This window comes from Sus scrofa, chromosome 7, assembly GCF_000003025.6.
Source record: "Sus scrofa isolate TJ Tabasco breed Duroc chromosome 7, Sscrofa11.1, whole genome shotgun sequence".
Classification (NCBI taxonomy): domain Eukaryota; kingdom Metazoa; phylum Chordata; class Mammalia; order Artiodactyla; family Suidae; genus Sus; species Sus scrofa.
The window spans coordinates 115,842,646-116,096,092 of NC_010449.5; the positions used below are offsets into that span (position 1 = coordinate 115,842,646).

General features: G+C 50.6%; 6 protein-coding genes across 7 annotated transcripts; 2 read left to right on the forward strand and 4 right to left on the reverse strand.

The window, feature by feature from the left end:
• LOC100153899 (serpin A3-8) lies at nucleotides 7,913-107,725 on the reverse strand. Of its 2 annotated transcripts, none has more exons than XM_021099671.1 (5): nucleotides 107,658-107,725; nucleotides 13,436-14,089; nucleotides 11,495-11,768; nucleotides 9,302-9,452; nucleotides 7,913-8,302 (listed from the first exon to the last, which is right to left on the reverse strand). In XM_021099671.1, exons 2-5 carry the CDS (start codon nucleotides 14,085-14,087, stop codon nucleotides 8,108-8,110), a joined length of 1,272 nt encoding a protein of 423 aa, XP_020955330.1. In that variant the 5' UTR covers nucleotides 14,088-14,089; nucleotides 107,658-107,725; the 3' UTR covers nucleotides 7,913-8,107. The 2 variants fall into 2 exon arrangements, with proteins under 2 accessions (XP_020955330.1, XP_001928857.4); XM_001928822.5 differs by lacking the exon at nucleotides 107,658-107,725 and adding an exon at nucleotides 15,922-16,057.
• On the forward strand, nucleotides 28,844-37,678 carry LOC396684 (serpin A3-5). Its single transcript, XM_013978402.2, is given in 6 exon segments — nucleotides 28,844-28,950; nucleotides 30,804-31,410; nucleotides 31,412-31,455; nucleotides 33,057-33,330; nucleotides 36,042-36,192; nucleotides 37,262-37,678. Coding segments are annotated over 5 exon segments (1,269 nt in total). The 5' UTR covers nucleotides 28,844-28,950; nucleotides 30,804-30,805; the 3' UTR covers nucleotides 37,457-37,678.
• Nucleotides 78,709-85,553, forward strand: LOC106504545 (serpin A3-8). The gene is given in 5 exon segments (XM_021099672.1): nucleotides 78,709-78,881; nucleotides 78,884-79,375; nucleotides 80,937-81,210; nucleotides 83,897-84,047; nucleotides 85,130-85,553. Coding segments are annotated over 5 exon segments (1,254 nt in total). The 5' UTR covers nucleotides 78,709-78,739; the 3' UTR covers nucleotides 85,325-85,553.
• Nucleotides 98,982-107,818, reverse strand: LOC396685 (serpin A3-8). The gene is made up of 5 exons (XM_013978400.2): nucleotides 107,658-107,818; nucleotides 105,158-105,811; nucleotides 103,328-103,601; nucleotides 100,482-100,632; nucleotides 98,982-99,399 (listed from the first exon to the last, which is right to left on the reverse strand). The coding sequence occupies exons 2-5, from the start codon at nucleotides 105,807-105,809 to the stop codon at nucleotides 99,205-99,207; spliced, it is 1,272 nt and encodes a 423-aa protein (XP_013833854.1). The 5' UTR covers nucleotides 105,810-105,811; nucleotides 107,658-107,818; the 3' UTR covers nucleotides 98,982-99,204.
• Nucleotides 120,659-129,392, reverse strand: LOC100156325 (serpin A3-6). Its single transcript, XM_001928844.5, has 5 exons — nucleotides 129,271-129,392; nucleotides 126,768-127,421; nucleotides 124,889-125,162; nucleotides 122,041-122,191; nucleotides 120,659-121,078 (listed from the first exon to the last, which is right to left on the reverse strand). The coding sequence occupies exons 2-5, from the start codon at nucleotides 127,417-127,419 to the stop codon at nucleotides 120,884-120,886; spliced, it is 1,272 nt and encodes a 423-aa protein (XP_001928879.1). The 5' UTR covers nucleotides 127,420-127,421; nucleotides 129,271-129,392; the 3' UTR covers nucleotides 120,659-120,883.
• On the reverse strand, nucleotides 135,808-144,747 carry SERPINA3-2 (alpha-1-antichymotrypsin 2). Its single transcript, NM_213787.1, is given in 7 exon segments — nucleotides 135,808-136,178; nucleotides 137,491-137,505; nucleotides 137,508-137,557; nucleotides 137,560-137,639; nucleotides 140,252-140,525; nucleotides 142,004-142,657; nucleotides 144,702-144,747. Coding segments are annotated over 6 exon segments (1,242 nt in total). The 5' UTR covers nucleotides 142,641-142,657; nucleotides 144,702-144,747; the 3' UTR covers nucleotides 135,808-135,992.

Below are 253,447 nucleotides of genomic sequence, written 5' to 3' on the forward strand. Positions count from 1 at the left end.
CCAGTGGGCAGGAATCAGCCCTTCCCATCAGAAAGCCTACAGCAAGCCCCCCATACCCACTTCAGCCACAAGGGGGGCAGACACCAGAAGTAAGAGAGACTACAACTCCATTATCTGTAAAAAGGTCACCACACCAAAAAAACTATAAAAATGAAGACAGAGAACTATAACTCAGATGAGGAAGAATGAAGAAACCCCAGAAAATCAGCTAAGCGAGGAGAAGATTCTTAGCCTCCAGGAAAAAGACTTTAGACTGTCAATGCTAAAGATGATGCAAGACATTGGAAATAAACTGGAGGCAAAGATGGATAATTTACAGGAAACACTGACCAAAGAGATACAAGATATAAAACTTAAACAAGAAGAGATGCAACATTCAATAGCTGAAATAAAAGATTCACTAGAAGCAGCTAACAGCAGAATACAGGAGGCAGAAGAATGAACAAGCAAGGTGGAGGACAGATTAGTAGAAATTATGAATGTGGAACAGAAAAGAGAAAAAAGATTGAAAACAAATGAAGAGAGTCTTAGAGAACTCTGGGACAATGTTAAACGCACCAACATCCATATTATTGGGGTGCCAGAAGGAGAAGAGAGAGAGAGAAGGGGACAGAAAAAAATATTCCAAGAGATAATAGCCAAAAACTTCCCTAACATGGGAAAGGAACTGCTCACTCAAATACAGGAAGCACAATGAGTGCCATATAAAATAAACCCAAGGAGTAATACTCCTAGACACATATTAATCAAACTGACCAAAATTAAAGACAAATAGAAAACATGGAAAGCAGCTAGGGAAAAGAAAGAAATAACATTCAAGGGAACCCCAATAAGGTTATTGGCAGATTTTTCAGCAGAAACTCTGCAGGCCAGAAGAGAGTGGCATGATATACTTAACGTGATGAAAGGAAAAAACCTCCAACCAAGATTACTTGACCCAGCAAGGCTCTCATTCAGATTTGAAGAAGAAATAAAAACCTTCCCAGATAAGCAAAAGTTGAGAGAATTCAGCAACACTAAACCAGCTTTATAACAAATACTAAAGGAACTTCTCTAGGCAGAAAAGGAAAGACAGCAACAGGAAACAAAAATACCACAAATGACAAGGCTTGACAGTAAAGGTATATATACAGTAAAGATACAAAATCATCCAGGCACAATTATGCCACCAAAATCAGAAATCTGGGGAGGGGAGGGTACAAATGCAGGACTCTGGAGATGCCCTTGCTATTAAGAAACCAACAACTTAAAACAATCTCATATATATATAGACTCATATCATAACTTCAGAGTAACTGCAAACCAAAAATCTGCAATTGATACACAGACAAATAAGAAAAATCAACTCAAATACAACACGAAAGATAGTCATCAAACCAGAAGAGGAGAGAACAAGAGAAGAAGGGTATAAAAAAGAGCAACAAAAACAAATCCAAATCAATTAATAAAATGGCAATAAGAACATACTTATCTAAATTACCTTAAATGTTAATGGACTAAACACCCCAACCAAAAGATATAGACTGGCTGAATACAAGACCCACATATATGCTGTCTTCAAGTACCTGCTTCACTTCTAGGGACACATACAAATTGAAAGTGAGAGGATGGAGGAAAATATTCCATGTGAATGGGAATCAAAAGAAAGCTGGAGTAGCAATACTCATATCAGACAAGATAGACTTTAAAATGAAGAATATTTTAAGGGACAAGGAAGGTCACTACGTAATGATCAAAGGATTAATCCAAGAAGAAGACATACAATTTTAAATATCTATGCACCCAACATAGGTTCACTACACTATATAAGGCAACTGCTAACAACCTTAAAAGGACAAATTGACAATAACACAATCATAGTGGGGGACTTTAACACCCACTTACAGCAATGGACAGATCATCCAGACAGAAAATCAATAAGGAAACACAGGCCCTGAATGAAGAATTAGACCAGATGGACTTCATAGATATTTATAGGACATCCCATCCAAAAGCAACAGAATACACATTCTTCTCATGTGCACATGGAACATTCTCTAAGATTGACCATATCCTGGGCTACAAATCCAACCTCAGTAACTGTAAGAATATTGAAACCATATCAAGCATTTTTTCCATTCACAATGCTATATGACTAGAAATCAACAACAAGAAAAATACTGCAAAAAACACAAACACGTGGAGACTCAACAACATGCTACTAAACAACCAATGGATCACAGAAGAAATCAAAGAGGAAATTAAAAAATTCCTTGAAGCAATTGACAACAAAGATATGACACTCCAAAACCTATGGGATGCAGCAAAAGCCATTCTAAGAGGAAAGCTTATAGTAATACAAGCCCACCTCAGGAAATAAGAAAAATCTCAAATAAACAAGCTAACTTTACATCTAAAGCAGCTTGAGAGAGAACAACAGACAAGACCTAAAGTTAGTTGAAGGAAAGAAATCATAGAGATCAGAGCAGAAATCAATGAAATAGAAACAAAGAAAACCACAGAGAAGATCAATGAAACAAAAAGCTGGTTCTTTGAAAAGATCAACAAAATTGATAAACCCTTAGCCAGACTTATCAAGAAAAAAAGACATAGGACTCAAATCAATAAAATTAGAAATGAAAAAGGAGAAATAACAACGGACATCACAGAAATACAAGGGATCGTAAGAGACTACTATATGCAACTATATGCCAATAAAACAGAAAACCTAGAAGAAATGGACAAATCCTTATAAAGGTACAATCTTCCAAGACTAAACCAAGATGAAATAGAAAAGATGAACAGAACAATCACAAGAACTGAAGTTGAAACTGTGATTAAAAAACTTCCAAGAAACAAAAGTCCAGGAGCAGATGGCTTCACAGGCGAATTCTACCAAACATTTAGAGAAGAGCTAACACCTCTCCTTCTGAAACTATTCCAAAAAATTGCAGAGGAAGGGACACTCCCAAACTCATTCTATGAGACCAGCATCACCCTGATACCAAAACCAGACAAAGATACCACAAAAAGAAGAAAACTACAGACCAATTTCACTGATGAACATCGATGCAAAAATCCTCAACAAAATACTACCAAACCACACCCAACAATACATCAAAAGAAGTGTACATCATGACCAAGTGGGATTTATCCCAGGGATGCAAGTATTCTTCAATATCTGCAAATCAATCAGTGTGATATACCACATTAACAAACTGAAGAATAAAACCATATGATCCTCTCAATAGACGTGGAAAAAGCATTTGACAAAATCCAACACCCATTTCTTATAAAAACCCTTCAGAAAGTGGGCATAGAGGGAACCTACCTCAACATCATAAAGGCCATATATGACAGACCCACAGTGGACATCATTCTCAATGGTGAAAAGCTGAAAGAATTCCCCCTTGAGATCAGGAACAAGCAAGGATGTCCGCTCTCACCACTACTCTTCAACATGGTTCTGGAAGTCCTAGCCATGGCCATCAGAGAAGTAAAAGAGATAAAAGGAATCCAAACTGGAAAGGAAGAAGTAAGACTATCACTGTTTGCTGATGACATGATACTATACCTAGAGAATCCTAAAGACTCTACCAGAAAACTGTTAGAGCTCATCCATGAATTTGGCAAAGTCGCAGGATACAAAATTAATACACAGAAATTGATGGCATTTCTATACACCAACAATGAAAGATCAGAAAGACAAATTAGGGAAGCAATCCCATTTACCATCACATCCAAAAGAACAAAATACCTAGGAGTAAACCTACTTAAAGAGACAAAAGACCTGTACTCTGAAAACTATAAGACACTGATGAAAGAAATCAAAGATGACACAAATAGATGGAAAGACATCCCATGCTCTTGGATTGGAAGAGTCAATATTAGTAAAATGACTATACTACCCAAGACGATATACATATTCAATGCAATCTCTATCAAATTACCAAGGACATTTTTCACAGAGCTCGAAGAAAATATTTTAAAGTTTGTTTGGAAGCACAAAAGGCACAGAATAGCCAAAGAAATCCTGAAAAAGAAAAATGGAGCTGGAGGAATCAGGCTCCTGGACTTCATCCTATACTACAAAGCAACCGTCATCAAAACCATATGGTAGTGCCACAAAGACAGAAGTATAGATCAGTGGAACAGGATAGAAAGCCCAGAATTAAACCCACGCACCTACAGCCAACTCATCTGTGACAAAGGAGGTCAAGGATATACAATGGAGAAAAGACAGCTTGTTCAATAAGTGGTGCTGGGAAAACTGGACAGCCACATGGAAAAGAATGAAATTAGAACACTCCCTAACACCATACACAAAAATAAACTCAAACTGGATTAAATACCTAGATATAAGACCAGACACTAAAAACTCTTAGAGGAAAACATAGGCCAAACACTCTCCGACGTAAATGACAGCAACATCTTCACAGATCTACCTCTTAGAGTAATGACAGTAAAAACAAAAATAAACAAATGGAACCTAATCAAACTTAAAAGTTTCTGCACAGCAAAGGAAACACTAAACAAAATGAAAAGACAACCCACAGAATGGGAGAAAATCTTTGCAAATGAATGGACTGACAAGGGATTAATCTCCAAAATCTATAAACACCTCCTACTGCTCAATACCAAAACAAACAAACAACCCCATCAAAAAATGGGCAGAAGATCTAAACAGACAGTTCTCCAAAGAAGACATATAGACGGCCAAAAAACACATGAAAAGATGTTCAACATCTCTCATCATTAGAGAAATGCAAATCAAAACCACTACGAGGTACCACCTTACACGAGCCGGAATGGCCATCATCAAAAAGTCTTCAAACAATAAGTGCTGGAGAGGGTGTGGAGAAAAAGGAACCCTATTACACTGTTGGTGGGATTGTAAATTGGTGCAACCACTGTGGAAAACAGTATGGAGATGCCTCAGAAAACTACCATTTGACCCAGCAATCCCACTCCTGGGCATCTATCCAGAGAAAACCATGACTTGCAAAGACACATGTACTCCACTGTTCATTGCAGCACTATTTTCAATAGCCAAGACATGGAAACAACCTATATGTCCATTGACAGAGGTGTAGATCAAGAAGGTGTGGTATATAGACACAATGGAATATTACAGCCATTCAAAGGAACAAAATACGAGCATTTTTAGCAACATGGATGGACCTAGAAATTATCATGCTAAGTGAAGTCATTCAGACAATGAGACACCAACATCAAATGCTTTCACTGACATGTGGAATCTGGAAAAATAGGACAGAATGAGCTTCTTTGCAGAAGAGATGCTGACTCACAGACTTTGAAAAACCTATGGTTTCCAAAGGAGACTGTTTGGAGGGTGGGGGGATGCGCTTGGGTTGTGGGATGGAAATCCTATAAAACTGGAATGTGATGATCTTTGTACAACTATAAATGTAATTAATTCATTGAGTAATAAAAAACCGTACAAACACAACTTTAAAACAAAGCTGAATTGATAAAGAATTCAGCGAATACCTGCATATGTATATACATATAAATATTTATTTATATATATATTTTTAAAAGGCCAGCACAGCGTGACCAACAGGTGGGTCCTTCTTCTTCCTCTTGGTCCCATGGGAAGGAGAAGAGGAGAACTGGCCCCAGGCTCAAAGATCTGGAGCCCAGGTGCCCCCTTTAGGGAGGATCAGCCTTCTCCCAGCAACACCCAGACCTGGGTGAGGCTGCGCCCTGGACTGCAGCCCCGCTCTTTGCTCCTCTGGACCCAGGGCAGGAGGGACAGACCCTAAGCAGGGGCAAGTCAGAGCCTCCTCCAGGGTGATGCCAGGAGGCCCCAAGCAAGGGGCAAACAGCCACCAGGACTTGGATTCAGGCACACGAGGAGGTAATTCACAAGCAAAAGACACTCTTGGAGCATTTTTACTGCCTCTGGAACCACAGGATTCGGGAGCAAATATTTTAGAGGCTTCCTGTTTTCTTCCACATGTTCAGGTGTGTAGACACACACACACACACACACACACACGGGAGTGTGCGCACACTCTCTCTCTATTACTGAATCCAGTTTCAGGTAAGAACATTGAGGGCCAAGGAGGAACAGCCCTGTGTGGGGGCAGAGTGGCCTGGCTCCACCACATTCACAACCAACAGGCCACTCGTGCCCATCCTAGTGACACCACATCCCTCACCCTCAGCTCCTCTGCCCTCGGCTGTGTCCCGCTGCACTGAGTCAAGACGCATGACCGCGTCTCTCTCCAGGCCGTGTCTTCGGCCCTGTGGACCCAGCAGGAGACCTTCTCCAACTCGAGAAGGAGGCTGCTAGAAGGGAGGGAGTCCTGTCCTGGCGCACTGGTAACAAACCTGACTATTACCCATGAGGATGCAGGTTTGATGCCTGGCCTCGCTCAGTGGGTTAAGGGTCCTGTGTTGCTGTGGCTGCGGCGTAGGCCAGCAGCTACAGCTCTGATTTGACCCTAGCCTGGGAATTTCCATCTGCTGTGGGTGCAGTCTTACAAAATCGAAAAAAGAAACGAAAAGCAAAAGAAGAGCAAAAGGGAAAAAGAGACCCACGAATAGGAAGGTGGAGCCACCAGGAATTCAGGCAATCAAGCGCAGTATGTCCTGTTGCAGAGCCTGGCAGACCTGCACGACACCCCGGTCCCCTCCAAATTCATGCCTCCGCCTACCCCACCCCTGGGCAAATGTCACTCAGCAAATGACTCTGCCCCGACACTGGAAATCAGCAGAGGCTTTACACCTGAAGAGGCCCCAGAACGTCCTACCAAGAAACGCAGCCCTCCACCCGCCTATCACAGTGGATGTTTTGACCTTGACTCTGGCTCTTGACCTGGTCTGGGTGCCATCCCACCTCCTCCCAGCCCAGGCACCGTGCTCTCTCCAGGGGCGCTGGCTGCCAGCGTGCTGGGTGCACCCTGTGCAGCCCAGATGAGTGGCGGGGTCACATCTCCTCCATTAACTGTCCCATAGGACTTGTGCCACACCGAAGCCCTGGTCACCTCACCCCCTGGATTTCTCCCACGAATGACATTGCTGTGAAAATCTATGGGCAGATGGCTTTGTGCTTCCGAGTGTTCCTCTGATCTAGGAAGCTGGCATAACGTCCCGCCGGCCATAATTAGTAGCCATGGTGTGGCCTTGGGGGAAATGACGGAGCCTCTCCGTCCCTCAGTTGCCTCGTCTGTAAAATGGGCCGAGGTGTCGCAGGCATCTCAGGTGCTCATCACAAGCACAAACGGGTTATTCCAGGGGGAGGTCTGAGCAGCCTGCCTGGCAGAGAGCCCTCAAGCCCTCAGTCCTGGGTGTCGTCAGCATGAGTGCCTGGAGCTGTTTGCCTGGAGACCAGGCAGCCCCAGGTCACATCAGGGGGATGAAGGACCCTGGGTTCCTTTTATTGCGAGGGGGAGGGGGTTTGCTGCTCTTCCCTCCCACCCCCACTCTGGGTGGGGGATCCTCTGTCAGGGGAGGACACAGACCTGGTCAGGGGGGTGCCGCTCGCCCAGGAACCTGGAAGGAGTTCCTGTCCCCAGGTTGGGGGGCTGGGGGCAGAGGGGAGAGCCTGGGGGAGGGGGGAGGCCCGCTCAGCTGCAGGAGCCAGGGGTGCAGGGGCAGGGCCAAGAGAGGTCAGGGTTGGGAGCCCCTGCCAGGGTCAGCACGGGGGTGGCTCGTGGACCCTGGGGCCAGAGCCCTGGAAGTGGGCATCGGGCAGCAGGGGCCCCTCGCAGTCCTGGGCCTGAGTCCACTGGGCTTGGTCAGAGCCCAGAGTCTGCTCCTGGGTCTGCTGGTGAGACCGAAGCCCAGGGGCCAGAGCCTGGGAGCGGAGCGTGTGTGGCAGGTCGGGAGCTCAGCCTCGGGGCCCAGGTGGGAAGCAGGGGTGGAGTTGGGCAGATCAGGGCAGGGATGCACAGGAAGGAAGGAGTCCAGCTCAGAAAGATGCTTTATTGCTGTGCGAGGTCTCAGAGCCTCCGCGGAGCAGGGCGCAGGCTCCCTGGGCATGTGGAGCCTCCAGAGGGCGACTGTCACCTTCCCAAGGGTGAGCAGGTGGTGCCAGGCTGCCCCAGGGACCAGGGCACCCAGCTCCTTAATGAGGAGACCTGGCACTTGGAGGGGAGCTCTAGGCTTGACTGGGGTCGGTGACTTTGCCTGAAAAGATGATGCTCTGGGTGTCTTTGTGAATTATGGAAAAGAGAAAGGGCCTGTTGAAATGCACCGTCAAAAACTCTATGGATGTGAGTTCTATGCTGATTCCCGTGGCAGCAGCTCCTTCCGTGCCCTCCTCGTCCACGTCAAGCACAGCTCTGTGGACCACCTGTGGGAACACCAGTCATTACCCACGAGAGAACTCCTCTAAGGGGACTGACACTCATCCAGCAGCAGCTGCTGGCCTGTCACTGTGCCATCAGCCTGCTCAATCTGCTTGTTCCCCCGACACACCTTTCAGTGGGGTCACGCAGTTGTGATGCACGGGTGTGCAAACGGAGGCTCCAAGGCTCGAAGAGAGTTGCCCAGGGGTCACAGAGGCAAAGAGCAGGGGCTCCCTTCTCTCTTAAACCAGAGACGGTGCTGCCTCCCCACCCCCAGCCCAGCTGCAGGAGGCAGGGAAGCCCCTTTTCCTACGGACAACTGTCCACGGCCCGTCCACGGCCAAGAAGCAGATGGGCTGGGGTGCCTTTTGCACGTGTCCAGCCTCAGCTCCGTGTCCCTGGGGCCCTCGGCTACTTTGCAGAGGATGTGGTGGCTTCCCAGCCTGGGACCCCGCGGCCCCTTGGCATACAGGCATCCTTTGGCAGGTGGGATGCAGGGGAGACTAGGGGGCTGCCCGGTCACCCTCATTCTCTCTGACCACTCTGCTCCCAAGGTCTCCGTGCCAGGGCCCCTGATGTTCTTCCCGTGGGCTCTTCGTGTGTTTGCATCATGACGGCTCTATGGCCAGTGCTATCCTCTCTTTCCTCTGACCCGCTCTGCTGGGCACCACACACCAGCCAGGAAGCATGATCTTCCTTTTGAGGGGAGAAGTTGGAGGGGTACGGGAGTTTAATCATCTGCCTCTACAGGCTGTGAACAACGGAGCCTGGCCTGGGGGTCCCCGGCTTGACCTCCCCGGGTCCCTCCGCATGAGAGGCTTCTGGGTCACATCATCTGTCAGGTCAGATGGGGACCTGGCCACAACATGAGAGTCGCCCAGGGAGGGGGACTGAGTTACAAGAAAGGCAATGACTTTGCCAATTCTGGTTTACCCGAACGTCTCTCGGGCCCTCGCTTTTCACCCTCCGATGAGGAAGATGGACTGTCCAGTGTGAAGACTGACCTGGGAAACTTTCAGGCGTGCTTGATCTGTGATTCCTGACAGGTCAGCCTGATGGCTGAAGACTTTCTTAATGCCCAGGTGGGGAAGGATGTCATGCAGCGTATAGTCCCCGGAGACGGAAAACCGTGGCAGGTGGAGGGCAGTTATCCGTCTAGGAAACAAGAAAATAAACGTGAACTTCTGCTCGGAAGGCTGTGCCACTGATCACCCCTCACAGCACAGCCTTCTTGGTTCCACGCCCATTGCCGCCTTACCCCAGAAAAGAAGGTTCCTTTCCTCGGGTTCTTACCCCCCCAGGCTACATCTCCTGAACCCACTAGGCCTCCGTTCACCTCTGCAGGAGTCTATCAGGCCAGGCAGTCACCAAGGCTGGGGCTGGGGCGGTGCCCACGCCTGGTCCTGCTTCTCCCCCGGGCGCCTGCAGGGCAGCGCGAACCTCCCTCAGTCCAACAGGGAGTCCGCCGCTGCTGGGAGACTCTGCTGTGGCCACTGGCTCCATGGGCACCAAGAGGGCTTCCTGGAGGAGGTGCCATGGAGCCCGAGTCCCAGAGGTGGGAAGGAGCTGGCTGGGAACCAGGAGGACAGGGGGCAGGCGGAGGCACTTGCAGGAAAGAGGGAGGAAAGAGGGGCTGCGCCACAGCGTGGAGGGCAGGTGAGTGTGGGGGGCAGGGAAGTGAGGGCTGGGCAGGGGCTTGGGGGGACATGGAGGGCTGGGGGCTGCATCCAAGGGCCTTGGGGACATCAATCAACGAATCGAAGGGCCCCATCTTGCCTTCCACAACCATTACTCCCTTGGATCTGCCGAACCTCCCACTCAGGACAGTGGATCAAGGACTGTCCCTCTCAGGAGGCAGCTGAGCCCCAGAGAAGCAGAGGGAGTGGCTGGGGGACCGTGAGCCTGGGAGCGGGGCTCTGGGGCTGGAGCTCTCCCCCACCACCCCCTGCACTGCTGCCCACACACCCTCCCTGTGCCTCTTGCAGACACAGGGCCAGCACTGCCTCTCCCTCTGTTGTCCCTCTCGTTCTTCCACGTTCTGGCCTGTGTGTCTGCCCACATTTTATCCAGAATCCACCTGCTTCTCACACTTGCTGGCTCCCTCCTGGTCCAGCCCCAGCTGCTGCCCCTGGTGACTGCACTGGGCTCCAGGCTGGCCTCCCTGCCTCCAGGCTTGTCTCTGCAGACTGGTCTCCACTCAGCCCCCTGGGGGATCCCACTGGACATGACCCAATCAGTCATTCTCTCACTTCAGACCTTGTGCTGACTCTCTGTTTACATTCGGGGGCGGGGTGGCAGTCAAGGGGTCTGCAGCCCCCACAGAACCTGACCTCCCCGGGGGCCCTGACCTCTCCCAACTTCCCCCCTCCCTCCCTCTGCTTCTGCTGCTCTGGCCTCCCTGATCCTCAATCACAGCAGGCTCCTCCTGCCTTTGAGGCTGTGCACAGGCTGTTCCCCGTGCCAGGAATGCTTTTCCCTGACATCGTCTCGGGGCTCAATTCCTCACCTCAAACGTCATCTGACGGTCACCCTATTTAAAATCTCAAACGACGTCTGGGGTCGAATTTCCTAATCATTTTATTCTACTTTCCTAGGCCCCCTCCCCATTCCTTCCCTTTCGACACACCAGGGAATTCATTTCATTTGCTCCTTGTCCGTCTCCTCAATTACGCACTAAGCGGCGCGAGGGCAGGGGTTAAGGCTTCGTCTGCCACCCTCCCCTCGGGATCTAAATTAGCCCCTGCACGTAGTAGGTCCTCAGTGATCCTACGGACCCCGTGAGACTGGACGACTGATGAAAGGAGGGAGTGTAACGCGGAGCCCGCGCGGAGCTGACCTCAGAGCCGGCCTCCCCTGAGCCCGGATGCCAGTCAGGGTTCTGACCCGGCGCCCCCCTCAGACTGGCAGACACAGAGTCAACACGTGGGAGGGTTGGGGGGGTGGCAGATGCCTGAAGTCCGGTTCTTATCCGAGTGCGAGGCGCCTCGGCCCCTTACACAAAGGAAAACTTCAGGCCAAGGCCACGCAGGCACCAAAGGGCAAGGTCATTCCCGGCTGGGCTCTCCCGCCTCTGCCCCCGCCCAGGATGGGAGTGAGGCCCCGAGTGCTGGGGATCAGGAGTCCAGGACAAGAGGGAAGGGCCCAGGAGGCAGGTGCCCCCCACCCCCTGCAAAGCACCGGGTGCTGGGGACAGTCACCTCTGGTGCAGGGAGTCTCTCCACCTCCTCAGCGTCTCCGGGAGCAGCTGGGCTTCCACGGCCGCCATCCTGCCGTCGTCAGGGAGGATGAAGAGCGCGCTGTCGTTGCTGGTGTACGGGAGCTCCACCACCGTGCAGGCCAGCTCCTCGTCCCGGAAGTAAGGCAGGGTCCGGCCCGAAATGCCCATCATGGGCACCCTCACCGTCCTGTTCTTGCTCACGTGGAAATCTGCCTCCGTGGTAAAGCTGGGATCAAAGGGCGTCTTCCACTTGGCTGGAGGCAGAGGGAGAGTCGAGAGTCTGAGATGCAAGGGCTGCCTGCCTCTGCCCCCTCTGCCCTGATCCCTGGGGGTGAAGACACCCCACACACCAACACCCCCATGTGCCCCTAGGGGCGGCCTCCTAGGTCTGCACATCCTCCTGGGCAGGTGGGGACGCCCTTGGGGATGGGGTGATCCCCACAGGTCGGGGGGTGAAGGGGCCAGGAAGGAAGCCTGGGTAACTGTGCTACGTGAGCAACCAAGAGGGATGTGGGGGGCAAGGGAGAGGTGGGCGCAGGCTGGGCCTGGGGACAAATGGGACATCCTGGTCCTTGAGGGAACAGCGTGAGTGACCAGAGGTTAGGCGTTGGCCTCTCAGAGAGGGCACATCTCCGCAGGCTTGGGGACCAGGCTGGATCAGGAGCCCCATGGGGCCCGGGAGGGCAGGGCGGGGTCAGCAGAGGAGAAGGCTCGGGTCTCCCCACCCCGGGAGTTTGGAGCACTCAGTGGGGAGCTTCTCCAGCAGAGCAGAGCCCTGGGGCTTCCCTGGGCGTGTGGTCTCCCCACTTCCAGCTTTGTTCCCAGCCTTCCCTGTGTGCCCATGAGTGGAAGGAAAGCTGAGCTGCCTGGAGTGTCCCTGGGGCAGGTGGGGGTGGCACAGATTCGCAGGACAGGACAAGGCAGGGAGGGAAGACAGGAAAGCACAGGAGATTCGAACATCAAACATCCCAAGACAGATCTGGATTTTTTCCCAGAGACAAGCAATTCGGTGCCTTCATTTACAGAGGAAAACCCAGGCAGGCCCTGGCCACTGCCAGAGCCCAGCAGGAGCCCCTGGCTCGGGACTAACCTGCCTCCCCCCAGCCAGTGTCTCTTAGGCACCTGACCGCCCCGGGCTCAGTGGCCCTGGTGTCCTTATCTATTCCGGGTCCTCTCTGTGCGCTGCTGGCTTCCGGTGTGAAATCTGCCTTCCCGCTCATCAGCATCGAGTCCCGGGCTGAGGTGGGCAAGGCTCAGTTTCTATCCGTGGGAAGGGGCCCTGGACCAACCGGAGACTGGGAGAACCTCCTGTCCTGGCTGCTCCTCTTCCCTGAGGCTTCCTCCCCGTGAGGGCCTTGCCACGCCCACTCGCTTACTTATCAAGGAGCACAGTTGAAACCCCGGGGGCGGCCGGGCTCCCCAGAGGCTGCCTCAGGGTGAGGCCAGCTGCCAACCCCACCTCTGCCCCCAGAAACCAAGTCCCCTTCAACCTGACCCAGGTCAGGCACAGGCCGCGGTGTGCCAAGTGCAAGCCTCCCTGAGCGGGTCCAAAAGCGTCTCATTGCGCAGGAACCTGGCGTCCCGCCCGCCCCAGGGATCTGAAAGCAAAGCTCCATCCACCTGCCAGCCAGGCAAAACTGCAGCCAGCATACAGGTCTCCCTCTGCCCCAGGCAAAGACTTAGGAGGCTTCCGAGCCCTTAGCTTCCGCAATAAAAACTGCCACTCGGAAAAACCCCAAATAGACAAATCCTATGTTTGGGACACAGCCTCGGTGCCAAGCCCCCCTCAGCCAAGGGCAGCCCCCCCGCCCCCCGCCCAGTAATGTTTTAACTAAGGACACACTGGCTGAGGCAAGACAGAAATAAGCCCGAAGTTACAAAACTTCATGCGTTTCCCTCTGAACCCCAACAGGGCACCCACCTTTAAAGTAGATGCAGTTCACCAGAACCAGGACGGTATCCGGGGAAAGTTGTTTGAACAAATCCACAATTTTCCCCTTGGTCTTATTCTTCACATAGTTGTTGATGAACTCTACGGCAGCATCGGAGTCCTTAAAGCTGATGGAGAAGGCCTCGGAGAAGTACAGCTCACGGGCATCTTGGACGAACTTGTCCAGCAGCTTCAGCCGCTCATCCACGAACATGGCGTTGCCCACGTTCAGCTGCAGCAGGTTGCTGGGTTGGCTGAGGGCCCGCAGGAGGTGCTGGAAGCCCTGGTGGATTTCTGCCTCGGGGGTCTTTGTGAGGTTGAACTTGAGGCCTTCCAGGAGCTCTGTCAGGGTGGAGCCTCGGGCCCCCAGAGACAGGAAGGCCAAGGCTATGGAGACGCTCAGCGGGGAGAAGATGACGTTCTTATTGGGGTCTAAAGAAACCAGCTGCTTGTAGAGGCTGAAGGCGAAGTCGGTGTTGCTGGAGACGACGGCGGTGTTGTGCGCTGGCAGCTTCGTGATCTGGCCCTTCAGGGTCACAGTCTTTGAGGCAAGGTCATCCGCTGGGACGCAGTGGACCCTGGAGCAGAGCCCAGCCACCAGGAGGCCCAGAGCCAGGAAGAGGGACATGCCCTCCGCCCTCATGTCTGAAAAGCAAAACTCCTTTAGGTCTCAGAGGTCAGAAGCTGCCCCGAGCACCTCCCGTTTCCCCTGTGTGGCCTGCAGTCTGCTGTCTCTGCTGCTCTGTCACCTCCCAGGGGGAGGCACCTCCTGGGCTCCCATTATCCAGGAGGCTGGTCTGGGCTCCCTCTCAGCCTTTGAGCAAGTGCGAGAATGGTTCCCAGGCTCCCCAGCGGAGAACTGGGCCCAGAGAGGGGAAGGGGCTTTTCCCAGGTCCCACAGCAGGCACGCGGAGGAGCGAGGGTGAGAAGCCTGGGGTGCCAGGCTCCGAGGTGGGGAAGCTGGTGATGGGGGAGGTGCTATCCAGGGAGAACCCGTCCCCCTCCTGCCGGGGGAGCAGACACCCTCAGAGGGGACTGGGAGGCAGGGGCTCCTTTTCCACTAGGTCCCCTGTGTGTCCCCAGGTGGAACCCCAGGGAGGAACCCTGCCCTGACTCAGAGGCCACAGGGCCCCTCCTGGCCTCTTGATGACAAGTGTGACCTCAGGCAGGCAGGCAGGTCGTGGTGCCTGCTCACAGTGAGGGTTCAGTGAGCAGGGCCCCCAAAGGCATCGGGAGCAGAGCTGGAGCATAGGTGGCCCTGCTAGGGGCCGGGGGAAAGGCCCAGGTTGCTAGAGTGTTCTTTCCAGCCCCTGCCAGGTGCCCACATGGTGGGTGTCTCCACCATCAGCCTGGAAAGGCCTCCAGGTGGGGAGGAAGCAGCCTGGCCTCAGGGTCTCAGAGAGGTGAATGAGGGTTTCATTGTGATCACTTGTGATGGCTCTGTGGTGACAAGCAAGTGACTAAAGCTCTCTGAGCCCCAGATCCCATTTCTGTGCAACATGTTGAATGGCTCAGGTGACATAAATGATGCCTGGCCAAGAAGAGGAATTCTCGGGCTGTCACCTCCTCCACACGCCACCACCTCTCAGTATCTACAAGTTTCTCAGTATCTCCAAGCTGTGGTCCCTGGGGACAGGGGACGGTGCCTCTGCACAAAAGCCTGAAAGAGGCTGAGTTCAACGGTGGGGACCTCAAGAAGCAGGATTATTTCCCTTCAGCCTCTGCCCGCTCAGCGCAGAGTTTAGAAGAGATGTTTGGACGGCAGGGGGGTTAGGAGGGAGGAGGGGAAGAGAGAGAAAAGCAGAAGAGGGAGGGGGAGGCGAGGGAGCTGAGCTGAGTCTCATCCAGAGGCCAGCGGAGAGGCTGTTGGACAAGCCCAGGAGAGAGGCAATAAATCGCCACCACTCTTCGTTTCCTTTGGTCTCATGCAACCATTTCTTTCAAAAAGAGTTAAGCATTTCCCCCCCCCAAAATAAAATTTTTGGAGAAATAGCCCGTGACTGAGAGGCCAGGTTGGAGGGCTGGCTGTGTTTCTGAGGGTCTGTCCCTTCAGTTACTGGACAGACGCACCTGCCTGTCGGCTTGGCCCGGGGCCCTGGAGGTCTCCCTGGAGACCCTGTCGGCTCTGCCCAGAGCAGTGCCCTGTGCCAGGCAGGGAGACCACCTCATGGCACTCACGGAGGTCTGGCCCTGGCAAGGGAGGGGGGCACAGCTGCATGAGGGGCACAGCTGGCTCGAATCAGCATCCCACAGAGGCAGAGCCTGAAGGGACCCCGGAGAACTGGGGCAGGTCCCTCCCTTTGCAGGATGAAAAAGAGCCCCAGAGACAGGACAGGTCCTCAGAGGGCGCAAAGCCGTCCCCGCATTGGACACACGTCCTGCCTCCCTCCTGCCCCCGTGCCACAGGCCCTGGGCCAAGGCCTAGAACCTCCAGCAAAGGGGCCCCTGTGTCCCCGAGTGGGAGCATCAGGGCTTACCTGCCTCGCAGAGCGGGATGCGCTGAGTGGACCCAGAGCCACCACCTGCCCGCAATGCTGGGCTTTCCAGGGGCCGCTGCCCATTTATCCCTGCAAAGGTCCCCTCCCCTGTTTGGGAAATGTTTGCGGTGACAACACAGTGTTCCGTCCTCAGACTGGAAATGGGCAGCTGATCATTTCTGGTAACAGCATTTACTATTTGAATAACGTAGTTACACAAACTGATCACTTTTTGTACCTTAAAAAAAGAAGTAAATTTTGGAAATTTCCCTTGAGAGATTTTCTTTTTTTTTTTTTATTTTAAGAAATACTTACTGAGAAATGTGTGAATGCTCAGAATAGATAAACAGGGATGCTTAAAAATAACCCTTTTTTATTTCCAAGTTTATGGTTTTTGTTCCTTTTTTCCCCCGCTTATGATTCCCTCATTAAGGACCATGTGAAACAGAGAATGTAGAGGAATTGGAAAATATTCCCCTCGGAGTTCCCCTTGTGGCTCATCGGGGTTAAGAACCCGACTAGTATCCTTGAGGATGCAGGTTGGATCCTGGCATCACTCAGTGGGTTAAGGATCCCGCGTTGCTGCAAGCTGTGGTGTAGGGCACCGATGTGGCTCGGATCCAGCTTGGCTCTGGCTGTCGTGTAGGCCGGCAGATACAGCTCTGGTTCGACCCCTCGTCTGGGAACTTTCATACGCTGCAGGTTAGGCCATAAAAAGACAAAAGAACGGGAAAAGACAGTATTCCCCATACTTGTGTCACTCTGGGACACCCCCAGCTCCCACTCTGGTGTGTTGATGTCACTTTTCCTTGATTAGCGTGTGGATGCGGTAGGAATCTCCCAACACAAATTCAACTATGTTTTTAACAGGTAATAATACCCTTTGCGTATGGCTTGATTCCCATTCCCAGAGAAGGGACGCTCGCCTGAGCGCCCCCAGAGGGCAGAGGGTACCAGTGACCCGGGCCGCTGGTCTCTGGCGCCATCTGCCTTTGGAGCCCTGCTGTGTCCCTCGTCCTGGTCCAGCTGCCCTTCACTGCTGGTTCACTGTCACAGCTGCCCGGCCTTCATCCCTGGCCCCGAGGTCTCCTTAGACTCCCTCTGAGCTCATCCCAGGCCCCTCTTCGGCTCATGCGGAAAATCTTCTCCTTCAGTCCTCATTGTCACCACCCTCCCTCCACGACAACACTTGACAGACCTAGGACGTCTAGGGGTTCCACGGAGCAGCGTTTGGGAGCCACTGGCTTCGTGGAGAGGGTGTGGCTTCGGCATGAGATAAACTTGAACCGGGGAAGTCCTACTCACCAGCTGTGTGACTTCGAGCCCTTGACTGTAACTCTCTCCGGCTGCATCGCCTCGCCTCTGAAGCGCAGCTACGAAACGCCCCTGACCGCGGTCTGGCTAAAGCCGACGCAAACCGTCCCAGAGCTGAGCTTTACCAGGACAGGATGGTCCCCTGAGTGCTTGGGCGACATCTGCTGACTGTAAAGCATGGATGAGACTACAAAGATTTTGGTCCCATCCTTCCCGAAATGACAGTCGACGTCCTCTCAGGATCAGATTTTTCTCGAATTTTTAAGCTACACAGAATACCAACAACATAGAGGCTGAAACAAGTCTATCGTTTATTTATCTTTCTTGTAAGTCCAGATGGAGGCAGTGGGGTGCCATGGTGGTGCCACCTGTTTGGGCGCCGAGACTCCTTCTCTCCTGTTGCTCTGCTACTCCTGAGGTCTGTTTGCCACGACTCAGATGGCTCATGACTGCTCCACCTTCCGGTTAAAAGGCAGGCGGCAGGGATAGGCACAAACTTGGCTTTGAATTAAATGTTCTACTTGGTACCCACGCAGAAGTCATGTCCGCTTCCGTTCCATTGGCCAGAGCTCGATCCTAGGGCCACACGTAGCTGGCCGAGTCTGGGCAGTGCAGAGTTCTACGCTGGGTTCTAGCTAAAAGTTGGGGTGGGGGGGTTCCTTTGAGGGAAAATAAGAACGGACACTGACCATAATGACTATCAGTTTTACCTGAGTGTCCCCAAATTCCCCAGCCCCCCCAAAGAGCCATCATTTCCTTAAACTGAACTGACTTAGTCTAAGCCTCCATTTCATGTGAAGCTGGGCATGTTCTATCTTTCCTAGGTACCACTGAGGATGCCCAAGGAGGGCTCATGTGTCCTGGGGGCCCTCTGTCCCCTGGAGTTCCAGACTAAGACTCAGGGCCCCATGCATGACACCTCTGGCCATCTCTCAGCTCATTCTCTGAGTTCTTACAGCCTTCATTGCCCTGCTTTGTCCAACGTATTCATGCAGGCTTTTTTTTTTTTTCCATTCCATAAGCACTGCTCATGCAAGGATGGTTGATTCACTGTGTCCTTTAGGGCCTGGTCATAAGGGAATTATGACACAGAACAGAAGCAAAGCTAACAAAAGTCAGTTCTGTTCTCAAATCAAAACAGAATGGAGGTACCTCAGAAAACTAAATTTAGAACTACTGTATGACCCAGCAATCCCACTCCTGGGCACATATCTGGACAAAACTTTCATTGAAAAACACACACTGAGAGTTCCCATTGTGGTTCAGCGAGCAGTAACGAACCCGACTGGTACCCATGAGGATGCAGGTTCAATCCCTGGCCTGGATCAGTGGGTGAAGGATGTAGCATTGCCATCAACTGCACTGTAAGTTGCAGATGTGGCTCAGATATGGTGTAGCTGTGGCTGTGGGGTAGGCCGGCAGCAGTAGCTCCAATTTGATGCCTCGCCTGGAAACTTCCATACATATGCCTTGGGTGTGGCCCTAAAAAGCAAAAAAAGAAAGACGAAGAAAAAGATACATTCACCCCTCTGTTCACTGCAGCACTGTTCACAACAGCCCAGACAAGGAAACCCCCTAAATGTTCCCTGACAGATGAATGGATTGCATGTTCCATACACAATGGAATACTCCTCAGCCATGAAAAGAATGAAATAATGCCATTTGCAGCAACATGGATGGAACTAGAGACTCTCATTCTAAGTGAAGTAAGTCAGAAAGAGAGATACAAATACCATATGGTATTGCTTGCATCCAGAATCTAATATATGGCACAGACGAAACTCTCCACAGGGGAAAAAAAGAAACAAACAAACTCATGGGCATGGAGAACTGCTACCCGGTTGCCTGGCAGAAGGGGAGGGAGTGGGCTGGACTGGAGTTAGGGTTCATAGATGCAAACTATTACATTTGGAGTGGATAAGCAATGAGGTCCTACTGTCTAGCACCGGGAATTATATCTAGTCACCTGTGATGGAACAAGATAGAGGATAATGTGAGAAAAAGAACACACACACACACACATACATATGTTCTTTTTCTGACGTTATATATATAATATGCAATGTATGACTGGGTCACTTCGTTGTACAGCAGAAATTGACAGAACATTATACATCAACTACAATAACATTTTTAAAAAATAAAAAATAAAAAAATTTCGACGTCTTTGTCTCATGATTTATCCAAGGACCCTGAGATGGAGTTGGTGGAGTTTGGGAAAATTCAACCTGATGCCAACCTCAGGCTTGTCTACCCTCCCCTGCTTTTTCCTTTTTTTCTTCTCCGTCTTCTACTTTTTTTTCGACATTCTAATTGCCGCTGTTCTTTCTGCCTCTTTCAATTGAAGTACACCTCCCACGCTTTTCTTCCTTTTTTTTTCCTTTTTCCATTCCACTTTACCTTGTTCTTTCTGCCTTGTCTTTTTTAAAGGGTGCTTGAGGTACCCTATGGCCCCGGTTCCAGGATAGACGTATTCACTACAGGGATTTACCAAGTGAAGACTTATACGCCACTTGGGTTGCTAAAATGTGCGAATTAAATAGTCTGCATTGTACAGTATGTCCTTAGAGCATAGTTCATGCTCATCGTTTGCGCCTCTTAATCTCCTCCCCCTATGTTGCCCCTCCCCCTTCTCCCTCCCCACTGGCAGCTAGTCTGTCCTCCAAATCTGTGAGTCTCTTTCTTTTTTGCTATGTTCACTACATTGTCGTATTTTTTAGATTCTATGTATAAATGGTATCAGACAGTATTTGTCTTTCTCTGACTTATTCCACTTAGCACAACATCCTCCGAGTCCACCCCAGTTATTGCAAATGGCAAATTTTCGTTATTTCCTGTGGCTGAGTAGCACTCCATTGTATATACACATACATCTTTATCCATGCGTCTGTTGATGCACATTTAGTGGCTTCCATGTCTTGGCTATTGCAAATAATGCTGCCCTGAAGATTGGAGGTGCGTGTATCTTTCAAATGAGTGGTTTTTTTTTTTTTTCCAGATATATTCCCAGGAGTGGAATTGCTGGGTCACATGGTAGTTCTCCCAGGCTCTTCCTTTTAAAATATAGGAAGACATCTCTGTGCTTGAGCATATAAAGAAAATTATAATCTTGGGTTATAATTCTTGTATAGGTACTGGAGTCATTGCCTTTTTAAGTTATCAGTTGTCTGTGGATCTATGCAGGGAAGTCTGTGTCCTCTAGGTGAGCTGGGGTCCCAGCTGAATGGGAACTTTGTCTCTGTCATTCACCACTCCCACCTGTGACTTCTGCTGGGCAGGGAGAAATTTCCCCCTCTTGAGTTCTGGTGGCTGAACCAATAATGAAATTGACATGATGGAGTTCCCGCTGTGGCCCAGTGGGTTAAGAACGCAACCTTGTCTCTGTGAGGATGTGGGTTTGACCCCTGGCCTCACTCAGTGGGTTCAGGATTTGGCGTTGCCACAAACTGTGGTGTAGTTTGCAGATGCGGCTCAGATGGGGTATTGCCACGGCTGTGGTATAGACGGCAGCTGCAGCTCCAATTTCATCCCTAGCCTGGGAACTTCCATTTGCCACAGGTGCGGCCCTAGAAAGATGAACGAAAGAAAGAAAAAAAATTTAAAAACTTAAAATAAAATTGACATGAGAGATATTAACTGGAGATAAAGGAACACATTTTCTCTTCATTTGTCAAGTCACCTGTTTCTTTGGTTTTTGAGCCCATGGGCATCTGTTGTACTTTTTTTCTGTATTTCTGGATGTTTAAAAGAGTCCACACTTGAAAAAGCTTTTGTACCCTGTGTATGTATTAATGAACACACCTATCTATATACATGTGGGTTTACCTAATATAAGCTGATACAACTAAACTCACAAGTAGAATGAAGTTAACCGAAATTAAAATATAAAATAATGCGCAACACTCCTGTTTTATGAAAGAAGGAAACACTGTTCCAAAGACCTGGTTCATTTTTAATTTTATTCATTTATTTACTTACTTGTTTATTTATCTAATTTGCTTTTTAGGGCCGCATGCAGAGCATATGGAGCTTCCCAGGCTAGGGATGGAACTGGAGCCACAGCCACTGGCCTACACCACAGCCACGGCAACTCGGGATCTGAGCCACGTCTGGGACTTACACCACAGCTCATGGCAACGCCGGATCCTTAACCCAGGGAGGGAGGCCAGGGATGGAACCCGCATCCTCACGGATCCCAGTTGCGTTCGTTTCCACTGGGCCACAACAGGAACTCCAGACCTGGTTTGTTTAAAATGGACAATGTCAAAAAGGTTTTTTTTTAAGTGACTCAAGTAGGACCTTGTGAAAGAAGAACAATTGGTGGCATTCGCAACTGCTTCCTAAAGCAAACGCCGTCATCAGCAGACCGCACACTCCCATGCTGTTACAAGCACCGTGGCAAATACTGTCCCTAAATGAGGACTGCCTGGGACATGTGGATGGTGCTAGAGGGACTGGCACGTTTGACCATGTCCAGGTGGACTCTGCTGCCGGCCCAACACAAAAGTCCCTGTTGGAAATGACCTCATTCTCGCTTGAAGACCTCTTCCCATCGCAGCATGTGTGGAAGTCAGGACATTTTACACACACACACACACACACACACACACACACACACACACACGCTTTATATACATATGTGCTTTTGTGAAAGGAAGCATAGTCAAAGAAGCTGAGTGTTACTGCGTCCTGCTGAAGCAAAGAGGAGGCTCAAAATGACTCAAAATGAGAAAAAGAAAGAAATTTTAATTCCTGTGCACGGTGGTCTCTCAGAAATGGAAGCTAAAAGGTGACCAAAACAGTAGCCTTCATACTTTTGAGACTGAGAAACAATAAATATGTGAGGAGTTGATAGGACAAAGAAATACTCGATTAGTGAAAAATATAAACAGAGTTGTGGGGCCTGGGACAGCACATTAAAGAAGTAACAAGGTTTGTTTACACAGGCTCCTTGGGCTCAAATTCCCTGTCTCTGACAGTGAGGGCGTCCTTCTACCTCCAGATGAAGGGCGGGCCCCTTTCTTTCTTTCTTTTTTTTTTTTGCTTTTGCTTTTTAGAGCCACACCCGAGGCACATGGAGATTCCCAGGCTGGGGGTCCAATTGGAGCTGCAGCTGCCAGCCTACACCACAGGCACAGCAACTCGGGATCCAAGCCACGTCTGGGACCTACACCACAGCTCACAGCAATGCCAGATCCTTAACCCACTGAGCGAGGCCAGGGAGCGAACGTGCAACCTAGTGGATACTAGTTGGGTTCATTACCACGGGGCCACAACGGGAACTCTGGGAGCGCACCTTCTTTCCCCCCCTGCTTTCAGGGACGCAGAGAGGAGGGTCAAAGTGCCCCTCCCGCACTGGCCATTTCTTGAGTAACTGAATTCAGAATAATCAGTATGCCATTGAGGTGTATTTGGGGTGGCCGACCCTGCACCCCAACACTGTGGCTGGGCAGGTTTCTTTGACTTGAAATGGACCTGAGACCGGCTGGGCCCTGGGACCCTTTCTTGCCGTGATGGCACCTAGACAAACGTCCCCTCCAGCCACAGAATACCAAGGATCGCTAAGGGTTGACAGGAACCGCGTACATGCATGTGCCTACTGGGGGCACTTAGGAACGACAAGAGGCGAACAGCCCCCAAACCCAACAGCCACTCCCGAAGTGTCAGGAGCAGAAGCAGAGGACGGCGCCTGCCCCTGCCCTCAGCACCACCAGGGAGTGGGCAGACACCTAAGCCTCCCCGCTCCGGCCCCACCCACAGGTTACCCTCACCCTGCGTAAGGGACCAGCTCGCCCCCTGCCCATCAGGGAGCGAGCAAGGGAGACCGTTGCTTGTTCACGCTGCCTTGGGCTTCAGCCTGAGTCCCAGTCAAGCCTTACCTGAAGTCCTCTTCTGGCCTCTTATCCATCTCTACTGACTCACGGGTCCAAGAAGCTGGGTTGGTAACTGACCCAGGTGGGCCACCGTGGGGAAGGTGGAAGGTGCATTCTGGCTTTCCTGGCATCAGGGCCAAGGTCTTTAGGAGCCTCTTTCCAAGGCTGAAGAAACCCAGCAGTATGATGACATGGAGTGAAGTCAGAAGCCGAAGTGACACCAGCCTTTGGAGCCTGAGTGAGGCCACCAGGGCACGTGTCTCGAGTGTTCAGCCCTTGGCCTGAGGCCACTAGCTGCTCATTCATGCTACAGCCACTCTTTTTTTTCTCCTGTCTTCTTAAGGCCGCTCCAGTGGCACAAGGAAGTTCCCAGGCTAGGGGTCGAATCAGAGTTGCAGCTGCCAGGCTACACCACAGCCACAGCAACGCCAGATCCAAGCTGTGTCTGTGACCTGCACCACAGCTCACGGCAACGCCGGATCCTTCACCCACTGAGCGAGGCCAGGCATCGAACCTGTGTCCTCAGGGATACTAGCCAGGTTTATTAACCACTGAGCCATGATGGGAACTTCTTTTTTTAATCTTTTCCTTTTTTTTTTTCATCATGTCTTATGTAACCATGATCTCTTTCTCAAAACTAAGCAATGAACCTCGTTGCGGTACAGATTTACTCGGACTTCACCCGGTTTCTCGCTAATGTCCTTTTTCTCCTGTGGATCCCATCCGGGAAACCGCATTCCATTTAGTTGCCGGGTCCCTGAGTTTGCTCTGGCCTGGGACAGCGTCTCAATGTCTTAGTCCGTCTGGGAGGCCATCACAAGACACCAGCGACAGAGTGGCTTATACACGGCACGAATGTACTCTCTGCGGTTCTGGAAGCTGGATGTCCAGCCTGGCGGTCAGGGAGGCGGCATGGTCAGGTGAGGGCTCGTCTCCGCTCCTGCCGTCACAGGGGAAGAGGCAGGGGAGCTGGGTCTCTCGGAGGGGCACCAATCCTTATCATGAGGGTGCCACCCTCTCGTCACCCCCCAGTGAGCCCACCTTCTAGCAATCGGGGGTGAGGCTTTCAACGCATGAATTCTGAGGGTTTGGACACAAACCTTCCGTTCACAGCGTCAGGCTTTCCTTGTTTTGCCTGACCTTGACTTTCTCGAGGAGCACTGCTGGTCAGGTATTTTGCTGAGTGGTGGTTTCTCAGGGTCCCAGTGAGGTTACATGTTTGGGGGCCGATCCCACGGAGGAGATGTTCCCTTCTCATCACCCCACTTCAGAGGACACAGGATATCAACCCCACACTCACTGGTGAAGGTGACCTTGACCGCACAGTCAAGGATATGGGTGTCAGGTCTCTCCACCAATCGCTACTATTCTTCACTTCCTGGGTTCGGTGCATAGACGGATGTCACTGAGCATGTCACACTCCACAGCGCCTGTCATCAACGGACAGGGAATGTATTTTACTCTCCTATTTTATTCTTTGTTATTTTTTTTAGTTTTATTGTCTCTCCATACTAGAATGCAGCTTCTCCAGAGCAGAGATCTCTGTTTTGGATCTGGCATTGCTGTAGCTGTGGCATAGGCTGGCAGCTGTAGCTTCAATTGGATCCCTGCCTGTGAACCTCCATATGCTGTGGGTGTAGCCCTAAACACACTCACACACCCACACCCACACACACACACACACACACAAAATCAGCCTTGGAGTTCCGGTTGTGGCTCATCAAGTTATGAATCTGACTAGTATCCATGAGGATTTGGATTCAATCCCTGTTCTCGCTCAGCGGGTTAAAGGATCTGGCGTTTGCGTGAGCTGTGTTGTAGGTTGCAGATGAGACTTGCTCCTGTGTTGCTGTGGCTGTGGTGCAGGCTGGCACCTTATAAACCAAAATAAAATGAAATAAAACAAACAACAACAAACATTCTTGGAGTTCCTGTTGTGCTTCAGCAGGTTAAGGACTTGACATTGCCTCTGTACAGAGGTGGGTTTGATCCCTGGCCTTGCTCAATGGTTAAGGATCCTGCATTGCTGTGGCATAGGCCACAGCTGCAGCTCCGATTCAAACCCTGGCCCAGGAATTTCCATATGCAACAGCTGCAGCCAATTAAAAAAAAAAAAGAACAAAAGAAAGAAAGGAAAAAGGCTCAGTCTCTTCATTTGTGAAATGGGAGTTAATCTTAGCGTCATCATCAGTGACACACAGATGAGGACCAAAAGGGTGGAGTGGCTGTACAAACCCCTGGGGACCCACAGAGCTCTGGACACTTATGAGGAGGCTCAAGCCATCTCCTGAATTAGGAGCATGGTGCAGGAGGGAGGGACACAGACTTAATGGCTCTTTTGGGGAAAAGTAAAGAGCTCGCTGCCTTGGGTGCTGCCTGCCCTGATCCATGCCTCCCGGACCTGCCAGAGGAAGGGAAGCCCAGCTCCTTAATCCAGTGCTTGCCCACAGGGTGACTCAGAGAGGAGAGCACTGCCCTCCTGCTGCAGGATCACCTCTGCGGTGAAAGAAGGTGAGCTTTGTAAACGCAGGGTCCCTGACTCACCTCTGTCCTAACTCAGAATCTCCTGGTCTGAGCACAGGACACCTGCGTCTCAAAGAGGCTCCCCAGGGAGTTCTTAAGCTCACTGAGCTGGAAAGCCCTTTTTTGAAAGAAATGGAACATGTGGCATTAAAGTGGGACAGAGGGTGAGGTCCCCATCTCTGGAGGTATCCAAGCAGAGGCACCATTCAGTGTGCAGAGATTGATGGGATGCCTCCTATGTGTAGGTCAGCAGGGGAGGCTCCCCAGAAGCGTCGGGGTGGGATGTGAGTGGGGCCCTGATTCCTGGAAGGAGATTCCCCATTGGAGAAACGCTCTCTGGCCTCTGAGGAGCACGTGGCCCCTGGGACTGCTGGTGTGGTGTGGTCCACCAGCCTCAAGCTTGCCCTGGGTCTGCCTCCCTACATTCTCGTGGGTGGGTCTCTGGGCCTCCCCCTGGTCCTGGGTGGCCCCTGGGCGCGGGCTGCTGAACGTGCGCTGACCATGGTCAGGAGGGGCTGGGGTCCTGCCCAGGGAGTGTGGGCGGCACATCCCAGAAGCGGTCCTGGACCTCAGCCTGGGGCCCCACAGGGAGGTTGACCCAGGCCCTCTAGGAGGTGGGTCCTGCTGGCTGCTGGGGCCCCAAGGAAGGTCATGGCCAAGGCCAAAGTGACGGTGACTGGGGAGAAGGCAGTGTCTGTAACGAGTCCTCTGGTCAGTGAGAGGAAGAACCAACTCAAACGCGGCCTCCAGGAAAGCCTCACGCGTCGGGTGTGATGTGTCATGTATTGATGGGCACAGAGCAGGTGGGCTCCGGCGGTCCATTCACCGGATGATCTGCTCTGGGAATGACTCAGCATCGGGACAGTTCTATGGCTTTATCCTCTTCTCTTATTGAATATGTATTTCTCCACTCACCCATTCTTTCCCTAAACAGCAAGCAAATCTCACCTGAGCAACGTGTGTCAGAGGAGGCCCTCATAGGAGAGGCTGCAGGAGGCAGGATGTTGCTGGAAGGCTTCCTGGAGGGTGGCCCCTGAGATGAGACGGGCAGTTTGATCAGGAGAGAGCCAATCCAGCAGAGAGGGGTCCGTGGTCAAGGTCATGGGGGCAGCCCCACACTCACCTGAAACTGAAAGCTTTGCCTGAACCTTAGAGGAGCTGGGGACAGTCAGCAGGTCTGCATGGCCTTGACACAGAGGCTCGTCCCTGCAGGAGGGATAGTGACAGGTGGCCTCCTGGGGGGACACAGACTGTTCTGAGACTCCTGTGTCCCAACGCCCGCCCTCAACACATTAACAGGAAGGAAAATGACTGGCCCCTCCATGGTGTGTGTGTGTGTGTGTGTGTGTGTAAATCCCCGTGTGGAGGAGAGAGAGCCGTGAGCAGGGTGGCTCTGCGCCTGGGGCTGGGGGCCTGGGCTGAGTGTCCGCTGTTTGCAGCCTGACTCCCCGAGTCTCCAGTTCCCGCTTTGCCTCCTGGGAGCTCAGCGTTGCCATGAAGCTGAAGCCTAGTGATGCCCATGGACGTGCTTTACCCCCGGGAAGGGCTGAGTCATTGGAGCGATGCTCTGGCCCCTCCTGGTGTCACTCTCTCCCCTGGGACAGGTCCGGCTGCAGACGCTGTGCCTGTCACAGGAGCCCAGGCCGTGGGTCCTGCCTCCTAGGACTGGGCGAGGACTCTCATGGAAGTGCTGTCATCTGCATTGAGAACTAGGACATGGCGGGTTTTCCACTCAATTGCCTGCGGTCACACAGCTGACACTTTGAGGCTTCAGGTTAACCTCCTGCCAAAGCGATGCCTCTGCACGAAGCCATGGTTTCCAAACTGTTTCCATGGAACCTCTAAGGGTCCCCAGAGGTCGCCAAGGGTTGTCATGGATGGAGGGCTGTGATTGGCTCAGGGAGGAGTCTAAGGACACCTCAAGGTCAGGGACAGGCAAAGCCAGCTCTTAGGGTGAATCTGTAATGAAAGGCAGCAGGAGGAAGGGCCAGGCAGAGGGGTCCCCAAAGACACTTGGCGCCAGGGACCAGAGGCCCAGACCCTTGTGCTCTGATAAACACTGGGGCGCCTCAAGCTCACACCCGCTGTGACAACGGGGGAGGGGGACCTCAACATGCAGGTCAGCTACAGAAAACATGGCTCCTGCACAGTCAAAGCAGAGCTGTGTGGGTGGAGATTCATAGTGCAGACACACACGTGCACACACACCCTTCAAAGAAGAGTGGCTTCTAAAAGAAACACAACACAGTGTTAGCTGGGGCTCCCTCAGCGTGACCCGATTTTGAGAAATATTTTCCCATGTTCTTCTCTATGTTCTCTGGGATTTTACATGGTCCTCGGGGAGGACTTCATAAATAAGAATAAAAAATGAACAAGAATCAATATATCATAAAAAACCAATTAGTTAGGATTTTGTGTGTGTGTATTGTGAGGGCCGCATTGGCAGCATATGGGGGTGCTCAGGCTAGGGGTCGAATCAGAGCTACAGCTGCTGGCCTATCCCACAGCCACAGCTATGCAGGACCCAACCTACACCATAATTCAAGGCAACACTGGATCCTCAACCCACTGAGAGAGGCCAGGGATCGAACCTGCGTCCTCATGGATACTAGTCAAATTTGTTTCTGCTCAGCCAGGAAGGCAGCTCCAGTTAGGATGTTTTTCCTGCGCCTTTTGATGATTCTGCATTTGCGCATGTTCCTCATGAGTATTTCATAGGCAGAAGCAAAGACCACCAAGGCAAAGGGAAATGGGGTTTTGTTTTAGGGTCATTGTCTTTAGTGCCCGCTCCCTTGGTGCATGGAAGTTCCTGGGCCAGATGGAATCCGAGCCGCAGCCGTGCCCTACACAGCAGCTGCAACGAGGGGGGATCCCTTTAAAGCACTGAGCTGGGCCAGGGATTGAACCTGCGCCTTGGCAGCGACCGGAGCTGCTGCCATTGGATTCTTAACCCACTGTGCCACGGTGGGAACTCCTCAGGTAAAATTTTTAAGGGACGAAAATCTATTTCTGTTCCTTAATTGAGTAGATCTAATAATAATGAACAGACTTAAAGAAAGCTCTGGAGAGAATTTTTTTGAGGAAAAAAATGTTATCAGTGTGTGTAACTAAGTTATTCAAATAGTAAATGCTGTTACCAGAAATGATCAGCTGCCCATTTCCTGTCTGAGGACGGAACACTGTGTTGTCACCGCAAACATTTCCCAAACAGGGGAGGGGACCTTTGCAGGGATAAATGGGCAGCGGCCCCTGGAAAGCCCAGCATTGCGGGCAGGTGGCGGCTCTGGGTCCACTCAGCGCATCCCGCTCCGCGAGGCAGGTAAGCCCTGATGCTCCCACTCGGGGACACAGGGGCCCCTTTGCAGGAGGTTCTAGGCCTTGGCCCGGGGCCAGTGGCACGTGGGCATGAGGGAGGCAGGACTGTGTCCAATGCGAGGACGGCTTTGCGTCCTCTGAGGACCTGTCCTGCCTCTGTGGCTCAGTTTTCATCCTGCAAAGAGAGGGTCCTGCCCCAGGGCTTCTGGGGTCCCTTCAGGCTCTGCCTCTGTGGGATGCTGATTCGAGCCAGCTGTGCCCCCACGCAGCTGTGCCCCCCTCCCTGCCAGGGCCAGACCTCCAAGAGGGCCATGAGTTGGGCTCCCTCCATGGCACAGAGCCTGAGTCTCAGGGGGCCAAGGGGCGGAAATGAGGGCACCAGGTCCCTCTGGGCAGAGCCTGCAGGGTCTCCAGGGGGTTTCCTGGGATCCCTGTCCCTCCAGGGCTCTGAGCCAAGCAGATAGGCAGGTGCATCTGTCCAGCAACTGAAAGGACAGACCCTCAGAAACACAGCCAGCCCCCCAACCTGGCCTAATAGACATGGGCTATTTCTCTAGGGAAAATATTTGGGGAAAAACTCTATTCTAAAGAAATGGTTGCATAGCTCTGTGTAAACTAATAGTTGGGGGAGGAGATCACCTCTGCCCTCAGCTTGTCCAAAGGCCTTTCCACTGGCCTCTGCAGGAGACTCGGCTCCCCTGCCTCCCCTCCCCTCCCGCCCTCTTTTCTCCCCTCCCCTCCCCTCCCCCTCCCCACCATCCAAGCAGCCCTTTGTCCTCTGAACTCTGAGAGGAGTGGGCAGAGGCTGAAGGTCAATGGTCCTGTTTGCTGAGGTCACCAGCTCTGACCTCAGCCTCTTGCAGGTTTTCATGCAGTAGCTCTGTCCCCTGTTCCCAGGAATCAGAGTCTTGTCCTGTCCCAGAAGTGGTGGCATGTGGAGGAGGTGGCACCTAAAACTCTTCTTACGAACCAGGCTCCCTCATCATTTCTCCTGTCATTCAGCTTGCTGGACAGAGAGGAGACTTGAGGCCCAGAGAGCTTTAGTCACTTGCTTGTCACCACAGAGCCATCCCAAGTGATCACAATGAAACCCTCATTCAGGTCTCTGAGTCTCTGAGGCCAGGCCGCTTCCTCCCCACCTGGAGGCCTTTCCAGGCTGATGGTGGAGACACCCACCATATGGGCACCTGGCAGGGGCTGGAAAGAACACTCTAGCAACCTGGGCCTTTCCCCCGGCCCCTAGCATGGCCACCTATGCTCCAGCTCTGCTCCCGATGCCTTTGGGGGCCCTGCTCACTGAACCCTCACTGTGAGCAGGCACCACGACCTGCCGGCCTGCCTGAGGTCACACTTGTCATCAAGAGGCCAGGAGGGGCCCTGTAGCCCCTGAGTCAGGGCAGGGTCCTCCCTGGGCTTCCACCTGGGGACACACAGGGAACTAGTGGAAAAGGAGCTCCTGCCTCCCAGTCCCCTCTGAGGGTGTCTGCTCCCCCACAGGAGGGGGACGGGTTCTCCCTGGACAGCACCTCCCCCATCACCAGCTTCCCCACCTCGGAGCCTGGCACCCCAGCTTCTCGCCCTCGCTCCTCCGCGGGCCTGCTGTGGGACATGGGAAAAGCCCCTTTCCCCTCTCTGGGCCCAGTTTCTCCACTGGGGAGCCTGGGAACCATTCTCACACTTGCTCAAAGGCTGAGAGGGAGCCCAGAGCAGCCTCCTGGATAAGGGAGCCCAGGAGGTGCCTCCCCCTGGGAAGTGACAGAGAAAGAGAGACACAGGAACCTAGAACAGGTGGGGACAGTGGGTGGCACTTGGGTCACCACCTGGCTCTGGGAGACTTAAAGGAGTTTTGCTTTTCAGACATGAGGGCAGAGGGAATGTCCCTCTCCCTGGCTCTGGGGCTCCTGGTGGCTGGGCTCTGCTCCAGGGTCCACTGCCTCCCAGCAGATGACCTTGCCTCAAAGATTGTGACCCTGAAGGACCAGATCACGCAGCTGCCAACGCACAACACCGCCGTTGTCTCCAGCAACACCGACTTCGCCTTCAGCCTCTACAAGCAGCTGGCTCTGACGAACCGTCATAAGAATATCATCTTCTCCCCGCTGAGCGTCTCCATGGCCTTGGCCTTCCTGTCCTTGGGAGCCCGAGGCCCCACCCTGACAGAGCTCCTGGAAGGCCTCAAGTTCAATGTCACAGAGACCCCTGAGGCAGAAATCCACCAGGGCTTCCAGCACCTCCTGAGGACGCTCAACAGGCCGAGCAACCTGCTGCAGCTGAGGTTGGGCAATGCCATGTTCATTGATGAGCAGCTGGAGCTGCTGGAGAAGTTCGTCCAACATGCCCGTGAGCTGTACCACTCCGAGGCCTTCTCCACTAACTTCCAGGATTTAGAAGCTGCCAGAGGACTCATTAATGACTATGTGAAGAACAAAACTGAGGGGAAAATCGTGGAGTTGATCAAGAGCTTTTCCTCCGACTGAGGCCGTCCTGGTGAATTACATTTACTTTAAAGGTGGGTGATGCATTGAGGTTTCACAGGCAACTCCCATTTCGTTCTGAGCTTCAGGGCTATTACTGTATTTTCAGCAACCCATTCCAGAAGGGGCCGCCTTGGGTTAGGACATGGGCTCCCAGGCCCTGACCTGACCATAGGCTTGGTCTGTCCTGGGGTTTTCCAGCTGACAGTTGTCACTACAGGGCACGGGTGCAGGAGAGGCCATAGCCTTGGTCTGAAGAGGGCAAGACTTCCTTCGGACTGAAGCTGCTCCAGCTGCCCGGAGGAAGGAGCTTTCCTTTCACACCGCCGCGGTGCCTGGGACTCCGGCTTCCTCCACGAGGAGCCGCTTTGGACACGCTCAGGAAGGCCTGCGGTGTGCACACTGCGGGCTGTGTCTGACCTGGGCTCTGTCTAAGGGGACTTGGTGTTTTCTGTGGGGGAGGAGGGGCTGGTGGTTGTCTTCACCACGACCCAGGCTCAGAGGAGCCCGCACATCCCAGGGTCTTTAACAGCCCGCGTCTAAAGTCTGGAAGTGGCAGGGCCCCATCAGGAGAAAGGCCTCGGGGCAGAGGCCGGCCTCCAGGGCAGGACCTTCTCCCAGATTCATGTTGGTCCAGTGGCCCAGCCCATTGGTGGGATCGCAAAAAGGACGTGCAGCCTGGAAGTTCACAACGATGAGAGTGAAGGCAGACAGATTTCAGAGGCAGGGTGTGCAGTGCACCTAGGGGCACAGAGAGATAAGGACGCATAGAAGGACCACCGAGTTGGGGGCGAGCTGCCTGAGATACCAGCTGTAGGGAGACCAGTTAGCCCTGCGCCTGGTCCCATAGCAAGAGCTCCTGGGTCTGTGTGTTCCTCTCTCATTGAAATAATTGTGTTGCACTTTTCTGGAAAACGAATTCAGGCCTGATGTGTTATGTTTATTCATCAAATGTCCTGTCCTCCCTCTCTGCCCTGTCCTAGGACTTTGTCCTCCGAAGTTTCTTCCCAGGGACACCCCTGCCATCCAGCTTTCCTTCCACTCCGGCTTCTCAGAGGGGCACAGGCAGGGGTAGAACACAGGAAGTGGGGGACCACATGCTCAGAGAAGCCCCAGGGCTCTGCTCTGCCGGAGAAGCTCCCCACCGAGTGCTCCATCCTCCCGGGGTGGGGAGACCCCAGCCCTCTCCTCTGCTGACCCTGCCCTGCCTTACTGGTCCCCACAGGGCTCCTGCTCCACCCTGGTCCCCAAACCTGGGGGAAGGAGTGCCCTCCCTGCCAGGCCAATGCCTAACCCCTGGTCACTCACACTGTTCCCTCAAGGACCAGCATGTCCCATTTGTCCCCTGGCCCAGCCTGCGCCCACCTCTCCCTTGCCCCCCACATCCTCTTGGTTCCTCACGTAGCACAGTTACCCAGGCTTCTTTCCTGGTCCCTTCTCCCCCTGACCTGTGGGGATCACCCCACCCCCAAGGGCGTCCCCACCTGCCAGGAGGATGTGCAGACCTAGGGGCCGCCCCTAGGGGCACGTGGGGGTGTTGGTGTGTGGGGTGTCTTCACCCCCAGGGATCAGGGCAGAGGGGGCAGAGGCAGGCAGCCCTTGCATCTCAGACTCTCGACTCTCCCTCTGCCTCCAGCCCAGTGGATGACACACTTTGATACCAACCTCACTACGGAGGCAGATTTCTACGTGAGCAAGAACAGTACGGTGAGGGTGCCCATGATGGGCATTAAGAACCTGACCGTGCCATACTTCCGGGACGAGGAGCTGGCCTGCACGGTAGTGGAGCTCCCGTACACCAGCAACGACAGCACGCTCTTCATCCTCCCTGACGACGGCAGGATGGCGGCCGTGGAAGCCAATCTGCTCCCGGAGACGCTGAGAAGGTGGAGAGACTACCTGCAGCCCAGGTGACTGTCCCCAGCACCCGGTGCTTTGCAGGGGCGGGGGGCACCTGCCTTCTGGGCCTTTACCCTCTACCCTGACCCATGTCCCCAACACTCGGGGCCTCACTGATGTCCAGGGCTGGGGCCAGTGATGGGACGCCCCTTCCAGGAATGACCTTGCCCTTTGCTGCTTGCGTCGCCTTGGTCTGAATGTTTCCTTTTTTAAGATGATGACGTCTGCTTGGGTTGGAGCTGAGGCTTCTTCTGTCTCTAACATGAACTGAATCCTGACGAACCTCAACTCAACCCCCAATCACTCCTGCGCGGTCCTCCTTGTCTCCCCCTCTGAAGCGGGGGGTGGTAGATGGACTTGGGATCAGCTGCGGGTTCAGGGGAGGCGGGCTCTGAGATGAGCTTTGCTCTGGCTCAACGCTGCCTTCACGCATTCCTTCAGTCATCCATCCAGCTCCGGTTTCGCAGGTTAAAGGAGCACCTGCTCTGTACACGGAGTAATTTGGACCCTTTGGGCGAATGAGCCAAGAACACGCAAACACTGCCCTGCTGCAGTTTCCTCTGTGACTGCGGGAGACGGGCAAGATTAAATGAATAATTCGGTGTGTTGAAAGGAGAGAAATGGAGGGCGAGGGAGAGGAAAACAGAGTGAAGTGATTTGAAGCAGACGGTGTTGGGGAGTTTAGATAGAGGGGCCATGAGGTGACGTGTGAGGTAAGAGACGGAGCCATGGGGATATTTGGGGGAAGAGCATTCCTGGCTGAAGGAACGGCCAGTGGAAAGCCTGAGAATAGGACCAGACCTGGTGTGACTGAGGATTTGCCTCAGAGTGGCTGGAGCAGGAAGAGGAAGAGGGGAGTTGGGAGAGGTTGGGGCCCCCGGGGGCTCAGGTTATGTGGGGGCTGCAGAGCCCTTGACGGGATCCCCTCTGATCAAAATGAAGGCTCATCACAAGGTTTTAGGCCAAAAAGTGAATGAACTGGGTCATGTTTCAGGAGGATCCCCCAGGGGGCTGAGTGGGGACCATGCTGCAGAGACAAGCCTGGAGGCAGGGAGGCCAGCCAGGAGCCCGGTGCAGTCACCCAGGGGGAGCGGCTGGGATTGGACCAGGAGGGAGCCAGCAAGTGTGAGAAGCCGTGGGTCCTGGATGAAGTGAGGGCAGGACGTGGAATTCAGGAGCCTGACATCAAGGGGACAACAGAGGGAGAGGCGGTGCTGGCCCGAGTCTGCAGGGGCCACAGGAGGGTGTGGGGGCCGCTGTGCAGGGGCAGCCCCAGCCCAGAGCCCTGCTCCCAGGCTCCCCCTCCCCCACCCACTCCCTCTGCTTCTCTGGGGCTAAGCTCCCTCCTGAGAGGGGTGGAGGGACGGTCCTTGACCCACTGTCCTGAGTGGGAGGTTCTGCAGATCCCAGGGGCAACGGGTGTGGAAGGCACTTGATATACAACACAAAGCACCAAGATCTGCCTAGAGATGAAGTTGAGGTGGCAGCCCCTCCCCCACCCCCTGTCCAGGGCACCCGAGGCCTCTTGGGGCTGCTGCCCCCAGCCCCTCCCCACTGCGCATCCCAGGAGACCCCAGGACAGGGGACCCACCTCCCCTGCCCATGTCGTCCCTTCCCAACCCTCTCCTTCCTCCATCACCAGAGACCAAGCCCAGAGCAGGGACTCAGTTGGAAATGGACAGAATATTATCCAACAGCTTTGATTTATGGCCTAGGGGGTGGGGGAGGGGACCTGCATCTACACTTTCCCGCCCATGTGAGGGGGGCTCTCGGTAAGGATTTGCTGAGTAAATGGATAAAGTGCAAATGAAGGAGCGCATGACTACAGGGTGGAGGAGCTCCCCCTGCTGCCAAGGGCATCAAGGTTTAAAGGGCGCCCCAGCCTCCTCACTTTTGCATGCGCAAGACCAGGTGCCTTGACAAAGTCTTCTGGGAAATATAGACAGCGAGGTGGGGGTCCTGGGGGAGGGGTCCTGGGTGGGGGGTCCTGGGGGAGGGGGTCCTGGGGTGGGGAGACATCACTTTTCCTCCAAGAACCTTCTCCCTCTCTGCTCACAAGCTGAATAAGCCCTGCCCTCGGGGAGCTCATTGTGGTGACAAGAGGGGGACCTTGGATTGATTGATTCAGGTCCCCAAGGCCTTACAGTGCAGCCCCAACCCTCCACGCCCCCCCCACTACTAAGCCCCCACTTATCCCTCACCTCCTTGCCCCCACACTCAACTGCCCCCCACACTGTGGGGCAGCCCCCCTTTCTTCCCTCTTCCCTGCAGGTGCATCCGCCTGCCCCCTGTCCTCCTCTGCACCCGGCCAGCTCCTTCCCTCCTCTGGGCCTCAGGCTCCATGGCACCTCCCACAGGAAGCCCTCCTAGTGCCCGTGCCACTAGCAGCCTCAGCACAGTCCCCCAGCAGCTGCGGAATCCCTTTTGATCTGAGGGTGTGTCCAGGGGCCCCCTGAGCTTGAAGGGAGAAGCTGGACCAGGCATGGGCACCGCCCCAGCCCCAGCCCTGGTGCCAGCCTGGCTAGTTAGACTCCTGCAGACATGAGCAGATAGGTAATGAACTGAGGGGAGTTAGCCTGAGGGCTGCGGAGAGTGAGGCAGGGAGTCCTTATGCTCAGAGGGAAGGGCGTGGTGGGAGAGGAGGCGGGGAGACCCCGCTGAGAGGTGGGAGGAAGGGGCGCCCAGTCAAGCAGACCTTCAGGTTTCTCTTCTCCCGTCCCAGGCGGATAGATGCCCTCCACCTGCCACGGTTTTCCATCTCCAGCGACTATAAACTGGAGGAGATCCTTCCCCGGCTGGGCATCAAGAAAATCTTCAGTGTGAAGGCTAACCTGTCAGGAATCACAGATACAACACCCTTGTATGTTTCCCAGGTAAGTCTTCACACTTTGGACAATTCCTCCTCCTTATGGGGAGCACATGGTGGAGGCCAGGCAGGTGTTCAGGTGACCTAGAATTTGCCAAAGAATTGCATTTCCTACAACTCAATCATCTCCCCTGGGAAGCCTCAAGCCCAGGAGGGCTGGGTGACAATCCTGTTGGGGAGTTGTCCCCACCTTCCCTGAAATAGAATGTGACCCAGGAGCCTTCATTGGGAAGGTCCTGGGGTGGCATCCTCGGTGGACCCCGTCCCCATGCTCTGCTTTTCACCGCCCTTAAAGGCACAGAATTAAAGTCCTGTAGCCCTCAGGGGTTTCATCTGTAAAAGGAGGGCGATGGTTCTCAGCCAGCTCGCAGAGCCCAGCAGAGCAGGGAAGAGGGTAGAGGGAATTACCAGTGGCTCCAGCGCATGGGATGAAAACACACTGAGAGCACAAGAGAAGAACACCAGGGACCTGGGACTCTGATCTTAGAGGCAGAAGGGTCAGAGGGCATGGGGCGGGGGTGGAGGCTGGGCAGCCCTCTGTCTCCCCTGCATGCCACCTGCCAAAGGAGGCATGTGTGCCAAGGGGGCTGTGTGGTCCAGGGATGGGAAGCCACACCCTGTGCACATACCTGAGGGTCTCAGGGGACTTCAGCTGGGGCAGGAGAGGTGCAGAAATAAGCGCCAGCTCCTCTGCGGCTTCAACATGGAGGAGCCTTGCATAGCTGCTTGCAAGAAAAATGCCTGGACCTTGGCTAGCCCTCTACACTATGGGGAGCTGTGTGGGCCGCAGTCTCTGCACTCAGACCAAGATCCTGGCCAGGGAGCCCCTGCTCTTGACCTCTCTGTCTCCAGGCCCATCTCTCACTGCCTTTGAACCTCCGTCTGTCCATCTGTGCATCAGATCTCTGTGCACCTGCGGGCAGGTGTGTGGGGAGGACAAAGAGCCCAGGTTGACAGCACAGTGACAGGCCAGTGGCAGATGCTGGCTGAACGGCAGACCCCTTAGAGCGACTCAGGCAGGCTGCTCAACCCCGGCCACACTGTCTCTGCGGGGGGCTGCTCTCGTGTCCCTGCAGGTGGCCCACAGCGCCGTGCTGGACGTGGATGAGGAGGGCACGGAAGGAGCCGCGTCCACAGGAGTCGTCATAGAAAGGAAGTCCTTTGAGAATTTCATTGTGCGATTTGACAGCCCCTTTCTGTTCGCCACGGTCCTCAGAGACACCCAGAGCATCATCTTTCTGGGCAAAGTCGTCAACCCCCATCCAGCCTAGAGCTCCCCTCTGACCGTGGGGCTTCTCGCTAAGGAGCTGGGTGCTCTGGGCCTGGGGCAGCCTGGCCTCTACTCAGCCATGAGCTGCCTCACCTTGCCTGTTCCCACTCACCCTTGGAAGGTGACAGTCACCTTCTGGTGCTCCACACACACAGGAGTCTGTGCCCTGCTCCGCGGAGGCTATGAGACCTCCCACAGCAATAAAGCATCTTTCTGAGCTGGACTCGTTCCCTCCTGTGCTTCTCTGCCCTGATCTGCCCATCTCCACCCCTGCTGCCCCCTGGACCATGAGGCTGAGCCCCTGAATTCCCACACAGTCTACACCCCTAGACTCTGGCCCCTGGATTTTACCAGGCATCCCAAGGGCAAGCTCTAGGCTGTGACCAAACCCACTGGACTCACGCCCTGAACTGGGAGGGTCCCCTGCTGCCCGATGCCCACGTCCAGGTCTCTGGCCCCAGGGCCCAGGAGGGGCCCCCAGGCTGACCCTGGCAGGGGCTCCCAACCCTGACCTCTCCTGGCCCTGCCCCTGCACCCCTGACACCTGCAGCTAGTGGGGCTCCCCTCACCACCCAGGCTCTTCCCTCTGCCCCAGTCCCCCAACCTGGGGACAGGAGCTCATTCCAGATTCCTAGGTGAGCCCCTCCCCCCTGACCAGGTCTGTGTCCACCCCTGACAGAGGATCCCCCACCCAGAGTGGGGGCTAGGAGGGAAAAAGAGCAAACACCCTCCCCCTCGCAATAAAAGGAACCCCAGGGTCCTTCATCCCCCTGATGTGACCTGGGGCTGCCTGGTCTCCAGGCAAACAGCTCCAGGCACTCATGCTGACGACACCCAGGACTAAGGGCTTGAGGGCTCTCTGCCAGGCAGGCTGCTCAGACCTCCCCCTGGAATAACCCGTTTGTGCTTGTGATGAGCACCTGAGATGCCTGCGACACCTCGGCCCATTTTACAGATGAGGCAACTGAGAGACAGAGAGGCTCCGTTTTTCCCCCAAGGCCACACCATGGCTACTAATTATTGCCGGCAGGATTTTGTCCCAACTTTCCGGTTGTCTGAAGAGCATTCTGCACCACATAGCCATTCTTCCCTCAGAGGTTTTTCCATGATGTTCTTCATGGGACTTAGGATCAGATGGTCAACATGGTGGATGAACCAAGGCTCTGACAAGCTGCCGGGAGAGGCCCACCCTCTGTCAGGGAAGTCAGGGGGACTTCTTGGGACAGCTGATTGCTGCACTACCATCAGAACAGGAGAGGGGCACAGAGATGCGAAAGTTCTGGGCAGGAGTAATAGCGAAGGAGGCATTTTCAAGAATCTGGAAGAATGTGGCCAGATCAGGAACAGGCCGGGGAGAAGCCAGAGAGGGATGGGGCCGTGATGGAGCCACGGGACCAGTGGGGGCCTCACAGCACAGTAAGAATTCTGAAAGCTTCCACTGAGCCTTAAGTAGCTTTAAGGTAGTTAAAAGATCTTCAGAGTTCCAGGTGTGGCTCAGAGGGTGAAATATCCAACATAGTGTCCACAATGCTGCGGGTTTGGTCCCTGGCCTCGATCGGTGGTTTAAGGATTGGGCATTGCCGCAAGCTGCAACATGGCTTGCAGATGTGGCTCGGATCCGGTGTTGCTGTGGCTGTGGCATCGGCAGGCAGCTGCAGCTCTGATGCAACCCCTACCCTGGGAACTTCCATATGCTGCAGGTGTGGCTGTAAAAAGAAGAAGAAGAAGAAAAGAAGGGGAAAAAAGAGCCTATGTGAGCAAATCCACATAGTCCAAGAAGGACTCAGGCTGCTGTGATGAGGGTTGATTCAGGGCCAAGGATGGGGATGCAGGCTGGACATGAAAGGCAGTGATGCAGGAAACAGGGCAAAGCAGGTCCAGGCTGGGGAGGGAGGGAGGGGGATGAGGGGAAGGCGGGGAGGAGAAGCCATGTTCCTGGGAGCAGGCAAGATAAGCAGCATTTGAGTTTGGCTCCTGGGGAGGACAAAGCACCCCCTGGGGAAGGACCCTGGCAGGAGGAGCAGGTTGGGGGGTAACGGGTCACCTTCAGGCTCAGACCCCAGCTGTGCAGTTCCTGGGAGGCAGCCTAGGGGTTTGCTCGGGGAAATTCAGAGGGAATGAGGGCTGGAGGGACACGTCAGGATTGGTCCCCAGGATGGACAGTAGCGCGAGGGGAGGAGGTCCCCTGAGCTGCGTGCCAGGGGGTGTGGAGAGGAGGGACCCCGAAGGGCAGGGCTCCAAGGAGAGGGAGCAGAGGGGGGAGGGAGCAGAGTGGGGGGGGGGAGGCCCAGAGGAAGGAAGGAATGCGGGTACTTGTGTAACTGAATCACTTTGTTGTAGAGCAGAAATTATCACAACATTGGAAATCAGCTACAAGAACCCTCTCTATGAAAAAAAAAAAAAAAGAAGAAGACGAAACATACAATCAAAAATCCCAAGTCCTGTACAGAGAAGAGAGACGCCTGGAGGAGACTTGCCAGGAAGAAAGAAGAGAGTGTTGTCTTCCTGAGGAGAGAAAAGATTCTATGGTGTGGATCACAGAGTTGAAGGAAATTTGGACATTTCCTGAGCTCGAGGGCCCAACACAGAGGCGATCACGTCTGGTAAAGCATGTCAATCATTTTCTTTCTTGCCCAGCTTTTTGGGATGTATCGATGCGTCGCTTTGTGTAAGTTTCCCACGGACGTGATGACGTCATCTACGTCTCTATTGTGATGGTGAGGTAACCCTCCATCTCCCTACATGAAGCCTGTTTTGTGTGCGTGTCAGGAACATGTAACATCTACTCTGCTGTAAGCGTTCAAGCATGTGATACAACATCGTTGGCTAGAGTCGCCATGCTGGAGCTTAGATCCCCAACCCTGGCCGTCTTCTAACAGGAAGTCTGTGCTGCTTTGACCCCCATCTCCTTTCCTCTCTCCCCGTCTTCTGGCGACCACCGTCCCCCTCTCTGGTTCTCGGAGTTGGGCGTTTGTAGATTCAAAATATAAGTGAGCTAGAGAGGACAAGATGGAGGAGGAGTAGGGGGACACGCTCGCCCTCTCCCACAAACACAACAAAAAAAGCACATCTACAGAATAAATGACTCGCACAGAACAGCAACCATTCACTGGCAGAGGAACCTAAACTCTAATAACGGCAAGAAGTTTGTGACATTACTGGGCAGAATGGGAGAAAAGAGGAGAGTGAGAGAAGGTGAATCCGAGCGGGACGGGCGCTCCCGAAAGGGAACTGCAGAGGAGAAAGGGATCCCGCACCCTGGAAAGTCACCTACCGGGGGAAAGATCAAACGAACCGGAGGAATCTCCAGATGCAGAGAAGAGTGTAGCAGTAAGTTGGAGTACGGAAAAGCCGATCAAGAACCCAATGGACCATCTGAACTATGGGCACAGTCACCAAAAATTGAGACGCCTAGGTGGGGCTGGGCACCAAGTCCTCGGCTCCAGAGGTTAGTCCCTGGGAAAGGGCCAGGGGACGCCTGGGTGGGGGCTGGGCACCGAGACCTCGGCTCCAGAGGTTAGTCCCAAGATCGGGCTGGGGGGGCGGGCGGAGTGGAAACTGCTTGGGAGGTCTAGAAACCATTTGACGGGGCAGAGACTGCCTCGGAGATTAGAAAAAAAGCTGTCGCAGAGGAAGGGAACAATACTCTAGGGGCGGGGAAGTGGAAAGCCGCATCAGAGGGAACCTGGGAGAAGAGCCTGGTCTGCGCCTGTGCTGGGGAGGGGAGAGAAGAAGGGGTGGGTCCACATAGAATACCCCCCACGCCACAGCAAGCTTACAGGCCCGCTAGCTACCAGAAAGCTGTGCTTCCCAGTGCATCCCCTCCCCCACCCCCGCCACCCCCTATGCACTCACCGAACCTGGGGCTGCCTGCCATCCAGGAGGGCTGACCTCAACAATTGCCTGAAGCCTACCACCGCAGGGGCTGTCCCTGCACAGGCCTGCTTGCCCTTTGGAGGAGCTACACTTCCGCAGAGCAGCACCAAACACCACCAGCCCCCGAGAAAAGGCCTGCAGCCCAGAAAAGCTAGAACAAGCCTAGCCAGGCCGTGAATAGATCTGCCTAATTCTCGGACGGTTTTTCTGAGTTGGGCTGCACTGGGGAGGAGTCTCTTGGGTTTTCAGTGGCCCAGCTACCTGCCAAAGCCCCCAGGGGGTGCCGAGACCTAGTGGATCAGCTGCATAGGACTGCCAGCTCTAGGCAGGACCCCCTGCAGCCCAGAAAAGCTGCAACAAGCCTGGCCAAGTCAGGAAAAGATCTCAGACAGTCTTTCTGAGTCGGGCTGCCCTGGGGAGGAGCTTCTTGGGTTTCCAGTGGCCCTGCTACCCGCCCAAGCCCCAGGGGGTGCCCCACTCCAGCAGAATAGCTGCTCAGCACCACCAGCCCCCTGGAAGAGCCCCTGCAGCCCAGAAAAGCTGCAACAAGCCTGGCCAGACTGTGAAAAGATCCGCCTACATTCTCAGGCCGTCCTTCTGAGTTGGGCTGCCGTAGGGAAGAGCCTTAGGTTCTCAGTGACCCAGATAGCTGCTCCAGCCCCCAGGGGGTGCTGCACTCCTGAGGAACAGCTGCCCAACACCGCCAACCCCCTGCAAGAACCCCACAGCCTAAAAACACCAGAGCAAGCTCTGCATGACCAAGTGAAATCTGCTACCATCGTGGTGTGGACCTCCCAGTCCTGTCTGCCCTCAGGAAGTCCTCCTTTGCTTCAAAGAAACACTGTTAGCCCCATCAACACTCCAGAAAAGCCACACTGCCTCAAAAAAGATTGACCAACAACGCCAGACCTCAGGAAATATTCCACGGCAGTGACAAGGCAAACACTGCCCGATAACGGAGAGTACAACTCCCTCGGGAGAAAGAAAACAACAAGTAAGATGAAGACGCTGAGAAACCACCCCCAGTCAGACCAACAGGAGAACTCACCTAAAACAGTCAACAATGAAACAGATCTCTGCAGTCAGACAGACCTGGAGTTCAAAAGAGAAATAGTGAAAATACTGAAGGAATTAAGAGAAGATATGAACAGTAATGCAGATACCCTCAGAAAGGAACTAGAAAATATAAGGAGGAGCCAAGAAAAACTAGAACACTCATTTGCAGAGATGCAAACTGAACTAAGGGCAGTAAAAACCAGAATGAATAATGCAGAAGAACGAATCAGTGATGTGGAAGATAGAATAATGGAAATCACTCAATCCGGTCAACAGACAGAAAACCGAATCAAAAAACTGGAAAGCAATATAAGAGACCTATGGGATAATATAAAGCAGCCCAATCTATGCATAATAGGAATTCCAGAAGGAGTAGAAAAAGATAAGGGGATGGAAAATATATTTGAAGAAATTATCGATGGAAACTTCCCAAATCTAAAGGATGCTGGGTTCAAGATACAAGAAGCACAGAGGGCCCCAAACAAACTGAACCCAAACAGACCCACACCAAGACACATCATAATAAAAATGGCAAAAGTGAGTGATAAAGAGAGGATCCTAAAGGCAGCAAGAGAAAAACAGAATGTTACCTACAAGGGAACCCCCATAAGAATATCAGCTGATTTCTCTACAGAAACACTACAGGCCAGGAGGGAATGGCAAGAGATATTTAAAGTGCTCAACGGAAAAAATATGCAACCTAGAATATTCTATCCAGCAAGAATATCATTTAAAATAGAAGGGGAAATAAAATTTTTTCCAACAAACAAAAACTTAAAGAATACAGCAACACAAAACCCAGGTTAAAGGAAATATTGAAAGGGCTTCTCTAAGCCAAAAAGAAAGGAAGGAAAGGGAAGAAAAAGAAAAGGAAAAAAAAAGAAGAAGAGGAAGAACTAGGACTGAGGAAACCGCAATCAGAGAGCAGTCACTCAAATAAGCCAGCATACAGATTTAATCATGAATATGCTTCAAACAAAATAAAATTAAAAAGAAAAAAATAAAAAAGAGTCATCAAAACCATAAAATGTGGGCAAGGGATATTAGGAAGTAAATAACCCTTTTTGTTTGTTTGTTTGTATGTTTCTCTTCTTAATTTTAATATAGTAATGAAGTGTTTGAACTTACAGGACCATCAGGCTAAAACACACAATTATGGGAAGGGGTTAGCATACTTAAAAAACAGGGCAACCACAAGCCAAAAGCAAATACTGCATTTGCAAAAAATGAAAAAAAAAATACACTCAAGCAGATAATAACAGGAAACATCCCACCAAAAAAAAAAAAAAAAAAAAAGAAAGGAAGAATGGAGAACCATAGAATCAACTGGAACACGAGGTTCAAATGGCAATAAATAATCATCTATCAATTATCACCTTAAATGTCAATGGACTGAATGCCCCAATCAAAAGACACAGAGTGGCTGAGTGGATAAAAAGGCAAAAACTTTCAATATGCTGCCTACAAGAAACTCACCTTAGGACAAAAGATACATATAGATTGAAAGTGAAAGAGTGGGGAAAAATATTTCACGCCAATAGACATGACAGAAAAGCAGGAGTCGCAACGCTCATATCAGACAAAATAGACTTTAAAACAAAAGACATAAAGAAAGACAACGAAGGACACTACTTAATGATTAAGGGATCCATCCAAGGAGAGGATGTTACTATCGTCAACATATATGCCCCAAATACAGGAGCACCCAGATACATACAACAAATATTAACAGACATCAAGGGAGATATTGATGAGAATACAATCATAGTAGGAGAGCTTAATACCCCCCTCACATCAATGGACAGATCCTCTAGACAGAAAACCAATAAAGCAACAGAGATCCTAAAGAAAACAATAGAAAAGTTAGACTTAATTGATATCTTCAGGACACTACATCCAAAAAAATCAGAATACACATTCTTCTCAAATGCTCATGGAACATTCTCAAGAATCGACCACATATTGGGACACAAAGCGAATCTCAATAAATTTAGGAGCGTAGAAATTATCTCAAGTATCTTCTCTGACCACAATGCCATGAAATTAGAAACCAACCATGGGAAAAGGAAAGAGAAAAACCTACTACATGGAGACTCAACAACATGCTACTAAAAAACCAATGGGTCAATGAGGAAATCAAGAAGGAAATTAAAAACTACCTTGAAACAAATGATAATGACGACACAACCTCTCAAAATCTATGGGATGCTGCAAAAGCAGTGCTCAGAGGGAAATTTATAGCAATCCAGGCCTTTCTCAAAAAAGAAGAAAGATCCCAAATTGACAACTTAACCCTCTACCTAAATGAATTAGAAAAAGAAGAAAAAAAAGTCCTAAAGTCAGCAGAAGGAAGGAAATTATAAAGATCAAAGAAGAAATCAATAAAATAGAGACTCAAAAAACAATAGAGAAAATTAATAAAACCAAGAGCTGGTTCTTTGAAAAGGTGAACAAAATTGACAAACCCCTGGCCAGACTCACTAAAAAGAGGAGAGAAAGAACCCAAATAACCAAAATTATAAATGAAAAAGGAGAAATCACAACGGATACAGCAGAAATACAAAAAACCATAAGAGAATACTATGAACAACTGTATGGCAACAAGTTGGACAATCTGGAAGAAATGGACAATTTTCTAGAATCGTACAGCCTGCCAAAACTGAATCAAGCAGAAACAGACCAACTGAACAGACCGATCACTAGAAATGAAATTGAAGAGGTCATAAAATCACTCCCTACAAATAAAAGTCCAGGACCAGATGGCTTCACAGGTGAATTCTATCAAACATATAAAGAGGAATTGGTGCCCATCCTCCTTAAACTCTTTCAAAAGGTTGAAGAAGAAGGAATACTCCCAAAGACATTCTATGAGGCCACCATCGCCCTCATTCCAAAACCAGGCAGACATACCACCAAAAAAGAAAACTATCGGCCAATATCATTGATGAATATAGATGCAAAAATTCTCAACAAAATCTTAGCCAACCAAATCCAACAACATACCAAAAAAATTATACACCATGACCAGGTTGGGTTCATCCCAGGTTCACAAGGATGGTTCAACATACGCAAATCAATCAGCATCATACACCACCTTAACAAAAAAAAATCAAAAATCATATGATCATCTCAATAGATGCAGAAAAAGCGTTTGACAAAGTCCAACATCCATTCATGATCAAGACCCTCTCCAAAGTGGGTATAGAGGGAACATTCCTGAATATAATCAAAGCCATTTATGATAAACCCACAGCAAATATAATACTCAATGGGGAAAAACTGAAAGCCTTCTCACTCAAATCTGGAACAAGACAGGGATGCCCACTCTCACCACTGCTCTTCAACATCATTTTGGAAGTCTTAGCCACAGCAATTAGACAAACAAAAGAAATAAAAGGCATCCATATAGGAAGAGAAGAGATCAAACTGTCACTGTATGCAGATGACATGATACTATACATAGAAAACCCGAAGGACTCAACCCCAAAACTCCTTGAACTGATTAATAAATTCAGCAAAGTGCAGGATATAAGATTAACATTCAGAAGTCAGTTGCATTTCTGTATACCAGCAGTGAAACATTAGAAAAGGAATACAAAAATATGATACCTTTTAAAATTGTACCTCACAAAATCAAATACCTCGGAATACACCTGACCAAAGAGGTAAAGGACCTATATGCGAGAACTAATCAAAAACTTTAATCAAAGAAATCAAAGAAGATGTAAAGAAATGGAAAGATATTTCATGTTCCTGGATTGGGAAAATCAATATTGTAAAAATGGCCATACTACCCAAAGCAATCTACAGATTCAATGCAATCCCTATCAAATTACCCATGACATTTTTCACAGAACTAGAACAAACAATCCAAACATTTATATGGAACCACAAAAGACCCAGATCGCCAAAGCAATCCTGAGAAACAAAAACCAAGCAGGAGGCATAACTCTCCCAGACTTCAAGAAATACTACAAAGCCACAGTCATCAAAACAGTGTGGTACTGCTACCAAAACAGACAGACAGACCAATGGAACAGAATAGAGAATCCGGAAATAAACCCTGACACCTATGGTCAATTAATCTTTGACAAGGGAGGCAAGAACATAAAATGGGAAAAAGAAAGTCTATTCAGCAAGCATTGCTGGGAAACCTGGACAGCTGCATGCAAAGCAATGAAACTAGAACACACCCTCACACCATGCACAAAATAAACTCAAATGGCTGAAAGACTTAAATATACGACAGGACACCATCAAACTCCTAGAAGAAAACTAGGCAAAACACTCTCTGACATCAACATCATGAATATTTTCTCAGGTCAGTCTCCCAAAGCAATAGAAATTAGAGCAAAAATAAACCCATGGGACCTCATCAAACTGACAAGCTTTTGCACAGCAAAGGAAACCCAAAAGAAACCAAAAAGACAACTTACAGAATGGGAGAAAATCATTTCAAATGATGCAACTGACAAGGGCTTAATCTCTAGAATATATAAGCAACTTATACAACTCAACAGCAAAAAAACCAATCAATCAATGGAAAAATGGGCAAAAGACCTGAATAGACATTTCTCCAAAGAAGATATACAAATGGCCAACAAACACATGAAAAAATGCTCAACATCGCTGATTATAAGAGAAATGCAAATCAAAACTACCATGAGATACCACCTCACACCAGTCAGAATGGCCATCATTAATAAATCCACAAATAACAAGTGCTGGAGGGGCTGTGGGAAAAGGGAACCCTCCTGCACTGTTGGTGGGAATGTAAGCTGGTACAGCCACTATGGAGAACAGTTTGGAGATACCTTAGAAATCTATACATAGAACTTCCATATGACCCTGCAATCCCACTCTTGGGCATCTATCCGGACAAAGCTCTACTTAAAAAAGACACATGCACCCGCATGTTCATTGCAGCACTATTCACAATAGCCAGGACATGGAAACAACCCAAATGTTCATCGACAGATGATTGGATTCGGAAGACGTGGTATATATACACAATGGAATACTACTCAGCCATAAAAAAGAATGATGACATAATGCCATTTGCAGCAACATGGATGGAACTAGAGAATCTCATACTGAGTGAAATGAGCCAGAAAGACAAACACAGGGAGTTCCCGTCGTGGGGCAGTGGTTAACGAATCCGACTAGGAACCATGAGGTTGCGAGTTCGGTCCCTGCCCTTGCTCAGTGGGTTAACGATCCGGCGTTGCCGTGAGCTGTGGTGTAGGTTGCAGACGCGGCTCGGATCCTGCGTTGCTGTGGCTCTGGCGTAGGCCGGTGGCTACAGCTCTGATTCAACCCCTAGCCTGGGAACCTCCATATGCTGCGGGAGCGGCCCAAGAAATAGCAACAACAACAACAACAAAAGACAAAAAAAAAAAAAGAAAGAAATAAAGACAAAGACAAATACCATATGATATCACTTATAACTGGAATCTAATATTCAGCGCAAATGAATATCTCCTCAGAAAAGAAAATCATGGACTTGGAGAAGAGACTTGTGGCTGCCCGATGGGAGCGGGAGGGAGTGGGAGGGATCGGGAGCTTGGGCTTATCAGACACAACTAGAATAGATTTACAAGGAGATCCTGCTGAATAGCATTGAGAACTATGTCTAGAAACTCATGTTGCAACAGAAGAAAGGGTGGGGGAAAAATGTAATTGTAATGTATACATGTAAGGATAACCTGACCCCCTTGCTGTACAGTGGGAAAATAAAAAAAAATTAAAAAAAATATGTGAGATCACGGAATACATTGTTCTTTCCATCTGACTGATCTCGCTTATTCCATCCCCCCCCCCAAGGTCTACCTGTGATGTGCAAGTGCAAGATTTCTTTTTCCCTCCTGGCTGAGTCAGAGTCATCTAGTTCTATGCCCATCTTTCTACCTAAGGTTCTCTTTATCTATCTATCTATCTATCTATCTATTATCTATCTATCTATCTATCTATCTATCTATCTATCTATCTATCATCCATCCATCCGTCTATCTAATCTACCTACCAGCTACCTGTCATCTATCCATCAGTCTATCCATCCATCTACCCACCCATCCATGTAGTTTTTCTTATTCTATTCATGCTTAGACCAACACTTTAAATGTTTCCATAACTGTAACTCTTCTGAAGAATGCAGCAGTCAACATGGGGAGGCAGCTATCTTTTTGTGCGAGTGACTTAATTTCCTTTGAATATACACCCAGACGTGGAGTTTCTGAATCCCATGGAATTTAATTTTTGGAGTCTTCATGTTGGCGGCACTGACTCCTCCAGCTGATATCCCCACAGACAGTCTGCAGGGTTTCCATCGCTCCGCATCCTCCACGACCCTTGCTCTTTCCCGTCTTCTTGGTAACAGCCGTGCTAACACACGGGAGGGGCTGTCTCGTGGCGGTTTGGACTTCCACTTCCCTGATGGCCACTGGGGTTGAAACGCTTTTCAGGAACCTGTTGCCCATGCACCTGTTTTCTTTGGAAAAATAGTTATTCAGGTCCTCTGCCCAACTTTGCATCAGGTAGCTTTCCTTTGATATAAAATAGTTTATATTTTATTCTTGATATTTTGAATGAGTTCCTTGTATATTTTTGATATTAAAAATAACTTTCTCGGATGGACGGTTTGCAAATATTTCCTGCCATTCTACAGGTTGCCTTTTCATTCTGTTAACACTGTTTCCTTTGCTGTGCAGAAGCTTTTGAGTTTGCTGTAGTGTCACAGATTTATTTTTGTTTCTGCTATTTGTGTTTTGGTATCATACCCTGCAAATCGCCCTCAAAATTGCCAAGGAACCCCTTCCCCCATTTGCCTCTAGGAGTTTTACAATTTCAGGTCTTAAGCCTTTGATCCCCTTTAAGCTAATTTTTGTGAGTGATGTGAGATGGGGGTTTATCTTTTTTTCTTCTGTCCGTGATTATCCAGTTGGCAAACAGCATTAAGGAACAGACTCTTTTAGCTAAGAGTTGAGTGTTCTTGAATCAAAAGATGGTTTTTGGTCAAATGTTGGTTGATGGGCTGTGTGAGAATTTTCCTCTGCGCTCTTGATTCTGTTCCTTTTGTCTATGAGGATTTGTTTTTCTGCCAGTATCATACTGTTTGATTGCTATAGCTTTTTTTTTTTTAATGTCTCTTTGCCATTTATTGGGCCGCTCCCTCGGCATATGGAGGTTCCCAGGCTAGGGGTTGAATCGGAGCTGTAGCCACCAGCCTGCGCCAGAGCCACAGCAACGTGAGATCCGAGCCGAATCTGCAAACTACACCACAGCTCATGCAACGCCGGATCATTACCCACTGAGCAAGGGCAGGGACCGAACCCACAACCTCATGTTTCCTAGTCGGAATCGTTAACCACTGCACCACGACAGGAACTCCACTATAGCTTTTAAAACAGTTTGAAATCAACCAGTGTGATGCCTCTGGCTTGGTTCTTTTTTTTGGTTCTTTGTTTTTTAACTTTCCTTTCTTTTTTTTACCTTTTTTCTTTTTGTTGGCCATGCCGGGGAGGTTTCCGGGCCAGGCATCAAACCTGCACCACAGCAGGGACCCGAGCCACAACAGTGACAACTCTGGTCCTTAACCCACCGCTCCACCAGGGACGCTTAGAAATAGTGCTTTGGAAAACGGCAAATACATGGGAATGACACAATATACTCCTGAGGGGAAGCCAAATGCCAATGTCAGCCTGGGAGAGACGTGAGAATGGCCTGGAGGTCCCCCTTCTTGCAACCACTGCAACGTGGAGCCCACCCACACTCTGCACGCCAAGCCCAGCTCCACACCTCCCTCCTTTGTTCCCCGTGTGGTGACCCTAAGGGGCCGAGCCCCTGACCCTCCTTATCGTCTGTCTCCTTCTTAGCAACGTGGACGTGAACACCAGGACGATAGCATCACAGTATCTGATGGTAAATACCATTGCTCGGGTCCCCTTCACCTCCCAGGAAGGTGGTTCATTTTAGAGAGAAAGTGTGTCCCTGTCCCAGCAGCTGCTGGGACTCTGCCTGTGGATCTGAAGGCCAGGCTCTGCTGCCTGGCTTTGGGATTTGGGACAAGTGACCTAACTTTCCGTGCCTCAGTTGTCTTGTCTCTCAGGTGGCCATGATGGTATCTGCACTGTTGGGTGGCAAAGAGATTTGGCAGAATTAATTCTGCACAGTGCCTGGCATGAACATAAGGCCTTTGGACTTACACTGTGTCTGCAGGTGCATAACGTGCTCACATACAGCATATGAGGAAGAGCCACAGGTGTACATGTGAAGAAGGATTTCCTGGCTCAGGACACTTGTTTCCTCTTTTTGAAAATGCGTATCGTCCTCTGTAAAATGGGGCCAGTCATCTTAGCCTTGTCAGCTTCCCACGGGTAATGAGGTCGAAGGAGACTGAGGCTCTGAAAATGCCTTGAGACCCTCAGAGCTCAGTGCAAACATGGGGAGACTGAATTCAGTGCCGAATCGGGAGCGGGATTCCGGAGGGAGGCGCACAAACTTACTGGCTCTTTGGGAGGCAGTGAACGAGCTCCTGCCTTGGGTTCTCCTTGCTCTGATCCATCCTCCCGGACCTGCCCCGGGAAGGGGGCTCGCGCTCCTCAATGCGATGCTTGCCTCCAGGTGACTCGCAGTGAAGATCTCAGCAGGGCTGCTGACGGGGATGCTTCGGGGGGAAGGAGGGGGTGTTTCTTAAATGCAGGGTTCCTCTGTCCTAACTCAGAATCTCCTGGGCTGAGTGCAACACACCTGCATCCTGAAGAAGCTCCCCAGGGCGTTTTAAGCTCACTGAGCTGGAAAGCCCTTTTTTCTTTTCTTTCTTTTTTTTCCTCCTTTTTTAAATTGTATTTTTATTTTTTTACAGAATAAAATACATATATTTAAACTCAATTACATTCACACAGATTATTATACCATGGATCTTAAGAAATGAATTAAGTGACTCCCTCTGGAGAAGTGGAATAGAAAATATGCTGAGACAAATAGGAAATGTATTCCATACTTTATCCCATTTTGTATGGCTTTCATCTTTACTATTTAGTGTTATCTATTACATTTCAATTTTTCTTTAAATATTAGCATTATATTAAAATTGTTATGCAACTAAAAGTTATAAAAAGAAAGCCTTATATGCCATTCAATATTTTATATAGCAGAATAAAAAGATAACTGGTACGAATAAGAAAAAGAATACACCCTCTGAAAATAATAAAATATAAAATGCCTAGATTGGTTAAAAACCATGTAACTGTATAAATATGTCCTCACAATTTGTTCCATCTTATTGATTCTTCAGTGTAGGCGTTACACCATTCTAGGTGATGTGATCTACAAGACAGCATAGACCTTACATTGTCCCACGGAGAGACATGGTTATTAATAATACAATTGGAGAACTGTATTATTTAATCATACAGTTGCATTATTTAATTATAATTATCATAAATTCTTTGATGGAGAGGAAATCAGAATCAGCTCTAAGAAGACGTCAGCATTCCAAGAATGATGTCAAATGACCCCCTTCATGGTGGATTATGCACTTATTTACTATGGGATATATTTCTTCTCCAGAGATTCCTTGTTTGTGTATCAGTTGTAGATTTTTGGTTTGCAGTCACTCTGAAGTTTTGACATGAGTCTGTATGTATATGAAATTAAGTTGTTGTTCTCTTATTGCAGGTTCATCTCCAGTGTCCTGCACTTGTACCCACCTCTTCTCAAGATTTCTGATTTTGGTGGCATAATTGTGCATGGATGACTTTGTCTCTATACTGTATATATACCTGTACTGGTGAGCTTTGTCCTTTGAGGCATTTTTGTTTCCTGTTGCTGTGTTTTCTTTTCTGCCTAGAGAAGTTCCTTTAGTATTTGCTGTAAGGCTGGTTTAGTGTTGCTGAATTCTCAACTTTTGCTTATCTGGGAAGGTTTTGATTTCTCCTTCAAATCAAGTAATCTTGGTTGGAGGTTTGTTCCTTTCATCACGTGAAGTATTTTGCCACTCCCTTCTGGCCTGCAGAGTTTCTACTGAAAATCTGCCGATAACCTTATTGGGGTTCCCTTGTATGCTACTTGTTTCTTTTCCCTAGCTGCTTTCCATGTTTTCTCTTTGTCTTTAATTTTGATTAATATGTGTCTCGGTGTATTCCTCCTTGGGTTTATTTTGTATGGTACTCGTTGTGCTTCCTGGATTTGAGTGAGTGGTTCCTTTCCCATGTGAGGGAAGTTTTTGGCTATTACCTCTTGGAATATTTTTTTCTGTCCCCTTCTCTCTCTCTTCTCCTTCTGGCACCCCAGATATGGATGTTGGTGTGTTTAACGTTGTCCCAGAGTTCTCTGAGACTCTCTTCATTTGTTTTCAATCTTTTTTTTTTCTGTTCTGCATCTGTGATTTCCACTAATCTGTCCTCCAGCTCGCTTATTCATTCTTCTGCCTCCTGTATTCTGCCGTTAGCTGCTTCTAATGAATTTTTTAATTTCAATTATTGTATTTTGCATCTCTTCTTGTTTAAGTTTGATATCTTGTATCTCTTTGCTCAGTGTTCCTGTAAGTTATCCATCTTTGCCTCCAGTTTATTTCCAATGTCTTGTATCATCTTCAGCATCAACAATCTAAAGTCTTTTTCCTGGAGGCTGAGAATCTCCTCATTGCTTAGCTGATTTTCTGGGGTTTCTCCTTTCTCCCTCAACTGAGTTATCGTTCTCTGTCTTTTCATTTTTATAGGTTTTTGGTGTGGTGACCTTTTTACAGATAATAGAGCTGTAGCCTCTCTTACTTGTGGTGTCTGCCCCCCTTGTGGCTGAAGTGGGTATGGGGGGCTTGCTGTAGGCTTCCTGATGGGAAGGGCTGATGCCTGCCCACTGGCAGGTGGAGCTGATTCCTATCCCTCTGGTGGGTGGGGCTTAGTCTCTGGATGGGATTAGACCCCGCAGCTGTGTGCCTGAGGGGACTTTAGGGAGCCAGTTTACTGAGGGGCGGGGCTGTGATCCCACCTGGATTGTTGTTTGCCCAGGGGCTTCTCAGGCTGACTGATGGGTGGGGCCAGATTTTCCCAAAATGGCCCCCTCCAGAGAAAGGCAGCTGCTGAATATTCCCAAGAGCTTTGCCTTCAATGTCCTTCCCTCACAGCAAGCCACATTCAGCCCTGTTTTCCCAGGATGTCCTCCAAGAACTGCAGTCAGGTTTGACCCAGATTCCCTTGGAGACTTTGCTCTGCCCTGGGACCCAGTGCACGTGAAAGTCCGTGTGCGCCTTTTAAGAATGGGGTCTCCGTTTCCCCCAGTCCTCAGAGCTCCTGCACACAAGCCCCACTGGCCTTCAATGCCAGATGCTCCAGGGGCTCTTTCTCCCAGTGCCAGATCCCAGCACGTGAGGGTTTGATATGGGGCTCAGAACCCTCCCTCCTGGAGGTGAATCTCTGTGAACCAGTTAGTTTCCAGTCTGTGGAGCTTCCCACCCGGGAGGGCTGGGGTTGTTTATATCGTGAAATCGCCCGTCCTACCTCTGGATGTGGCCTCCTCTTTTTCTTCTGGAGTAGGGTTTCTTCTTTAAGGTTACCGGTCCATTTGGGTGGAGACTGCTCAGCCTTTAGTTATGAATTTTGTTGTTTTTAGGAGAGGAGTTGAGCTCCAGTCTTCTATTTTGCCGTCTTAATCTTCTCTGTGTTTCCTCTTATCTTCCAAAGTGTGCAGGCTTTCTTCTGAGTGGTTGGGGGTGATGTAACAACCTCTAGAAAGCCCTTTCTTCAAAGAAAGGGAACATGTGGGATTAAACTGGGACAGAGGGTGAGGTCCCCATCTCTGGAGGTATCTAAGCAGAGGCACCAAGGATTCCTGTGCAGAGGCTGACAGGATGCCTCCTATGTGTAGGTCAGCAAGGGAGGCTCCCCAGAAGGTGGGGCTGGGATGTGAGTGGAGCCCAGATTCCTGGAAGGAGATTCCCCATTGGAGAAACGCTCTCTGGCCTCTGAGGAGCATGTGACTCTCAGGAGTGCTGTGTGTGGTCCTTAGTGGGTCCACCCAGGCCTCAGGCTTCCCCTGGGTCTGCCTCTCTACGTTGTCGTGGACGGGTCTCTGGGCCTCCCCCTGGTCCTGGGTGGTCCCTGGCCAGGATGCTGAACGTGGGCTGACCATGGTCAGGGGGCTGGGGTCCTGCCCAGGGAGGGGCGAAGATCCCAGAAGCAGTCTTGGACCTCAGCCTGGGGCCCCACAGGGAGGTTGACCCAGGCCCTCTAGGAGGTGGGTCCTGCTGGCTGCTGGGCCCCAAGGAAGTCATGGCCAAGGCCAAAGTGATGGTGACTGTGGAGAAGACAGGGTTCTATCCATGGTAACTGTCTATAGAGGCTGAAGGCAAAGTCTGCATTGCTCTCAAAGATTTGTGGCAGCGGGGGCTGGACTGGGCAGGCTGTCCTGAGGGCTGGGGTCGGTGAGGTCAGACTCTTCATGGTTAACCAGGGCCACTGCATGAGCCACAGCACTGCACACAGTGACCAGCAGCCACCACTGAGCAGCCTCCATCCCCCGGGGGCTTTCGTGTGGAAGCAGGGCCAGGAAAGGACAATAAGGACAGCGGTCATCGTTATCAGGGGTATTCATGGAGTGTCTGCTCTGTTCCAGACACTGTCCGAAGGCCTCACTCAGCCCCCCATTCAACATCCCACAGCCCAGTGTGGGAGGGACGCCCAGGTTTCACACTCCTATTGGACAGAGAAGAGAACAAAGCCTGGAGAAGGCCAGGGAGCTGTCCAAGGTTGAGTCACTGGGAGATGGTAGAGTCAGGACTGAACCCAGAGCCTGGACAGGAGGCAGGTTCAGGACCAGGTGAGAGGAACACAAACAAGACTCTTGTCTGAGCAGAAGCACAGGTACGTTGTACAAGCAGGTTCCCTGGCTCCGTTGGCCCCCAGGGTCCCTCCTCACCAGTCCCTGGAATCCAGAGGCATCCCAGTCTCAACAGAGTTGGTTTTCTCCTTCTTCTCCTATTGGCTTGGGAGGCACCCCCTTCCCTGTCCTTCCCACCCTTGCTGTCTCCTTGGCTCACAGTCAGGGTCTACGTCTCATCAGACTGCTTGGAGCCCCTCCTCCAGCCGACCCCTGCTGAAAGCTCAGCTTCCTTGATCACAGAACGTCACTTGGGTGATTGCCTTAGCCCCTGTTTCTCATCCTTAGTCTTGAACTTGCAGAGAGCTCCCCAGGAGGATAGGGGCGAGAAGAGCCTCGTGGTGCAGGTTGAGCTCCAGAGACCTGGGCTCAGTTCCAGGCTCTGCTGCTCCACAGGAGCCCGGCGACCTTCTTCAAGTGCCCCTACCTCTCTGGGAACCTCCTTCTCCTCTGAGAAGTGATGTCAGAACCCCACATCTCAGGGTCACAGGAATTCAAAGGGATCGTGCCCTGGGCTGACCCTGCCCAGGTCCTAGCACAGAGCAGGCCCCCCAGAAGCAGCAGGTTTTATTCCCCAGTGGACCTGAGGCTATGTCCTGCCCCCGAGGGATGTGATTCGGCAGATTCAGTGGGACCCAGAATCGGTTTTAATAAGGGCCTGAGCTGACCCTTGGCTACACTTGGGCGGTCAATGTGACCCTTTTCAAAGATAGGTCAGGAGTGCCCATCGTGGCTCAGCGGTGACCAACCTGCCTAGGATCCATGAGGACGTGGCTTCAATCCCTGGCCTCACTCAGTGGGTTAAGGATCCGGCATTGCCCGGAGCTGTGGTGTAGGTCATAGACGTGGCTTGGGTCCTGCGTTGCTCTGGCTGTGGTCTAGGTCAGAAGATGCAGCTCTGATTCAGCCTTCACATGAACTTCTATATGCCACAGGTGTGGCCCTCAAAAGCAAGCACGCAAGCAAACAAACAAAGAAACAAACAAACAGAAGCACAAAGGTTAAATCAGATTCATTCACTTCCTGCTGGAGAGCTCTGATAGCCCCCAGAACACCTAGGAAAATTCCTACTTCTCATCCACGGCCCTTCCACATGTTCTGGGTCTTGCTGAGTTTGTGGCCTCACCTCTTCCCTTCCCTGCCTCTGCTCTGACTGCCCTGGCTTTCCTCCTATTCTTGAATTTAACCAGCTGCTTCCTGCCACAGGACCTTTGCACTGGCCAATAGCTGCTAGAGCAGCCTTCCTCCAGCTCCCTCCGTGGTTGGCTTCCTCACTTCACACCCTCTGCTCAACGGGCACCACCTCAGAGTGGCCCCACAGGGTCCTCACCACTCTAAACCCTGCTTTACTTTTCTTCTGCCCATCTGATACCACGTGGCATATTTGCTTGGCGTCCTCACTGGGAAGTGAGCTCTCTGTGGGCAGAGGGCCTGTCCGTGTCCTTCACTGCTCAATTTCTAGCGCTCAGGCACTCCAACACTGTTTGTTCAAAGAACTAAACTCCCATGGGCTCCCCTTCGGTAAATTTCCTTCCTGGGCCTCAGCCCTCTCCCTGGAGCACAAGCATTTCTCTGGGGCTCAGGGACCCACCCCCAGCCTGGCCATCCTAGCTCCGCTGCCAGCACCCTGCCCGTTCCCTCTGGGTCTGGGGTAACTGCTGGCAGAAATGAGCATCACCAGCCCTCTCCATCCTGCCTCTGGTTTCCCTCGTGACTTGGCCAGTCCCGGATCTTCCTAAACTTGAGTTCTCTTGTCTGTAAAAGGAAGGATCAAGTGAAACGCTGCCTCCAGGAAAGCCTCCCCTGTGAATGTTTGTTCTGTATCATTTATTTATGGGCAGAGACAGATCACCTCCACCCTCCCATTTGCCTGATAATCAGCTTTTATTTAACCATTTATGATGTTATTCTGTGCCCTCTTTAAAATTCCTTCCTTCCTTCACTGACGACACAGCAACCAGGTGTCTACCCTGTGTCAGGACCTGAACTACATGCTGGGGCTGCAGGATGGATGAGACGCAGCTGTTCTTGGAGGGAGCCTGGGTCCAGGGGGGACAGTCACACAGAATTTGGGCAGCACCAGGTGTCAGCAAGCCCAGCCCCCCCAAACCGCAGAGCTTCCGGGCTGACAGGACAGCATGGTCCAGGCTGAGCACGGTGCGCGTGGGAAACTGAGGCGAGGAGAGAAGCTCATTCATTCCCGCCTCGACTCCGCTTTTCAATACATACTCCGCAGCCAGGACACAATGGACTGGCAGCCTGGGTCCTGCCTGGAAGGAGCTTAGCTGCTTCTGCCTGAGAAGGAAATGCAGAGAGCTGATTCCAGGTCCCTGAGCATCAGGGGTCAAAGGAGGCTTGTCGCTGGGCACCTGCAGGAGGCCAGGAGGCAGGATGTTGCTGGAAGGCTTCCTGGAGGAGGTGGTGTCTGAGCTGAGACTGGGATTTTGACCAGGAGAGAGCCAAGAGAGGGTTCCAGCGGGAGTGGAACGTGGTCAAGGTCATGGGGGCAGCTGAGCCAGCACCACAGGCTGTGTCACACGTGCAGCTCTGGGAGGTAAAGGGTGCAATTGTGTCTTATGATGAGGTGACCTGTGACCAGGTCACCAAGCTGGCTGGGGGCCGGGACTGCAGCCCCACCCACAGACCACACTCGCCTGAAACTGAAACCTTTGCCAAACCTTAGAGAAGCTGAGGACAGTGAGCAGATCTTCGTGGCCCTTGGCCCAGAGCCTCGTCCCTGGTAGCAAGGATGGTGACAGGCTGGCTTTCCGGGGTGACGCAGTTCCAAGGCCCCATGTCCCAACACCCACCCTCAGCACAGCCACCAGGGAGGAAAAGACCTGGCCCCTCCATGGGGGTGTGTGTACAAATCTCGCGTGGAGGATTCTCAGCCATCAGTACACAAGGGCCCAGCAGCTGGGGCGCTGCCTAGAAGGAGCTCGCCTGCTTCTGCATGAGAAGGAAATGCAGTGCGTTGATTACAGGACCCTGAGCACCAGGGGTCAGAGGAGGCCTTCACAGGGGCACCTGCAGGAAGCAGGATGTTGCTGGAAGGCTTCCTGGAGGAGGTGGCCCCTGAGCTGAGATGGGCAGTTTGATCAGGAGAGAGCCAATCCAGCAGAGAGGGGTCCGTGGTCAAGGTCATGGGGGCAGCCCCACACTCACCTGCAACTGAAAGCTTTGCCTGAACCTTAGAGGAGCTGGGGACAGTCAGCAGGTCTGCATGGCCTTGACCCAGAGGCTCGTCCCTGCAGGAGGGATGGTGACAGGTGGCCTCCTGGGGGACACAGACTGTTCTGAGGCTCCCGTGTCTCAATACCCACCCTTAGCACATCAACAGGGAGGAAAATGACCGGCCCCTCCATGGGTGTGTGTGTGTGTGTGTGTGTGTGTGTGTGTGTGTGTGTGTAAATCCCCGTGTGGAGGAGAGAGGGCCGTGAGCAGGGAGGCTCTGCGCCTGGGGCTGGGGGCCTGGGCTGAGTGTCTGCTGTTTGCAGCCCAACTCCCTGAGCCGCTCGACTTTCCATTTCCTGCTTTGCCTCCTGGGAGCTCAACGTTGCCATGAAGCTGAAGCCTAGTGATGCCCATGGACGTGCTTTACCCCAGGGAAGGGCTGAGTCATTGGAGCGATGCTCTGGCCCCTCCTGGTGTCATTCTCTCCCCTGGCACAGGTCCTGCTGCAGACGCTGTGCCTGTCACAGGAGCCCAGCTCAGGTCATCGATCTTGCCTCCTCGGATCTTGGCTTATGACCCTCACATGTCATGACTGCCCATTCATGGTGGCTGGAGTGGGTCTCAAATGGTAATGATTAATCAGCAGAACTTTCCACTCTCGTGCAGGAGAAACCGAAAAGCTAATATGTATTCCACAGTCAGAGTGTTTGCTGAACTTTTGTACCTCAAATGCCTTGTCCTTCCTGAGCTGGCTTGGTGTTCGGGAAGGCACAGGGAAGCCTGCTGAGTTGGTGCAGTGGCAGGGATTTCATGGGTTAATGCTTGGAGCCAGACTTTTTTTCCCCAGCTTTATTGATTATGACCTTATTTTTCCTCTGCTCATCCTCTCTCTGCATGGACTTAAACATACACACTGTCACTTGTCCTCGACTTCCCAGGATCTTCACTTCTCTCTCTTGATGTTCACTAGAGGACATTGTAGCCCGGGCCATGACGAGAAGCATGGTGAACTCCTCCCTCCCTCCTTCTCTTCCTTCCCTTTTTCTTTCCTTCCCTGTGGAGTGCCCATTTCCTGCTGAGAATGAATTAAGGACTGGGAAGTAAAGCACAATCTCTCCTACAAGGATTTTTTACTTTGCACATTTATTATGGGAGAAGTCAGACCCGTACAAAAAAAGCAGGTGGCATTGTTATCCCGCCTCTTCACCACATGGCACAGCTTCAGTCATTATCCACGTGGGGCCCACCTCATTTCCCCTACCTCCCAGTCCCTTTCTTCGTGGGTGGTTTTGAAGCACCTCTTACACGTTCTCTTATTTTCACCATGAGAATTTGAACAAATACTTACACTGGCATGTCATGCCTTCAAAAATTAAGTATTCCTTAATATCATCAACTATCAAGTATTGCTTCCTTAACTGTTTCCCAAACCTTTTTCTTACCGTTGTGTTTTTTGAAATGTGACCTAAACTACGTCTACAGGTGGCATTCAGTTACTGTATCTCTAAGTCTTTCTCTCTCCCTATTGAGGTGAAATTTACATAACATAAAATTAACCATTTTAAAGTGTGAAATTCAGCGACAATGAGTACATTCAGGATGCTCTGTAACCATCACTTCTTTTTAGTTCCTAACTCTTTCAATCACCCAAAGGAGACCCCATACCCATGAAGCTCTCACTGCCCTTTATTCTCCTTCCCAGGCACCTGGCAAATACTGATACATGCTTTCTGTATCTCTGGATTTAACATCTGGACCTTTTACATAAAGAGACTCCGACACTGTTAGCTCTCATAATAACACTGTCTCACTTGGATAAAGCGTAGCTCCTTACCTCAATATTCTTGCTTTCTTCTTCTTTTTGGCCTATGGTTGTCTTTTCTAAAATTTCCGTAAGTTGAACTCTGCAATACACTGCAGCTTTTTCGTTTCTTTTGGCTACGTCAATCAATTACCCATCAGAGTTTCACACTGAAAAAACCCTTTCATTCCTGGGTACATGCGCTAAGTTCTACCTGTTTTCCATCTGTCTCAACAACTTGTTTTTTTGTTTGTTTGTTTTTGTTTTTGTTTTTTCCATCACACTTCAGAAACTTCTATTTAATTTGCTATTTATAACGCTTAAGAGAACTTACCATACCGATATAATATATTAATTTTGCAATTTTTTTTTTATTTTCCCACTGTACAGCAAGGGGGTCAGGTTATCCTTAGATGTATACATTGCAGTTACAGTTTTTTCCCCCACCCTTTCTTCTGTTGTGACATGAGTATCTAGACATAGTTCTCAATGCTATTCAGCAGGATCTACTTGTAAATCTATTCTAGATTGTGTCTGATAAGCCCAAGCTCCCGATCCCTCCCTAATTTTGCAATTTCATTTTAAAACATGAAATTGGGTAACTGCTTCAGATTCCTAATTTTAAGCAGATACATGTAACAAGATTTAAGCATATTTGTAACCAATATATTGAGACCATATGATTTTAAGACTTACCAACCAAACGTAAAATTTTAATATTTTAGGTTTTAAGAATGAGCTCAGTACTTGGATTTTGTCAAATAACTGAACTGCTTAAGAAGAAAATAAATTTATAAATACGCTCTAGTTATGGGAATTTGTTTTTATTTATTTATTTATTTATTTGTCTTTTTGCCTTTTCTAAGGCCACTCCCGCGGCATATGGAGGTTCCCAGGCTAGGGGTCTAATTGGAGCTGTAGCCGCTGGCCTACGCCAGAGCCACAGCAACGCAGGATCTGAGCCGCGTCTGCAACCTACACCACAGCTCACGGCAACGCCGGATCGTCAACCCACTGAGCAAGGGCAGGAGACCCGCAACCTCATGGTTCCTAGTCGGATTCGTTAACCACTGCGCCACGACGGGAACTCCGGAATTTGTTTTTAAAAAGCCCCTTAAAATGATTTTTTAAATTTACTAGCATATATACTATTTCGAAATAACCAGGCTTCGGATTTATAACTCTAACATTAATTATTAAAGCAAAAGTAATTTCAAAAGAGTCGGCCCAGTGCCCCAAGGACACGGAAGCAGCTGCAGTTCACTGGGGGCCGGGTCTTAATAAGAATTTAGGGTCGTTCACCACGGCGAGCAACACGTGGCCCCGCAAAAAGAGTAGGGTTCATCCAAAGCAGAGAGCGAGAAACCGAACTAGGAAGAGCAGGGGGTAGGGTCATCTTTCTTTCCTACTTCATAGCCTGCCGCCCTCATTTTAAAAGAGAAATAAAATATAACTTAAAAGCACGAAGCCAGCCAGGAGGAATCACGTTGCCTCAGGGTCCGGGCCAGCGCGCCCCAGGCCCTGCTTCCATCTCGGTAAAGAGCGAAGAGCTCACTGAGCCGAGGCTCCGGAGAGAGTCGTTGCCGAGCGGCGGACGGGGACAAAGGGGTCCTGGGGGTGTGGGTCTTGGGGCTAGGCCTCAGTGCCTAAGTTCCCAGCCCTGTGGAGAGCGGGCTCCGCAACAGTTTCGGCTGGGAAGGGTCGCCGCGGCCCGCACAAGGCCTCCTGCCCGGATGCCACCGAGCTCTGCTGCCGGTAATTTCTGTGATGAACACATGCGGGATGGCACAGTTGGCCAGAAATGCGTCTTTCCAAACCCTTTGGTAGCCTGCAAGGCCTAGAGCGACCCGCGCGTGCCCGACAACCGCGCGGCCAGCAACTTGTTTTAACATTTTTTGTAATGCAAGTGTTCTGGTATGGAATGGTCTAAAAAACACCTGTCTTTTCTTTCGATTTTGAAAAATATGTGTTCTAGGTATGGAAAGGTAGTGTTATCCAATGGCAATCATTTCTTGTTTCTGCCCCTCACAGCTCTGGCGTTCAACTCTGACCAGGCTCAGTAAGGCTGTTTTCAGCCTGGTGTCTCCCGCCAACAGCTGGTGTCTTGCGGACAACAGCTGGGGCTGAAACCATCAAAGTCCTCCTCGCAGGTCAGGTGGTCCATGCTCGCTGTCAGCCAAGATCTCAGCTGCATCTGTGGCCGGGAGCACCTGCCTGAGTCCTTTCCCCACACTCGGCCTCCCTCACCATGCTGTGCTAGGCTCAGAAGGCACAGGGCGTCACTTGTCCTCCACCGAAATGGCCAACGCAGTTCCGAAGACCCAGCCAGGAAGTGCCAAGCTCCCATCATGGGATGGGAAATGTTATTTTGGTTCTCTTTGCAAAAAACCTTCTCCTATGTCCTTCTTATATCGTAATTTAGATTGATGTGTATTAGTGCTTTCTTGTTGACTCCTTTTTCTTCTCCTTGTATTTCCTACTTTGACTAATATTGTATTAATGTCCGTGTGTGTGTGTGTGTGTGTGTGTGTGTGTGTGTGTATAGTGTCAAAAATAGTTATTTCCCTTAATATTTACTTTCCTTCTCTCAATGGTCTAAATGGGTATTGGTTTCTAAAGTTCTTGGAAACTAGATATCAACTATTTTTCCCAATCAAAATGTGTTGTTTTTCACACCAGGATGGAATATCATCTTCCCCTCGCCTAAATACATGTTTATTTTTCCGCCTAATGAGATGAGACCATCAAAATACTTTCCTTTCTCCTCCCTCTCTCTTTCTCGCTCTCTCTTGTGCTCTCTCTTTACAGCTCCTCTCTTTAGGAAACATTTGTGAGCTCTTTATTTTATCTTTATGCTTCTTTTGTGGTAGGCTGAATAACAGTTCATCAAAGTATACCCATGTCCACATTCCTTGAAACTTGTGAATGTTCCCTTTATGACCAAACGAACACCACCAACAAAAAAGATCAAAGGATGGTAGTAGGTCTGTTGCTTGTTTGTTTAACTGAAGTATCTAGAGATGGGAGATGGGGAGATTATCCTGGATTATCCCTGTGAACCCTAAGTGCTAGGGGTCCTGATAAGAGATTGGTAGAGAGAGTTCTGACCCAGAAAGAAGAGAACCATGGATGTGGGTATGGAGGGAGGGATAGGAGTGATGCAGCACAAACCAGGGGGTGTTGGCCGCCAGCAGGATCCGGAAGAGGTGGGAGTGGAATCTGTCCTAGAGGCTGTGTTTTAAGTCACCCAACATGTGGTAAAGGATATAAAAGTCTAAAGGACACTAACACCCCTGTCAAGCCCTGGGTTTTGTCAGATGTGATGGTGGAAGGGGAAGCATCATCACTCCCTACACTGGTTGTGTGGAGCACCACCTGTGGGAGGGTCCTGGGGAAGCTCCTCGTTCTCTGGTTTCCTTGTCTTGCTCAGTCTCGGGAATGGCAGGCTCAGCCACGCTAGCCAGAGTCACAGTCAGCCCTCCCTGCAGGGGATCTCTGGGGGCCAAGCCCTTCCCGGGACCCTCTATTTCCCAGCATCTCCCATGACCCGTGGACTCTAGTCTCCAGGTGTTTGCCCTCCCATGAGACAGGAAATCTCACAAGTTCACCTCCGCATGTCCACTGCAGCTCAAAGCCCCAGCAATGCCAAGTACCAACCTGATTCATATCTGTGAGTTAATACCTTCCTTATCTGACTTGTCAGACTTCTTTTTTCTCTCTCTCTCTGAGCTTATTATCCCCATTTAAACATGATCAAGTTTTGCTAAATTGCAACTTTTAAAAGAAGATGTGTGTCTCACTCAGTGGTCACTGATGGGGAAATAGCTTCCATTCGGCTGGGACTATACCCCACCGACACAGGACGCAGCCTTCCTGGGCACATCCACAGATCCTCAAGGTCTTAAAAACGAGTGACTCCAACACCCGTACAAGACGTACGCTCGCAACAGTGTCCTTCTCTTTCACATGCTCGAGGATGGAAAAACTCTATTTTATTTTACTTTTTAAGAAAGAGCCTGGGGATGTTGAGAGAGCCTGGGTTTGGCACTGAGTCAGTATTTCCCAAACTCTACCAGATCTACCATTTCACAGCTAAAGGTTCTTGGGCAGTCATGAAATTCCTTCCTCCAAACCCTTCTCTGGAGTTGGCACAGACCAAACCTTGGCAATAACATTTAAGATGAGAGCAGAGATTGAGACTTTTTTTTTCCAACCTAATCGGGAGCAAGAAGTACATCAAGAGGCAGTCAGTCCCAGCAGAGTCAGACATGGGGTTGACGTCTGCCTGTGCGATATGCAGCACCCAGCTGGCTGCATCCAGAGTGGAGCCTGGTGGGACTGACTGGATGAATGACAAACCAAAAACCTGCCCAGGAGCTGGGAGAGGAGGGTGGGAAAAGGAAGAGAGCAGAGGGCTTTTGCAGACTGTGAGTCTGAGGGCACAAAAGAGAAGGGGAAAAGCAGGGAGAAAAGAATGAGGAGGTTGCAGTGGAAAGAGTTCCCCTGTAGTTGCAAGGGAGGTGGGGTGGAATGTAGAAAGGGGGGGAGGGCAAGATATTCACCCAAACCCCAGCCCTTAGGAGCCGTGCATGGCCAGAAGCGCTGATGTGAGCCTGCACTAAAGAAGGGAGGTGCTTGTTCATGTCTATGGCCTCCATGTGCCTCTGATCACGCCACAGTAAAACCAAGTCCCTGGTCAAAACCATTCCACAGACTGTTTCTGTGCATCTCAGAAGCTAAGAAATGTATTTAGATACACTTACATAAATTATACTACAAACTACTTTTAAATTCCATTATAAAAAGATTTCTAGGAGTTCCCGTCATGGTGCAGTGGTTAACGAATCCGACTAGGAACCATGAGGTTGCAGGTTCGGTCCCTGCCCTTGCTCAGTGGGTTAACGATCCGGCGTTGCCGTGAGCTGTGGTGTAGGTTGCAGACGCGGCTCGGATTCCATGTTGCTGCGGCTCTGGCGTAGGCCAGTGGCTACAGCTCTGATTTGACCCCTAACCTGGGAACCTCCATATGCCGCGGGAGTGACCGAGAAATAGCAAAAAGACAAAAAAAAAAAAAAAAAAAAAAAAAAAAAAAAGATTTCTAAGAGGAAAAAAAAAGGGAGAAGAGGAGGAAGAGGAACAAGGGAGGAGGCAAACAAAAATGGCTCTCGAAATGTGAAATATTTACTCTCTGAGCTTTTACAGAAGAGGTTTACAGACCCCTGGAGTATAGATCCCAACCTTCCATGAGGGCAACGTTTCAGAACTCGAGACATGAGTCACGCTGAGAGGAGGACTGTTACCTGTTTCATGCCCTGGTGGATGCCCAGTGTCTAGGCGAAAGCCTGCCCAGTGTCTAGGCGAAAGCCTGAAATCACTTGTGAATATTTGTGGGATTAAGGAATAAATGAATAAATGATGTATAGAAAAGTGCTAGGTAACCTATAAAATCCATTTGCAAGGGGGCCAGAAACAGATATTCTTTTAAAATCCGCCGAACATGTTTACTCTGGAGGCGAAGCTGGTCGCTGGTGTGGTCAAGGCCCTTGCATGGTCCGAGAGCTGGGTTTGGAACCACTTTATGCAGATGAAGGGCAACTCTCAGCCCAGGGAGTCAGAGCAGAGAGAAGATCCAGAATTCTTTGTAGAGCCCTTCTAAGTTCTTGGATGAGACTCTCCCCAACCCTGAAAATAAAATACAGGTGGACAAGAGAAAAACAGAATTTAATAATACGCTCATCTTTGTATACACAGAAGATATCCAGGATAACCAAACACATCCCCCCCCCGCCACCCCATGTTCATAGACATCATATTAAATCCCATCTCCAAGAAAAGACAAAAGAAGATGTAGGGTGAGGAGTCAGTTATGGCAGGTCAGGCCAGACGACGTAAACAAGGGTATGGTTGTTATCCAGAAATGTTTTTCCCATCTTCCTTGACAAGAGTTTCAAGACATTTACAGTCATGGCCTCATGCTAATACAGAGTAGAAGACACAATCACAAGTGGAGACTTTTGTCTAATTTTAAGTATCCCTCGTGAGAGGACAGGCTCTACTTTGTTTTCAGAGATTATCGTGTGTCTCTTGTCTCTTAAAAATAATGAACCCAAATAATTCTTATGCCAAAGAGATGTGCTTTGGGAGTGATTTCTGTGAAAGGCCAGCCAAAAGGGAGACGGTACTGTTGAGAGGGTTCTCGAAAATGAAACTGGGATGCCATGGAGGAATCTCGACTTCTAAATGTCCCACCTCAAATGGACTCTGAACCTTGACCGCTTATTGTCCCTATGTAGGCACCTTGAATATTTATCCAGCGTTCTGGAAACTCAAGGTACTTGTAGGGTCATTTCCTAAAATAACTCATAGCAGCCTATCAACATATTGGACCCTTACCCTGAATAATCTATGATGGCCTCTCCCTTCAGCAGAAATGTTTCCTTTATTGCAACAACCAGCCATATGCTTACAAGAAGGCTGAACAACCTCCTGTCTTTGGCGAGTCAAGCCCCTGACGTTTCTCTGCCCGGAACACTCTCCCATTTTACCTGAATCTGCGTCTCCAGAATTTCTATTCCCAAGACGTCACATTAAATTTTTTCTTACTTGCGGTCTTCTGCATTTTTTTAGCTGACATTACTTGGTGTCAGGAGTGGGGTGAAGACCACTCTGCCCCCTTCTCCAGCACTGACACAAACATGAGTGAGGTGCCTAGCAGTATCCAGTGTGCTCTGTCGCCTCTTGGGTGGTCCTGAATCAGAATGATGCGTTCTCTCGTACCCTAACCTCCTGCCTTGGTAGACCTTCCAGCTGATTCGACTTCCCTCTGTTGCCAGCTTCTGTTTGTGGGACTTTATTTCTCGTTTTCTTTGGGTGAAGAGTTACACTTGGAATAATGAGAACTTCAGTCTCTGGGGGCAAAGCCGCAAAGCAGCCTTCTTCTTTCTTTACTGCTGGGTTTATGGACAAGAACAATGACTCTCATCCTGCAGGTATTTGTCTTGCTGGGCTCTAATTATCTGGGATGAACTGCAATTAAATTGACCTTGTCAGCTCGTGGCTTGTTTGAAAATTCTAACTTAGTTATGTCCACTTTCCGTTGGGGAAAAGCTATAGAACAAGACAATAAGAATGGGAACCCTATTTCAACGGATATTTTTGGTCCTCCAAACATAGTAATGAATCCTTACTTCTCCCTCTAGAGAATCTTACTCAAGGTTATCTCAAAGGGTATCCAAATTTGGAAGATGCACTGAGGTTCCTGAGAGCTGTCTCTTCAGCGCCCTCAGTCCCTTCCTGTTCTTCTCATTGTTAGCAGCAATGTACTCTTCCTAGTTATTCACCTATCTCTAAACCTTCTTGAATGACACCAAAATTGGTATTTCACAAAAGGCTGGGCCTTTTGCATCCCTCTACTGACAACTTCATTAAAAAAAAAAAAACACCACGTATAATAATATCATTGGATGCTTGATTAGCCTCTGTATTTAAGTTACATTGTACAAATCATTGCAAACTGGAAATGCACCTCTAAAAGCAATTCCAATTACATCCATTCCACTTTACAGAGCACAGACCCTATTTTACCTATTTCAAAAGTGTTGTAGGGAGTCCCTGCTGTGGCTCAGCAGTAAAGAACCCGAATAGCAACCATGAGGATGCAGGTTCGATCCCTGGCCTTGTTCAGTGGGTTAAGGATCCAGCGTTGCCTGAGCTGTGGTATAGGTTGCAAACACAGCTCAGATCCTGTGTTGCTGTGGCTGTTGCATAGGCTGGCAGCTGTAACTCCCATTCCACCCCTAGCCTGGAAACTCCCATATGCCATAGGTGCAGCCTTAAAAAAAAAAAAATGTTGAAACATCACTCAGACCTCTTCACTAGATCATCTTCAGTTGCTATGATTCAAAGGAGAGAAGAAAAAAAAAAAAAGAAGTGGTGTTTGAAAAGTCAAACTGCTAAAAGGACACTTTCTCTCAAGCAGCCTCCTTAAAATTGCTTTTCAAGGGCAAAAGATCTTAAATCTTCTCCACACCTAATAAAAGACTTTAGCCACTTAAATCTTCTCCACAACTAATAAAAGAATTTAGCCACTTAGACTTCATTTATTGCAACTATTACTTATAAATTAAGGAGTTTGTATGGCACCTGGCTCATGACTAAAGTTTCAGAATGAAACTGTGTGACCCTCATCTAAGTCTCTCTCTAGGAACATATGTCTATGTGTGTACGTAAGAGATGGTATTTTTCTACCCTCAGATGGTATTGCCAAAATTACTATGTAAAAGGGACCTATTTAACTGACTTAAACAAACAACTAAATATGCAAAATTATCAGCAATATAATAGAAACCATCCCAAATGAGTTCCAAGTGCATGTGATCTGGGAAAACATTCAATCTTGAAGCTGGGCCAAGTCTGTCAGTCTAATTAATACGGACATGTCTTTAGAGTTATCCCTATTAAGTGTAATGCTTTTGTGATGTCTAGTTTGACTGAAAAATTTGGTAGTAAAAATAACTTGGTATGATGAAATTTTCATAAGTAAATCTCAGTGTGAATGGGACAGTTGTTTCTAGGTAAACTCTTTAAGAAAAATTATGTCTCATGGCATGCCGTCTTAAAATTAGTTTCCTCAAATCTTTTGGTAACTTGAAACTTCAGAGTTTTGCTAAGTTAATTAATGAGGATTATGAAAGTCCTGATTATTTCTTAAAACCTACATTTTCTTACCACCTATTTTTTCTTAATACAAAAAAACCTAAAGTTGTTTGACTATATTGGAAATACATTTTTACCACATTGAGAAAATACATACATGCTGAGCGAAGAGGTGTGTTTCTAGAAATTAAGAAATGCACTCATGAATTTGCCAAGTAAAAATAATGGTATAACAGAAATTGGCAGAACAATGTAAATCAACTATTTTATATATGTGTGTGTATATATATATATATGTGTGTGTGTATATATGTATATATATGTATAAATGTGTATTGGGGCTGTGGTTTGGTCCCTGAGTAGAGTTTATGTTTCCAGAATGACGCCTCTCAGAAGCTAGTTTTGTGCCTTTTCCGAAATAGGCACAATATACATATGTGTATATGTATTTGCTTTTTTTAGGGCCATGCCAGTGGCATATGGAGGTTCCAGTCTAGGGGTCAAATTGGAGCTGCAGCTGCTGGCCTACACCACAGCCACAGCAACGCCAGACCTGAGCCTTGTCTGAGAACTACTCCACAGCTCATGGCAAAGCTGGATCCTTAATCCACTGAGCAAGGCCAGGGATTGAACCAGCAACTTCATGGTTCACAGTTGGATTTGTTTCTATTGCACCATTATGGGAACTCCTAAAAAATTTTTTTAAGAATGGTAATATAAATAACTCACAATTGCTTACTTAATTTTCACTAAAAATGAGTTTCTATGAGTTAGTAATTTTAATTACTATATGTAATCAAAACAGCTAAAATTAATAAGGAAAACATCTTTATACGTAAGGACATTTTTTAAAAGGTATAAGAAATGGAAGTGCATTTTATTAAGGAAAAAATGATTTTGTCTTAAGGCTGATTATTTCTCAATGGGAAAAGGGGAAGGGACAAATAAAATGAATGTAGAAAGTTGTAAAGGGTTTGTGAAGAAGAGAATCTTCAGAAAGGAATTGTAGGTGTTGTTAGTGTTGCTCAAACACCCTCTGTCCTTTGGTGCCAAATAGAAGCGCAGAGACAGAGTTTTGGGTGAAGGAGAAAAAAATAGTTTTGATTGCTTTGCCAGGCAAAGGAGGCCATAGCGGGCTAATGCCTTAAAGTCTGTTCTCTCCACTGGGGAAGATTTGTGGGAAGTTTCATAGTAAAAAGGAGAAAAACAGGGTTCCAGATAAGAATAAGGGTTGAGAGCAAATACGCCTTCTTCTTTCTTTCAGGGAACGATAACTCACCAGCTCACCAAGCTTGGTATCATGAAATCTCAGCGTGATCCCAGTGGTATTCTAGGTTATCGTTATCTCGATTTTTTTCTAAAATAAAAATACTTGCGAAAAGAGCATATCGATCAGAGATTTGGGCAATGTAGGAAAGTCCCTAAAAAAAAATCATGTGCTTATAATCTTTGACCCACAGGCAATTGTGCTCGGGGTGCCTGATTTGGAGCTCACGAGTGATTGCGTTTAGGGTGCAATTAAGCTGGGGAAAGCACAAGGAGGGGCTTTAAACTATTCAGTTTTTAAGTAGTTATGTCTAAAAGAAGCAAAGGGAATATAACTTTTTTCTTAGGTGTATGAGTTGCCTGCATCATTAGGACTAGCTCAAAATGGGAATATATGTAAGTAACTAAATATTTTCTGAAAAGCACCTGATACAATGTTAGAATATGGTTTACCTGTATTAAAAATCAAATTTTTATTAGTCTGTTCTTGATAGTAAGAGAGTATGAAAATTTTTTCTTTTCCTTTACGTAATCTGCAAGGAAGAACACCTAAGATCTGTGTCTTGTCAAAATGATCACTTAGGTTCTGCGTTGTCTACATCAGGTCGTTTATTACCTTTTATTTTAGAAATAAACCTAGTTTTCTACATGTTGAAAGAGCTACGGTTTTTTAAAAAATTATGTAACATTATTTTCTTCAGAAGTCTTTAATTTTCATTTTGCTTAAAAATAGCAACGTTGTCTCAAAATGACCTACAAACTTACATAAGTTTTTTGAAACGTTTTTCTATTTTTGACAAACTTCTATGTAAATTCCAATATAAAATTCTAAGTCTTTTTGACTTAGAACTAATTTTGAGATACGATATATTTCAGAAGGCCTTTGAAATACCTCAAAGATTTGTCCTATCTTCATATCAAAAGGGAGATGCTAAACTAATTAGTCTTATTTGATATGTCAAGTTACATGGGAAACACTGTCAAATACATGCTACGAAACCTTCTTCTCATATGTTGTAAGAGTTTCAGAAACTACGTATGATATGTCCTGGTGTAAAGTTTTCAGTCACAATTTTAGTATATATCTTAAAATGTTGTACTTCACAGAAATAACCAAATTTCCTTGACAGTGCCATTGTAACAAACTCTCAGATCTTTAATAAGGAGCACCTTAAGTCTTTGGCCATTTACAGAGAGTTGTTTTATTCTGATGCTTTGACAAATATATATATTTCAGCTTCAGAGAGATTCATAGAAAGCATTCTAATACTTGCTCTAGAGAACTGGTTTCTTTCTCTCTCTCTCTCTTTTTTTTTTTTCTTTTTAGGGCCACATCCATAGCATATAGAGGTTCCCAGGCTAGGGGCTGAATCAGCGCTGCAGCTGCCAGCCTACCCCACAGCCACAGCAATGCAGGCTACAAGCTGTGTCTGTGACCTACACCACAGCTCTCGGCAATGCCAGATCCTTAACCCACTGAGCGAGGCCAGGGACCAAATCCACTGGGAGCCAAACTCATGGCTCCCAGTCAGATTCATTTCCACTGCACCACAGTGGGAACTCCAAGAGCAGATTTCTGATAGGCTTCGGGTTATACCATTGAAGAGGGTAGAAATTACAGAACCCTAATGAGGATACTGATGCCTTCAGCTTCCTACTAAAGATCAATATCAAGAATTATATAAACGAGAATGAATAACTGATGAGGATGATTATAACTTATATGACTCTCTCTTTAAATGCTGATAATTCTTTTATATTTCCATCTTCCAGAGTCAAGGGACCTCTTCTCTTAAGTTTTCTATGACTTGCAGCAATTTGATATAGTATAGTTTGGTAGGCAAAGATGAACTATTTATACCCTCCTGATCTCTCCAGAATTCAGAAACTCTTACTGAGTATTATTGTTGTCATGCAATATAGTTATTTTCTCATGTTCAAAAAAAAAATAATGTGATCTCGGTAGAACAGAATGCAATTGGAAGAACATTGGTTTATTACCAAAGTTTTGACTGGAATGTCAACCTTAAGAGGATGCCTAAACTCAGAGATTACAAAAGGGTTGTAAAGAACTAAAATTGACGTTAGGGAGCCAAAAATCCCCTTTGAAAAACAGGCTAATAATTTTCTTACAGGGTTCCTAGCAGCCTAAACATGTGAGAAAGAAAGGTCATTTCCTGGCAAGTGCAGAAAGCTTAAGATATTTGAAAGCATCTCAAAAAGAGAGGAATTCATTGAAATCGACAGGAATTGCAGGCAATGTCTGATGGCAAGTACATGAATTGGCTTCCCTGAAGAGGCCTTTAAAAAGTCAGTCTGGGATTTCTGAGGAAAGGTTCAAGCAAAAGGTTCAATCAGATTTAAAAGAGATTATGTGATCAAAAAATCATGATTTTTGTTACACTTAGATTAAAAAATCAGGACTGATTTATTAAAGCCAGATGTATTTTGAAAACAAATTAGTCTCTTTTTTTTGGCCACACATGAGATATGCAAATGTTCCCAGGCCAGGGATCAATCCCATGCCAGAACAGTGCAAACACCATATCCTGAACCCTCTGAGCCACCAGGGACCTCCATAAATTAGTCTTAATTTAGCTATCTTTGGTAGACACGAGGGGTGATTGTAAAGAGAAAATTATGTTTCAGTAATGTACTCTTCTGAATGTTAGATCCTGTTTTTGTTGAAGTTTTGGTACTCATCTGCAAACTGGAGTAAATCTAGTTTCCTTCAATATCCAGCTCTGATTCTCCATGATACTGTTTCCAGCTTTCCCCCATCCTTCTGACTTGAAATGATTGCAGACTCAACCCGCCCTTTTTTCTGAAGCCAGGCGTGCTAAAATTGGACTGTATTTAAACCTCAGAGAACTCACCATGACAGCTTATGAATAGACAATCTTCATGCCTGTTGTTGTCTGGGTCACTAGAGAGTTTACCGAAACACCCAGTGACATTATCAAAGACATTTCACATTTCCAAAAGAGGCTTTGACCCTGACATCTAGAAATCCTCTGCGGGCTCTCTTCTGTACTTGGAGACTTAGGATGATCAAGATTGCAACTAGTCATACTAGTCAATGTTCTAATTTGTTCTTTGTTGTTTTAAAACTTCTTATGCTTTCTATCTGCCATTATTTAATGACATCGTCCACAGGAATAATGATTCCTTAATATCTGGAGGTGATGGGCCACTCCTTTAAGATTCCTCCTAATGAAGATCCATAAATTTCCCTATAGGGTATGTTGCCTAAGAGTCACTCGCCGAATTGTTCTTTGTTGCTCAGATGGGGCCTTAAGCTTGCTAACAGCATGCCTCCTGCACAATTACCTCTTTTCCTCTTCTATAGGACATGATTCTCTGGGAACAAGTCTACCCAGAATTGAAGTCATCAGTGATGATGGCAAATTAACACACGGTTGTCTTCAATGCGTTCCAGGAAAAAAAAAAAGAAAAAAAATGGACCAAAAGGGGGAAATGTGAATGGAAAATCCAAATGGAGTCAGTGTTGAGAAGATCACTCTCTTATTAGCCAGCAGTCCACTGAAGACGTGCGGTTTACGCACATCTCAGCCCAAGTGGAATTTGAATTCTGACTAATTTTTGATTTAACACAGGTACCCAAGCAAAATGCTTAATGTTTCAGAAACTCAAGGTACTTGTTGAATGCTTACACTAAAATAAGTCATGAAGACTTATCTACTCATTGAACCCTTTCCCTAAGCAAATGATGACAACCTATCTTTTCAGGACAATTATGTCCTTTCCTGTGTCTGAGTCAATCATAATTCTTGCCAGACAACTTAACCTGCCTTGTGGTTTCTACCTACATAAGCTGCTGAAACGTATAGTTCTAGGAATTGTCTTTTAGCTTTACCTAAATCTGTGTCTCCTGAATTGTGATTCTTATGACCCTAAAAAAGTATTTTGTTTTCTGGGAGTTCCCATCGTGGTGCAGTGGTTAACGAATCCGACTGGGAACCATACAGATTCCATCCCTGCCCTTGCTCAGTGGGTTGACCATCAGGCTTTTCCTGTGTTGTGGCGTAGGTTGCAGACGCAGCTCGGATCCCGCATTGCTGTGGCTCTGGCGAAGGCTGGCACCTACAGCTCCAATTCGACCCCTAGCCGGGGAACCTCCATATGCCATGGGAGCGGCCCAAGAAATGACAAAAAAAAAAAAAAAAAAAGTATTTTGTTTTCTGCATTTCTTAGTTGACACATAATTTGCAATCCTCTATGTGCTTAACCTATATGACTGTGGCCCTCAGCCTATAGGGGGTATATGAATCACCTGGGGAGATTATCAGAATATATCTTCTAATGTATATGGTCTGGGGTGGATCCCAAGTGTTCATGTATCTGGAAAGATCTGTGCTGCTTGTCACCAGCCCACACTCTGAGTATAGCCAGAGTGTTAGAGCTCTATTCCTTAGGGGCAGGGTTATCGCTTAAGATTTCAGTCTGCTCCTAATTTCCTTTTTACTTTCTTTTCTGGAATTCAGAAATATGCTTCGGGTCCCCAGGACTTAGAGGAAAGAATATGGGAAGGAGGTAAGCAGGCTCCAGTGGTCCTGTACCCTTGGTGCCATTAAAAAATGATCTAGAAGCAGTCACTTCAAAGAGCAGGAGCCAGTGGATTCTGGAACATTACAAATTAGGCTCCCCTCAGGCTATAGAGAAGTCTATGACATGACCATCCTACGTAAACCGTGCTTGTGGAATTGCCAAAAAAAAAAAAAAAAAATCCAGTTCCAATATTTGGGATAAGCAGAGCAGTGCAGGCTCTAAGAGCTCAGAAAAGGTTGCGAGATGGCCAGAGGGGTGGTGCATGTGGACCTGGAGCATGAGCCCGAACTCCAGCGGACAGACTGCATCGGGGACATGTCAGCCCCACACAAGCATCCTCAGAGCTCCTTGGAAAGGGGAAAACTTTCCGCCTTCACCTTGACTGGAGGTTCAGACTAAGTCAGTTTCGGGTGAAGAAAAATGTTGGTTCTCCTGAGGCTGGAGGACCTGGGAACACTCAGGTACATTGGTGTCGTGAGCATCGTCGTCATGCCCAACGTCCACTCTAATTGTTTTCAAAGTAGTAGAAATCTAAGTTGTGAGTGGGGACATGAGCACACCATGTAGAATATTGACTGCCCATCACAGCCTCTCTTGCAGCTTCCTGTGGCCCTAAGACCAAGCTCTGGCCAATGGAACAGAAGAGGAACCGAGACAGGAAATGTACAGATGATTTCTTCCAATGAGAAGAGTGGGCCTTTCCCTACCCACCCGCCTTGCCCTCCCATTAACAGTCAGCCCACTCCCTCCATCTGGACTTGCGTGAGAGAGAGAGAAATAGATGGCACTCTTGTCTCAGGCATTATCTGTTGGGATTCTGTGTAGCTTGATAACAGGTGGTCGATTCTGGAAATAGTTGGAGACTGAAAGGACATAAAACATCTCAGGAAGGATGGAAAGAAACCCGCTCGATCCCCTCAGTGTCTTACTGTCAATGAATACTAACTACGTTCTCTAAGGAGGCAGCACCATGCAAAACACACACACGTATCTGTCCTCCTAGAGCGTACGTCTGAGTTACGGAGAGGTATTGGACTAAATCGTTTGAATCAGGTCCGTGTTGTTCTCTGCATGTTAGAGGTGAGGAGATGGAGGTTGAGAGATTTCCAGTAAATTGCCTGAGGTCACACAGTTGGTGACCCTAAAACAACAAAAAAAAAAAAAAGGAAGAGAAGAAAGACTCGGAGGACAACCCGATCTTAAGGAGACCATCCGCCAAGGGCAGAGGGAAGAAGTCCCCAGAGGCAGATGGCCCCAGAGACCAGAGCCCCTAGTCAGTCAGGGGCCCTCCCTAACAGCCCCCTCTCTGGGAACGGGGAGGGGTGCCTCAAATGCAAGTTGAGCTGTGGAAAAATGGTGTATTGCCTATTAAAAACATGCTTGAGTCTGTCTTTGGAGATTCATATCACACACACACAAGTGCGCACAACACATCCAAGAAAAGTGACTAGTAAAGAAAAACACCCTTCTTTAGTTCTCTGGGTTTTTACACAATCACCAAAGAGGATATTAAAAACAGGAATAAAACACAAATAAAAATCAACAATGTATGTACTATTTATTTGCTTTTTAGGGCTGCACCCACAGCATGTGGAAGTACCCAGTCTAGGGGTCGAATTGGAGCTATAGCTGCCCGCCTATGCCACGGCCACAGCAACGCCAAATCCTTCACCCACTGAGCGAGGCCAGGGATCACACGGGCATCCTCACGGATGCTAGTTGGATTTGTTTCTGCTGTGCCACCATGGGAACTCCTAAGAGTCAATAATTTTTTTAAAAGAACAGGAGTTTGGGATTTTTTTCCCCAATGATCCTTTTAATGTTTTCTGAGTTTTCACATGTTCCGCAATGATTATTTCATAAACAGAAGAAAATGCCAACAAGGGCATTTGTTTATTTTGTAATTATTTTTAAAGGGCAGAAAGCTCTTTTCCAAGTTGGATTATTTGAGTAGATCTAGTAAATGCTGTAACCACAAATGATCAGCTGCCCATTTGCTGTCTGAGGCCGGAACCCTGTGTTGTCACCGCAAACATTTCCCAAGAAGGGGAGGGGACCTTTGCGGGGATAAATGGGCAGCGGCCCCTGGAAAACCCAGCATTGCGGGCAGGCGGCGGCTCTGGGTCCACTCAGCGCATCCCGCTCTGCGAGGCAGGTAAGCCCTGATGCTCCCACTCGGGGACACAGGGGCCCCTTTGCAGGAGGTTCTAGGCCTTGGCCCGGGGCCAGTGGCAGGTGGGCAAGAGGGAGGCAGGAGGACTCATGTGTGATGCTGGGATGGCACTGTGCCCTATGAGGTCCTGTCCTATCCTAGGGCTCAGTTTTCATCCTGCAAAGGGAGGGACCTGCCCCAGGGCTCCGGGGGTCCCTTCAGGCTCTGCCTCTGTGGGATTCTGATTCGAGCCAGCTGTGCACCCCACAGAGCTCTGCCCTCCCCGCTCAAGGCCAGACCTCCGAGCGGGCCATGATGTGGGCTCACTGCCTGGCACAGGGCAATGCTCTCAGGGAGCCAAGGGATAGGAATGAGGGCACTGGATCCCTCTGGGCAGAGCCCGCGGGATGTTGGAGTGGCCGATTCCTGGGCTCCACTGTGCCTCCAGGGCTCTGGGCCAAGCAGAGAGGCAGGTGCATCTGTCCAGCAACTGAAAGGACAGACCCTCAGAAACACAGCCAGCCCCCCAACCTGGCCTAATGGCCATGGGCTATTTCTCCAGGAACAATGTGGGGGGGAAACTCTTTTCCAAAGAAATGGTTGCATCAGCCCCGAGGAAACTAACAGTTGGGGGAGGAGATCACCTCTGCCCTCAGCTTGTCCAAAGGCCTTTCCACTGGCCTCTGCAGGAGACTCGGCTCCCCTGCCTCCCCCTCCCCTCTCGCCCTCTTTTCTCCCCTCCCCTCCCCTCCCCTCCCCACCATCCAAGCAGCCCTTTGTCCTCTGAACTCTGAGAGGAGTGGGCAGAGGCTGAAGGCCAATGGTCCTGTTTGCTGAGGTCACCAGCTCTGACCTCAGCCTCTCTTAGGCTTTCATGCAGTAGGGATCAGAGTCTTGTCATGTCCCAGAGGTGGTGGCATGTGGAGGAGGTGACACCTGAAACTGCTCTTATGATTCGGGCAGCTTCGTCATTCATGAGCCCTGACTCATTCAGCTTGTTGGACAGAGAGGAATGGAGGTTCAGAGAGCTTTAGTGACTTGCTTGTCACCACAGAGCCATCACAAGCGATCACAATGAAAGCCTCATTCTCGTCTCTGAGTCTCTGAGGCCAGGCTGCTTCCTCCCCACCTGGAGGCCCTTCCAGGCTGATGGTGGAGACACCCACCATGTGGGCACCTGGCAGGGGCTGGAAAAAACACTCTAGCAACCGAGGCCTTTCCTCCGACCCCTAGAAGGGCCACCTATGCTCCAGTTCTGATCCCGATGCCTTTGGGGGCCCCAGTCACTGAACCCTCACTGTGAGCAGGCACCACGACCTGCCGGCCTGCCTGAGGTCACACTTGTCATCAAGACACCAGGAGGGGCCCTGTGGCCTCTGAGTCGGTGCAGGCTCCTCCCTGGGCTTCTACCTGAGGACACCCAGGGAACCTAGTGGAAAAGGAGCCTCTGCCTCCCAGTCCCCTCTGAGGGTGTCTGCTCCCCCGGCAGGAGGGGGACAGGTTCTCTCTGGACAGCACCTCCCCCATCACCAGCTTCCCCACCTCAGAGCTGGCACCCCGGCTTCTCACCCTCCCTCCTCTGGGTGCCCGCTGTGGGACCTGGGAAAAGCCCCTTCCCCTCTCTGGGCCCAGTTCTCCACTGGGGAGCCTGGGACCCATTCTCGCACTTGCTCAAAGGCTGAGAGGGAGCCCAGAGCAGCCTCCTGGATGAAGGGAGCCCAGGAGGTGCCTCCCCCTGGAAGGTGACAGAGCAGCAGAGACAGCAGACTGCAGGCCACACAGGGGAAAGGGGAGGTGCTCGGGGCAGCTTCTGGCTTCTGAGACCTAAAGGAGCTTTGCCTTTCAGGCATGAGGCGGAGGGCATGTCCCTCTTCCTGGCTCTGGGGCTCCTGGTGGCTGGGCTCTGCTCCAGGGTCCACTGCGTCCCCGAAAGCAAACCTGACCCAGAGAATGGGACCCCGAACGACCAGCACAGCAGGACTCCCGTGGACCCCCACGCCATTGTCCCAGCAACACTGACTTCGCCTTCAGCCTCTACAAGCAGCTGGTTTCTTTAGACCCCAGTAAGAACGTCATCTTCTCCCCGCTGAGCGTCTCCATGGCCTTGGCCTTCCTGTCTCTGGGGGCCCGAGGCCCCACCCTGACAGAGCTCCTGGAAGGCCTCAAGTTCAACCTCACAAAGACCCCCGAGGCAGAAATCCACCAGGGCTTCCAGCACCTCCTGCAGGCCCTCAGCCAACCCAGCAACCTGCTGCAGCTGAACGTGGGCAACACCATGTTCGTGGATGAGCATCTGAAGCTGCTGGACGAGTTCAGGCGAGACGCCCAGGCAAAGTTCGCCTCCGATGTCTTTTCCACCAACTTCAAGGATCCCGAGGCTGCCATCGTGTTCATCAACGACTACGTGAAGAACAAAACGAAGGGGAAAATTCCGAAGCTGTTCGATGAACATGCCACCTTCTCCGTGATGGTCCTGGTGAATTACATCTACTTTAACGGTGGGTGTCTAGACCCGGGAGCTTCCGAAGGAAACACGCATGTTCCCTGAGCTTTCAGGATTGTTGTGTCCTGGCTCAGCCAACTCTGTCTTTGGGCAGAATGCGACAGGGGAAGGTGGGGCACCAAGGCCCTGCCCCGACCCTAGGTCTTGTTTGGCTTGTGATGTTTCCAAATTAGTCTTGGCATTGCAGGACAAAGGGCAGGGGAGGGTACCCCGTTGTCTGGGCCACTCTCTGACTTAAACTGGCTGCCAGAAAGAATGGACATCCCTTCATATCCCTTTTGAGAGACCAAGAACTTCCACCTCTCCTGGATGAGGTGGTTTTGGGCAGGTTCGAGAAGGCCTCTGCTGTGCCCATTGTGGACCGTTCCTGACCTGGGCTCTGTCCATTCCAGGGGACTGGGTTTCTGGAGGTTGAGGTGGGGCTGGTGGCCTTCTTCACCGTGAGACAGCCTCTGAGGAGCCTGGTTTTCCCCTGGTTCTTCTATCCTGCACGTCTGTCACCCAGAGGATGGGAGGGGGCAAGGCCAGGACACGCGAAAAGCCTGGGCAGAAAGGAACATCCTAGAGGGAACTTCGCCCAGACCCCAGGGGGTCCGATCCCCGTCCCAGTGAGAGGAACATGTCACTGCAAAGCTCAGCGCAAACACTCAACCGGGGCAGAGTGAAGGCAGATACCTTTTGCTTGGGGAGCCTGCAGTGCAAATAGGAACCCAAAAGGTGCCACTGGTGATGTGTCTGAGACACTGGCTATGGCTGAGCCCAGGGTAAACCCCTGAGCCACGGCTGTCACATGGAAATGAAGGCTTGCAACTGAAATTTTCCACATGACTCCAGGCCTGCCCTGCTCTGTCGTCCTTGGCGTTTTCGGTGCTGTCCTTGCCTCCGGCTCCATCCCATTTGAGGATGTTCACCTCCAAAGACTCCTCAGGGACACCCCTGCCATCCAGCTTTCCTTCCACTCCTGCTGCTCACAGGGGCACAGGCAGGGGTAGAACACAGGAAGTGGGGGGACCACACGCCCAGGGAAGCCCCAGGGCTCTGCTCTGCCGGAGAAGCTCCCCACCGAGTGCTCCATCCTTCTGGAGCGGGGAGACCCCAGCCCTCTCCTCTGCTGACCCCGCCCTGCCCTCCTGGTCCCCATGGGGCTCCTGCTTCAGCCTGGTCCCCAAGCCAGGGGGAGGGGTGCCCTCCATTCCAGGCCAATGCCTAACCCCTGGTCACTCACGCTGTTCCCTCAAGGACCAGGATGTCCCCTGTGTCCCCAGGCCCAGCCTGCGCCCACCTCTCCCTTGCCCCCCACATCCCTCTTGGTTCCTCACGTAGCACAGTTACCCAGGCTTCTTTCCTGGCCCCTTCTCCCCCCTGACCTGTGGGGATCGCCCCATCCACAAGGGCGTCCCCACCTGCCCAGGTGGATGTACAGACCTAGGAGGCCGCCCCTAGGGGCACGTGGGGGTGTTGGTGTGTGGGGTGTCTTCACCCCCAGGGAACAGGGCAGAGGGGGAGAGGCAGGCAGCCCTTGCATCTCAGACTCTCGACTCTCCCTCTGCCTCCAGCCAAGTGGAAGACGCCCTTTGATCCAGAACATACTATAGAGTCCACGTTCCAAGTGAGCAAGAACAGGACAGTGAAGGTGCCCATGATGAGCCTTCGAGGCCTGGAAACACCTTACTTCCGGGACGAGGAGCTGGCCTGCACGGTGGTGGAGCTCCCGTACACCAGCAACGACAGCGCGCTCTTCATCCTCCCTGACGATGGCAGGATGGCGGCCGTGGAAGCCAAGCTGCTTCCGGAGACGCTGAGGAGGTGGAGAGACTCCCTGCAGCCCAGGTGACTGTCCCCAGGACCCAGGGCTGTTGGGGAGGGGTGGTCAACTGCCTCCTGGCCTTTCCCCCTCTTCCTGGTCTCCGGATCTCAGCACTCAGGGCCTCCCTCCCGTCCAGGGGCCAGGGGCAGAGGTGGGAGGACTTGTACTAACATGACTTCGTCCTTTGTGGCTTGCGTGACTTTGGGCCTGAACCGTGCCCTCTGTAACACGATGGCATCAGATGGGACAGGGGCTGAGGCTTCCTCTGAGTCTAACATGGGCTGAGTCTTGAGGCTCCCGAGCCCCACCCCCAACACGCATGTGTGTGCTCCGCGAAGCTCCACCTCCTGCAGCGGAGGGAGGGACTGTCGGAGTTAAGATCAGCTGAGCGCTGCGGTGAGCCAGGCTGTGGGGACCAGCTTTCACTGTCTTTCCAGTATAGTCACTCACTCATTCCTTCATCCTGTCAGCACTGGTTGGGAGATTAGCCCAGGACGTGCTGTATCCCAGGGGCTAATTTAGACCCTGAGGTTAGGTCATGAAATAGAACTCTGAATATCCCTCCTTCACGACACTTCGTTTGTACCTGGGAGAGGCAGACACGAAATAAATAAAGGCAAGTTATTTGCTATGCTGAGAGGTGGGACGTGGGAAGGAGAAGCTTAGTAAAGACAGATGTTTAAGACAATGTTGGGCTGAGGGAGCTCCTTGATTGTAAGTAGAGTCGCCATTAGGTGATGTTTGAGCTGAGAGATTGAGCTTGTGTATGATCTGGGGAAAAGCATTCCAGGCTGAGGGAACAGCCTGTGCACAGCCTCGAAGGCAGGAGGAGCCTGGGGTGGTTAAGGATCAGGGAGGCCAGAGCCGCAGAAGCAGAGGGAAGGAGGGGGGAAGTTGGAGAGGTCGGGGCCCCTGGGGGCTCAGGTTATGTGGGGGCTGCAGAGCCTTTGACACAGGCCCCTCTGACCAAAATGAAGGCTCATCACAAGGTTTTGGGCCAAAGAGTGAATGAACTGGGTCATGTTTCAGGAGGATCCCCCAGGGGGCTGAGTGGGGACCATGCTGCAGAGACAAGCCTGGAGGCAGGGAGGCCAGCCAGGAGCTCAGTGCAGTCACCCAGGGGAGCGACTGGGCTGGGCCAGGAGGGAGCCAGCAAGTGTGAGAAGCCGTGGGTCCTGGATGAAGTGAGGGCAGGATGTGGAATTCAGGAGCCTGACATCAAGGGGACAACAGAGGGAGAGGCAGTGCTGGGCCCGAGTCTGCAGGGGCCACGGGGAGGGTGTGGGGGCCGCTGTGCAGGGGCAGCCCCAGTCCCAGTGCCCCACTCCCAGGCTCACTCCCCCCACCCTCTCCCTCTGCTTCTCTGGGGCTCAGCTCCCTCCTGAGAGGGGTGGGGTGGGGCAGTCCTTGACCCACTGTCCTGAGTGGGAGGTTCTGCAGGTCCCAGGGGGCCATGGGTATGGAAGGCACTTCATGCACCACAAAGCACCGAGACCTCCTAGAGATGAAGTTGAGGTGGCAGCCCCTCCCCCACCCCCTGTCCAGGGCACCCGAGGCCTCTTGGCGCTGCTGCCCCCCAGGCCCTCCTCACTGCGCATCCCAGGAGACCCCAGGACAGGGGGACCCACCTCCCCTGCCCATGTCATCCCTTCCCAACCCTCTCCTTCCTCCATCACCAGAGACCAAGCCCAGAGCAGGGGCTCAGTTGGAAATGGACAGAGTATCATCCAACAGCTTTGATTTATGGCCCAGGGGGTGGGGGAAGGGGAACCTGCATCTACGTTTTCCTGGCCCATGGCAGGGGTGGGGTGGGGGCTTAGGAAGGATGCCCTGAATAAACGGACAAGCGAATGTGCAATTAAGGAAGCAAGGAATGACCGGGGGCAGGCGTAGATCCCTCCCTGTTCCCATGGGTCAGGGTTCAAGGGGATCCACCACCTCATATTCGGCATCTGTAAGGCCAGGCCCTGTGACAAGCGTCTTAAGAAAGGGAGAGGGAGGCCACGGGGTGGGGGTCGGGGGTCATCGTCTTTGCTCCAACAACCTGGAGAAGCAGCCCTGCCTTCAAGGGGCTCATTGTGGACACAAGATGGGGGCCTTCAATTGATTGATTCAGGTTCCCAAGGGCCTGAAACTCAGCCCCCGCCCCGGCCCTCCACATCCCCCCACAAGCCCCTGCCATGCCCTCACCTCCATGCACCCCACACCCACCTGCCCCCAGAAATGTGGGGCAGCGGCTCTTTCTTCCCTCTTTCCTCCAGGTGCCTCCACCTGCCCCTGTCCTCTTCTTTGCCCGACCGGCTCCTTCCCTCCTCTGGGGGGGAGGCTCCATGGCACCGCCTGCAGGAAGCCCTCCTGGTGCCTTTGGAGTCAGTGGCCCAGCAGCTGTGGAATCCCTGTTGGACTGAGGGGATTCTGGCTGCCCTGCAGGCTCCCAGGGGAGAAGCAGGACTAGGTGTGGGCACTGCCGCAGCTGGGGCCCTGGTGACTGCCTGGCATGATAGACTCCCGCAGTTGTGAATGCATAAATAAGGGTTTAAGGGTAGTTGGCCAGAGGGGTCTAGAAACTGAAGAAAGATGTGCTTTTTTCCAGTGATAAGGTCTTTGTTGGAGAGGAACCCAGAGGAAACCACGCAGTCAGGTGGGAGAAAGACGAGCCCTGAGTCGAGCAGGAGATCAAGTTTATTTTTTTATTTTTTTATCTCCTAGACGGATAGATGTCCTCTACCTGCCACGGTTTTCCGTCTCCGGCGACTATCAACTGAAGGACACCCTTAAGCAGCTGGGCATTCAGAAAGTGTTCACCCACGAGGCTGACCTGTCAGGAGTCACAGGGGACAAGAAACTGGGGGTTTCCAAGGTGAGCTTTTAATCTTGGGACAATTCCTCCTTCTGGTAGGAGCACCAAGGCTGGAGGCCAGGCAGGTGTTTAGGTAATTCTGAATGTGCAAAAGAATCCCATTTCCTACAACTCAACCATCTCCCCTGGGAAGCCTCAATCCCAGGAGGGCTGGGTGACAATCACGTTGGGGGGTGTCCTCACCTTCCTTTAGATCGAACGTGACCCAGGAGCCCTTCATTGGGAAGGGCCTGGGGCGGCATCCGTGGTGGACCCCGTCCCCATGCTCTGCTATTCACTGCCCTTAAAGGCACAGAATGAAAGTCTTGTAGCCCTCAGGGCTTTCACCTGTCAAAGGAGGCTGTTGCTTCTTAGGCGGCACACAGAACCCAGCAGGGCAGCGAAGAGGTAGTAGGTCATAACAGTGGCTCCTGGGCAATTGTGAAAAAAACACACTGAGAGCACAGGAGAAGAACACCAGGGACCAGGGACTGCGATCCTAGAAGCAGAGAGAGGTCGGGGGATGAGGTGGCTGGGCAGCCCTCCAGTCTCTCCCGCATCCCACCCGCCCAAGGACCTGGTAAGGGAGACACGGGTGCCAGGGTTCGGGCATGGTCCAGGGGTGGGAAGCCACATCCTATGTAAAGTAGCCGAGGGCTCAGGGACACTTAGGCTGGGGCGGGAGAGCTGCGGGAAACAGAAAACAGTGCGGTCCTTCAGCTGCTTCAACACGGAGGGGCTGGGGACAGGTGTCCCCAAGGAAAACGCCTTGACCTAGGGCCCCCGCCCCCCATCAGTAAGGGGCATTCCAGGGGCAGCACAGTGTCTGGGCTCAGACAGAGAGGGATCCGGGTCAGGGAGTCCCCGCCCTTTGCTTCTCTGACCCTGGGGCCAGCCCTCCCAACCTCACCTTGCACATCTGTGCACCAGGACTGCACACTCGCTGACCCTTTGTGGGCAGGACACAGCCATTGAACAGGTTCGCAGCCCAGTGACAGACCAGTGGCGGGTGGATGAATGTCAGTCCCCTAGAGGCACCCAGGCAGGCTGCTCCCCTGCTGCCTTCCCTGGCTCCAGTGGGCAACGCTCTGGTGTCCCCACAGGTGATCCACAAGGCGGTGCTTGATGTGGGCGAGGAGGGCACGGAAGCAGCTGCTGCCACTGGAATTGCAATGATGACCTCGACCCTCTACAGCCTCACTGTTAGTTTTTCCAGGCCCTTTCTGTTCGCCGTAATCGACAAAGACACTGGCACTGTCCTCTTTTTGGGCAAAGTCGCTGACCCCAGTCCTGCCTAGAGCTCCCTTGCTCGTGGCTGGTTCCTCTCACCAAGGAGCTGAGTGCTCTGGTCCCTGGGGGCAGGCTGGGCCCTGTGCCCCAAGAAAACCCCCATCCTGGCACTGCCTGCTCACCCTTGGGAAGGTGACAGTCCCTCTGCTGGAGGCTCCACATGCCCAGGGAGTCTGTGCCCTGCTCCGCGGAGGCTCTGAGACCTCCCACAGCAATAAAGCATCTTTCTGAGCTGGACTCCTTCCTTTCTGTGCGTCTCCGCCCTGATGTGCCCGACTCCACCCCTGCTGCCCCTGGGCCCCGAGGCTGAGCCCCTGACCTCCCACACAGGCTCCGCCCCCAGACTCTGGCCCCTGGGCTTCAGCCTCACCAGCAGGCCCAGGAGCAGACTCTGGGCTGTGCCCAAGCCCACTGGACTCAGGCCCAGGACCGGGAGGGGACCCTGCTCTCTGACGCCCACGTCCAGGGCTCTGGTCCCAGGACCCAGGAGGGGCCCCCAGGCTGACTCTGGCAGGGGCTCCCCAACCCTGACCTCTCTTGGCCCTGCCCCTGCACCCCTGGCTCCTGCAGCTGAGTGGGCCTCCCCCCACCACCCAGTCCCTCCCCTCTGCCCCCAGCCCCCCAACCTGGGGACAGGAACTCCTTCCAGGTTCCTGGGCGAGCGGCACCCCCCTGACCAGGTCTGTGTCCTCCCCTGACAGAGGATCCCCCACCCAGAGTGGGGGTGGGAGGGAAGAGCAGCAAACACCCCCCTGCAATAAAAGGAAGCCCAGGGTCCTTCATCCCCCTGATGTGACCTGGGGCTGCCTGGTCTCCAGGCAAACAGCTCCAGGCACTCATGCTGACGACACCCAGGACTGAGGGCTTGAGGGCTCTCTGCCAGGCAGGCTGCTCAGACCTCCCCCTGGAATAACCCGTTTGTGCTTGTGATGAGCACCTGAGGTGCCTGCGACACCTCGGCCCATTTTACAGATGAGGCAACTGAGGGACGGAGAGGCTCCGTCATTTCCCCCAAGGCCACACCATGGCTACTAATTATTGCCGGCAGGATGTTGTCCCAACTTTTGGTTGTCAGAAGAACATTCTGCACCACATAGCCATTCTTCCCTCAGAGGTTTTTCCATGATGTTCTTCATGGGACTTAGGATCGGATGGTCGACATGGTGGATGAACCAAGGCTCTGACAAGCTGCCAGGAGAGGCCCACCCTCTGTCAGGGAAGTCAGGGGGGCTTCTTGGGACAGCTGATTGCTGCACTACCATCAGAACAGGAGAGGGGCACAGAGATGCGAAAGTTCTGGGCAGGAGTAATAGTGAAGGAGGCATTTTCAAGAATCTGGAAGAATGTGGCCAGATCAGGAACAGGCCGGGGAGAAGCCAGAGAGGCGATGGGGCCGTGATGGAGCCACGGGACCAGTGGGGGCCTCACAGCACAGTAAGAATTCTGAAAGCTTCCACTGAGCCTTAAGTAGCTTTAAGATTAAGTAGTTTTTAAAAGATCGTCAGAGTTCCAGGTGTGGCTCAGAGGGTGAAACACCCAACATATTGTCCACGATGCTGCGGGTTTGGTCCCTGGCCTCGATCGGTGGTTTAAGAATTGGGCATTGCCGCAAGATGCAACATGGCTTGCAGATGTGGCTCGGATCCGGTGTTGCTGTGGCTGTGGCATCGGCAGGCAGCTGCAGCTCTGATGCAACCCCTACCCTGGGAACTTCCATATGCTGCAGGTGTGGCTGTAAAAAGAAGAAGAAGAAAAGAAGGGGAAAAAAGAGCCTATGTGAGCAAATCCACATAGTCCAAGAAGGACTCAGGCTGCTGTGATGAGGGTTGATTCAGGGCCAAGGATGGGGATGCAGGCTGGACATGAAAGGCAGTGATGCAGGAAACAGGGCAAAGCAGGTCCAGGCTGGGGAGGGAGGGAGGGGGCATGAGGGGAAGGCTGGGAGGAGAAGCCACGTTCCTGGGAGTGGGTGTGGGGGGGAGGCAGGATAAGCAGCATTTGAGTTTGGCTCCTGGGGAGGACAAAGCACCCCCTGGGGAAGGACCCTGGCAGGAGGAGCAGGTTGGGGGGTAACGGGTCACCTTCAGGCTCAGACCCCAGCTGTGCAGTACCTGGGAGGCAGCCTAGGGGTTTGCTCAGGGAGAGTTCAGAGGGAATGAGGGCTGGAGGGACACGTCAGGATTGGTCCCCAGGATGGACAGATAGCACCGAAGGGAGGAGGTCCCCTGAGCTGGTGCCAGGGGGTGTGGAGAGGAGGGACCCCGAAGGGCAGGGCTCCAAGGAGAGGGAGCAGAGTGGGGGGAGGGAGCAGAGTGGGGGAGGGGGGAGGCCCAGAGGAAGGAAGGAATGCGGGTACTTGTGTAACTGAATCGCGTTGTTGTAGAGCAGAAATTATCACAACATTGGAAATCAGCTACAAGAACCCTCTCTCTGAATAAAAAAAAAAAAAAAAAAAAAAAAGAAGACGAAACATACAATCAAAAATCCCAAGTCCTGTACAGGGAAGAGAGACGCCAGGAGGAGACTTGCCAGGAACAAAGAAGAGAGTGTTGTCTTCCTGAGGAGAGAAAAAGCTTCTATGGTCTGGATCACAGAGGTTGAAGGAAATTTGGACATTTCCTGAGCTCGAGGGCCCAACACAGAGGCGATCACGTCTGGTAAAGCATGTCAATCATTTTCTTTCTTGCGCAGCTTTTTCGGGATGTATCGATGCGTCGCTTTGTGTAAGTTTCCCACGGACGTGATGACGTCATCTACGTCTCTATTGTGATGGTGAGGTAACCCTCCATCTCCCCACACGAAGCCCGTTTTGTGTGCGTGTCAGGAACATGTAACATCTACTCTGCTGTAAACGTTCAGCATGTGATACAACATCGTTGGCTAGAGTCGCCATGCTGGAGCTTAGATCCCCAACCCTGGCCGTCTTCTGACGGGAAGTCTGTGCTGCTTTGACCCCCATCCCTTTCCTCTCTCCCCGTCTTCTGGCGACCACCGTCCCCCTCTCTGGTTCTCGGAGTTGGGCGTTTGTAGATTCAAAATATAAGTGAGATCACGGAATACATTGTTCTTTCCATCTGACTGATCTCGCTTATCTCCATCCCCCCCCAAGGTCTACCTGTGATGTGGCAAGTGCAAGATTTCTTTTTCCCTCCTGGCTGAGTCAGAGTCATCTAGTTCTATGCCCACCTTTCTACCTAAGGCTCTCTTTATCTATCTATCTATCTATCTATCTATCTATCTATCTATCTATCTATCTATCTATCTATCTATCTAATCTACCTACCTAGCTACCTATCATCTATCCATCAGTCTATCCATCCATCTACCCACCCATCCATGTAGTTTTTCTTATTCTATTCATGCTTAGACCAACACTTTAAATGTTTCCATAACTGTAGCTCTTCTGAAGAATGCAGCAGTCAACATGGGGAGGCAGCTATCTTTTTGTGTGAGTGACTTAATTTCCTTTGAATATACACCCAGTCGTTGAGTTTCTGAATCCCATGGAATTTAATTTTTGGAGTCTTCATGTTGGCGGCAGTGACTCCTCCAGCTGACAGCCCCACAGACAGTCTGCAGGGTTTCCATCGCTCCGCATCCTCCACGACCCTTGCTCTTTCCCGTCTTCTTGGTAACAGCCGTGCTAACACGTGGGAGGGGCTGTCTCGTGGCGGTTTGGACTTCCACTTCCCTGATGGCCACTGGGGTTGAAACGCTTTTCAGGAACCTGTTGCCCATGCACCTGTTCTCTTTGGCAAAATAGTTATTCAGGTCCTCTGCCCACTTTGCATCAGGTAGCTTTCCTTTGATATAAAATAGTTTATATTTTATTTTTGATATTTTGAATGAGTTCCTTGTATATTTTTGATATTAAAAATAACTTTCTCGGATGGACGGTTTGCAAATATTTCCTGCCATTCTACAGGTTGCCTTTTCATTCTGTTAACTACTGTTTCCTTTGCTGTGCAGAAGCTTTTGAGTTTTCTGTAGTGTCACAGATTTATTTTTGTTTCTGCTATTTGTGTTTTGGTATCATACCCTGCAAATCGCCCTCAAAATTGCCAAGGAACCCCTTCCCCCATTTGCCTCTAGGAGTTTTACAATTTCAGGTCTTATGCCGTTGATCCCCTTTAAGCTAATTTTTGTGAGTGATGTGAGATGGGGGTTTATCTTTTTTTCTTCTGTCCATGATTATCCAGTTGGCAAACAGCATTAAGGAATAGACTCTTTTAGCTAAGAGTTGAGTGTTCTTGAATCAAAAGATGGTTCTTGGTCAAATGTTGGTTGATGGGCTGTGTGAGGATTTTCCTCTGCGCTCTTGATTCTGTTCCTTTTGTCTATGTGGATTTGTTTTTCTGCCAGTATCATACTGTTTGATTACTATAGCTTTTTAAAACAGTTTGAAATCAACCAGTGTGATGCCTCCGGCCTGGCTCTTTTTTAGGCGGATTGCTTTGTTTTTTAACTTTCCTTTCTTTTTTTTCACCTTTTCTTCTTTTTTGTCGGCCGTGCCAGTAGGATGGGGAGGTTTCCGGGCCAGGCATCAAACCTGCACCACAGCAGGGACCCGAGCCACAACAGTGACAACTCTAGGTCCTTAACCCACCGCTCCACCAGGGAACTCTTAGGAATAGTGCTTTGGAAAACGGCAAATACATGGGAATGACACAATATACTCCTGAGGGGAAGCCAAATGCCAATGTCAGCCTGGGAGAGACGTGAGAATGGCCTGGAGGTCCCCCTTCTTGCAGTCCACTGCAACGTGGAGCCCACCCACACTCTGCACGCCAAGCCCAGCTCCACACCTCCCTCCTTTGTTCCCCGTGTGGTGACCCTAAGGGGCCGAGCCCCGGACCCTCCTTATCGTCTGTCTCCTTCTTAGCAAAGTGGACGTGAACACCAGGATGATAGCATCACAGTATCTGATGGTAAATACCATTGCTCTGGTCCCCTTCACCTCCCAGGAAGGTGGTTCATTTTAGAGAGAAAGTGTGTCCCTGTCCCAGCAGCTGCTGGGACTCTGCCTGTGGATCTGAAGGCCAGGCTCTGCTGCCTGGCTTTGGGATTTGGGACAAGTGACCTAACTTTCCGTGCCTCAGTTGTCTTGTCTCTCAGGTGGCCATGATGGTATCTGCACTGTTGGGTGGCAAGGAGATTTGACAGAATTAATTCTGCACAGTGCCTGGCATGAAAATAAGGCCTTTGGACTTACACTGTGTCTGCAGGTGCGTAAGGTGCTTACATACAGCATATGAGGAAGAGCCACAGGTGTACATGTGAAGAAGGATTTCCTGGCTCAGGACACGTGTTTCCTCTTTTTGAGAATGCGTATCGTCCTCTGTGAAATGGGGCCAGTCATCTTAGCCTTGTCAGCTTCACACGGGTAATGAGGTCGAAGGAGACTGAGGCTCTGAAAATGCCTTGAGACCCTCAGAGCTCAGTGCAAACATGGGGAGACTGAATTCAGTGCCGAATCGGGAGCGGGATTCCGGAGGGAGGCGCACAAACTTACTGGCTCTTTGGGAGGCAGTGAACGAGCTCCTGCCTTGGGTTCTCCTTGCTCTGATCCATCCTCCCGGACCTGCCCCGGGAAGGGGGCTCACGCTCCTCAATGCGATGCTTGCCTCCAGGGTGACTCGCAGTGAAGATCTCAGCAGGGCTGCTGACGGGGATGCTTCGGGGGGAAGGAGGGGGTGTTTCTTAAATGCAGGGTCCCTCTGTCCTAACTCAGAATCTCCTGGGCTGAGTGCAACACACCTGCGTTTTTAAGAAGTTCCCCACGGAGTTCTTAAGCGCACTGAGATGGAGAATCCTTTGAAAGAGTCGGAACGGGTAGAATTAACGTGGGACATAGGGTGAGGTCCCCATCTCTGGAGGTATGCAAGCAGAGGCACCAAGGATTCCGTGTGCAGAGACTGACGGGATGCCTCCTATGTGTAGGTCAGCAGGGGAGGCTCCTGGGAAGAGTGGGACTGGGATGTGAGTGAAGCCCTGATTCCGGAAGGAGATTCCCCATTGGAGAAACGCTCTCTGGCCTCTGAGGAGCACGTGACCCTCAGGACTGCTGTGTGTTGTCTCGAGCGGGTCCACCCAGGCCTCAAGCTTCCCCTGGGTCTGCCTCTCTACGTTGTCGTGGTTGGGTCTCTGGGCCTCCCCCTAGTCCTGGCTCGTCCCTGGGCGCAGGCTGCTGAATGTGCGCTGACCATGGTCAGATGGGGCTGGGGTCCTGCCCAGGGAGTGTGGACAGCACATCCCAGAAGCGGTCCTGGACCTCAGCCTGGAGCCCCTCAGTGAGGTTGACCCAGGCCCTCTAAGAGGTGGGTCCTGCTGGCTGCTGGGGCCCCAAGGAAGGTCATGGCCAAGGCCAAAGTGACGGTGACTGGGGAGAAGACAGGGTTCTATCCATGGTAACTGTCTATAGAGGCTGAAGGCAAAGTCTGCATTGCTCTCAAAGATTTGTGGCAGTGGGGGCTGGCCTGGGCAGGCTGTCCTGAGGCCTGGGGTCGGTGAGGTCAGACTCTTCATGGTTAACCAGGGCCACAGCATGAGCTGCAGCACTGCGCACAGTGACCAGCAGCCACCATTGAGCAGGTTTCATCCCCTGGGGGCCTTTGTGTGGACACAGGGCCAGGAAAAAACAACAACAACAACAAAAGTAATAGTAACCAGTGATAGCCATGTAGTGTGCACTTTGTGCCAGGCTTTGTGCAAATGTCTCAGTCATGACCTCTTTTCATCCCTGCCACAGCCCAAATTCTGGAAGAAGGCATTGTTTTTACACCCCATGTTGACCAAGAAGGTAACAGATGCCTTGGTAGGTGAGGGAGCTGTCCAAGGTCAAACAGTAGGTAGGTGGTAGAGCAGGGGAGAGCCTCGCGGGGGGTGGGCTCATGACCAGGTGAGTGTAACACCAAGCAGATACCTATGTGAACAGAAGCACACATATCTTGTATACCTGATGGGAACACTCTGCAGCACAAGACACCTCCTGCTAGCAGGCAGCAGAATCTGGAAGAGGCACAGAGTGGGTTTCGCCCTGCAGTTAGTTTTGTTTTGTTTTGCTTTGCTTTGCTTTGCCTTGATTTTTAGGGCTGCACCTGCAGCATATGGAAGTTCCCAGGCTAGGGATCGAATCAGAGCTGTAGCCACTGGCCCACGCCACAGCCACAGCAACTTAGGATTTAAGACGCGTCTGAGACCTACACCACAGCTCATGGTAGTGCTGGATCCTTAACCCACTGAGCGAGGACAGGGATCGAACCCCAGTCCTCATGGATACTACTTGGGTTCATTACTGCTGAGCCACAACAGGAAGTCCCCTGAGTGTGTTTTAAATCCCCCCCGTTTGTGGTAACTTCTTACAGCAGCCATGGGAAATGAATCCACCCCTCAAGTCCTAGATTTTTTATGTAGAATTGTGAAGGACCAGTGGTCCCTCTCCCTACACTGAGGTCTTGGAGCACCACCTCTGGGAGGGTCCTGGGGAAGCTCCTAGTTCTCTGGTTTCCTTGCTCTTATTCAGCCCCAGGGATAGGAATTCTCAGCCTAGCTAGTCAGAGAGTCAAAGTCAGCCCTGCCTCCAGGGGGGATCTCTGCTGGCCAAGATCTTTCCAGGATCCTCTACTTCCCAGCATCTCCCAGGACCCTTGGACTCTGGCCTTCAGGTGCCTTTCCATCCACGAGACGGGAAACCTCACACTGGTTGTTCCTGCAGGTCCTTTAGAGCTCAAAGCCTCATCAGTGCCCAATACCAACCTGATTCACATCTATCAATTAATATTTTCCTTCCCTGATTGTCACCCTTTTTTTCCTCAGTGATACTGCCTGTGTCTCAAAATGTCCCTTTTCCTCTATCCTCACACTTACAGCCCCTGATCCTTAATCTCCTGATCAGATTAAGTCCCTTCACATAAATCCCTATTATTATCTCCTAAATGTATGCTGTTGCATTTAGGCAGAGCCATGTAGAATTGCGCAAAGAAACCATTCGTTTCAAGGAAGTGGGTGGATGGCAGCAAAGAGGACTCAGCGTCAACCATCTTACTGGCTACCATGTTTTTACGGAACTTCACACAGATCCTGGAGGCTCAGGGAGCCTGGAGGCCCCAGAAGCACCCAGCATTCCAGAACTCAGCTGGGCTTAGTGCCCTGATGTCCTGACTCTCCTGTTCTCTGTACCTTCGCTGAGCACCCCCCCCCCCGCCTTGCAGGGAGCTCTAGGCTTTCCTAAGGTGGCAGTCCCTCACATAGACCACCAGGGAACCCTGTGAATCACAGAAATCTGGGCTTATTAAACTTGCTGAGTGTGAGGGACCATCACTTTGACAGCATCTCAGTAATGTTTGAAAGGGAGAAGTTAGGAGAAATATAAGATTTCATTGGCTGGAGTCCATTCTCAGCAGCATTTGGATGATATTTAGAAAGCAGGGTCAGCGTTTACAAACTGGATGAGAAGTCAGTGGTCTTATCTTTATAGCCCATGAGTCTGTGCAGAGTTACTCCTGAAAGAGTTTGCCTTCTCTTGGGACATGTGAGTCTGAACAAGTTGCTCTTACGACACTCTGGACCTCGAGAGCATCTTTTTCAAGTCCTGGTTGGGTACGGCATATCTGTTTTGCAAGTCCTGGTCTTGTTTCCTTTGCAAATTGTGATTTTGACCTCATCACTTACTGGGATTGACAATTTTGCCCAGAAGGATGATGCTCCGGTGTCTGGGCAGTTGATGACCATCAGAAAGGGACAGTTGAAATGCACAAGGGTCAAGAGGGTCCTCCTTGCAGAGAAGTGAAACTTGATGCCCATGGTGGCCACTGCTTCAGTGCTTTCCTCAGCCATCTCAACCACAGCCCTTATGAGGCACCACGGGGCCCGTAGAATTTCACAGGCTCAGATGGCAGAACAGGTGTCTGGTGTGACTGGGAGGGTGGGCAGTGGGGTGGGGCTGTGGAACCCAGCCTTTGACTCATGGTAGTAGTACTAGCAGTGGAGGTGGTGGTGGTAAGAGTAGCAGCAGTAACAACAATAGTAATAGTAGCAATAGTTATAACTGATGGTCTTTTAGAGAAGTTGCTCTCTGATAATGTAAGGGCAGAGGCAGTTAGCAATATCAGGTAGTTTGGTCAAGGCTGTGTAACTATTAGCACAAGATCTGAACCAAAGCCTGCTGACTCCAAAGTCACCATGGATAACTGCATGGCAGGAGGACATATTACAATATACAATCATCCTGCGTGTTCGATCTCAATGTATGATTGCTTATTCAAACCAAAACACCGTCTTGTTTCCAGACACCTCTGTCTTTCCCCATCAGCCTCTCCTGTCATCACTCCTGATTTCCCCAGCCTGGAACATAAAGTCCCCGTCATTTGAATAATCATTGACATTATCATTTTTTCTTCGTGCTGGAGGATGTTTCCTCCATCCCAGCAGCCAGGGGAAACCCGACTTGGATAGCATCCAGCATTCTGCCCCCTTTTTGTCTACATCTGAACCACTGAGATACCTAGAAACCACAGGTCAATGACCTGGCCTCCAGTCCCCTAGGGACCCTCATCATACCTGCTAGAACTTTGAGGTTTCCTGGTGTCTCCCTCTTCCCAGACTCCTGGTCCATTTGCTTCCCCCCGATGGGTTTAGTAGATAACATCTCTCTGTAGCACAGGGAAACCAGGAGTCATGTGAGGCGTGCTCCCTCACCCTCTGACCACACGCTTAGAGGCACATTTTCATCCCACTGTCCTCTCTCTAGGATGGAAGGTGTGCCCCACCTCTCGTCAAAGGCTCCTCTTCTTGTGCTTGACATCCTCTCCATCCCCACCCATCCCCGTCTCTGATTAACTTCTATCTTCAACATCTCTTTCTTCCTGACTTGTATTATTTGAACATGCTTAAGTCTCTCATTTAAAAAACTGGGGTAAAACAACTCTAAATGTCTTTCTCCAACTTTCTGCCTTTTGAAGCCAAATTGCTATGGAGCAATTTTGACCTGGTGGACTCCCTTAAGTGACTTCTCCTCTGCCCACCCCCACCACCAGTTCCTGCTTTCACCCTCCACTGTCGTCCTTGCCAAAATCAACAATGAGCCATGGACGGACTTGCCACAAGGGACACAGTTCATCCTCTTCCTCCATGACTATCCAGCCCTATTTCATCCTGCCGACCACACGCTGCTCTTGCAACATCTTCCTCCCTTGGCCTTCAAGAGACCACACCTTTCCTCCCGTGTATCTTCCTCCTCCTTTGCTGTCTCCTCAGAGGTCTTCTTGTGGTCTTCTTGTGGTCCTCTTATTCCTTTGAATGTTGGTGTTTTGCGAAGTTTGGCTCCAGGCTCTCAGCACCATACGTGATCTCTAAGGTACCCATCACATCTCATGGTTTCACACAACCACTGATGCACGATGACATCCATCTCTCCAGCCCCAATTTTCCTACTGAACTTCAGATCCACAGAGCCCATGATGTATTCGATGTCTCTTTTTATACAACCTACAGACACCTCAAACTCCACATGTCCAAATCAAAACTCACCATCTTCCTGCAGGAAATTTGTTTTTGTCTTTTTGCCATTTTGGGGCCACTCCTGCAGCATATGGAGGTTCCCAGGCTAGGGGTCGAATCAGAGCTGTAGCCATCAGCCTACACCAGAGCCACAGCAACATGGGATCTGAGCCGCGTCTGCGACCTACACCATAGCTCACGGCAACGCTGGATCCTTAACACACTGAGCAAGGCCAGGGATCGAACCCGCAACCTCATGGATACTAATTGGAATCATTTCCACTGCTCCACAACGGGAGCTCCAAGAGAACAGATCGCAAGTGCTCTTTCCCCACATACACAGAATGGTAATAGCGTAGGGAGATGGAGAGTTATTCACAATACACATGTATATGAAGTTATCACTTTGTACATGGGATCCTTACACAATATTACACATCAATTACATCTCAGTAAAGCTGGAACAAGAGAAAATCATTGACATGCTTTATAAGACATGATCTCCCCAGCGTGGGTCCCCTGAGCTCAGGAGATGTCCACATGTCCCTCGAACTCTGTGTTCCGGACCATGGGGTCTTCTTTAAGCTCCATGAACACAGCTCTCTTCTTTCTTGTCACCATGTCTCCCAGCGCCCACTCTTCTCTGTTCAGAACTTAGCATTTGTAGATGGTGCTTCCAGGAGGCCACTTCAACTTCCCCAGCCTGGGACGGATTCCCCAGCTCACTGGACAGCTCTGTGCCATCCGAGAGGCTGCCAGGCACCCAAATTCATTGTCTCCTTCCCATCAGGCTGTGGGCTCTGTGAGGCAACTTCCAGCTCCACCCTCTCTACCCCACATGCCAGAGCCAGCCCAGGGCCCGCCCAGGGCCTGCAGTGATGCGAGAAATGGAATCCATGTCTCTCCTGGTGTTGGTCCCTTTTCAGCCCAGGCTTCCTTTCTGGTTAGTGAGGGAGGAATGGATCACAGAGGGAGCAGGGAGTCTCTGCATGTGTCAGGATCGGGAGGCCCATCAAGGCCAGCAGTGGGTGACCTCCGGGTCCCACAGCAAGGAGAAGAGGAGCACTGGCCCCAGGCTCAAAGACCTGAAGCCCAGGTGCCCCCTTAAGGGAGGACCCCCCTTCCTCCAGCAACATCCAGACCCGGATGAGGCTGCGCCCTGGGCTGCAGCCCTGCTCCTTGCTCCCCTGGACCCAGGGCAGGAGGGACAGGCCCCGAACTGGGGCAGGTCAGAGTCTCTCCCCCCGGAAGATTCCAGGCGGCCCCACCCAGGGGGCTAACAGCCACCAGGACCTGGATTCAGGCAGATGAGGAGGGAATTCCCAAGAAAAAGAAGCTCTCAGAACATTTTTATTGCCTCTGGAACCACAGGACTCAGGAGGACATATTTTAGTGACTTCCTGGTTTCTTCCGCATAGTCACACATACACCCAACCCCTTCCTCCAAAATACACACCTGCAGACACATAGCCTATCACCGGTCCCCCTTCTAGGTAAGAAAACTGAGGGACGACCAGGGACGGCCTCGTGCCGGGGCAGAGGCGCCTTTCTCTGTCACGTTCACCCTGTAATGCGCTGTTCACGCCCATCCTGGTGACCCCTCGGCCCCCACCCTCGGCTCCTTCGGCCCCCGGCTGTGTCCCCCTGCACTGATGCTGAGAGCCATGACTGCGACTCTCTGCAGGTCATGTCTTCAGCCCTCTCCTCGCCCATCCGCTGCCCAGTAGTGGCCTTCTAGAACTACACACAGGAGCGAGACAGGACACACACAGCTAGGAAGGTGGGAACACCAAGAATTCATGGAAGCAGACAAGCATGGGTCCTCTTGCGGAGCCTGGCAGACCTGCACGACATCGTGGTCCCCTCTCTGTCGCCTTTAACGTTTCCCCCATCCAACGCCTGGACAAATGTCACTCGGAAGTGACGTTGCCTCCTCTGCTGGAAATCAGCGTTGGAGCCAAAGAGGCCCCAGCACATCCTACCAAGAAACGCAGCCCTCCACCCGCCTATCACAGTGGATGTTTTGACCTTGACTCTGGCTCTTGACCTGGTCTGGGTGCCATCCCACCTCCTCCCATCCCAGGCACCGTGCTCTCTCCAGGGACGCTGGGTGCCAGCGTGCTGGGTGCACCCTGTGCAGCCCAGATTAGTGGCAGGGTCATATCTCTTCTATTAACTGTCCCATAGGTCTTGTGCCACCCAGGAGCTCTGGTGCTGGTGACTCCATTTCCTGAATCTTTCCCATGGGTAACATCGCTGTGAAAATCTATGGGCAGAATGGCTTTGTGCTTCCGAGTGTTCCTCTGATCTAGGAAACTGGGATAACGTCCTGCCGGCCATAACTAGGAGCCATGGTGTGGCCTTGGGGGAAATGACGGAGCCTCTCCGTCCCTCAGTTGCCTCGTCTGTAAAATGGGCCGAGGTGTCGCAGGCATCTCAGGTGCTCATCACAAGCACAAACGGGTTATTCCAGGGGGAGGTCTGAGCAGCCTGCCTGGCAGAGAGCCCTCAAGCCCTTAGTCCTGGGTGTCGTAAGCATGAGTGCCTGGAGCTGTTTGCCTGGAGACCAGGCAGCCCCAGGTCACATCAGGGGGATGAAGGACCCTGGGGTTCCTTTTATTGCGAGGGGGAGGGGGTTTGCTGCTCTTCCCTCCCACCCCCACTCTGGGTGGGGGATCCTCTGTCAGGGGAGGACACAGACCTGGTCAGGGGGGTGCCGCTCGCCCAGGAACCTGGAAGGAGTTCCTGTCCCCAGGTTGGGGGGCTGGGGGCAGAGGGGAGGGACTGGGTGGTGGGGGGAGGCCCACTCAGCTGCAGGAGCCAGGGGTGCAGGGGCAGGTCTAGGAGAGGTCAGGGTGGGGACTCCCTGTCAGAGTCAGCAGCCCCTGCCAGCGTCAGCCTGGGGGCCCCTCCTGGGCCCTGGGACCAGAGCTCTGGAAGTCGGCGTCGGGCAGCAGGGGCCCCTCACAGTCCTGGGCCTGAGTCCAGTGGGCTTGGTCAGAGCCCAGAGTCTGCTCCTGGGCCTGCTGGTGAGGCTGAAGCCCAGGGGCCAGAGTCTGGGGGCGGAGCCTGTGTGGGAGGTCAGGGGCTCAGCCTCGGGGCCCAGGGGCAGCAGGGGTGGAGTTGGGCACATCAGGGCGGAGACGCACTGGAAGGAAGGAGTCCAGCTCAGAAAGATGCTTTATTGCTGTGGGAGGTCTCATAGCCTCCGCGGAGCAGGGCACAGACTCCCTGGGCATGTGGAGCCACCAGCGGAGGGACTGTCACCTTCCCAAGGGTGAGCAGGCAGTGCCAGGATGGGGATTTTCTTGGGGCACAGGGCCCAGCCTGCCCCCAGGGACCAGGGCACTCAGCTCCTTGGTGAGAGGAACCAGCCACGAGCAAGGGAGCTCTAGGCAGGACTGGGGTCAGCGACTTTGCCCAAAAAGAGGACAGTGCCAGTGTCTTTGTCGATTACGGCGAACAGAAAGGGCCTGGAGAAAATAACAGTGAGGCTCTGGAGGGTTGAGGTCATCATCTCAATTCCAGTGGCAGCAGCTGCTTCCGTGCCCTCCTCGCCCACATCAAGCACCGCCTTGTGGATCACCTGTGGGGACACCAGAGCGTTGCCCACTGGAGCCAGGGAAGGCAGCAGGGGAGCAGCCTGCCTGGGTGCCTCTAGGGGACTGACATTCATCCACCCGCCACTGGCCTGTCACTGGTCTGCGAACCTGTTCAATGGCTGTGTCCTGCCCACAAAGGGTCAGCGAGTGTGCAGTCCTGGTGCACAGATGTGCAAGGTGAGGTTGGGAGGGCTGGCCCCAGGGTCAGAGAAGCAAAGGGCGGGGACTCCCTGACCCGGATCCCTCTCTGTCTGAGCCCAGACACTGTGCTGCCCCTGGAATGCCCCTTACTGATGGGGGGCGGGGGCCCTAGGTCAAGGCGTTTTCCTTGGGGACACCTGTCCCCAGCCCCTCTGTGTTGAAGCAGCTGAAGGACCGCACTGTTTTCTGTTTCCTGCACCTCTCCCGCCCCAGCCTAAGTGTCCCTGAGCCCTCGGCTACTTTGCATAGGATGTGGCTTCCCACCCCTGGACCATGCCCGAACCCTGGCACCCGTGTCTCCCTTACCAGGTCCTTGGGCGGGTGGGATGCGGGAGAGACTGGAGGGCTGCCCAGCCACCTCATCCCCCGACCTCTCTCTGCTTCTAGGATCGCAGTCCCTGGTCCCTGGTGTTCTTCTCCTGTGCTCTCAGTGTGTTTTTTTCACAATTGCCCAGGAGCCACTGTTATGACCTACTACCTCTTCGCTGCCCTGCTGGGTTCTGTGTGCCGCCCAAGAACCAACAGCCTCCTTTGACAGGTGAAAGCCCTGAGGGCTACAAGACTTTCATTCTGTGCCTTTAAGGGCAGTGAATAGCAGAGCATGGGGACGGGGTCCACCACGGATGCCGCCCCAGGCCCTTCCCAATGAAGGGCTCCTGGGTCACGTTCGATCTAAAGGAAGGTGAGGACACCCCCCAACGTGATTGTCGCCCAGCCCTCCTGGGACTGAGGCATCCCAGGGGAGATGGTTGAGTTGTAGGAAATGGGATTCTTTTGCACATTCAGAATTACCTAAACACCTGCCTGGCCTCCAGCCTTGGTGCTCCTACCAGAAGGAGGAATTGTCCCAAGATTAAAAGCTCACCTTGGAAACCCCCAGTTTGTTGTCCCCTGTGACTCCTGACAGGTCAGCCTCGTGGGTGAACACTTTCTGAATGCCCAGCTGCTTAAGGGTGTCCTTCAGTTGATAGTCGCCGGAGACAGAAAACCGTGGCAGGTAGAGGGCATCTATCCGTCTAGGAGATAAAAAAATAAAAAAATAAACTTGATCTCCTGCTCGACTCAGGGCTCGTCTTTCTCCCACCTGACTGCGTGGTTTCCTCTGGGTTCCTCTCCAACAAAGACCTTATCACTGGAAAAAAGCACATCTTTCTTCAGTTTCTAGACCCCTCTGGCCAACTACCCTTAAACCCTTATTTATGCATTCACGACTGCGGGAGTCTATCATGCCAGGCAGTCACCAGGGCCCCAGCTGCGGCAGTGCCCACACCTAGTCCTGCTTCTCCCCTGGGAGCCTGCAGGGCAGCCAGAATCCCCCTCAGTCCAACAGGGATTCCACAGCTGCTGGGGCCACTGACTCCAAAGGCACCAGCAGGGCTTCCTGCAGGCGGTGCCATGGAGCCTCCCCCCCAGAGGAGGGAAGGAGCTGGTCGGGCAAAGAAGAGGACAGGGGCAGGTGGAGGCACCTGGAGGAAAGAGGGAAGAAAGAGCCGCTGGCCCACATTTCTGGGGGCAGGTGGGTGTGGGGTGCATGGAGGTGAGGGCATGGCAGGGGCTTGTGGGGGGACCTGGAGGGCTGGCGGGGGGGCTGAGTTTCAGGCCCTTGGGAACCTGAATCAATCAATTGAAGGCCCCCATCTTGTGTCCACAATGAGCCCCTTGAAGGCAGGGCTGCTTCTCCAGGTTGTTGGAACAAAGATGATAACCCCCGACCCCCACCCCGTGGCCTCCCTCTCCCTTTCTTAAGACGCTTGGCACAGGGCCTGGCCTTACAGATGCCGAATATGAGGTGGTGGATCCCCTTGAACCCTGACCCATGGGAACAGGGAGGGATCCACGCCTGCCCCCGGTCATTCCTTCCTTCCTTAACTGCACATTCGCTTGTCCGTTTCTTCAGGGCATCCTTCCTGAGCCCCGACCCTGACCCCTGCCATGGGCCAGGAAAGCGTAGATGCAGGTTGCCCCACTCCCACCCCCTGGGCCATAAATCAAAGCTGTTGGATGATCCTCTGTCCATTTCCAACTACTCCTGAGCCCCTGCTCTGGGCTTGGTCTCTGGTGATGGAGGGAGGAGAGGGTTGGGAAGGGACGACATGGGCAGGGGAGGTGGGTCCCCCTGTCCTGGGGTCTCCTGGGATGCACAGTGGGGAGGGCCTGGGGGGCAGCAGCCCCAAGAGGCCTCGGGTGCCCTGGACAGGGGGTGGGGGAGGGGCTGCCGCCTCAACTTCATCTCTAGGCAGGTCTCGGTGCTTTGTGGTGCATGAAGTGCCTTCCACACCCGTTGCCCCCTGGGACCTGCAGAACCTTCCACTCAGGACAGTGGGTCAAGGACTGTCCACGCACCCCTCTCAGGAGGGAGCTGAGCCCCAGAGAAGCAGAGGGAGTGGGTGGGGGAGGGGGAGCCTGGGAGCAGGGCACTGGGGCTGGGGCTGCCCCTGCACAGCGGCCCCCACACCTTCTCCATGGCCCCTACAGACTCGGGCCCAGCACTGCCTCTCCCTCTGTTGTCCCCTTGATGTCAGGCTCCTGAATTCCACGTCCTGCCCTCACTTCATCCAGGACCCAATGCTTCTCACACTTGCTGGCACCCTCCTGGCCCAGCCCGTCGCTCCCCCTGGGTGACTGCACTGAGCTCCTGGCTGGCCTCCCTGCCTCCAGGCTTGTCTCTGCAGCATGGTCCCCACTCAGCCCCCTGGGGGATCCTCCTGAAACATGACCCAGTTCATTCACTCTTTGGCCCAAAACCTTGTGATGAGCCTTCATTTTGGTCAGAGGGGATCCCATCAAGGGCTCTGCAGCCCCCACATAACCTGAGCCCCCAGGGGCCCCGACCTCTCCCAACTCCCCTCTCCCTCCCTCTGCTTCTGTGGCTCTGGCCTCCCTGATCCTCAACCACCCCAGGCTCCTCCTGCCTTCGAGGCTGTGCACAGGCTGTTCCCTCAGCCTGGAATGCTTTTCCCCAGATCATACACAAGCCTAGTCTCTCAGCTCAAACATCACCTAATGGCGACTCTACTTACAATCAAGGAGCTCCCTCAGCCCATCATTGTCTTAAACATCTCTCTTTACTAAGCTTCTCCGTCCCACGTCCCACCTCTCAACATAGCAAATAACTTGCCTTTATTTATTTCGTGTCTGTCTCTCCCAGGTACAAACGAAGTGTCGTGAAGGAGGGATATTCAGAGTTCTATTTCATGACCTAACCTCAGGGTCTAAATTAGCCCCTGGGATACAGCACATCCTCAGCTAATCTCCCAACCAGTGTTGACCGGATGAAGGAATGAGTGAGTGACTCTACTGGAAAGACAGTGAAAGCTGGTCCCCACAGCCCGGCTCACCGCAGCGCTCAGCTGATCTTAACTCCGACGGTCCCTCCCTCTGCTGCAGGAGGTGGAGCTTCGCGGAGCACACACATGCGTGTTGGGGGTGGGGCTCGGGAGCCTCAAGACTCAGCCCATGTTAGACTCAGAGGAAGCCTCAGCCCCTGTCCCATCTGATGCCATCGTGTTACAGAGGGCACGGTTCAGGCCCAAAGTCACGCAAGCCACAAAGGACGAAGTCATGTTAGTACAAGTCCTCCCACCTCTGCCCCTGGCCCCTGGACGGGAGGGAGGCCCTGAGTGCTGAGATCCGGAGACCAGGAAGAGGGGGAAAGGCCAGGAGGCAGTTGACCACCCCTCCCCAACAGCCCTGGGTCCTGGGGACAGTCACCTGGGCTGCAGGGAGTCTCTCCACCTCCTCAGCGTCTCCGGGAGCAGCTTGGCTTCCACGGCCGCCATCCTGCCGTCGTCAGGGAGGATGAAGAGCGCGCTGTCGTTGCTGGTGTACGGGAGCTCCACCACCGTGCAGGCCAGCTCCTCGTCCCGGAAGTAAGGTGTTTCCAGGCCTCGAAGGCTCATCATGGGCACCTTCACTGTCCTGTTCTTGCTCACGTGGAACGTGGACTCTATAGTATGTTCTGGATCAAAGGGCGTCTTCCACTTGGCTGGAGGCAGAGGGAGAGTCGAGAGTCTGAGATGCAAGGGCTGCCTGCCTCTCCCCCTCTGCCCTGATCCCTGGGGGTGAAGACACCCCACACACCAACACCCCCACGTGCCCCTAGGGGCGGTCTCCTAGGTCTGCACATCCTCCTGGGCAGGTGGGGACGCCCTTGGGGATGGGGCGATCCCCACAGGTCAGGGGGGAGAAGGGGCCAGGAAGGAAGCCTGGGTAACTGTGCTACGTGAGGAACCAAGAGGGATGTGGGGGGCAAGGGAGAGGTGGGCGCAGGCTGGGCCTGAGGACAAATGGGACATCCTGGTCCTTGAGGGAACAGTGTGAGTGACCAGGGGTTAGGCATTGGCCTGGCAGGGAGGGCACCCCTCCCCCTGGCTTGGGGACCAGGCTGAAGCAGGAGCCCCGTGGGGACCAGGAGGGCAGGGCGGGGTCAGCAGAGGAGAGGGCTGGGGTCTCCCCGCTCCAGAAGGATGGAGCACTCGGTGGGGAGCTTCTCCGGCAGAGCAGAGCCCTGGGGCTTCCCTGGGCGTGTGGTCCCCCCACTTCCTGTGTTCTACCCCTGCCTGTGCCCCTGTGAGCAGCAGGAGTGGAAGGAAAGCTGGATGGCAGGGGTGTCCCTGAGGAGTCTTTGGAGGTGAACATCCTCAAATGGGATGGAGCCGGAGGCAAGGACAGCACCGAAAACGCCAAGGACGACAGAGCAGGGCAGGCCTGGAGTCATGTGGAAAATTTCAGTTCCAGGCCTTCATTTCCATGTGACAGCCGTGGCCCAGGGGTTTACCCTGGGCTCAGCCATAGCCAGTGTCTCAGACACATCACCAGTGACACTGGTTCCTATTTGCACTGCAGGCTCCCCAAGCAAAAGGTATCTGCCTTCACTCTGCCCCGGATGAGTGTCTGCGCTGAGCTTTGCAGTGACGTGTTCCTCTCACTGGGACGGGGATCGGACCCCCTGGGGTCTGGGCGAAGTTCCCTCTAGGATGTTCCTTTCTGCCCAGGCTTTTCGCGTGTCCTGGCCTTGCCCCCTCCCATCCTTTGGGTGACAGACGTGCAGGATAGAAGAACCAGGGGATAACCAGGCTCCTCAGAGGCTGTCTCACGGTGAAGCAGGCCACCAGCCCCACCTCAACCTCCAGAAACCCAGTCCCCTGGAATGGACAGAGCCCAGGTCAGGAACGGTCCACAATGGGCACAGCAGAGGCCTTCTCGAACCTGCCCAAAACCACCTCATCCAGGAGAGGTGGAAGTTCTTGGTCTCTCAAAAGGGATATGAACGGATGTCCATTCTTTCTGGCAGCCAGTTTAAGTCAGAGAGTGGCCCAGACAACGGGGTACCCTCCCCTGCCCTTTGTCCTGCAATGCCAAGACTAATTTGGAAACATCACAAGCCAAACAAGACCTAGGGTCGGGGCAGGGCCTTGGTGCCCCACCTTCCCCTGTAGCATTCTGCCCAAAGACAGAGTTGGCTGAGCCAGGACACAACAATCCTGAAAGCTCAGGGAACATGTGTGTTTCCTTCGGAAGCTCCCGGGTCTAGACACCCACCGTTAAAGTAGATGTAATTCACCAGGACCATCACGGAGAAGGTGGCATGTTCATCGAACAGCTTCGGGATTTTCCCCTTCGTTTTGTTCTTCACGTAGTCGTTGATGAACACGACGGCAGCCCCGGGATCCTTGAAGTTGGTGGAAAAGACATCGGAGGCGAACTTTGCCTGGGCGTCTTGCCTGAACTCGTCCAGCAGCTTCAGATGCTCATCCACGAACATGGCGTTGCCCACGTTCAGCTGCAGCAGGTTGCTGGGTTGGCTGAGGGCCTGCAGGAGGTGCTGGAAGCCCTGGTGGATTTCTGCCTCGGGGGTCTTTGTGAGGTTGAACTTGAGGCCTTCCAGGAGCTCTGTCAGGGTGGGGCCTCGGGCCCCCAGAGACAGGAAGGCCAAGGCTATGGAGACGCTCAGCGGGGAGAAGATGACGTTCTTACTGGGGTCTAAAGAAACCAGCTGCTTGTAGAGGCTGAAGGCGAAGTCGGTGTTGCTGGGGACAATGGCGTGGGGGTCCACGGGAGTCCTGCTGTGCTGGTCGTTCGGGGTCCCATTCTCTGGGTCAGGTTTGCCTTCGGGGACGCAGTGGACCCTGGAGCAGAGCCCAGCCACCAGGAGCCCCAGAGCCAGGAAGGGGGACATGCCCTCTGCCTTCATGCCTGAAAGGCAAAACTCCTTTAGGTCTCAGAAGCCAGAAGCTGCCCTGAGCACCTCCCCTTTCCCCTGTGTGGCCTGCAGTCTGCTGTCTCAGCTGCTCTGTCACCTCCCAGGGGGAGGCACCTCCTGGGCTCCCATCATCCAGGAGGCTGCTCTGGGCTCCCTCTCAGCCTTTGAGCAAGTGCGAGAATGGGTCCCAGGCTCCCCAGTGGAGAAACTGGGCCCAGAGAGGGGAAGGGGCTTTTCCCAGGTCCTACAGCAGGCACGCGGAGGAGCGAGGGTGAGAAGCCGGGTGCCAGCTCTGAGGTGGGGAAGCTGGTGATGGGGGAGGTGCTGTCCAAGGAGAACCTGTCCCCCTCCTGCCAGGGGAACAGACACCCTCAGAGGGGACTGGGAGGCAGAGGCTCCTTTTCCACTAGGTTCCCTGGGTGTCCTCAGGTAGAAGCCCAGGGAGGAGGCCTGCACCGACTCAGAGGCCACAGGGCCTCTCCTGGCCTCTTGATGACAAGTGTGACCTCAGGCAGGCCGGCAGGTCGTGGTGCCTGCTCACAGTGAGGGTTCAGTGACTGGGGCCCCCAAAGGCATCGGGATCAGAACTGGAGCATAGGTGGCCCTTCTAGGGGTCGGAGGAAAGGCCTCGGTTGCTAGAGTGTTCTTTCCAGCCCCTGCCAGGTGCCCACATGGTGGGTGTCTCCACCATCAGCCTGGAAGGGCCTCCAGGTGGGGAGGATGCTGCCTGGCCTCAGAGACTCAGAGACGAGAATGAGGCTTTCATTGTGATCGCTTGTGATGGCTGCGTGGTGACAAGCAAGTCACTAAAGCTCTCTGAACCTCCATTCCTCTCTGTCCAACAAGCTGAATGAGTCAGGGCTCATGAATGACAAAGCTGCCCGAGTCATAAGAGGAGTTTCAGGTGTCACCTCCTCCACATGCCACCACCTCTGGGACATGACAAGACTCTGATCCCTACTGCATGAAAGCCTAAGAGAGGCTGAGGTCAGAGCTGGTGACCTCAGCAAACAGGACCATTGGCCTTCAGCCTCTGCCCACTCCTCTCAGAGTTCAGAGGACAAAGGGCTGCTTGGATGGTGGGGAGCGGGAGGGGAGGGGAGGGGAGAAAAGAGGGCGGGAGGGGAGGGGGAGGCAGGGGAGCCGAGTCTCCTGCAGAGGCCAGTGGAAAGGCCTTTGGACAAGCTGAGGGCAGAGGTGATCTCCTCCCCCAACTGTTAGTTTCCTCGGGGCTGATGCAACCATTTCTTTGGAAAAGAGTTTCCCCCCCACATTGTTCCTGGAGAAATAGCCCGTGGCCATTAGGCCAGGTTGGGGGGCTGGCTGTGTTTCTGAGGGTCTGTCCTTTCAGTTGCTGGACAGATGCACCTGCCTCTCTGCTTGGCCCAGAGCCCTGGAGGCACAGTGCGGCCCAGGAATCGGCCACTCCAAGATCCCGCGGGCTCTGCCCAGAGGGATCCAGTGCCCTCATTCCTATCCCTTGGCTCCCTGAGAGCATTGCCCTGTGCCAGGCAGTGGGCCCACATCATGGCCCGCTCAGAGGTCTGGCCTTGAGCAGAGAGGGCAGAGCTCTGTGGGGTGCACAGCTGGCTCGAATCAGAATCCCACAGAGGCAGAGCCTGAAGGGACCCCCGGAGCCCTGGGGCAGGTCCCTCCCTTTGCAGGATGACAACTGAGCCCCAGAGATAGGACAGGACCTCAGAGGGCCCAGAGCCATCCCAGCATCACACATGAGTCCTCCTGCCTCCCTCTTGCCCACCTGCCACTGGCCCCGGGCCAAGGCCTAGAACCTCCTGCAAAGGGGCCCCTGTGTCCCCGAGTGGGAGCATCAGGGCTTACCTGCCTCGCAGAGCGGGATGCGCTGAGTGGACCCAGAGCCGCCGCCTGCCCGCAATGCTGGGTTTTCCAGGGGCCGCTGCCCATTTATCCCCGCAAAGGTCCCCTCCCCTTCTTGGGAAATGTTTGCGGTGACAACACAGGGTTCCGGCCTCAGACAGCAAATGGGCAGCTGATCATTTCTGGTTACAGCATTTACTAGATCTACTCAAATAATCCAACTTGGAAAAGAGCTTTCTGCCCTTTAAAAATAATTACAAAATAAACAAGCACAAACCATTTCCCTTGTTGGCATCTTCTTCTGTTTATGAAATAATCATTGAGGAACATGTAAAAACTCAGAAAACATTAAAAGGATCATTGGGGAAAAAATCCCAAACTCCTGTTCTTTTTAAAAAATTATTGACTCTTAGGAGTTCCCATGGTGGCACAGCAGAAACAAATCCAACTAGCATCCATGAGGATGCCCGTGTGATCCCTGGCCTCGCTCAGTGGGTTAAGGATTTGGCGTTGCTGTGGCCGTGGCATAGGCGGGCAGCTATAGCTCCAATTCGACCCCTAGACTGGGTACTTCCACATGCTGTAGGTGCAGCCCTAAAAAGCAAATAAATAGTACATACATTGTTGATTTTTATTTGTGTTTTATTCCTGTTTTTAATATCCTCTTTGGTGATTGTGTAAAAACCCAGAGAACTAAAGAAGGGTGTTTTTCTTTACTAGTCACTTTTCTTGGATGTGTTGTGCGCACTTGTGTGTGTGTGATATGAATCTCCAAAGACAGACTCAAGCATGTTTTTAATAGGCAATACACCATTTTTCCACAGCTCAACTTGCACTTGAGGCACCCCTCCCCGTTCCCAGAGAGGGGGCTGTTAGGTGAGGGCCCCCGGACTGACTAGGGGCTCTGGTCTCTGGGGCCATCTGCCTCTGGGGACTTCTTCCCTCTGCCCTTGGCAGATGGTCTCCTTAAGATTGGGTTGTCCTCCGCGTCTTTCTTCTCTTCCTTTTTTTTTTTTTTTTTTTTTTTTTTGTCTTTTTAGGGTCACCAACTGTGTGACCTCAGGCAATTTACTGGAAATCTCTCAACCTCCATCTCCTCACCTCTAACATGCAGAGAACAACACGGACCTGATTCAAACGATTTAGTCCAATACCTCTCCGTAACTCAGACGTACGCTCTAGGAGGACAGATACGTGTGTGTGTTTTGCATGGTGCTGCCTCCTTAGAGAACGTAGTTAGTATTCATTGACTGTAAGACACTGAGGGAATCAAGCGGGTTTCTTTCCATCTTTCCTGAGATGTTTTATGTCCTTTCAGTCTCCAGCTATTTCCAGAATTGACCACCTGTTATCAAGCTACACAGAATCCCAACAGATAATGCCTGAGACAAGAGTGCCATCTATTTCTCTCTCTCTCACGCAAGTCCAGATGGAGGGAGTGGGCTGACTGTTAATGGGAGGGCAAGGCGGGTGGGTAGGGAAAGGCCCACTCTTCTCATTGGAAGAAATCATCTGTACATTTCCTGTCTCGGTTCCTCTTCTGTTCCATTGGCCAGAGCTTGGTCTTAGGGCCACAGGAAGCTGCAAGAGAGGCTGCGATGGGCAGTCAATATTCTACATGGTGTGCTCATGTCCCCACTCACAACTTAGATTTCTACTACTTTGAAAACAATTAGAGTGGACATTGGGCATGACGACGATGCTCACGACACCAATGTACCTGAGTGTTCCCAGGTCCTCCAGCCTCAGGAGAACCAACATTTTTCTTCACCCGAAACTGACTTAGTCTGAACCTCCAGTCAAGGTGAAGGCGGAAAGTTTTCCCCTTTCCAAGGAGCTCTGAGGATGCTTGTGTGGGGCTGACATGTCCCGGATGCAGTCTGTCCGCTGGAGTTCGGGCTCATGCTCCAGGTCCACATGCACCACCCCTCTGGCCATCTCGCAACCTTTTCTGAGCTCTTAGAGCCTGCACTGCTCTGCTTATCCCAAATATTGGAACTGGAATTTTTTTTTTTTTTTTGGCAATTCCACAAGCACGGTTTACGTAGGATGGTCATGTCATAGACTTCTCTATAGCCTGAGGGGAGCCTAATTTGTAATGTTCCAGAATCCACTGGCTCCTGCTCTTTGAAGTGACTGCCTCTAGATCATTTTTTTATGGCACCAAGGGTACAGGACCACTGGAGCCTGCTTACCTCCTTTCCCATATCCTTTCCTCTAAGTCCCGAGTTACAAAAGTTCTGCAAACACTCTGACTGTGGAATACATATTAGCTTTTCGGTTTCTCCTGCACAAGAGTGGAAAGTTCTGCTGATTAATCATTACCATTTGAGACCCACTCCAGCCACCATGAATGGGCAGTCATGACATGTGAGGGTCATAAGCCAAGATCCGAGGAGGCAAGAGCGATGACCTGAGCTGGGCTCCTGTGATAGGCACAGCGTCTGCAGCCGGACCTGTCCCAGGGGAGAGAGTGACACCAGGAGGGGCCAGAGCATCGCTCCAATGACTCAGCCCTTCCCGGGGGTAAAGCATGTCCATGGGCATCACTAGGCTTCAGCTTCATGGCAACGTTGAGCTCCGAGGAGGCAAAGCGGGAACCGGAGACTTGGGGAGTCAGGCTGCAAACAGCGGACACTCAGCCCAGGCCCCCAGCTCCAGGCGCAGAGCCTCCCTGCTCACGGCCCTCTCTCCTCCACACGGGGATTTACACACACACACACACACACACACACACACACACACACACACACGCCATGGAGGGGCCGGTCGTTTTCCTCCCTGTTGATGTGCTAAGGGTGGGTATTGAGACACAGGAGTCTCAGAACAGTCTGTGTCCCCCAGGAGGCCACCTGTCACTATCCCTCCTGCAGGGACGAGCCTCTGGGTCAAGGCCATGCAGACCTGCTGACTGTCCCCAGCTCCTCTAAGGTTCAGGCAAAGCTTTCAGTTGCAGGTGAGTGTGGGGCTGCCCCCATGACCTTGACCACGGACCCCTCTCTGCTGGATTGGCTCTCTCCTGATCAAACTGCCCGTCTCAGCTCAGGGGCCACCTCCTCCAGGAAGCCTTCCAGCAACATCCTGCTTCCTGCAGGTGCCCCTGTGAAGGCCTCCTCTGACCCCTGGTCCTCAGGGTCCTGTAATCAACGCACTGCATTTCCTTCTCATGCAGAAGCAGGCGAGCTCCTTCTAGGCAGCGCCCCAGCTGCTGGGCCCTTGTGTAGTGATGGCTGAGAATCCTTCATGCGAGATTTGTACACACACCCCCATGGAGGTGCCAGGTCGTTTTCCTCCCTGGTGGCTGTGCTGAGGGTGGGTGTTGGGACATGGGGCCTTGGAACTGCGTCACCCCGGAAAGCCAGCCTGTCACCATCCTTGCTACCAGGGACGAGGCTCTGGGCCAAGGGCCATGAAGATCTGCTCACTGTCCCCAGCTTCTCTAAGGTTTGGCAAAGGTTTCAGTTTCAGGCGAGTGTGGGCTGTGGGTGGGGCTGCAGTCCCGGCCCCCAGCCAGCTTGGTGACCTGGTCACAGGTCACCTCATCATAAGACACAATTGCACCCTTTACGCTCCCAGAGCTGCACGTGTGAACACAGCCTGTGGTGCTGGCTCAGCTGCCCCCATGACCTTGACCACGTTCCACTCTCCGCTGGAATCCCTCTCTTGGCTCTCTCCTGGTCAAAATCCCAGTCTCAGCTCAGACACCACCTCCTCCAGGAAGCCTTCCAGCAACATCCTCCCTCCTGGCCTCCTGCAGGTACCCAGCTACAAGCCTCCTTTGACCCCTGATGCTCAGGGACCTGGAATCAGCTCTCTGCATTTCCTTCTCAGGCAGAAGCAGCTAAGCTCCTTCCAGGCAGGACCCAGGCTGCCAGTCCATTGTGTCCTGGCTGCGGAGTATGTATTGAAAAGCGGAGTCGAGGTGGGAATGAATGAGCTTCTCTCCTCGCCTCAGTTTCCCACGCGCACCGTGCTCAGCCCGGACCATGCTGTCCTGTCAGCCCGGAAGCTCTGCGGTTTGGGGGGGCTGGGCTTGCTGACACCTGGTGCTGCCCAAATTCTGTGTGTCTGTCCCCCCTGGACCTAGGCTCCCTCCAAGAACAGCTGCGTCTCATCCATCCTGCAGCCCCAGCATGTAGTTCAGGTCCTGACACAGGGCAGACACCTGGTTGCTGTGTCGTCAGTGAAGGAAGGAAGGAATTTCAAAGAGGGCACAGAATAACGTCATAAATGGTTCGGCCTGGCCGAGATATTCGAGATATTCGCCAAAGCTGATTATCAGGCAAATGGGAGGGTGGAGGTGATCTGTCTCCGCCCATAAATAACTGATACAGAACAAACATTCACAGAGGAGACTTTCCTGGAGGCAGAGTTTCACTTGATCCTTCCTTTTACAGACAAGAGAACTCAAGTTTAGGAAGATCCGGGACTGGCCAAGTCACGAGGGAAACCAGAGGCAGGATGGAGAGGGCTGGTGATGCTCATTTCTGCCAGCAGTTACCCCAGACCCAGAGGGAACGGGCAGGGTGCTGGCAGCGGAGCTAGGATGGTCAGGCTGGGGGTGGGTCCCTGAGCCCCAGAGAAATGCTTGTGCTCCAGGGAGAGGGCTGAGGCCCAGGAAGGAAGTTTACCGAAGGGGAGCCCATGGGAGTTTAGTTCTTTGAACAAACAGTGTTGGAGTGCCTGAGCGCTAGAAATTGAGCAGTGAAGGACACGGACAGGCCCTCTGCCCACAGAGAGCTCACTTCCCAGTGAGGACGCCAAGCAAATATGCCACGCGGTATCAGATGGGCAGAAGAAAAGTAAAGCAGGGTTTAGAGTGGTGAGGACCATGTGGGGCCACTCTGAGGTGGTGCCCGTTGAGCAGAGGGTGTGAAGTGAGGAAGCCAACGACGGAAGGAGCTGGAGGAAGGCTGCTCTAGCAGCTATTGGCCAGTGCAAAGGTCCTGTGGCAGGAAGCAGCTGGTTAAATGCAAGAATAGGAGGAAAGCCAGGGCAGTCAGAGCAGAGGCAGGGAAGGGAAGAGGTGAGGCCACAAACTCAGCAAGAGCCAGAACATGTGGAAGGGCCCTTGATGAGAAGTAAGAATTTTCCTAGGTGTTCTGGGGGCTATCAGAGCTCTCCAGCAGGGAGTGAATGAATCTGATTTAACCTTTGTGCTTCTGTTTGTTTGTTTCTTTGTTTGCTTGCTTGCTTTTGAGGGCCACACCTGTGGCATATAGAAGTTCATGTGAAGGCTGAATCAGAGCTGCATCTTCTGACCTAGACCACAGCCAGAGCAACGCAGGATCCAAGCCACGTCTATGACCTACACCACAGCTCCGGGCAATGCCGGATCCTTAACCCACTGAGTGAGGCCAGGGATTGAAGCCACGTCCTCATGGATCCTAGGCAGGTTGGTCACCGCTGAGCCATGATGGGCACTCCTGACCTATCTTTGAAAAGGGTCACATTGACCACCCAAGTGTAGCCAAGGGTCAGCTCAGGCCCTTATTAAAACCAATTCTGGGTCCCACTGAATCTGCCGAATCACATCCCTCGGGGGCAGGACATAGCCTCAGGTCCACTGGGGAATAAAACCTGCTGCTTCTGGGGGGCCTGCTCTGTGCTAGGACCTGGGCAGGGTCAGCCCAGAGCACGATCCCTTTGAATTCCTGTGACCCTGAGATGTGGGGTTCTGACATCACTTCTCAGAGGAGAAGGAGGTTCCCAGAGAGGTAGGGGCACTTGAAGAAGGTCGCCGGGCTCCCGTGGAGCAGCAGAGCCTGGAACTGAGCCCGGGTCTCTGGAGCTCAACCTGCACCACGAGGCTCTTCTCGCCCCGATCCTCCTGGGGAGCTCTCTGCAAGTTCAAGACTAAGGATGAGAAACAGGGGCTAAGGCAATCACCCAAGTGACGTTCTGTGATCAAGGAAGCTGAGCTTTCAGCAGGGGTCGGCTGGAGGAGGGGCTCCGAGCAGTCTGATGAGACGTAGACCCTGACTGTGAGCCAAGCAGACAGCAAGGGTGGGAAGGACAGGGAAGGGGGTGCCTCCCAAGCCAATAGGAGAAGAAGGAGAAAATCCAACTCTGTTGAGACTGGGATGCCTCTGGATTCCAGGGACTGGTGAGGAGGGACCCTGGGGGCCAACGGAGCCAGGGTACCTGCTTGCACAACGTACCTGTGCTTCTGTTCAGACAAGAGACTTGTTTGTGTTCCTCTCACCTGGTCCTGAACCTGCCTCCTGTCCAGTCTCTGGGTTCAGTCCTGACTCTACCATCTCCCAGAGACTCAACCTTGGACAGCTCCCTGGCCTTCTCCAGGCTTTGTTCTCTTCTCTGTCCAATAGGAGTGTGAAACCTGGGCGTCCCTCCCACACTGGGCTGTGGGATGTTGAATGGGGGGCTGAGTGAGGCCTTCGGACAGTGCCTGGAACAGAGCAGACACTCCATGAATACCCCTGATAACGATGACCGCTGTCCTTATTGTCCTTTCCTGGCCCTGCTTCCACACAAAAGCCCCCGGGGGATGGAGGCTGCTCAGTGGTGGCTACTGGTCTCTGTGTGCAGTGCTGTGGCTCATGCGGTGGCCCTGGTTAACCATGAAGAGTCTGACCTCACCGACCCCAGCCCTCAGGACAGCCTGCCCAGGCCAGCCCCCCGCTGCCACAAATCTTTGAGAGCAATGCAGACTTTGCCTTCAGCCTCTATAGACAGTTACCATGGATAGAACCCTGTCTTCTCCGCAGTCACCGTCACTTTGGCCTTGGCCATGACCTTCCTTGGGGCCCCAGCAGCCAGCAGGACCCACCTCCTAGAGGGCCTGGGTCAACCTCCCTGTGGGGCCCCAGGCTGAGGTCCAGGACCGCTTCTGGGATCTGCTGCCCTCCCTGGGCAGGACCCCAGCCCCTCCTGACCATGGTCAGCACACGTTCAGCAGCCCGCGCCCAGGGACCACCCAGGACCAAAGGGAGGCCCAGAGACCCACCCACGAGAATGTAGGGAGGCAGACCCAGGGGAAGCTTGAGGCCTGGGTGGACCCACTCGGGACAACACACAGCAGTCCTGAGAGTCACGTGCTCCTCAGAGGCCAGAGAGCGTTTCTCCAATGGGGAATCTCCTTCCAGGAATCTGGGCTCCACTGACATCCCAGCCCCACGCTTCTGGGGAGCCTCCCTTGCTGACCTGCACATAGGAGGCATCCCGTCAGCCTCTGCACAGGGAATCTTTGGTGCCTCTGCTTGCATACCTCCAGAGATGGGGACCTCACCCTATGTCCCATGTTAATTCTACCCGTTCCGACTCTTTCAAAGGATTCTCCATCTCAGTGCGCTTAAGAACTCCCTGGGGAACTTCTTAAAAACGCAGGTGTGTTGCACTCAGCCCAGGAGATTCTGAGTTAGGACAGAGGGACCCTGCATTTAAGAAACACCCCCTCCTTCCCCCCGAAGAATCCCCGTCAGCAGCCCTGCTGAGATCTTCACTGCGAGTCACGCTGGAGGCAAGCATCGCATTGAGGAGCGCGAGCCCCCTTCCCGGGGCAGGTCCAGGAGGATGGATCAGAGCAAGGAGAACCCAAGGCAGGAGCTCGTTCACTGCCTCCCAAAGAGCCAGTAAGTTTGTGCGCCTCCCTCCGGAATCCCGCTCCTGATTCGGCACTGAATTCAGTCTCCCCATGTTTGCACTGAGCTCTGAGGGTCTCAAGGCATTTTCAGAGCCTCAGTCTCCTTCGACCTCATTACCCGTGGGAAGCTGACAAGGCTAAGATGACTGGCCCCATTTTACAGAGGACGATACGCATTTTCAAAAAGAGGAAACAAGTGTCCTGAGCCAGGAAATCCTTCTTCACATGTACACCTGTGGCTCTTCCTCATATGCTGTATGTAAGCACCTTATGCACCTGCAGACACAGTGTAAGTCCAAAGGCCTTATTTTCATGCCAGGCACTGTGCAGAATTAATTCTGTCAAATCTCTTTGCCACCCAACAGTGCAGATACCATCATGGCCGCTTGAGAAACAAGACAACTGAGGCACGGAAAGTTAGGTCACTTGTCCCAAATCCCAAAGCCAGGCAGCAGAGCCTGGCCTTCAGATCCACAGGCAGAGTCCCAGCAGCAGCTGGGACAGGGACACACTTTCTCTCGAAAATGAACCACCTTCCTGGGAGGTGAAGGGGACCAGAGCAAGGTATTTGCCATCAGATAATGTGATGCTATCGTCCTGGTGTTCAGGTCCACTTTGCTAAGAAGGAGACAGACGATAAGGAGGGTCCGGGGCTCGGCCCCTTAGGGTCACCACACGGGGAACAAAGGAGGGAGGTGTGGAGCTGGGCTTGGCGTGCAGAGTGTGGGTGGGCTCCACGTTGCAGTGGACTGCAAGAAGGGGGACCTCCAGGCCATTCTCACGTCTCTCCCAGGCTGACATTGGCATTTGGCTTCCCCTCAGGAGTATATTGTGTCATTCCCACGTATTTGCCGTTTTCCAAAGCACTATTCCTAAGAGTTCCCTGGTGGAGCAGTGGGTTAAGGACCCAGAGTTGTCACTGTTGTGGCTCGGGTCCCTGCTGTGGTGCAGGTTTGATGCCTGGCCCAGAAACCTCCCCATCCTACTGGCACGGCCAACAAAAAAGAAGAAAAGGTGAAAAAAAAAGAAAGGAAAGTTAAAAAACAAAGCAATCCTCCTGAAACAGAACCAAGCCGGAGGCATCACACTGGTTGATTTCAAACTGTTTTAAAAAGCTATAGTAATCAAACAGTATGATACTGGCAGAAAAACAAATCCACATAGACAAAAGGAACAGAATCAAGAGCACAGAGGAAAATCCTCACACAGCCCATCAACCAACATTTGACCAAGAACCATCTTTTGATTCAAGAACACTCAACTCTTAGCTAAAAGAGTCTATTCCTTAATGCTGTTTGCCAACTGGATAATCACAGACAGAAGAAAAAAAGATAAACCCCCATCTCACATCACTCACAAAAATTAGCTTAAAGGGGATCAACGGCATAAGACCTGAAATTGTAAAACTCCTAGAGGCAAATGGGGGAAGGGGTTCCTTGGCAATTTTGAGGGCGATTTGCAGGGTATGATACCAAAACACAAAAACAAAAACAAAAATAAATCAGTGACACTACAGAAAACTCAAAAGCTTCTGCACAGCAAAGGAAACAGTAGTTAACAGAATGAAAAGGCAACCTGTAGAATGGCAGGAAATATTTGCAAACCGTCCATCCGAGAAAGTTATTTTTAATATCAAAAATATACAAGGAACTCATTCAAAATATCAAGAATAAAATACAAACTACTTTATATCAAAGGAAAGCTACCTGACACAAAGTTGGGCAGAGGACCTGAATAACTATTTTTCCAAAGAGAACAGGTGCATGGGCAACAGGTTCCTGAAAAGCGTTTCAACCCCAGTGGCCATCAGGGAAGTGGAAGTCCAAACCGCCACGAGACAGCCCCTCCCGCGTGTTAGCACGGCTGTTACCAAGAAGACGGGAAAGAGCAAGGGTCGTGGAGGATGCGGAGCGATGGAAACCCTGCAGACTGTCTGTGGGGCTGTCAGCTGGAGGAGTCAGTGCCGCCAACATGAAGACTCCAAAAATTAAATTCCATGGGATTCAGAAACTCCACGACTGGGTGTATATTCAAAGGAAATTAAGTCACTCGCACAAAAAGATAGCTGCCTCCCCACGTTGACTGCTGCATTCTTCAGAAGAGTTACAGTTATGGAAACATTTAAAGTGTTGGTCTAAGCATGAATAGAATAAGAAAAACTACATAGATGGATGAGTGGGTAGATGGATGGATAGACTGATGGATGGATGACAGGTAGCTGGATAGGTAGATTAGATAGATAGATAGATACATAGATAGATAGATACATAGATAGATAGATAGATAGATAGATGGATGGATGGATGGATGGATGGATGTCTGGATGGATGGTTGGATAGATAGATGATGGATGGATGGATGGATGGATGGATGGATGGATAGATAGATAGATAGATAGAGAGATAGAGAGATAGAGAGATAGAGAGATAGAAAGGTGGGCATAGAACTAGATGACTCTGACTCAGCCAGGAGGGAAAAAGAAATCTTGCCACTTGCAACATCACAGGTAGACCTTGGGCGGGGGATGGAGATAAGCGAGATCAGTCAGATGGAAAGAACAATGTATTCCGTGATCTCACTTATATTTTGAATCTACAAAAGCCCAACTCCGAGAACCAGAGAGGGGGACGGTGGTCGCCAGAAGACGGGGAGAGAGGAAACGAGATGTGGGTCAAAGCAGCACAGGCTTCCCGTTAGAAGACGGCCAGGTTTGGGGATCTAAGCTCCAGCATGGCGACTCTAGCCAACGATGTTGTATCACATGCTTGAACGTCTACAGCAGAGTAGATGTTACATGTTCCTGACACGCACACAAAACGGGCTTCGTGTAGGGAGATGGAGGGTTACCTCACCATCACAATAGAGACGTAGATGACGTCATCACGTCCGTGGGAAACTTACACAAAGCGACGCATCGATACATCCCGAAAAAGCTGCGCAAGAAAGAAAATGATTGACATGCTTTACCAGACGTGATCGCCTCTGTGTTGGGCCCTCGAGCTCAGGAAATGTCCAAATTTCCTTCAACCTCTGTGATCCAGACCACAGAAGCTTTTTCTCTCCTCAGGAAGACAACACTCACTTCTTTCTTCCTGGCAATTCTCCTCCTGGCGTCTCTCTTCTCTGTACAGGACTTGGGATTTTTGATTGTATGTTTCACCTTTTTTTTTTTTTTTCCAGAGAGAGGGTTCTTGTAGCTGATTTCCAATGTTGTGATAATTTCTGCTCTACAACAAAGCGATTCAGTTACACAAGTAAACACATTCCTTCCTTTGTCCCGGCCTCCCCGCTCCCCCCACTCTGCTCCCTCCCCCCACTCTGCTCCCTCCCCCCACTCTGCTCCCTCCCCCCACTCTGCTCCCTCTCCTTGGAGCCCTGCCCTTCGGGGTCCCTCCTCTCCACACCCCCTGGCACGCAGCTCAGGGGACCTCCTCCCCTCGGTGCTACCTGCCCATCCTGGGGACCAATCCTGACGCGTCCCTCCAGCCCTCATTCCCTCTGAACTTCCCCGAGCAAACCCCTAGGCTGCCTCCCAGGAACTGCACACCTGGGGTCTGAGCCTGAAGGTGACCCGTTACCCCCCAACCTGCTCCTCCTGCCAAGGTCCTTCCCCAGGGGGTGCTTTGTCCTCCCCAGGAGCCAAACTCAAATGCTGCTTATCCTGCCTCCCCCCCACACCCACTCCCAGGAACGTGGCTTCTCCTCCCAGCCTTCCCCTCATGCCCCCTCCCTCCCTCCCCAGCCTGGACCTGCTTTGCCCTGTTTCCTGCATCACTGCCTTTCATGTCCGGCCTGCATCCCCATCCTTGGCCCTGAATCAACCCTCATCACAGCAGCCTGAGTCCTTCTTGGACTATGTGGATTTGCTCACATAGGCTCTTTTTTCCCCTTCTTTTCTTCTTCTTCTTCTTTTTACAGCCACACCTGCAGCATATGGAAGTTCCCAGGGTAGGGGTTGCATCAGAGCTGCAGCTGCCTGCCGATGCCACAGCCACAGCAACACCGGATCCGAGCCACATCTGCAAGCCATGTTGCATCTTGCGGCAATGCCCAATCCTTAAACCACAGATCGCGGCCAGGGACCGAACCCGCAGCATTGTGGACACTATGTTGGGTGTTTCACCCTCTGAGCCACATCTGGAACTCTGACGATCTTTTAAAAACTACTTAATCTTAAAGCTACTTAAGGCTCAGTGGAAGCTTTCAGAATTCTTACTGTGCTGTGAGGCCCCCACTGGTCCAGTGGCTCCATCACGGCCCCATCCCCTCTCTGGCTTCTCCCCGGCCTGTTCCTGATCTGGCCACATTCTTCCAGATTCTTGAAAATGCCTCCTTCGCTATTACTCCTGCCCAGAACTTTCGCATCTCTGTGCCCCTCTCCTGTTCTGATGGTAGTGCAGCAATCAGCTGTCCCAAGAAGCCCCCCTGACTTCCCTGACAGAGGGTGGGCCTCTCCTGGCAGCTTGTCAGAGCCTTGGTTCATCCACCATGTCGACCATCTGATCCTAAGTCCCATGAAGAACATCATGGAAAAACCTCTGAGGGAAGAATGGCTATGTGGTGCAGAATGCTCTTCTGACAACCAAAAGTTGGGACAACATCCTGCCGGCAATAATTGGTAGCCGTGATGTGGCCTTGGGGGAAATGACGGAGCCTCTCTGTCCCTCAGTTGCCTCGTCTGGGCCGAGGTGTAGCAGGCATCTCAGGTGCTCATCACAAGCACAAACGGGTTATTCCAGGAGGAGTTCTGAGCAGCCTGCCTGGCAGAGAGCCCTCAAGCCCTCAGTCCTGGGTGTCGTCAGCATGAGTGCCTGGAGCTGTTTGCCTGGAGACCGCAGCCCCTGGTCACATCAGGGGGATGAAGGACCCTGGGGTTCCTTTTATTGCGAGGGGGAGGGTGTTTGCTCTTTTTCCCTCCTAGCCCCCACTCTGGGTGGGGGATCCTCTGTCAGGGGAGGACACAGACCTGGTTGGGGGGAGGGGCTCACCTAGGAATCTGGAATGAGCTCCTGTCCCCAGGTTGGGGGACTGAGGCAGAGGGAAGAGCCTGGGTGGTGAGGGGAGCCCCACTCAGCTGCAGGTGCCAGGGGTGCAGGGGCAGGGCCAGGAGAGGTCAGGGTTGGGAGCCCCTGCCAGGGTCAGCCTGGGGGCCCCTCCTGGGCCCTGGGGCCAGATACCTGGACGTGGGCATCGGGCAGCAGGGGTCCCTCCCAGTTCAGGGCGTGAGTCCAGTGGGTTTGGTCACAGCCTAGAGCCTGCCCTTGGGATGCCTGGTAAAATCCAGGGGCCAGAGTCTAGGGGTGTAGACTGTGTGGGAATTCAGGGGCTCAGCCTCATGGTCCAGGGGGCAGCAGGGGTGGAGATGGGCAGATCAGGGCAGAGAAGCACAGGAGGGAACGAGTCCAGCTCAGAAAGATGCTTTATTGCTGTGGGAGGTCTCAGAGCCTCCCCGGAGCAGGGCACAGACCCCTGTGTGTGTGGAGCCACCAGAAGGTGACTGTCACCTTCCAAGGGTGAGCGGGAGCAGGCAAGGTGAGGCAGCTCATGGCTGAGTAGAGGCCAGGCTGCCCCAGAGCCCAGAGCACCCAGCTCCTTAGCGAGAAGCCCCACGGCTCAGAGGGGAGCTCTAGGCTGGATGGGGGTTGACGACTTTGCCCAGAAAGATGATGCTCTGGGTGTCTCTGAGGACCGTGGCGAACAGAAAGGGGCTGTCAAATCGCACAATGAAATTCTCGAAGGACTTCCTTTCTATGACGACTCCTGTGGACGCGGCTCCTTCCGTGCCCTCCTCATCCACGTCCAGCACGGCGCTGTGGACCACCTGTAGGGACACGAGAGCAGCCCCCCGCAGAGACAGTGTGGCCGGGGTTGAGCAGCCTCCCTGAGTCGCTCTAAGGGGTCTGCCGTTCAGCCAGCATCTGCCACTGGCCTGTCACTGTGCTGTCAACCTGGGCTCTTTGTCCTCCCCACACACCTGCCCGCAGGTGCACAGAGATCTGATGCACAGATGGACAGACGGAGGTTCAAAGGCAGTGAGAGATGGGCCTGGGGACAGAGAGGTCAAGAGCAGGGGCTCCCTGGCCTGGATCTTGGTCTGAGTGCAGAGACTGCGGCCCACACAGCTCCCCATAGTGTAGAGGGCTAGCCAAGGTCCAGGCATTTTTCTTGCAAGCAGCTGTGCAAGGCTCCTCCATGTTGAAGCTGCAGAGGAGCTGGCGCTTATTTCTGCACCTCTCCTGCCCCAGCCGAAGTCCCCTGAGACCCTCAGTACGTGCACAGGGTGCGGCTTCCCATCCCTGGACCACACAGCCCCCTTGGCACACCCCCTGGTGTTCTTCTCTTGTGCTCTCAGTGTGTTTTCATCCCATGCGCTGGAGCCACTGGTATTCCCTCTACCCTCTTCCCTGCTCTGCTGGGCTCTGCGAGCTGGCTGAGAACCATCGCCCTCCTTTTACAGATGAAACCCCTGAGGGCTACAGGACTTTAATTCTGTGCCTTTAAGGGCAGTGAAAAGCAGAGCATGGGAGCGGGGTCCACCGAGGATGCCACCCCAGGACCTTCCCAATGAAGGCTCCTGGGTCACATTCTATTTCAGGGAAGGTGGGGACAACTCCCCAACAGGATTGTCACCCAGCCCTCCTGGGCTTGAGGCTTCCCAGGGGAGATGATTGAGTTGTAGGAAATGCAATTCTTTGGCAAATTCAAGGTCACCTGAACACCTGCCTGGCCTCCACCATGTGCTCCCCATAAGGAGGAGGAATTGTCCAAAGTGTGAAGACTTACCTGGGAAACATACAAGGGTTTTGTATCTGTGATTCCTGACAGGTCAGCCTCCGCACTGAAAATTTCCTTGATGCCCAGCCGGGGAAGGATCTCCTCCAGTTTATAGTCGCTGGAGATGGAAAACCGTGGCAGGTGGAGGGCATCTATCCGCCTGGGACGGGAGAAGAGAAACCTGAAGGTCTGCTTGACTGGGCGCCCCTTTCTCCCACCTCTCAGCGGGGTCTCCCCGCCTCCTCTCCCACCACGCCCTTCCCTCTGAGCATAAGGACTCCCTGCCTCACTCCCCCCAGCCCTCAGGCTAACTCCCCTCAGTTCATTACCTATCCGCTCATGTCTGCAGGAGTCTAACTAGCCAGGCTGGCACCAGGGCTGGGGCTGGGGCAGTGCCATGCCTGGTCCAGCTTCTCCCTTCAAGCTCAGGGGGCCCCTGGACACACCCTCAAATCAAAAGGGATTCCGCAGCTGCTGGGAGACTGTGCTGAGGCTGCTAGTGGCAGGGGCACTGGGAGGGCTTCCTGTGGGAGGTGCCATGGAGCCTGAGGCCCAGAGGAGGGAAGGAGCTGGCCGGGTGCAGAGGAGGACAGGGGGCAGGCAGATGCACCTTCAGGGAAGAGGGAAGAAAGGGGGGCTGCCCCACAGTGTGGGGGGCAGGTGAGTGTGGGGGCAAGGAGGTGAGGGATAGGTGGGGGCTTAGTAGTGGGGGGGGCGTGGAGGGCCTGGGCTGCACTGCAGGGCCTTGGGGACCTGAATCAATCAATCCAAGGTCCCCATCTTGTCACCACAATGAGCTCCCCGAGGGCAGGGCTTATTCAGCTTGTGAGCAGAGAGGGAGAAGGTTCTTGGAGCAAAAGTGATGTCTCCCCACCCCAGGACCCCCTCCCCCCAGGACCCCCACCTCGCTGTCTATATTTCCCAGAAGACTTTTGTCAAGGCACCTGGTCTTGCAGATGCAAAAGTGAGGAGGCTGGGGCGCCCTTTAAACCTTGATGCCCTTGGCAGCAGGGGGAGCTCCTCCACCCCGTAGTCAGGCGCTCCTTCATTTGCACTTTATCCATTTACTCAGCAAATCCTTACCGAGAGCCCCCCTCACATGGGCAGGAAAGTGTAGATGCAGGTTCCCCTCCCCCACCCCCTAGGCCATAAATCAAAGCTGTTGGATGATGTTCTGTCCATTTCCAACTACTCCTGAGCCCCTGCTCTGGGCTTGGTCTCTGGTGATGGAGGAAGGAGAGGGTTGGGAAGGGACGACATGGGCAGGGGAGGTGGGTCCTCCTGTCCTGGGGTCTCCTGGGATGCACAGTGGGGAGGGGCTGTGGGGCAGCAGCCCCAAGAGGCCTCGGGTGCCCTGGACAGGGGGTGGGGGAGGGGCTGCCGCCTCAACTTCATCTCTAGGAGGTCTCGGTGCTTTGTGGTGCATGAAGTGCCTTCCATACCCATGGCCCCCTGGGACCTGCAGAACCTCCCACTCAGGACAGTGGGTCAAGGACTGTCCCCGCACCCCTCTCAGGAGGGAGCTGAGCCCCAGAGAAGCAGAGGGAGTGGGTGGGGGAGGGGGAGCCTGGGAGCAGGGCACTGGGGCTGGGGCTGCCCCTGCACAGCGGCCCCCACACCCTCCCCGTGGCCCCTGCAGACTCGGGCCCAGCACTGCCTCTCCCTCTGTTGTCCCCTTGATGTCAGGCTCCTGAATTCCACGTCCTGCCCTCACTTCATCCAGGACCCATGGCTTCTCACACTTGCTGGCTCCCTCCTGGCCCAGCCCCAGTCGCTCCCCCTGGGTGACTGCACTGAGCTCCTGGCTGGCCTCCCTGCCTCCAGGCTTGTCTCTGCAGCATGGTCCCCACTCAGCCCCCTGGGGGATCCTCCTGAAACATGACCCAGTTCATTCACTCTTTGGCCCAAAACCTTGTGATGAGCCTTCATTTTGGTCAGAAGGATCCAGTCAAGGGCTCTGCAGCCCCCACATAATCTGAGCCCCCGGGGGCCCCGACCTCTCCCAACTCCCCTCTTCCTCTTTCTGCTCCAGCCACTCTGAGGCAAATCCTCAGTCACACCAGGTCTGGTCCTATTCTCAGGCTTTCCACTGGCCGTTCCTTCAGCCAGGAATGCTCTTCCCCCAAATATCCCCATGGCTCCGTCTCTTACCTCACACGTCACCTCATGGCCCCTCTATCTAAACTCCCCAACACCGTCTGCTTCAAATCACTTCACTCTGTTTTCCTCTCCCTCGCCCTCCATTTCTCTCCTTTCAACACACCGAATTATTCATTTAATCTTGCCCGTCTCCCGCAGTCACAGAGGAAGCTGCAGCAGGGCAGTGTTTGCGTGTTCTTGGCTCATCCGCCCAAAGGGTCCAAATTACTCCGTGTACAGAGCAGGTGCTCCTTTAACCTGCGAAACCGGAGCTGGATGGAAGGAATGACTGAAGGAATGCGTGAAGGCAGCGTTGAGCCAGAGCAAAGCTCATCTCAGAGCCCGCCTCCCCTGAACCCGCAGCTGATCCCAAGTCCACCTACCACCCCCCCTTCAGAGGGGGAGACAAGGAGGACCGCGCAGGAGTGATTGGGGGTTGAGTTGAGGTTCGTCAGGATTCAGTTCACGTTAAAGACAGAAGAAGCCTCAGCTCCAACCCAAGCAGACGTCATCATCTTAAAAAAGGAAACATTCAGACCAAGGCGACGCAAGCAGCAAAGGGCAAGGTCATTCCTGGAAGGGGCGTCCCATCACTGGCCCCAGCCCTGGACATCAGTGAGGCCCCGAGTGCTGGGGACATAGGTCAGGGTAGAGGGTAAAGGCCCAGAAGGCAGGTGCCCCCCGCCCCTGCAAAGCACCGGGTCCTGGGGACAGTCACCTGGGCTGCAGGGAGTCTCTCCACCTCCTCAGCATCTCCGGGAGCAGATTGGCTTCCACGGCCGCCATCCTGCCGTCGTCAGGGAGGATGAAGAGCGTGCTGTCGTTGCTGGTGTACGGGAGCTCCACCACCGTGCAGGCCAGCTCCTCGTCCCGGAAGTATGGCACGGTCAGGTTCTTAATGCCCATCATGGGCACCTTCACTGTCTTGTTCTTGCTCACGTAGAAATCTGCCTCCGTAGTAAGGTTGGGATCAAAGTGTGTCATCCACTGGGCTGGAGGCAGAGGGAGAGTCGAGAGTCTGAGATGCAAGGGCTGCCTGCCTCTGCCCCCTCTGCCCTGATCCCTGTGGTTGAAGACACCCCACACACCAACACCCCCACGTGCCCCTAGGGGCAGCCTCCTAGGTGTGCACATCCTCCTGGGCAGGTGGGGACGCCCTTGGGGGTGGGGTGATCCCCACAGGTTGGGGTGAGAAGGGGCCAGGAAGGAAGCCTGGGTAACTGTGCTACGTGAGGAACCAAGAGGGATGTGGGGGGCAAGGGAGAGGTGGGCGCAGGCTGGGCCTGGGGACACAGGGGACATCCTGGTCCTTGAGGGAACAGTGTGAGTGACCAGGGGTTAGGCATTGGCCTGGCAGGGAGGGCACTCCTTCCCCCAGGTTTGGGGACCAGGGTGGAGCAGGAGCCCTGTGGGGACCAGTAAGGCAGGGCAGGGTCAGCAGAGGAGAGTGCTCGGGTCTCCCCACCCCGTGAGGATGGAGCACTCAGTGGGGAGCTTCTCCAGCAGAGCAGAGCCCTGGGGCTTCTCTGAGCATGTGATCCCCCACTTCCTGTGTTCTACCCCTGCCTGTGCCCCTGTGAGCAGCAGGAGTGGAAGGAAAGCTGGATGGCAGGGGTGTCCCTGGGAAGAAACTTCGGAGGACAAAGTCCTACGACAGGGCAGAGAGGGAGGACAGGACATTTGATGAATAAACATAACACATCAGGCCTGAATTCGTTTTCCAGAAAAGTGCAATACAATTATTTCAATGAGAGAGGAACACACAGACCCAGGAGCTCTTGCTATGGGACCAGGCGCAGGGCTAACTGTCTCCCTACAGCTGGTATCTCAGGCAGCTCGCCCCCAACTCGGTGGTCCTTCTATGCGTCCTTATCTCTCTGTGCCCCTAGGTGCACTGCACACCCTGCCTCTGAAATCTGTCTGCCTTCACTCTCGTCGTTGTGAACTTCCAGGCTGCACGTCCTTTTCTGAGATCCAACCAATGGGCTGGGCCACTGGACCAACACGAATCTGGGAGAAGGTCCTGCCCTGGAGGCCGGCCTCTGCCCCGAGGCCTTTCTCCAGATGGGGCCCTGCCACTTCCAGACTTTAGACGCGGGCTGTTAAAGACCCTGGGATGTGCGGGCTCCTCTGAGCCTGGGTCGTGGTGAAGACAACCACCAGCCCCTCCTCCCCCACAGAAGACACCAAGTCCCCTTAGACAGAGCCCAGGTCAGACACAGCCCGCAGTGTGCACACCGCAGGCCTTCCTGAGCGAGTCCCAAAGCGGCTCCTCGTGGAGGAAGCCGGAGTCCCAGGCACCGCGGCGGTGTGAAAGGAAAGCTCCTTCCTCCGGGCAGCTGGAGCAGCTTCAGTCCGAAGGAAGTCTTGCCCTCTTCAGACCAAGGCTATGGCCTCTCCTGCACCCGTGCCCTGCAGTGACAACTGTCAGCTGGAAAACCCCAGGACAGACCAAGCCTATGGTCAGGCCAGGGCCTGGGAGCCCATGTCCTAACCCAAGGCGGCCCCTTCTGGAATGGGTTGCTGAAAACACGGTAATAGCCCTGAAGCGCAGAACGAAATGGGAGTTGCCTGTGAAACCTCAATGCATCACCCACCTTTAAAGTAAATGTAATTCACCAGGACGGCCACGGTCCGAGGGAAAAGCTTCTTGATCAACTCCACGATTTTCCCCTCAGTTTTGTTCTTCACATAGTCATTAATGAGTCTCCTGGCAGCTTCTAAATCCTGGAAGTTAGTGGGGAAGGCCTCGGAGTGGTACAGCTCACGGGCATCTTGGACGAACTTGTCCAGCAGCTTCAGATGCTCATCCACGAACATGGCGTTGCCCACGTTCAGCTGCAGCAGGTTGCTGGGTTGGCTGAGGGCCTGCAGGAGGTGCTGGAAGCCCTGGTGGATTTCTGCCTCGGGGGTCTTTGTGAGGTTGAACTTGAGGCCTTCCAGGAGCTCTGTCAGGGTGGAGCCTTGGGCCCCCAGAGACAGGAAGGCCAAGGCTATGGAGACGCTCAGCGGGGAGAAGATGACGTTCTTACTGGGGTCTAAAGAAACCAGCTGCTTGTAGAGGCTGAAGGCGAAGTCGGTGTTGCTGGAGACGACGGCGGTGTTGTGCGCTGGCAGCTTCGTGATCTGGCCCTTCAGGGTCACAATCTTTGAGGCAAGGTCATCCGCTGGGACGCAGTGGACCCTGGAGCAGAGCCCAGCCACCAGGAGGCCCAGAGCCAGGAAGAGGGACATTCCCTCCGCCCTCATGTCTGAAAAGCAAAACTCCTTTAGGTCTCAGAGGCCAGAAGCTGCCCCGAGCACCTCCCCTTTCCCCTGTGTGGCCTGCAGTCTGCTGTCTCTGCTGCTCTGTCACCTTCCAGGGGGAGGCACTCCTGGTCTCCCATTATCCAGGAGGCTGCTCTGGGCTCCCTCTCAGCCTTTGAGCAAGTGCGAGAATGGTTCCCAGGCTCCCCAGTGGAGAAACTGGGCCCAGAGAGGGGAAGGGGCTTTTCCCAGGTCCCACAGCAGGCACGCGGAGGAGCGAGGCTGAGAAGCTGGGGTGCCAGGCTCCATCCGAGGTGGGGAAGCTGGTGATGGGGGAGGTGCTGTCCAGGGAGAACCCGTCCACCTCTTGCCAGGGGGGCAGACACCCTCAGAGGGGACTGGGATACAGGGGCTCCTTTTCTGCTAGTTTCCCTGTGTGTCCTCAGATAGAAGCCCAGGGAGGAGCCCTGCCCTGACTCAGAGGCCACAGGGCCTCTCCTGGCCTCTTGATGACAAGTGTGACCTCAGGCAGGCCGGCAGGTCGTGGTGCCTGCTCACAGTGAGGTTCAGTGACTGGGGCCCCCAAAGGCATCGGGAGCAGAACTGGAGCATAGGTGGCCCTTCCAGGGGCCGGGGGAAAGGCCCAGGTGGCTAGAGTGTTCTTTCCAGCCCCTGCCAAGTACCCACTTGGTGGGTGTCTCCACCATCAGCCTGGAAAGGCCTCCAGGTGGGAGGTAAGCAGCCTGGCCTCAGGGTCTCAGAGACGTGAATGAGGGTTTCATTGTGATCACTTGTGATGGCTGCGTGGTGACAAGCAAGTGACTAAAGCTCTCTGAACCTCCATTCCTCTCTGTCCAACAAGCTGAATGAGTCAGGGCTCATGAATGACAAAGCTGTCCGAGTCATAAGAGGAGTTTCAGGTGTCACCTCCTCCACATGCCACCACCTCTGGGACATGACAAGACTCTGATCCCTACTGCATGAAAGCCTAAGAGAGGCTGAGGTCAGAGCTGGTGACCTCAGCAAACAGGACCATTGACCTTCAGCCTCTGCCCACTCCTCTCAGAGTTCAGAGGACAAAGGGCTGCTTGGATGGTGGGGAGGGGAGGGGAGGGGAGGGGAGAAAAGAGGGCGGGAGGGGAGGGGGAGGCAGGGGAGCCGAGTCTCCTGCAGAGGCCAGTGGAAAGGCCTTTGGACAAGCTGAGGGCAGAGGTGATCTCCTCCCCCAACTGTTAGTTTACACAGAGCTATGCAACCATTTCTTTAGAATAGAGTTTTTCCCCAAATATTTTCCCTGGAGAAATAGCTCATGTGTATTAGGCCAGGTTGGGGGGCTGGCTGTGTTTCTGAGGGTCTGTCCTTTCAGTTGCTGGACAGATGCACCTGCCTATCTGCTTGGCCCAGAGCCCTGGAGGCACAGTGGAGCCCAGGAAAGCCCCTGGAGACCCTGCAGGCGCTGCCCAGAGGGACTTGGTGCCCTCATATCTGCCACTTGGCCCCCTGAGACCCGTGCTCTGTGCCATGGAGGGAGCCCAACTCGTGGCCCTCTTGGAGGTCTGGCCCTGGCAGGGGAGGAGGGACGCAGCTGCGTGGGGGGCACAGCTGGGTCAAATCAGAATCCCACAGAGGCAGAGCCTGAAGGGACCCCCGGAGCCCTGGGGCAGTTCCCTCCCTTTGCAGAATGAAACTGAGCCCCAGAGATAGGACAGGTCCTCAGAGGGCACAGAGCCATCCCAGCATCAGACACAGGTCCTCCTGCCTCCCTCCTGCCCATGTGCCACTGGCCCCGGGCCAAGGCCTAGAACCTCCTGCAAAGGGGCCCCTGTGTCCCCGAGTGGGAGCATCAGGGCTTACCTGCCTCGCAGAGCGGGATGCGCTGAGTGGACCCAGAGCCGCCGCCTGCCCGCAATGCTGGGCTTGCCAGGGGCCGCTGCCCATTTATCCCTGCAAAGGTCCCCTCCCCTGTTTGGGAAATGTTTGCGGTGACAACACAGTGTTCCATCCTCAGACTGGAAATGGGCAGCTGATCATTTCTGGTAACAGCATTTACTATTTGAATAACTTAGTTACACACACTGATAACATTTTTTTCCTCAAAAAATATTCTCTCCAGAGCTTTCTTTAAGTCTGTTCATTATTATTAGATCTACTCAATTAAGGATCAGAAATAGATTTTCGTCCCTTAAAAATTTTACCTGAGGAGTTCCCACCGTGGCACAATGGGTTAAGAATCCAATGTCAGCAGCTCCAGTTGCTGCCAAGGTGCAAGTTCAATCCCTGGCCCAGCTCAGTGCTTTAAAGGGATCCCCCTCCTCGTTGCAGCTGCTGTGTAGGGCACGGCTGCGGCTCGGATTCCGTCTGGCCCAGGAACTTCCATGCACCAAGGGAGCGGGCACTAAAGACAATGACCCTAAAACAAAACCCCATTTCCCTTTGCCTTGGTGGTCTTTGCTTCTGCCTATGAAATACCCATGAGGAACATGCGCAAATGCAGAAACATCAAAAGGCACAGGAAAAACATCCTAAGTGGAGCTGCCTTCCTGGCTGAGCAGAAACAAATTTGACTAGTATCCATGAGGACGCAGGTTCGATCCCTGGCCTCTCTCAGTGGGTTGAGGATCCAGCATTGCCTTGAGCTGTGGTGTAGGTTGGGTCCTGCATTGCTGTGGCTGTGGGGTAGCCAGCAGCTGTACCTCCGTTTTGACCCCTAGCCTGAGCACCGCCATATGCTGCCAGTGCGGCCCTCACAATACACACACACAAAATCCTAACTAATTGGTTTTTTATGATATATTGATTCCTGTTCATTTTTTATTCTTATTTATGAAGTCCTCCCCGAGAACCATGTAAAATCCCAGAGAACATAGAGAAGAACACGGGAAAATATTTCTCAAAATCGGGTCACTCTGAGGGAGCCCCAGCTAACACTGTGTTGTGTTTCTTTTAGAAGCCACTCTTCTTTGAAGGGTGTGTGTGCACGTGTGTGTCTGCACTATGAATCTCCACCCACACAGCTCTGCTTTGACTGTGCAGGAGCCATGTTTTCTGTAGCTGACCTGCATGTTGAGGTCCCCCTCCCCCGTTGTCACAGCGGGTGTGAGCTTGAGGCGCCCCAGTGTTTATCAGAGCACAAGAGTCTGGGCCTTTGGTCCCTGGCGCCAAGTGTCTTTGGGGACCCGCCTGCCTGGCCCTTCCTCCTGCTGCCCTTCGTTATGGATTCACCCTAAGAGCTGGCTTTGCCCGTCCCTGACCTTGAGGTGTCCTTAGACTCCTCCCTGAGCCAATCACAGCCCTCCATCCATGACAACCCTTGGCGACCTCTGGGGACCCTTAGAGGTTCCATGGAAACAGTTTGGAAACCACTGGCTTCGTGCAGAGGCATCGCTTTGGCAGGAGGTTAACCTGAAGCCTCAAAGTGTCAGCTGTGTGACCGCAGGCAATTGAGTGGAAAACCCGCCATGTCCTAGCTCTCAGATGCAGATGACAGCACTTCCCTGAGAGTCCTCGCCCAGTCCTAGGAGGCAGGACCCATGGCCTGGGCTCCTGTGACAGGCACAGCGTCTGCAGCCGGACCTGTCCCAGGGGAGAGAGTGACACCAGGAGGGGCCAGAGCATCGCTCCAATGACTCAGCCCTTCCCGGGGGTAAAGCACGTCCATGGGCATCACTAGGCTTCAGCTTCATGGCAAGGCTGAGCTCCCAGGAGGCAAAGCGGGACCCGGAGACTCGGGGAGTCAGGCTGCAAACAGCGGACACTCAGCCCAGGCCCCCAGCCCCAGGCGCAGAGCCTCCCTGCTCACGGCTCTCTCTCCTCCACACGGGGATTTACACACACACACACACACACACACACACACACACACACACACACCCCATGGAGGGGCCAGTCATTTTCCTCCCTGTTGATGTGCTGACGCCAGGTGTTGGGACATGGGAGCCTCAGAACAGTCTGTGTCCCCTCAGAAGTCCACCTGTCACCATCCCTCCTGCAGGGACAAGCCTCTGTGTCAAGGCCATGCAGATCTGCTGACTGTCCCCAGCTCCTCTAAGGTTCAGGCAAAGCTTTCAGTTTCAGGTGAGTGTGGGGCTTCCCCCATGACCTTGACCATGGTCCCCCCTCTGCTGGCATCCCGCTCTTCGCTCTCTCCTGATCAAACTGTCCGTCTCAGGTCAGTGGCCACCTCCTCCAGGAAGCCTTCCAGCAACACCCTGCCTCCTGCAGGTGCCCCTGTGAAGGCCTCCTCTGACCCCCGGTGCTAAGGGTCCTGCAATCAGCACTCTGCATTTCCTTCTCATGCAGAAGCAGGGGAGCTCCTTCCAGGCAGCACCCAGGCTGCCGGTCCCTTGTGTACTGATGGCTGAGAATTTGTTGAAAGAGTGAGTCAAGGATGGAATGGATAAGCTTCTCTCCTGGCCTCAGTTTTCCCATCTGTGCCACACTCAGATGGCGTCATAATGTCCTGTCAGCTCCAAAGCTCTACAGTTTGGCAGAGCTGGGCTTGCTGACACCCTGCACTGCCCAATTTCTGCATTCTGGTCTGCACTGGACCCGAGATCCCCCCAAATGAGCTACCTCTCATGCATCCTGCAGCCCCAGCATGTAGCTCAGGTCCTGACACATGGTAGATATCTGGTCTCTGTTTAGTGAAAGAATGGGTGAGTGAAGAAATGCATATTCAGTAAGAGAAGAGGATAAAGCCATAGAACTGTCCCGATGCTGAGTCATTCCCAGAGCAGATCATCCGGTGAATGGACCGCCGGAGCCCACCTGCTCTGTGCCCATCAATACATGACACATCACACCCGACGCGTGAGGCTTTCCTGGAGGCCGCGTTTGAGTTGGTTCTTCCTCTCACTGACCAGAGGACTCGTTACAGACACTGCCTTCTCCCCAGTCACCGTCACTTTGGCCTTGGCCATGACCTTCCTTGGGGCCCCAGCAGCCAGCAGGACCCACCTCCTAGAGGGCCTGGGTCAACCTCCCTGTGGGGCCCCAGGCTGAGGTCCAGGACCGCTTCTGGGATTGGCTGCCCACACTCCCTGGGCAGGACCCCAGCCCCTCCTGACCATGGTCAGCGCCCGTTCAGCAGCCCGCGCCCAGGGCCACCCAGGACCAGGGGGAGGCCCAGAGACCCACCCACGAGAATGTAGAGAGGCAGACCCAGGGCAAGCTTGAGGCCTGGGTGGACCCACTCGGGACCACACTCAGCAGTCCCAGGGCCACGTGCTCCTCAGAGGCCAGAGAGCGTTTCTCCAATGGGGAATCTCCTTCCAGGAATCAGGGCTCCTGCTCCACTCACATCCCAGCCCCATGCTTCTGGGGAGCCTCCCCTGCTGACCTACACATAGGAGGCATCCCATCAGCCTCTGCACACTGAATGGTGCCTCTGCTTGCATACCTCCAGAGATGGGGACCTCACCCTTGTCCCACTTTAATGCCACGTGTTCCGTTTCTTTCAAAAAAGGGCTTTCCAGCTCAGTGAGCTTAAGAACTCCCTGGGGAGCCTCTTTGAGATGCAGGTGTCCTGTGCTCAGACCAGGAGATTCTGAGTTAGGACAGAGGTGAGTCAGGGACCCTGCGTTTACAAAGCTCACCTTCTTTCACCGCAGAGGTGATCCTGCTGCAGGAGGGCAGTGTTCTCCCCTCTGAGTCACCCTGTGGGCAAGCACTGGATTAAGGAGCAGGGCTTCCCTTCCTCTGGCAGGTCCGGGAGGCATGGATCAGGGCAGGCAGCACCCAAGGCAGCGAGCTCTTTACTTTTCCCCAAAAGAGCCATTAAGTCTGTGTCCCTCCCTCCTGCACCACGCTCCTAATTCAGGAGATGGCTTGAGCCTCCTCATAAGTGTCCAGAGCTCTGTGAGTCCCCAGGGGTTTTACAGCCACAGTGGCCTTTGACTTTCTCACCTGTGTGTGAAGCCAATGAGGCTGAGATTCGTGGTCCCATTTTACAGATGAGGGAGAGGCTTTTTTAAGAAGAAAAGCTATGAGATCCTGCTGGATAGGACAGAGCACTCTCTAGTCACTTGTGTTGGAATGTGAGGGAGGATAATGTGAGAAAGAGAAAATATATGTGGGTGTCTTGGTCAATTTGCTGTTCGGTAGAAAATTGACAGTACAGTGTAAATCAACTGTAATGGAAAAAATAAAAATCATTATGAAATAAAGGAAAAAGTTATTTTCTGAGCCAGTGAGACATGACTCATATACGCATCTGTGAGGACTTAACATACGTTATATGTAAGTCTGTGCGCATGTGCGTGTGTATGCGGACACACACACACACACACACACACACACGGACACGAACACACCCACAAGTATGAAGCCCTAGTATACTGCCAGGTTTGGCACTTAATTAATTTTTATTGAATTCTCTTTACAGCACAAGGTAGATGCTACTATATCACTAAGAGATTAAAAAAAAAAAATGAGGCACAAAAATGTGAGGTAATTGCCCCAGATCTCAAAGGCAGGCAGAGCCTGGGTTCAGCTCCACACCTACATTTAGAACAGCTTGTGTCACCGTGATACAGGCCAGGGAGAGCAACGGCATTGATGCAGCCTACTGCCACTATGCGCTTGTGATAACACGCCTCCCCACTTACAAACAACATCAGACGCTCCCCCCCTGCCCTCCTTTCCACACCCCTTGGCACTCACCTTAGGGGACCTCGTCCCCTCAGTGCCACCTGCCCATCCTGGGGACCAATCCTGATGCTCCCCTCCAGCCCCGATTCCCTCTGAACTTCCCCTGAGCAAAGCCCTGGGCTGCCTCCTGGGGTCTGCCTGCAGGAACTGCACACCTGGGGTCTGAGCCTGAAGGTGACCCCCTTCCCCCCAAGCTGCTCCTCCTGCCAGGGTCCTTCCTCAGGGGGTGCTTTGTCCTCCCCAGGAGCCAATTGCCAATTGCCATTTGCCAGTTATCCTGCCTGCTCCCCCCAGACACTCCCAGGAGCATGGGTTCTCCTCCCAGCCTTCCCCTCATCCCCTCCCTCTCCCTCCCCAGCCTGGACCTGCTTTGGCCCCCTTTCCTGCATCATCTTTTTAATGCCCAGCCTGCATCCCTGTCCTGGGTCCTGAATCAGCTCTCATCACTGCAGCCTCAGTCATTTTCCTGCTAGGCAAATCTGCTCACATCCATTCTTTCTTTAATCTCCTTTGAAGCTTCCTAGGACTCTAGGAAACTTTTCAGAATCCTCTTTCATTTGCCAGGCTCCCTGAGGTCCTGTGGCTCCATCATGGCCCCATCCTCTCCGCAGCCCCTCTGCTTCCTGCTCCAGATCTGCCCCGCTTCTTTCCCGTTCTTGAAATTATCTCCTTCCTTCTTTCTCCTGCCCAGAATATTCTCTCTGCTAATGCAACCACCTTCTAGTTTCCCTTTCTCAGCAACATGAAATCACCTCCTCCAGGAAGCCTTCCATGCTTCCCCGACTGAGTTTGGTCCTCTCCTGTCAGCCTCCAAAAGCTTGATCTTCATTCCTCTTGCCCATCAGATCTGAAGTACCATGAGGGACATCGCTGTGAAAATCTATGGGCAGATGGCTTTGTGCTTCCGAGTGTTCCTCTGATCTAGGAAGCTGGCATAACGTCCTGCCGGCCATAATTAGTAGCCATGGTGTGGCCTTGGGGGAAATGACGGAGCCTCTCCGTCCCTCAGTTGCCTCGTCTGTAAAATGGGCCGAGGTGTCGCAGGCATCTCAGGTGCTCATCACAAGTACAAACGGGTTATTCTACGGGGAGGTCTGAGCAGCCCGCCTGGCAGAGAGCCCTCAAGCCCTCAGTCCTGGGTGTCATCAGCATGAGTGCCTGGAGCTGTTTGCCTGGAGACCAGGCAGCCCCTGGTCACATCAGGGGGATGAAGGACCCTGGGTTCCTTTTATTGCGAGGGGGAGGGGGTTTGCTGCTCTTCCCTCCACCCCACCCCCAGGGGAGGACACAGACCTGGTCAGGGGGGTGCCGCTCTCCCAGGAACCTGGAAGGAGTTCCTATCCCCAGGTTGGGGGGCTGGGGGCAGAAGGGAGACTGGGGGGGGGGAGGCCCACTCAGCTGCAGGAGCCAGGGGTGCAGGGGCAGGGCCAAGAGAGGTCAGGGTTGGGAGCCCCTGCCAGGGTCAGCCGGGGGCGCTGGTGGCCTGGGACCAGAGCCTGGAAGTGGGCATCGGGCAGCAGGGTCCCCTCCCGGTCCTGGGCCTGAGTCCAGTGGGCTTGGTCACAGCCCAGAGTCTGCTCCTGGGCCTGCTGGTGAGGCTGAAGCCCAGGGGCCAGAGTCTGGGGGCGGAGCCTGTGTGGGAGGTCAGGGGCTCAGCCTCTGGGCCCAGGGGGCAGCAGGGGTGGAGTGGGCACATCAAGGCGGAGACGCACAGGAAGGAAGGAGTCCAGCCCAAAAAGATGCTTTATTGCTGTGCGAGGTCTCAGAGCCTCCGCGGAGCAGGGCACAGACTCCCTGGGCGTGTGGCGCCTCCAGAGGGTGACTGTACCTCCTCAAGGATGAAAGGTGGGGCCAGGTAGCCAGAGGTGAGGTGCCCAGAATGAGGTGCCCAGCTCGTTTCGGAGGGTCTCGCCACTCGGAGGGGAGCTCTAGGGCTTGGTGACTTTGCCCAGAAAGATGACGCTCTGGATGTCTTTGCTGATTATGACAAACAGAAAGGGCCTGTTGAAGTGCAGAGCGATTCTTTCCAGGGACCTGACGTTAATGTCGATTCCGGTGGCGGCAGCCGCTTCTGTGCCCTCCTCGTTCACGTCAAGCACAGCGCTGTGGACCACCTGCAGGGACACCAGCGTGTTACCCAGTGGAGATGGGTGGGCGGGGGTGGGCCTCTAAGGGGTCTGACCTTCGTCCAGCCTCTGCCTCTGGCCTGTCGCTGTGCTGTCAGGCTCTTCCCTGTGGTTCTCCCCACCCCACGGGTCAGCCGGTCCACAGAGTGCTGAGGTGCCAATGTGCAAACGGAGGCTCAAAGGCTATGAGTGATGGACCCAGGGTCAGAGACCCAAAGTCAGGGGCTCCCAGATCCAGATCCTGCTCTGTCTGAGTTCAGAAACTAGGCTGCCCCCAAAACACCCATTAAGGAGTGGGCTGGCCAAGGTCAAGATCAAGATATTTGTCTCGGAGTTCCCGTCGTGGCTCAGCAGAAACAAATCTGACGAGCATCCATGAGGATGCAGGTTCGATCCGGGCCTCACCCAGTGGGTTAAGAATCCAGCGTTGCCGTGAGCTGTGGGGTAGGTCACAGAGGCAGTTCAGATCTGGCGTTGCTGTGGCTGTGGTGTAGGCTGGTGGCTATAGCTCCGATTCAACCCCTAGCCTGGGAACGTCCATATGCCCAAAGTGAGGACCTAAAAACCAGAAAGAAAAAATAAAGGGCATTTGTCTCATAAGCACCTTTCTGCAGCCCCTCTATATCAAATCCTTCTGCCCTCTCCTGCCCCCGTTCATGAGTCCTTGAGCCTTTAGCTACTTTGCATAGGATGCGCTTCGCATCCCTGGACCACGTGGGCCCTTTGGCGCAAGTGCATCCTTAACGCATCCTTTATCACATCCTTTGGTGGCTTTAGGTCCAGGAAGACTGGAGAGCTCCCTAGCCATGCATATCTCCTCCGACCCCTCTGCCTCTAGGATCGCAGTCCCAGGGTCCCTGGTGTTCTTCTCGTGCTCGTGGCTTGCTTTCATCCTGATTGCCCCGTAGCCATTGTTATACTTATTTCTTCTTACCTGCTCCGCTAAGCACTGCACACCAGCCAACAACCATCACCTCCGTATTTTATATGAAAACAAAACTGAGGTGTACTGGACTTGAATGATTTATCTCATTAGCAGGAAAAGGTGGGACAGGGATGGGGGGTCCACAGCCGATTCCATCTCAGGACCAGCTTCTGTCTCAAAGATATTTCCCGGAAGGTGGAACCAGCCCCCAGGATGGCTGTAGCTCAGCTCCCCTGGGCCTGGGGATTCCAAGGAGACTTCTAAGTAATGAGAGATGCAGAAATTTGGCAGAGGCAAGATTACCCAAAGATCTGCCTGGCCGTCACCTTTCAAGCTCCATGTGGGGGATGAAATGTCCAAAGTTTAAAGTCATACCTGGGAAACTTTCAAGGCTTGGTATTTGTGATTCCTGACAGGTTAGCATTGTCGCCAAAGATTTCATAATGCCCAGCTGGGGAAGGATCTCATGCAGTCTGTAGTCGCTGGAGATGGAAAACTTTGGCAAGTAAAGTTCAACGATCCATCTAGGAAATGAGAACGTAAACTTGAACGTCTGCCGGACTCAGTCCCCCCTTTCTCCCACCTGTCAGCATGGTCTTCTCTGGTTTCCTCTCCCACCCGGCCCTTCTCTCTGGAAAGATAGATTCCTTTCCTCCCTGTCTCCACCCCTCAGGCCATCTCTCCTTAATCCATTAACTCTGCAGCAGTCTATCAGGCCAGGCAGTCACCAGGGCTGGGGCCGTGGCAGCGCCCACGCCTGGTCCTGCTTCTCCCCTGGGAGCCTGCAGGGTATCAGGAAACACCTTCAATCCAACAGGGATTCCACGGCTGCTGGGAGACTGTGCTGGGGTCACTGGCTCCATGGGCACCAAGAGGGCTTCCTGCAGGAGGTGCCGCAGAGCCCGAGTCCCAGAGGAGGGAAGGAGCTGGCTGGGAACCAGGAGGACAGGGGGCAGGTAGATGCACTTGCAGGAAAGAAGGAAGAAAGAGCAGCTGCCCCACAGCGTGAAAGGCAGGTGAGTGTGGGGGACAGGGAAGTGAGGGCTGGGCGGGGGTGTGTTGGGGGACATGGAGGGCTGGGGGCTGCATTCAAGGGCCTTGGGGACATCAATCAACCAATCAAGGTCCCCACTGGAGCCACAATGTGCTCCCTGAAAGCAGGGCTGAGTCAGCTTGTGAGCAGAGAGGGAGAAGGTTCTTGGAGCAAAAGTGATGTCTCCCCACCCCAGGACCCCTCGCCCAGGACCCCCACCCTCGCTGTCTATATTTCCCAGAAGACTTTTGTCAAGGCACCTGGTCTTGCAGATGCAAAAGTGAGGAGGCTGGGGCGCCCTTTAAACCTTGATGCCCTTGGCAGCAGGGGGAGCTCCTCCACCCTGTAGTCAGGCGCTCCTTCATTTGCACTTTATCCATTGACTCAGCAAATCCTTACCGAGAGCCCCCCTCACATGGGCAGGAAAGTGTAGATGCAGGTCCCCCTCCCCCACCCCCTGGGCCATAAATCAAAGCTGTTGGATGATACTCTGTCCATTTCCAACTGAGCCCCTGCTCTGGGCTTGGTCTCTGGTGATGGAGGAAGGAGAGGGTTGGGAAGGGATGACATGGGCAGGGGAGGTGGGTCCTCCTGTCCTGGGGTCTCCTGGGATGCACAGTGGGGAGGGCCTGGGGGGCAGCAGCCCCAAGAGGCCTCGGGTGCCCTGGACAGGGGGTGGGGGAGGGGCTGCCGCCTCAACTTCATCTCTAGGAGGTCTCGGTGCTTTGTGGTGCATGAAGTGCCTTCCATACCCATGGCCCCCTGGGACCTGCAGAACCTCCCACTCAGGACAGTGGGTCAAGGACTGTCCCCGCACCCCTCTCAGGAGGGAGCTGAGCCCCAGAGAAGCAGAGGGAGGTGGTGGGGGAGGGGGAGCCTGGGAGTGGGGCTCTGGGGCTGGGGCTGCCCCTGCACAGTGGCCCCCACACCCTCCCCGTGGCCCTGCAGACTCGGGCCCAGCACTGCCTCTCCCTCTGTTGTCCCCTTGATGTCAGGCTCCTGAATTCCACGTCCTGCCCTCACTTCATCCAGGACCCAATGCTTCTCACACTTGCTGGCTCCCTCCTGGCCCAGCCCCAGTCGCTCCCCCTGGGTGACTGCACCGGGCTCCTGGCTGGCCTCCCTGCTTCCAGGCTTGTCTCTGCAGCATGGTGCCCACTCAGCCCCCTGGGGGATCCTCCTGAAACATGTCCCAGTTCATTCACTCTTTGGCCTAAAACCTTGTGATGAGCCTTCATTTCGGTCAGAGGGGATCCCGTCAAGGGCTCTGCAGCCCCCACATAACCTGAGCCCCCGGGGGCCCCGACCTCTCCCAACTTCCCCCCTCCCTCCCTCTGCTTCTGTGGCTCTGGCCCCCCTGATCCTCAACCACCCCAGGCTCCTCCTGCCTTCGAGGCTGTGCACAGGCTGTTCCCTCAGCCTGGAATGCTTTTCCCCAGCACACCTGCCCGGCTCAATCCCTCACCTCAAACACCACCTGAAGGCCCCTCTCCTTGAAATCGCAAACTACCGCAAGGTTCAAGGTCCCAAATCTTTTCACTACGTTTCACTATCCTCTCCTCCCACCTCACCTCTCAACACACCGAATCATCCAGTGCAGTTATTTCTCCTCCATCAGTTAAGCTCACGAGGGCAGGGAATTCAGTGCTTTACTTGCTGACCTACCTCAGGGCCTAAATTCGACCCTGGCCCTATTCAACCAGTGCAGAATAAGGGAATGTGTAAAGAGGTGAGTGGAAGTTTCGGTCAGAGCAAAGCTGATCTCAGAGCCCGTCCCCCTGAGCCCTCAGCTGGTCACATTGCCATCTTCCCCTCCACCTGCAGAGCTGGAGCCAAGGAGAGAGGAGCATGAGTGCTGGGCTGTGGGGCTGAGGAGCCTGACTCAGGCCATGTCAGAATGAGAGCAACCCCGGGCCCCGTCCCATCTCATGTCATCATGAGGCGTTCAGGACCCAAAGCCAGGAACAGAGGAAAAGTCAAGGCCGTATCAGTACAGCCTTGCCCACCTCTGCCCCTGGCCCCTGGACATGAGTGAGGCCCTGAGTGCCAGGCCCAGAAGGCAGGTGCCTCCCGCCCCCAGCTCCGGGTCCTGGGGACAGTCACCTGGGCTGCAGGAAGTCTCTCCACCTCCTCAGCGTCTCCGGGAGCAGCTTGGCTTCCACGGCCGCCATCCTGCCGTCGTCAGGGAGGATGAAGAGCGCGCTGTCGTTGCTGGTGTACGGGAGCTCCACCACCGTGCAGGCCAGCTCCTCGTCCCGGAAGTATGGCACGGTCAGGGCCCTAATGCCCATCATGGGCACCCTCACCGTCCTGTTCTTGCTCACGTGGAAATCTGCCTCCGTAGTTAAGTTGGGATTGAAGGGTGTCTTCCACTTGGCTGGAGGCAGAGGGAGAGTCTGAGATGCAAGGGCTGCCTGCCTCTGCCCCCTCTGCCTGATCCCTGGGGGTGAAGACACCCCCACACACCAACACCCCCACGTGCCCCTAGGGGCGGCCTCCTAGGTCTGCACATCCTCCTGGGCAGGTGGGGACGCCCTTGGGGATGGGGTGATCCCCACAGGTCGGGGGGTGAAGGGGCCAGGAAGGAAGCCTGGGTAACTGTGCTACGTGAGGAACCAAGAGGGATGTGGGGGGCAAGGGAGAGGTGGGCGCAGGCTAGGCCTGGGGACACAGGGGACATCCTGGTCCTTGAGGGAACAGCGTGAGTGACCAGAGGTTAGGCGTTGGCCTCTCAGGGAGGGCACATCTCCGCAGGCTTGGGGACCAGGCTGGATCAGGCGCCCCATGAGGCCCGGGAGGGCAGGGCAGGGTCAGCAGAGGAGAAGGCTCGGGTCTCCCCACCCCGGGAGTTTGGAGCACTCAGTGGGGAGCTTCTCCGGCAGAGCAGAGCCCTGGGGCTTCCCTGAGTGTGTGGTCACCCTGCTTCCTGCTTTGTTCCCAGCCTTCCCTGTGTGCCCATGAGTGGAAGGAAAGCTGAGCTTCCTGGGGTGTCCCTTGAGGGCAGGGGGAAAAATTCACAGGACAGGGCAGGGAGGGAGGACAGGGATGCATAGGAGACCTGAAGAACAAGAGCACGTGAGGCTGGATTCATTTTCCAGAAAAGTACAATTCCAAGCCTTCAATTACAGGTGAAACCACAGCCCCAGGTCTGGCTATGGGAGCCACCAGGAGCCCTGGCACTGGGCTAACTGGTCTACCTGCCTCTAGGCTCTCAGGCACCTCACCCCTGCCTTGGTGCTCCTTCTCTGCGTCCTCATCTGGTTGCATCTCTATTTGCACTGCTGGTTCCGATGCCACATGCATAGGCCTTCCCCTTGCCCCGTGTGGGTTTCCAGGCTGAGGTTTACAATATTGAGTTTATCTCAGCGGGACTGGGCACTGGGCCAGCTAGAATCTGGGAGATTCTGCCCTGGAACTTGTCCTCCCACGAGACCCTTCTCCAGATGAGGGTTTTGCCATCTTCACCCTCAAGGTCATGTAAGCCCACAGGTGAAGACTCCTGGGGTGTCCAAAACCTCTCTTTGGAGAAGGAGCTGTAGTTCCAGGCCACCCTGGAGGGATCTGAAAGGAGAGCGCCTCCTTCTGGCAGCCATGCAAGTTAAGTCCGGATTAAAAAGTCTCCCTCGACCTGGGATGAAGTGTCAGTGCCTGATGTCCTGTATGGACAATGATACACTGGAAACCCCAAGAAAAGACAAAGCCTATAGGGGAGCCAGGACTTTGGTGCCCAGGGCTCCCCAAGCCAAACCCTCCTTACTGGTTTGCTAAGACACAGTGGCCTGAGCTGGGACAGCAACAGCCCTGAAGATTCAGAAATCAAACTGTGTGTCCCCCCAACCCGATCCTGTCACCCACCTTTAAAGTAGATGTAGTTCACCAGGACCACCTTGGTGAGTGAGTCAAGCTTCTTGAACAAGTCCACAATTTTTCCCTCGGTCTTATTCTTCACATAGTCATTAATGAGTCTCCTGGCAGCTTCTAAATCCTGGAAGTTAGTGGAGAAGGCCTCGGAGTGGTACAGCTCATGGGCATCTTGGACGAACTTGTCCAGCAGCTCCAGCTGCTCATCAATGAACATGGCATTGCCCAACCTCAGCTGCAGCAGGTTACTCGAGCTGTCGAGCGTGCTCAGGAGGTGCTGGAAGCCCTGGTGGATTTCTGCCTCGGGGGTCTTTGTGAGGTTGAACTTGAGGCCTTCCAGGAGCTCTGTCAGGGTGGGGCCTTGGGTCCCCAGAGACAGGAAGGCCAAGGCCATGGAGACGCTCAGCGGGGAGAAGATGACATTCTCATGCGGGTTCGTCAGAGCCAGCTGCTTGTAGAGGCTGAAGGCGAAGTCGGTGTTGCTGGAGACGACGGCGGTGTTGTGCGCTGGCAGCTTCTTGATCTGGTCCTTCAGGGTCACAATCTTTGAGGCAGGGTCATCCGCTGGGACGCAGTGGACCCTGGAGCAGAGTCCAGCCACCAGGAGGCCCAGAGCCAGGAAGAGGGACATTCCCTCTACCCTCGTGTCTGAAAAGCAAAACTCCTTTAAGGCTCTGAGGCAGGAAGATGCCCAGTGTCCTCCCCTGTGTGGCCTGCAGTCTGCTGTCTCAGCTGCTCTGTCACCTCCAGAGGTGGCACCTCCTGGGCTCCCATCATCCAGGAGGCTGCTCTGGGCTCCCTCTCAGCCTTTGAGCAAGTGCGAGAATGGGTCCCAGGCTCCCCAGTGGAGAAACTGGGCCCAGAGAGGGGAAGGGGCTTTTCCCAGGTCCCACAGCAGGCACGCGGAGGAGCGAGGGTGAGAAGCTGGGGTGCCAGGCTCCAAGGTGGGGAAGCTGGTGATGGGGGAGGTGCTGTCCAAGGAGAACCGTCCCCCTCCTGCTGGGGGAGCAGACACCCTCAGAGGGGACGGGGAGACAGGGGCTCCTTTTCCACTAGGTCCCCTCTGTGTCCTCAGGTAGAAGCCCAGGGAGGAGCCCTGCCCTGACTCAGAGGCCACAGGGCCCCTCCTGGCCTCTTGATGACAAGTGTGACCTCAGGCAGGCCGGCAGGTCATGGTGTCTGGTCACAGTGAGGGTTCAGTGATGGGGCCCCAAAGGCATCAGGAGTAGAGCTGGAGTCTAGGTGGCCCTGCTAGGGGTCGGGGGAAAGGCCCAGGTGGCTAGAGTGTTCTTTCCAGCCCCTGCCAGGTGCCCACATGGTGGGTGTCTCCACCATCAGCCTGGAAAAGCCTCCAGGTGGGAGGGAAGAACCTGGCCTCAGAGTCTCAGAGACATGAATGAGGGTTTCATTGTGATCACTTGTGATGGCTCTGTGGTGACAAGCAAGTGACTAAAGCTCTCTGGGCCCCACGTGTCCGCTCTGTCCAACAAGCTGAATGACAGGAGAAATGATGAGGGCGCCTGGTTTGTAAGAAGAGTTTCATGTGCCACCTCTTCCATGTGCCACCCCGGGCCAAGCAGACAGGCAGGTGCGTCTGTCCAGCAACTGAAAGGCAGACCCTCAGAAATGCAGCCAGCTACTTCCCCCTGACCTGGAGGCCCTTCCAGGCTTATGGTGGGGACACCCACCATGTGGGCACCTGGCAGGGGCTGGAAAGAACACTCTAGCCTCCTGGGACTTTCCTCCAACCCCTAGCAGGGCCACCTAGGCTCCACCTCTGGGACAGGACAAGACTCTGATTCCTGGGAACAGGGGACAGAGCTACTGCATGAAAACCTGCGAGAGGCTGAGGTCAGAGCTGGTGACCTCAGCAAACAGGACCATTGGCCTTCAGCCTCTGCCCACTCCTCTCAGAGTTCAGAGGACAAAGGGCTGCTTGGATGGTGGGGGGAGGGGAGGGGAGAAAAGAGGGCGGGAGGGGAGGGGGAGGCAGGGGAGCCGAGTCTCCTGCAGAGGCCAGTGGAAAGGCCTTTGGATAAGCTGAGGGCAGAGGTGATCTCCTCCCCCACTGTTAGTTTACTCAGGGCTGTTGCAACCATTTCTTTGGAAAAGAGTTTCCCCCCACATTTTTCCTGGAGAAATAGCCCGTGGCCATTAGGCCAGGTTGGAGGGCTGGCTGTGGTTCTGATGGTCTGTCCTTTCAGTTGCTGGACAGATGCACCTGCCTCTCTGCTTGGCCCAGAGCCCTGGAGGGACAGTGGAGCCCAGGAAAGCCCCTGGAGACCCCACGGGCTTTGCCCAGAAGGACCTGGTGCCCTCATTCTGGTCCCTTGGCCCCCCAAGAGTATCACCGTGTACCAAGTAGGGAGCCTACCTCGTGGCCCTCTCAGAGGTCTGGCCCTGGCAGGGGAGGGGGCGCACAGCTGCGTGGGGGACACAGCTGGCTCAAATCAGAATCCCACAGAGGCAGAGCCTGAAGGGACCCCGGAGCCCTGGGGCAGCTCCCTCCCTTTGCAGGATGAAAACTGAGCCCCAGAGATAGGACAGGTCCTCAGAGGGCACAGAGCCATCCCAGCATCAGACACAGGTCCTCCTGCCTCCCTCCTGCCCATGTGCCACTGGCCCCGGGCCAAGGCCTAGAACCTCCAGCAAAGGGGCCCCTGTGTCCCCGAGTGGGAGCATCAGGGCTTACCTGCCTCGCAGAGCAGGATGCGCTGAGTGGACCCAGAGCCGCCGCCTGCCCGCAATGCTGGGCTTTCCAGGAGCCGCTGCCCATTTATCCCTGCAAAGTCCCCTCCCTGCTTGCGAAATGTTTGTGGTGACAACACAGTGTTCTGACCTCAGACTGGACCTGACCAATGACCATCTCTGGTAACAGCATTTATTATATCTACTGGAACAACATAGTTATGGAAACAGCTAACAAAACTCTTTTTCCTGCTAGAGTTTTCTTTTGATTATGAAAAACCCATTGAGGAACACGCGAAAGACCAGAATATACAAAAGAGACACTGAAAATTAGCTCTGACTATTGTTCTTTAAAAAAAAAAAAAAAAAAAAAGCAACAGACTCTTAGTTTTTGTGCCTGTTTATCTTATCCTCAGTGAGGATCATGTAGAAACCCAACCAATGGAAAGGGGACTATTTAAAAATATTCTCCAGGGAGTTCCTGTCGTGGTTCAGTGGTTAACGAACTCGACTAGTATCCATGAGGACACGGGTTCAATCCCCAGCCTTGCTCAGAGGGTTAAGGATCCGGTGTTGCCTTGAGCTGTGGTGTAGGTCACAGACGTGGCTCAGATCTGGCGTGGCCATGGCTGTGGTGTAGACCGGCAGCTGCAGCTCTGATTCAACCCCTAGCCTGGGAAGTTCCACATGCTGCAGGTGCATCCCTGAAAAATAAATAAATAAATAAATTCTCCGGAATTGCGTCACTCTGGGACAGCCCGAGCTAACACTGTCTTGTTTTTCCTTTAGGAGTCACTGTTTTGGATGTGTGTCGGGGCACACGAGTGTGTGTGATAGGAATGTCCAAACACAAACTCGGCCATGTTTTCATAAGCTTACACTGCATTTGTCTGTCGCTCCATCTGCATGTTGAGACACCTCTCCTCTATGCCCAGAAAGGGGGTGTTAGCTTGTGAGCCCCCAGAGTGTGGAAACCCCAGATATCTGGGGCCTCTGGTCTCTGGCGCCATCTGTCTTTGGGGACCAGCCTGGCCGAGCCCTTCGTCCCGCTCCCCTTCACGACTGTCACCTTAAAAGCCAGGTGTCCTTCATCCAGGAGCTTGAAGACGCCTTAGAGTCTCTCTGAGCTAATCGCAGGCCTTTCTTGCCCTCATGGGAAAAACCTGCCCCTTCGTCCCTCAGAACCACCACCCTCCATCCATCTGACAAACCATGCCAAACCTCAGTGTCCCCTAGGGGTCCCCCTGAACCTAGTTTGGAAACCACTGCCTTCCTGCTGAGGTATTGCTTTGGCAGGAGATTAGTCTGAATCCTGAAAGTTTACCCACCAGCCGTGGGACTGCAAGCAATTGAGTGGAAGAGCTGCCATGTCCTAGCTCTCAAATGCAGATGACAGCACTTCCCTGAGAGTCCTCGCCAGTCCTAGGAGGCAGGACCCACGGCCTGGGCTGCGCTCCTGTGACAGGCACAGCGTCTGCAGCAGGACCTGTCCCAGGGGAGAGAGGGACACCAGGAGGGACCAGAGCATCGCTCCAATGACTCAGCCCTTTCCCCATCCACCCAGGTCCCTGCCTGAGCTGAGGCATCTGCTCTACCAAAGCCAGAGGGAGCCCTCTGCTGCCTGGTTTTTGCTCCTATGGCCAAAAGTCCTGCCGCGAGGAAACTCAAAGGCTTGTCAGCCTCCTGGGACAGGCAAGCACACCTGGGCACAGGTAACGCTGGAAAAGATCACCCTCCACAGATACAGGCGAGCCAGGCCCTGTCGCCAGGGAGCTCCCGGGGATGCTGGCAGAATGTCGGCAGGGCTGCCACAGAGGGAGAATCGAGGACAGACTTAGCTTGACAAGGGAAGCAGGGTGGCAATTCAGAAGGATGTTGGGAGCTAGAGGTCACAGGTCGCTTGATGCCAGCCACTGGCTCTGTGACAGCGAGCAGGTCCATCTGTAACGTGGAGGCCACAATGACCTTGACACAGCTTCTTGCAGCCCTCACTCCAAAGCTATGAGCAACAGGCTCCTTGCATTTGACAGTGGGGGAGACCCAGGGACAGAAAGGCTTAAGTAACGGCCTTTTCCTGAGCCCCCTGAATGAAAGCCATGTCCCGCAGGTCCCTCTGGGCCTCCACACCATTCCCGAGCCCCCAACCCCCCATCTGGGTATTTGGTTTGTGTCCCCTCTGGTGCAGATGACAGACCAGCCCACCTCTGGATCTTCGGGGGCCCCGAGGCCAGAGTGGGCAGTGTGGCCCCTGACCGGCTGGGACCCTCCGCAGACGTGGGCTTTTCTCGCACGAGGAGCAGAGGAGTGAGGGAGAGAGGTGTTAACACAGAACCATCTTCTGTCACACACACACACACACACACACACACACACATACCCACGGGGCAGGATGAGGAAGCGGGAAAGCAGCACTCCAGAGGTAGCAGCAGAGAAAGGCGGCAGAGAGACAGGAGAGAAAATTTCACAGACTCCCAAACCGAGCAGAAGAAATTGTTTCCAGAGGCAGTTTGGAGCTGCCCCCCTGGCCTCTGCAGCCCCGTCACTTAGCAGGTCTCGAGGTCCCCCAGCAGCTGCCAGGACCGGGAGGAGGTGGGGGGTGGGCAGGGGAGGACGGGGCCTGCTGGAGAAAATCTCCCCAAACCAGGCTTGGCATCCGGGCCTCTGACTGCCCTGAGGCGGGGGGAGGGGTGCCGAGAAAAGTGGTCCAATATGGTTGGTCCCCAAGCGCATCCCAGATGCCCGCCTGAGTTCGGCGAGGTGGGCCAGTAACCTGAGCACCCCGAAGGTGTGGCCCTTAAAACCAGGCCCTCGCTAAGCAGGGGGCTCTGTCTGCTGGAGGGGGGGTTGGAAAAGAGGGTTGGAAGAGGCTCAAGAGCTGCTCTGGAGGAAACGCTGTGTAAGGCGGCCGTCGGGGGAGCCAGCTGACGTCCTATGTTCTTTTTCTTTTATTGCAGTGAGAACATTTAACGTGAGAGCTACCCTTTTAACAAATATTTACGTATAATACAGCATTGTTCAACATACGAACAAGCTGGTACGGCAGATCCAAAGAACGTTTTCGCCTGGTGTAACTACAGCTTTATATCCATTGAAGAGCAATTCCTCATTTTCCGCTCCCCAGCCCCTGGCAAAGCCACCACGCCACTCTCTGTTTCCGTGAGCTTAGCTCTTTTGAGAGCTCCCTCGTTAGTGGAATCGTACAGTATTCGTTCTTCTCTGACTGGCGTATTTCACTCAGCATAACGTCCTCCAGTTTTATCCATGTTACGGGACTTCCTTAATTTTTAAGGCTGAAAAATATTCCGTTGCGTGTGTGCCGTGAAAAGGAAACCTACATACAGAATGGGAAGGAATATCACCAAACCATATATCTCAGGAGAGGGGACAGTCCACACTACAGAGGAAATTCTAGGAGTTCCCACTGTGGCTCAGCGGTAATGAACCTGACTGGTATCCATGAGGACTCAGGTTTGATCCCTGGCTTCTCGCCGTGGGTTTAGGATCTGGCAATGCCATGAGCTGCAGGGTAGATTGCAGACATGGCGCGGATATGACATGACTGTGGTGTAGGCTGGCAACTACAGCTCTGATTTGACCCCTAGCCTGGGAACCTCCATACGCCGCGAGTGCGGCCCTAAGAAGACAAAAGACGAAAAAAGGAGAAACTTCTACAACTCAATAGCCCAAAGAGAAATAACGCTATTTAAAAATGGACATCCAACTTGAATAGCCATTTCTCCAAAGAAGGCACACACATGGCCATCAAGTGTATGAGAAGATAGTTGAGGCCAGGAATCAGGGGAATGCAAATCAAAGCCACGAGGAGATAGCACCTCACACCTGCTCGGGTGGCCTTTATCAAAAAGTAAGGGAAGTGGCACAGCGATGTGGAGCCATTGGCCCCCTCGTGCCCTCTGGGGGACTGTAAATGGTGCAGCTGTGGAGACTGTCTGGAGATGCTCAAAGCAGTTACAGGGGAATTGCCATGTGATCTGGCCATGCCGCTTCCGGGTGTTCAGCCAAAGTGTTGAAATTAAGATCTTTGATTTCCCGTCGGGGTTCGGTGCTTAACGAACCCAATTAGTATCCATGAGGATGCGGGTTTCATCCCTGGCCTCGCTCAGTGGGTTAAGGATCCAGCATTGCCGTGAGCTGTGGTGTGGGTCACAGACGCAGCTCGGTTCTGGCGTTGCTGTGGCTGTGACGTAGGCCAGCAGCTGTGACTCCATTTCAACACCTAGCCTGCTAACCTCCACATGCAGCGGGTGTGGCCCTAAAAAGAAACAATAAAATGACCCTCTTAGGCGAGGGTGATCGGATGATGAGTCAGAGGGGCTCATGGGTGAGGCTCAGCATCCGTCTTCCCGCTCCAGCCTGGGCTGGAGTAAGAACATCTCCCTGCTCTTAAAGTAAGATTTGAACAGAGAAAGACATTGTCCTGCTAAAACTGTTAAAATCTCAACAATTCCTAATGACTCCATACTATACAACTTATTATCCCCCCAGGGAAGGGAAAGTGGCCGGTAACGTTCCAGGGCCTCATGGCCGGAGCGGATGAGACGTCCATCTGGGGGGCACACAGCCCCTCTGAGTCAGGCCGCCCCTGGGGGCTCTCCTGAGTTCTGATCCTTTGGAGCTGCATAACCTTGGGCGAGTTGCAGAACTGGCTTCAAGTCCCTGCCTTATAAAACGGGGACTGTGAAATGCCTCCTTCGGGAGGTAGCTGGCAGAGCAAACGAGTGCTCACCTTGACCTCCAGAGCTCGCCGCGGCCGCCTTGGAAAGCATCGCTCCTGTTACCTGGGCGGGGCCCCTGAGACCTAGTTTTGGTCCCAGCTCAACCATGGACCCCTCACCTCCTCCCACGTCCTTGCTCTCTCCTCATCTGCGCAGCAAGAACGTTGGTCTAAGGCCCTGGTTCTCCACCGGCTGCACCACGAAACCACCTGCGAGGGTTCAAAAGGTATTACTTCCCCCTCCCCCCAGCCTCATGCCTGCACTCACTGTGGAACGGGCTTAGGTATGGATGCTTTTCAAAAATTCCCTTGGTCTTTCTCATGTGCAGAGTTGAGAACCACGTGTCTAGCTCATGTTAAGCCCCCTTCTAGCTCAAAAACTCTGTAGCTGGACTCAGGCTTTATTCCAGAAATTTCTGATAAAGCAACTAAAAGGCTTTAAGCCCGGTGTTAGGTCTGTGACCCAGTGATGTTTAAATGCATTTCAACGCTTGGGAAATGCCTGCTGTGGCTTAAATTGGGAATTTTCAGATTAGATGCTTTTCTTTCCTTGATACTAACCTGCCTCCATCTGCCACTTTTCCAAATAAACTAACTTTATGAATAACAACCATATGGCTCTAGTTGGTTACCCTGTATGTAGCTTAAATATAGGAAAGATATGTCTGTGGGCCCCTCTAGCTTACCTTCATGTCAGCATTAGCTCATGCCTATTCCATGTTATCTGTGCCTCCAGTTTAGTAATTTTTTTAAAGTTTGGAGAGGAGTTCCTGCTGCGGCGCAGCAGATTAAGGATCTGGCATTGTTTCTGCAGCGGTTCTGGCCAATGCACCAGGGTGGGTTTGATCCCCGGTCTGGTGCAGTGGGTTAAAGATTTGGGGTTGCGGTAGCTGTGGTGTAGGTTTGCAGCTATGGTTAGGATTTGAGCCCTAGCTCAGGAACTTTGCTGTGGGTGTGACCAAAAAAAAAAAAAAAAAAAGAAAAAAGTTGGAGAAGTCAATAACTTTCACAAATACAAATCATGTGGAAAAGGAAAGAGGGAGAGAAAGAGAAGAAAAAAGGGAGGGAGGGAGGAAAATCCTTTCATACAATAGTAATAATGATGACAAATAAAATAGTCAGGAACCAACTGGAGAAATGCATGAGCTTAGATGAAGGAAAAGTTTTATTTTTATTTTTTATTTTTTGTATTTTGTCTTTTTAGGGCTGCACCCATGGCATATGGAGGTTCCCAGGCTAGGGGTCAAATCAGAGCTGCAGTTGCTGGCCTACATCACAGCCATAGCAACACCAGATCCAAGCTGTGTCTGCGAACTACACCACAGCCCACAGCAACGCTAGATCCTTAACCCACTGAGCGAGGCCAGGGATCGAACCTGTGTCCTCATGGCTCCTAGTCAGATTCGTTTCCACTGCACCATGACGGGAACTGATGGAGGAAAAGTTTTAAGTGCTGCCAAAGAACAAAAACAAGTTTCAAACAACAAAAAAAAGATACATCATGGCTTGGATAGGAAAACTCAGCATCGTAAAAATGTTAGTTATTCCCAAGTTAAGTTATAGATTTTACAGGAAACCAATAAAAACATCAATGGGATATTATAATTAGATAAGACAATTCCATAATTCATCAAAAAATAAACAAGCAAGAATAGTAAAATTCTGAAAAAAATAGATAATATTGGGAGAGGACTAATGCATTAAAACATCATACTATAAAACTTCTAATTATAAATTATGAAATTGTACTTTATGAAATATAAGGCACATCATTAAAACCAAATGCTGCCTGTATAGACAGAGCGATGAATGAGATAAAATAGAAAATCTGTAAGTACTCCCAAATACACAATGAAATTTGGGCCACAATAAAGCATTTCAAATTGGTGGAGAAATTGTGGCGAAAAGTCGATTAGTCATTAAATAGATCTGAGACATCATAGTTGTCATCTGGGAATGAAAATTTGTATCCGTAATTCTGGTAGCAATCATTGCATTTGTTCACAAATATTTCAGTTCTTTCCTCTGCCCATGTGGTATGCTTTGATCAATGAAGTGTGGGCATAAACATGTTCCCTGCAAGAGGAAGTCTAGAGAGTCAGTGTGTGTGTCACCATACCTCTGTGTTCCTGTCATCGTGATAATAATGTTTTCTGTCAGCCTGGCTCCCAGAGCCCCCAGCTAACCAAAGATGGGGGTGTAATATGAGTAACAAGTTAGCCTTTGTTGTTTTCAATGACTGAGGCTCAGGGTTGTTACTGCAGCATACAGTAGCTTATCCTAACAGTTGCATTCACAGCCTACACAGGAAGATTTTTAAATGTAAAAGTGAAACCCAGAAAGTACCAGAAGAAATCATAAGAGAACCTAACACTTGGAATAGGGAATGTCTTTCTAATTAAGAAATAAAACCCCAAAACTATTTTTTAAGGATTAATAATTTTAAATACATACAATTTAAATAACCATGGCAAAAATTACCATAAGCAGAGTCAAAGTACAAAGAAAAGTCTGGAGAAAATGTACAAAACTTACATCATGGAGAAAAGACAGGTCATTTATATATAAAGAGTTCTTATAAATCAATATGAAAAGGATTAATGACCCAATGTAAACACTGACCAAAAAGTATTAATAGTTTGTTCATAATAAAGCAAATTAACTTGACTCAAACTTATGAAAATATCATTCAGGTTAAAGAAATCAAGGTAAAACTACAAATAAGAAGTTCTGTTTCATCTGTCAGATCGGCAATGGTCAAAAAAGTTGATGCTGTATTGATAAGACTGTGGGGAATATGGACACTCATATATTCTTAGAGCAGAGGTTAAACTGGAACAGCCTCTCTGGATGGGTATCTGACAATATTTCTCAAAATTATAGGTATACATACCCCTTAACCCAGCAATTCCATATCCAGGAATTTATCCTATAGGTACACTTACACTGGTGAGAAATGATGCGTTTAACAAAGTTATTCACTGCAGCATCACTGAAATTGAAAAAGAAAGAAAGAGAGAAAGAGAAAGAAAGAAGGGAAGGAAGGAAGGAAAGAAAGAAAGAAAGAAAGAAAGAAAGAAAGAAAGAAAGAAAGAAAGAAAGAAAGAAAGAAAGAAAGAAAGAAAGAAAGAAAGAGAGAAAGAAAGAGAGGAGAGGAAAGAAACAACCTAACATCCCATTGAGGGAGCTCCTGCTATGGCACAGTGGGTTAAGAATCTGACGGTAGTGGATCAGGTCCTGCAGAGGGGTGGGTTTGATTCCTGAACCAGCGCAGTGCGTTAAAGGACCCGGAGATGCTGCAGCTGTGGTGGAGATTGTACCTGTGTCTGGGATTCAGTTCCTAGCCCAGGAACTTCAAAATGCCGTGGGTGCAGCCAAAATAAAGAAATAAATAAATACCCCATGGATAACAGTTTACACACATGACAGCCCAGGTATCTAATGGAATATGAGTGATTCATTGTGAACTGATACTAAAAAAATCACCAAATACATTGCTAAGTACATGAAAAAAGCAAAGTGCAGGACAGGGTATTATAGTGCTATTTGCATGTGAATAAAATATTTCTGGAAAAAAACGTTCAAGTTGCTTAAAACACACTTGCCTTCAGAAAGCGGATCTTGGTGCCTGAGAGAGGTTCAGAGGAAGATTTGACTGTATTTCTTTAATTCATGTTGAATTTTGAATGATGTGAATATTATCTCTTCAAAAAACAGCTTTAAAAATGGGGAAAACAAAAAACTCCACGAGTGTAACTAGTTCTCTAAAGTTGGTCCACCTAAGACCCACAACGAGGACCCATCAAACAATGAAATTAAGTGTGTATGTGTTTCTGGGTATTGGAAACAATTATGTAACCCTAGATGGGTCTGAAATCTCATACCAAAAAGTTGAAGGCAATTGGCCATAATTTACCACTGTATTGAGTTTCTTTTCTTTTTTTTTTTTTTTTTTTTTTTTGCTTTTTAGGACTGCACTCACGGCATATGAAGCTTACCAGGCTAGGGGTCAAATCAGAGCTACAGCTGCCGGCCTCGGCCAGAACCACAGCAACGCAGGATCCAAGCTGCATCTGCAACCTACACCACACTCACAGCAACACCGGAATCTCAACCCACTGAGCAAGGCCAGGGATGGAACACACAACCTCATTGTATTGAGTTTCTTATATTTCAGAATTGGAAGCCATTTCTTCAGAAAAGCTAGGACCAAAAAAAAAAAAAAAAAAAAAAAAAAAAAAAAAAAAAAAAGTTTAAAGGTCAACTCTAATTTCATGTCAGCTGAAAGATTATTTTCCTAACTAAAGCCATCACCTTGCTCCAGAGTGTCAAAGGTATTTTTATCTTCTTATCTTAGACAGAAACTCCCATAGAAATTGAACCCATAGTTTCTTTCTCAATGAAGGCCATGAAAGGCCTTTGCCCAAAGGGAGAATTTTAGGTCCACCTAAAGCACTAATTTCAGGTGAGAAATACCAACCTGAGATTACCTGGGCAGAATGGTCTTGACCCATCAGGGTCTTGTAATGCTTCGTTAGAAGCTAGGGGGCAAAATTGGGCTTCCCCCTCAGGGGCAATTCTACATTGCTCATGCTAACCCTGTGCATAGGGTCAGCATAGGCAGGAGCTTTAGAATCAGAAAGACCTAGATTTGAACTTTGAAAAACTTATGGTCACCAAAGGAGACAGGTTGGGTCGGGGGGAGGGATGGGCTGGGGGTTTGGGATGGAAATGTTGTAAAATTGGGTTGTGATGATGGTTGTACAACTATAAATATGATAAAATTCACTGAGTTAAAATAAGACCTTGATTTGAATCTATGCTTCATTGAAGGCCTTATGAAGAATCCTTCACATTCAGAAACCATCACTGGTAAGAGGCTCAGAGGACAACAATGGATTCCCATTAGAATGATCTTGGAGGGTTGGGCACCATGACCATGGCAGTGAAAATTTTAACAATGAGCGTCCCAGAAAGCACTACTAGGGCAGAAGAATTAAGGATTGTCTTCAACTTAACAAGCCCCACATGAGCCTCTTCTTGGGCTACTAGGGGAGAGTCAATAATGATCAAAAATGAATTTCCACTCAGCTGGATAGAAACTCAGAGCCGGATGGAGTTAATTTAAAAAAATAAGGAGATGTAACTTTTTCTGTACACCTAGGTTGATGGAGTAAAATAATTACCTGCTACATTTTGATTTGCATTACCTTTGGGTTAATATTTTGTAGGGGATGCTGCTTTTCTGGTGTCCCAACCTGTTGACTCCTGTAATTATGTATCCACCGGCAGAATATTCTCAGGCTTTGTCTCACTCACCCCACAGCCTGAACACGCTTGTTGACGGTTGGTGTCTCTGCCTGCTGCTCCATTGCTCAGCCCTCGCATCCTGCTTTCTGCCTCCTCCTTGGGTCAATGTGACCTTCGTGCTTAGTTACGGGTCTCACACTGTTCCCTGACACTGTCCCTTGCCTCCGTACTCTCTTCTCATATAGGTTGGTCCCACCCACTCCCATAGCTGGAAGTTGAGCACCAGCAGATGACCAAGACTGTCCAGATTGTGGGTCATCTAACTTGCCCACTTTGAACATCAAACTCTCCACTAAAGGCATCCCATAGGGTGGACCCAATCCACTTTGAGATCTTCTTTAACTTGGATTTGTATCCTCCAAGAAAAAAAAAAAATTCATCGAGAATCATTGACTGTGTTTTGGAATAAGAACTGGTTGAATTAATTTAAGCAGAAGTATATGCATTATGGATGATATCTGGGGGTTTCTCATATTGCTTCTTGCTCCTCGCCATCAAGGAAGCAATGAGAACCTTGGCCAGGATGACAAGAGAACAATCTCTGCTAAGTCTGACAAGCAACCCCTTTCTCTCAACTCCTGGACCCTATATTGGGGATTCTCTGCTGTGTGGCTTGGCATTCTTGTCCTTGTCCTTTTGCCTTTGGATGCCACCTTGATGGGAGCCACCTTTACCAAGTTCTCATCAACTGCCCTTGGAAATGCTCAAGTTTCTTCCAAGTGGATGTCACTGGAAACTCCATCTCTCTCTCATACATCTCTTAAAATTCTGGCTAATACTGTAATTCATCCATGCAACAAATCCACTGCATTGGGAGCTCTCTCCTTGCTTCTTTTTAAGCTCTGGGGCTGGCTTTGTCTGTTTGCTGGTTTCTTAGACTCATAACTGGTTGGGACTAGATGTTCTCAAAATCTTCCCATCTTCCTGACCGTGGCTGAAGTGTTTTTGTGAATGCGAAATGAGATCACATAATGAGAGTGGCTCACAGAGCGCCTGGCACATAATGGGCACCCTAAATATAGCTATAATTATAACTATTGTTATTCTCTCACGTTCATGCCACCCCTCACGACCTAGAACACCATAGTTGCCTCAGCAAATATACTTCAACGATTTCCAAGAAGGAACCCCCATCTTCTTAATACCACCTCCTTCTTCTCCTCCTAAGTAGAGTAAAAATAACAAATGATTTCCAAACTGATGACATATTTTTATCCTACATGGTTATGGAAAACCACCCCCGCCTTGTCAATGCACTTCTTTTATGTGCACATAAAGTCCATTTTCAAATTCTTCTTTGATGTTGGTCTTGACATTCAGCAAGGAGAGAGACTCAACAGGAAGTGGAACAATAAATAAAAGTTGCAAAGTCATGGCGAAAACATCCGGCACTGATGGTAATCAGATGGTCAATGATGTTCTCTAACACAATGGGGAAGCAGCCTGACTCAGAAGTCCTCCGAGACTCAGAACCCTCTGCCCAAGAAGCTGTAATCCTGGAGACCAGTTACATAGCCCTAGTCTCATGGCGGCTGCTGTGGCTCAGCTCCTCCCTGTGCCCCAGGCCCCATTACCAACTCTAGGACCTCCTCCTGCCCTTTGGGTCCTGATTTCCCCACCACCATGACATAGCTCATCACCTAGGCCTTAAAGGACCAATCCTGAGGCTGGCCAACATCAGGACAGAGAAATCCATTCATAGGTTAACAGAAATCAATTCCCTGAGCCCACGCCATACTGACCTTGGGTCACAGGTGAGGGAGGCTCCGGAGGCTGGTACATGCATTTTTTCCAAGCAGCTTGGCCCCCACAGCCAGAGTAAACTATTTGCCACTGTCAATTTAGGAAATTGTAAATAAACCCAGTAAGTATTAAGCCATATTACATTGGAACTATACAACTTTTTCTCTCTCTGTCTTTTTTTTTTTGTTTTTTTTTTGTTTTGTTTTGGTTTTTGGTTTTTTAGGGCTGCACTTGCAGCATATGGAAGTTGCCAGACTAGGGCTCAAATGGAGCTGCAGCTGCCAGCTTATGCCATAGCCACAGCAATGCGGGGTCTGAGCCACGTCTGTGACCTACACTACAGCTCACGGCAACACCAGATCTTTAACCCACTGAGCGGGGCCACGGATTGAACCTGCATCCTCATGGGTATCCGTCAGATTCATTACCTCTGAGCCACAACTCTGGAAATATATAACTTTAAGAGAATAAAATGTTAGAATATTGGATTAACCCGTATGAAATTGCCATCAGGGGAGGACAAAAATATGTGAATATTGGCACTTTCGAAAGGTCCAGTCAAAGGTGGTAGCTAATATTCCTTGGGCATGCATTGTGAACTGCGCACGTAAAGTCCTCTGTGCGTTATGTGTAACCATCCTTTGAGGGAGGGCTGTTATCTTTGTTTACAGATGTGGAGTCTCAGGTAAACTGACTTGTCCAAGTTCAGGCTGCCTGCAGTGTGTTCCTATTGGGTTTCGGCACCATGCTGAACCCTTTGCTTATCTGCTGACACCCACTCTTCCAGTCATCTTTTCACCCACCAAACCCATGGGTGCACCCCTAGCTTTGATCATGACCAATAACAGACCGTGGTTCACTTGATGCTCTCAGAAACATCAGCATCTCACCCTTGACCTCTAGCCTCTCTATTTACAGCACACTCACTCTAAGCATCCCCTTCCAATACTTTCTATTAAATTATCCAGGCCCTGACTACCAATCTGCCCCTTCCTCAGGGTCTCTCGTGCGTTCTTTTCCCTCCTCACCCAGCTGAGTCTGTATCCGCTTTTGACAACCACTTCTTCGCATGTCTCTCCAATTCTCTTTCGCCCTTCACCCTGTAATGTATGTACCTGGCAAACCTCCAAATCCGCAGATACCCGAATCACTTTACACAGTGGATGCTGACTCTGGGGATGCCCAATGCTCTCCACAAGTCCAATCATTGCACAAGAGACTTAGTTCTGTCACCACTCTCTGAGCCAGAACTGGCTCAAACATTCTGGACATATTTCCATACAAGTATTAACATCAAATTGGAAGTTTCCAGTATTCTACAAATAAAAGAGAGAAGAAGCAAATGAAATATTCCTCCTGCCTCATTTTGAAAACTATGAAACACGTAGAAAACTTACGATGAACACAAGAACCATGTATACTTGGAGTTCCCATTGTGGCGCAATGGAAACAAATCCAACAGGTATCCTGAGGATTCGGGTTTGATTCCTGGCCTCGCTCAGTGGGTTAGGGATCTGGCGTTGATGTGAGCTACGGTGTAGGTCACAGACGTGGCTCAGATCCCACGTTGCCGTAGGCCGGCAGCTGTAGCTCTGATTCAGCCCCTAGCCTGGGAAATCTGCATGCTGTGGTTGCAGCCAAAAAATAAAAATAAAAAAAAGCAACCATATATAATGTGCTGTGTTGGGTAACAGGAACTAACAGTGTGGTAGGTCAATTACTTTTCAATTATTTCAAAACAAAAACAAACGCATAGAATCAGATTTGTGGTTACCAGAGGCAGGAAGAGAAGGGATTAGACGAAGGTTGTTGAAAGGTACAAACTTCCAGTTGTAAGAGAAATAAGTACTAGGGGTGTAAAAGGTACAACATGATAAATACAGTCAGCGCTGCGGCCTGAGTATTATATACGAAAGCTGTTTAGGGAGTAAATCCTAAGAGTTCTCATCACAAGGCGAAAATCCTTTTTTCCTATTTCTTTAACTTTGTATCTCTATGAGATAATAGATGTCAATTTATTGTGATAATCATTTTACGATGTATGTTATCAAAACATTATGCTCTGCATACTTTAAACTGAACTGTGTGCTGAATGTCAATTTCATCTCAATAAAACTGGAGGACAAAAAAGAACCATATAACCTTCTCTTAGTCTTACCAGTCCCTAACATTTGCCACATTTGCTTCCTCTCTCTCTCTCTCCCTCCCCCCCAATACACACACACACACGTATATATGTATATATACACACACATATATACTTTTTTGCCAATCCATTTGAAACCTGGTTGCAGACTTGAAGGCACACATAGATACACATATACACACACCCATATATGTCTATGCTTACACACACACACACACACACACACACACAGAGGAGTGTATTAAAGAACACCAGGCAGACACCTCTGACTTTCACGGCTGGTGCTCAGCGTGGTCCTAAATACCCATTCTTAGGATGCAGTTCAGCCTCAGGGAAAAGAAAACGTCTCCTGGACTCTTGCCCCCACCGCCGCCCCGTCATCAGAACAAAGGCTGAGTACGTCCAGATGCTGGGAAGGCTTGTGCGTTGTGTCCCTTTTGATTTTGGAGATGGACTCTCTGAGTGTGGGGAGAATTTGGGCATTTAGGTGAGAAGAAAGACAAACAGAGTGACCTGGCAGATCTTCCTCTCAGATAGGAATGTGATAGATTCTTGGAGTTCCCGTCTTGGTGCAGCGGAAACAAGTCTAACTAGGAACCAAGAGGTTGCAGGTTCAATCCCTGGCCTCACTCAGTGGGTTAAAGATCTGGCATTGCCGTGAGCTGTGGTGTAGGTCGAAGACGCGGCTTGGATCTGGTGTTGCTGTGGCTGTGGTGTAGACCGGCAGCTGCAGCTCCGATTAGACCCCTAGCCTGGGAACCTCCATATGCTGCTGGTGCAGCCCTAAAAGGACAAAAGACAAAAAAAAGAATGCCATAGATTCTTGCATATGATGTATCACTTTTTAGAAGTGCAAATATCCACTTTCCTACCTTATTTACAATACAATTTGTGTTCAGAGGTGCTCACAAATTAGCACAGTATTCCCAAACAATTACTGATGACAGCTGAGGAAAAGTTTCCAATATTAGATAATTATATATTCCCAAATTGGTATAACATAGGTCTAGACAAAACACACATGAAACATGAGATGGATTTTTCACTTTGCCATTTATGCTGGAATTGCTAATGGCTTTATATTTATTAAATATTTAATAGTATTTAACTAGATTTAAAAATAAATTCTGCTTTATTTTCAAAATTTTTATTTTAAATTTTAGGTTTGGAGTTCCCCTTTGTGGCTCAGCGGTTAATGAACCTGACTAGCATTCACCAGCACTCGGGTTTGATCCCTGTCCTCACTCAGTGGGTTAAGGATCCGGTGTTGCTGTGAGCTATGGTGTAGGTAGCATGCGCGGCTCAGATCCCGAGTTGCTGTGGTTGTGGCATAGGCCAGTGGCTACAGATCTGATTCGACCCCTAGCCTGGGAACCTCCATATGCCATGGGTGTGGCCCTAAAAAGACACACACACAAAAATAATAAAATAAAATTTTAGGTTTACTAAATTAAATTTGCATTTTATCTTTTAATGAAAGACAATTTTAAATATATTAGAAGACAAAAACATGATTTGAAAACATAAACAGGTTTTAACTTTCTGTGTATTACATTTTTATCTACCCTTTATGAAAGTACATCATTTTTTAAACTTTGAATTAATGGCATTTCATTGTCTAATACTTTAGCTTATTACTGCCAAGATATTATATAACATCTTTATTAGAGTAATATAATCAGTGATTTGGCTATAAAAGAATAAAAGAAGGAAGAAAATAATTTTGGAAAAAATACATACAATTTAAGATACACAGTCGAACACTGAGAGTTCATCATCAGAACATCCAGGCATGGAGGTCCCGTCGTGGCTCAGTGGTTAACGAATCTGACTAGGAAACATGAGGTTGTGGGTTCGGTCCCTGGCCTTGCTCAGTGGGTTAAGGATCTGGTGTTGCCATGAGCTTCGGTGTAGGTTGCAGACGCAGCTCGGATCCCTTGTTGCTGTGGCTCTGGCGTAGGCCGGTGTCTACAGCTCCGATTAGACTCCTAGCCTGGGAACCTCCATATGCCGTGGGAGCAGCCCTAGAAATGGCAAAAAGACCAAAAAAAAAAAAAAGGAGGAACATCCAGACGTGTGTGATAATAATTAAACTCAGTTTTTTCTTAAATATTTGGCCAAATTTTAATCATATAAAATTATTGCTTTATAGACTGTTTTGTCATAGTACAAGTATATTTGAAAAGGTAGGCTAGAATATGTATTATTTAGAAGCTCAGTAGTTTGGTTTACAAGTTTTAAATGTTTAGGCATATGGTATAAGGGCTTCTAATTACACTCGGATCCCAGGACCTCTACTTAGAGTTTCTAGATTCTGCAAATATCAGGACAGACCTGCACACACGAACCTTGAGACAGGTACACGTATCTCATTTATATACAGTCTGAATAGAAAACAAGTGAATACTATCAAGTTAAACATCAGATTCATTGTAACAAAGTTCTCCAGGACCTGGCAGAGAAACTTGGAAGGCAAAGTGGTTTAATTATTAATAAACTATTAATTTAATAAAATGCATTTATAAAACCAAACTGTCTTAACAAATGCCACAAAAGCAGTTGATAAAATAGGATATTTATTCTCCTTGTAAATTTCGGAAACATTTTGGGAAATTGAGACGAGGTGGACATCTAACTGAATCTTACATTTGATGGTGAAGTAGCACAGATATTGCCATTAAACTGGGCCAAGTAAAGGATGTCACAGGATGTTTTTATTAGTTCATATCATTCTTGAAGTCCCTTCCAATGCAATTCTGTATGAAGTGGAAATAGGAGATACACTTTCTGGAGGAAGAGATGAAATCTGGTTATTTTTAGGTAGTGTGATCTATCAAGGAAACCCAGGGGAATCATCTGAAAACCTATTAAAAAGTAATGAGTGTTCAATAATATGGCCGGCTCTATGATAAATATGCCCAAGTCAATAGCTCTTTTTATACACTGGCAATAACAGATGAGAGCACATAAAGAGAAGGAGAGATTGCCTCCAGAACAACAATAAAAGCCATAAAAGCTCTAAGAACAACTTTAAAAAGATAATGGAAGAAGCTAGATGAAGAAAAATATGAAACTTTACTGTGGAACATAAAAGAAGACTTAAGAAAATGGAGCGAACACGACCCTGAATGAGAAAACACGATGGAGGAAAAAAATGCCAGTTCTTTGCAAATTAAATGAATATTTCACACCGTTACTGTCAAACCAGCAGGAGATGTTCATAATTTGACAGAAGTGGTTATCAAAGTACTTTTCTAAGTAAGTTAGAGTAGCTAACAGAATTCTTTCAAAGAAGGAGAAAACACTCGTTGCGCTCCTAGTTCTTAAAATGCAATATCATGGAGTTCCCGTTGTGGCACAGTGGTTAACGAATCCGATTAGGAACCATGAGGTTGCGGGTTCGGTCCCTGCCCTTGCTCAGTGGGTTAACGATCCGGCGTTGCCGTGAGCTGTGTTGTAGGTTGCAGACGCGGCTCGGATCCTGCGTTGCTGTGGCTCTGGCATAGGCCGGTGGCTACAGCTCTGATTCAACCCTAGCCTGGGAACTCATATGCGCGGGAGAGGCCCAAGAAATAGCAACAACAACAACAACACAACAAAAGACAAAAAGACAAAAAAAAAAAAATGCAATATCAGTCTCCATTAATCAGCACGTATGGGGGGATAGCAGATCCACCCAAGGAAAAGCAAAAGCCCTTTTGTCTGTAGCCCTTTAAGGATCGTGCCCCAACCTTCTTCCCCAATTCCAGTCGCTTCCGACCTGCCAAATTCCTCCTAGCACCAGTTCAGCAAAAGCACAATCTACCCATGCCACCAAAATACTCCTTTTTTGTAATTTTTATTAGGAAAGTCATATTTGGAAAACGTAAAAATATAAATATTAATCTTTATATGGTACACAGACAGTCTTTTGCCCCTTTTGGCAAAAAGTTTGCCTCTTTTTGTCTCTCTTTTTTTAAATTGAGGTATGGTTGATTTACAATGTTGAGTTAGTTTCTGATGTACAGTAAAGTGATTCAGGTATATATATATATACTGCTTTTATAGCTCTCTCTATATAACTGAATATATATATACACGCACATACATATTCTTTTTAAGATTCTTTTATCGGTTATTATAAAGCGTTGAATATAGGAGTTCCCCAGTGGTGCAGTGGCTTAAGGATCCAGCATTGCCACAGCTGTGGCATAAGTCGCAGCTACAGCTCTGATTTGATCCCTGGCCCAGGAATTTCCAAATGCCATGGGCGCAGCAAAAACAAACAAACGAACAAGAACAAACAAAAAACCCACTGAAAATCATTCCCTGTGCTACTTAATACATAGTAGTGTGTATGTATTAATCCCAAACTCCTAATTTATCCCTCCCCCTCTTTCCTCTTTGGTAACTGTAAGTTTGTTTTCTGTGTCTACAAGTCTGTTTTTGTTTTGTATGCAAGTTCATTTGTATTATTTTTGTAGATTCCACATGTAAAGTAATGTCATATGTTACTTGTGTTTCTCTGTCTGGCTTGCTTCCCTTAGTACGATAATCTCTAGGTCCATCTGCATTGCTTCAAATGGCAGTATTTTATTCTTTTTATGGCTGAGTAATATTCCATTGTATATGTACCACATCTTCTTTATTCATTCACCTGTTGATGGACGTTTAGGTTCCTTCCATGTCCAGGCTATTGTAAATAGTGCTGTAATGAACATTGGGGTGCATGTATCTTTTTTTGGTTCATATCTTTTTTTAATTTTATTACTAGCACATTGCAATACACAGAAATTTTAAACTTTTAGGCAAAATAAATCTATTGATCTTTTACCTTGTAATTTTTCCCATTAATTTCAGGCTAAAAATTCCTTCTCAATTCAACTATGATAAATATGGCATTTAATCTTTGAATTTTTAATCTTACCTTTTTTTTCTTTGTTTTGTTTTTTAGGGCAGCACTCAAGGCATATGGAAGTTCCCAGGCTAGGGGTCGAATCAGAGCTATAACTGCCAGCCTACACCACAGCCATAGCAACTTGGGATGAGAGCCATGTCTGTGACTACACCACAGCTTATGGCAACACCGGATCCCTGACCCACTAGTGAGGCCAGGGATCGAGACTGCATCATCATGGATCCTAGTCTGATTCATTTCCCCTGAGCCACAGGGGAACATCCACATACATGGCACTTTATTTTTTTTTTTTGATTTATTTATTATTTATTTTTCATTTTTTATTACTCAAATGAATTTATCACATCTGTAGTTGTATAATGATCATAACAATCTGATTTCACAGGATTTCCATCCCATGTCCCAGGCACATTCCCCCACCCCCTAAACTATCTCCTCCAGAGACCATAAGTTTTTCAATGTCTGTGAGTCAGCATCTGTTCTGCAAAGAAGTTCCGTCTGTCCTTTTTTCAGATTCCACATGTCAGTGAAAGCATTTGATGTTGTTGTCTCATTGTATGGCTGACTTCTCTTAGCATGATAGTTTCTAGGTCCATCCATGTTGCTAAAAATGCTGGTATTTCGTTCTTTTTAATGGCTGAGTAATATTCCATTGTGTATATGGACTACATCTTCTTTATACACTCCTCTGTCGATGGACATTTAGGTTGTTTCCATGTCTTGGCTGTTGTAAATTGTGCTGCAATGAACATTGGACTACACGTGTCTTTGCAAGTCATGGTTTTCTTGATAGATGCCCAGGAGTGGGATTGCTGGATCAAATAGTAGTTCTATATTTAGTTTTCTGAGGAATCTCCATACTGCTTTCCAAAGTGGTTGCACCAATTTACAATCCCACCAACAGTGTACTAGGGTTCCTTTTTCTCCACACCCTCTCCAGCACTTACTGTTTGTAGACTTTTGGATGATGGCCATTCTGGCTGGTGTAAGGTGGTACCTCATCGTGGTTTTGATTTGCATTTCTCTAATAATGAGTGGTGCTAAACATCTTTTCTTGTGTTTCTCGGCCATCTGTATGTCTTCTTTGGAGAATTGTCTGTTTAGATCTTCTGCCCATTTTTGGATGGGGTTGTTTGTTTTTTGGGTATGGAGCAGTAGGAGGTGTTTATAGATTTTGGAGATGAATCCCTTGTCAGTTGATTCACTAGCAAAGATTTTCTCCCATTCTGTGGGTTGTCTTTTTGTGTTGTTCAGGGTTTCCTTTGCTGTGCAGAAACTTTTCAGTTTGAGTAGGCCCCATTTGTTTATTTTTCTTTTTATTGTCAATACTCTGATAGGTGGATCTGAGAAGATGTTGCTGTTGTTTATGTCAGAGAGTGTTTGGCCTATGTTTTCCTCTAGGAGTTTGATAGTGTCTGGTCTTATATCTAGGTCTTTAATCCATTTGGAGTTTATTTTTGTGTATGGTGTTAGGGAGTGTTCTAATTTCATTCTTTTCCATGTGGCTGTTCAGTTGTCCCAGCACCACTTATTGAACAAGCTGTCTTTTCTCCATTGTATATCCTTGCCTCCTTTGTCATAGGTTAGTTGGCTGTAAGTGCGTGAGTTTAATTCTGGGCTTTCTATCCTGTTCCACTGATCTATATTTCTGTCTTTGTGCCAGTACCATGCAGTTTTGACGACTGTTGCTTTGTAGTATAGTCTGAAGTCCAGGAGCCTGATTCCTCCAGCTCCATTTTTCTTTTTCAGGATGTCTTTGGCTATTCTGGGTCTTTAGTACTTCCAAACAAACCTTAAAATATTTTGTTCAAGTTCTGTGAAAAATGTCCTTGGTAATTTGATGGGGAGTGCATTGAATCTGTAGATTGCCTTAGGTAGTATAGTCATTTTGATAATATTAACTCTTCCAATCCACGAGCATGGTATATCTTTCCATCTATTTGTGTCATCTTTGATTTCTTTCATCAGTGTCTTGTAGTTTTCAGAGTACAGGTCTTTTGTTTCTTTAGGTAGGTTTACTCCTAGGTATTTTATTCTTTTGGATGTGATGGTAAACGGGATTGCTTCCCTAACTTCCTTTTTTGCTCTTTCATTGTTAGTATATAGAAACGCTATCGATTTCTGTGTATTGATTTTGTATCCTGCGACTTTGCCAAATTCGTGGATGAGCTCTAACAGTTTTCTGGTAGAGTCTTTAGGATTCTCTAGGTATAGTATCATGTCATCTGCAAATAACAATAGTTTTACTTCTTCCTTTCCAATTTGGATTCCTTTTATTTCTTTTACTTCTCTGATTGCTGTGGCTAGGACTTCCAGAACTATGTTGAAGAGTAGTGGCGAGAGTGGACATCCTTGCCTTGTTCCTGATCTCAAGGGGGAATTCTTTCAGCTTTTCACCACTGAGAATGATGTTCGCTGTGGGTTTGTCATATATGGCCTTTATCAAGTGTTATGCCCACTTTCTGAAGGGTTTTTCTCAGAACATACATGGCACTTCAAAGTGAAAGGAATGAGGAAATTTTCAATCAATATTGTTGAGAAAATGTGGTAACTATGGTGACACAATTACTTCCGGCTGCTTTTCATTTTTATGTAAATATATTTCAAATAAAGCAACAATTTAAGAGTAAAAATGAAATTTTAAAATGTATTAAAGAAAACATAGGACGAATTTGTATTTATGGGGGGGGTGTTCTCTCCTAGGCATGATCCTAAATCCTGAACCCATAAAAGAAAATGTGATGGATTTAACTATGTAAAATTTCAGTATTAAACATGGCAAAAGGACCATGAAACTCTAGTTGGCAGAGCTCCAGCCCAAGGAGAAGGAGCATCAGTAAGGACCTCTGTAAACCATGGCTCTTGTGAAGCAGATGGCTTCCTGGCTGCAGAACTTGTGTGGTTCAGGTTTTTGAAGACATCAAGCTTGCGTTCTCCCTGCCACAGGGTTAACAATCAGGGTTAACGATCGTGCCAAGAGACATGCGGCTAGTACACCACACTCATTCAGGACACGCTTAGGACTTCACTATGGTGGGAGTTCCTGCTGTGGCTCAGTGGTAACGAACCTGACTAGTATCCATGAGGATGCAGGTTCCATTAATGCAGGTGCATTAACGCAGATCAGAATGTTCCAGGGAACAGGAGTTCCGCTGTGGCTCAGCAATAATGAACCAGACTAGTGTCTGTGAAGACACAGGTTCAATCAGTGGATTAAGGATCTGGCATTGCCGTGAACTGTGGTATAGGTTGCAGATGCACCTCAGATCTTGCATTGCTGTGGCTGTGGTGTAGGCCAGCAGCTGGGGCTCCAATTTGACCCCTAGCCTGGGAACCTCCATATGCTGCACATTCTGCCCTAAAAAAAAAAAAAAGAATGTTTCAGGGAATAAGTTAGTTTCAGCAGTTCAACTTTGTAATAAGTATAAACAAACCTGTTCAAATTTTCTGAATAATGCCAGAACTAGGATTTTTGAAAAACAAGAGAGTTTTCTTATGAACAGCAACTACACGGTGTTTGCAGCGTTTTTATCACACAATACATTCCATCATTTACTGTACTTTTCTGAGTCAACCTGCTTGCATGTGTATGTTTTTAATGTCATCTCTCTTCTGTGCTATTCTTATAATTTTGCCCTTAAAACACACTCAATTATTATTTTTTAAACTTTATTGAAGCATTGTTGCTTTACAACGTCTTAATCTCTGCTGTACCACAGAATGATTCAGTTATACCCATGTACACACCCACTCTTGTTCGGATTCTTTTCCCATTTAGATGATCCCAGAATATTGGGTAGAGTCCCCTGTGCTACACAGCAGGTCCCCATTGGCCAGTCATTCCACATACCATGGTGTGGCATCTAGAAAGAAGGATATTAGGAGTTCCCGTCATGGCTCAGCAGTTAACAAACCCGATTAGCATCCATGAGGGCACGGGTTCGATCCCTGGCCTCACTCAGGGGGTTAAGAGTCCGGCATTGCCGTGAGCTGTGGTGTAGGTCGCAGATGCAGCTCAGATCCCAAGTTGCTGTGGCTGTGGTGTAGGCCGGCAGCTACAGCTCTGATTGGACCCCTAGCCTGGGAACCTTCATATGCGTGGGTGCGGCCCTAAAAAGAAAAAAAGACAAAAAAATAAAAAATAAATAAATAAAAAGGATATTAAATTATTTTAAAAAAAAGAAAGAAGCAGACCTTCAACCACTGACAAGAAATGATAAAATGCTGTGTGAAAAAGGTAAGCTGTAGAACAGTGTGTATTACGTGCCTCCATATTTTTTAATACACAAAACCTCTTTAAAAGGATACTCCCAAACTGGCAGCAGTTGTTAAAACGATGGCCCCCTGGGTAAGAGGCTGGCGGGGAGGCGCCGGCAAGAGGGATGGTTAGAAACCTCCTTCCCAGCAACACGTGTGGGGCCTATGGAACTGCTTACTGCATGTTCACTACCCAAATAAATACATCGGAATGTCTTCCCACCCTGATAGCAGATAAACAATCATTTCTATTTCCTTCTAGCCTTTCACACTTTTTTCCCCACTCGATTTTACATTTAGGTCTGCACTTCAGTCCAGATTTATCTTGGGAACGGGTACAAGACATTTGCTTTTCCAACGCGGAGCCCTGGGTCCTATGGGGTTACAGCCTGGGGCAGGCGGGGAGCTGGGGGGAGCTTCCAGGCAGGATGTAGGGAGAGGAGGGGGACAGCTCAGGCTCGCCTGCCTCTGGATTGTAAATCAGGACCCCACGTCAGGTGTGCTGTCGGCGTGTAGAGGCGGAGATGTGCTGTTAGCAGCTGGGAATAAAGGTCTGGAAGGCAGAGGAGGGGTCGGGCCAGGCGGGGCAGTTTAGGAATTTCAGAGGAAAAGGAGGTCAGTATTCTTGTAGGCATGTTATCTGAGAAAGCAGAAAGAAAAAGAGGGGGGGAGAGAAAGAGAGAAAGAGAGAGAGAAAGAAAGAAAGAAAGAAAGAAAGAAAGAAAGAAAGAAAGAAAGAAAGAAAGAAAGAAAGAAAGAAAGAAAGAAGGAAAGAAAGAAGGAAGGAAGGAAGGAAGGAAGGAAGGAAGGAAGGGGGGGAGAAGGAGGAAGGAAGAGGAAGAGGAAGAAAAAAATTAAACCATTGGCTTTTGCAAATCTGATGTAGCCCTAAGAAGAAACAAAAGGGAAAAAAAAACAAACTTTTTTTTTTTTTTTTTTTTTTTTTTTGCTTCTTAGGCCTGCACCTGTAGCACATGGAAGTTCTCAGGCTGGGGGTGAATCAGAGCTACAGTTGCTGAACTACACCACAGCTCAGGGCAACACCAGATCTTTAACCCACTGAGCGTGGCCAGGGATCGAACCCACATCCTCAGGGATACAAGTCAGGATCATAACCCACTGAGCCACAAAGAGAACTCCCAACCCAACCATTTAAGAAGTCCACACATGTGATGGCACTGCGTCTAGAGGGCAGGCGTGGGAGAGCCCAAGCCTGGGACATCAGGTGGGAAGCCTGAATTCCAGGGCCGCTGAAGCTCATGACACAAGGAAGCTGAAAATCCACTGGGCTTGGGATGGCTTGTTCCGTCACCCTTCAGCTTTGCTGAACTCCTACTTTGTACCAGGAATGTTCTAGAAGCTGGGAGGACTGCAGGGGGCAAACAGCCAAATATCTTGCGTTGATGGTGTTTCCATTCTAGTTGGGGGAGACGAGGTTCAAACAGTGTGACTGCAAAAATGTGTAAATGTGAGCTGAGGGGCACACTGGATGGAGGTGAGAGCTGTGTAGAACTGCAGCCCCCGGGGTGGGGAGGGGTGGGGGATGGGGGTGGGGGGCTGCTCAGAGAGGCTCTCACTGGGAAAGCCACTTTTGAGCCAGGACCTGGGAGTGCCCTGTGGAGAACCAGAGGAGTCAGACCAGGGCAAACCTGAACATGAACCCCATGAGACAGTGCCCAGCATGCTTGAGGAAAAACAGGGACAAATATTCAGAGAGGAAGCCTGGCTCTTTCACCGATGACTTCTCCGCTGGGTTGGGGCTGGAAGAGATGGGACATGCCACCGCCAGATCTGGGACTCACATTTTGATAAGGATAATTGAATGCCCAAGGCAAGATGACATTGGCCAAAGATGCCAAGGGAAACGTGCCCTGCTCAGGCACAATTATCTCATGGACCCCTTTGTTATTTATTTATTATTTTTTTATCTTGTTTTATTTTTTTAGGGCCACACCCATAGCATATAGAGGTTCTGAGGCTAGGGGTTGAATGGGAGCTGCAGCCACTTGCCTACACCACAGCCACAACAATGCCAGATCCGAGCCATGTCTGCAACCTACACCGCAGCTCACTGCAACACCTGATCCTTAATGAGGCCAGGGATAGAGCCTGCAATCTTCTGGATCCTAGTCTGGTTTGCTACTGCTGAGCCACAACAGGAACTCTCAGAGGAAATCTGTTTTGGTTAACTCAGCCTAATACCCAATATCAGGTAAAGGACTGGGACAGAACGGAGGGCTTGGGGAGAGCTGCTGGATGGCTGGGGTGTCCCCTGCCTCATGGGGGAGCAATCCTCAGCCCTGGGAGGCGACCTCGGGTGACCCTGGGAGAACTTGTGTCCCCTGGATCTGTGGGTGCAGAGCTGGCAGGTGTCAGCCCCTTGCCTGAGAAACCCAGCAGGCAAGAGGCCCAGGTACCAGCCAGGATGGGAGAGTGGGAGTAGGGGGAAGGGAAGGGACAGGACAGGACTTCCTCTGAGGGCAGAACAGGGTGTGGGAGGCTGCTCCCCCACAAGGGAGCTGTCTTGGGGTGATCTTGGAAGGGACTTTGCCTATCAGGGACCTGGAGGAGCAGAATGCCCAAGACACAGTGGGCTGCAGAGCCCAGAGCCCAAGAGTCAAGGTGAGAGAGGTGTCTAGGAGCACTAGGTACACCTGGGGGTTCCTGGTGGGGGGATCACTAAGAACCCCGCCAAGGCACCTGGCAAGAAGGATGCTCAGTGGACATTGCCAAGCCCAGGCCACCGTTGCTCTGCCTATCAGAACCTGTCCGCACCTCGCCTCTCCCTGCTCCTGCCCTCAGCCCTGGAGCAGTGGGAAGGACAGCTGGTGAGGCACAGGCGCTGGCCAAGGAAAGGGGAGAGAAGCTGTCCCAGCTGCCCCCCCCCACCGCCACCTCTTTGGGCTCTGACACGAATTTGCAGGAAGGCAAGGAGGCATTTCTCTCTGGGTGGAATTCAGGTGTTTTCAGGATGGCACTGGACTAAATCAAGGAATCGAGGTGTGTTTTTTAGCTAAAAGTAGACAGAGGACATTTTGTTAGCCAGGAGTGACCAGAAAAGGTATGGGATGGGACGTGCCTAAGACAGCACCCAGGGATAGAGAAAGACTGTCACTGGGAGGGGACATCCAAGACTTCAGGATGGCCTCCTAAGGACCCCAACCTGCTCCAAGTGTGCACATCTGTGCACAGGAGCGCGTAGCTGTGCAGGCGGTTGGGCACCGTGGGGGCGGGGCTGGGGAAGGGGAGCCACATCTTTTTCACTCCAGGTGCTTTTCTTTCATTTTTTAAAGTTTTGCGGAAGTCGAGTTGACTCACGAGGTTGTCATCATGTCTGATGCAGCACAAAGTGATTCCGTCAGCCACGTACCCAGGTCCATTCTCTCTCAGATTCTTTTCGCACACAGACTATTACATAATATTGGGCAGTGTGCCCTGTGCTGCACAGCATGTCCCCGTGGCCAGTCATTCCACATACCTCAGTGTGCAGATGCCCGTCCCAAACCCCCAGTCCATCCCTCTCCCACCACCTCCTGTCCCCTTTGGGAGGTATTTTCGTATTGGGGGATTTTTTTGAAATGAATGTGTAGGAATCATAGTAAAAAATATATATATCTATATGTGTACACACACACACACACACACACACAATGTCTCTCCCCCTTAAAAGCCAGTGTTTGTTCTTTGGCCCTGATGCCCGCTTGCAGGCAAAACTGGCTTCTGGAACCATATTCCTTAAATGTTTGCCATCTTCAACCCAAGTTCTGGCCTGATGTGGCCCAGCCCAGCAGTAAGGGTCGAGGGAGATAGAAATACAGCGAAGAAGGATGGGGAGACAGGTTGGGCCGGGGGGGCGGGGAGCCGCATATGCCTTCTTCTCTGCTCTTTTATATAAACACTGTCATTTGCCATTAAATGTGAAGATGACATTGATTAGGGAAACTGCCTGACAGCTGGAAAATACCCGCAGCTCATTACGCAAATATCCAAGACCTCACTTTTAATTACTCGCTTAGTGCCAGATTAACTCCCAGCCCCCGCCAACAGCACGGCCTTCCTCCCGGGGCGTCAGAAAGAATCAAGAAGAAACCAGATGAGCCCTAGCCCGTCACCCACTCCCTGACTCTGGGAGGAAAATGTTTAGCCAGGGAAGCAGGGTCACCACGCAATTGAGGGCACCACCAAGCGCAAGGGACACAGCCCCGCTTCCTGTTGGACTGGTTTCCTTTGGGTCTAGCCCCAAGCAGTATTCTAGGTGGAAAGACCTCCCAGAATGCTGTTTTCTTGGGGAAATGGAGAGAAACGCAGCTTGGTGAATGCAGGCTCATCTAGAAGCCTCCGATCTCAGAGCATGTAAGGGCTTCCAGATGCCTCTGGGGCGGGCGGCATGAAACGCTGTGACACGGACGCGGTCGTTCATTCCATTCCCTCACACACGTGCAAGGGCACAGACGGCAAGCCAGGTCCCTGCTACACGTGTCAGAGTCCGAGATGGAAATGGGAGGCCCACGGCCCTAGAGACTCAGTCCAAGGAAAAGACAGACAGGAAAAGAAAGAAGAGCAGTGGGTTTCTGCGGGCGCTGGGAAGGGGTCTGGAGGGGACCGTGGAGCACAAAAGAGGAGGCGGAGAGGAAGCAAGAAAAGCTTTGTGGAGGGAGCTGGATCCTAGAGGACGGGAACGAGGACAAGGATGAGCCATGCGAGGAAGTGGGGCTGTGAAGTGTAAGAAAGTCCTTGGGACTGGAAAGGGGCTGATGTGGCCATGAAGGGCATGCGTGCTGCTCCGTAACTGCCGGAACTTTTGTGCTCTCTTCCTACACTTAGGAAGGTCCCTCTTAGGAGTCCCAGCCTTCCCAGGATAGAGGCCAGCAACTCTTCTTCCCAGCTTCCCTTGCAGCTAGGGTACAACCACGTGACCTTGAATCCACCAATCAGACAGAGCCATGGAAGACCTCAGGGCAGGACTAGGGGTGCCCTGTGGGCTGGTCTGGCAGACTCCATCCTACTGAGGCTGGTAATGCACAGGGCCCAGCCTTGTCACCAGCTTCCTGTCTGTTCAGTGGCAGTGGCAGTGGGTCCTCTACTGGACAGGACGGTAGCCATTCCTTCTGCTCCTGCATCTTCAAGCCTGGACCCCAGGCTCTCCTAGAGCCCTTAAGAGTATCCAGTGTCCTTTTAAGATCCCCTCTTTTCTTTAACTACATGGTTCCTGCTGCTTATAACCAAGTATTCTGACCAGTGGTTTTCCAGTGCTGGGGCAGAGACCTTACAACTGAGGGAGCGCCTCAAAGCCAGGGCTGATGTAGGAGCTTCTGTGCCAGCTCCAGCCCCTGCTCTCTCCCCATCTCGTTCACACACTGCACTTCCAAAGAAGACTGTGTTCCTAACACCGTAACAGTAAGGATAACACCTACCATTTATGAGCACGTGCTCTCTACCGAGGACTGGGTGGTAGACTGGGGTCTCCATGGCCAGAACAGACTCTCCCATCTCACATGCTTTTCTTGTTCCGTGACCTTGACAGCCCTCCCTCGCCATCATGAAGTCTTTCCTCCTGCCCCGTGAATGTGGAAAGGCTTCTGACTACGGCAGACGTGTTGCTGTGACTTCCAAAGCCTGGACCTAAAGCCGAGGCAGCTTCCACCTGGTTCTTTTGGGTTTCTCCATCTCAGAACCCAGACACTACCACGGAAGGAGGCCCAGGCCAAGTGCAGGTGGAGCAGCCTGCAGCCATGGCTGAGATCCCAGCCCACGGCCAGCAGCGCCTGGCAGACCAATGAGGGGGGAGGCGGGAAGATAATTCCAGCCCCAGCCACCACCTGACTAAAACCCTGTGAGAGACCCAAGCGAGAACCACCAGCTGAGTGCTGTCGATCCCCAGAAATGTGAGAGAGATTAAGAAAATAATCATTGAAAGCTGCTAGGGTTGGGGGTGTTCTATTATAATAATAATAATAACAATAATAATAACAATAATAGGTGGAACATGCTGTCTAGTCCTCAACAGGCCTGTGAGGTAGTTGTTATCCTTATCCACTGGTATTACTATGCTGCTCACTTTTATCAGTGAAGTAGCTGAGGCACAGAGAGGTTGAGTAACTGGCTCAGTGACACACAGGTGGCTAGTGGTAGAGCTGGGATTCACACACAGACTGGCTGTAGAGTCAATGCTGTCTTTCTTGGAAAGCCCTGCTGCAAACCATCGAGTCACGGAAGGATTTGAAGTGGGGAAGTGAAGAGGGGCAGCTGCGGTCATAGCCATGGTTTGGAAAGACTGCCAGCAGTGGTGGAGAAGAGGAACTGAGGGCGGATGTCAGAGCGAGGCGGGAGGCAGAGAGGCTACCGCAGCCCCTGGACTGAGCAGGTGAGAGGTGACAGGGGGGTGGAGAGAGGGACAGCTCGGGGGGGACACTGGCTTGGTCATGGGAATGAGGAGGAGGGACAGAGATGGTGTATCAGGAAATGTCCCCAGGGCTTACCTGGGCGGCTGGAGGATGACAGCAATACCTTGTAGATTTCAGCAATTGCTAAATGACACGAATCACTCACTCCTAATTGTCAGCCTTGGTTACCAGCTAATATCACAGTTAGCATCAAACATCCTACGGGGACGGGCAGAACGAGGCCGTGTATCAGTAGGATGTGTTCACTTCTGCCGCGTGAAGGCACCGTCAACCCTGCAATGTCAGTGACTTATCAGGAGAATCATGTCCCCTGAGGTCAGCCAAGGGCTGTCTCCACCTTTCCCCTCTCCTTGACCCCTTCTCAAACATTGCTGATCCCTGCAGAGGGAAAGACATCTTTGGAGAGTATCCAGCGGGAGAGCAATTAAATCCCCCCCACCCCCACCCCTCCTCGCGCCAGGGACATGGTAACGCCCCCTCACAGTGATTGGCCAGAACTAACCACCTGACCCACCCAGCTGCAAAGGGCCCGGATGTCCCGACGTGCCCATGTAGTGACCCGCAGCAGGGGCCCTTACCTACCGCTCCGTGGGTTCGGCGTGGAGCAGCAGGCATGCACTGTCGTCTTTTGGCTTCATTCGGGTTAATATTGAGTTATTTACGCATCCTTTTCTTTGGCTGACTGTGAGCTCCCCAAGGGCCAAGAGCCTGACTCACGTCTCTCTACAGTAGCAAAGACTCTAATTGATCTGGCTGCTGGTTGCACAGGCAGAAAATGCATCAAGTTGTGCCCTTTTGCTAGATGTACATTGTATTTCAATTTAAAAAGTTGCCGTGTAGGAGTTCCCATCCTGGCTCAGCAGTAACAAACGAGACTAGGATCCATGAGGATGCGGGTTTGAACCCTGGCCTCGCTCGCTGGGTTAAGGATCTGGCATTGCCATGAGCTGTGGTGTAGGTTGCAGATGAGGCTCGGATCCCGTGTGCTTCTGACTGTGGGGTAGGCCAGCAGCTGCAGCTCATTGAACCCCTAGCCTGGGAACTTCCATATGCTGTGTGTGTGGCCATTAAAATAAATAAATAAAGTTTAAAAAGTAAGGACTCAGGCAATACAGCAGGGTTAAAAACCCTCTTATCCCAGAGCCTTAGAAGTTGGGGGTGTCCCAGTCACCTGCCCATGTCAATCGCTCAGGGGATCAGGAAGCTGGTCAGCCATCAGTCAAGCGTGCAGGACCAAACTATTTTCCTCTGCTCGCTCTGTGGCGTCTCTCTGCTTTCCAGCTGGAGCTGGACAAAGGCACGGAGTGGGTTAAATGTGCGTCTAAGCAGCCTGAGCCTCTTGGATGTGCAGCGTCCATTAGCTGGAAACCTGGGTGAGGAGACACTGTTTGTCTCCCAGCCGAGCTCTTGGGACCTGGCAAACATCTGACCCATCCCGGATGACTTTTCCAGGGTCAGCTTATTAGGAACGAATCCTGACTAATTCGGTCACCCTCCCATTTCTCAAGTATGATTTGTGGCTTAATTGCAGCAGGAAAAAAAATAATGAAAAGTGCACAGCCCGGGCCATATCCATAATTCATAACCGCAATAAAACCCTCGACGTGCCGTCGTGACTTATGGCAGTCTGAGGGGTGTGCACCCTGGGGCCAGCAGAGGGCCCAGATGTTTCCGTTACAGAACATTTGCAAGTTCACAGGCTGGAGAATGTGGGCTTCCTAGCTATTATGGCAAAGCTCAGCCTGGTTGGAGGCAAAAGCCAGAGCCTTGGCCCAGGGTCCTGGAGCCCAGGAGAAGTCCGTGCTCTGGCTGCCCTGGAAAGCAGCGTGGGTTGAAACTTCAGATGTTGCAACCAGCATCTTGGAGACAACTTCAAAGCATCTCAAGCCTACGGATGGCCCCCATGTTGCAGGGGCCTGGCCTGTGCGGCCCCAAGAGAGCATGAGGCTGATATATCAGGTAGGGGGTTAGTTTATGAGTGACAGAAAACCCAGGTCAAACAGCTTTAACTGTAAAGGGAATTTATTGCCTCACATAACTGAAAAAAAATCCAAAGATTGTTCAGCCTTCAGGTGAGGTTTGATCCAGACGCTCAGATGATGTCACCAGGAAGCAGGTTTCTTCCATTGTTTTTCTCTGCCTTTCACTCAAGGCTTCATGGTGGCCCCATGGTGGTCCCAGGATTTCTCCCTCAGGAAGCGAAATGGCTGTACCTGCTCCAGACCTCGCAGCCTTGGAAGAAAGACTGTCTCTTTCCCCAAGCACTGAACAAATGCTTCAACTCTCTCTGGCACCTACTGGATCAAGTGTTCTTGAACCAACTAGCATTCGAAGGGTAGGGAAAGGGGCGGAACACGCTGATTGATTTGAGACAAGTGGACAACTGTAGGTCAACTCCACATGCTCCATACATTTGAAAACGAGGGAAGAATATTTCCCAAAGAGGAGGCTTGTTTTACCAAAAAGAGCAGAGGCGTTCTCTGATGGCCCGGCCATTAAGGATTCAGAATTGTCCCTGCTGTGGGTCGGGTTGGATTCCTGGCCTGGGAAGTCCCACATGCCTCGGGTGCAGCCAAAGAAGAAGGGGAGGGGATGCAGGAATGGATACGCTGGGCAAGCAAAGGGCAGATGTCTCCAGTTCAGGAGTGGAGCAGGGGTGGACAAGTGAAATCCGGGAACAAATCCAGCTCAGCCCTTGTTTCCTTGGAGCACACAGCCACACTCCTTCCTGTGTGTATTGTCTGAAGCTGCTTTTACATCACAGCGACAAGTAATTGCAACAGTCTGTCTAGCTTGCAAAGTCTCAGAAAGTAACTATCTGACCCTTTACAGAAAAGGTTTGCTGACCCTTGACAGAGAGGAAGGTTCATTTTAATGGGAGCCTTCTGAGACAATGGCTAAACACAAACAGTGGACATTTCCAGGGTCCAGAGACTTTGAAATCATAGTTGGCACCTACTCCTGCCTTCTGCCCACACTCTGGCTGCGGACCAAGGTGAGCCAGGAGAGTCAGGGTGCAAGGTGAGGTGGGGCGTGGGCTGAGCACAGCCAGGTCAGGAGAAGGGCACCTGGTCCAAGATGCCCTGCACGCTGCCCAGGTGACTGTGGGCAGGTGGCGAGCCTTTCTTGGCCAGGTCTTGTGGATGCGATGCCCCTGAGGGTCTCATCTCTAAGAGTCTGTGTCCTTCTGGGTCTTGCCTGGAGGGAAACCCTCTCTCCCCTCCCCTTTCCTAAATCTGTCTGCCGGAGGAGGAACCCACCAGCAGGGGGCGCTAAGAGGCACCATGTGATCACCGCTATTTATGGGCCCCTCACCTTCCTGCAGGCCTTAGTTACCAGCTGTAATGATAACTACCTGCGGGAATAATTCTGCCTTCTCTCACTTAGTTGTGCTCATCTTTTCTTGGTAGCTCAAAAGTCTCAAATCTTCCCAGTCCCAGGAGTCTGGAATGCCAAGCTCTGGCCAGGTAAGATATGAATCAGCCATGTCACCGGCCAGAGCTTGGCATTCCAGACTCCTGAGAATCTTCATCTTTAAGAGTACACCCGTGTTCACCAGTCACTGTGTTTGGACGAGTGCACGAATGAAGCTGCAGACAAGGAAGATGCCTGCAAGCCTTTGGAATCTTTGAACACATTTTAATAACGCAGTCCTTGCCTTTTACACTGGCAGTTGAGAGATGGGGCTGAGTTACAGAAGCCTCCTTCACTGTAGGTGGAAAAGCAATGTGTCCATAAGCACATCCACCACAGAAATCCCATCAGCGCCTTCATCCAGGTCCAGGTACAAACAGCAACACACAGGAGCCCTTGCATCTGCCTGCACCATGTGTGCACACAGGTGCCCACCCATGTGCTTGCATGTCTGGATGCGTGCAGACAGGAGCCCAAAGCAGCCCCTTGACTATGCATCACACTCACCCCTTGTAGTTTCAGGCACTAGCACCTGTGTGTGCCAGGGAATTGAAAGGAAAGGTTATTTTTGGAAATAACAGAAAACATATATGTGTGCTAAAGATGAAGCAAAGCTTTCTGAATTTTTAGAATTAGAATTTTCAATTATTTATTTATTGTCTTTTTGCCATTTCTTGGGCCGCTCCTGCGGCATATGGAGGTTCCCAGGCTAGGGGTCGAATCAGAGCCATAGCCGCGGCCACTCCACAGCCACAGCAACGCGGGATCCGAGCCACGTCTGAAACCTACACCACAGCTCACGGCAATTCTGTATCCTTAACCCACTGAGCAAGGCCAGGGATCGAACCTGCAACGTCATGGTTCCTAGTCGGATTCATTAACCACTGAGCCACGACAGGAACTCCAGAATTTTCAGTTTTTTATTTTCCATGGATGAATTTGTTCATTTACTCATTCAGCCATTGGTTCATTCATTCCTGCTTTGCCAGAGCCCCGCACAGACGTGGGTGTGTATAATCCCACCTTCTGGGATCTAGAGGGGATGCACACATGTTCACACACCTAGTGGCAAGTGAGTACTCACATGAGGTCACACCAGTGCTCCCAGGGATGTGCACGTGTACACACACACACACACACACACACAGTCTAATGGAGCTCTGAGCCAGAAGCCCAAGCAGGAATCTGGTGCTGGCAGCCACATGGTCAGACACAGCCAGCACTTCGTAGGACACCTCTCCTCCCTCCCTGTTTTGGCCACGCTGGGTTCCAGGCTCCGCAGGAAACCTCAGAATATGCTCGCACACAGCGAGCCCTGCAGACTTCCTTCCACTCGGAGGTGGGAAGGTGTCTGGTTCAGAGGAGAGGGAAGGATGGGGCGGGCGGAGTGGAAAGGGAGGGGAGGTCGGGGAGCCTGCTGGGGAGGAGCAGGCAACGGCCCTAGGGCATGGCCCAGGATGGCCAAAGGACCCCAGACAGGGGCCAACACCGTGCCCTGGCTGTCTGATGGATGACCAACCAGTGGCAGCCTGGGCCCCAAGTCCTGAGCTCAGTCGACCCCAGACTCAGACTCACGTCCAATTTACGATTTCCAGTTATAGCTTTCAAGACTACTGGGGCGGGGTGGTGGGGGGAGGGTCCAACCCCCCACCCCAAGGTTCTGATTTCATTGGTCTGGGGTGGGGCCTGGACATCTGCATGCTTTGCCTTTCTTTTGGGGGGGGGCATGTCCATGGCATGAAGAAGTTCCAGGGCCAGGGATTGAACCTAAGCCACAGCAGTGACAATGCCAGATCCTTAGCCCTCTGTGCCACCTGGGAACTCCAGGGCCTGGACATCTGGGTTTATAAAACCTTCCCAGGTGATTCTAATGTACAGGCAAGGTTGGGAGCCTCTATCTCCAGGAGCCCTGGTGAGTTCCTGCGATGGGGAACTCACTACCTGTCCTGGCAGGCTTCCTGCTTTGGGAACAAGTTCAGAGCTAAGAGCCTTTCTCCACAGCCACGTAGCAGCAAAATCCCAGAACGGTGGAAGCAAGCTCAGGGAGAGCCCTCCTGCCCCCCACTAAGGTTTCCACGCCCGCCTCTCTGGGTGTCCGTTTGCAACCAGACCTGCCTCCTCCAGAAAGTCTGCCATGACTGCTGATTCCCCCTCCAGGCTCTGCACACCCAGAGCCCAAGGGCGGAGTCCCTGCTTCCCGTCTCAGGTTTCCAGCCCCTGAAGGCACAGGCACCTGGCACCCTGGAGGCTGCAGGCTGGCCTGAGGGAGCCCTGGACTGGGGTCCAGCGACACGGCCTGATGCCTGACCCTGGGCAGTTCCATCCACTTTTCAGAGCCTGCTTGCTCGGCCACAAGGAAAGGAGGGTGTGGGGGCAGGCAGGGGATGCAGCTGCTTGCGATACAGCTGAAAGAATCTGTGGACCTCAAGAGTACCTCGCCTGGGCCGAAGGAGGGGCCTGTCACGGCTCTCTCACCAGGAGCCTGGTGCTTCATAAGCCAACCTCTCCACTCGGGCCCAGTGGCTAGAGCCCAACGTAGTTTTCCGGGAGCCACAAAAGTGTCTTCATCGCTTTTAAAATCAGAAGTAAAGATAACATTGGGGGTTCCCATTGTGGCTCAATGGGTTGAGAATCCAGTTAGCATCCATGAAGATGCAGGTTTGATCCCTGGCCTCACTCAGGGGGTTAAGGATCTGGTGTTTCCACAGCTGCAGCATAGGCTGCAGGTGTGGCTCAGATTTGGCCTTGCTGTGGCTGTGGTGTAGGCCAGCAGCTCCAGCTCCAATTTGACCCCTAACCTGGGAACCTCCATATGCCACAGGTGCAGGCATAAAAATTAAAAAAAAAAAAAGTAAAAACAGTATCATCCAGCCCAGATTAGATGAGAAATTGAATTTTAACATTTGTTATGGAGGAAGGGACCCAAAAAAGCCGTATGCCACCCCATCAGGGGTGTCATATCCAGGCCTAAAAGAGCACCCAGGGCAGACTCCTTCCTGCACCCATCCCCCATCTGCCCTGTGGGTATAGGTCAGTGTCTCAGAAAGCAAGGTCTGTACCCAACGAAGCCAACTTCAGTCAGCAGTTTCTCCAGGAAACTGAGGCAGGTGACAGCGCAGGCTCTGGAGTTACACGGTTCAAACCTGAGCTGTGTGTCTTAGGCAAGTTACTTTACCTCTCTGTGCCTCCATTTCTGCTTCTGTCAAATGGGAAGGCTGAGACCCCTCGGAGGGTTGCTGTGAGGATTCAGGGAGATGACGCAGCTAGGGAGACCCACGCCTGGGCGCGCTGTTGTCCGCTTCAGAGAAAACGGGGCGCTTGGGGGCTTCTCCCCTGAGCCTCCCTTCCCCTGCTCACTTCCGGGGGACCTTGGGATGTTCATCAGCCACTTTCAGAGGTTCACCTGAGGTCGCCCGGGGCTCCAACTTGAATCTAACAATAGGCACCCTGGAGGGAGGGTCTAGGTCACCTTGCCTATAACTGTCCCGCTTGGTCTGCGGTCAAATCCAAAGAATGAACCTGTGGGAGGGCCCTTGCCTGCAGATCCCATGAGCCCTGGGGGTGAGGTGGACTTGCAGCTCTCTCCCCAGAAGCAACCACCTTTATTAACAAGTTGGCATGTTTTTTTCTACTCCCTTTGCTACTTTTTAAAAACTTTTTATTAAACTATAACATCAAAAAATGTGTAGGCATTCACACTGTGCACAGGGGGTTCAGAAATCAACTGCAGCAGCTCAGGTCACTGCCAAGGTGCGGGTTCAATCCCCAGCCTGGCCTTAATGCGTAAAAGGAGCCGGTGGTGCCGTAATTGTGGAATTGGTTGCAACTGCGGCTCAGATGCAATCCCTGGCCTGGGAACTTCCATGGGTCATGCATGTGGCCATTAAAAAAAAAAAAAAGTGTAATGTGCATGTCTTAGTCTGTTTTTAAGACACCAAAGACCGGGTGACTTAAAAACAACAGAACTTTAGTTCATACAGTTTTGGAGGCTGGAGGACCCAGCTAGGATGCCAGCACGACTGGGTTCTGCTGAGAGCTGGCTTCTGAGTTGTGATGCAACCTTCCCCTGTGTGCTTACAGGGCAGGAGGAGAGAGAAAGAGAGAGAGAGAGCCCTTGGGGTCCTTTTATAAGGGCACAAGCCCAGCTCAGGAGGTCCCACCTCCTGATCCCATCACCTTGATTTCAACACATGAATGGGGAGGGGACACAGCCATTCAGCCCATGACAGTGCGTCATCTTAAGTGTACAGCTTGCTACACGTATGCACGAAGGTAGCCACCGGCTGCATCAAGATACACAGCAGCAAGGGAGTTCCAGTCATGGCTCCACAGAAAGGAATCTGACTGGCACCCATGAGGACGCAGGTTCGATCCCTGGCCTCGCTCAGTGGGTTAAGTATCCAGCATTGCCGTGAGCTGTGGTGTGGGTCGCAGACATGGCTCAGATCCCGCGTTGCTGTGGCTCTGGTGTAGGCTGGCAGCTGCAGCTCGGATTGCACCCCTAGCCTGGGAACCTCCATATGCCTACAAAGACGAAAAATAAATAAAAAAGATACAGAGCAACTCAGCACCTGAGCAGCCTCCTCTTCCCACCTGGCCTCTGGCCAAGAGAGCAGCCATTCTAACGTCTATCACCAGAGGAGATGAATGTTGCTTGTTTTAGGGTTTTATATGCATGAAACCGTAGCTCCCTCCTTTCACTCAGTGTAATGACTGGGGAGGCCTTGGTGTTGCTGTCCGTGTCTGGGTTTGTGCTTTTTCACACACCGTCATTAATTTATCCACTCTACTGTTGATGGATATTTGGGCTGTTTCTAGTTTGCGGCTATCATGAGCTGCTATGAATATTCTTGCCCTTTGGTAGCCTTCCTACAATGAATCATATTTTCATAGTAATATATTATATAGTGTACATTATACATTGTATATCATATAAATAATAAATGCATTAAATAATATTAACACGCAGGAGTTCCCTGACGGCCTAGCAATTAACGCTTCTGTGTTATCATTGCGTGGCTCAGGTTCAATCCCTGACCCTGGCCCAGGAACGGGCACGTGCGGTGGGCCTGGCCAAAAACAAATAAAATAATGATATTAACACATTCATTAAAATAATTGAATCAGATGAGATGGAATCTTAGCTTTGTGGTCCACATTTATTTCCACCCATCATTAAGACCCCTCCATAGTCATTGTGCTGCACGGCTATAGAAAAGCTCTGATTTTTCTGTTTTGCAGAGGAGGAAACTGAGGCTCAGAGAAAGTGAAATCACAGCTTAAATACTGGCTCCCGGGGTCTCTCCCCTTTTTAGAGAGTTTCACTGTGAGGAAGAAAAGAGCATAAAATATGAACATGCAACCAATCAACTAGGCAAAAGGATATTTCACACGCAGTGGAGAAAAGAAGGAGCTGAGGAAGATGAAAGGCGTCTAGGGGGCTGGCTCCTACAAACGCGAAGCCAAAAGAACTGAGAGGGTCTAGGACCCGCCCCCATCCTTCCCCAGGGAGGGTCCAGGCAGGGCGCCTCCGCGGCAGAATTGAAGGAGCGCTTGCGCTCGCCGCATCCACCACTAGGCGGCGCAAGAGCAGCGCCTATGCGGGGTCGACCAGACCTGGCTGGAAGGCCGGAGGGGCCCGGGGAGCAGCCCAGAGCCTGTGATCAAGATTTCAGAAAAGAGCGGGTAGGAGAAACCTTTGGCAGCGGATTAGAAGCGTTTCAAAAGACACCCTGCCTCGGCATCCTAAAGTGTCCTGAGTTCCTCAAACCCCTCGGCTTCCCTGACCGCATTTGTGAGCCAGGAAAGATGGACTGAGCGGGTGAGGACAGATCAGACACAAAGCAGGCGAAGGGGCGTTCCTGCGGTCCCTCCCCACCCTTTCACAGGAACCCTCACCCGCTCGGGCTGCAGATGTAGAACTTTCCAGCCAAGCAGGACCTGGAGCCAAGTTCAGAGAAAGCCATAGGCGAGCACGGGACCACACAGCCATCACTGATCTGTAGTCTTGTACCCGATTCTCTGCATCTTGCTGCCTCCTTGGGGGCTTGAGGGGCGGGGGCAGACAAAGAGGCAGCCTGTCCCCTGGGGTCTCCCTCCGCACCATGCCCCCCACACTGCCCAACACTTGTCATTATAACTGGGATCTCCTGTAATGTATAAGAAGGGACTTTTCTGGAGTTCCCATCATGGCACAGCTGAAACAAATCCAACTAGGAACCGTGAGGTTGTGGGTTCAATCCCTGTCCTGGCTCAGTAGGTTAAGGATCCGGCGTTGCCGTGGGGTGTAGGTCGCAGTCGCAGCTCTGATCTGGCGTTGCTGTGGCTGTGGCGCAGGCCAGGGACAGCTCTGATTAGACCCCTAGCCTGGGACCCTCCATGTGCCAGGGGGAAGCCCTAAAAAACAAAACAAAAAACAAGGGACTTTTCTAGCTGCTCCTCTAGACAGATGCATGTTTTGGGTTGAAAGAAGGCACTAAAAAGCTTTCAGACAAAAGCTGCATGAATGCTCTAAGGGCATGTGGGCATGTCCCCAAAGCCAGTGAGATCACCCTTCAGGGAACTCAGAGACACCGGGTCTTACAATTCATTCTGTGCACCCAGGAACCCAAGAATTCTAACTGCCCAGGGCCACACGCCAGACGTGAGGTCACTGACGACTGAAACTCCCTTGAGGGGGGTTGGGGGAGTCTCCTCCGTCCAGGATCTGTGCTGTGGGGGCTACAATAACAGATTCAACCACCATCACCTACCAGAAGCCCCAAGATAACATGATGGAACATAGGAGGTGGAATTTAATGGAGCCGGAGAAGCGAAGCCCCTCCTCCCCACGCCGCAGGGGGCCACATTTCAGAGGGGAGGATCCCTTCCGGACCCCCCCTCCACTGCTGTGTGTCAAGTCCCTTCTCACAGGGGGACAGTGAAGGATGGGCTGACACACACACCTGCACGTGTGGAACACTGATTATATAATGAAGGTCATGGGCGTCGTTAATATCGCTGTTGTTCACCCTCGTTGCCCTGCCCCTGCCCCCCACTCTGCAGAAATGTGTGCAATCTTCTTCCAGCCACACAAGAGAATCGCGGGTTGGGGAGACATCCGCCCAGCCCACAATAGCCAAGAACCTGGGAATGTCACAGCCGACTCCAGTGGAGCGATTCCTGAGCAAGGGGGACCCTGGCTGTTCAAACTGGAAAGAAATGTAGCGACTGACTCTCGAGGAAGTTTCCAGATGGTTGGCAAGGGCAACAGTACACACGTGCACAAATGCAGTGGAAATCTTATATATCACAAGTCTGGTTTTAATGGCCAATCCATTCTCACTCAAACCTCTGTCGTCAGGTAAAGAGAATGCCTCCATCTGAGCTGGACCAAACCTCCTCTCCGGCGGCTTCTTTGGATGCTGCACACCCGCCTGTCCACATCCTTCTCCGCGCTAAGATGAGGGAGCGCATCTCTAGGCTGGAAATTCTTAGACTCCACTGGCAGAATAGCTCAAGGCCATGTGGCCCCTGGCTGGCCTTCTCTCAGGGGCTCCCCGCACTGGGTCTGTCTGGCTGTCTTGCCTCTGCACTACATGAGCCTTCATGGCGGGACAGACATTTATCTCCTGTCCCAATGCCAATCCCAGGCTTTGGCACCAGAGCGAGGGCCCATGACTCTGGCTCCAGGAGCCCTCAGACTTCAGTTGCTGTTGAGTGGCAGAGATCTAGGAAACAGAGAGCGCCTCGTCTTAATTATGACATCAAGCTTGAATAAAAAACTCCTTACATTTTTCTAGAATTTTCAATACTACCCATTGCTAGATATTCATGGACTCTGAGCTGTGGGTTCCTAGGTGAAGAGCCTATATCACTGCCCACGGAAGAGAAAAACACACCTCATCCTGTACATTAAAACAAACTCCAGATGGAACAAATATTCTATGCAAAACAAACAAACGAAAATCAAAAAAAAAAAAAAAAACCCACTAAACGCTAAAAACGTTAGAAGAAAGCACAGCTTTGTTTGTTTGTTTGTTTGCTTTTTAGGGCCAAGCCCAAATCATATGGAAGTTCCCAAATAGGAGCTGCCACTGCCAGCCTACGCCACAGCCACAGCAACTCAGGATGTGAGCCACGTCTGTGACCTACACCACAGCTCACAGCAATGCCAGATCCTTAACCCACTGAGGCCAGGCATGGAACCCGCATCCTCATGGTTACTAGTGGGCTCATTATTCCTGAGCCTCAATGGGAACTTCTGCACAGCATTTTATATATAATTCCGGAATAGCAAAGTCCTTTCTCTGAGCATGATGCAAAACTCAGACACCAAAAGAGACTGTCGAATTCTCATAAATACATTTCTGAAACTGCAGGGAGGAAAATCAGGTAAATAAAATTAAAAGGAAAGCCCCAGATGGGGGGTGGGGGGGGAGATATTTGCAACTCAGATCACAGATAAAGAACACTGTCCTTAATAAATAAAGATCTGGAGGCCCATCATGGCACAGAGGAAACGAATCCGACTAGGAACCATGAGATTGTGGGTTCGATCCCGGGCCTCACTCAGTGGGTTAAGGATCCAGTGTTGCCGTGAGCTATGGTGTAGATTGTAGACACAGTTCAGATCCTGCATTGCTGTGGCTGTGGCACAGCCAGTAGCTGTAGCTCCAATTTGACCCCTAGCCTGGGAACCTCCATATGCTGTGAGCATTCGTGGCCCTAAAAATAAATAAATAAATAAATATCTCCCACAATCAATGAGACGAAAAGCCCAATAGGGGAAAAAAAAAACATGGGCACAGGACATGAACTGCCTGGGTTCAAATCCCAGCTCTGCTGGTTATGTTGCTGTGTGTCTGTGGACAAGTTACTCAACCTCTCTGGACCTTGGTTTTCTTTAAAAGGATCCTGTCCTTCTGGGGGTTACTGGAAGATTAAATACATGACTGTCCCTTCAAATTACTGTTGTTTTCTAGTCTGCCTCCTCGAAGACTGGGAGCTCCCCAGGGGCAGGTGCTGGGCCCAGCATGGACCTCCTGCCACGTAGCTGTGTTTGGTGAATCAGAGCCATCTGCCTTGAACTTGTCCGGAATGGCAAGGTGGGTCCTGACAAAGGGTCCATCCTGGGTCTTTGGGCTGAAATCCAGATAACCCTGCTAAGGTCCCCACTGGGCATCCAGGTTGGAAGGGAAAACACACTAAAGACTTCGAATGGCAGATGCAGGCCTCCACCCAAAAAGGTTATAGCTGCACCGGCGGTGGAAGTTAAAATTCATAGACTGTTAATTAGCACATGAAACAGGAAGTTTCTAAATAGCGTTGCAGCAAGGCAATCCGCAGGCTGAGGGCCAGAGCTTAGAAACCTGATTTAAAAGTAGGAAAGGGGAAAGAAGGGAGGGCGAAACCCAGAGACACGGCCGCTTCATCCTACATCACAGCAGCCTAAGCCTCGCTTGTGCCGGGACAGCCTCCTTTCCTCCCGGTGGGCTCTGAAAGGACACGGGGCTGCAGCATCCGGAGCTGGGAGAGCACACGGGTGTGTGTCTGTGTGTGTGTGTGATCACCTTGACATGTCACCAAATGCTGTTCCTGCCTGTTTTTAAAGCCGCTCCTGGAGTTCCCGTTGTGGCTCAGCAGGTTAAGGACTTGACTAGTATCCATGAGGATGTGGTTTGATCCTGGCGTTGCTCAGTGGATTAAGGATCCGGCGCTGCCATGAGCTGTGGTGTAGGTCACAGATGTAGCTTGAATATAGTGTTGTGGGGGAGGCTGGCAGCTGCAGCTCCTATTTGACCCCTAGCCTGGGAACTTTCATATGCCATGGGTAAGGTCCTAAAAAGACAAAAAGTAAAATAAAATAAAATAAAATAAAATAAAATAAAGTAAAGTAAAGTAAAGTAAAGTAAAGTAAAGTAAAGCAAAGCAAAGCAAAGCAAAGCAAAGCAAAATAAAATAAAATAAAATAAAATAAAATAAAATAAAAATAAAGCCACTCCCCCCGCTCCCTTGATGAACCAGGATTCAGTGTCAGCTATCACAGTGAGATGTCATGGTGAGATCAGGGGACGATGGTGGCCCTGATTCAGTGAAATGAAAGCCTTCAGATTAAAATGAACAGTTCTGGAAGCTTGAATCCCAAATTTGCAGCTCCACGACCCCCTTCCCTCCCTGGGCCTCAGTTTCTCTCTCAGCAGGGAGACAAGGCCCTGCAGCTGCACATGTGGGGCATGGCCGAACCCCAGGGCTCACTGCTCTGCAAGGCTGACTCTAGTCTGGAGGGCAGCACCGGCCAGGCGTGACGGTCACTGAGTGTTTGCCCCGATGCTGTGCCAGCTGCTGCTGTCCCAGTGCTCCAAGCCCTGCCACAGCCTACTCAGGGACTGGGCCAGCCCACTGTCCGTGCCCACCTTGGGCTAAGTGCCCTCAATATCTGCGACAGGGCATCAGGCATCTGGGCTCACTCTGCTTGAAGAGTCACCATCTGCTTTCAAGGATACATGCTCATATGCTATGCTCAGCCTCTGGGCTAGGAGGAGGCCTCCAGGAATCCCATAAGCGACCTTTTGTTGAGCCTAAGAAATTCTAAGGGGGTCTATTCCTTGGCCACGAAGCTCTTCCTTGTCTCTTCCAGCCTCCAAGCCCTAGCCCATAGATGCTACCTCCAGGAAGCCTTCCCTGATTTTACCAGCCTTATTTAGTCCTGGCAAGCTCCTTCTGTCCAGAACTGGCTGATCATCTACACCATACAAGGCTCTTTAGAGAGAGCCAGGAGACCTCAGAAGTTTCCCTCTCCTCTGAGCTCTCCAGCATTTTCTTGCCTCCCAATCCGTGGCTCCATGGCCCTGTGGCTTCTCTTGGATTGCTGTCTATCCTTTCTTATCTGTGTTTCCCCACCACACTTTGAATCTGCCTAGCTTAGTGCTTAAGAGCCAGATGGCCTGGGTTCAAGTCCTGCCTCTGATGCTTCTGGCTGTGTGACTTTGGATAACTTAATTAACCTCTTGTGCCTCAGATTCTGCACTTTTGTAAAGCTCTTAGAAACAGTGTCTGGCCCCAAGTAAGCACTATGTAAGGGCTTTGTTTTAAAGTGAATAAGGCGTTGGTGGGATTAGGGCACACATTGTGACCCTGAGGATCACAGCCTCACACAACTAATGACATCAGATGATGAGAAAATGAGCGAGAAGGCTGCGTACAGACCACAGCGAACAGGGAGCTCCAGCACTGCCAGAGGGAAGGCAGCAGCTGTTCAGTTCCATGCTCGCTGCTCTGCAGGAAGGAGACACCAGCTCTTTTCATCTCCAAGAGAAGCTAGAAGGTCTGAGGGCGTGTTTGTTTTTCATGTAAAATCTCTCAACTTTTACGTATCGGTAGCTAATTTAGAAAAAACACCAGCACGTTGAAAACTTCTGTCCACATGAAAATCCACACCCGGATGTTTACAGCAGCTTCATTCATAATTGCCAAAATCTGAACGCAACCAAGACGTCCTTCAGTAGGTGATGGATCAAGAAGCTGAGGTAGCTCCAGACCATGGCATGTCATTCGGTGCTAAAAAAAATGAGCTGTCAAGCCATGAAAAGACACGGAGGCAACTTAAATGCATAGTCCTCTCTGAAAGAAGTCAATCTGAGAAAGCCAGATACTATATAATTCCAACCATGTGACATTCTGGAAAAGGTAAAACTATGGAGAGAGTTTAAAAAATCGGTGGTTTCCAGGGATGGAAGCAGGGAAGGGGACAGTGACACTGATCTGTCTGACACTGTAGCAGTGGATACACGTCATTATCCTTTGTCCCAAACCCAGGGACTGTACTCTGATAAGTGTGAGCCCCAGTGTAAACTGTGGACTCTGGGTTATAATCACATGTCAATGGAGCTTCCTCGATCGTAACGCATGCACCACTCTGGTGAGAGATGCTGATAGTGGGGGAAGCTGTGTGTGTGTTGGAGGAGGTTTGTGGGAATTCTCTGTACCTTCTGCTCAATTTTGCTGTGAACCTACAACCTCTAAAAGTAAATCTATTAAAAAAAAAAAAAGTCAACACATTACTGGCCAAGCAAAGCATATATACATTCTGGATAAGGCATATCCATGTATAATCTTAGTTGTGCAGTTTTGTTCAACAACTAGATTGCAAACTCCATGAAGGCAGAGCCCTGCTGTTTTTGTTCACGGTGTATCCCTGGGGGTGGGGGTGGGGGACACCAGCGCAATGCTGAGCAAGAGGGAACGGAAGGAAAGCGCAAACGCAGTGCATAAGTGCATGTTCTTAGAAAGATGATGGAAACAAACCTTTGCTGAATGTCAACCATGTGACAAGCACCACACCAAGCACTCAGTGAGCTTTGCCACATGAATGCCGCTTTAACACTCTCATGATGGAGCTATTACCAGCTCTGCTTTGTAGGTGTAGAAGCAGAGGCTCGGGGGATTATGCTGTTTGCTCCATATCATACAGCAGAGCCGCTAAGTTCCCAGGACTTCCAGAATCCAGGGGCAAGAGCTCCCAGTCCAGCCTGTCTTGTATGGGTGGAGGTTAGATGCATAGATGGATAGATAAATGATGGATAACTGGATGGAGGGATGGACAACTGGATGGATATTTGAATGGATGATGCATGGATGGGTAATGGATAGATGGATGGATAAATGACTGGCCAGATAAGGTGATGGATGCCTGCATGGATGGATGGACGGATGGATGGATGGACGGATGGATGGAGAAGTGGATGTTGACGTATGGACCTGAAGAACCTTTTCCCCATGAAAGTTCCCACATAATCTTTCTCCCCTTCTTCACTTCCCATCACTGCAGAGACTTTCCATTAAGTAGTTAAACAAGATGCTCAAACAGAGTTAATTTCACAGTTAGCAACACAACCAGTTTAACTGGGCGTGTGTGTTGGGGGTAGGAGGGAGTTATCTTTCTATCCCTCTCACACCTTGGCCAGGAGTAACGATGTAATCAGGTTCATCTCAGAGCCACCCCTGAGTCCGGCCACAGAATCCACATTTCCTAAACCTCCCCTGTGAAGATCAGGAAGAGCTGCCTCCCAGTGATAATAGGACCCTACTGGGGGGAAGGGCCCAAGAGGCACTGGGCTCCCCAGACATTTCACAGCTCCCACTTCCTTCCTAGCTGTGTGATCTTGGGCCAGGGACTGCATAAAGGGATACGATTATACATGTAGAGTACAAGCACACAGTAGGTGCTCATTAAATTGTAGTTTCTTTCCATACCCATGTTCAGCCCTTTCCTAAAGGGTTCATCCCGGAGTTCCTGTCATGGCTCAGTGGTTAACGAATCCGACTAAGAACCACGAGGTCGCGGATTCGATCCCTGGCCTTGCCATGCATGGCCATGAGCTGTGGTGTAGGTTGCAGACGTGGCTTGGATCCCACGTTGCTGTGGCTCTGGCGTAGGCTTGGCAGTTACAGCTCCGATGAGACCCCTAGCCTGGGAACCTCCATATGCCGCGGGTGTGGCCCTAGAAAAGGCAAAAAGACCAAAAAAAAATAAAAGGGTTCATCCAGGTCCGGGCTAACAAACTGGGGAAACTGGATCATGTCCCTTGATAAACTGGGCATTCATGTTTGCTCCCTGCAGGAGGCAGATAAGTACCCCACTTGACCCTGGTACTTCTGACCTAAAGGCGGAAGGGGTGCAGAGCTAGAACCCCCCTTTCGGGCTGAGCCAGGCGGTGTGTTTAAGGCTCTTTGTGCTTCCCCCGGTGCCCGATTCACTGCGAGCACAGGTTCTAACCTCAGACGTCTAGGATCAATATTTATCCCCCACTTAGGAGCCTGAAACCAAGAGCTCAGTTAGTGTCAAGTGAAAGGGGCATTTTGTTTGTCCCCAGGCCCTCCCTGCCAGAGCGTGCCTCTGCTTTTTATGTGCCCCAGTAAAACCCCAAGGTCTTCTCCAGTTAATACGGTAATTATGGCTCCCAAGTCAGTGGAACGACCCAGCCTTTCCCAGAGTCTCGGAAAGGAAAATCTGAAACCTGGGCCATAAAAACCAGACCCGAGGGCAGCATACTGGAATCCGGGAAGCAGTGTGGCATCATGGAAAAAGCCAGAGGCTTGGACCTGGGAAAACCTCAACGCTGGTTCCTGCCCTCAGCATGACCCTGGGTGAAGTGCCCCGGCTCTGTGGTCTCAGCTTCCTCATCTGTGGGATGGTCACTACCCGCAAGGATCAGGAACCGGAGACATGAGGGCATCTGTGTCCACGTGTTTATCCTGTGAGCTAAGAGGCCAGAATTATTTATCTCATCTGATTGTTACACACCTCTTGGTACTGTTATCTCCATTGAAGAGCTGAGGCTCAAAGAGTGCGGGCTCCTTAATCAAGGCCAGTGAGAAACACAGTGGGGTGAGTTCCCTGTTGGTTCACTGGGTTGAGGAACCAGTGTTGATACTGCAGTGGCTCGGGTCGCCGTGGTGGTGCAGGTTTGATTCCTGGCCTGGGAACTTCTGCATGCTGCAGCCATGACAAAGAAAGGAAGAAAGAGAGAAAGAGCAGGAAGGAAGGGAGGGAGGGAGGGAAAGAAAGGGAGAAACACAGCAGGGATCAAACCCACATCTCTTAGGTGCCGAAACCTGTGTTCCCACCACTAAGCTTCCGAGGTCCCCACTGGATGCTCCGGTCAGAGCGGGAATGACTCCAGATGCATCCAGGGCAGAAAACTAAGGCTCAGAGAGATCAACAGCTCCAGGTCATAGCTGTGTGTTTGCGATCACTCTGGAGTTGGAGCCAGGCGTGGCCACAGACACTGTCCCTAGTCGCATGGAAAACTCCCCTTTGCAAAAGCAATGCCCAAGATACACAGCTACCTCTGTCTCTGGCCAGGGCAGTTACCCAGGGGCGGGAATGCGCCAGCTCTGGGGGACAGATACCACCTAAAGAACAGAGAATCGCCCAGGAGAAAGGTTATTCCCTTACAGCCTTGCTGATTCTGTCAAGGAGAAGAAAAACTCAGCTTGGTGCCGAAGTTTCTAACGCCTCCCTCCCTAACACCTATTCATCCTTGCTTTCCAACTGGGAGAAGCATATCTGGAGGTGACACCCTTCAGTAGACAGAAGACAAAAGTATACAGCTAAGATGATAGGCCGTGCTTTTCCTTTTGTTTATTTTTAAGGCTACTTTCTGTTTATTGCACCATGTAGGGTTTCCTGTTGATATGTACTCTTTCCTCTCTGACGAAATGTATCAAAGTAAAAAGAGGATCCAGTTCGGAAAAAATTTACGAGCAACTATGGATTTAAATTTTCAGTTTTATTTCATTTAAATTTAAGTTGTTGGGAGTTCCCGTTGGGGCTCAGTGGAAACAAATCTGAACAGTATCCATGAGGATGCAGGTTAAATCCCTGGCCTCACTCAGTGGATTAAGGATCTGGCGTTGCTGTGAGCCCTTGTGTAGATTACAGATGTGCCTCGGATCCTGTGCTGCTGTGGCTGTGGTGTAGGCCAGCTGCTGCAGCTCTGATTCGACCCCTAGCCTGGGAACCTCCATATGCCGTGAGTGCGGCTCTAAAAAGCAAAAACATATATATATAAGTTGTTAAGGAATTCCATCGTGGCTCAACAGGTTAAGGATCCGGCATTTTCACTGCTGTGGTTCTGGTTACGGCTGTGGCTAGGGTTCGATCCCTGGCCCAGGAACTTCCACAGGCTGCGGACACCCCATAAAAAAACCAAACAAATAAACAAATAGTTAAATAATCATTCAGCGCTTTGCAGCGGTGGCTCACACCTAAGCGTGATTCCTGCAGGCTTCAAGGTGAGCGAGTCCTGCTCTTACCCACAGCTCTGCTGAGACCACACTGGATTCAGACCCGGGTGATGCCTGAGGCTGGGTCCAGGACTGCATGTGGTGCTGCAGCCACACTGGATGCTGGGAAGCGCTGAGCCCGATAACTGGCCACACCCAGTTTTCCCCATTGCTAGCACGCACAAGGTTAAAGCGAGTATCCGGTGTCTCGTGGCTCCAAGGCTAGACAGGAAGGGGACCCCCTCTCGAGCCCTCTCTGCCCCAGCTGAGGACCTGAGAGCGGGGTCCCAATGCTGATTTCTCTGTCCATCAGGGAGAATACGGCTGATGCCTCTGACCCCCTGCTGTGTGATGACAATACTGACTCCTGTATAACTGGAACCCAAACTCCACCAGACTCACTTTCTGGGTTTGGGTCTGGTCTCTTCTCCCGCTGAGGCCTCCATGTGTTTATTTACGTAGTTACTTTTTTGGGACACATTCACGGCATGTGGAAGTTCCAGGGCCAAGGATCAAACCCATGCCGCCACAGTGACAATGTTGAACCATTAACCGCTAGGCCACCAGGGAATTCCTTCCATGGGTTTCTTTAATAGACAGTAACAGAAGGCTTCTCGTGCGTCCTTGGGGTCTTCAGAAGTATTAACTCAGTCAATCCCCGGCCTCCCTCTGGGGAGGTATTTCTATCTACCCATTTTACAGAAGAGGAGGCTGAGGAAGGGTGATCCGGGTCAGACACTAGAAGCAGTGGATCAGGATCCGACGGGTGTCCACATGAGTCCCGCTCCAGCCAGGGGCCTCCTCTGTTACTGACATAATGCTACCTCTGTGCCTGAAGCACAGTGAAAAGAAACGTATCCAAATCAGTGCTCGGATGGAAACCCAGCCTCTACTTCTTGCCCTAGCTCCTCCACTGCCTGCTGTGTGATCTTGGTCTAGTCCCTGCCCTCTCTGGGCCTCAGTCTTTTCATCAGTAAACAGGCAGATGGTAACCCAGATCAGGGGTCAGAGAACGACAGCCTCGGGCCCAAATGCAGACTCAGTTTGGTCTGGTCTTCCTGGAAGAGAACCCCACCCATTCACTCACTTCTCCCCTCTGCCCGCTTGAGCCCTGCGGCGGCAGAGTTGAATACTCATGATAGACCCAAAATATTTCCTATCTGGCCCTTTAAAGTTTCCCACCCCTCTCTTAGCAGATCCCGGCAGAGATTTTGTTTCGTTCACAGCTATTTTCCCAGAGCCTGGAACTGGAAATCTAATAGGCTCCCCCTAGATGCTTGTGGAATGAGTGAATCTCTGAGGACCCTGCCTGCACGGATGGCTGATCATGGTTGGTGGACCGGGGTCCCCTCAAAGGCCTGTGACCCACACGTCTCCTTAAGCAGACTGCCCAGTGACTGGCGGTCGTGGAGCTGTGCCATGCAAGACTTTCTTCGAGAAGGAATTTGCGGTTCAGCTACAAGAGCGGTTAGCTGACCACCCTTCGCTGTGGACACCATCCAGCTCCACCAGGCATTTCCGGGCTAGTCCCCCGCCAATAACGGATCTCGACAGGGGTATGGGAGTCTGACCACTTGTGTCCAGCATGGGACATCTTAATGTGCAATTTTTGTTCTAGAACTCCGCACTAGGCTGGCCAAGACTGTCAGACGCTCAGGGGAGCTGAGGCGCCCCCCACCCTGCCTGCTTTCGTAGGCATTACCTGCAGTCACCCACCCCAGCCACCGCCTCCTGCAGGACCTGAACTGCCACAGGAACCAACTCCTCAGCAAGCCCTTATGAAGCACCTACTGTATAAGGAGCCCTGGGCTAGGGGCTGGGGGGATGGGACCCATTTATCTCAAGATGGACAGACCTGGTCACCAGCCTGAGAGCTTGTCTGGAAAGCAGGACCGCCAACCCCCCTCCCACATTCCAAGCATGGAGTCCTAGGGATTCCACTACTCCAGACTCACAGAACGTTCCAGCTGAGCCTGGTGAGCCTTGGTAGAAGCCCTGACATTTGTAGAGGCAGAAACCCATCTCAGAGGGGTGTTGGGGACTGAGGCGGCCAGTGCCTCCTGCCCTCTGAGTGGGAAGCGGCAAGAGGTAGGCACAGGAATCATGTAAACATAAATTGCAAGGTCAGGTTTATTGGAAGAGCTGATTGAAGAGTGAGGCTTAGATGTGTGGCCAAATCCGAATCCCTAAGACTTCCTGCACGGAGTTAAATGCAACCACACAACCGCAGGCTCTTTCCTCCCCAAAAGAGGGGCTGGGTGGTGGCCCTTGGTTCCCCATCCCCAGGTCACCAGCAGCTAAGTTACCCCTCCTCCCTGAATCAGGGGCTGGCGGGCCGCCAGACTACCTCGCACTGGTTAATCCTGCAGAAGGGGAGGGCGAACAGTCTCCCCTCTCTGGACCCTTGAAGCCACCAGAATTAACCGAAGAGGCGGGTCTCAGATCGCACATGGGCCATTGGTGGCGGAGGTGGAACCAGAAGGAAAAGAAAAACCGACTGTGTTGAGCACAACATATTGAGAGGCCTGGCAGGAAACAGACCGCTCACTCCACAGCGGGGATCTGGGGACAAAGCAAGGGACCCACGACAGGGGATGTATGATGTATGATGGCTGAAGCCAGGTGGCAGAGAAAACTGTGTTACTGGTGCCCAATGAGGGCTGGAGCCTCGCGGAGGGGGTACCTGGGGGGAGCCTAGCTCTAGAAGGGACTCGCCAGGCCACCCGAAGGCCAGCACTTTGAAGCAGGGGTGGAGCGGGGAGCAAACACCCCAACCTCTCTCGCCTCCGCCCCTGGGCTCCTACTGGGCCTCCCATTGGCTGAAGTAACGGAGCAAGGGAGCCTGGGAAATGAAGTCCCGGGGCAACCTCCCCAGGCACCGAGCTAAGGGGAACGGGTCTGGAGGATCTGGGGGCGCGGGAAGGAGGCGGCAGGCAAAACACGGGGAATGAAGAGCGCGAAAAGTGACTGTGGCGTGTGCTTTCTGTACGGTGTTTCATTTAATCCTCCCAGGATGCTTTGAGGTCGGAGAGACCTCTGCCCCGTTTACAGATGAGGCAGCTGAGGATCAGAGGTTTGGAAACGAAACGTGAACAGAGGATCACAGGAAAGAGTTGCTGAGGCCAATACTGGAACCGCCACCTCCAGAGTCTTTCTTCTTCTCACAGTAGACCTCCCCCCCCGCCACCCCAAGGGTGACCACGCTTCCAGGGGCTCTGTCTGGGTCTCTGCCAGGCTGGGGAGAGCCGGGCTTTTCCTGACTGGCTGCTGCAACATTTTATAAATTCGTCCTGCCTTCGTTCCAAGCACCCGTTTATATGCCAGTTCTGCAGCAAAGCACGAGTCTCTGCTAATCAAGCCCCAGAGGCGGTCGACTGCGAGTGCTTTCGGCTTCATTACCCCAGCTCACCTCTCCCTGTGTTTCTCCAGACGTGCAGAAGCATCCGCTCAGCATTTGGCCGGTGAAACCCTCAGACATTCCCGTCAGGAGCACTCAGATGAATGTACCGCCAGTCAGCTGAGAAGCCAGGAGTGCGGGAAGGATGTGAGAAGCGCTGCCCCCATCCCTGCGGAGGGGCTAGAACATCCTGCTCTCTGCTTGCGCACGTAGTGGGTGCTTCATAAAGAGTTCTGAACTGTGTCCGCCTGCCCTGTGCCTGTAAGGCTAGTGCTCCAGGGAGAGCACCCAGGGCAGAGCTGCGCGTCCACCACAATCAGCAGATGATTCATGCCGCAGCCTCTGGGCGGCAGGACCTGGTTGCCCATCCTGGCTTCCCTGCTCATTGGCTATGTGAGGGTGGACAAGCACCAGCCTTTGCAGCTTCCTCGTCTAAATCCGTCAAATAAGAATCATAAATATGAACAAATGACCAGTATCTACATCACAGGATGGGTATAAAAAAAAAATATATGATATAAGAGTTGGAAAAGAGTTCATCCTCCAGTTGGAGTAGAAAATGTATACCCAGTATCACACAGCTCAGGAAATGATCCCTGTGGTTATTTGAATGAGCTGTGTGATACTGGGCAAGTTAATCACCCTCTCTGGGCCCCAGGTTTTTCATTTATAAGTGGGGATAAGATAGCGCCTACGTCACAGGGTTATGGTGCCCATCCGTAGGACCATCCCTGAAGTGTTAACACGGGGGCCTGGCGGACAGGATCGTTTCCCCAAATGCTAGTTCTCTGGTCAGCATTCGTCATTAGCATCAACACCAGCACTGGTTTCCCTTCCCCTGCCCAATTCTTACTCATCCTGTAAGTCACCTCTTCCAGGAAGTCCTCCTGAATCTAGCCTTGGGATTTCAAAGCAGCCACATAGCTTTCCTTCCATCATTGTTTTGTTTGTTTGTTCGTTTGCTTCTGCTTTTTGTATTGTTTGTTTGTTTTGTATTTTGGGGCCCGAACCCATGGCATATGGAGGTTCCCAGGCTAGGGGTTGAATTGGAGCTGTAGCTGCCGGCCTACACACAACCACAGCAACACCAGATCCTTAACCCACTGAGTGAGGCCAGGGATCAAACCCATGTCCTCTTGGATGCTTGTCAGGTTCATTAACCACTGAGCCATGACGAGAAGGCCCCATCATGGTTTTGAAATGCTCACCTCCTAGTTTGGTCTGTTTGCTTCCTCCCTGGGGCCAGGATCTGCTTCTTGTCTTCTCTCTGCTCCCAGAAACCGTGCCTGGGCCCACCCCACCACAGGCTTTCCCCAGGGTGGGCTACAGGAAAGGAATTAAACCTCCTTAATAGGAGTTCCCATTGTGGCGCAGCGGAAATGAATCCGACTAGGAACCATGAGGTGGCAGGTTTGATCCCTGGCCTCGCTCAGTGGGTGAAGGATCCGGCGTTCCTGTGAGCTGTGGTGTAGGTGGCAAATGCAGCTCAGATCGGGTGTGGCCGTGGCTGTGGTGGAGGCTGACAGCTGCAGCTCTGATTCGACCCCTAGCCTGGAAACCTCCATATGCCGTGAGTATGGTCCTTAAAAGCAAACAAACAAACAAAACACTGACTTAATAGATGTTATTGAAACAGTCTGAATACAGGTGGTAAGAGAAACCAAAGAGAAATGCAAGGAAGGTAAAATCATATCACTGATGCTTTCCAGGAGGTGAGAGTCTGTGTGTGGAGAGAGGAAGGATAGTCCTCTCCCCACTTTGAAACTGAGGTTCAGAGAGGTTAGGTCGCCTGACCCCGAAGCGGCCGGGCCTCATGGGGAAAGCAAGCCTGGGAGGGCTTCTCTGCAGCAAAACAGGGCATGGCTGGACCCGGGCCACTTCCTTTTTCTACTTTCTCCCTCTGTTTCCATCTCAAGCAACCCCAGCTCAGATGTATCTTACCAGCACTCCCCTGGGCCTACCGCCAGATTCCTAGATCAGTCAACCACCGGGGCCCCTGCCCAGGACTTAGGAAACTCAAAGAGGAATTTCTGATGTCTCCCAAGTTTTGCATTGATTTTGTCTTATTTTATTTTATTTTATTTTAGGGCCACACTCATGACACGCACATCGATCCTGGGCCAGGGATTGAACGTGAGCCACCAAAGTGTCAAGGTCAAAACCACTAGGCCACCAGGGAACTCCCAATGTTGCATTGAGAGTCAAGGATTTCACAACATTCCACAAAGCTGAAGGGTTCACGCGGAACACGTGCCTGGCCTCCCTGCCTTCGGGGGCTTTTGTCCTGCAGACACTGAACAAAGGGAGGTACAAGAGCGCCGGGCTTGAAGAAAGCGGCCTTCTTCTCCAGGGACCAGACTTTGAACAACCCCTGCCCCCTCACCCTGGCGCTCATGCCCAAGGACCATCACACGCCTACCAGAGCAGCCCGGCTCCAGCCCCAAGTGCACACGGAGCCCTGGGACCCTGTGAAAGGCACGGTCTAGGCAGTGGGTCTGGGCGGGTTCTGCATTCTCCCAAGCTCCCAGGTCAGGTGCTGCTGATTCTACAGATTCCCTGTCAGGGCTCCTCTCACCCGCCCTTTCCCTTCTAGTCTGGGCCACCCCTCCCCCACCAACCCTTCCCCCATCCCCGTCCCTCTGCTCCCACTTATACCTGAGTAGGTGGCAAGACATACTGGGGTCTCCCTTCCAAGCCTTTCAGCTCTTCGATATGGACATTTATTTATTTTTTTTCCACAGCATGCTTGATATGGGATCTCAGTCCCCAGAGCAAGGATCGAACCTGGGCCACAGTGATAAATGCACCAAGTCCTAACACTAGACCACCAGGGAGCTCCTCCTACGGACATTTTTTAAACTGTATGTAAAGTGATGCAAAGAAAGTTCCAACCCCCTGCAAATCACCTGCCCTGTCTGCATACACCACACTTCCAGCCAATTCCCACGCCCCCCCACACCACCGGCACCCCCGATCCTGTCACACAGAAATGTTGGGTCTTGTTGCCCCTGCTCCTCCTAGCATATCATCATGGTTAAGAGCCCGGGCTGGAATCCTGGCTCTGCCCTCTACTGGTTGTGGGATTCTGGGCAAGTTACATAGTCTTTCTTTTCCTCAGTTTCCTCATCTGTGAAATGGGCATAACAGCAGTACATCTACTTCCCAGGACTGTGATGGGGGTCAAATGAGCGAATATAAGGAAAGCAGTTGGAAGAGCAGAGCATGCTGTCGGTGCCTAGCGTAAAGTCCACTAGTGACCAGTTAATTATATCCACCTCCTGCTGCAGAAACCCACAGCCCATTCTCAGCCACTGCTCCTGGCAGCAGGCATGTGCCTGTCACGTGTCTCAGTATCTCAGTAACTTTCTTCATAACAACCTTGACCGCTGGTATTATCAGGTCCATTTCACTGATAAGCAACCTTAGGCTCAGAGATGTGAAGTTACGTAGCCAGTATTAAGGTAATTGGCCATCAAGTAAATGAGGGCATTAGATCAATTTATCCCCAGTTCTGAACAAACGCTGGGCACATAACTCAATGTTTGCTGGATGAATGAATGAATGAATGATCAAAAGAGCATACCCTCACTCTGTGGTTGAACGAGGATCTGAACCCAAGTGGGCTGATGCAACAAAGAATCAGACCGGCCTCTGAGGCCAAGAGGCTGACCAGCAAGGAGGTGACTGGTAACTGAAAGTTAAAATGCGGGCAACTTCCAGGGCTTTAAATAATACAGTCATCAACAAACAGTCTAGGAAAGAGAGAGGGAGGGAGGGAAAGAAGGAAGGAAAACTGAATTAATTCCCATCAAGTTCTGCTATTTCATTCATTCAAAAAATAGCTAAAAAAAATTACAAAAAATAGCTAAAAAATTCAAAAAATAGCTAAAAAATTCAAAAAATAGCTAAACATTAGGACCCATTCTTGGTCCTCGAAGAACAAAGCAGATGAAAATCCCTGCCCTTCTGTAGCTCACATTCTAGTGGTGAGAGAAAGTCAATAAATAAAGGATTTTTGAAAAGTAAATGACATGGCAGTCTGGCCAGTGCTAAATGCTACTAAGAAAAATAAAAAGCAGGGGAAGTTGCTTGAAAAGAGGGAGCTGGAGGTGGGAGGGCACCGCTGCCTCTTCACAGCTGTAAAATCCTGTAGTGTGGAACTTTACTCGGGTCTTTTGAAATTAAAAATGAAAGGAAGAAAGCCAACTAACAGTCACTGAGTGCCTATAGGTGCCAGGCAGTTGGCATCATTATCTCCAGTAATCTCTATCGCAATTGTGGAACCAGCACAAGTCTGTTTCATGGGTCAGGTTTAGAGATGTTAAGGAAACTTCCAGAGGCCAGAGAATAAGTCCGCGATAGCATCAGTTCTTTTCCTTCAGCTCGACATCCCCCGCCTCCCCGCCCCGTCTACGCGGTGTTCAAGGATGCTGGGACCTGGGAGGTGCAAATGTTATTCTTCAGATCGGTCAGGGGCAGCTGATTTTCTGGGAGGCTCTGTCACGGGGGCGGGGGGCACTAGCGAGGGACTGGGTGGCAGGAGGAAGTGAGAGACACAGCCTCCTTCCCGTCTGCTCCTCTGAGTGTCACCCAGTAGTATCACCCTTCACCCCAACTCTGCACTCAGTTGCTACCTCATTTCTCTCCTCATCTTGGGGATCTGATCCCCAACTCTACAAACCCCTCCTCCAGGCTCCCCAGCTCAGTCCTCTTGTTCCCCCCTTCCCGCCCCCCGGGATGGCAGCTGCTTCCCACGGTGACCTCTGGCTCAGCTCAGTGGTCCTTTATTGCCCACAGTGGCACAGCTGATACGACACTTACCAGAAGTCACAGGACAGAGACCCACAAGGATGGGCTTTGAATCGGCGTGGCTGTGCCCTTGGTCTTGGACACAGTATGTGCCCTTGTCTTTGGAAGGTGGCCCCTGGTGGTCCTTGGCATGCAGGGTGGCAGGCCTACCCATCAAGTCATCACTTGGGTTGCTTGGGAGGAAGAGCCTTTGTGGCACTTACTGCTCCTGGCAATGATCTTGTTTGTATATTTGTTTGGTTGTTTGCTGTGTTGGTGGCCCCGTGGGTACCAGGACGAGGACATTTCCCCCAGGCCAAGCACGGGACCTGGCACAGAGTGTGTGCACATTTGCAGATGGACTGCCTGAATGGTCGCTGAAAGGTGCCTGCTGGGGGATTTGAACCCACATCTACTATGACCCAATTCCAAGTGATTGTGGGACCTGCCAGACCACGCTGGGACTTCCACACTTGGCCCTGGCCAAGGTCACCAACCTTGAAGGGGGAAATAAAAGTCATGCAGGACACTTGGAAGCCCATAGGCTGGGAGTCAGATCCTCAGTTTCAAATCCTGGCTCAACCACCCATTACTTGGGAATCTAATAAGTCCTCTAAGCTTCAGCTTTTTCATCTGAAATAATCATATCTACTTATTTGGGTGTTTGCGAGGACAAAGTATTGGGCCATTATCAGCCTATTCAGAGGGAAAGTCACATCAAGGTCACCAATTCCGGGAATCCTCGTCTTAGGAGATAAGCAGATATTTTCGCACAAAGACAATAATGAACTTGAAATTAACATTTATTCCAGCGGTCACCAGGCTTTTTCTTGAGCCCAACCTGCTGACCGCTCTTTGCTTCTTCTGACACGCCCAGCCCAGTGTTTCAATCTCGCCCCACCTCTGTCCCCCACCCTATGTTCCTGGGCCCTGATAAAAGGTGACCTTGGGGAGTTTCCATTGTGGCTCAGTGGGTTAAGAAAACAACATATAAAATTAAACAATTAAAAAAAAAAAAAAAAAAGAGTTCCCATCATGGCTCAGCAGAAACAAATCTGACTAGTATCCATGAGGACACAGGTTCGATCCCTGGCCTCACTCAGTGGGTTGGGGATCTGGAGTTGCCGTGAGCTGTGGTGTAAGTCGCAAATATGGCTTGGATCTGGCATTGTTGTGGCTGTGGTATAGGCCGGTGGCTACAGTTCTGATTGGACCCCTAGCCTGGGAATCTGCATATTCCAGGGGTGCAGCCATAAAAAGAAAAAAAAAAAAGTGGCCTTGGGCAAAGCACTTCACCTCTCAGAGTCTCCATTTCCACATCTGTAAAATGGAAATGGGAGAATTAAATGAGATTAATATCTATTAAGTGCCTTGAGGGAGAGTAGACAGTGGATCTAGATAAATGACGTCTACTTCCTCCTGGAATTGCTTTCTTTCTGCCCAAAGTTTCCACGACTTTCTCTGGTGGGGTGACGAGGATGGGGGAGTATCTGGGAGAGAACCCATTTCATTCATTCATTCATTCATTCATTCAATAAAGTACCCACTACATGATGTGTGGGAAGGAGAAGTCAGTGAGAATTCTCATCATTGAAAACCGTCCTCTCAGCCAGAGTTGAAATGACTACAGTCCTTGCCTCAAGGAAGACGCTCCTGTCTGGCTGGGGAAGCAGACCTGAACAGGAAAGGCAGTAAAGTTCAGGAAGTGCCCAAGAAAGGCCTCTCCTGGGCTGAGGGCTGCCCCCAGGAGGAGGTAATATTTTCCTGAGTCCCCAAGGTTCCCAGGGGTTTTTCAGAGCCTAAGAGAGCATTCTAGACAGAGGGAAAAACATTATGAACGCATGAGGGATTCAAATAGAGGCCCATGTATAACTCTGCCTCATACAGGGCTTTAAGTGCTGGACTAATGTGGATGGAAAAGTTAGACAGGTTAGGGAAGGGAGGAGGATCAGAAGGATGGGTATGCTAGAGAGTGGGGGATCAAGGATGGGTATGCTAGAGAGTGGGGGATCAAGGATGGGTATGCTAGAGAATGGGGGATCAAGGATGGGTATGCTAGAGAATGGGGGATCAAGGATGGGTATGCTAGAGAATGAGGGATCAAGGATAAGTATGCTAGAGATTAGGAGATCAAGGATGGGTATGCTAGATAGTTGGGGAAGCAAGGATGAGTATGCTAGTGAGTGGGGGATCAAGACTGTAGGGGAGGAGGATCAAGCCTTCACCGTTAGGTTTCTGCCAGATCCTAAAGGCTTTGGATCCCTGGCTCAGAGCCATCGCTTTATCAAACTAGGCTAGGTCAGTCTTCTATCTCCTGCTGACTGTTTGAAAATCTGGAAGCCAATTTGCAAGTGGTGCAGTGAAAAAAAAATAGGCATTAACGGCAAGCTTTGTGCTCATCAGAGTCCTAATTTCCACTGGTTTTTGGTTTTCGGCTCTATAAATCCTAAATGCGCCTTTCATTTCATTTTTCCACCCTTGGAGGACATCTGTTTGGCATTTGCCTCATGCGATTGGGAAGGTGGGCAGGGGTGCCGGGTAGGCTCCTTTTCAACTTCTTTGCACTGAAGTGAGAGGCCACAAAATGTGCTGAGAGCAGCGGGCAGTCGCCGAGCTCTCACTCAGGTCCCTAAGGTCAGTGCTCGCCTTCCCATCCTCAGGAGCTTTAGGAAGATGGCTCAGTTGCAAGGTGATGTATCAAAAATGTGATCTATAGGCAAATATAGGGCAACTTCACATGTTTCCAATTTATAGTTTCCAGCCCCACGTGTTGTAATATGGATTTTATATACATGTATAGTCAGGTTTTTTTCTGTTTCCTTTTCTTTTTTTCTTTCAATAAGACTTACTTTGTTTGTATCTTTCCATTGTAATTTACCCAAATTTTGCTGAGTGGGACTGTGGGCTTTCAGGAGGGGACACATGCTCACATAACTTTCGAAGTTCCTACTAGGGATCAAAGAGGTCAGGAGGCCCTGAGGACAGAACTCACGTACTGAGTAGCTATTCTGCATGGCTCACGGCTCTCATGCTTTCCCTATGTTCGCTCAGGGTTTATTTTTTACACCAAACTGGAATACTTTTTGTGCTGATTATAAAATTAATGCAGGCTACATTTTTAAGAAACTGCTACAAAATGGATTGAGTAGATTGCAAACATCCCCCATAGCTTATCCCAAAGGGATAAACACTGTTAACTATTTGGTTGGTATATACTTCCAGATTCATCTACGTATATTAAAACATATATATAAATCAATATGAAAATCAAACAATACCCTCCATAGTGTTCCATAATCTGCTGTGTGTGTGTGTGTGTGTGTGTGTGAGACAGAGAGAGAGAGAGAGAATTTAGGATTCATTCCTGGTCACTGAATGTACTTCTACCTGATTTTCTTCAATGGGTGCAGCACGTTTTGGGGGTGGGTGGGGGCACCTTCTTTTTTGAAAGTGCCCTCTATCAATGGCTGGATATTTGTCAGTTTTCATTCCTAACCACAGGCTGGTCCTGAACCTCCTTCCTCCTCCATACATCTTTGTCCTTGGCTCAAATTACCCCCCAGGATCAATTCCACAAGTGGAATGAGTGGGTCTGAAGATATAAAGGTTGGTGATTCGAATCAGCAGTCGATACCGCTAAACCAGTTTCCACAGCCACTAACTGGGTAGGACGGGACCTCTTCCCCAGCCTGTCACCTCCTCACTTTATGTCAATCTTAGCTCACCCTAGGACCAAAAGCTTCAGTTCCCCAATGCCCTGAGGAAACTGGGGCTGTGAGGCTAAAAAGCGTGTACAGGACAAAAGATGCCCTGGCCTGTCCTGGTTCCTGACCTAAGGACTCCGAAAAAACCCAGCAGAAAAACCTGCCGCCCAAGAAGAGGCCAAGTGGGCGCCCCCGACGGGAACAGAGCGCCCCCTCCAGGCGGAGGCAGCTCCGGCCCCATCTCCTCCGGGCCTGCGGACGCCTGGCCTGCGCCTCGGTGTCCCCATCCGACAGATAGAGGAGGGTGAGCCATCTCTGTCACCTCCGCTGCCCCTCGGACCTGTCGCCTGTCTTGAGGATAAACCCCATCCAGGACGTGGAAGCAGCCGTTTCTGGCTGTTTTGCTCCCAGACGCGGATTCTGGGCCTGAAGCCGGCCCCGCCCCCTGCCTGGCAGGCTCCCCGCCCCCACCCACTTCGGGCGGCGAATCGCCACCCCCATCTGCCCCTAGGCCTGCGCGGCCGCCTGCTCTGCTCTCGCATGAAAGCTCTTGAGTCCTTTTTATTGAGTTATAAAACCAGGATTGTTTTTGGATTGGGTTGGTAGAAAGGCCTGGAAACTTGGTAATCTGAACTTCTCAGGTTTGTAGACAGATCTTGTTGCTCGGAGAGATATTGAGGGCTGCGTTTGCAAGCATTAGAGTATTTTCTTTTCTTTCTTTTCTTTTTTCTTTCTTTTTTTTTTTTTTTATATGGTGCTGGAGGCAGTGGGCTCTGCGCCCTCTGTGGCCGCGGCCGTGACCGTGGCCGCAGCTCGAAGCTCGGTGGGGCTGTGGCTGGATCCAGCCAGAGGGGCCAGGGCAAGGCCGGGGCTGGGCACTCAGGGACAATTGCTGTTCTGGGAGGGGATAGAGAGGACATTTGCGGACCGTGGGGGGAGGGGTTTAAAGAGGGTCCTGGGCTGTGAACTCAGGGAACCTTCCTCCGCTTTCCAAGGCCGCCTGGGACAGGGGCAAGTGGCCACGAGTCTCCTGATTGTGCTGCACTTCCTGTGTGACCTCGAGCAAGACTCGGGCCGGCTGGAAGCCCCAGTCTCCACATCTGTAAAATGGGAACCCAGTGGCCCTCCCCTCCTTCGGCGCAGACTCACATAGGCTGGACTCCTCCCTGCAGAGGGACCACCATTCTGTGTCCAGATCCCTCCAGCCTTAATCCCAGTCCTAACACAGCAGCAAGTGATGAATACTCAGTGACCCTGGTACACACTCCTACTTCAGGAGCACAGCCCGCAGCCGCAGCCTCCATCAGCCCCCAAGCCAGGCACTTTGTGCATTTACCTCTAATGCCCACTGTGATGATAATTCAAGATTATGGCAATACCAAGGGCGAATGTTGCCAAATGCCCAGTCTGTATCCAGGGCCAGCGCCTAGGTTGCTCCAATGGCCAAGAGGTGAAGGCAGGAAGAGCATATTCAACAGTGTCTTGTTCCACTGTCATCCCACAGGGTCAAGCAACTTTCCCAAGGACTTGGGTGGCGGAAGAGAGTCGAACCTGCACAGCCCTGCCCCTCACGGGTGATGAGGAGGGACTCAATCTCCCCCCCCCCCCCGCCCCGATCCTTGTCCTTCTACCGTAGTGCAGTGCGTGGCTCCTGGAAGGGAAGGGGGTGTGGGGAGGGGGCTGCTCTGTTATTGGGTCACAGCAAAAGGCCAGGAAGGAATCCAGCAGCACAGCGAAGCAGGGGGGCTCCAGGTCACCTCAACAGCGCCCAATTCCAGCGTTCCAAGCCTGCCTCGATGAATCCCCTGAGACAGGCGGGCACCGCTCCTCCTAGGCAGCGTGCACACTGGGGCTGATGTGATGGTTCCAGAAGCATCCACCCTTCCAGCCCCCCCAGTGCCAGTCTGAGAACATTCATTGTGCCAAGAGCATTTAGCCCCACAGCCGGCAGAGCCCCTTGCCCGCAAAGGCAGGCGGCCCACAACTGCATCCTATTTCACATGCCGGGCATGACGGCCCAGAAACGAAACAGCATCCACAGGGTAGGACTCCAGTTAGACAGCAGCCCCGTTATAAAATAGGGTGCCCCTCTCCGAGCTGGGCTCTGGATCCTGTCAAAACGACGTGTGTCTTTCCTTTCCTTCCTCAAGAAGGTGAAATACAAGCCTGTAATAACACCATACCCCTGTTCGCCTCTGGACAAAAGTCAAAACTTGAATCTGATAAATCTGAAATCAACGTTAATTTTCTAATTGTCACGGGGTCTGGACATGGTGTCTGAGGCCGCAGTATTTCACGTCGTATGTTATTGTTGCTGCTGACAGAAGAAATGAATCTTTCAGGGGATTCAAGGAGAAATTAGTATTTCCCTGATTCCGGGGAACTAAATACCCACTTATTCTACTTATTACAAAGGGGCCTGTGTCCAGCCTGTACCTCACTGTGACCCCAGGGGCAGACCTTGGGGTGCCCTTTCACCCCTCCATGCTTATTCACAGACTGAGGACCCTCCCGCATTCTTATTCCAACCTGAAAAACTTCTACTCAGCCTTCAAGGCCCAGTTCAAAAGGCCCATCTCAGAGAATCCTGGCTCCCCTAATCAATTACTTGCTGCTTCTTCCTCAATAACCAAGGGTCTGGTGTGTCCCTGATATGTCTTCCCAGCCTGCTTATCCATCTCACCTGGTTCCTCTGTCGTCACTCCCGCAGCAGCCCCAGGGCAGGAAGAATATTATTCTTCCGTTCTTCCTACAGTCCCCAGAGCAAGCACACAGCTCCCAGGAGGTGCCCTCTGCATGTTTGTTGACTGAACAATGATTCTTTGGGGGTATAGGACTTAGTGCTTCTCTCGTGTAGCGTAGTATAAAGCAACTGGCTGATTTTGCATTACTCTCCCCCCCAAATTGGGGCACCCGGCGGCAATGTTTATTGACATTTTTAGTTGTCGCCTTTGGAAGGGGAATGCAAATGGCATCGAGCGGGTAGACAGAGCTATTCAGTGAGACTCTTGGGGGCCCTGCACACTTTTACTATCATAAGACCCTTCCTCCGTAAAAGATACATTACAAATTATATGCTAAAACTAAGTTGATGTGAGGAGAAATATAATCCAGGCTGGATTCACTCGTATATATATTTTTATTGTTATAGTCTTTTTTTTTCCTTCTGATTTTAAAATTAAATTAAAATTAAGGCACTTTTGTAAGCCCCCCCAAAAGTACTGTGAGCCTTCGGCACTGGTTCTACTGAAACTAATGGGCAGGTGGGCCCCAGATAGAGGCCAGGGAGGTTGCTAAACATCCTGCAATGCGCAGAACAGCCCCGAACAGCAAAGAATGATCTGGCCCCCAATGTCAATAGTCCCAAGGTTGAGAAACCTGTTATAAAGGAAAACTCCAGAGCGCAGAAGCCTGGAAACTTAATGTCTGCGCTCCCACAGCAACTGTAATACAACACAGGAAGAACATAACTTTTGGTAATTAGCAAGGCTTTGGGGCAGAGACGAGGTGGACCAACACAGCACACACTTTCATGAGAGCATTCATAAAAAAACTCAAATGCGTGTTTTCTCTTGTTCTCCAAATGGTGGATAGAGCACGGAACGCACATTTTGTTCCTAGGCAGCTCTGCAGGCAATGGCAACACTTCATTACTCAGACAAATTGGGGAAATCCCATGATGCCGCCTGTCTCGGGCTCAGCCTCTCAGTAGCATGACCCGGAGCTCGCTGTTCAGCAGAGCCTCTCAGGGACACTGAGTCTGCGTCCTTCACCAGCCTTCCAAGGTGTCCAGGGCAAACCTACCCCCAATCCATCTCAAGGCTGACTCTTCCAAGACAGGCATTGGATAACACAGAGTGTTGACTTCAGGGGGCAGTTTTATGGTACTTTCCAAGAAACAGAACCACCAGAATATATATATATACACATACAGATATATATGTACACACCACCCGCACATTGATATATGTGTATATAATATGTGTGTGTGTGTGTATTATGTGTATACATATCAGAGAGAGAGAAAGACTTATTGTAAGGAATTGCCTCATATGAAATCTGCAGCAGGTGGAGGCACAGGGAAGAACTGCCGTTTGATCCAAAGGCCATCTGCTGGCAGAATTCCTTCTTGCTTGAGAAAGGTCTGTCGCTGTTCTGTTCAGGCCTTCAACTGATTAGACAGGGCCCACCCACAGTGTGGAGGGTGATCTGATTTACTCAAAGTCCACCAATTTAAATATTTATCTCAGAGTTCCCACAGCGGCTCAGTGGAAATGAATCTGACTAGCATCCATGCGGATGCAGGGTTAATCTCCAGCCTCACTCAGTGGGTTAAGGATCTGGCATTGCTGTGGCTGTGGTATAGGCCAGTGGCCACAGCTTCAATTCAACCCCTAGCCTGGGAACCTCCATATGCCTCGGGTACAGCCGTAAAAAAAAAGACAAAAAACAATATTAGTCTCACGCCCCAAACAAAACAAAATACTGTCACAGCCAAATATCTGGGCACTGTGGCCCAGCCAAGTTGACACATAAAATTAGCTCTCACAGGGTCTAAAAAAACTTTTTGTTAATTTTCAGTTTCCTCTTTCTCCAGTGAACAAGCGCACTGGAGGGGAAAATGCACAAGGTGACATATCGAAGGGAGGCAGTTAGCCATCATCAGATGCTTTTTGTGCACCAGGCACTTTGCAAAAACGATCTCCTGTCACCCCCACGTGAGCCTTGTGAGGGCGACATTGATCTCATCTAACTGTTATGTCACTTATCCAGGGCCCCACAGCTAAGCCTTGGCAGAGCCAGGACTCAAACCCGGGTCTGTCCTGAACCCAAAGCTGAGCTCTATCAACCCGCCCGGAAGACACCAGGGAAAGGACAGAGGCTGCCCAGGAAGAGAGACGAGCGCAGGATCAGAGTCACCTGAACACCGAGCTCTGGTCTTTCTCCTCCCGACACGCCCATGCCACTCTCCCTCCTGCTCTCTCACACACTCATGCTTACTCTTACACACGCACGCACTCACACATACACACACACTGGGAATATTTAGATAATGCATGTACAGAATTGCCTTATATAAATGCATTTAAATATAGTTCAAGTATATTTAGATAATGCAGATGAAAGATCCACGCCTAGTGCCACTGTGCACGTGTACGTCATGCACACTGGGACCATGGTCGTGGTTCTAACAGTCACTGCCTACGTGGTAGTGAAATGGTCCCATGTCAAAGTCGAGGGAGGAGGGACCGAGGACAGAAAAGGGGAGGGGGAGGGGATTTGAAATTAATGAGGCTGGGGAGCTGAACCCATGTGATACCACAAAGCCCGAAAGAAAATGATGACGTTTTCTTCATTCAAAGATGGCTTTGCAAGCCCTCCGGGGACCCTCCTCCCACCCTGTGGAAGTGACCAGGGCACTGGTCCGTGGCTTAGAGAGGTTGCGTGCCTGGCCCAAGGGCACACAGCAGCATCCTGCTTTAGGAATGGGAGCCAGGCCTCCTGCGTTGCCCTGTCCACAGAGAGTAGGTGCCTTAGAGCTGGGCGACGCTGCCGGGTCTTTAAAGAATTCCGGTATCTGCTTTCTCTCAGGTCAAAATGGTCTCCAGTTCCTTCTTCACAGGAGGGGGGGGGGTCGCAAGAAGCAGCAGTAACCTAAGTGATGGCCCCATCCTGGTACTTGGCACGACGTGTATAATAAATACATAGCGGGGCAATCAATAATACCCAAGTCATAGCTGCTGTTAGTACCAGAGTGATGATGGCTCCCATGTTCAACCACCTGCCCTGTAGCGCACCAAATCCAGAGGCTTCCATGGAGGGGGGATGAAAAAAATCAGCGCGAGTGCCTCTTACAGTCCCTTGTTCTGCTCCATCCTCCCGAACGTCTCCCAGGACCAAGCTTTCTATGGCAGCTACAGAGCAATTCCCTCTTTTTCACCTCCAATATTCCTATTTATGGACTGCAAATGTTGGCGGGGATGAGGTGAGGATTTTTTCTCATTTCCACCCAGAAGGCCCGTAGCCAAGACGTCATCATTCTGAATTTCCTGGGCTTGTTCGTGACCGTACAGCCACCCTCACTGTGCAGACAAGGGGCTTGATTTTCTGCATGACAGGCAAGGCTGGGAAAATCCAACAGGAAAGCCGTGATGTCGGGAGGGGCCGTGGTTGGAAGACACACAGTCAGGGTCAGACCTTCCGCCGCAATGGAGAGAGTCAGGTTTGCAAACGACAGGTGGGCTGCAGAATCTGGCCGGTCCCAGCAGTGCAATGGCAAAGAACTTGGTTTTCTTCAAATATATGTATATAATTCTTACTTTGGTTGAGTTAATCACACCCCTCATTTCATGGCTCACGCTCACCATTCGCCCATGCAAGGCAACTGTCTTGGCTCATTTCCTTATTTTTTCCCTTTTATCCCCACCCTCCCTCTCATGGGCAATTGCTATTGCCCTGTGTCACTGCATACAAATGTGGTTCAAAGTATGTAATTTATATAAATGGTCTTGGGAGTTCCCGTTGTGGCTCAGTGGGTTAAGACCCTGACTAGTATCCATGAGGATGTGGGTTCGATCCCTGGCCTTGCTCAGGAGGTTAAGGATCCGGCTGCAGTGTAGCCCACAGACATGGCTCAGATCTGGCATTGAGGGGGTCTAGGCTGGCAGCTCCAGCTCCAATTCGATGCTTAGCCTGGGAACTTCCATATGCCACGGGTGCAGCCCTAAAAAGCAAAAAAAAAATAAATAAAACCAAAAAAAAAAGTTCTTGGGCTATAAATCTCCTACTTCTTAGTTTTTTACTCAGCGCTATGTTTTTATATACCTACATTCAGGCTGCTAACTCTTGCATCGTATTGCACAGTGTTTGTGTATCATATTTTTTATTATATTTTATTTTTATTTTTAGGGTTTCACCTGTGGCATATGAAAGTTCCCAGGTTGGGGGTCAAATCAGAGCCTCAGCTGCTGGCCTACACTATAGCCACAGCAAGGCCAGATCTTTAACCCACTGAATGAGGCCAGGTTTCAAACCTGTATCTTCATGGATACTAGTTGGGTTCTTAACCCCTGAGCCACAATGGGAATTCTGTACATCTCATTTCGTGTACCCTTTTCTGGGGGAACAGACAGATACCTTAGAATGCCTCTGAATGCCCTAGCAACCCCACGCTGAATAGCCCATGTATACCACCCAGCGAAATGTGTAAGAGCTGCTTTGAGAAGCAATATCCAGGGAGGACTTGATGAGTCACGAGGTGTGCAAATGCACCCCATTTATACCAAGGCCAGCCTGGTGACTGTGCAGGATGGCTGCATCCAACTAGACATTCCAACCAGCCCTGCACAGTACGGGTTTTCACATCCCCACATCCCTGCCAGCACTGTATTTATGGCCACACCCACAGCATATGGAAGGGGCGATTGAATTTGGGCCACAGTTGCAACATATGCTACAGTTGCAGCAACACCAGATCCTTAACCCACTGTGCCACAGCAGGAACTCCCCCACCAATACTTTGCATTATCCAGCTTTTTGTGGTTTTGCTTTTGGCAACCCCATGGGTATAAGCGATATTTCCTTGTTGTCTTACTTTGCATTTCTGTTTGCTGCTGAGTTTGAACATTTCATTTGCTTCTAAGTCTTTGGGGTTTCTTCGCTTGTGACCAGCCTGCTTGTATCTTTTGCCCAATTTTCCTTTGCAGTTCCTGTTTCTTCTACTTTCTCAGACATTCCTTGAATCTTTTCCATATTAGTCTCTTGTCCATTTCTTTTTTTCTTTTTGCTTTTTAGGTCCACACCCATGACATATGGAGTTTCCCAGGCTAGGGGTCGAATCAGAGCTACAGCTCCTGGCCTATGCTGCAGCCACAGCCACAGCCACAGCAATGCCGGATCCAAGCCGTGTCTGCAACCTATACCACAGCTCACGAAACACCAGATCCTTAACCCACCAAGTGGGGCCAGGAATCAAACCCGCAACATCATGGCTCCTGGTCAGATTCGTTTCTGCTGCGCCATAATGGGAACTCCTTTTGTCCGTTTCTGATGTTGCAAAAGTCTCTCAGTTTTTATCTGTCTTTGAACTTGTTCCAAAGTAACCTTCATTGAATAGAAATCTTTAATTGTATTATGATCAAATCCATCCCAGTTTTTGGTCTCATAGTTTGTGCTTTGGGGACACACACACACACACACACACACACACACACATCACACACACACATATGTCACAGTGCCTCACAAAAATGTGGTCCTATATTATCTCCTACTGATAATCTAACATCACCTTTCAAATTTAAGTCTCACCTCATCTGGAATTTGCCTTTGTAAGTGGCATTAAAGAATCTAGAGTTTTATTTACTTCCATTTAGTGGGTCAGTTTTCCCAGCTCCAATCACTAGACCATCCATTCTTTCCCCCACTGATTCGTGCACTTGTTTCCATATTCACACATGGATCCATCGCTGAACTCTTGATTCTGCTCCACGAGCCCAAAGGAATGTTCTTTTTCCAGACTCTTTTCCTTACTACATCCTCTGCTTTTCTTCTTCGAATTGCTTAAATTATTCATAGACATTTATTCTTCCAAAAAAAAATTTAAAATAAGTTTATGGAGTGCCCAAAAATATCCAGCTGCAATTTTGATTGGGCCTATATTGAAATAATAGCTTAACTTGGGACAACTGACATTTTTACAACATTAAGTAATGCTACTAAGACTATCTGCACTTCCCACATTTCTTATTTTTCTTTAATATCAAGGGTTTAGACTTTCTCCACAGAGGTTTTGCCAATTCTTTTGTTAATTCTTAGTTTTTACTGCCAAGGTGAATAGTATCTTGGTTTTTTTATTGTATTATATATACACCATAATACATAATTTTTATATTATTGTTTATATACATTATTTTCTAGTTGGTTACTAAGAATGTAGAGATATGCTCCAGATTTTGTTTAGAATTGATCATGGGGACCCCTCCAACACTGTTGCTGGGAATGTAAACTGGTACAACCACTATGGAAAACAGTATGAAGGTGCCTCAGAAAGCTAAATATAGAGCTACCATATAACCCAGCAATCCCACTCTGGGGTATATATCCAGATAAAACTTTCCTTGAAAAAGACGCATGCACCCATATGTTCATTGCAGCACTATTCACAATAGCCAGGACATGGAAACAACCTAAATGTTCACTGACAGGTGAATGGATTAAGAAGATGTGGTACATATATGCACAATGGAATATTTCTCAGCCATGAAAAAGAACAAAATAATGCCATTTGCAGCAACATGGATGGAACTAGAGACTCTCATACTAAGTGAAGTAAGTCAGAAAGATAAAGACAAATACCACATGATATCACTTATATCTGGAATCTATTATCCAGCACAAATAAACCTTTCCACAGAAAAGAAACTCATGGACGCAGAGAACAGACTTATGATTGCCGAGGGGAGGGGAAGGGAGTGGGGCGGACTGGGAATCTGGGGTTAATAGATGCAAACTATTGCCTTTGGAATGGATAAGTAATGGGATCCTGCTGTTTAGCACTGGGAACTATATCTAGTCACTTACAATGGAGTATGATGGAGGCTAATGTGAGAAAAAGAATGTATGTGTGTGTGTGACTGGGTTACTTTGCTGTACAATAGAAATTGACAGAACACTGTAAACCAACTCTCATGGAAAAAAATAAAAATCATTTAAAGTAAAAAAAAATAAAGTAATTAATTTTGAAAAAATAAAATAAAATACAATTGATCGTATATCTGTATTGACTCTCTTGTCGGTTTTGTTTGAGTCTGTTCTTCTATGAAGATGACCATGTCTTCTGAAAAAAAAAAAAAAGCATTATCTCTTTGTCCACTTATTTCTCTTTTTTCTTTCTTTAAAAAATTTATTTATTTTTCTTCTAATATGGGCAGGACTTCCCGTGTTAAAGAGTGGTGACAGAGTGGCATTGCTGTGTTTTGCTGAATCATAAAGAAAATATACAAAGTTGTTTTTTAAAAATGAAGTTGCTATAGAACTTGGTAACCTTAGTTCTAAAGGTTCTATTGAACTTAGATATATGACTTTTATCTGTTTAATATAACTTCCATTTTATCGCTAAGTGGTTTAATTATAAACAACTTTTTATCACTTCATGATCTATTTTTTTTGCCTCTATCTGAATTTTTTTCAAGGAGATTTGATCTTTTTTCAAGTAGATTCTCTAAAATTAGACCATCCTTGCATCCTTGGGATAAGCTCTACTTGATTGTGATGTACTATTTATTTTAAAGGTTTTTGGAGCCTTTTAGCTAATATCTTATTTAGCTTATTTGTATCTATATCCATTACATAAATTGACCTATAATCTATTTTCTTGTACATTTTCATTTAGTTTTGGAATCAATATTACTCTGGCTTTATAAAACAAGCCAAACAATTTTCACTCATATTTTCTGCAATATTTATCTAGAGATCTGGATGATTCAGTCCTTCAAGATTTGTTAAAAAAAAAAAAAAAAAAAAAAAAAAGGAGTTCCCATCGTGGAACAGCAGAAATGAATCCGACTAGAAGCCATGAGGTTTCGGGTTCAATCCCTGGCCTTGCTCCATGGGTTAAGGATCCGGCATTGTCGTGAGCTGTGGTGTAGACCGCAGATGCGGCTTGGATGTGGTGTTGCTGTGGCTGTGGTGTAGGCCAGTAGCTGTAGCTCTGATTCAACCCATAGCCTGGGAACTTCCATATGCCATGATTGCAGCCCTAAAAAGACAAAAAAAAAAAAAAAAAGCCTAGCTTAAACAGTGTTTCTGGGATGGTTGCAGCTGCGGCTCAGATTCAATCCCTGGCCCAGGAACTTCCATGTGCTACAGGTGTGGTCCTTAGAACGAAAAAAAATCTGAGCCTGAAGCATTCTGGAGGCAAGTCTTTGTTTAACATTTCAAATTCTTTAATTTTTTAGTCTATTCAAATTTTCTTTTTTCTTTTTTCTCATGCCCAAACTTAGCATTTTATATTTTTCAAGATATATATCCATTTCATCTAAATTTTCAAATTTATTAGTAATATATATAGCAATCTTTCTTCTTTTAAGAGTCTCATTGCATTGGTTGCTATTTTTCCTCTATCATTTACATTTTGTTTATTTTTATCACTGTATCATAAGCCTTGCAAACAATGTTTCTCCTATTAATCTTATTGAGATAATCAAAAGACCAGCTTTTGGTGTCCTGACTCTTGTCTATTTTTTTTCTCTATTTTTGTTATTGTAGAGCTGATTTCCATCCTTAGCTTTTTTTTTAAGGCCACACCTGCAGCATATGGAGGTTCCCAGGCTTGGCCTACATCACAGCCACAGCAACATGAGATTCAAGCCGCATGTGCAACCTATGCCGCATCTTGGGGTGATGCTGGATCCTTAACCCACTGAGCCAGGCCGGGCATGGAACCTGCATCCTCATGGATACAAGTCAGGTTCTTAACCCTCTGAGCCACAATGGGAACTTCTCTACTCTTGATTTAATTCTTAGCATGTTTGTTCTACATGGAAATTCTTTTTTCTTTTTAGGGCCGCACCCCCCACCCCCGGCATATGGAGGTTCCTAGGCTAGGGGTCAGATTGGAGTTGTAGCCGTTGGCCCATACCACAACCACAGCAATGTCAGATCTGAGCCGCGTCTGCAACTACAACACAGCTCACGGCAATGCGGGATCCTTAACCCACTGAGTGAAGCCATGGATCAAACGTGCCTTTTCATGGATACTAGTCAGATTCCTTAACCACTGAGCCACGGTGGGAACTCCCTACACTGAAATTCTTAATACAGCAAATAAGCCCAGTGCATTACGACCTAGATGTGCTGTAGATCGCATCCGTCATGACTTGGCCATGTGACCTGGCGATTTATTTAACTTTTCTGAGTACGGGTATCCTGAACTGTGACATGGGCTTGATGACTGCTGCCCCCAGGCTCCTATGAGGACGTTATGGGATGATGCGCGGGAGGGACCTGGGGGACCCGCAGACCTTAGTTCCCTTTCCTTGTTCCAAAGCTAATTAGAAAACCACTAATCACAGATCCGTGAAAATCCCAAACTTTAAAGAAGTGGTTCCCAACTGAGCATAGCCTTGGTCCCTAGGGGACGTTTGACAATGGCTGGAGATGATCTTGGTCATTACAACTGGGGGAGGAGAGGGGTGCTAGGGCCATCGAGGGGGGCGATCTTTGGGTAGAGAAGAGGCATTCTGCAAAGCATCCTAGAGCTCACAGCATCAACTCCACAACAAAGAACTAGCTGGCTCCACCAAAAAGCACATCAAACGATGCTCAACATCACTAATTACTAAAGAAATGCAAACTTACAATGAAGTATCACCTCACACCATTGAGAATGGCCATCATCAAAAAGTCTACAAATAATAAATGCTCAAGAGGGTGTGAAGAAAGGGGAACCCTCCCACTCTGGTGGTGGGAATGTAACCACTAAGGAGAAGAGTATGCAAGATCCTTAAAAAACTAAATATGGGGGGGGCGCAGGGAGGGAGTGGGATGGACTGGGAATCTGGGATCAACAGATGCAAACTATTGCCTTTGGAATAGATAAGCAATGAGATCCTGTACAGCACGTGAAACTATATCTAGTCACTTATGATGGGGGCTAATGTGAGAAAAAGAATGTGTATGTGTATGTATGACCGGGTCACTTTGCTGTACAGTAGAAAATTGACACAACACTGTAAACCAACTCTAATGGAAAAAATAAAAATCATTTAAAGAGAAAAAAAAAACATGAATGGAAGCTCTCTCTAGGGAAAAAAACCCCTAAATACAGAACTACCATATGATCCAGTGAACCCACTTCTAGGCATATATCCAGATAAAACCATAATTTGAAAATATAATGCACACCAATGTTCATTGAAGACATGGAAGCAACCTAAATGTTCATCAACAGAGGGTTAGATAAAGAAGAAGTACATATATACAATGGAATATTACTCAGCCATGAAGAAGCATGAAATAATGCCATTCTCAGCAATATGGATGGAGCTAGAAATTATCATACATCATACCAAGTGAAGAAGTCAGACAAAGACAAATATCATATGAGATGACTAACAGTGGATTAATAGAAATGATACACCAGAACTTACAAAACAGAAACAGATTCAAAGATTTCAAAACCAAAGGGGAAATGTGGAGGGATAACTTAGGGGGTCGGGATTGATAGATACACCCTCTCTATATAACATAGATGGGGAGTGGGGGCCTTCTGTATAGCACAGGGAAATTTACTCAGTACCATGTGGTAATCTGTACGGGAAGAGAATCTGAAAAGGAATGGGGAGATGTATGTACGTAACTGCTTTACTTTGCCGTGTGCCAGAAATTAACACCTTTGTACGTCAACTGTATTCCAATAAAATTAAAAAAAAAAAAAGAACCATCTGGCTCCAAATATCAATAGTGTCAAAGCTGAAAAAGCCTACCTCGAAGGAAACCCAGGCGGCATCCAGTCCTGCCTCCTTCGCAACATAAGAATCTTTTCATCCATATGGGCTCTGCTTGGATACACCCAGGGATAGGAGACTCACTACATAAGAAGACAACTAACAGCAGTGGAAGGGACACAGACATTGGAGTCAGGTCAGGCCCTCCTGTATACCAGCCCACCCTTTATTCTTTTTTTTTTTTTTTTTTTGTCTTTTGTCTTTTGTCTTTTTAGGGCCACACCCAAGGCATATGGAGGTTCCCAGGCTAGGGGTCGAATTGGAGCTACAGCTGCCAGCCCGCACCACAGCCACAGCAATGTAGGATCTGAGCCAGGTCTGAGACCTACACCACAGCTGACGGCAATGCCGGATCCCCAACCACTGAGCGAGGCCAGGGATTGAACCTGTGACCTCATTGGTACTAGTGGGGTTCGTTAATCACTGAGCCATGACAGAAACTCTCTGGCCCACCCTTTATTCTGACGTATCATCTGTAAACCACAGTGTCCTCATCTGCAAAGTGTACAAAATATGTAGCTGAGATGAGCCATACGAGATAAATCCCAGCGCTAGGCCCAGAATGCGGCAGGGGATCAATAAAAGTTACCTTTCACTGTTAGCCCTTACTGCATCCTAATTTGCTTCCAAGTGACTTTATAATTCTGCACTTTAGTGACTCAGCTTCTTCTGTCTGAAGGCCCCTAAACGACAGGCACAGAGGGATCAATAAGGGTCCTTCCCTCCAGGTCTCAGCTTCTGTAAGATAAATGGTGCCACTAACTCAGATCTGACACACCGCTTGCCCTCAGCCAAAGTCAGTTTGCAGCTTATGTTTGGTGTTTGGCCTGTTTTTTTTTTTCCCCCTCTTAGAATTCAAATCTGCTACTCATTTATAAAAATGTGATATTTCACTTAAAATCCAGGACTTCTAGCATCTTATGAGGAATAAAAGGTTTAGCAATACTGGGCCTATTTCATCCCCGAGAGTGATCTGGGGAAGTGAGCAGTGCTGCTCCCAAGCAGGAAACACGTGTTCTCTATCCCCCCACAAGCCCCACCACTCCCTATTGTCCTGTTTTCACTCACTCATATCACTTCCGGCTCCTGTAGACATTTGGCTTCACGATTCTTAAGATCTATGGGCTCTCTGGCTCCTTTCATCTCTCCTAGTCTATGAATCCTGGAAACCATGAGTTGCTACTCAAAGAGGAAATTTCCTTGATAAATTACCGAAGGAGAATCTAACTACTCGTGATTTGCTGCAGCCTTTACTTAAAACAGAAGCTCTCCTGGAATCTGATTCCATTTTCCAACAAGGGAAAGGGTGTCTTTTGAAAAACTCCATAGCCCACTTGTTAAAGTTAATGGAAAGGTTATTTTGATTTGCAAAACCCGGAAAGACAGTGGGCAGATCCCAGGGCTAAAAGGGAGGGGAGCTGGGATGCTTCACGGGGTGTCCACGTGCTCCGGGGCGCAGCCATGTTGGGTAGCAGCACAAATCTGGCCCTGCCGGGGGGCCCCCCGACTTTTTTCACCAGCAGATCTTCAGAAAGTAGGTGGTCTGGAGGGCCGATGGGAGGGTGCCATGCAGACACAAAAACAAACAAACAAAAAAACAAGTCAGGAGTTTCCACTGTGGCTTAGTAGGTCAAGGACGCAGTGTTGTCTCTGTGAGGATATGGGTTTGATCCCTGGCCTTGCTCAGTGGGTTAAAGAGCCGGCATTTCCACAAGCTGTGGCGGCGTAGGTTGTAGATGCTGCTCGGATACACCGTTGCCATAGCTGTGTCATAGGCTGCACCTGTGAGTCTGATTCAATCCCTAGTCCCAAAATTTACATATGCCAAAGGAAAAAAAAAAAAACAAAAAGCAACAAAAACAGTCACACTATGACCCATCCTGAAGAGGAAAATGGTCCCTTCCCAATTAATGTCTGCAGGCCCTCTATACTTGCTGACAAAATTCTCTCCCCAGAGTGTCTTTAGATAGAAACCATGCAACATGGTGAAGAACCCATGATTAAGGCAAAGCTGCCATTTAACCTGGACATGTCACCAAGCCTCAGTTTCTGCATCAGAAAAATGGGATAACGCCTCCTTCCCAGGGTGGCTGCACAGGAATTAATGGGCATCTACCCAAGCCCTCTGTTCTGCAGATGACCAAACTGACGCTTGAGCAGGAGAATGGATCCGACGCTGCTTTGGGAGGTTCCTGTGGTGAGATGAGATGTAAACCATTAATCAAATCCAAGGGAAAACTTATTAAAAACAGATCTCCAGTGCAAACCAGAGGGTTCTATTAAACCAGGGGAAAAAACACAGTAATACTTAGTGCTGGTCTACTTGTGGTAAAATGAATACACATACAGAGTAACAGGTCTGTCTTGTCACTGCAGATGAGACTCATGCAATGGACTCTCCACGTGTGTTTGCTGAGCTGTTGAGCTGAAAGCAATACATCAACTGTCTGGAGAGCCATCGTGTTTGTTCCTTTTTTTTTTTTTTTTTTTTTTTTTTTTTTGGCATCAACTGTAGCACGCACAAGCCCCAGGCCAGGGATTGAACCTGAGGCACAGCAGTGGCAATGCCTAATCCTTAACCACTTCAGCAAACTCCTCTTTGTTCTTTTTTGACTTCTGGGAATTTTTCTAAGGACCTAATCATGCAGAGGAAAAAAAAGTCATTAGAATATATTATATATTGACTTCACTGTGTACATTGGGAAAGTACAGAAAACCCTTACAAAGGTTTTCTAGAATTGTGTGAAGTCATGGGATGGATGATGAGGCCAAAGGGTCAGGATACTGGTGTTGTCCCCTGGACCGTTTGATGGAGCTTGAATCATTGAAGATAATCTACAGGCCCAGCCATTAGGACACATACAGAAACGAGGCACAGTCACGTCACTCAGTGGCGGTTCCAGAAGAGACTGGGGACATGTCCACATTATAACATTAAGCTCAAAAAGCAACGCTACAGAGGTGAGGATGGCTCAAAAGAAGAATGAACATAGTTATGTCAAAAGTGTAAGATTAAGGGAGACTTTAAATTTTCTGTTCTGCAATTTTGTAATATACAAATCAAGGAGAAAAGCTTTGTTCTACAAAACAGTTGCAACTCAGCTGAGTTTGCCCAGCCATGGATTTCCTTTCCCTTTTTTTTCTTTGGCCAGGCCTGTGGCCCATGGAAGTTCCTGGGCCAAGGATTGAACCCACTCCACAGCAGCCACTCAACCCACAGCAGTGGCTATGACAGATCCTTAACACACGGAGCCACCAGGAGATGCCAAGCCATGGACTTCCTGATCTGTTTATAATTAAAGCACCTACTAAGCACCTACGATGTGCTAGCAGGCACCTGCCAGACACATTGGCCTGTACAGATCTCCAGTCCCTATTGAAGAAGTCTCAAAGGGACGACTCTGCATCACAGCCTCTAGAGATGGAAAAACTGAGAGAGCAGGGAAATTGCCTGGGACCATGTGGCTAAGAAGGGCCAATTTGGGGCTGATGCCTAGTGTGACATATGGGTAAAATCTGGCCTCTTTCCAGCACCCAGGGTGCCCTGGAGGTGGCACATGGCAGAGGGCATTAAACAGCCGTGAATGGCAGTACAAAGTCCCTCCCTGTTCAACCCCTTAGGTCCCTTCTGATGACATCTAGAAGAAAGATGATCCTTGTTGGCAAAGAGAACACAGTCTTGGGGCTGAGAACCCTCCCCGGACGAGAGGCTGAGGGAGAACTGGACAGTGCTGCAGTTTCACTTGTCATGTCCATTCACGTGGCAGTTTCCACCTCCGTGTGGGAAGCCGACTTGCTTTCTATGGCCTGTAGTGACATAAAGAGAACTTCCCATTTCCTCTTCCCGCCTTAGGAATTTCAGAGTATACTTCTCTAAATGTGTATTTCAGGATTCCGGCTTCTGGGATCTCAGGTTTAACCATACTTCCCGGCATGGTGTTCTCTCCTTACAAAACACCTGGAAGCCCTGCCATAATAGCACAAGTAGGGTCCGAACACTCCATCACAAAAGATGCGTTACATTATTATGAGGTGAGTGAAAAACTTCTGCTTTTATATTGGGATGTTACGGCATCTTTAGAAAAAAATCCTTATGTCGATCCCTGGCCTCACTCAGTGGGTTAAGGATCCGTTGTTGCCATGAGCTGTGGTGTAGGTCACAGATCTGGTGTTGCTGTGGCTCTGGCGTGGGCCAGTGGCTATAGCTCCGATTAGACCCCTAGCCTGGGAACTTCCATATGCCGCAGGAGCAGCCCTAGAAAAGGCAAAAAGACAAAACAAAACAAAACAAAAAAACTCTATTGGCCTAAATTTGGGGTATGATTATTTTTGTACCTACCTTAATATTTGCTTACTAATCATCAGTAATAATTTTAATAGTCTTACTCTATGAGTCCAGTATATGTAGTATCTGTTACATGTCAGACATATTGTATATTATATTAGCTCTCTTTTTACAACTGATAGATATCCAACTCAATTAGCTTAAGGAATAAAAAGTGGAGAGGGGACTCTTGTTGGCTCATGTATTTGAAAAGTCGAAAAGTTCAGGGTATATCTGATTATCAAACTTCAACATACGGACAAGTCAAAGAGACATAGGAACCAATCTGAAACGGCTCCCAGTGACCAAAGTTGGAGCAATTTGAACAAAATAAATAACATAGTATTGAATTATAGGCCAAAGTATAAAATAAATATACTTGAGTCCATCCTTACGTAATATAGACAAATGACGGAACAAATAGGAACAAGAAACAAGTCTTACTTACAAAGCATTTCAAATACTTACTCTCTAGGAGGTGGAGGTTAATTCCCTTCAGGGTGGGCTAGATTTAGTACTTGCTTTCAAAGAGCAGGATATGAAGCGGGAAAATAGTACCTTCAGAAGAGAGCAGCCGAGCAAACACCACCTTGACTCAGTGACGAAGGTCAGTGTCAGCAGTGATGAGTCATGTTGATATCTTGAGCCCCTCGAGATAATGTTTGAGAAGCGGGGGGGGGTGGGTACTTCACTTCCATGGCAGTCCTTCCCAAACTCCATCATCCCAGTTTAAGTATGAGAAAAACACCAGACAAACCCAAGTTGGAAGATACTCTATAGGATCTCTGGCCAGGACTCCTCAAGACTGTCAATCAAGGTCATGGAAAACAAGGAAAGACTGAGAAACTGTCACAGACCACAGGCAACTAAAAGGACATAATGACTCAATGCAATGTGGTGCCCTGGATTGGAAAGAAGACATTAGTGGAAAAGCTGACGAAATCCAAATAAAGGCTGGAGTTTAGCTTCCAGCTATGTGCCACTGTTGGTTTCTAACTCGTGACCAACATACCATGGTAGGATGTAGTGTAGGAGTTAACAATGCAGGAAGCTGGAACTCTTCGTACCAGTGTTGTCCTAGTCTATTCCAGTTGCTCTAACGGAATACCATAGACCAGGTAGTTTATAAACAACAGAAATTTTTTTGCTTTTTTTTTGAAGGGGAGGTGGCGCACACGTGACGTATGGAAGGTCTCAGGCCAGGGGTCAAGTCAGAGCTGCAGGTGCTGGCCTACACCATATCCACAGGAACACTGGATCTGAGCCGTGTCTGTGACCTCCACCACAGCTCACGGTAACGCTGGATCCTTAACCCACGGAGCGAGGCCAAGGACTGAACCCACATCCTCAAGGATCCTAGTCAGGGTCATTACCACCGAGCCACACAATGGAAACTCCAAAACAGAAATTTATTTCTCACAGTTCTGAAGGCTGAAAGTCCAAGATCAAGGTGCTACTGTGGTTGGGTTCTGATGAGAGTCCTCTTCCTGATCTGCAGATGACTATTTTCTTGTTGTATCCCCCACATGACAGAGAGAAAGAGAGGGATCCTGTGTTTCTTCCTCTTTCATAAGGACACTAATCCGCTTTAGGAGGGCTCCACCTTCATGACCTATTCACCTCCCAAAGGCCCCACCTCCAAATGCCATTACATTGAGGGCTAGGATCCCAGTATATGAATGTTGGGGGGAGACACACATTTAGTCCATAGCTATCTTTCCACTTTCTCTGTAAACCTATTTTTTTTTTTTTTTTTTTTGGCTGTGCTGTGGCATGCAGAACTTCCCAGGCCAGATATCGAACCTGTGCTACAGCAATGACAATGTCAGATCCTGAACTTACTGAGCCATCAGGGAACTCCACGTAAATATTAAATTATTCTTATTTCAATATCTGCAAGTCAATCATTGTGATACACTACATCAACAAATTGAAAAAGAAAAACCATATGATCAAATCAACAGATGCAGAAAAACTTTTGACAAAATTTAACACCCATTTTTGACAAAAACTCTCCACAAAGTGGGTATAGAGGGAGCCTACCTCAACATTAAAAAAGCTACATATGACAAACGCATAGCTAACATCATTCTCGATGGTGAAAAACTGAAAACATCTCCATTAAGGTCAGGAACAAGACAGGGATGTCCACTTTCACCACTACTATTCAACATAGTTTTGGAAGACCTAGAAATGGCAATTAGAAAAGAAAAAGAAATAAAAGAAGAATCTAAATTGGAAAAGAATAAGGAATACTATCACTGTTTGCAGATGACATGATACTATACTTGGAAATCCCTACAGACACTACCAGAAAACTGTTAGAACTCATCAATGAATTTGGCACAGTTGCAGGATACAAAACTAATACACAGAAATTGACTGCATTTCTACATACTAACAATAAAAGATCAGAAAGAGAAATCAGAGAAATCATCCCATTTACCATCACATCAAAAAGAATAAAATACCTAGAAGTAAACCTACTTCAAGATACAAAAGACCTAAACTCTGAAAACTAAAAGATGCTAATGAAAGAAATCAAAGACAACACAGACAGATGGAAAGATATACCATGCTCTTGGATTGGAAGAATCAGTATGGTCAAAATGACCATACTATCCAAGACAATTTACAGATTCAATGCAATCCCTACCAAATTACCAAGGACATTCTTCACAGAACTAGAACAGAATATTTTTAAATTTGTAGGAAAATACAAAAGACCCTGAATAGCCAAAGCAGCATTGAAAAAGAAAAATGGAAATGGAGGAATCAGGCTCCCTGACTTCAGACAATGTTACAAAGTTACTGTTATCAAAACAGTATGATACTGACACAAAAACAGAAATATAGACCAATGGAACAGGATAGAAAGCCCAGAAATAAATCCAAGCATCTATGGTCAACTAATCTAGGACAAAGGAGGCAAGAACACACAGTGGAAGAAAGATAGTCTCTTTAATGAGTGGTGCTGGGAAAACTGTAAAACTACATATAATAGAATGAAATTAGAACTCTCTCCAACACCATACACAAAGACAAACACAGAATTGAATAAGGACCTTAATATAAGGCAAGATAATACAAAACTCTGAGAGGAAAACATAGGAAGAATGCTCTTTGACCTGAATCACAGCAACATCTTGTTTGATCCATCTCCTAGAATAATGAAAATAAAAACAAAAATAAACCCATGGGACCTAATTAAACTCAAAAGTTTTTGCACAGCAAAGGAAACCATTAAAAAAAAAAAAAAAAGACAATCCACAGAATGGAAGAAAGTCTTTGCAAATGAAGCAACAGACAAAGGCCTAATCTCTAAAAGATGTGAGAAACTCATACAACTTAATGACAACAAAAAAACAAACACACAATTGAAAAATGGGCAAATGACCTAAACACACATTTCCCCAAAGAAGATATGGATAGCCAATAGGCACATGAAAAAATGCCCGCCATCACTAGCTTCTGCCCAACTCATCTGTCAGGGTCCCAAATCCTGGATGGCTTTACGTGCATGAACCATGTCCACCTGGGCCAGCACCAGCTCTTCTGCAGCTCATCTCAAGGCATCGATGTCATACGCTTGGAAGAAATGAAAGAGCAGCATGGGATCCAATGAGATGCAGCCTCCTGGGGGGTCCCAGCTCACCCTCTTGGCTTCCAGACTGACCTTGTTCTCCCACTGCAAGGTCATCTTCTCTTCCCACTGCCAGTCCTGCTGGCCTCAGACCCACAGCAGACTTGGGGACAACATACTGACACTGACAGTTTAACCAGTTTCCACACGTGTGGAAGGTCTCATGCTGATGGTAAGTCCCTTACGATGCTTGGAGCTGCTCTGCTTTTCTGCAGAAACCCTAGTGCACCCCAATGATTCTCAGTACAGCTCTAGGATGAAGCAAGCTTTGAGCCTTGATGGTATAGACTAATGCCAGCTCTTTCCTATGGCCGCCCTTTAAACAGTGTCTGCTTAACTAGAGTTTGGAATTCACTGATACCATTCTGCAGCAAGTCAATTCAGAAAGCCTATTAAGCACCTACGATGTGCTCTATGCAAGAAGAAAAAAAAGATCTTGAGATAATGTAAAAAAAGTTGATGCTGGTGGTTGTAGCAACTGCACATTAATCCTTCAAGTGTTTTTTTGTTTGTTTGTTTTAAATGAAAATAGACCTTTCCTTCAATAGGGATGACCTCTGGGTACAAGTTGCAATACGTAACTCTGGGTGTGTGTGGAGTGTGTGTTGGTTTCCTAGAAGATTAAGATCTAACTGCCTAATGCTCATTTTCCTAAAAAATAAAAATAAAAATTCTAGCATGCTAACATGGCTCGGCATCTTCAGAATTTCAATACTAGTTTAATTAATTTATACCTAACACTTGGATACTCAGATAAGCAATTGCTTGAGAAGCATTCCTTTTTTATTTTTTTATTTTTAGGGCCACACCTGCAGCATATGGAAGTTCCCAGGCTAGGGGTCGAATGGGAGCTGCAGCTGCTGGCCTATGCCACAGCCACAGCAACACCAGATCCTGGCCACATCTGCGACCTACGATGTAGCTTGTGGCAATGCTGGATCCTCCACCCACTGAGCGAAGCCAGGGATCAAACCCGCATCCTCATGGAGATTATGTCAGGTTCTTAACCCACTGAGCCACAACAGGTACCCCTTGAGACGCATTCTTGCTATATTTTTTTAATTAAAAAATAAGACAGCCACTCCTTGTGTGTATCCCATGAAGGTTTTAAAACGTCTGAAAATTCCGTGATGCTCCTCCCACTAAAAGGCAGCTCTGACTGCCCTCCCCTGCATGATGGGCTGGCTTTTGAGACTCTCTTAGAAGAGACCAACTTGACTTTGGAGGTTCATTCATAACAGCCATACTGACTCTTGGGCTCTGTCTCTTTCAAGCATGTGCTTTGGGAGCCTGAGCCACAGAAGGACTCCGGCTACTGGGCAGTCACCATGCTGGAGAAAGCACGTAGTGTGTCTATCCACCAAGAGGCGGAAATGCCCAGGGCACCCCAGCTGCCCAGCCCCCATATGTGAGCTCTCCAGGCAGACCCGGGAGCGTGCAATCTTCAGATGACTCCAATCGCAGCCTTCTTCCCATCCCACCCACGTGTGTGAAAGAGCAAAAACCACCCAGCAGAGCCTACTCAGCCCCCAGAACCTTTGAGATAATAACACGTTATTTTAAACCACTGAGTTTCAGTGTGGTTTGTTATGCAGCAATAAATAACTGGAACATTCTGGGTAGAGAAATAAATAGCACTGTCACCCTGCTCGTAGGATTCACAGTTTATAGGGAGACAGAGTCACTGTTTCAAGAACACAGTGGTGCCCTATGGGGTGTATTCAAGCCTCAAAGGATGCATAGAGGCAAGACTGACTTCCAGGTTTGAATATTGAGGGATCTCACACCTGATATTTGTTCAAGCTCTTTTATTTAGTAACAGCTCTATGTGCAAAAAGGTTAGCAGACTAGCGCATTCCTGAAGCATCCTGAAGCCACTGGGCCCCCATGTCATCTGGGCAACAACCAGATGAGTGTGTGTCAGCTTAGGATGGCATTTAAAGACGGACTCTCCTTACCAGCCAATCCACATGGCCCTCTGTGTTCTGAAAATGTTAGCACGGATTTCATTTGCCACCGAAACTCTTCCAGATACTGCAAACTTTTCTCATTGGAAGCTTAGAAGGCAAATGATTCCCTCTTTCCCAACGTGGCCTGCAGGAAGGAGTCAGAGCAGCGCTATGGTGGCCAGGCCCTAGGCTGAGCAGCTGATGTCATCTCACTTGATCCCGGGTCAATCCTGGGAGGCAGAGTCTGTGAGAGTCATCATCCAGAGACGGGGTCAAGTGTCAGGGGGGAAACTGCCTACCCGTGGTCCGCCAAAGGCACTGCTGGGGGTGTGAAACCAGAGGTCCCTGCCCCAAAGCTCTTTCTGCTGTGGGTTAAATTGTGTCCCACCCCTCCTCCCCACGATATGTTGAAGTCCTGACCTCCAGGACCTCAGAATGGGATCTTTCTGGAAATAGCATCATTGCAGATGTAATTAGGGAAGATGAGGTTATCATGGAATAGGACAGACCTCTAATCCAACACGACGGCTGTCTTTATAAGAAAAGGAGGGCGTTCCTACCATGGCTCAGTGGCTAACGAACCCAACTAGGATCTGCGAGGATGCAGGTTCCATCCCTGGCCTCACTCAGTGGGTTCTGGATCCGGCATTGCCGTGAGCTCTGGTGTAGGTCACAGACACGGCTCGGATCTCATGTTGCTGTGGCTGTGGTGTAGGTTGGCAGCTGTAGCTCTGATGGGACCCCTAGCCTGGGAATCTCCACATGCTGTGGGTACAGCCTTAAAAAAGCAAAAAGCAAAAAAAAAAAAGACACAAAGGAGAGAAGGCCATGTGACAACGGAGGGAGGCAGAGGCTGGAGAAGTGAGGATTGCCGAGGATTGCCAGCGACCACCAGAAGACGGAAGAGGCAAAGAAGGATGCCCCCCCACCCCCGCACCACCCCCAGCACCCAGCAGCCCCTGGAAAGAGCACAACCCTGCCAGCACCTTGATCTTGGCCTCCAGCCTCCAGAAGTAAGGGAATACATTTCTGCTGTTTAAAGCCCCCAAATTCACGCTACTTCGTGCCAGGGGCCCATGGAAACTAATACACGCCAGGGTCCCCTGGCGTCATGACCTCCAAAGGGGTTCACCCAGGCCTGACGCTGATGACATATCCCAGCCTTGCAAACCTGAAGCAGGAGGAGCAGGTTCCAGAGAAACTCGGAAGGACTCGTTGTGTTCACACCAGGCCGAGCAAACGCAGCTTCCATGTGGCCAGACTGCACATGGGCTGGGTGCCTGCGTGTCAGGAGATTTTTTTTAAGGGAGCTGGGGGCTTTTTGTTCCAGTGTATACTCTGTATCCCAGAATCCTTGTTTATCCAAAGGATTTTCCATGTAAATAAAGACATTTGCGAATTGATTTAGATTAATCAGGTGTGACTGCTGGATAACCAGGGAGAAAAACTGCCACTGAGATGCAGACACTGGAACAACCGGGCCCTGTGCACAGGCCTGGCACGGCGGCACAGCTGTGGTCGGGGAGACGACGGCAGAAACCAGCAAGGGAAAGAAACCCGACACTGTGAAACCGTCTCCGGGGGGGCATCATCCCCAAAGAGCCAGCTGCTCCCACAGATCACCCAGAGGTGGGAGCTTAAATGAGGGGCTCCCCAAACCCAAATCGGGGGATTTCTACCTTCCGGGGTTCCCTCACTCCTTCTGCCCTTCCCCCCAACCCACACACACAAGCAGACACACACACATACACACACACACAGAAACATACACAGAGTCACACACACACACACACACACAGAAAAACAGAGTTACACACCCACAGAGAAACATACACAGTTACACACATACAGAGTCACACACACAAACCTACAGGGTCACACTCGAAGAAACATACACAGTCTCTCACACTCACAGCGACATACAGTCTCATGTGCACACACAGAAGCATAGGGCCACACACACAGAAACAGACCCTCACACACACAGAGAAACAGAATTACACACACCCAGAAACATACAGAGTCACACACAGTTAAACACACACACACAGAAACATAGAGTTACACACCCAGAAACATACACAGAGTTACACACACACACAGAAACATACAGTCACACACACACAGAAACATGACATACACACAGTCACACACACACACAGAAATATAACAGTGTCACACACACAGAGACACACACACAGAAACATACAGAGTTACACACACACAAACATACGCAGACACACCCACAGAGAAACATAAAGTTACACACACACACACAGAAGCATTAACAGAGTTACACACAGAAACACACACAGTCACACACACAGAAACATACAGAGAGTTACACAGAGAGAGAGAAATATATCCCCCCACACACACACACTTGGGCACAGGGTTTTTGGGGAATATATGACATGTATCTGACACCCAGTTCCGGGCTAGGTGCTCCCGACTGCAGTGTTGTCTCACTTTCTTCTCAAAGCAGCCCTTCGGGGCCGTTGCTGCTCATCCCATTTTGCAGATGGGACTACTGAGCCCCAGAGAATGAAGTGTCAGGCACAAGTTTCCGCAGGTGGCAAGCAGCCCAGTAGGGCTGCTAATCCCTCCCCCACGTCCAGGTCCTGGACCCTCTTTCCCACCAAAACACACAAACCCACTTTGATGCCACCCACACTGTTTTAGGTGCTGAGGATAAAGCAGTCAAAAAAACGCAGACCAAGCCCATCGCGGTGCCAAGTAGCGGGTGGACATGGGGCGGTGTTGCTCAAAGGTACAAACTTCTAGCGTGCAAATAAGTAAATCCTGGGGCTGAAATGGACAGCACAGTGACCATAGTTGACAACTCTGTCACAGCAGATCTCCAGTGGCCTCATCACAAGACCGAAAGTGTCATTACGTGTTGGGATCGAGGTGCTAGCGGATGCTACGGGGTGATAATTTCATATAGAAGCGAACAAAATCAACACGCTGTACACTTTAAACTTCTGCAGTTGTTACAGGTCAATTACATCTCAATAAAGATTGGAGGGGAAAACAACAGCATATATTGCATGATTCCATAGGAAATATCCCAACAAAAAGGCTAAAAGTAGCTTAGTGCTTGCTTAAGGCTGGGAGTGGAAATGCGGGGTGACTGTAGTGGGCCCAAGAATTCTTTTGGGGGTGACAGAAATGTTCTAAAGTTAGATTATGGGAGTTCCCGTTGTGGCTCAGTGGAAACGAATCTGACTAGCATCCTTGAGGACGCAGGTACGATTCCTGGCCTCGCTCTGTGGGTTAAGGATCCAGCACTGCCATGAGCTGTGGTGTAGGTCACAGATGCGGCTCGGATCCCGTGTTGCTATGGCTGTGGTATAGGCCAGCAGCTACAGTTCTGATTCAACCCCCTAGCCTGGGAACCTCTATATGCCTTAGATATGGCCCTAAAAAGATAAAAAATAAAAATAAAAAATAAAATTAGATTATGGCGATGGTGGCACAACTCTGTAAATACTCTAAAGATCATTGACTTGTATACTTAAAACGGATGCTTTTCTTTTTTCTTTCTTTTTTTTTTATGGCCACACCCATGGCTCATGGGCAGCTCCATATGGGACCACCTGCTCCACTCCTCAGGGTCGATTCCCCCTCCTCCACCCCAACCCCCAGGGCAGGGCCTGTGCTTGTCCCCTGTGCCCTGTAACTGCCCAGGAAGTGTTTCACGTTTCAGGAAGCCACCAGCCTGCAGGTGGAGGCTGGGTCTTCAGTATCAGTCTCATCTGTATGTCAATTTCCCACCTGCTTTATTTCTGTAATTTCTTTTTTTATTTATTTTATTTTTTTGTCTTGCAGCACACGGAGGTGCCCAGGCTAGGGGTCCAATTGGAGCTGCAACTGCCAGCCTACACCACAGCCACGGCAACACCCGATCCAAGCCACGTCCTGCAACCTACACCTCAGCTCATGGCATCACCAGATCCTTAACCCACTGAGGGAGGCCAGGGATCGAAGCTGCGTCCTCATGGATACTAGTCAGATTCATTTCCGCTGCGCCATGACAGGAACTCCTATTTCTATAATTTCTGAGTTGGTTCCAGTTAGGAACAGGCAAGAGTCACCAGGCTGAATCATGTGAAACCGCCAATGAAACAGGTCGAAAACAACTTGGTACAAGTTGGTACAAGATCTTGGTACAAGTTGGTACAAGTTGGTACAAGTTGGTACAAGATCTGGACAACTTGGTACAGTTCAACCTAACATTTCTTGGGCACTGTCGTATGCTAACAGTGTATACCAGTGCTTTGCAAACTTAGGTCATATCAAAATCACCTGGGAATTTGGTAAAACTGCAAAGGCCCAAGCCCCACCTTACATCAGCCTGCTTGGGCCTCTGGGTCCTTTATCAGCCGTGCAGGCGAGGCTACACACACCAGAGTTTGTGAGTCCCTTCAATAAAGCATGAAGCTGAGCTCTGGCTTCTTTCACTCAGTCTCTGGGATGAGCCATGCTCTCTGTCTGACGCAGCTCCTATGGGCTCCCAAGAGCAAATTGGTAAACGTTTGGAGATTTTCTGAGCTGTTTGTTAAACACAGTTGTGATTAAAAATTAAATATGAACTTACAGTTAAGTCAATTATATTAAAAGCAAAGATAATACATACTCCAAACTCCTCACTTCTGTGCACAGCAGAAATCGACAGAACAGTGTAAATCAATCCTAATTTAAAAATTAAAAAAAAAAAAAAAAAAAAAAAAAACCACTCATCACTTCTGGGAGTTCCTGTCATGGCTCTGCGGTAACAAATCCGAATTGTATCCATGAGGATGTGAGTTTGATTCCTGGCCTTGCTCAGTGGGTTCAGGATCCGGCGTTGCTGTGAGCTGTGGTGTAGGTCGCAGACACAGCTCAGATCCCCTGTTGCTATGGCTGTGGTGTAGGCTGGCAGCTGCAGCTGCAATTCGACCCCTAGCCTGAGAACTTCCATGTGCCGTGGGTATGGCCCTAAAAAGCCAAAAAAAAAAAAAGAAAAAAAAAAGAAAGAAAGAAAAAGGAGAAACTGGGGGCTGGGAGATTTTGATGTTTCCGAGGTCAAAGAAAGAGTCCAAAACTGAGTTAGGATCGGGCTTGAAGTCCCTCCACTAGAAACCCAGGGGGCACTCGCTGTACAAGTGATATCTACGGAATGTCTGTCCATCCCAAACCACGTCCCCTTACCTCCCGGGATCCAGAGGGCGATGCTCTCGGCCACGTAGAATGAGGCATCTCTGGGCCCTGGCCATGGATCGCTTTTTATGGGCTAAGAGGGGAACACAGCCAGTTCATCTAGAGCCAATCAGACTTCCTTCCCTTAGAGTCTGAAGCTGGGTCGTGAAGAAACAGAAAGACTGAAGAGGGACAGAGAAAGGAGGGAGACCTTGTCCGTGTGGCTGGTGCCATGTGTTTGCCCTGCGACGTGGGGCACAGAGATCATAGGTCTGCAGGCACCTAAAAATAAAGGAGAGGCAAAGAGAGATGAAGGGAGAATCTGAGTGACCTTCTGTGCCCTTCATAAGCTTAGCTTGTTCCTGCCCTGCTTCCTCATCCTAAAGGCTATTTTTTAAAATTAAAGGTAGATTGAATGGTATCTGTTACTTGCAGCCAAAAGAATGCAGATTAACAATTTGTAAATGCATGGATGTACCCCCCAAAACAACTCCGAAATTTAACTCTTGAATTTTCTAGAAGGAGGCTGATATTCACTTCAAGTATTTACCATGACTTGTCATAGAACAGCCAATAACAAATATGTTTATCGGTGGAACCCAGAAGCAATCCCTCTAAAGAAGCCAGTGAGGGAGTTCCCATCATGGCTCAGTGGTTAACGAATCAGACTAGCATCCATGAGACATAGGTTCGATCCCTGGCCTCCCTCAGTGGGTTAAGGATCCAGTGTTGTCGTGAGCTGTGGTGTAGGTTGCAGATGTGGCTCGGATTCTGTGTTGCTATGCCTGTGGCACCTCGTAGGCCAGCAGCTACAGCTCCGATTCGACCCTTAGCCTGTGAACCTCCATAGGCTTTGGGTGTGGCCCTAAAAAGACAAAAAAAAAAAGGCAAAATAAGGATGCCTGCTGCCAACACCATTATATTCACTATTTTCTGGAGGACCTAGTGAAAGCAATAAGGTAAGGAAAAGAAGTAAATGAAAAAGTTTTGGGAAAGAAAAGGTGAAATTATCATTGTTTCGGATGATATGATTGTCCCCTTAGTAAATCCACCAAATCAACTGAATATCATGCTGAACCAATAACAGTTTGATAAAGTGGTTTGATACACCATAAAAACACAAAAATCAATCATTTCTCTGTATGTCAATTAAAAAAAACTATTGTAATGGAAAAAAGAATCTCACTAACACAGTAAGAACTATAAAATGTCTAGGAATAAACCTGATGAAGATTGTGCAATTTATATGAAAACACCATAAACCTTTGCTAAAAACAAGAAAGAACTTGCTAAGGGTAAGTTATACCCTAAGGTCAAATGCATCACTGGCCCCAATTCTTTACCTCCCTCCTTTGAGGGTTTAACCATGTGACTCACTTTGGCCAATAGCATGTAAGCAGAAGTGGCTGTGCAATTCTGGGCCTAGGTCTTAAGAGACTAGGGACTGAACTCACACCACAGCAGCAACCCAAGCCAAAGCAGTGACAATACTGGATCCTTAACCCCACTGTGCCACCAGGGAACTCCATGCATCTTTAAAGGGAGAGAGAGAAAATGCCCAGGACTTGCAAACTGGGACAGTGATTCCCCCTCAAGAAAAGCATTGAACAGGAAGGAAAGATTTTCACTCCTTACCACACCCTTCTGTATAGTGGAAATTTGTATTTTATTTTATTTCTTAATTTTAATTTTTTCCTTTTTTGGCCGCCCTGTGGCACATGGAATTCACGAGCCAGGGATCAGATCCAAGCTGCAGTTGCAACTTACACGGCAGCTGCAGCAACACCTCTATGCCGGGCCAGGAATGGAACCTGTGTCCCAGTGCTGCAGAGACACGGCCAATCCCATTGTGTCAGAGTGGGAGCTCCTAGCTGAAAATTCCACACATGCATGTATGGTGTATGGACTCCTAAAGGAAAGAAAGAAAATAAACGTGGAAATGGATAACACTTGTGTGTTAGTATGGGATAGATTTGGATACAGATAAAGAGAAAGGGATGCAGGCATACTTTGCTTTATTGTGTTTTGCTTTATTGTGCCATGAAGATTTTGCATTTTTTATAGATGGAGGGTCTGTGGCAACCCTGCGTCGAGCAAGACATTTGGTGCCATTTTTCCAACAGCAGTTGCTCCCTTCACGACTCTGTGCCACACTAGCAATTCTCGTAATGTTTTACTTTGTCATTATTAATGTATTTGCAATGATCTGTGATCAGAGATCTTGATGTTCCTGTCATCATTGTTTTGGGGTGCCAGGAACTGCGCCCACTTAAGATGATCATGTGCTCAATACATGTGCGTGTTCCGATTGCGCCCCCGTCTCGCTCCTTCTCCCGGGGCCTCTGTTCCCTGAGACACAATGATCTCGAAATTCGGGCAGATGAATAATCCTACAACGGCCTCTAAGTATTCAGGTGAAGGGAAGGATCGCACGTCTCTCACTTTATTTATTTATTTTTTTATTTTATTTTCCCACTGTACAGCAAGGGGTCAGGTTATCCTTACATGTATACATTACAATTACAGTTTTTCTCTCACTTTAAATCCAAAGCTAGAAACCATTCAGCTTCGTGAGGAGGGCACTGTGGCAAGCTGAGACAGATGTGCCATTGCACACTTAAAAGACACCGGTAGTGTGCACAGAACTTTCACACGTGCACCGAAACATTCACGAGACTCGCTCTATTACGGTACTCACTCTGTTCTGGAGGTAGAGGCCTGTGCGCAGACACAGAGGCATAAAGAGAGAGGCTAGAGATAGGAAACAAGACTTACAGACTTTACCCCTCATCACTTTCTGTTTTAAAATTCACTGTCTTTAAGACCTAGGAATGTCCCCCGCAGGGGTCAGGGGACGAGGGTGGGCGTGGAACCATGCGTGTTCTAAAGATGTAAATAGAGCCGTCAGCAATTTAGGGCACAATCGACCCCATTAGCCTGAGCCGGTGACATCTTTGTCTCAGAGTGGACACTAAGCGTGTCATTCCAGCGAGAAGAAAAGCTGGGGATCAGCCCCGTTCATGAGCATTGTCCCACTAAAGCCCCACTAATCCGGCCCTGCGGCCCCCACCCTGGATGCAGCCCCTCTCTCGTGGGCCTCGGGGCCTCTTCAAACTCCACCTGGACACCCTTTGTGTGGAGGGGTGCCCCCCGTGGGAAAGGCTTCAGGACTGAATCTTTAAAACCTTTATTCCTCCTGAAGTCTTTCCTGCCTCCATTTCTTTCCCATCCCAGATAGGATAACAGGGACGAGGATGACTGGGAGTTCCCGCTGTGGCTCACTGGGATAAGAACCGGACTAGTATCCATGAGGATTCAGGTTTGATCCCTGGCCTCGCTCAGTGGGTCGAGGATCCGGCATTGCCTCGAGCTGTGGTGTAGGTCACAGATGTGGCTCGGATCCCACATTGCTGTGGCTGTGGTGTAGGTTGGCAGCTGCACCTCTGATTTGACCCCTCGCCTGGGAACTTCCATAGGCTGCAGGTGTGGCCCTAAAAAGCAAAAACAAACACAAACAGGGACAAGGATGACAGAGCAGTCAGCAGGGGCCGGGTGTGTGTTCAGCTCGGATGCTGAGCTAAGGACCCTACATATAACTGTGGCACCACCCTATTCAGTCCTGGGCACTCGGGAGCTGGTATCTAGGCTCCTGGCCCAGATATGAAAACTGAGCAAGGCAGGGCCAGGGTTCCCAGGAAAAGCTCCTCAAACCCCCCCCCTTCCTCCAGACCCCCCACTGGGCCCTGTATCACTTGGCTTCAGTTATGCCTCCATGGAATTCATGTCTCAGAGGCTGCCTTGTGCCTTGGCTGAAGCTCCGCCCTGTTCATCTTTGCGTCCCCAGCCCTCGCAAAGGGCCAAGGCGACCGAGGAGGGAAGGACATGAAAGGAAAAGAAGGGACAGATCGAGTGGCTGGGGGGAGTGATTCTAGAAGGATGAGGAAAGTGAGGGCACAACTTAGGGTCCTGGGAGTGAGGCCAGACGGGGGCAGAGGTGGGCAGTCCCATGGGAGGGACCAGAAGCCAGGATGGTCAAGACAAGAAATGGTCACATTTCATCATGGACCTTCGTCCCAGTGTTGGCTAAAAATACTGCTGTTCCCACGGGGTCTCTGTGTTCACACAGCCCTCGGTGGAGTCTTAAGTGGACCTAGCACACGGATGTCAATCCAGGCTCGGCCATGTGCAGCCCGAGAGCCTCTCAGACCCCGGACCTTCCACCCTGCAGGCTTGCTCCCCTCCTCGTGGCCGGCAGGAGCAGGCTCGGACCCGCTCACCCAGCTCACAGCGCCATCCTGAGCCCCTGGCCCCAGGGCACCCCACGCCCAATCGCCCAAGCCGTTCTGGTCAGCTTGGATTGAAGGTCAAGGCCCCGAGGCTGGCCTCCCCTCCCCTCCTGATTCAAGGCCCAGGATCTCTCCTGGTTCCTGTCTGCTCAGCCCGGTCCCCCAGTGCTCTGGGCACTCCTGGGAGGTCCCTGTCCTGGACTCTGTGCTCAGCTGCCCCTGCCTCACAGATGAGCTGGCTACAGTGGGATCCGGGACCCACCCCTGCTCACCAAGCCTCCATTCCTCCTCTGGAACATTCTTCTCTCCATCTCATCCATTATCACCAGCACTAAATGGGGAAATGTCCTGCTCATAGTTACGAAGGAGTCTAGATGGCTGTTGTTTTGTTTTGTTTTTTCCAAGAACACAGAGCACGTTCCTGTAGGTGGCATTTGTCGTTTGTCCTCCCAGACGTTCTGTCATGGGTCTCAGAACAGAATGCTCAGAGGCAATATTCCACAGGCAAAAGTATGAGCTGTTACCAACATCATACTCTGCCATTTCACGTCTAATTCATTTGAAGGGGCCACTCACCCCTCCCTCTCGGAGGGAAAAGGGGAAAAAAAAGTTGCTTTTGTGCTTCCAAGATTACAGTACTTTGCCCTGGAGAGAACAAAGGAGCGTGAGTTATTAACTCTCCTTTATGCTTGAGGCAACCATGCCTTTGAGAGATTAAACCACTTGCTTGTATCCCCAGACTCCAGGGGCCTCGGGAAGCAGAGCCAAGCCGCCTGGCTGTCCATCCCCAGCTACTCCCACCACCTCGTCCTGCCCCGCCTGCTAAAGCACTTTTAGTGCTGTCTGTCGGCAGTCACATAATTTGGACCAAATGCAGACCAACCCCTCAGGACGGCAAAGAGAGAGACGGCCTCAACAATTCAACCGAATGGGGCTGAACTGTTTGAAAATCGCTCATTTCCACTGAGGATGCAAACAAAAATAAAAGCAAACTGGAGAATAGTCACTCATTCTGGCAACGGATGCTTCAGGGGATCAGCGTGTGTGAGGGCTGCCTCAGGCTGGCTCGCTTCACCTCCGCTCTGAAAATAAGCCCACTCTTCGTAAAAGGCAAAAGCATCTAGATTTCCAGGGGCAGTGACGAGAACGCTCCATGCACTGGAAAGAATGAGCATCCTTGAGGTCAACCTTGCTTGGCTGCAAAGAGACACACCCACTCTTCATGGCCGGCTGGCTGGCTGGCGGTCCCCTCCATCCCAGGAAGATGCTGGTCAATATCCAAATGACCCCTCTACTTGGAAGCCTTCAGCTCGGCTCGGCCTGGAAACTGTTGCTATGTGTGGGGAAGGATTTTCCCCCAAGCACTGAACGTAATAGCAGGCAGCAAGGAGGCTGCGCATGCCAGCGGATGTCCCCGCGGAGATGGCTTTGGAATTATTGAAGACAGCATTTTATCCGGCCAGGGCTGCACCCTGCCAACGAGGGGTGAAGAAGTTGCAGGATAGGGAAAAGCAGATTTTTTTTTTTTTTTTTTGAAGTAAAAGGAAGAGTGGCAGTGCCTGAGTTGGGTGTTCAAGGTTCTTCTCTGAACCAACAATGGTAAGAAATGGGTGGGGGTGTTGGGGCGGGGGGAGAGCATCAGCTTTTGGAGTCAGACAGACATGGTTTCATGGCGCCTCCCTGACACTTCCTAGCTGGGAGATCTCCCTTTTTAAGCCTTGTGCTTCTCATCAAGCAAATGAAACAAATGATTGTCTCTGCCGATGGAGGAGGGTGAAGTGGGGCTGGACATACAGTACATAAATGCTCAGCATGGTCCCTGCACTGCTTTCAGTGCTCAGTATGTGGGGCTCCCACCAATAGAATCATTAGACGGAGACCCATGAAGATCTTAGTGAAATGTCTACAGATGGCAGACGCTCTGATGCCCAGGGCTGATTAATAGACCTGGTAAATATCATCTTGGGACTTAAGAACTGCAGCATCCAGTAGGCCAGATCTGTCAAAATGTTAGTTCCATTGCTGAAGAGAATCAAAAGCATGGCATGGACTGAACTGTGTTCCCCCAAATTCCTATGTGAGAGTGTATGACTGGTATCTAGAGATAGGGCCTTCAAGAAGGTAATTAGGGAGTTCCCGTTATGGTTCAGTGGTTAATGAACCTGACTAGTATCCATGAGGATGCAGGTTTGATCCCTGGCCTTGCTCAGTAGGTTAAGGATCTGGCATTGCTGTGAGTGGTGGTGTAGGTCACAGACACAGCTTGGATCTCATTTTGCTGTGGCTGTGGTGTAGGCTGGCAGCTGTAGCTCCAATTAGACCCCCTAGCCTGGGAACCTCTATATGCCTTGGGAATGTGACTCTAAAAAAAAAAAAAAAAAAAGACGAAGAAGGTCCTGAGGTTAAATGAGGTCATAAGGATGGGGCCCCAACCTGATAGAATTAGTGTCCTTACAAGCAGAAGAAAAGGTACCAGCAGTGCCTGCACACAGAGGAAAGGCCATGTGAGGTCCAGAGAAGGAGGTAATGAGCTGCAAGCCAAGAAACCCACCCTGCCGGCATTTTGACCTTGGCCTTCCAACCTCCAGAACTGGAGAAAATAAACTCAGTTCTGTGAGCCACCCAATTCATGGTACTTTGTTGTGGCGACTAAAACCAGAGTTCTTTCACCCCATCTGTCACTTGCTGCCTCCAGGGTTTTCATCTCCCTGGCACTTGGGGGCTGCCTGAGGGAGGGCACTCAGGCCTCAGAGCATCACAGGTGCGTACTGGTCACCCTTGGTGTGAGAGGGTGACAAGCGCCAAGGGGAGAGGTCTGTGAGGACCTTCTTAGAATGATGTGCTAGGAACTCCTCCCTTTTCACACTTCCTGGAGTGGGTTCAACGGGGGCTCCCCAAAGATATGTCCAGGTCCTCACCCCAGGACCTTGTAAATGTGACCTTATTGGGGGAAAGGGTCTTGGCAGATGTAATTAAGGACCTAGAGTTGCGATCACCCTGGATTTCCAGTGAGCCCTAAAACTAATGACAAGTGCCCTTTAAATAAGAGAAAACCAGAGAGAGATCTAACACCGAGACACAGGGGAGGTGGCCGTGTGAAAACAGAGACAAGACTGGGCTTGTTTAACTGCCCAGGGGCTGCCATTCATGCTGCATTCTTTCCTGCTAACCCTCTTCCCTCCTGAGCAAGTTAACTGGCCACCGAGATGGAGCAGCGTCTTCTTGGGTGGTTGGTGACTCGGCTATTTAGACCAGCAGCAGCGTGTTCTCAATGTAGGTGACACATTCTCATCACAGACTGCGGGACCAGGTTGTCAGGGGAGGTGTGGTGAATATGGAGTGTAGATTTCTCAATGTTTTCTTTATCTATTTCTTTTATCTTTTTAGGGCCACACCCAAGGCATACAGAGGTTCCCAGGCTAGGGGTCAAATCAGAGCTATAGCTGCCGGCCTACACCACCCACAGAAACACCAGATCCAAGCCACCTCTGTCATCTACACCACAGCTCACAGCAACGCCAGATCTTTAACCTACTGAGCGAGGCCAGTGATTGAACCTGCGTCGTCATGGATGCTAGTCAGATTCGTTTCTGCTAAGCCAGAACAAGAACTCCAAGTTCTAAATATTTTAGGGGGACAAATGCATTAAAGGATATTTTATTGCATTGTTTTAATTTTTTAATTTTTTTTACACAAGCCAAACAGAGTTATTTGGGAATGGCAAAGAACAGCATTTGGGGACACACGGCTATGGTGAATCACAGGCAAACCCCTAAAGGATTTTAACGAGGGGAAGGTGGTGGATAGGCTGTAGTCACGCTGAGGAAACAGTTATAGTTAGAAATCACTGGAATAGGTGAGGGCCTCAGGGCTTGACTAGAATTTTAAACATGGCTCTCCATCACTCCCAGAAAGAAACCGTCTGATCTCTCTCAGCGTCACTATTAGTTGGGAGTAATTCTGCTGAGAGGGCAGATCTGATGGGCCTTAATTTGTAAGGAGAGTAGGATGTTACTCAAAACAATTCGTTTCAGATGGTAAAAATCAGGACCAGTTTTCCGGCTCACTCCCGATGCCCTGGGAATTACCTGGAGAGCATGCACTGATGTCCAGGCCCCAGGCCGAGAGTCGGATGCTGTTTGTCCCAGATGCAGCAACCTTGTCTTTCTTTCGTCTTTTTAGGACCACACCGTGGCACATGGAGGTTCCCGGCCTAGGGGTCAAATCAGAGCTGCAGGTGCAGGCCTGCACCACAGCCATAGCAACGCCAGATCTGAGCCACATCTGTGACCTACACCCCGGCTCACAGCAACACCGAATCCCTAACCCACTGAGCGAGGCCAGGGATCAAACCTGCAACCTCATGGTTCTCAGTCAGATTCGTTTCCATTGCGCCAGGACAGGAACTCCCTAACTAATTCATTTTAACGAAATTTTTATTAGAGTTGATTTTCAATGTCGTGCCAATTTCTGCTGTACAACAAAGTGAGCCAGTTGTATATATATGTACATTCTTTTTCTCATATTCTCTTCCATCATGATCCATCCCAAGAGACTGGATAAAGTTCCCTGTGCCACAGTAGGACCTCATTGCTGATCCATTCTAAATGGAACAGTTTGCATCTACGAACCTCAAACTCCCCATCCATCCCACTCCCTCCTCTCTTTCCTTGGCAATCACAAGTCTATTCTCCATGTCCGTGAGTCCATTTCTGTCTTGTAGATAGGTTCATCTGCGCCATATTTTAGATTCCACATAGAAGTAGTATCATATGGTATCTGTCTTTCTCTGTCTGACATATTTCACTTAGGATGAGAATCTCTAGTTGCATCCATGATGCTGCAAATGGCATTATTTTGTTTTTATGGCTGAGTAGTATTCCATTGTGTGTATCCACCTCTTCTTAATCCATTCATCTGTCAATGGACATTTAGGTTGTTTCCATGTCTTGGCTACTGTGCATAGTGCTGCAATGAGCATAGGGGTACCTGTATCTTTTTGAATTATAGCTTTGCCCATCATATTTGTTTATTAAAACTAAATTTTAAAAAAACCTACGAAAAAAATGCTACAAACCAAGGAATGCTTGGAGCCACTAGAAGCTAGGAGAGGCAAGCAACACAATCCCCCCTAGAGCTTTCGGGGGGGCAATTCCCTGCCAACACCCTGTCTTCAGGCCTCTGGCCCCCCAGAACTGGAGAGAATAAATTTCTGTTGTTTTAAATCACCATGTTTCCAGTAACAGGTTATGACAGCCACGAGAAATTGATATTCCTTCTGGTTCCATAAGAGTTCAATCCCTAATCTTAGACTAACAGACAAGTAAAATCCGAAGTAGCAAATAACATCATAACACAAGGTCCTGATGACAAAAGCTCCTGTTTCTTGAGGATTTGCTCCTTGTAAACCCTAGGGTAAATGCATCACCTCCATTCCCTCTTTCCAGATGAGAAAAAAAACGAAGCTCAGAAAGGCCAGGTGGGAGTTCCCATCGTGGCATAGCAGAAATTCATCTGACTAGGAACGATGAGGTTGCAGGTTCGATCCCTGGCCTTGCTCAGTGGGTTAAGGATCTGGCGTTGCTGTGAGCTGTGGTGTAGGTCGCAGATGCGGTTTGGATCTGGCATTGCTATGCCTGTGGCGTGGCAGCTACAGCTCCGATTAGACCCCTAGCTGGGGAACCTCCATGTGCCACAGGTGCAGCCCTTAAAAAAAAAAAAAAAAAAGAAAAAGAAAAAGAAAAAAACAAATCACCATGTAACTAGTTTGAATGCTTTTTAGTCTCCACCATCAAACACCCTACCGGATACCTAGTAGATGCTTAATAAGTACCTGAACCGAACATGGAGAAAAGGAAACTGAAGCCCAGAGAGGGAGGAGTCTTACCCAAGCTCACACACAGGACTAGAACACTGGGCCGCCAGAGAACCGGTCACACTCTCTTCCTACACCGAGCCTCTGTGTCTGGGAGCAGCGTCCTGAGCAGCTGCTGCAAGACGGCAGGATTTCAAAAGGCAGCACTATGGGGAAAAGAGGCATCCCTGACAGAAGAGCATGGATGGATGCTCAGAGGCACATCTGGGGCTGGACCAGCCCAGGCACGTGGGCACTAGTCTTTCCGGTCCCTTCTTGGAGGTCATACTCTCAGCTCCCTGAGCTGCAAAGTGTTTCCCTCTGCATGTCGCCCTGTAATGTATGCAGAAGGAAAATGATGAAAATTTCCTAACTCAGAGTTCCCGTTGTGGCTCAGTAGGTTAAGCACACAACATAGTGTCCATGAGGATGGGGGTTTGATCCCTGGCCTTGCCCAGTGGGTTAAGGATCCAGCATTGCCGTAAGCTGCAGCAAGGCCACAGATGCAGCTAGGATGTGGTGTTACCGTGCCTGTGGTGTAGGCTGGCAGCTACAGCTCTGATTCTACCTTTAGCCTGGGAACCTCCATATGCCGCAGGTGTGGCCCTAAAAAGAAAAAAAGAGAGTGAAAGAAAATGACTGAACTGCAAAACAGCGCTCACAGTTTTCTTGGGTGCCTTCTCACAGATCCTAAGATTAAACTGAACATTGAAATGCTCCAGCCTGTGGGGTGGGGGAAGGGGAGGAAAAAGTCCCCACCCCCTAATGACCTGTCATTACAAACAACTGCAGAAGAAGTTAGACTCAGAGACATCATTTCAGGTCAAAGCAAATGTATTAGTCTCCTAGAGTTGCTGCAACAAATCACTGCAAACGTGATGGCTTAAAACAAGGAAAGTGTATCATCTCACAACTCTGCAGGCCTGAAGCCCAAAAAAAGCCCCAAACCAACCTGTTGGCAGGACCAGCGTACCTCTTCCAGCCTCCAGGGCTGCAGGTGTCCTTGGCTTGTGGCAGCCTCCCCGCCCCATCCCCACCTGCCTCTGCTTCCCAGAGCCTTCTCCCTGGTGGGTCTCCTCCCCTCCCCAGACACCCCACTCCTTTCTCTTATAAGGACACCTGTCCCGGGACTTTGGGCCCACCCCGATCCAGGATGACCTCATCTCTCGAGATCTTTAACTTCATTACATCTACAAAGACCCTTTTCCAGAGTTCCCATGTGGCTCAGTGGGATAAGAACCAAACTAGGATCCAAGAAGATGTGGGTTCGATCCCTGGCCCCTCTCAGTGGGTTAAGGATCTGGCATTGCCTCGAACTGCAGTGTAGTTTGCAGATGCAGCTCCGATCCGGTGTTGCTGTGGCTGTGGTGTAGGCTGGCAGCTGCAGCTCCGATTTGACACCTAGCCTGGGAACCTCCATATGCCGCAGGTGCGGCCCTAAAAAGACAAAAAAAAAAAAAAAAAAAAGCCATAGCTGAAAGAGACACTGCCATGTATAATTCAAAGTTGTCAAGCTGCCAGGGACACTGATCAACATGTGATCATAGGACCCATCACCACCCAGTATGTCTGCATCCATCAAATCCCTCAACAAGCCCAGGAGGTGACAAGGCAGGACTACCAACTCTCCCTAACAGTAGGGAAACTGAAGCCTGGAGGGTGAGTGTGGTGACCAAGGGTCACCAAGCCAGGAGCTGGCAGAGGCCACCCTTCCAACAGCCAGTCTGATTCTCTCATGGCCCTCTTCCACCCACACCCATGCGTGGCCCCAATTCAAAGCTTAACTCGAAAGCATCAGCCATGAAAGTGGGCTGAGTGGGATGCACTCCTGGCCCCCGTCACCCTGCTTCTCAGCCCCGTTTCCCAGGCCTGAGAGTTGCCCTCAGAGCAGGTGTTGAGAAGTCCTTGCTGTCGGCCCTTGGGCTTTGGGCTCCAGGCACCCCACTACTCTGTCCAGCTGCTGAGCTCAGAGAACGGTTTGGCTCCCGCCCGCCTACAAGAGCAAGTGCCCTGGGCCTGGCAGCTCCCCCTTCTGTGAAATGGGAACAACAGTCCCAGCCAGGCCCACATCCCACGGCTGCTGTTGGCACAGGCAGTGAATAGTCGTGAGAGGGTGTCCATAAGACGTGAGATGCGCACACATGCCTGGGCAGGTGCCCAGGGGCCAAGACTGGTGCCTGAGCCTCACAGGGGCTTGGAGCTGGGGGCAGGGCAGGGCAGGGGCAGCCTTGATGTGTCAGCGGCCCAAGAACTGCAGCATCTGGAAAAAGCACGTTGATGAACTAGACTACCAGCCACAAATCACTGTATTTTAAAACTCATTCAAAAATAATTAAATAAATAACAACAACCTTCTTTGCAAACTGAGGTGTTTTTCTCTCCTGTGAGAGAGAGCTCGTCTAGCACATGCTGACAAGATACGGCCCCAAGGGTCTCTCTGGGCTGGAAAGGCCTGTGGCTGACGGTGGACCTGAAGGGCTGTGTTACTGTGACCCTGGCCGCCCCTTTGACTCTCTTCCAACATCTGGGAGGGGAGAGAAGACTATTCTGAGCATTGGTTTAAAATAGTAAACTGGGGAGTTCCCTGGTGGCTCAGCGGGGTTAAGGATCCAGCACTGTTAGTGCTGTGGCTCGGGTCGCTGCTGCAGCTCAGGTTCCACCCCTGGCTTAGGAACTTCCGTGTGCCCTGAGTGGTGCCAAACAAACAAAAATCATAAACTGAACACTACCCGGTGCCAGACTACGGATTCCTACCACAGTCCTGCCTTCAATTCTCTCAGTCTCTGCCCAGCTAAAACCATTCCTGGTAGCAACCTGCCTCCCCACCTCCGAGCCTCTTTTTTTTCCTTTTTATGGGCGCACCTGTGGCATATGGAAGTTCCCGGACCAGGGGTCAAATCAGAGCTGCGCCAGCCAGCCTATGCCACAGTCACATTAACACCAGATCCGAGCCGTGTCTGTGACCTAGGTTGGCCCCTTAACCCACTGAGCGGGGCCAGGGATCAAACCTACATCCCCACGAAGGACACTGTATCAGGTTCTTAACCCCCTGAACCACAAGGGGAACTCCTACCTCCAAGCCTTGGATCAAGCTGTTCCCTCTTCCAGAAAGACTCCTTCTCCCCTGCCCATCCTCAAGTGCCTCAAACCGGGTAGCTCTGACGATCCACCTCCAAAAGCCCTGTAGGACCCCTCCTCTGCCCACACACAGGACATTGTGGGGTCCCCCACCTCCCCCTCATCACTGGTCATCTAGGATTGAATCAGCTTCATTCTCCTGCCTGAGGCCAGACAAGACACCGCTCTGTTCATGCCTGTGACCCAACTCGGCAGAGGGCCTGGTGCACGGCAGGAGCTTAGTGGGTGTCAGATGCATGGAGAGAGGCGGACTGCACACAGAAACGCTGGAGCGTGATAGCCGGACCGCCTCCTCTCTGGTCTGGTCAGGGCGGCCTCCTGGCTGCCACCATACCTGCCTGTCTTTGTGTCTCTGCTCTGTCAGGCCCAATCCTAATGGCTTGCAACTCCCACCTCCTCCAGGAAGCCTCTGGGGTTGCAGCCACCTTTCGTCTTGCTCTCCACGTCGCAGTCACTAATGCGCGCTTCCTGACATCCTGCTTTCTACTGTCCCAAAGACGTTTCTTACACACACAGGCTACATCCCCAGGAGAGCTGCTCCCACAGCAGGTACCACATTTGTGTTCTCCCGTTACCCTGCCACAGACTCCAACCCAGTCCCCATCACAGGGGGCCAATTGCTATGCTAAGACCACAGACAAAGGAAACAAAGCCTCAGGCAACAGGTGTAAAACCAGCCTCCATCCGCTCTTAGCAATAGCCTGTATTTCTGATTTAAACACTAAATATTAGACTTGCCATCAGCAAATTTTTCCTGTGAAAGACCAGATACTAATATTTTCAGTTTTGCAGGCCCTCCAGTCTCTACCGTATCGAGTCAAATCTGCCACAAGGAGAAGCAACTGTGAACAGTACAAAAATGAATGGGGGCGTTCCCATCGTGGCACAAGGGAAATGATTCCAACTAGTACCCACGAGGATGTAGGTTTGATCCCTGGCCTTGCTCAGGGGAACTTCCACATGCTGCAGGTATGGCCCTAAAAAGCAAAAGCAAAAAAAAAAAAAGAATGGGCATGGCTGGGTTCCAATAAAACTTTATTGGCAAACCAGACTGGCCCATAGACTATAGTCTGTCCACCGCAGCTTTGGAGGATTACTTGAGATGACATTGAACCCCCTCACCGCACAGACCTCAGCCCACACTGTAAAATATCCCAAACCCTGCCTCAACCCCCAGCTCCCTCTCCCACCGCAGCAGAATTGGTTTTCATCCCAGCACTTCCCACTGAAACCTGAAATCACAGCCTGTCTACTCGGTGATGAAGTGTCTGCCCCAACAGAACCTGGAACTCCAGCTGCTCTAGTATCCCCAGCACCTAAAACAGTGCCTGGCACAGATGAAGCACTCTTTTAATGTTTGTGAACAGAATAGAAGCCATAATCATTATTACTATCATTGTTGCTGAAAATTTTCAGTAAATATTTGATTATGTGCTTCGATTTTGATGTTTTGGGCCCTACCTGTGGCATGAGAAAGTTCCTGGGCCAGGGATCGAACCCACGCCAGAGCAGTGACCTGAACCACAGCTGTGACTATGCTAGATCCTTAACCTGCTGAGCCACCTGGGAACTCCTACATGCTTTTTTTTTTTTTTTTAATACTTCTATTGTTAAATGTGTTGATATATATGATCAATCATTTGTGTTTGCAGGTAATTTTCATGGGTTGCAGGCAATGAAATCCCCCTACATTGGAAATGAGGGGGCTGAAGCTCACAGGTGACGCTGCCTGCTGGTGACTGGCAGAGATTCGAGCCCGGAGCCACTGGTGGGTCCTCAGGGGGTCTGGCAGTGTAGGCAGAGCACTGCGCATGGAGCAACCTTACAAGACGCAACCTCACCTGAATGGACTCTGTCATCTCACTTTCTGCAAAACGGTGACTACCATGCCAACTTCCCAGGCGCGGAGACGGGATTCAATAAAATACAGACGATAAGGCACTCAGAACAGCGCTCCTTATGTGATAGGGTGACAGCAAGCACCCCACCCAGCCTCCCGGGATTAGATAAGGACACAATTAGGAAACAGTCCATCCTCCCGGCGAAACATAAGGTGTATTTTTCACCACACCCTCTAGGCACTGCAGAAAAGATTTCCCCTCTTTAAAAAAAAAATAAACCACACAAGAACCTCTGTCCCAAAGACAAAAATAAACCATAAAGACCTCTGATCTTTTTAGAGCTTTAATTGCAGTCCAGAAAAGGGTTAAGCGCACATCTGCTCACATCTGTATCCGAGTCCATTCACCATATGGGCTGAAACCGAAACACAACCAAGGGGTTTTATCAGGCTGAGGACAAAGGGATGGGTCTCTGTTTCAACCCATGCACCTGGGGGCGGGGAGGGGGTGGGGGGTCCTCTTGCGGCAAAAGCAGACCTGAAACAAAAACAGCAACCCTGACACCGAGGGAGCGCCACTCCTAGCGTCCTGCACCGGTGGATGCTTTGAAAGTTCCCTGCATGGCAGGCATCACGAAGACTGGAGTTACAGTTAGGATGAGACAGACAGACAGACAGACAGACACATACACACACACACACAGACTTTCCATGCCTGAGACAGACACACACACACACACACACACACACACACACAGACTTTCCATGCCTGAGACAGACACACACACACACACACCAACACACACACACACACACACACACACAGAGAGAGACTTTCCATGCCTGCCCACTTCAGTAGAAAGTGATTCACTTGGTTTCAGATTTAAATATTTATTCCTCAAATACAAAACAATGTTGAACATGCACACCCCTTAATGTCCCAGCCATCTGGCCTTCGGTCGGCGCATCCTCAGATGAAACGAGCAGCTGGGATTCCGACTTCACAGAGTTCTGAGTCTTCATCGCAGAGGGGGGATCTTTCCAAAGGCCCGGGGCCTCCCTGCTTCGTGGAGAAGGGCAGTTGGAGTTTTCTGGTCCCATACTTAGCACTTTGAGGATTTTCAAAGGAGGATTAGCCATACTCCATCTGGAAGGAAGCATCACTGGGCCTTGCCGGGTGATGTCAATAGTTTCTTTAGGACACGAACGAAACAGGCACAGTCACCGTGAGGCTGGCGGGTCAAATGCGGACTGCTGTGATTTAGACCCTAGGGCCGTGTCTGCAGGGAGCCCTGACCTGGCAGGTGCAGGCCCTCCCCAGCCCACAAGCTCCCCCTTGAAAGAGGAATTCCCTTGACTGCCCGTCTATCTTCCATGCAGCCCTGCGGTCACGTGGGACGGCTGCCACTGTGCTGTGGGCGGCCTGTGGCCACCACACCTGTGACACACCGTGTTTCTCACCACAGGCTGCTGGCAAACACAGGTCTTCACTCTAAAAATTTATTTTTAAATTAAAAAAAATTTTTTAATAGCCCCACCCACGACATATGGAAATGTCCAGGCTAGGGATCAAATCTGAGCCACAGCTGCAGCTGTGACAATGCCCAATCCTCGAACCCAATGCGCCAGGCAGGGGACTGAACCCGTGCCTCCACAGTGACCCGAGCTGCTGCAATCGGATTCTTAACCCACTGTGCCACAGCAGGAACTTCCCAGAAATTTCTTATTTTTTAGCAACTTCTGTCTCCCACCCTCACCCCCCTTCCAAAAAGTTTAAACAATTGACTGTGTGTTAGTTTGGGGGGAGCGGGGGGAGCATGAAAGCACATCCTTGCTGGGCAAGCCGCTCAACCTTCCTCAGTGCAACAGGGAGACTCTGTCTCCTTAACCTGCAGCGGCCCCTTTGGGGTCAGTCTCACTGCTGCTGTGGCGGGGCTGAAGCATTTTGCAGCTAGTAAATCAGGGAGGACAGGATGTGCGCACTTCTCAACTCTGTCCATCTCGGCTAAAATGATCGCACGAATGACAGCTTCCAGAAATCAACTCAGGTTAAGGGAGGGCAGGCGAATGCCCAGCGAGACTCCCCAGACTTAACCCAGCCGCTTGACTTGATCAGCAGCCTCCAGAGGACCTCAAAATTAGGAAAACAGAAGGTGCAAGTGAAACAAACGCCTAAAGAGGGGAGGAGGTGGGTGGGAGAGGAATTCGGATGGAACCCTCTCCATGGATGCTTCCCAGGGCTGGACTGGGGAGAACAAATGAGGCCTGTGGGCATCCCAAAATTACAGACCCCCTTCAAAATGCCCCAACATGCCATAATCCACCCTGTTTGTTTCGTGGGTTACTTGGACTGCAAAGACAATGGCTTTTTATTTCTTCCCAGAGTTCAAACCAAGCCATGACAAACAGAGTGCTTCTGTGTGGTCACAGAGCTCCAGGGACAGGCCTTGGGGATACCCCAGATCCTCAACCCCACCCCCCCACAAGTGAGAAAGCCCTACAACCAAAAGACCCGGCTGGATCCATCTCTCCCAGAACGTTCAAGGAGCTTTGCACTGGCTGCTGTGTTTGGTTTCCGTTTTACTTTTGAGAAACTTCAAGGTCATTTCATGAAGCTTGGAAATTGAATCCAAATCCGCTCCACTTCTCCCTTCTTCCCTCTAACTCGCCTGGTCCTAAAGCTCTTAGGGAGAAGGCAAAACCCATTATACCTTATCAGATGTTTCCTTGTCTTCAATCCATTTAATTTCATTAGCGTTTGTGTCCTGTGGTCACGCATAAACCCCTAAACCAGCAACAATTAAAAACTAGGGGCAGTCCGGAATTCCTAATTCCCATCTTCTTATGCAGAGCATCATCCAGCCCATTCGAGGGTGGTTTTTCAAAACACGCAATAATAAATGTGTCAGACACGCTGCTGGGTTCTTATATTATCTCCCATCCTCTACCCAAACCCATTTTGCAGCTGAGGAAGGAACTTCTTCCAAGTCACCTGGCGAACACACAGCCCCATCCAGATGGGGGCTTGGACCAGTGAGACTGGAGTCCACTCGCCACCTCATGTGGCCCTGCCTGCCTGAGGCTGGAACTCCATCTTTGTAGATAATTAGCATCTGCACGCCGTTCACCTAGAGCTGACTGGCTGTGCAATGAACAAAGGGGAGTTATTTGGGGACCTGAGGTATGGATCCAGGGGTCTCAGGGGCTAGGAACCCTGGTGCCAGACCTATTTACTGAAAACCCCATACAGTGCAGAAAAAGCATGCCCGCCCCCGCCCCCTTACCTCCCAGCCCTGGTTTGCTCCAGAGGCATCCGCCAGCTTGGATCTCACACATCCATTAAAACTACATCCTTTACACAAGGAGGTTAGCTCCAAATTGCGAAGTCAGTAAAAGGCAAACTGGATTGAAGAACTGCCATGGAGATATATACTCTCCAACGGTGCGGTTTGCAAAGCAAGTGTTTCAAGCCCTCCCCCTACCCCGACAGCCCATGGCAAAGACCACGGACATGTACCCTCCCTGAAGATCGTGCAGAAGCCAAGACTCCCCGAATCTTCCACACACTCCACCGCCCCTTGTCAGCTCCTTGCAGCCAGGGCCCTCCTTAGGCCAGGTGACCCAGGGTACCCAGAAGTTACCCCGTATCCTGCCACCAATACCAGGAGGTGCGTGTGGGGTGGGGGGGTGGTCTGCTCAGTTCTGGGGCTTAGGCCAGCTCTACCCTTTGTGTGTGTGTGTGTGTGTGTGTGTGAGAGAGAGAGAGAGAGTGTGTGTGTGTGTGTGTGTGTGTGTTTTGGGGAGGGGTGGGAGTGGGAGTGGTGGGTTTTTGCCTTTTTTTTTTTTTTTTTTTTTTTGTCTTTTTCTATAGCCACACCCACGGCATATGGAGGTTCCCAGGCTAGGGGTCTAATCAGAGCTGTAGCCGCTGGCCTACACCACAGCCACAGCAACTCGGGATCCAAGCCAAGTCTGCGACCTACAGCACAGCTCATGGCAACGCCGGATCCTTAACCCACAGAGCAAGGCCAGGGATCGAAGCCGCAACCTCATGGTTCCTAGTCAGATTCGTCAACCACTGAGCCACGACCGGGAACTCCCCAGCTCTACCCTTTACTATGCCTCCTGAGGGAGGCTTTTAGTCTCTCTGAGCCTCCACTTCCCATCTGCAAAATGGGCAGTGACCGCCACCTCCTGAGGGCCTGAGAGGTGTGTGGAAGGGCTTTACAGTGGAAAGTGCTAGACCAAAGTTAGGGGCTCTAACAGTCGTCATTGTTCTTTGCCAGAGCCTGTCTGGCACTTGGTGGCAGATTAATTCCTGTGTCTCCCAGGGGCAGCTGCCTTCACTCCTGAGGAACTGAACTTTCTAGGCAGCTTGCACCACCCCCTCACCCCCCAAATGAACAGCCTGTGTTCGGGAGGCAGCCTGCTTTCCGTAAATCCAAAGAGCCCTGCTCCTTGCAG

Coding starts and splice junctions, on each gene's coding strand:
- LOC100153899 (XM_021099671.1), bottom strand. CDS start 14,087: ATGAGGGCGGAGGGCATGTCCCTCTTCCTGGCTCTGGGCCTCCTGGTG. Junction 11,769..13,435: donor GAACTGCATCTACTTTAAAG/GTGGGTGCCCTG, acceptor CTCTGCCTCCAG/CCAAGTGGAAGACGCCCTTT. Junction 8,303..9,301: donor CACGCCTGAAAGTTTCCCAG/GTCAGTCTTCAC, acceptor GTGTTCCCACAG/GTGGTCCACAGAGCTGTGCT.
- LOC396685 (XM_013978400.2), bottom strand. CDS start 105,809: ATGAAGGCAGAGGGCATGTCCCCCTTCCTGGCTCTGGGGCTCCTGGTG. Junction 103,602..105,157: donor GAATTACATCTACTTTAACG/GTGGGTGTCTAG, acceptor CTCTGCCTCCAG/CCAAGTGGAAGACGCCCTTT. Junction 100,633..103,327: donor AGAGACTCCCTGCAGCCCAG/GTGACTGTCCCC, acceptor TTTATCTCCTAG/ACGGATAGATGCCCTCTACC.
- LOC100156325 (XM_001928844.5), bottom strand. CDS start 127,419: ATGAGGGCGGAGGGAATGTCCCTCTTCCTGGCTCTGGGCCTCCTGGTG. Junction 125,163..126,767: donor GAATTACATTTACTTTAAAG/GTGGGTGATGCA, acceptor CTCTGCCTCCAG/CCCAGTGGATGACACACTTT. Junction 122,192..124,888: donor AGAGACTCCCTGCAGCCCAG/GTGACTGTCCCC, acceptor CTCCCGTCCCAG/GCGGATAGATGCCCTCCACC.